A 256,184-nucleotide genomic window follows, 5' to 3' on the forward strand; every position below is an offset into this window, starting at 1 on the left:
GAGAAATGCTGTATAAATACTATGAGCAAATCCCATTGTGATTATGGTTGGCTGTCTTTCTTATAGCTAGCAAATATAAAGACATTGGGAACATGGTAGGACTTTTTTCTCTGTAGGGACAGGAAAGGGAGCCGGAACTGGTCCACTTGGGCACAGTATCTTAGAGGCTCATTTTTGTAAGGCTGCTGATGTCTTGTCCTCTTGTTTTCCCCAAATATGTTCCTCTAGATGCTACGTAATGGCTTGGGAAGAGCCTCATAGAGACAACCTTGTCCTTTCTGAATTAGTGGGCAGAAGATCACAGCATCTGTGACGAGGTGGGCATGAGTTTGGAGCCCAGAGGGGGGTGAGCCACTGTAATGAAAGTGGTCTCTGTAGGAGCCGAACTTTGGTGACTCCTCTCAGAAATCTATAGCTGAAAGAAATCTATAGCTAAAAGAAGAGTCTGTGCAAGTTTTGAGAAGCATTTTTACCTTGTAATTTCTTGTTTCATACAGCCGCACAGGAGATACAGCCAACGGATTGCAGAAACCTCGGCAATAACAGACTGCAGACAGAACTGGCAGGATTTGGCTTCATCTGAGAGAAGATCTGATCTCCTGCCAGTGGGCCTGATACACAGGCTCACTCAAAGGAGTTGACTGTGATTGTTACTGAGGAGGTCACAACAAGTTTAACCTTCAGCAGACAGAGCAGGATGTTAAAAGTCCTTAGTCCTTTTATGGCCTCAGCTAAATAAAGGACGGGAGAATTACACCACTCTTTCTCAGTTTCACAGGGTTTGTTTGTTTTGGGTTGTTTCACTTTCAAGGACATAAATGCTGGACAAATTGTACTTAATTCTACATAATCTGGGGGTGGCTGATCACTAGATGTATCACGCTGAAAATCTCAGCCTCCGGAGTACCTTTTTCTCTTCTCCTGCAGAGAGGGGAAACATTCTGTTGTGAGACTTTAGGACTGCGCTGCATCTGTGATGAACTGATTGCAAGTCCAGTGATCCTCATTCCCAGCACCTGGGAGAGCAGGGTTGGGCCCTGTATAAGGGATAGCATGGCTGCAGGTTGGGCAGGACAGGCTGCAGGCCTCCACTCCTTCCTGGGGAAAACAAGCAGTCACAGTCTCTGGTGGGACTCACAGCGAGTGGAAGGAAAAGGTGGCAGGTTTATCTCAAAGGGCAGGGGTCATGGACCACTCAGTTGGACCATGATTGTTTGCTGTATCAAAAATGTGCCACCGAAGAGCTATGACCACTGGACTTGCTCTATATTGTGTTAGTAATTCACGTGGATTTAGCAGCACATATAAGTTTATCAGGCATGCAATTTATTTGCATTTATTGAGCCTTATCTTGCCTCCAATTGAATATTTGCAATACCAACGTGCATATTTCTGTTCAGACATACTGTGTTTCTGCGTTACTGAACAATTCTCATCAACTAACCGAGACAAAAAAATGGCCTCTTATTGTTGGCACTTTCTATGGAGAAGTTGGTGAGAGAGGTCTGGCATAAACAACACAGCATCTCTGCCCCAGCTACATTTTAAGATTTCCATGCAAATGAAATCGTAAGCTGAACGCACATTTTGCCTTGAAGGAATAAATGCTCCCCAAATTCCACCTGCCACCACAGCAAGAGGGTTTTAAGCTCCTGTTTTTCAACAACAGCAAGAGCAAAACCTGTAAAAGAGATGAAAAATCAGAGCACAAGCCTCCCACAGGTGCATGTGCTGAAGGACAGGCTCTTTTACAGAGCAGAGAGCAATTTCAGGAGAGGGGTTTTTTGTGGCTGCGTCAAAGGGCATCTCTCCCATTCCTCTCCCATGGGGAGTAAAGCACCCTCCCAGATGACCCCCTGCCACGGGTGTGCCCACCAGAGCACCCTGCCAGCCCTTGGTGCACACACAGCCGCCTTGCTCACATTGCTGTCATACACACACACTGAGCCCATGGCGGATGAAACTTAGGCTCAGAAGATACATGAAATCTGTTATTGCCACAGTTTGATTTATTTTAAAGTAAATTACATTTAATGAAAATACCTGAGACATAAAGTACCTTGTTTTCATTTTAATTAGCAATTATGGTTGCTAATTAAAGCAATACCAAAACAATTGTGTCATAGTTCAAAAGTGTCTGTGCCAGAAAAACATGATTATTATCTCCAGTCATAGTTCCAGAAGAGATTATACTTTACTAATAATTTTTGCACAGCTTAATTCAACGAGAGAGAGAAGAACTATGTAATTTTTGATATATGGGCAGGACACTATGTCACATAAAGATGGAGGGAGAGATCACAATTATCCCTTGTCTTAGAGTTGAAACACAATTAGCCAAACAATCAGCTTCAAGTGATCTCACGTTCCTCACTTTCTTTTGTGTTTCAAATCTTCTCTGTATGTTAAAATATATACACTATCTAATATTTCTATTATATATACTATATATAAAGTATAAAATGTAATTTTGTTGGTATAGATTTTCTTTACTTAGTGCCTTCATATAGACACCTTTGACCATTTATCCAGGGAAGCAGTCATTGGACAAGACTGACTTCCTGCAACCAACTAAACAGTCCTTTTTTTAAGAAAGGCATGTCCTCCACAAAAGCTAATTAATGCAGCATGACTCTTTGAATATACAGTCTAGCAATACGCAAGAGTTGGAAGTGGCACGAAAGATCCTTGAAAACACTTATAATTGATTAATTCAGCAGGGTAGCACCATGGAAATGATTGATTTTAGTCTACCAGACCTCCCTCTGACCTTTTCGGAGCCTCTGTTGATGAATAGTAGAATTGAAAAAATTCAAATACAAATTGCAATATTACAATAGCACCCAAATTCACATAATTTTAATGTATCAAATTGACTGCAACGGGTTAAAGATGCCACAAAGACCAAAGCATTTTTAAACAAATGTACCTTTAAAATAGTGGCAACTTTAGTGTCAGTAGTAATGACTGATCTCAAATGACTGATCTGACTCACAAATAATATAAGACTGTGTTCTTCTTAGATAATGATGAGGTGTAACAAACATGGTGATAAGGACTATTAGAAAGGGTGGAAAAAAACACAATAGGACTTTATTTAGGTCATCAGGTTAGCTTCCTGTTTTACCTGGATTTGATGCAGGGTTTGCAAAACAAACCAAGGGCACCTATATTATCAATGCTTACATAAACTTAAGCTGCCCTTACTTTGCCAATCAACGTAAAAAATGTAAGGAGCATGGGCTGATATTTCTGCCACTCAAATGGAGTTTGGGGGCAGGAGATAGCTGCGCTAAAGACGTATAGTTATGAAATACCCAAATGAGAAACAAGGAGGACGATTTGTAGGTGCTTGATCCTTCAGACTTGATTCAGGCAGGCTCTTGATGCAGCTCTGGCCCACCTTCAGAAGCCATGCAGACTTGCTGCAAAGGGAGGTGTTTTTACTGCCCTTCCTTTGGCTGGATAATGCCTGAACATGGCTCGTAGTCTTAGAAATAACCATTTCATTGCGCTTCCAGAGTATTCATATATACTGTTGATGTGCTGATAACAGAGGAGGAAGGCAGTGGCTGCGAAGGAGCCCCTCGGTCCCATGGCAAGTGAGTCACCACAGTCTTCTGTCCTGAAGGAAAACTCTTCCTGATGAACTTACGGCTTTTTGGAAGCTCCTTAGCTTCCCTGGGCTCCTGTCCAGAGCCAGGGCTGGGAGGATGACATGTATATCATGCATGGACATCTGCAGGGGCAGTTGAGCTGTTGAGGACGCAGCACGATAAGAAGGACACAAGCTAGTCCCCAGTTTGAGAGGGAAGGAAACCCCTGTCCTTCCTGACACCCATAATATGAGGTTAAATACACATAATATGCTTAGTGGGACCTGCCTAGACTAGCGACTCAAAGGTATCTAAGTACCTTCTGGTATTTGCAAAGGGATTTTGTTACTTTGACATCTTTTGAGGGTCTAAACCTGCTAATGTGATTTCTCTTCACAGCTTCCAGGGGTGGTTGGCTTTGATCAGCTCAGCTATATTGTCAGGCCCAACCTGTACCATCAGGACCTGGAACTGTAGAAAATTTCACTAAAGATGTTACAAGTATTTTTTTCATGTCTGGAGCTTAGTCAGGCCAGCTAGGACTCATATTTGTATGCATTTGTATGCATTTGTTTGCTCATTCCCTGCAATCTCAGCTCTAATTTATATATGTATTTAAAATCTCTTACCCTTGTGACTTTAACACAAATTTTGAAAATTATTCAGAGTGTAACCAAGCAACATCTGCCCAAGCTAAGAGCTGCTTGAGGAAGTTCCCAGTCCTCTCTCTCCTGCCCCACAGAAATCCATAAAGAAGACAGAGAGAGTATCACCTCATATACACCTAAAAACGTTTCCAAGCAAATGACCAGAGCAGATAACACTTCAGTTTGGAGTGAGGAGTGGTACCTCCTAGTAAAGTCCATCCTTCCCTTCCACTGGCTGGTCTATCAGCTTGGAGGGAACGACAGCATGGCAGGCTCACATAGGATTGCTTTGGACTGTGAACCAAGCATCTCCTGTGGAAACTTCTCCCTGCATACCTGCTGCCTTTCCCTGTGGCTGTTGGTCACTGTGCAGGGGAGGGGGTCCATGTGGCTGGCAAAACGTCGTGATGCTTTTCTCCTTATCCTCCTTGACAGCTTACAGTTTTTCAGCTGTGTGTCAAAAGAAGCTCAGGTTGGCTGGGCTGGACAGATTAGTTCTGCATTTCACCTACATGTTGCACAGAAATGGCATTTTTCTGCAATCCTCCTCTAGGTTCCTTCTGCTAGGGCCATGGCAGCACACCTCTCAGTATTAAGCAGCTCTGTCTTCTTGAGGCTGCAATGATTTAATTTTTTTTCCTAGTACAGGTGCATAAGGAAGCACCATGAAAGTACACATCTGAGTCAAGATCCCAAGTTAGTCCCTGTTAGCAGTCAGACCAGTTCATGAGTTGTATAAAGGGCAAACGGAAATGGCTTAATGAAGCTTACTACCACAGGAACAGTGTTAATGAGCAATAAATAGTTCACTCAAGAACTTATGTATGTAAAAAGGACTAATACACTGCCAATTTTCATTACAGAGATTTCACCAGCTGGCACTCATCTCAGCATCAAGAAGATGTCAGAGGGGTTGTAACTAGGTCCCTTCCAACACAAACCATTCAGTGATTGAACCAGAGAGTGGCTGGGCACTGGAACAGGCTCTTCAGGGAAGTGGTTACATCACCCAGCCTGACAGAGTTCAAGAAGTGTTTGGACAACACTCTCAGGCACATAATGTGATTCTTGGGGCTGTTCTGTCAGGACCAGGAGTTGGACTTGGTGATCCTTGTGGTTCCCTTCCAACTCAGAATATTGTAAGACTGTCCCTTGTCTATGACAAGATTTGGCAGTTTCTCCATTCCTGCTGAAAAACTTGGTGCAATGCTTCAGTGTTTCTGAAGAGCATGGGTATATTAAAAAGCCCCCATATGCATGTGCAGGTAAAATATTAATTAGTTCTGTTTTAAATTATACTGGATTTATCCAGCAGTCTTGCACTAGAAAAGCAAAGGAAATACAAGCAATTACAGGCAAACTGAATTGCTCTGTCTACCTTCTTCTTAGAAGTTTATTTTTTCTGCTTCAAGATGATTTGACATTTTTGGGTTAGACTTTAGGAACCCAGTGCAGGAGCCTGGCTTTGTACTGCCGCTCCAAACTAGAAATAATTTAATTATGCATCAGCCCATCCCTTCTCCAAAACTAAACCCTCTCAGATACTGAACTCCCTTCAGTACAGGTTTTAAATAGAAAGGGTAAGTAGGGTAAAGCTGGTTGTGGGAGTTAGTTTATCTTCCATATTTTCCATAAGATGAATCCTCTGACCTGGCCAGACTCTCAGGTCCCTGTCTGTGCTTTCTCCTGCTGGGACATGCCAACCTTCTTGTGCTCTGTGGATGATCAGGAGCGGGAAACAGAGACACTTCTGCACTGCAGAGCTCTCCTCTATAACTGTGGGTCTATCTGCTGTTCTGTTGAGATTTGGTGAATGCAACAGATGTTGTTTTAATATAAGGGTTCAAGATTTATCTCAGATTTTATATTAAATTAAAAGGCCTAGCTTCACTGAAGCATGGTTGTGTGAAAACATTACAAGACTGTTCATCTTATGCAAAAGCATATAACAGATATCTCTACTAAGCGTTTTTACAAACTTGGTGACAAGATTATTGCTGTTATTTTACTGCACTGGTTCCTTGATACTTGGAATATGTTAATCTTGTTTCAGTTTTGTCTTGGTGTTCTAAAATCTGTATGTTGAAAGCAAAACTGGAAATTTGAGCTTCATTTCTGTGTTGTTTTCAAACAGTTTGCATCCAGAGAATTTACCCCAGCAATTTGACTTCTGCATCAGAGCAAGCAGTGTAACATTTTTGAAAGTGGAGAGCTTTACTTGTCACAAACATGAGAGCACCTTTTGATTGAGTATGTTGAAGAACAACTGATATGAAAACTAGAAGTGAAGAGTTCATTTCAAAAAATTTGGCAACTCTAAGTAAAATGAAAAGTATTTTTCAACTTTAATAGTGTGATGGTAATATTCCACAGGAGGCCTGTATTCCTCCCAGAATTTGTGTGACATATACTGATATTCCATAAAGCTGTCCATCACTTAGAAATTAGCTGCTTTCCATTATTTAATACATATGTTCTTCTGTAATTTGCATTCTCCTCAAGAGAAACACCCAGTTCTTGCAGAGGCACTAGAGCTCAGCCATGGGTGACTACAGCCCATGCTGGCTTTTGAGGATGACTGGCAAAGAGGACTTCAGGATCAAGTGGCTTTGTTGGAAAGCTGCCACCAGCACTCAGACTTTGAAAAATGCAACTGCTGCCTATGGCACTGGATCATAACCCGCAAGGTATTAAAAACCATTTCATCATAAACACCATGCCACGGCGTCTAACTCAATGGTTAATTTATGCTGCTTGGGTTTAAGTCTTCATGTGACAAGCGCTAATAATACTTATTTCTTATATTTTAAAATATAAACTACATGCTTTTATCTGGACTTCTCAAACTAGATGCTCAGTATAGTGACTACTCCATACCTGGTGATGCTACTAATGCTTTTAATGGCTCTTAGGTGTCTTTTGCATTTCTTTTGCCCTGACGTCCTCCACTCTGTGCAGGAATAATCTGTTGTTCCTTTTCATAATTTCTGTTTGCTTTCCAGCTTAGTTTTCCAATATGCCACTCCTTACTCAGATGGAAAGGATTAACAGAGCTAAAAGGCTTAACTAAAGTAGTCATTATATTTGGCACAGGGTTGCAAGTGCCTGTGCAGTGGACACTGTAACCACTCTGTTTAAATGACCAGCTTTGGAACAGCTCAGTATTATTTTCAGGTGACTACTAAATCCCTACCTATTTTGTAAAAAAGTTAGGGTTGAAACCCTCTTTAGAAGATCACTGCAAGAGGGATATATCTCGACTAAAAAATTTTAGTCATCTGAAAGTTTTGGGACTAGATTAAGCCAATACAGTTCTCAGGAAGGAGAGGGGAGGAACTAGGGCTTGTCAGTGGGGTAATTCAGCAGGCAGTACAAAATGTCCAGATTGCTGCATTCCCTTTGTCTTCAGAGAAGGAGTTAAGGGTCATACTCAGAACTGGAGGTCATGCTGTGCCCTCTGCTTGGGAAAAGATGCTGTGGGGCAGTTCCTATCTCCCCCACGTAGCACAAGGCTCACACACCACCTCTAAGTACAGTCTAAGTGGGATTTAAGTGACATTGGCCCTAGGCCCACTGAGGGATTTAATTCCTTTGGATTTATGTATGGATTTTATTTTACAAAAGCTATCTGGCACAAAGCATCAGGCAATGCAGCCTGCTCTGCAAATGTAGGGCTTGTGGGTTTTAAAAATGTTCAGCAGAACAGTGAAGTTCTCACTTTATGAATATAACAGTCTTAGTGCAAAGAAAAAGGGAAATATTTGGTTGTTGGGCAGTTATTTCCTTGCACTGCCCCTAGTGTTTGGCAAGTGTGGTTTTATACCCAGACAAAACTCATCCTAAGTCCCATGAATACTGGGAGAAGTTTAGTGACTGAACACCTTCCTTTCATTCAGCAGTTGTCTCCTAAGGTCAAGGCATCCCTGACAAGGCTTCACAGGACATCTGTAAGCTCAGGTCGTATGAGAGTGAGGAGCAGTAGTATTGTCCCAATAAGAGCTATTGCATCAGCACAATACTTCTTAACTGATGCTGAGCATGAGACCTCTATTACTCCGCATGAGGGTTACCAGATTTGCTGATAATTCAGCTGAGAAGCACTAAAGTTTTGTTGTATCCAGAAGGATGAAATGGAGGATGGTTTATATAATAAGCATATAATAATAAGACAGAGTATAGCCCTTCAAAGAAAGGGGTAAGACATGACAAACAAAATAACTATTGCTACTGGTTTAAGTTACAAAAGTTTCCGTCTGTCTTCCTCAGGCAACTGCAATTATCACCCTTTTCCTTGGATATTCTTAATATTGGTACCTGTGAATTATTGCATGTTATACAAACTTATCTACTACATTTTTATCACCAACTGCCCTCACCATTAAGCTGTCAGGTTCCCTGGTTGTAATGAATAATGACAAAGCAGTTCCAGCTTTTCTGAAATACATCAAAAAATGAATGGTTGAGGGGTGATATTAAGAAAAACAAACCAAACCACGCAAATGTTCTTGAGGTTGTTTTGAAAGACTTATTGATGTGAAATTCTCAGTACTTTAATTATTATTCAAAGTGTACCTAGAAACCCATTAAGATTTTCCAGTCACTGAAGGATTGAGTCTAAGCATCGCACGGGTACAGAGCTAACAAAAGCTCTGTGGGAAGAGTTTTTGCACAGCAATGGGTGAATATTAGTCATACTTGCATATTCTTCTTTCCACACGTCAAAGGTCTGAGAAGACAAAGAGCTGTGCCTTGGATGGTTTTGAAATCCATCAATCTCCACTAGTCTTGAATGGATCCCTGTGAGTGGGAAGGTTTTTTGCCCACACAAGTATCACAGCACTGCACGGGGCACATGCCTTCAGGTACGTTAGCATATGTTTTCCAAAGAACATTTCCCTGAGGTAAGAAGAAAAGTATGGATCTTGTATCCAGTATTACATAAAGTCTACTTATCTGCAGGAAAACAATTCTCCTCCTCTCTTTCCAAAACAAAAACATAATTTAAAACTACATTATTTCCAAGAATGAGTAGGACAAACAGCATACACTTTTTTTATTGCCACTTAAGTATAGTCTAAATCCAGACTCACCTATGAGCTTATAGATTATTTCCATTTATGAATATCAACAATATTTCTGGACTGCTTTCCGTAACCCCAGTGACTTGTATGGGGTTTTTTTCCTATGAACCAATTGCATGTACCACAAAATAAAGTAGGCTTTCATATTGTGAGGCTATGAAGTTCATGTACAAGTTATGCTTTTGCCATTTTTTTTTCCAGATTATATTTTTTCTCCTGGTTTCTTGCTTTTCTCTGATTTTTTGTGGCAACTGATTTTTTTTTTTCACTTGGAAACAAATTGAAGTACACAGCAGACCTTTTCCTGTCTAAATTGCACAGCCAGTTTGGATCAGAAATAATAAGGGGCTGTTCACAACATTACTCTAGTAGGTCTTTCTGGTGAGGAGAAAATGTGCCTAACGATGAATACTTAATGAGATTTGATTGAAGCTTGCCATCGATTCCTTGCCCTAAATGTTGCAGGTTGTGAAAGCTACATTAGCACCAGGGGATACAGCTTTTTAGGCCCACCCTTGCAGGGTAGATGCTCTGGCTGGATCCCTGATACCTGGCAGTGCTTCAGGATGAGTTTGTGGGGCTGACAGTCAGTGCTGGCGAGGGCTAGACCCAGACATAGACTTGGACCTGGACTGGACCCAGACTCAGACCCAGCACAGTGCCGTGGCTGGCCAGTGTTCATGGGATGAGCATATGGATAGACACCCTGTGTCTTGCCCCCCCAGTCCCAGCTGGGATTATGGTTCTAAACAAGTCACTAAATATTTCTGCTGCAGCTTCCCCAGCTGTTTCCTTTTACCAAATGCTTTCAGGGGTATTTGAAATGGTATGGTTGGGTCCAACCCAGCAGAGTTGCAGAGACCACTCAAGACCAGGGACCTTGCAAACTCTGAGCATTGGGCTGGCACAGCCAGCCAGCAAAAGCCATCCAAAACACCCCTTAGCACACAGCCAGCTGAATTTCCCTATTTGCTGTCCTGCATTAGGAACATACAATCCTTTTTCTCTGTGTGAAGTCTTAGAGTTTTCTGTGCAAACCCCATCTGTTAGGTTTCAGGAAAACCCAGAGAAACATCCTCCCCACAGATCCCCAGGGTTTTAACATGCATTGGTGGCCAGAAGCCAAGTACATTTTGGGGAGTAGCAGCAAACAGCTGCTTTTCAGACTCTTCCCAATACAGTTTTAAGACTTGCTTCATGCAGTTATTACTAGCATGATCCAAATTCAGCTTCCAACCTTGGCGTGAGAAGGCCGTTTTAGCCTGTTTTCCTAAAGAAACATTGTACATGTGATGACACTGTGATCATTAACATTTTTTAACCCACTGGCCAGCTTCAATCAAGCCTAGCAGCCAGGCAGCAGTCTTGGAGACCCCAAGTTCATGAACCATATGTGCAGCTGGGCCAAGGGAAATAAAAGTAAAAGCAGGTCACCCTGAGAGGGCCCAGGGAGACTAGATGCCCTGCTCCAGGAAAGCTTTACAACATTTTCCATCTGCATGGACACAGGAGCGTCCAGCAGTAAAGCAGATTTTGGTAGATCTAGAATCGGTTTTTTTACAGCATTATCATGAACTTACAATCTCTGTCCAATGTCTCACACAGTATTGGAACCAGCCCTTGCTGAGAGGTGAAAACAGAGAATCAATTTTGTGAATGTCAGAAGCCTCTCAGAGGGCTTCTCTGGCACCAGCTGCAGTTGCTTCCCCTTGGTTGGAGGGACAGCCACATTCAGCCAGGCAGTGAGGAAAATAAGGAAAGTATTGCTCCCCATTTGAAAAAGTGCCTTTGTTCAAAGCAGTGTTTTTGCCATGAGCACACGTGCCTGCAGGGAGCTTTCTTCAGGGACTCGGCTGTAAAATGAGGCCACAAGGGCAGGCACAGAAGGACTGCAAAGTCCACCGGCTGTTTCTTTGAATGACTGTACAGTGACAGCCTGTGCTCATAGGGACTTTGGAAACCAGCCAGCAGTAGTTTCCTTACTAGAATTCTTTTTTAAAATTTTAAACTGCACATTTTAAAACAGAAGAGTAGCATGTCTCCTGTAATTGCAGCAGTTTTGCTTGCAGTCCCTCAGCAGAAGGCAGCTAAGAAGGGTAAGCTGAGTCCAGAGATAAGGAACTTGCAAGGAGCAGGCCATTGCAACTGGCCTCAGCACAGACCACAGAAAGCTGTACTTCTTCACTGAGGTAGGCTAAAGCAATCCAATTAAAGATGACAGAAGTTATTTCTAGTTACAAAGCCAACAAACACTCTTCTGAGCAATTAGCATTTTTCAGACTCATTAAGAAATAAAAATAAAAATTTTTTATCCCTCTCTTTTTCAGTGCTGCAATATTTCCCTAAGGCAGAGAACAGCTAAAAAGAGAGGCTTTGAGAGATGTGCAAAGATAGCACCATTGTCAACTAAAGAAACCTCCTTCAATTATTCAGAGCATCTGCCTTTCTCAAATTTCCCATTCTTAGAGCTCCAGCTAAGTGGTGCCGCATACATTTGGCAGTAGTTCTTACTAACTCAGAGGACAGCACAAGTAAGGAACATATGTACTCACAAGATAATTAATTATCTATCCACTTTATTTAAAGTGGATGTTGTGGTAAGAAGTTTCCATATATACGCACAAACTATCAGCCAAATACATATTTTTGAAGAGTAGGGTACTTCATATGGAAAAGGTGAACATAATTCTAAGTAGAGAGGAAACAAAAGTGCTTCTATATTTCTACTTCATCAGCAACCAGAAAATTGACCATAAAGCTGTGGCACACCAAAATACTAACAAAGATAAAAGCATTTAAAACCAGTGAACTCTGAGTACAGTCAACCGACAACGAGGAAAATCAGTCTTTCTGACATCTCTCAGTAATATTTTGCATCTGAAACTGGAGTTGAACTCATGACAAAACAATATTTAAGAAGGTAGCTGTGAGAGTTGCATGTCTACGCTGCAATGCTATGAGGCAGAAAAATTCAAGCAGACCTTGTTATCTCCATAGCTAAACTAGGATAGTAAAATGACATGAATTCAAGGCAGAGATGTTGACAGACAGTATGCTCATTTTATCATATTCATCCTCTTGCATTGTGTTCTGAATGGCATTCTCATTCCAAGATCCCTTTCACAATATGTCACATGCTTGATGGGAGAGAGGATGCTTCATTTGGCCAGCCAACCCAGCCTATCTTCCCAAGCCATTGCATTGCATCTTCTCAGGGGTGATTAGACACCGCAGTTGACCAAACCAAAGAAATCCCCTCTGTTTCCCCAGTTCATCACAGATGCATTACCCTTCCAGAGTCTCTGCAGAACCACTGGCAGCATTTCTCTCCAAGGTGCCAGCTGAAAGGGATCCTGAATAAATCAGCCAGAAGTGTCTGGATCTCTGTATATGTAGTCTGTCAAGGAAGTCAAGCAAACCACCTCCAGTAAAACCATGGTGGAATGGTGGATAATGTACCCCAGCAACTTGCAGTAAGGATATCTATATATCTATATCTATATATAGATACATATGTGTGTGCCTACATTTTTATCAGTTATGTGCATGGCTTCTACCAGCCAAAGAAGTGGGAAGGTTCAGGACATCTTCTCCACTGTGGTATTTCACAAGTCACTGATCCACTTTTGTTCCTTTCAATCACACCTTTGTGATTCCTGCAGCTGGTCAAAAAAAGAGGGCTGGGTATTATTCTGCATTTTTCCACATTCCCCTTCCAACGCACAAACCATCCCTTCTTAAAACTCTTTTACCAATGTGAAAAAGTTCTTAGCCGTGTTAGGAAGGGACCCTTTCAAACCAAGTCCCCCAGCCGTAGGGTTTTCCTAAGCAGAGGCTCCTCCGACTCAGGGCTGATGGGGACAGATGGCTGTTCCCCCACCCTCCCGTCGCGCCAAGCCCAGGGCCGTGGATCTCGGCCTAGCCGCAGGGTCTCCCTCCATGCTGGCCCATCTGCGTGGTGGGATGGGTGCAAGGCAGTGAGGGAAAGGGCGCGGGGGTGGAAAAGGAGGAAGGTGCGCGGGGCCATGAGGCGCGACACTTACTGCAGAATCGCCGCCGCCTGACCCTGCATCGCCAGAGCCGTTTCCGCATCCAGTGCAGGCACGGGGACAGGTCCATGGCTGGAGGGGCCGCCCGTCCCCGGGGCCACCTGGCACGGCCCGCTCCCCGCTGGGCAAGCCTGCGGCAGCCCCGGGCCAAGCCCCGGGCCGCCGGGAGGATGCGGCGGGCGGCCACCGAGGCCCTGCCGTCCCTCTGTCGCCATGCCATGTTTTATGCATGAAGGTGATGGCACGTAATTTCATCCTGATTCTCCGCGCCTGGTGTGTACGTGAGCACCTGCGACGTGGAGGAGCCACGGCATCAGTCCCTGGGGAGAGCGAGCTCAAGGGGGAGGCAAGGAGCGTGCAGCCCTCCTGGGATGAGAGAAGGTGCCCGTCGGAAGAACGGGGCCTTTTCCAGCCTCTGCAGAATGGGCTGAAGTTCACCCATCTGTAAGTCGATGTTGCGCTGTGTGGATCCCTGAACGAGGAGGGATCCAAGGGTGTTAGAAAGCCCTGCATAAACCCATGTGCACTCTGGCCTGTGTTTGAAACCTCAACCTTGCTGCTGCCTTCTGAGGAAACAGTGGAGCCAAGAGTGTTTGAGGGCAATACAGCTTTAGTACGTCCATGTCAGTGCTGCGCTGGTAGGGGTGGTCAGCATTTCTCAATTACATTCTAATTTCAGTTTTGCTATTACAGTAATCCCTGGAGTGCCATTCGCAATCTTATCACTGGCCTCTTCTCCAATGAGTTGACAATTTGGGCCCCTGCTTTCACACCTATAAGCTTTGCCTCAGCAAACACATTTGTAGGTTTTACCTCAAATGTTTCCTATATCACAAGAAAGAGGTCACAACACACACCCCCTGCACACCCTTTACCAGCGAAGAGCGAAGCTAATAGGTCTGGAGCATGTGATCTGTGTTGCAAATCCATGAGCCATGCTGCAAATAAGCTGTGTCTTCCCCAGCAGGACTCCTGAAGCTTTTCCTATGGCAGGTCTTGCCACATGCAGCTGAGACCACTGAAGGCTAGACTCAGGACATCAAGCCCTGCCACATGCGCCAGTGTAACTGGAGAGCAGTGGACGGCAGGGTTTCAGGTTTCCTTGCCATTTGAATCTCATAATAGGGTCATCCAAAGGGCCATCATTGATTTTTTTGCTTCTGATGTAGGCAGGTAAATCTTGTGCTGTCATTGTAATGATAGATAAAACCCAACAGATGTATTTGAGCTTCATTTTAAAGCTCTTTGATTCATCCTGATCTGGACTAAAGGTAGGATTTTGAATCCCTACGGGGAATATGAAAAACTCACTGTTATTTGTACCCGATAGCTGTGTTAATGTCCATGCATAGCTCATCCACACTGGGAATTCACACTAGATTCTGTATGACAACCCCAAACAGTCTAGAGATTTAAAACCAAAACGACAAATCACTGTCAAGTCAAGATAAGAAATTCCACAGACATCCATTACATTTTGCCAGGCAACAGTCAGGTCAGATTATTCGTTTGGAGCTCATCAGAAATGAAAGTAAAGGGTGGTGCAGAAATACTTTGAAAAATATGAAGAATTCTCTTTGAGTCTTGTATTGCTGGATGCTTGGAGAGTGGTCAGACTGAATTGACCATATACTGTGGTGGACAACACTGCTGGCGTAACAGGGAGCAGCTGACCCAGGTTATTTTCTCCACCAACATGCTTCCAGTATTTCAATGGGCACCATCACCTATTTCTGTTCCTGTCAAGAAGGACTCATATGATGCTTCAGGTCTGCTGAAATCATTGCAGTACCAGGCTGAAAGGGATTCCTGGGTCACTGTGTCCAGTCTCACCTGCTTTGGCAATCCCAGCATGTTTCCAGTCTTTAATAAATTATATCTCAGAATTAGGCTTCCTGTCCTCTTTTACTTGAGGAAGAAGGAAATAGGAATTAAGAGAGTTTTAACTGGTGAAAAATCACTTTTTGATTAGAATTCAGTACGGTTGTCATCAGTTACTTACACTGATGCTGATGCACATAATTTACAGCAATAAATGAGATATAACAGCAGGTATGTGTGGGCTGGAAAGAGAAATTAGACTTGAAGTGAGAAAGGTATGATGGGTTTGGTGTATTTTATGCTTAAATAGTGCTTATAATTGTCTTTTAGAATTGTACAGACAAATAGAATAATACAAGATTTGGGCTATGTAGCATTCAATTTTGCTTGTTTAAGGAAAATACATTACAATGACAAGTATATTTGTGCTGATGATAGCTTGTTTTCTTCAGTGTTTGATGTTTGCCTTCCTCCTTTTTTTTCTTTTTTAAACACAAACACACCTAAGATGAGAATAAGCTGTTTGTAGATGTATTTTTACTTTAGTAAAAGAGTAGGCAGAAGTCATAATTTTTACATTTGATTGGTTCTAATTAAATATTATTTTCTTCATAACATTCTGGGTGATTTGTGTGCAGTCCTCTGGCACCAAAGTGCAAAGGAGACATTCAGAAAAGCTTAATTATACACACCATTTTCAACACCACTACCCGTTCAATTTTCCTCCAACTCATTTTCTGTAAATGAATGATGATATGTCAGAGTGACAAGGCAGGACACCAAGTACATATGTCTTTCTGCATTTTAATTTAAAGTCTTGGTGGAGAGGAAGACACATGCAGTTGCACAGAAGAAAGAGGAACTGCTGAGCCAGTTTACACCCAGTCACGCTGCTCCTGTAACTCCAAACAGCAAGAAAAACCTTGGCAACAGTCAATGAAGGCAGCAGCCGACAAAGGCAGCATCCTTCAGTCATCACAGCGTTTCTAAGGTTAAATATAATTGCTCAATCCGATGCTCACCATTGACCTCCCAGTGCAATGTGGTTTTCTAGCAGCTGCTGCTATTTCTCTGGCAAGACAGAGACCTTCTGCAGATCATGATGGCCTCCAGTTGGTGCTTCAAGCCCTGACTTGTGGGTCTACTAATTGCTTCCTTAACATGCTGCTGATAAACAAACCAGATAACGAACCTTCTTCTTCAACAGAAGGGATCTGTTGTGGGACTGTGTTCCCCCATCACTCTAAAAGACTATGAGATGCTTTGATTGCGATATAAGGAAAAATTTTTCAAGCTAGCAAACCCCAAACTTGCTAAATGTCAGAGCATTGATTGTACTTTGGCTTGTCAGGTGTCTATTTTGATGTACACTGGCGTTCAATCTTAGTTAATGCTTGAAAGCAGTCAATGTAGTGGTGGTAGTGGATGTCAAAAGCACACAGTGCGCTCAGGGATGGACTAAGTAGCATTTCAGGGAGAGCTTCCACTTAAGCCCTTCACTCAGTGTACTTCAGGGAGCAGGGGAAAGGCCACATTGCTGGCTCAGGATGCAACCCCGGCTGCTCAGCTCACATACTGCAGCGCGGTCCTGTGCTCTTCTTGTGCCACCTACTGACCAGTTCCCTCTGGTTTTCAATTCAGAAAAGGAATTCTTTTTCCAGTTTATTTTTAAATGCAACTCTTTGATGTTGAATTTTGCCCAAGAAATTATTAGCTAATGAATGCAATCAGTTTTCAGGCTTTGATAACAAGCTCTTATTTAGAGCTGAACCAACCTATTCTGCACTAGTTGGCTTGGTACAAGGAGAAGGGATGGGACGGGACAGGATGGGACAGGACGGGACGGGACGGGATGGGACGGGATGGGATGGGATGGGATGGTCTGTGTTATCCAGCATGTCAAGTCCAACAATGCTTTCTCTCCTTAAATACTTAATTCCTTGCTGAAATCACTGAGATTGCACAGATGTTCAAAATCAGAATTTACCTGGAGAGTTCGCTCTCTGTCCAGAGGTGCTTTCTACAACATAGCTGAGCTATGACAAGGAATGACTTCTCATTCCAACATCAGGGGGAAGTGTTGAAGTGCAGGCTTCAGGTCCTTACCTACCGTGTGTGTTAATAGAGAAGTGCTTTTCTTTTGGCTTTCCATCTCTCTGAAATTAGGAATTGTTCTGCAAAATTAAGAAAATACTTTCAACTTTTTTATCAAAAGTCAAGGCAATGGCTAAATGGATGTGTGTCCCCCACCTGGGACATTTCTGGAGTGCTTTAAAGTGCAAAACACATACCCCATGTATGTTTAGCCTAAAGCTACCTGTTTGCATCTATCTTGGGTAGATAAACCCCATATTGACCTAACACTGTGAGATGCTCTGCCAGTGGCGCAACAGTGGCTTCAACAATTGTAGTAGGCTCAGTATTAGTATTGCTCTGCAAATGTTTGTGATAGTCATTGTCTTCCTCACTCTGACTGTGGTAGTTAACCCTCTGAAGGGTTCAGGGAGTTACTCCATCCCTCATGAAGAACTGACTGAAACCTGTGAAGAGTAACACATGGATAGGACAAGGCTGGGAATTGTATGACTGTGGCATCAATAAATAATTTCTCCAGAATAATATCATCAGTGGACCGTGCAGGCTGTAGTGGGTTGTGAGTGGTTCTAATTCTAGAGCTTCTCACGAGGAAAGGGGTGGTCCAAGCGGCACCCTTTTCTACCTATGATTTTAAATGACTATTTTTCTTCAGGGCCAAAGCAGCCTTGGCCAGGCCAGGGTGTGACACTGGAGAAATTGCTTCCAGCTGCAGTTTCTACCTCCCACTCGTGCTCTCCTCCAGCTGCACATTTCAGTGGGGCCATGACCTCAATGTGTATTTTTAAAAATATGTGGAAAATAAGCTTTCAGTTTTCATCATTGCTAAATGGACTGCCTCTTGCAACTCTTTATTCAGTGGAAAGGTAAAAATGGGAAGATGAGATGGCAGGCTTATTCACACTAACTTAAAGCATGATGGAAATTTCATATACTCTTTAAAAGGGATGACAAAGAGACCATGGATAAATTTTGTATTTGGGGACACAACATTTTCTTTTTAATTATTTAAAGTTCACTATGTGATCTTAATTAATATTTTTTCCTTGCATTTTACTTGTAGGCCTGTGGGCAATTTCTTTTAAAATTAATTAGATTAATCATTCCAGAAATCTCAACTGGATGATTACGTATATACAAAATATTTTTAGAAACTATGTCAGAGATTGGCAAGCATTTCGATTTTGCTGCCAAATTGGCACACCATTGTACAGAAAGAAGGTTTTTTAGGTAGCTATGAGAGATTTCTTGTTCTGTGCTCGGCTGTCCTATGAGACACAAAGCATCGAGCATTTAGGATTTAGAAATAACCTGATGCTTCCCACTTGCGTACAAAGATTTGAGTCAGAAACACTGTAGGAAGCTCACCTCTGACAAAAAAAAAGCTTTCAAAATAGGTTGCTGGCCCAGAATAACAGCAGGAGACAGTCATAACTCTTGAAATATTTATCTTAGCATTTTCTCATCAATCATTGAAAATACAGCTGCACCACTTATGGGTCAATAAATAAATATTCTACTCAAGGCAAAAATCTGTTGTTTTCTTAATCTTTTCCTAAACTTCCCTTTTTTCCACTTGCAGACAGCTACCCAGTGCAGTGAAGCCAGTTCATTAAGCTGGGCTTTCAGGCTATCCAGACTTTCACAGGTGTGAGAACTAAACCAGCTGCTAAACCCTTTCAGACGGATAAACTCAGGATGGACAGAATTGCATTTCTGCAAAAGAGAATGCCTAAAAATAAAAGTAGAGCTCATATGGAAGCTCCCAATATGACTGTACTGTAGTCTTCCTCCTTGAAAAGTTGCACTTAAGCAGAACACCAAAAAGTATACAGCAAATTTCTGCCTGTTAAGAACCTTTAGAACACTTTACTACAATGATATTGTAACTATGCTTTTATTAGATAAGTAGGTTTCACTCTAAAAGCCTCTTAATCAAGAATAAGTATGCTTTTTAACTGATATCCATTCCCAAATTTACTGAGCTGCTTTCTGTCTTTTCCTTTGAAGCCTGCTCCTTTACTTACTTTTTAAAGTATAATTTCTGATAGTTTTCTTAATCGTCTCTTCTATTAATTTCATCTCAAATTTCCTGGTTGTAGCTGTACCCTGTATTCTCCTATTTTTTTCTCTTCTTATTCTTTTAAAATATGTGCTGATTGTTAACACATCACTGCTTTCTCCAGCCCTGACTATATTTTTATTATTCTATATTTTTCTCTTTAAAGTTACATTTTGGCAGTTGTGACTCCAATACCAAACACAGCACTCCAGGAACTTCGCAGGCCAGAAATTTATGTCTTTCTATTGTACAATTATGCTTTTTAAGCACACTGGTATATAATCCCATATCACAAAGAAAGCTCACACTATTCCTATGCTTTAAGAATTTTTAATAATATCCCATAGAATAAGGAATGGTTAATTATCTCCTATAATCATAACATATCTGGTTACCTTAAAGCAGAGAAAGAGGGAGCACATAGACAAATAATAGGATTTTTAAGGATGAGTTGTTATTTACCTTCCACTACCTCTTAAGATAAATTATCTGTATTAATAATCTGCCAGAAGGCGCAGCTAACCTCTTGGAATGGACATAAACAAAGGGTCCACACCTATTGCAGCTAATATCATATGGAGCCTCAGTGCAGTCATTTGCCTTCATGATTTCTGACTTTATACATCTAATGGAGATTCTAATGTCATGACTCAAAGCCAAAGAACTCCAAACCTGTATTCTAACCTGTCGTGTTCCCAAACTGAGGTTGCACAAGAGACCTGGCAGGAGACAAATGGATTCAAACTACTCTACAGTTTGACAGAAAGTTTTCTGTACGCTGTCTCATGACTCAAATGCTTTTACTGACTGACTGCCTTTGAAAACTATGTCTGATGAAGAATTTCTGGGCATTGTTTCTCCCCCACCTTTACCCCCTTCGAGAACAAGTGACTGTATAAAAATAACCTTTTAGGCTTATTGCAGGGAATCAAAGACGTCAACTCAGCACGCTGCTGTGAAGGCACATCAGTGGTCATCCAGAAAATACAAACAAATCATTAAGTCTGCAAAGTCAAGTTTCAAAAATAGTTTGCCTCAACCCCATAGGCACATTCATTTCCTCCTGAAATTCTGACATTTACAGGCTTCAAAAGGTGAAACTTGAAAATTACATTTCAAATATTTGTAATAAAACTGCCAGAAGAGGCATCCCATGTCTCCAGCAGAGCGATAGCATTTACAATATGATGTAAATAAACTGTGAGTCAGGCCTGAGCTTCTCCTCAAAGTGAAGACCCTGATCACAGCTTTATTGAAAGCTTTCTGTTCTGAGGCTTGTTTTGACATGTCACACAGCTTGCTCAGAGAATGATAGAAAAATCAAGGTTGGAAGGGTCTTCTGCAAGTCACCTGCTCTAACTCCATGTTCAAATCAGGGTCAAATGATGTTCCTCAGGGCCCTCTCCAGCTGTGCTTTCAAAGGTTTCCAAGGATTAAGCTAAGAAAGCCATGCCATGTACCTAAGGCCCTTTCAGTCCTGAAAATTAACAACTCCTGGTTCTTGTCCTAGACCCATTTTCTGAAATGCTAAGGCTCCTCTCCCTTCAGGTTTGGCCATAACCAAAATTGTACACAAACCCCACACCAGTACATTTCGCCTGAGCTGGTCATCAAGAGGTGTTTCACCCTTTGTCCTCCTTTAGGAGCATCACCACGTGTGCGCAGTGGAATAGCCTCGAGTGCCACCTGCTGCTGCCAGCTAGTTTGGCAGAGAATCAATCCATCTGACACCCTCTGGACAGACTGACAGACACATAGCTGTGCATGCAAGCCCCACAGCTTTGCACTGACATGGGATTCAGCGTATGTGAAAGCATACGCACAGTGTTGGAAATATCCAGTTCATTGCAGTTGAATAGACTAGTGCTGGGATCAGCCTTTTTCAGGGGCTCCAAAATGTTGAATGGATCCTGAGCACAGCTGGCTCCAGTCAGGAGAACAGACTTGGTTGATGTGATATGTGAGTGGAGAAGGAGCTATCATCACCTAACAGAGAGAAAATAAAGAGAGTAGTGTACTAGGTAATGCACATAAGACCTACAAACAGAGATATTACTGCTACTGACCTGAAATGTGGTTGGTGTATCTTGGAACAATGTGTAATGTCCAGAAGGGCTCCTGCACAAGCTAAATGTTTGTGCAAAGCAAATACTTCCAAAGTGGGAAGCTGAGAACATGCATTGCTCTTCTCTTAGAAAGGAGGTTTGGATGAGTCTTTCAGCCCTTAAGTTCATAAAGGTTCACTCAAAAGTGATCTTAAACCCAAAAAGCAACACAGCTGAGAAATCTGTGTCACTCTGGCATCTATTGCACGGGTTAAAGTGGCTGACGTTGTCACTGTGGTCAAATGGTCATTTGCATCATTATAATGGTCACCTGTGAAAAAGTCAGTTATTTTTTTCTTGGGCATCTTCAAGAGATGGCAGTTGTACTTTGGGAGAAGTTGTGCACTCTGCACAGGCAAAACACACTGACCTTGAGTCAGGTAACACTTTCATTGCCAGCCTGTGGACTAGCCCACTGAACTTCTCAAGATCGGGAAGATGCTTTTTGCATTGTCTTCTTCACTATCCTTTTTTCCTGGGAAAAGCTTTCAGCCAATATCTGAAGAAGTTAGACATACCCTCTCTAGCATCTCTGCTCGAAATTCACCTTTCCCATGCTGATGTATAAATCATTCTCATCTGACATCACCTAAACACGATGAATGAGCAGGAATGTCTGGTTTTTCCCCTTTCCAGTCTTATTGTCTTGTCTTCCCAGCTCACATCAGTGGCTTTAACCTGCTTTGCCTAGCTGACACTTCTTATCCACCACGTAGACACAGAGGACATGAGGTGATGTCTAATTACCTTTGAATACTTTGTTAGTACAAAGACGAGAACACTGAGTTCCTGGCAGTTACAGCAATTTAAACCACAACAATAAATCACCACATAGGAGGAAATGCTGGGTCGGAGTGAGGTGTGTTTCAAGCTCATTAGACTTCCACTTTGTTGAGCTAAAAAGACTTTGACTCCTGTTTTTTGCTAACACAACAACTAAGAAACCAGAGATTTAAAGAGAATCTCAAAGTTTATAGGTAACTTTTATGGCAGAAGTGAAAACAACATCCCGAAGAAGCCAGAACTCATCCTGTTCCCAGATAATGATGGCTCTCTCACACATTTCTTCTGCTCCTTTGGTCGAGATCTGTCCTGGAAGAGTCTGATGAGGGGTTGGGGACCCAGGGCTAATAGTCTCAGCAAAGTCCACTGTGAGATCATACTACTACTACTCACCCAGCTCTTGCAAATGCTTTCATGGGGAAAACATCTTCCTCAAACTCTGGCAAAAGACTGGGAGTTAAGTCTCCCAGTGAGATGATCCTTGAGCTATCTGCTCCCTGAAGGATAGTCTGGCTGGAGTAGAAAACCCCTATCTGGCCTAGACTCCTAGAGGAGTAAAGCCGCCAAAGGTGTTTTCTCTCTCTTAGAGACCGGAAGTTTAATCATTCTTAACCATATAAAAACATAAGCAAAAGAGCACAAGCCCATATTGATACTGATATTTCTTAGGCTCCTTAAAGAACTAAATAAATAATGCTTAAAGAAAACTTTGCCTAATAGGGAACAGCTAGATGATTCAAAATGTAATAGGATTATTTTTTTGTTTTGCTCTTTCTGGCCACAAGGTGTCAATCCTTACTCATGAGAAGAACTAGTGGCTGGTATATTGTTCTCAGGCAGAGCTGAAGCAAAGTTTACAGCTCCTCCAGGGGCAATCGTAGTTAGGAAAAAAGAGAATGAAAAGACAGTAATGCAAAGGACAAGCATAAAGCTCAACTGCAAAGTCTTCTCCTTTCATCTTGTAAGGAGATCACGTACATGCTTTGTAGTATTAGATACACAGCTCTAGCTCTGCATAGCTAATGGATTAAATCAAAACTCAATTCCATTATTGTTTTTCTGCAATATTTCAGTTTTAATATGTTAAAAAGTGGCACTGTCCTCAACGTGTCTATTTCATGAAGATGTGAAAAAGATCAGCAAAAAACAAGAAAGCTCTAGAGACACATCCAGAAACACTTAACACTTTGGAATAACAAGTGATGGAAGAAAAAAAAAGTGACAAAAGAGAAAAGGAAAAGCCAGGCTTTCAAAAAACTCGGCACCATTTACACATCTGATAAATAGCCAGATTTTTCAACAGGGCTTTAGTAATGAAGCACCTTCTTGCCAACTGATGCTGTATAAACAGCATTTTCGTCCTCAGAAATCCTAACAGGGCACTAATAGTCCAGCTGAAATATGATAAAAAACATTTTTCCCTTTTACCATAGCTACTGGACATTGAATTCTTGCTGGGTTTCCTTGGTAAACTTTATTTGCTCCAAGTGGCAGTTCTGCATTCAAGTACTGACACTGAGTACTAGCAGGAGAGAATAGCGCTGATTTGCTGAAGAGGAAAAATATGAATTACATGGCACATGGAATTTAGTGGTATTCTGAACTGTCTCTTTCAGTGCTGCTGTTTTTTTTCCCCTGTGAGTAAAATCTTGTGTGAATATGCATGAATTTATGCTCCATGGTGTCACATTAGAAGGGAGGCATTTTGGTCTTTCTTTAGGGATTTCTTCCACAATTAGAAAAAGCTGTAAAGGGGAAAAAACTTCTTTCTGTCCAATCCACAGCAAAATAATCTCTAAGTGCATCCACGCTCTGAATATTGACTAAAGATGCTGTATTTCTACCTGGGTAGGTATCTCCTGATCTGTTAGTCCTTAGTGATTTTTATGCCTTTTAGCACCATTCTGAACACACACAATCCCCAGCTCTGCTGCTTTCCTTGCAGTAGGTTCCCCCATGTGACTGTAGCAGAGCCACCAGATCCAGCAAGCTGTCACTGATAGCGTCAGCTGATGGCCACATGGTCACACAGGCACAGCTAGAGTCTGGAGCTTGTCAGCATGACCCTCGATTAGTAGCGATGATGCTTAAGATGGAAGAAAGCCAGCTCAGCTGCTGGAGACTTGACTGAGTTGGCAGCTCAAGGAAACACTTTCCCTTTCAAATCAAGCCTATTTCATGGGGAAATCATTGTTGGACAGAAAACATTGCAAGCTCTGTGAAGGGTCTCTAGGGAGAAGCTGCACTTCACAAAGGAATTGCAAAAACTACGTGTATCTTCCAAGGGAATGAGAAGCAAATGATAATTTAATGCCCTTGGAAAAAAAGAAAGGAGGATCCTAAGTTGGATGAAGCAGGGGGTTGTTTCAGGAGATATTACTTTGTGTAAATGCTATAGGGAACTGAAAAGACTTCACTGAGCAGCTTCCATCCCCTGCCATATTCTTCTACCCCTATCTGGCCAGAGCATCCATGCTTGGAGGGGTGTGCATCTCCTGCTCCCTCACAGCTCAGCAGCTTTGGCACATACTGCACTCCGTGTGCAGGCATGTGTTGCACTAAGTACAGTGGCAGGTATTGCACCTCCCCATACTAACTGCTGTTCATTGTGTGCTAGTGTCCAGGCTAGTCCCTCTCTCAGTGCAGCAAGGACTTCTGGCATATTTTCCCTGACACAGAGGCAAGAGTTTTATGGCTGAACATCCTTGTTTTGGAAATACAGCATCACAGGGGCCTAATTCCTTTGCTGAGAAAGGAAATGAGTCGATCGGGTGTGTGCAGCTGGGAAGAGTGCGGAGGAGTGAAATCTTTGTGTTTGTGGCAGTTTTTTCCCTCTTTTTGTTGAATCATGGCTAAAACAATAAATCAAACAATACAGGACAGCCATGGGACAAAATCTGAAGATCACTTTTAGGTGCAAAATGTAAATAAGGTCTGCCAAAAGTCTAATTGTATGTGTTCACCCTGAGATACTGACAACACACATTTTGCTGTTTATTAAAGAACATTAATTTTGGATGCTGTCTGATGTAAAACTGGAAATAGACACAGCTATTCCCAGGGTAGCAGCAATAAAATAAAGGAGCTCCTAGTTTCCTGGGAAATGTGCCTACAACACTGCCCTTGGAAAGGAGCAGTTAGCCTGGTTTGTGTCAGACTGTTCCTGCTCAGCAGGGGGAAGAAGTGCCCATACCCCTCCCCAGGAACCCCCCAACACTCCCTGAAGAGGCATGAAGCGATGATGACAATGATGGCTGTTCTGTTTATAGCTGGAGTAGAAGAAAGCTGAATCTCCTCAACATTTTCAAGATATTGGTGGGTTTTTTTACTGTCATTCACCTCTCCCCCAAAATACAGGCTTCTCTTTTCCAAACCCTGTCCTTCAGGAGCTATCACTGCTGCAGACTTCAAGGAGTCCTGCTGGTTTCTCTATCAGGGCTCTGACAGTGCTGAGGTGAATGCTGAATTAGTTCTTCAACTTTTCACCCAAACCCACAGTTTTCCACCTCTACTTCCTCCCAGCCCTATCTGCAAATATTGCAGTATGTCTATTGTACCGCACTTTGTACTCACACTTTGGGATATTTTTAACCAGGTTGCTTCTCTCTCTCATTCTCCTTATTTTGGTTTTGAGTTATTCCAGGTTTTACCCTTCATATTTAAATGTGCTTCAATTAAAAGAGAGGTAAGAAAACCCAGGACCATATGTCTGCTTGCAGCATGAGGAATGGCACTGGCAGCTTCATGCGTCCTTGAACTAAACTGGTCAGCTGGGCTTGCTCCAGTGCCTGGGGACCTTGGCAGGGTCCCCTGCACAGCCTCTCACTCTCTACCGACTCTTCTATCTGCTGCCAGGCTTACTTAAGGTCCTATTTGTAATCTGCCTGTACACCCATCAGAAACACAACTGTGTTCACTGAACAATTTAATGCCAGTTGTCTGACATAGATTTTCAGCTTCTCTTACACTGAATGTAAATGAGTGTGTGTGTAACACTGACCGAGGTTTCCTATTACAAAGCTACCTGGGGATAAGGGAACTCACTTGTCTATCCAGATAAGTTCATCTGTACAGAAAACTGAATAAAGTCATGCCACGTATACAGAAATAGTGCAGGTACATACCTTTTCCTATTGAGGCACACAATTATGTTGTAAGTTTTTACTGGTCACATGATGCTGTATCAAGTCAGTGTGAACACCTTGTGGAAGACAGAGAGGTGACCTTCAATATTTGCATAAAGTTAGCTAGGTCTTGTCTCTGATAGGATTTTGTGTCGATTTGTCTGGTAATGTATAAAACCAGATCCTTTTTTCTTTCAAAAAGCCTACAGCAATATTTAGCTAAAGAACTATTTTAAAGCTAGTAAAACAATGCCAGGAGCTTCTGTGTGCATACTGAAACAAAGAGACTTTCTTAAGAGTATGTAAAAAAAAAAGAAAGAAAGAAAGTAATCAACCAAGCAAGGCTGATGGTAGATCACGATCCTCTCTAGGCTGCCTGTGTCACTTCATATCTCACAGCAAACCCCCTCTTCCCTCTCTGCCACCTGAGACAGCGGCCTAAGTATTTGACATCAGAGAGCAATGGAATTTTCCAAAGCACAAAATCTAATGGGTTGTTACAAAACAAAAATCGTTTTTGACCTCTTGCTGAAGAATGGGGAGCTGATGCTTTCTATCAGCAGAGAGCTGTTAATGTGTTGAAAAGATGACACTGATTCCTTGATGGCAGCGCAAATGAATTAGAATGAGGGAAGGAAAATTGTCATCTTGTAGTGAGCACCTCATAATTTTGCTGTCAGTTGAAGAGCTAAGATTACTGCCAGCAGCAGATAATACACAGTGAAAGGAACCAAAAGCATCAAGTTGCAAGGAAAATAAAAGATGAGCATGTGTGTAGTGAGGCAGTGAAGGAAGAAAGGGTAATAAAAACCTGTTCTGAACACTAAATTAACCACTTAGGTGCAGACTGAAGACTGCGAAATGGATCCTTTCTGTTGAAATGAAGATTCAAAAAATTAAAGATTAACTCATCCTTGGCACTGTTTTGTTTTACTGCACATAATCATAATAATATGATATATCTGTGCTTTGAGAAAGATGTTACAGAAAATGATAGTCAAGGTTTGTTGACTGGGGAAAATGCTTCCAAAAATCTGTAATGAAATTCATGAGTAGATTTTGATTCCACTTGGGAAGTAACCATTTCATAATTGTTTTCAGAGATCATTTGAGCACTTGAACTTGATGAGAACTGTGTGCTCCTATGCTAAAAGCAAACTTCAGTCTGATTGTGAAATAAACTGTTCTTGTCGTGCTAGTTTGTTATGTAAATTATCCAGAGGGGCAACAAAAATAATACCATTTGACCCATATCACTGACTGAATAGCACAGTTTGCAAATCATGAATGTTACAGCCAGCCATAGAGTTCCCAATTTGCAATCTTTATGTCCTGTCTTAAATCATGCAGTCTTGTTTCTGCTCCCCTAGCTGGGAGACATCTGTAATTGAGATCAAAATACTAGCTGGAGATTAGAAACTGCTAATAGTTATTCATAAACTTGTGCTTTGCAGATTGCTGATTATATTCTGAAGAAGTATGTGGGCAGTTCTTTCCTAATAATAGATACATTCAGTTAGTGTATGGTCTTTCCAATGGTGATTTGAAATTAGAGAAATGGCAGAGCGGTCTAAAGCATTCACAGCAAGTTAAAAGATCAGCTGTGATTTTTCTGGAGCAGCTGCTTTTTATGAGTGTGATCTCAATATCATGATATACTGACTTGTTTTTCATGTAGACCTTGTCCCTGGATTACAGAACAAGCCTGCAAAGAGTTGGAGCAAGCTGGTGTTGTGGCTTAACCCTGGTGGTCAGCTCAGCCCCACACAGCTGTTTACTCCCTCTCCCAGTGGGATGGGGGAGAGAATAGGAGGGGCAAAATGAGAAAACATCGGGGTTGAGATAAACACAGTTTAATAAGTAAAAAAAAAAGGAAACAAACAAACGAACCCCACCAAAAAAAAAAAAAATTCCCTGAAAAAACATCCAAGAAAAACAACCAATGCAGAAAACAGCAATTGCTCTCCATGAGCCAACTAATGCCTGGCCAGTCCCCAAGCAATAGCAGCCCTAGCAAACTCCTACCCAGCTTTTATTGCTGATCATGACATTGTACTGTATGGGATGTCCCTTTCTTCATAGGGTTCAGATCTGCCCCATCTCTGTCCCCTCCAAACCTTCTGCCCACTCCCAGCCCACTCGCTGGTGCGTCAATGCGAGAAATGAAAGCAGCTGTGACGCTATGTAAGCACTGCTCAGCAACAGTTAACACATATCCATGTTATTATCAACACAATTTTCTTCAAAACCCCAAAACATAGCACTGTACGGGCTGCTACAAAGAAAGTTAATTCTGTCTCAGCCAAAACCAGTACACCCAGACAAGTTACTATGAAAAGTGGTAATAGGGTTAGCAAAAATGTCTTAGGTTGTTTTTGCTGATGGCGTGCCGTAGAACTTCAAGGCAGGCTTTCCTTCTGCAACCTCCTCATATTTGTGGCTTATCTCAGGAATTTTACAAGTGTTTTTCCTTCTACTGTTCTCAAACTGTTCCTTTGGTGCTGCTGTCTTGAGGTCATCGCCTCTTCAGCAAAATGTCCACTGATTTCATTGCATTAGAGAAGTTCTCTGAGCCCCCTTCACCATGTAGGGGGAGAGAGACAGAGAATGTTTAGGCTTAGTGTACATTCCAGAAATAAACTGTGCCAGGAACACTATTCAGCCCCTGGAAAACAAGCATTGCATTAAAAAGCTGTCCCTGGGTTTGAGCTTTCCAAATGCCAGCTAGCAACTTCCCATTACTGCATAGTGACTAAGATGATCCATGTACCCTTTTGAAGGCTAAGGGAGCTCATTAGCACAGATACAACATGCTCATCATTCTTATCATCCAGCAATACAGAATCAGAATGATTTGGGTTGGCAGGCACCCTAAAGATCATCTAGTTCAACCCCTCTGCAATGTACAGGGATGCCAACCAGTAGACCAGGTTGCTCAAAGCCCCATCCACCTAGCCTTGAACAATTTCAGGGATGAGGAATCCATAACTTCTTTGGCCAACCTGTTCCAGTACCTCACTACCTCATCATAAAGAATTTCTTCCAAATATCTAATCTAAACCTACCCTCTGTCAGTTTAAAGCCACCCCTCTTGTCCTACTACCTGCCCACTACATGCCCTTATAAAAGGTCCCTTTCTGACCTTCCTGCAAGCCCGTTTTAGGTACTGGCATGCTGCTATAAGGTCTCCCTGGAGCCTTCTCTTCTTCAGGCTGAACAGCCCCAAATCTCTCAGCCTGTCTTCGTAGGAGAGGTGCTCCAGCCCTCTGATCATCTTCATGGTCCTCCTCTGGACCATGTGGACTCCAGCAGGTCCCCATGCTTTCTATGCTGGGGGACACAGAGCTGGTCTCAGTACTCATCACTGGGCCATTCAATTTACTAATAGAAATACAGCCTTTCTCTTCTCACATGTGGTGTAGCCGCGTTCCTCCTGCTTTTTTAAAGCTACTGATGTGAAATTTACCTCTTTTTTGCTCATGAACAGAACAGCTAACTGGGATGTGAAATGAGGCCCCTCAGTTGATGCTGGGCTTCCCTGTGGTACCCCGAGGGCCACAGTGAATGGCAAGAACTGTTGCTTGCCCCTTTAGCAAACCAAAACCTCTCACCACATTTGGTTCAGTGGTGGCATTTGTCCTTAGATAAAGCCCTTTCAGGAATAAGAAATAGGGCTTGGAATTAATAGTCTAAAGACACTATTTTTCAGTAAGACTGAAATGGCTGTATGTGGAAGCAAAATTACTCAGAGGAACATATGCACGTACACATGCATGTACACTGATGAAAGGAGGTTGTGTGTGTTGGTAATAATCCTATTGCACAGGATTTTCTTTCTGATCTGAAGAGTGATGATTTGAACATGAAAAGTAGCACTTTTTAGATCATTTACTCGAAATAATTGGTGACATATATCCATCCAGAAAACCTGATGTGACCCCAGCTTTACTGTGTTAGTCAACCCTTATATTAATATCCTGTTATGGTGAAACCCGGAAATAGCAATCTCATTTTGCCAGTAAATTCCTATTACATTGTAATACCACATCTGATGCTGTTTTATATTATGAACATGCAGCTAGGACATTCATGCTGTTTGCTCACAATACATTCCCTGCTTACAAAATCTTCTATATTTTATTTGTAAAACTTTCATATGTTATCCAGGGATGACAGATGTTCCTTACTTTATTTCACAAAACATCTAGGACAATTCTGTACACTATGGAAATGGCAAGGAGATCCTATAGAAAGACCTCATCCTCGCATGGAGTTCTCCTGAAGCTAGAGATAACTGTGGATTTTGCAAGGTGAGTGCAAGCCTGAGTGCAAAAAAAAGTTAGTCCCCCAGAAGAGCACTGTACAAAGCCTAGCAATACTCCTCTCTGTGAAAAAGACCAATACATTTTTAGTTTTGAACACCATCCTTCTAGAGTTCTGTAAATGGTTTACCAACAGAAGTGTGCACAGGTTCTCAGACTATTCTGTGCAAGCTCCTCCATGGGAAAAATCTTGCGCAGAGGGAGCAGAAGTACCATACAAAATATTCCTGCCACAGCCCACATCAGAGTTCAGGTCTTGTCTGTGAAAGAGGAGAATCTTGAATGTTCTAGCCATATCCCAGACTTTTCCTAAAGGTGGCTGACATTCAAAAGGTTCATAGCTCAATGTAGCTAGAAAGCTTTTTTTGCATTTAAAATGCACATGTATTTGCTGCCATTCTTCTCTTTAGTCACTTATATCTTCAACTTTGTCTGGTCCCAAAGCAGTATAGTCCAAGAAGACTTGTCCAAGAAGTCTTGTCCTCCACACTTCTCATCCTCTATTCCCTTTCTCTCTGGCTATCACAGTGTGAGCCAAAGAGTTATGTGTCTCACCATTTAGGCTTAGCATGCTCTCTTAAAGGTTCTTGTTGACTTACCATGTGGTCAATGACCTCTCCAGAATGTTCTGATTCCGAGAAAGCTTTTTGAGATTTAAAGAACATATTTTTTGCAGCAGAGGTTGCTAGGTTGAATGAAAGGTATTGTTATTGATGGAAAGGCTGTTAGGAGTTTCTGCGGGGAAAGAAGTAAGAATAATTAGAATAGTAAAGGCTGAGGGAGAAGCTCAAACTTCTAAAAAGGAGAGAGAATCATGCTCAGTTTGAAATTTAGGTCAGAACTACTTCAGATTTATTTTTATACAGGTTCATTTCATCTGGCTCACTGGTAAAAAGATTTGTGTTCTCCTTCAGTTATCTCAGCCAGTACAAATAATGTCTGTGGAGCATGTTTCACCACCTCGATTATGGGGACTATTTAATCTCACGGGGCTGACGGAAACCCAATTAAGGAATGTTGATAGGTTAAATTGGAGTCAATGGCAAGAAAAAGAGGCTTGCTGAGGCACCTGACACGATGAAAGTCTCCAGTAGAGGAGAGATGAAATTTCACTTACCGGGAAAATGGTGTAGCTTGACTTAGTGACAGGTGTCCCAAGGAGCTGCAACACTCACATACCTATTTTAAATGTTTTACAATGTTACATTTCCATTCTGTATATTGGTAAGTGGCTTCCATGTGTTGCTATTTGCTTGTAATGAACAGAAAAAAAAAGGACACTAGTACAGATTGTATATTTAGGAATCATGTGCTTTTGCCCCTAGTTCAACATCTGAAGTTTTAAAAATTGGGTCTAACTAAATGTGTTGGGATATGCAGAGGATTATGCTTTCATGTGAGAGCTAAGCAGCAGAAGCAGATGAGCTTTTAAGCAACAATGACCCTGGTTTTATACAAACATGCCTGCTAAAAATGAATGAGGGAAGAGGAATAAAGAAATAGATGATAAACTAATCAGAGAATCTGAGATTCATTTAGGTTGAAAAAGACCTCCAAAATCATCAAGGGCAACTGTTAACCCCGCATTGCCAAGTCCACCAGTAAATCAATCCCCTAAGTGACATAATAACACATCTTTTAAATAACTCCAGGTATGGTGACTCCACCACTTCTCTGAGCAGTCTGTTTCAATGCTTGACAACCCTTTTGGTGAAGAAATTTTTCCTGATATTCAGTCTAAACCTCACCTGGCACAACTTGAGGCTATTGCCCTTCATCCTGTTGCTTGCTACTTGGGAGAAGAGACTCACCCCTATTTTACCACAGCTTCCTTTCACATAGTTCTAGAGAGCAATAACATTCCCCCTGAACCTCCGTTTCTCTGGCCTAAACAACTCTAATTCCTATCTGACCGTTCTCAGCCACTTCCAGAGTTTCTAACACATCAATGACCCTTGCAGGGATCTCCATCCTCTACCTCCACTGAGACAGGAGATAAGGACCTCGCTACTGCACTGTCCCTCAAACACTGGTGTGCTGCCCCCAGGCTTATCTCCAGTGAACCTGGTTTTATCCCTTTCCCCCTTCAAATAAAGCAGAGTAACCAGAATTATTCTGAATAGATTTTTTCTTATTAAGATTTTCATGAGGCATCAACTGCTTTTTGTAATTCTCTTAACACTACCATCAAAGTACGCCTTATCAAAACATGTATCTTTGCTGTTGTATTTATATTCACCCTATTTAAAATGAAGACAAAATAAATTTTTGAGTGCAGGGTACTGAAATAATTATAAGAGCATACAGAGTAAAGGGTTTGAAAATACTCAGTCACAGATAACAACAGGAGACTACTTATAAGTGTGTCATTTCCTTTGCCAAAATAGCAACTGATTTAGGACGCACATTTCTCCCTATCAATTTTGTCTCAACTGGTGAAATCCAAAGAAGGCATCCAATCATTCAGCAATATAAGGCATATTTATCACCATGCAATTAGCTAGCTGCTTGTTTTCTGCTCTTTTCCTAGCTAGTGTTTTGCGTCAAAAGATCCCTAAGTCTTGGAACACCTACAGGTTTCCAAACATATGTGATCAATGTGAGGGGCCTAAATAATATTTAATTTTATCACCACATATAGACAATGAACATAAAGATATGTATTGGGTAAAAATTGTAACAAACAAACAAAAACTGGAGAGAGCCCAAAGTTGGAAGTGCTATAAATTATTTTTAGGCTAAGTGGAAATAAAGCTGGCATGGATGGGTAGATTTCATGAACTTCTAAGTTCAGACATAATTGGAAGTAAGTGTCTTAATTGTACTTCATATACTTCCATAGAGTGGCAGATTAGCTCTTGGTCTTTCAAATGCCCATAATAATTGAAGTGATTGAAAAGAAACATTTCCTTAAATGACAGCGCTCTTGGAAACACCTGACTGGCTCATTCTGTGATACATGAGACAGTGTGGCCCTGCTCTGTCTGTCTTCGACCAGGACAGTAAACAGTATCTATGGGGTTGCACAGGCAGAGCTGGAAAAGCGTTCACTCTGTTGAATTTGCTCTTAGAAATGCAGCTGGTAAGGCTGGGTCATTTACAACTAGAGCTGTCTTTTATGAGGCGTTCTGTCTATTATGAGTTGTCCCAAGCTTTTGCTCCAGGCTTCAAGGCAGCTTTGCAAATCAGATTGGATCACCTGGTTCCTCCCACCACGATGCTGCTCTGCAGCAGGACAACTCCAAAGTGTGACTTGAATGTTAGTCTGACACCTGCTGTTGGCACCTGAAATCTTTCCACCATAATGTTAATGACATCATACTGCTGCTTCTTAGGAAAAAAGATTGAGGTTCTTCAATGCTAAAGCCATAATCCAAGGTCCAGAGAAATTGGCAGGGAGGACATGCAGCAGCTGAGACTATAAATACCCTACCTTATGATAGTGTATGTGGCTTGGCAATGACTCATATTGACACCTGTCTTATCTGCAGGAGAAGATGGGATTTAGGCTGAGAAGAAGGACAAGGGCAGCAGACAGGCTGGGAAATAGGAATATGTTTGGGTATGACTGTATGTCAATACAGGGTGTGAGGTGCCATGATAATATAGACCTGCAAGAGGTGGAGTCAGAAAACCCCCAAAAGCTTTTTATGCAATTAATGGCTAATCTGATGCATAAAGGCTGCAGTTTTGAAGACATTGTCCCTCCACATTCCTTTTTGTGTCAAATGTATCACTGATCAATGTCTTCTGAAGCTCCTAGTTCCTCCCTGCTCTGTTACTGTAGGTTAAATATAAGCTGTGGGTGTTGCAACATTCCCTGCAGCCATCTAACTTATACATGATCCAGCCCACTACTCTCATCAGCATTTCTATCATGCCAGAAACTACAACAACTTGAGCAGCCTTTAGAGAAAAAGTATTTCCAATAAAACCACACAGATCCTATTCCTTTGGCAGGGAAATCAGTTACGCTTTCAATACTTTTAAAATGACTTCATAGATTTCTGCTCTGTCAGAAGACAATGTAGCCTCTTTCCATTCTCCATGTGCCTGATGCATGTGTGATACACGATTTTGAACTGCTACTGCACTACTACAACTCCTAACAGAAGATTGTAGTGAGGTGAGAGCTGGTCTCTTCTGCCATGCCTACAGTGAGAGGACTAGAGGAAATAGTCTTAAGCTGAGACAGGGGAGATTCAGATTAGATATTAAAAAAAGTTTCACTGTTAGGGTGGTTAGGCACTGAAATAGGTTTCCCAGGGATGTGGTAGAGTCACCATTCCTGAAGGTGTTTAAGTGGCATCTAGATCTGGCACTGAGTGATATGGTTTAGTGGTTCAGGGGTTTCAGTGGTAGTACTGGGTTGCCAGTTGGACTTGGTGATCTTAAAGGTCTCTTCCAAGCTTGATGATTCTGTGATCCTACTGAAGCCCATTCCTAGCTAAGGCACCTAAGTTGTGATCATGTACACCAGTGCCAGTAATGGGAGTTTAGGAGGTCCTGCAAACATAGCCAGGACTGCTTAGGAGCAGCTCAGGGTATGAACTGCACCTGAGCGTTAGGGGAATGCCACTGGGATCAGGCAGGAAACCATGCTGCATCTGCTCCTGTTGTCACAGTTCAAATCGGGCACCCCTGTTCTCTTCAGCTGCGCCAATGTGCCTCTTGGTGGCAGAGGGTGAGGAGGGGTAAGAAACAATTAAAATTCAGTTACTGAAATTACAAAAATCCCCTTTCTGCCCCCCTTCACTCATTCAGGTTACAAGACAGTAAAACCATTTCTCAAACTGGTGCAACACGGAAAGTGGTAAACAACTGCAAGCAGGTATGGATGACTTGCAGTAGGGGACTGAACTTCTTCAAGCATCCTTGCCACTGGGGAAGATGTCTCTGACAACTGCATTTCTGCTGAACTAACTAGTGGAGAGTAAGGGTCAACAGGAAAGGATGAAAATTACACCTCCTTACAAAGGCAGCAAACTGTCCAGGGCGCGGCTTTGCCTGTAAATTGCGGAGAAGAGTCTCTGCTTGGAGGCTCCAGGAATTGACTGTCTGGGATCTCTGGGATGGTGGTCCAGTTCTCTATGTGCTGGGAGGTGGACCCTTGGGATTGGAAACATCCTTCTTTTCACAGACCAGACTGATATTGTGATAGTGTCACAATATCAGATAGACAGATACCTAGCCATCAGTGTAGCTGGAGGAGCAGGAAGCAGCAGCCTGCCTGGGCAATTGTGTTCTATCTTCTGTCTAGGGAACAAGGAATGTGAAACAATGTGTTTTTCTGATTGAACCTGGCCTTGGAAGCACTAATTCACCTGAGTTTAGTTTGCACCTCCCCTTATCTCAAACCCTGTCCAGTCTCCTAAGTGCCAAAGCAGGAATTATACAGTAGCCTTGGCAGTCCTACTTTATTAGCCTGTAGTGCTGGTAATTAAAAAACACAAACAAAAACAAAAAGGCCCTGCCTGTTGCTATCATTCACTCTTTTTTTTTTTTTAACACAACCTGACCTTACCATGCTGGTCAGCTCATGGTAGGAAGCCGGGATGGAGGAAGTGCTAGCAGTATTCCAGCAGAGTGCTACAGGCAGGAAGGAGCTCATCATTTTTGCAGCTGATGCCTGCTGAGAGGCCTGCAGTTGTCTGGCAGCAGCCAAGAATGCAAGGTCCATGCTTCAAATATTGTGTCAGACAGAAACAAGGCAGGGGTGTAGTGCAGCACCACTGTCATGCTTCATGTATAAGAGGTCATAGAACCAAAAATATACATTTTTTTTTCAGAGCAGGTGAATAGTGATGTAAGAGAAGTTATCTTTCTGGAAGTTTTAGCTGAAGACAGGGCATTAGACTCAGTATGGAAGTAACTACATGAAATTACATGGCCTTTCTTACACAAACTTTGTGATCTGACTTTTCTCTCCTGGGTATGAGAAAAGATGTGAACTTCTCAACTTTGTTACTCTTTTTTTTCCCCCTTACTAAAGATGCCCATGTTCCTTACTTATGGCATAAGTAAGCTTGTGTGTATCCAGTGAGGAAGAAACACAGTTTTCTGCTGAGGTGAGAGGAAAGTTTGACAGAAAGGAAAGGAAGAGGTCGGCAGCTATTCCATGTCCATCAGAAAAGGGTGCAGATAGAGTAAGGAAAAGAGCAGTGGATCATCAGTGGAAAAGGAATACAGTGCCTTTCATTTATATATATGCATTCATATCCAGGCAAGTTTTGATTGACATCGCTATATATTAAAAGTGCATAGCTTACTAGATTCTTTTACTAATATATTCACTCTTTGTTTATTTTCTTTAAAGAATGTCCTTATTTGGTACACGTAAACAGCAAACTTACAGAAAGGAAATTGTAGCCATCTCGGTAGTAATTGTATCTGTGTTGATAAAATCATCTCTGATATTATTTAGGGATCTGGTTGGTGCCATGAGGAAACATAATACATTTATTTGACATGTGACACCAGTTTCTAAGTAGTCATGTTTCTTCTGAAGACCATAATATGTCCGTGAGACACAGAATGCAGCAGTATGGTACTGTACCAGCAAAATCACTCTTATTGGATTCACACTGTTGCTCTCACTGAATGCATTTCAGAGTTCTTAATTAGACGTAAATGACTCTGATCTGCCAGATCCGTCACTCACTTGTAGAGTGCTTGAAATACGAGGTTTATGCAGTAATCCCCGCCTTTAGGATGGAGGGCGACCAATCACAGTCCTGCTGCAGTGAAAATGATCCTTTCACTGAAACCAGGCATCGCTACCAGAAGCAAGCCGAAGGATTTCCAGGGCTGCCGAGCCTCCTCCTTCGCTCTCATCCAATAAGCATCTTTCTGTGCTGATATTTATGGGCGCAATTAGGCAGCTCGCGTGCTGTGTTTCTAAAATGTGGCTGTTAATGCGTGACAAAAATTCTCAATGGCAAAGTGCAACAAGCAAAATGCTGCAATTCGTGGATTTTAATTTGGTCCTGAGAAAGAGGCATGTTCAGTTCCCTTCACACCTTAGCACAGGCTCAGAGACACTGAGGCTCCCTGCACAAGGAGTTTGCTAAGCTGTATCTAGCCATGGCGTTATCTCACAACAGGTGCCGAGGCAGCCGCCGTCCCTATGGAGATAAGGTGGGGGAGCGAGGGAGAGACAAACGAGTTCTGGACCAAAGGTTACCCTCTTCCAGGGCTCGAAGTGATTCAACCTTTCCGGAAAGAAATTGGGTAACCTCTTTCCCAGGAGGCGAGGACTGACCTTGCGACGACAACCGCCCCCTTGACACCATACACGTGCTTTAATGAACCCAGAGGAGAATTCCCGCGGGGCAAAGCCTGAAAGTGCAGCTGCGGGAAGCAGACAGAGTCTGTTTGGGGAGGGCCGGTGGAGCTGCTGCCTCAGGTGGTACCTCGGTGGCGGCAGCGGGGGGCCGGGCCGGTGTACCGGCGGCGCCCACGGTCGCCGGCAGATGGCCCCCGCCGCAGCGCCGAGTGGGGGAATCGGGCGAAGGAGGGGCTGGCGTCGCCGCGCTGAATCTCCCAGCCCGCTGCCCTCCTCCTCCTCCACCTCCTCCTCCTCCCTCGCCGCGATGGCTTCCTAAGGGCGATGCTCCGGGCCGCCACCGCCTCCCGCTCTGTCGCCGGGTGCTCGGTGGGCGCGGGCGGCTCCCGGCGGCTCCCGCGCGGTTCGGGGGCCGGGCCGGGGCGAGGGCGCCAGCCCTCCCGGGGCGGGGGCAGCCGCCACCGCCTCCCGTCGGTGCCGGGCGGGGGGAGCCGGGTGGCGCGCGGGAGAGAAGGAGGGAGCCGGCGCGGGGGCCGCCGTGAGCTTGGAGCGCCGCGCTTGACCGGCCGCCTGTGGGCGATCCATCCCTCCCTGGGAATGCCCCTCCTGGCCGCGCTGGTAGCCAGGGGCGGCATGTAGCGCGGGGGGAACGGGCTCCGCGGGGGGCGGGAGAAGCCCCTTCCCTCCGCCCGCGCTCGCACGCCGCACATACACACACACACACACCGCAGCGAGGCGCACGGCCGGCCCTCCTTCCTCCCCCGCCCGCTGAGTGCATGCCCGCCGCGCCCGGCGCAGGGACGGCGCGCCGCTGAAGCAGCCCCGCCACCGGGCACCCCCGGGCAGCGCCGCCGCCATGGCCGAGGAGAGCTCCGACGTCCCCAAAGAGTTGATCGGTAAGGGACAGGGCATGGCGGCGGGAATGGGGGCTGGGGGGTCCCGGGGGAAGGTGCTGCGGGGGCAAGTTTGGAGGCCGCCGTGCGCGACCGCGGGATGCAGCGCTGCCGGAGAGGGGTTGGGGGAACCCGGGGGTGGGTCTGTGGAGCCGCGGGGAGCGCCGCGGGTGCTGGCCGGGGGAGCCGAGGGAGGGCTGGAGGGACTCCGAGGAGCCGGGGGGGGCAGCGAGGCCGAGCTGTTGCGTGCGGGGAATGGGCGGGCGGGGGCTGCGGGGCTGCAGCGGGAAGCGAGGAGTCGGCCGCGGGCAGGGGCTGCGCCCGTCGAACCGCGTCCGGACACAGCGTGTACCCCCACTCCGGAGGGGTCTGTCGCGGCGGTGCCGGCAGGATGCGGGCGAAGCTGCCCCGTCTCCCCGCGCCTTCTGCACCGCCGCCCGGCCGGGGCACGTCCTCGGAGCGCCTCAGCCTGGCGGCACGGTCTGCGGCTCCGCTCATTATTTTTTATTTATCCCCCGGGATTTGGCGTAGCTTAAGACTCGTTTTCCTGTGTACGTACGAGGGAATGAGGGTATTTGTAATTAAAGTTTTATGGCCACATGCACACGAGCCCCCCGTGTGCTGCATGGTACAAGCTTAGGAAATCACAGGTAATGCCGAGGACCCTGAAAATGCAGTCATCGCTTTTGGGGAGCTTCTGATAAACGGGGTTAATTGATCGTTATCGCAGTACGCGTGTAATCAGTGTCATTTGGGGGTAACAGGTCTGATGCTCAGGTTCCTCAGCCACCTCGCTCTGGCCAAACTTCTTCTGTTTGTAGTTGCGGTTTTGCCTGTTGAAGACCTATCTAAGGATCTTGCCAACAGTAGAATAATTTAAACTGTTGCCTTAATGATAGATGGAAACAGAAATTTGTCAGGCAACAAGGTACATATTGAGTTGAATACAGTCCTTCAGACCTTACCTAGTTAATTTATAGTGTTGCATTTCCTTCACTTTTATCAGTCAGCAGATGGTTTTAGCATTTATAAAATATTGGTGGAAATCTGGATGGACAGTTGCAGCTGCTACAGATTTTTTTTTATGTAGCGTCAAAATAGCTCTATTTTGCTGTCCTTTTAGTCTGCAAACCTTGTGGTTTACTTTAGTCTATAGCTTCTTACTAAGAAGTAATGAGGTGGGAAGTGTTCTAGGAGTAGCTATGGTCAAAACCATGGACTTACTGTATTTTACAATGGGCAGTCAAGTTTGAGGTGCTAATACATGGTATTTCTTACTGTGGGTCTGCACTGTAGTGCTGTGGGTGAGATGTGGTGCATACTACAGGGAAGAGTAAAGTGGGCATCTTCACGCATTCCCTCCTGGTGGCTTTGGACAATATTAAGAATTACCCCCAAGCTCCAATACCCTGCACCTATCCAGCCTTCTTTGTCAAGGGCTCTTCTGGGGTGTGTGGATCTGCTTATGTAGATTGGTTTAATTTCTAGCAGTATTTTGGTGTCTGCATGTTAAAATTTAACCTTTAAACAGACTTCTTTGTAGTAACCATATTTTGAGAACAGGATGAAAGGATGTGCTTTAATGCTAAGTCACTAGAGTGTGGAGATTAAACTGGGGGTAAGTGTGTTTGAGCTGCAGTTTTTGTTCTGTTACTTCCCATTTGACCTTTGTCAGGTCTCATAGGTCACAGTCTTCAAAAAAACCCTCTCTTATTGTTGCTCACCTGGATCTGCTCCTTCGAGGTGTGGTTGTCTGAAGGCTCCAGCATTAGAAATGGATGAACACTTTAAAATATGAACCTTAATGTTATGTTTCCATCTCTGAGTCTGAAAATGTACTTTGTGAGTCTACTTGCCACCCAGTGTGGAGGGAAGTGTCCTCAGTCACATGGAGGATATCTTAACTTTTTGAAGAAGCATTTCCAGCCCTTTCAGGCAGATAGAGCCTTGGAAGGAGCTGACATCTTGATTCTTTGTGGAGTCTGGTGTCCCAGGCCCTTTCTCTTCCCATGGTTTATTGGAGTAAGAACACAAGCTGAGGTCTTGCAGTCCCTCCCACTTCTTCTGTGGGGGACAGCAAAGGGAAGCAAGTGGGTCTCTCCACATTGGTGCCTCAGGAGGAAGTCCCTTACTAGATGCAGGCACTTGGAGTTGTTTGTGGGAGAGGAGAAACTGAAAGGCAGAGGCTGCAGGTTGAGGCAAAGTAGCAGAGACAGCAGCAATACTTTTCCTTCTGCAAGGAGATAATATTTTAAGAGGAAGACTGTGGCCAGCTTGCTTCTGGGTTCCCAAGCAGGGACAGAAAGACTAGAATTAGGCATTACCCATGGGAGAGGAAGCCTTGGGAGAACAGTTCACATTGGGCTGGACTTTTCCCCCGGGCTTCTCTTACCTGGCTGCTCCGGGAGCATGCAGCCTGGCTCCTGACCAAGCGGTTGCTCGGGGAGCCGGCCGCGCTGGCTGGCTGCCATGGGGCTGCCGCGGCTTGGGACAGGCTTCTCACTGGGCAAGCCGCTGCTACCGAGGAGCTTTTGTTTCCTGATAGGAAAATTAAAATTCCTGGGGGAAAACATGCCGATTCTACAGAAAGAGCTCTTTCTGGTGAAAAGTCTCTCCAACCAGCCACGTTTCTGACTTGCACACCCTTCTGCCCTGAGGCAGAATGCTGTGGCCTGGGCTAAACACCCATGCTTAATAAATGGTGTGTTGTTTGCACTAACGTCTTCTGACTACCAGATGAAAATTGTGCAGAAAAGCCCTATACAGAGCACTATAATTAAAAGCCTTAGAAGTAGCACATTATCTTCAATTTTAGCCTTTACACTTAAGCATGCATGAGGGCAAAGTGTATATGTCTGGAGAAGGTGGAGACTTGCTTTTTACAGATGCCAATTGTAGGGCTGGAAATAGGTTAATGTGTTTAAAAGATTTCTTTCTCATTCCGTTTCATTGGGGGCTGGGGAGTGAAACTTACTGAAGATGCCAAATTGGCTCTTCTAGATGAACTCCTCTGTTTATCTCTCAATTACATCAGTGTCAGTAGTTGTACATTCACTTCTGACCAGGGTGAAATTGTTCAAGGGAAAAGCTGATTTGTTTCATACTTGGCAGAGACTGTATACATGTGTATGCATGTGCCTACTAAAACATTAGGGCAACTCATGTAACTTTGGTGTTGGCACCATGAAGTGACTACATTGTCACTGGGACTTGGACCGAGACCAATGTTGCTTTCCATAGCATCCGCTGCAGAGCTGTCAGGTGTTACTATCTGGAAGTCTGCTTGGCTTGCTCTGCAGCTTAAATGCGCAGAGTGCAGAATGTGCGAACACTTTGCTCTTCCCTTACCTGACCCATTTAGCCTCCCTGACATTAACAACAGGCCAAAATTTGTGCAATGCAAGGAGCCAATTTGCTTTAGCAAGCTTTTCAGGTACAAATAATAGCAAGTGAGGAATCTGTTGTATTTCCCCAGAGTAGAGCTAAGCAGTGCTGGGGCTTGTCTCGGGAATGCCTTTGATATGTAAGTAGTCCTGGAAAGAAATATCAAATTTTGTTTAGAATCCTGGTATATAGAATCGATAATTCTGTCACAGTAGACATAAATTAGTGCGTGGATGGCATACTTAGAAAAGTTGTACATGTATTAGGTTGCGTTTAGTACTGGTGTGTGTGCCTGAGACTCCCGTGAGTGCAAGCAGTTGAACAACACAGCTCTGAGTCCTTCTGAAAAACAGAAGGAATCTGTTTCCTTCTTGCGTTGACACTGAAAGTACTTAATTAAAGTGTTTTGTTTTGTTTCAGAAAGTGTCAGGGATGTTATTGGGAGGAAAATCAAAATTTCTGTCAAGAAGAAAGTAAAACTGGAAACCAAGGGAGATAAAGTGGATAACAAAATATTGGTAAGTACAGTAGAATGACTGATTATGTGTGTGAAGGAAAAGTCACTACCTTTTCAGCAGGCATGAATTCTCCTCTGGAAGGATTCTTTGAAGTTTGTGTGTGCCGTAAGATACCCATATAATTTATTTTCTTATTTGCTTGATAGCCTGCATAGCAAGTTGATGTGCAGTTGTGCATGTGTACACACACGTTTATCACCGAGTTGTTTTTCAGAGTTTAGGGTATTGTGTTGTGGACTGATGATCAAGCAAGCTATTATCGGAACGTGTTCTAAAATAATTTGCTGCCTTTGCTGGTTAGGTTTCCTGTTTATATCCATAAGAGTTTTAAGTGGACAAGAAATGCAAAATTATCTTTTGAGAATCTTCTGAAACTGTTACGCAGTGAAGAATAACAGTATAACTGTTGGGCTTTTTGAACTCAAATGACTGTTCGTACTTTTTAATATTCTCTGTTAAGAATCTGCATTTTAAAATAAATGCATAATGTGTAGGATTCTAAATTCTGTTTCTTAAAACTGTAGTGGAGGAAAGTGTCAAATTAATCTCATTTAAGTATGCTTTCCTGTTTTCTCAAGAATAGTTTTGCTGGCCTCTCTTGATAGGAAAAAAGCTGTGGTAATAAGCCACTGCGTTGGCATACTATCTTGAATATGCAAAAAGACATGGAACTGTATTTCTTCAGTCTTTTGATACCTCTCTATTAGGAAAACTCTTAGGGTAACAAACACAAATAAGTACAGTGCTGCTATAATATTTCGCAAGGAATTTGAGACTTGGTGCCTTGCGTCGGTGCTGTTGCATATTTGAAAGCTTAATTGCCAAAGCTGTTGTTACTGATATTAGGTACATTCCCCATGCAGATATTCTATTTTGTCTTTCAAAACCGCATCTTCTTAATCAGTCCTGAATTATCTTCTTAAAGTACATGTTGCTTATCCCTGGGCAGTAACACTGTAGATAATGGCTCACTTTTCAGTGAGAGCTGCTACTTAAGGAATTTGAAATATTTTCTGCATAATATCTATGCATGTTATATGTAGCTCCTAGGTTTACAGTTTCTGTACTGGAAATAAATTGAATATGTGAATGTCGATTGATTGTCTCTATTTGAAAGCCATGTTTATAGAGAAGGCTGAGAGAGGTTTCACTGAAGTGGTTACGCTTGATTGACTTTTTGACTTACAAAGAATCATTACTATTATCAATAGTGAAATATATTGTGGAAATACTGAAATACTGTTCTGAACCATCAAGCTTTGAATTATCAGTGAAGTTTCTGAGGGATGTACTACTCAGCGTAAAATTCCTAAATGCAATGGCTCAGGAGTTTTGTCTGTCTTTAATCTCCTAAGATCTCTGGTGGGGGACTTTTACCTTTTATGACTGAAGAGGTGCTGAAAGGGAGCGAACCTGTTTAAGGAGTTGATGAGTTAGTGAGCACTCCTTGTGTGCGTGCACCTTGTCTTCAGTGTATGGGATAAGTCTTTCAAGGGGATGATTGCTGGGTGTTATCTGATAGAACCATTTGTTCTTCAATGCAGAAATGCAGGGGATTTTTACTGGTGGAAAAAAGAAAAAAGGATTCTTTTTATTGTTTGAGAAATTGATTATTGACTGCTGGGATTGGATTTTGTTTTCTTTTGCCATAGAAGAAAACTACCCTGTGTGAAGTGGTACAAATCACTAATGGCACTTTTTTTTTTTTTACAATGTTTCTCTGATTGCATATGTGTATCTTTATATGGGATTGTTTTTGTTTTTTTCCCCAAAAGTGCTGAATGTTATCTGCTGTGGCAGAGGCCAGTAGAGATTTTGGTTCACTTTGAGGATGCAAAGTTCTCTGAAATGCAGAATGCTCTGAAAAAAATGACACCAGTGACACCTTAAGTTTGGTACCTCAAATTAGTGGAGACTTTTTGGCTTTCATGTGTCTACACAGTCTCACTTCTTACTGTGAAGTAGAGGACACACACCCTCCTCTCCTCACAAGAGTTATGATGAAGATAAATAACCCTGCTTCAGAAGTATGTGAATGTTTAATGCTAAATGCCACAGGAAATCTGCCAACAAAATTAGGAATTTTTGTACTTCAAGCTGGGACTTAACAGTATTCAGTAAATAATGCATATGGCCATGTTATGACCAGAGTGGGTAAAACTGAATATTGAATTGTTGTGCCTTGGGTGAACCTGTCAAATGGAATGCTGAATGAAGTGTTGGCAGCAAAAGCAATTCAGTAATTAAAGACTATATCCTTAAGTGAAAGCACCAGAGGGCTTAAATGTGATTGCATGGGCAGCCTTCATGCCAGAGCTCCTCGACTCCTGAGAGCTTAGTTTTGAAATGTTAATCTTCTGAGCGCTGTCTCTTGAGTGCACATGTGGCAATGAATTGTTTTGAGATTTTGGGTTGAATTTTATTAGTAGTTGAGTGTTTACAAGCAAATTAGGTGGCATGCCTTGGGTCCATCGCTTAATAAGGAGGAAATACCAGTTGCTCTCATCTAGCTAACCCCAGAGCCGTTGTGAAATGTGCTCATGGTTTTAGAGGAGGTTGATCACAGAGGTTGGCACTGAGCCCTGACACCCAAATCTGTGCCTTAATTAAATGATCTCTCCTCCTTCCTTCCTAGGGAAATCCAGCAAAATCAGTACCACTTTGAGAAAGGGAGATTATTTAAAATTGACTGCACTTGGCAGGTAACTATAAAACCACTTGATCTCTGGCCCTGTTGTTCACAGTGTATGCAAGATACAGAGTACTAAAATATGGACATAACCCTCTACTATTTAACTCATTCTGCTATAGGAAATTCCTCTGATAATTAAGATGGAAATTAGAATCTGAGACTAAAGAAAAAACAGTGCAAAACCCCTGGTGTTGCTTGGAATAGGGTCCTAATATTAAACTGGTGAAGTTGGTGGATAAAATCTGTGCTTGCCTTAAGATACTCTAGAATCTCAGCTTTGGGTGTCAGAGTTTGGAACTTATGTCTAAGAATTTTATTCTAAAACAGATTTTTTCAGTCTGCACAATGAGTTTGCTGCCTCAGTAATCTCAATCTGCAGTCATTTAGTTTTTCAATTAGTCATAATGATGCAAACCAGTAAACATCATGAGCTGCTCAACTGCCTCTGGTCTGCTGGCACCAAATCTCAGGTGTTCAGGCAGCAGAGTGGTATCCAACCCTGAAAAGGCAATAACCAGTTGAATGGGCAGAAAATCAGTCCTCAAGTGATTAGGGCCAAACCCTAGTCCCATTCAGGTCATCTGTGTACTCTGGCAGAGCAAAGCTGCCATTAGGGAGGGTGATGAAACACCCAGGCATAGAGGAGACCTTCAAAGGTGATGAACTGTCCCACAGGGCGAGAGGAACAGACATTGTGGGGCTCCCCAGTAGGTTGCAGTACCACTGTGGGCGAGGGAGACACACAGCAGGACTAGGGATGGTAGCTGGGGCAGCTGAGCTCCACTGGTCACCAGCAGCGCTGCAGTGCCGAGGCAGACCTGAGGTCAAGCCAGGCAGTTGGGTTGGTGGGGCAGGCTCGACTGGGAAAACGACCGAGTGCAGGCGTAGCTGTAGTTGAGTAGCTGTGGTTGCTCAGGCTGGAGTTGAGTGCCAGATTTCCAAAGCAATGTGGGGAGTCCTGGTCAAGACTTCTTCCTACTTTTGTGGTCACATGCATGCACCGTGTTCTGGCAGAGCTGTTGAGCTGACTGCCGTAGCTGGCTCCATGCGGCCTTGAGCCGGAGGCAGGGTACTGCCACAGGAGAGGACCCAACTGTGTTTGGCTCCAGTCATCCTTGGCTTCAATGATTCTTGCAACAGTAGTCTTATTGGGTTAAAATAGATAAAGACATCACTATTTTCTAATCAGTGGAGGATTGCTTTGGTTTTCTGTGATTGTTTTGTTTAAACCTGGTTTCTTATGAGGACAAGGTTAAGGCATCATGCTGAGTGCCTGCGGTGTTCCTCCTCACACTGACAAAGTCTGACCTTCTCTCCAGTTTCAGCTCAAGCTGATGGGTATATAGAGATCTCAGTGGTGATGATAATAGAGTCGGTTGGGGTGTGGGGGAAGGCAGTCAGGAAAAGAATTTGATAAGCTTTACACACCTTCTCTCTCCTCTGAGGCCTCCACTTTTTACCACCCTAAGGGATCAGGCAGAATGCCCTGTGTGCATCTCGGAGATATTTCAGTGGTTGTTTTTTTGTTCGGTTGGGTTTTTTTAGTTTTTTGTGGGTTCTTTTTTTGTTTGTTTTTTTTTTTTAAATCCAGAGGCCTCAGTGATTATCAGAAGATTATCACCTACAGACAAACGCTGATAGGGAACTGGGCTTCTTAGTTTTATGTTTGTGACTCTGCTTTTCTCTCCTCAAAATAGCCAAGATATATAATTTGCTGATTATTTCCCATTGCCATTTCTTTCTCTCAGATTTGTGGTAATTAATAGCAACTATTGAGAAGTTGAAATGTGAGATATAGGCAGTATGTTAAATAAATCTGACTAACTCCTTATGAAATACTGGTGTTTTCAGGAGTAGTTCATGACAGACCAGAATTCAGGATTCATCTTACTTTTAGGTTTTTTACTATTAAGAAAAGAGAAAGCTCCTTGTCTAGTTGCCTTTGAGATTAGTTTTCCTTTCCAAAATAATGTTAATTTTGACATAAAAGATAAAGAAATATTGCTCTCTCTATGTCTCTCTATGCTCTGGGTTTTTTGCTTTGTTGTTTAGTTTATTTTGGTGGTTGGTGTTGTGGTTTTTGTTTTGTTTTTTTCCTAACCTAAGGCTATAGAATAGTGTGATGTGATGCAGTGACCAAAAGCACATTATTAGGAAGTCCCATTGAGTAGTCTCTGTTACGCTTCTGCCCTCAGTCCTTTACATTCTCTTTGTTAAAATATCACAGTGCTACTGCTGAAATCAGAACAGTTGCTTTGGCAGGTGGTTCTCCTTAAAATGTACTGTATGCCCAACATAAATTCACTGGGAGCAATTCATATGTCCTTGTCGCTTTCTCTGGGACATATGCTTTCATTGGCTTTTAAAACAAAAAAATTGAATTGACTCCTGTCAAATAAGTTTATATTTGTTCTGTGCACATGGTCTGAGACTTCATGTTCTGCTTTTAAAGACCCCTTAAAAAGACTGAAATTTTATTTTAAAAAATCTGTGTTTACTTTTAAAAGGAGCAAATATGGCCATTTTGTGTGCTGTCCATGTGTCTTCTGAATATTGCTCAAACAACCTGGTTGACTCTACTGAAGCAACTGAGAAAAGCTTTTATGAGCTCCTGTGCCTCTTCAGCTGTAAAGGTGGCACTCTCCAGGTGGAGGCAGTAATATTTTGCACTGCCATAACTATTTTGGGATTGAAAGCTTTGGTGCTTGTTTTTCCTTGCTCATCTTTTGTCTTGATCGATCTACGATATTCTGTTCAAATAGAGATGAATTTCACATCCTGCCTTAAAAAATGTGCACTTCTATTAAACAGCTAAGAGCATGAAGCTCCCAGGGTTGTCCAAGGTTAGTTTTACATAAATATGTGCAATCTCACACATTATATCATGACAGCTGGTGTGTGATAATGATGTTAAATATGGACGTTCTTTTAAAATAATGGTGTTTCCTCTTCCCTGCCCAGAACATCGACTGTTATGACATATATCTTAAGTGTGTCTTTATGAAGATGAAAGGAGGTAGGTGTTGGTACATCCCTCATATCAGGAAATATAAATGAGGTGAGGTAGAGTAATCAGAAAATACTTACATGTGAAAACGTATTTTAATACATTTATGAGGTGTCTCTTAGAAAACAATTGAACTCTGGCCAATAAGATTGCTACAGAGAACTGGAAAAAAAAAAGAGTATTGCTGGAAATAGAATTTATTAATTCAGTCATGCAGTTGTATATATTTCCAAAATAGGAAGTGTTTAAAAAAATACTTATGTGCAAGTTTCACTGAAATTTACATTTCTGTTATACATTGATCCATTAGGTTACTTTTAAATAGTGGGAAGACTTACAAACCTAGCATTCTGGAGTACTGTGTCTGTCTCTGGGGCCCCCAATATAAGAAGGACATGGACTTGTTGGATTGAGTGCAGAGGAGGGTCACGAAGATGATCAGAGGGCTGGAGCACCTCTCCTGTGAAGATGGGCTGAGAGGGTTGGGGTTATTAAGCCTGGAGAAGGGAAGGCTCCAGGGAGAGCTCATTGCAAACTTCCAGTACTTCAAGAGTATAAGAAAAAATGGGGTCAAATTTTTTAGCAGGTCCTATTGTGGTAGGACAAGGGAGAATGGTTTTAAACTAAAAGAGAGTTGATTTAGGCTAGATGCAAGGAAGACATTTTTTACGATGAGCGTGGTGAGACACTGGAACAAGTTGCCCAGGGAGACTGTGAATGCCCCATCCCTGGAAGTGTTCAAGGGGAGGTTGGAGGGGGCTTTGAGCAACCTCGTCTGGTGGAAGGTGTCCCTGCCCATGGCAGGGTGTTGGAACTTGATGGTCTTTAAGGTCCCCTCCAACCCAAACCATTCTGTGGTTTAATGATTTTGATACTGTGATAGTGCATGCAAGTGTTGAAAACCAAGATGATTTCTTGCACACTGAAAGTGTAGTGTATTTTTTGCGTGCTTGGTTGCTTTCCCTTTCTTTAGTTTTGGGCAACTGGTACAGGCAGGGAAAGGTAAGAAAAGGGAACTCCTCTTCCAGTGCCCTGAAAGTAGCTGCTGTTGTCCTGGCTCATGTACTTTCCATTTGCACACCCACCTGCAGGCGTGTATATTCTTATCTGTGTTCTGGAAGGAGGAGATGTAAACATTATCTCACTCTTAACTGGTTCTGATTTTCTGTTCACAGTTAGCAGGGTAAAAAAAAGTGGTGGGAGGTAGGAATCCACTATGGCTCTGAATTGATCATGTAATCTTTCCTTCTGTCAATTTTTCATAACCTAATTAAAAAACATTTCCTTTTTAAACTGCCTCACTCTTTCCACTTCTTTTGCTGAATATATAATATATCGAAGGGGTTTGCTAATATACTTTTGCTTTGAGAAGGCCTGACTCCCCACCACCATTATTTGTGAAATGGAGCCTTCCTAAGCAAGGATTTGCATTGAAGTCTGTGCATAAAAGAGGCAGAAGACTGATTATTACATGTAATTTCCCTAAAGCTGGAAATAAAAAATAGAAAATGAGCATTAGGGTCAACCTCTTGTCTCAGTCGCTTTTCGCAGCTGATGGCTTTTTCCCCCCAACAATGAGAAGACACGGAAGGGAACAGAACATGTGTCGTTTGGTAGACCAATATAAATGCAAAAACCTGTGCCATATTTGTGTGGGGTTTCTTTTCCTTTTTTTTTTTTTTTCTTAGAGATTGTTTTATCTGCCTGACTCTAGGAAAAGAATTCTCATGCAGGGAATGTACTTTACTTCAGTGTAAGTAGTGTGGAGGAGGACATAGTAAGCTTGAAAAAGGCTGCAAGGGCTGCTAATTGAAAAGTTAGTGCAGTGTACTGTGAAAAATGCTTCTTGTTGCTCAGAGCCCCTCTCTTCAACCACTGTTGTAGTGGAAAATTGGTGAATGTCACTGACTTGTCTGATTATTAAAATATTTACTTTAGCTCACCTATAACTCTGCTTCATTTTTTTTCTCATGATGGTGGTAATTTAATTCTGTGTAAAGTAATTACGGGCCCAGGATGTAAAATTATTCTTTAAATATAGCTGCTGCTAACTCTGATCTGTACTGCTACCTGAGTCCCCAGGCGGATTTCTGCCCTTGTTCCCGTCTCATCTCTCCCTGTTTCTGAAAACACCCACTCTGTGTCAACTCATGAATGATATATTTTTCTTAGTGATAGCTTCCCTAATTGGATTATTTAAGATGACAAACTGTTAGGATGCAAAATGTAATTATAAGACCCAGAGTCTGAAAACCCAAAACTCCTGAAACAAACCTAACCTAATTAATTGGCCTGCTGGGTGAGGAAGAGATACTCTACTCTTATTCAACTCCCTGAGCCAGGGTAAGATGCAAATAGCTGTGGGATGGGATTTTTAATGTTAGCAAAACAAAATAAGTTTCAGCTCGTTACTACAAAGTTTAGAGAAGGAGTCACATTGCTGGTGTTGAGAGTGGAAGAGGTGGTTTCCTGCCCCATAGGGACCAGGGCAGTGGCTTCAAGGAGGGAGAGGTGGATAGGTGGGGTTTGAGCAAAGGGGAAGGCTTTCTCCCTCAACCAAACAGTATTTGCTCATTGCTGTATTATTGTCACTCTTTGGGAGCTTTTCAAATGAATCCTGACAGCACTCACTCCTCTGAGCAGATAAAAGTTAAAAGGGTTTGTGTGTCCTGTGAGGCTATTTCAAAGGTGCTCGCAGGATAGAAACTGTGAGCACGTGAGGAGCAGCTCTTTTTTTTGGACAGGTTATCTTTCTGGATCTTCTATGCAAAGTGACCTTTATAAATAAAAATACAAGAATTGTGGTCTGGGCTCATGGGTGCAGATGTTGTGCAGCTTACTCTCCTGGCTGACAAGCAGCGTTTGTATCCCTGCATACAGTAGAAGGCCTGCATGACAGCAGGGTGGGCTCAGAAAATGTGTATGTGGAGTTGGAAAACAGAAGAGGAGATGCCGAGTCTATTTTCCTCTTAGGATTTTTGTCCCGCATTGCGTTTTCAAGTGGTGCTTGTTTCTGTGCTTTTCAGATGATAAAACTAGATTTTAATTTTTCCCCCCTTCCACAGTTGAAGCAGCAGTTAGCAGCCTATTGCCTGTGAGGTGGACAGTGGTGTGTTTGGGATGTCTGGAAGCACTCTTAATAGCCAGGGCTTAGGAGGCTGAGGTCATTTGGAGCAAGCCAGTTCCATTTTGTGCTTCAAAGAAGCTTGCCAGAAGCTTATGGAGTAGGCACTTCAGGTACACATCTGTTTATCTGAACATGTCCTCAGTTCTCTGATTGAACAACAATTCTCCCCTTGTACCTCAGACTTTGTCAAACCATTGCTTTTGTGAAGCTCCGTGAACTTTTTGAGGATTTGAGCCAGGCTATAGACACCTACTTATTCTTAGAGCTCGGGAGCAAAACAAGAGGATGAGATAGCTGCTGCAGAGCAGTTTCTACTCAGATTTGATTAGAGGAAGTGAATGGCCTGATCTGAATTTGGAGAAAGGCCACTGCTGTGTTTGTTCAGGGTCAACCTTTGAATGAAAAGGCTTCTCCCTCTCTGCCTTCAAGGCCATTAGCAAGACCGAAACTATTCACACAGAACTATTGATAAAGGGAAATCCTTTCAGAGGCTCATCTCTTAATAAACACTAGAGCCTCATGCTTAAGAATGATCCCTTTTATAGCCATGCACTTGAGCTTCTACTCCAATGTGGAGCTCAAGGAACCTTAGGTGGGGAGCAGTGAAGGTAGGTATTTTGATTTTTAGTGGGTCTGCCTTTCACTGTCAGTCTTCTTTTTGGTTTCTACAGTGTTGCTAGTAAATATTTGAAGATGTATTAGCTTTGTTAGGTACTGATGCTTTGGTGAGTAGTTATTTCTGCCAACTTGGTAAGTTTACTCATATCCCAAATCTAAAATATGCATTTTTTATTATTATTATTATTTTTAAAAGTGTAACATGAAAAATTAATTTTAAATACAAGTGATTTTCTTGACTGTGTCACTCCTCACATCTGCACTTTGCAAGTGTCAGAAGAGCACAGGCTTTCGCTTTTCTGTTCTCTCATCCAAAGAAGGTGCTGAAATCCGTGCATATTTTGTGAAGCATATTGGTGTATTCTGTGTACAATTGTTGCATGCACTATGGGTATCTTTATGTTCCCTTTCTTAACGTTGCTATTTTCCTTTTTACTACCCTCCCATATTCTCTGCCTCAGAAAGTGCCTGGAATCTTTCCTGTGTGGAGATTGCTGTCAGGACTGGGGTTTGCTTTTTAGTCTATCTCGCTTTACACTAGTGTCCTCATTTTTCCAAAAGCATATTCCTCCACTTTTGTTTCCTTTCCTTACAGAGATAATACGAATATCTCAAAATTTCAGTGTCCCAGCAAATATGGGATGATGGACAGAACATAATGCTGCTATGCTGGAAAACATTGAATGCTGCCATAGACTTATTCTGTATACAGTTTTATCTGATCCTGCTAGCCAAGTTCTTTTCTTCCTTGTACTCTAATTTTATCAAAATCTATGCTAGATTGTGTTATTTGTGTCATGGAGGCAGTTTGGTTCATGCTGGACATTATGGTGCTGTTACTGTAATCTGGCTTAAAGTTCTTTCCACCTTTCCCAAAGCAGCTTTCTTTGGTTAAAAAACAAGAAAACCAAGAAAACCAAAAAAAGAAAACACCCCATCCGCTAACAAAACCCAAAGCAACAGTTAGCATCTCAACAAAGTGCTGTGCAAATTATACTTGTCCTGAGTGGAAGCAAGACAGTATGGTGGACACAACTCACTTGCATTGCTCTCTCCACCTCTGTAAGGACATGAGCAGCTGGGCTGAGAAAAGGGAGGAGGTGAAAAGAAAACAAGTAAAGAACTATAGTTTAACATGGCAATTTAAATGCAGTTAGCTGATGTGGATAGTGACAGAGCAGTCTAAAAGATTGTAAAATAGCTTTCAGAGGGTTTCATCTGTGAATACAATGCTGTGTTACCCAAGTTTTGTAGTCTTATCTGTGCTTTGGGAAGACATCTTCTATGAGATTTGACTCTGCTGATGGAATTTAACTGTATTTTATGTAATTGGTACTGTTTCCTTCACACATGATTTCAAAGCCATTTTTTTACCATGTACTGGCTTAGCTACACCATATAGGCAAACTGCAGGATAAGCTGAAAACTGACTCTCTTGGGATTCTACGTAGGCATGTCAACTAAAGTTTGGAAAAGCTGCTTATCTGGAGAAGAGTGTGTGTTCAGCCTTAGCCAAATGCCAAGAAAAGCCTTCAGGAGTGACCTCATACAGAAGGGGTGTAAGCTTTTTTTCAATTTTAAACTGTTGCTTGTTTTTTTGCCTACACTAAATGCTACTAAAAATGGTAATACGTGCAGGTCCCGACTCTAACAAGTGGCATATTCAAATTAGAAAAATTTTAGGTGGTTGCAGGTTTAATGGTGACACTGAAAACACGTTTCCTTTCTGTCCTCACATTGTTAAACTGTGATCCTTTTCAGCTGACAAGGATTTCTGAAACTGAGTAAATGGTTATTGTAAGCCCTAGAAATACATTTCCCTGTGTTAAATATTTTGAAAACATTTAGCAAAATATGCAAAACCTGAAGATGTTATTTTGATGTGATATTTCCACTGTAATTTTATCCTTTAAAAGTATTTCTTATAACACTATTAGATGGATCTGCTATTGTTTGTATGTGCATGAAATTGTGTGAAATTAAATTTTGCAGGTTTTTATATAGTATTAATTTATCTCAATGTAGCCTTGATGCAGTCTTAGTAGGTCTTTGTTCAGCCTGAGTGGTTAAGTCCGCCCCAAATACGTTATTCTTCTATATTTTCCATCTTTTTCTGTTTTATTTCTCTATTTTTATCTTCCATTGTTTATTTTAGAATATTTCTTATGTTGTTTTTCTTTTTGGAGTGTCTGTTTACTGTCACTATAAAGAAAATATTGCAGACAATTGTTTGATATCAAGACTGGCCTTAAGGACTTATGCGTAATTGAAGGAAACATTGGCAAGTCAGCTTCTTGGCCTCCCCTTTCACCTCTTAAACTGCTCCTGTCTCCCACTGCTCTCTGGGATGTGGTCCGTATGATGATGATGATGGTACCTCTCTCTTCAGCATGGAGCAGCATTAACCTTGTGTGGAAGGGGTCAGTGAATTGTGCTTGACACAGAGCGCTAGGAACCTCCTTTCCTCTGCCTTCCCAGGTGCTGCTTGCTCAGGAGCCACATGTGCCTGGTGCTTGTGCTCTCTGCTTCAGGGTAAAGGCACTGTAGTTCCTGGGAGGAGGAATGCTGTCATGCTTGTACTTTGAGATGTGCTGCAAAGAAAGCTTTTCTGTGAAGTAGCCTGTATGTTGCAGGTCCACAACGTGGCCATTCCTTGTTTAACTGCATTCATGCAGGGAAGCTGGAAGAGGCTGAAAGGGAGCAGGAAGAGGCTGGACTGCACTGCAGGAGGAGGTGTCTCTACTTGCACAATTCCTTCTGTAATGCTGGACCTCTCTCTTCCCAAATGTAGGAATCTGCATGGCACTGCTCGGCTTCAGAACATGGTGGGAGGAAGGGATTCACTGGTTGTACTGCTTTCAGAGCACTGAAGAGTGAGAATAAGGGAGTCGAATTGCGAGAGTGCTTGCTCTCACCAACTCTTTCACCGTACGTGTTCTGTGAGAGGCCATCCTCAGAAATGTTTTCCCAAGTCATCTTCACCTGTTAATTTTTTAGCTGTATTGATAGTACTTCTGACAAACCTCAGCTTGTGTAAAAGGAGATATATAGTGTGACAGATCTGGCAAAAAGAAGAGGAATAACTTCCTCCACCTCTCTGTGTCACTGTTTTTGAAGTGGTAATAGCAGCTTTTTCATGAAACATAAAGAGGAAGTGCTGGCAGAGACATGAGATTCTCAGTCAGAAGCCTGGCAGAAATTAAGCAAGCTGCCTTAGTTGTTCTTGTATTTTTGTGTTGTCTTCAAGTGTATTTTCCATGGACCACACAAAGGAACAGATTATAAATACTACACCAATCTCACTGGGCATTAGTTATTGGTAATGTAGTTTGAGAACCTTTGGTAAAAGGTGTTATTTTAATATATTTATTATGCCATTGTAGTTGCCTTTGAAAGAAAAGTTGCTGTGGTATCACACTGCATAGGTTTTATTTCTATAGGAATAACCTTGTGGTGAATGTAGCAAATGGACAGTGGATTACAGAAGTGTTTTAAAGCTACAGTTCACGGACATTGCTCCCCTCTCCCCCAAAGCTGTTTCAAGCTGTATATTATCCTTGAGGTTCAATTTTGAATTAATATTTGATATAATAAAGTAGGCTGAAAAAATCCTTAAGCATGTTGGATCCAAATGCATGTTTGTGAAGCTGAGTTGTCTGTTACATAGTGGTTTTTGGAACTTAGTATCTTGAAGGACACTGAGTAAGTCCTGTAATCGACTTTACATTCATGGATTTCTCATGACCCTCCCTTGGGGAGCAGAGAAGTTTTTATAATTGACCTTTGTATGATCTGATGGCCTTGTCTAAGAGAACAAACAAAAATACGTGATTAAGTGGAATTTGTCTTGCCACATCATTTAAACTTTGGTAGTGAAAATCCATTAGACACCAATCTGTTACATTTTTAGGCTTTCTGAATAACCCATCTGTTCAGTTATGTTAAGCTGTATCTACTTAAGATGTGACCAAAACATGATTTTGTTTTGTTTTTGCTGTAATCTCTTTGGTGTAAGTATAGAGCACTTCCAGGTGACTTTTGGACCCCACACTTGCAGGGTGAAGAGTTTGGATTGGATTGCCCTGTTCAGCGTTTCTTGCACAGCCTGAGGATTAGTGGATTTGTTGGTGCGTGATGGAGCCAGGCCAGTTGGACTAGGCATTAGGTTAATGCTTAGGGCATTGTGAATGCACTGACATGAGGAAATTTAGTAACTGGGTTACGGTAGCCTCTGGCAGTAATGTTTAGCTGCTACTGTAAGAAAAATACTCCTTTTCTAATTTTGTTTTAATTCCCCTGTAATGGAAAATCTGTCCTGAGCTGATTTTAGCATTAAATGGAGGTAAAAATTCATAGTGGTTTGCAGTTATCACTATACCACTGAGTGGTATGGTTGCTTTCAAGCATCTGTAATGGAGTTATTGATGTTTTTCCGTTCCTGTAGGTAGAGTTCATGCGTAAAATGAATGTTGAGCTTTTATGTGTATTTAATAATCACCCCTCCCAGGAATGTATACCAATGCATATACTGTTGCACAAACGGATGCTTTAGATAGGCCTGTGACTTAAAGAGCGACTTTGTTATATATTGCCTAATATATTACACACAGATTCTATAAATTTCAAAGATTGTTATGTTATGCTCTTTTTTTAAGGTTAGTAGAGTAACTGAAACAAGAGGCAATAAAATCAAATCTTTTGAGCCCAGCATGCTGCCTCTTGCATCAAGATGGTGTTTGGTTGCTAAATGTGTTTCTCCCCAGACAGTGAGTGCATCTGCAGATTCTGCAATGCCCATTTGTTTCAGCCTGAGCATAGTCCTCTGTTGACACTCGCTGTGAAATACCATAGCCTGGTTCACCTTCTGTGCTGCTGAGTTCCTGTAGCTTTATCTGCTTCATTTATTCATTATTAAATGCATGCTTTCTGCTTGACAAGTGCTATAAAATCCCTTTCACTGTGGCTGAACCCAAGAACCTCCAGTGAGAGTCTAGAAGTTTGGGGGTTTTTTGATGTAAATACGATGCATTTTTACTTTTTGCTGAAGTGCTTTTCAGACCAGACTGCTTAACAGGTTAGTAGATATTCCCTGTCCTGTTCTTAAAGCCATGTAATCAGGTAAAAATAAATGCTAGATTTTTTTTTTGCTACTGAAAACAGAAACAAAAGATCTCATGTATTTGAAAATGTTTCTAGAGATCTACTAACATATATCTACATTAAAATCAAAGTTCATTCTATCTAGTTTGTGTGTTATTATATGTATTTCTGTATTAATGTAGCAGGTATGCAGTCCCCATTAAGAACCCACAGAGAGCATAAAACTGAAAGGTATGCGTTTCTAATGTGAGCCACAGGATTACTAGGTTTCTGAAATTTTTAAATTAACTCAATGTAGACATGCAGTGTCGAAAACTTTTGGTTTATTTTATGATTCTTTGAGAACAAAAATCAAATCAGAGCTTTGGGTTTCATTCCTAAGATCTACCTTGTGTAAGCACTGGCTTGTCTTTCAATTCTTATTAAGCATGTTCCAACCAGTTTTTATTACATTAGATTTTATTTATCCTTTCTTAGATGAGCATTCCGGTATTTGGGAGCTATAAACATACTAATCCAGGATACCAGGTTTTCTTCCAAAGGGAGAACAATGGAATTAACCACTAGATCCTAGTTTGTTAAGAAAGTATCTTTCCAAATACAGGCCTTTTGCTTCTAATTCTTCTTAGAAAATATAGCTGTGGTAGATTTTTTAGCTCAGTCATCACTTGGGTTTATTTATTTCTTTGCTTTGACAATAACCAATTTGGGACTGTAAGATTCTTTTTCTGTATGATTCATCTCTTAGGTCAAGAGAGGTAGCCTCAGGATTTCTCATGCAGTTGGATGTAACACCACCAGTGATATGGGACAGCAGTTTTGCTGTCCAAGATAGCTAGCAGTGGAAGAGCTGACTCTTCCCCTAGAAAAGAATAAAGAAGCAAATGAGGGACTGTCTGAAGAATATTTCAAAGAAAGGCCAGGGAGAGTGAGATCAAGGCCAGAGGAATTACTCAGACTGTTGGGTGAGCCTTTCTGTACTTGACAGTCTGCAGCTGTGAACCTTGTCCTCCTCCACACAGCAGAAGGCCTGTAAGGAAAGGCATAATTTTTTTTCTCAGTACAGGTCAACTACTGTTTCTCTAGTTGGGTGAACAGAAACTGAGAAGAAAGTGATGGAGCTCAAGTGGCTTTGGAGAACTCAATCAATCGACATGCAGAATGCTTTTTAGGGGCATTACTAGTAAAGATGTCCAAGGAATTGAACCTTCCCATGCCTCAGACTCAAGGGTTTTGTCTGCTCTCAGCTGCTGTCATCTTAGCTTTTCTGTAGCTTCACTCTTACCTGGCCAAGGGGCAGTTGTACATCTGTCCCAAACCCTACAGCTGGTGAAATAGCTGTTGGGTAGGCTATGAACACAACAGGTGCTGTGGAAGCCTCCTCAAAATGCTGTACACCAAGCTGGACACCAGAAACCAGTTTCTCCTGACTGGAAGGCTCATGGTCCTCCATTCAGTGATGAAATGGCAGGACAATTCCTTCTGGGTCGTAGCATCTCCTCAGAGGCGAGATACTGGACTCCAGGATAAGTATGCCACTGATGACCCTGACCTGTAGTCAGTGCTGCTTTGGTTTAGCACCAGATGTATCGCTATCTCTTTCTACTAAGGTGTGCTGCTTAGTGCGGTAGATGTGATTATCAGGGGAAAGCTTTTCAGTAACACTGGATCTGCTGAAATGCTTAGTTTCCAAGGCACAGGATCAAACTTTCCTTTTTGTTTTAGAGCCACAAAATGCATGGAAGTTATGCACTAATTGGAACCAAGTGTGTCATCTGTAATGAATAAATAATTGGATAAATTTGTATCCTTACCTCCTCCATCTGGTCATGTGTTTACAAAAATGCCATGGTGTTTCTAGGTGGATTTAACAGCATTCCTTGGAAATCTCAGACAGAGCTCATTCAGAGGCTTGAGTCTGGCTTATTTGGTATTTGTTTGAATGTTTTTTTTTTCTACACCCAAACTTGCAGATGCTGGAAACATTTCTAGTGTGAATATTATGTTTGTCTCCTTTGGAGGCTTATAGGGGCAAAGCCGCACTATCATTTCATGAGTGGTTTTTCAGTAAACTTTGTTTCTCAAACATTTGTGGAAGGAGCAAGTGCTTGTGTGAGAACACTAGCCTACAGCTGCTGGTGCTTGCTCAGAACAGTGTGTGGTTGCTGGCTTAGCCTTGCTCTCTAAAAACAGTGCTTTACTGAGGTTTCCACTGCTTTTCTTCGTTCTACCTTTTGTCATTTTTTTAGAATAATTGTGAAAAAATCTAAACTTGAAAATAAAAACTTTATTTTGCCCTACTTTTGATATCTGCAAGATAACATGGTATCAGCGTACACAAGGATGGCATTAACTCTGAAAGACACTACATTTCAGCTGTTGTGTTTGTTGGTGGAGAGTTAGAAAGCTGGGACCTGGCAGCTTTTAATGGCAGAAAGCCAGAAAGAAAATCTTTTGCCTCAGGTCATATTGACAGCCATGTCTGCTGTCACGCTCAGTTCTTTAGATTTACCGGTAATAAAAATCTGAACATAAGTTTGAAGCAGTATATTGATAACTGAGTGAATGTTAAGTATGATTATTTAATAGCATTAAATACTGAGGTGCAGATGTATAAAAACCTCTAGGCAGCGGCATCCAGTAATCAAGTGGGGCTGTCAACTTATTGTAGCCATCACATTAATCATCTTCCACCCATTCATGCTGAATGTGTAGTGTAGGTCTTCCCCCACCTCCTCAAACCAAGACAAATCAAATCAATGTTGTTTATTTTTCCCCACCAGATTCAAAAGGTGATTATTTGCATGGAGTGAGGAGGATGATTTAATGACAGGAGGATAAGATCTTGAATCCTGGAGTCGTAAATGATATTGGCAGCTTTTAGCAGCTGTCTGTTTTCATAAAAAGGCAGACCCTTTTGGAAAGGCTCCACTTCACAGCTGGGAAAACATGTATCATGCAAAAATGCGATTTGAGTTAGGCTTGATAACCAAGTCTTTTTTAAAAATAGTTCTCTTCCAGTACCTTCTCTGTCCTCTGATTGTCTAAATGATTGTGGTGTAGTTTTGGTGCTTTCCAGTTTGTGCTTTCACGGTGAATTCCATGTGATAAGCTCTCCTGGACAAGTGTTTTCTTTGCAGAGCAATTTAGTGTCCTTGAACTGCATCATAGGCTGTGATATCCTGGGAACTCTGGGGCGTGCATAGCCACTGACTTGGACAAATAAAAACCTACAGTTAAAAATTTCTCTCTTAGACTAATGTAGGCTATTCTTTTGTTTTCAAAATGCTGATATTTTTAAGACATATGTATAATTTGCTTGAACATTATAGCAAACTAAGTATATTCCAATGTATTATCAAAGGGAAAACAAACTAGAAGGTAATTGTCTCAGAGTCTATGACTCTAGAAAATATCACCTGTAACTGAGGTGTAAAACTCTTCTCTGAAGTGAAACTCCATGCAGGCAGACTTATTGTAAGTAGAGAAAAAAACATTGTAAAGCAAAACAAGTATTTTAACAGATTGTAATAAATACATGAGAAAATATTTACAGTATTGCAGGTCCGCTAATTTTTCAAATGACCTTGAAAATATGCAAGTGCAGCTGTTCTTGTTAATGTGAAATGGTGCTGCTTAGGAAAAATGTGAGTTTGGTGGTGGCTGGGTCAGATCCTTACTACTAAAAATCTTGAAGATATTGACTGGTGACGCTAGCATCTGGTTTGACAGAGTTGTGTATAGATTTGAAGATATTAGGAAGGTGTGTTAGGATTTGTGAACCATCCCCAAGATATTTATCTAGTTTTGACTGATCAGACTAGAAAAGGGATATCTTTGCTAAGAAACTAGCTTGAAAACAGTGCTGCAGCTTTTAAATATGAGCTATTGCTCTTTGATAGTTAAATAGTGGATATGAGCTACTTAAATTGCTGGAGAAACTGTAGGTTTTCAAAATTTTAGGCCCAGTTGGATTTTGGGATTGATTCCTGGAACACAAGAGGTCTAGGATAGAGTCTACCAACTTTATCTGTGTTTCAGCAGAAAGAAAAGACGATATTTACATGGCCAGGATGGCCTTTGCTGTGGAGTGAGAATGTTGAATGACCATGTGTAATGACAACCATGAAAGACCATGATGAATGGTCTTCAGATGTTTAATTTCTTTGTACTTCTCAATTGTCTGTATGTGTAATGAATAAACTGACTGACCTTGATTTTTCATGATCTTGTAAGAAAAGACTTTCTGGTTAGGAGTCATCAAATGCAAGACAGGATTAAATTCTGACTCAGTCTGGAAACTCTTCCCTTATACAGAGAGTTATGTAGTATAGTATTTTCTCTAGAAGTTAATTAGTTTCCATTTAGAAAGTCATTTGTGTCTTAAATGTATTTAGAAAGTTGTTTGCTACTAACTTTGAGAAGTCATATACTGTCAGAGTTTTTTTGCTAAGCTATGTGAGTGATTAAACTAAATTCCCTGGGCTCTGTGTCAGTTTTATCTTTTCAGTGAAGGAGACGTTTCACTTGATTTGTCTTCCTCTGTAGAGAAGTCCACTGATCCCTTGAAAACTTGATAAAACAGTTGTTATGTTTCTTTCTCTGAAGAACTATTCCCTTTCTGCTTTTAATTTTCTGAGTGCTCTGTTGCTTCAAGCAAGGTATTGCACTCAGGTTTATCTTTCCTTTGATAAAGCATTCTATGGAAATGTGGATGGTTGTATGATTGAAAAGGAGCGACCTAATGTCTTTGACAAGCTTGGCTTTTGCGGCTTTTTTGTTACCTCTATTTAAAAAAATCTCCACCATGGTTATTTCTTTGTGATGTCCCTGCCCTTAACAGAGGAAGCAGCAACAACCTATGGATGTTTTGAGCGAATAAACCCATAGCAATAACTTTGAACCCTCTCTCTACCCTGGAATTTCCTTTCTTATTTATTATGCTAGCCATGGGTGAGACACCAAGCTCTTTGTGGTGGGTTTTCATGTTTCACTGGAGAAGAGGAGGGGAAAAGGCTTTCCAGCTAGAGAGCAACTGCCCGGTCTGTGGTCTGCTATGTTTTCCTGAGTGAGCTGCTGTGATGAGCAGAGTGACAGCCAGTGAGTAAGCTGAGCAGAGTCGGGCTGCTGCAGGGCAGTTATACCTGTTAGTGTAAACAGAAGCCAGGTATCAAATCAAAGCGTGGCGGAATAGCTTGTGAGCTGTAGCTAGCGGGCTTCACGGTGCCGAGAAGGAAAAAGCAGATGGAAACGCTCAAATGCATTTCCTTCCTCCCCTTCCCTGTCTCTTGGATCTTTTATTTCAGTCAGTAATGGAAATCTGTGCTCTGAGTTTTGAATGAATGGCTTACACTGCGCTAGTGTTAAGTACTTAATGAGCCTCATTTCTCAAAGATCTCGCAGTCTGCCTCAGTTAACCCAGCTGCTTTTTTTAGGAGTACTTGTTTTGGCAGAGGCTTTTCTACGTATGTGAAGAATGCACAAATAAACCGTTGTGCAATTTGCAATTAAAAATGAGGTTGTAGGGAATGGAAGGATTTTAAAGTAGGAGATCAGAGGGTGCAGAGCCAAGGAAAACAATTGCTCAGCATCACTTCATAGCCCTCTGTCTCAACAAGATCTGTTTGTCTGCCTTGCCTGCTGAAGAGAATAGAAATGCAAGCCTATGCTGGGGGAGTCCTGCGGTGCTTGTGAGGGTCAGGCTCGGCAAAGGGATGTGGAAGTAATCTGAAAGGGCCAGGAACTGATTTGCGGTTGTTGTTGTTTTCTTTTTTTCTTTTACCTCCTCAAGGAATAATTGCAGCGTGGCAAAATTCTGCAGAACGTGTGCAGTAATAGTGGTTAGGATTACTGTGGTTAAAATGAGTGACACTAACAACTCCAGAAGTGTGTACTTTCAAGCAGTGTTTGAAAGGAAGCAAATACATAAATCTAGAGCTCATCCACAGCTGTGGAGTTGTTTCAATTCATAGACATGAGTGGTTAGCCATAAGAGTAGCTGTGCTGAGGTTTATCTTTATGCTAAACTCAGATTTCTGCATTGATTAGGTTAGATTTAAGCAGGAGTAGTTTAGTCTGATGTAAATTTTATTTGGGATGGAAAGGAAGGAGGAATGTTGCCTGGGTAATTGCATCACATTAGCAGTTTCAGTGACAGCTTGGTATTGGCTAAAATTCCAATTAAAAATGTTGTTTTAAAGATGGACCTGTGTTTTTCTTCTTCCTTCTGCATAAGGGTCTTGAACAGCTGTCTCCTGGGTGTGATGCTTTAAAAAAATCCTTTACCTTCTAGAAGCATCTGGTATATTGAAGGAGGCATAGCTACGACATTGTTAACCCTCCTTAACAATGTCAGCTGAGGGTTACACAAACAATTGCCTGAATTGCTGGAGTTCAGATATCTGAAATATTTGTTACAGGTGGTGTTTGCATGCCTGCTCTCACTTTGTGACAAATCCTGGGTAACCTGCCTGCTCTTGTATGGCGGTCAGTTTTGCCACATGTGCTGTCATGCTGCTGAGATGCAGTGCTGAAAAAGGAGCAAGCTCTATATTCAGGTTCTTGTGACAGTGTTTTAACCTTACATCTCCGTCTTAATTAAGAGACCACTGCTCAGTTCTTTACTAGTCATCTGGGCAAGACAGAACCTGCTGCACATTAACCTGGCTAAAAGCAGAGGGTTTGTTATTTAAGCTAGTTAAGTCATTAGAGAACAACTCTGGAACAGGTAGGGTGAATCCCCATCTGTGGCTAGAGAGGGACCAAAGGGGGCACCTAAACCTCAGCTTAGGCGAAATGCCTGTCTTTTAGACGGCTCATGTTAAACAAAGTGATTTTTTCACCTTGCTTCTTTGCGCTTTGCTTTCATGTTTGTGAAATGGGAGAGTGGCTTGGTGCTGCCTCGCATAATAACCATCCTTTTGCCTGCAACTGTGTATCCCACTGGCATATTCTTACTGTGATGGTTTTCCACAAGTGTGTGGTACTTGCTCATGTTGTTGATCTTTCCATCTGTCCTGCTGTGGCATGCTGTAATTGTGGCTTCTGGTCATTTTCTGAAACCTAGAATAGTTTATGGGGATGACTGCTGTGGGCTGTGGCAATGCATTTAGCAGATGTTTTGTGGCATCTACTAGATACCTTTTCTACCTGCTTGTGATCTTTGAAGTGTCCAGTGCTGCTTTTCCACTCTCAGGAAAAGAACCTGTTGGGAACTATGTTCAGAGATGTTGTAGAGCAACCCTGAACAACCGTGGATTTGATCAAGAGCAGTTTACTTGAGTTGCAGATCTCGAGTTGCAAGGCTCTCCTTGACTGTCTTGATGGAGACCTTGGATATCCTGCCCCAGTATATATGGGAAATGGAATGAGTGCTTTGGGAGTCCCCTTCCTATGGCCAGGCTGAGTGCCTCTTCTGTGGTCCAGGCATGGCTAAAGTCCCATCATGTGCTGGAGAAGGGAGGTGTACCTTTCTGTTTGAGACAAATGCCTCCCATCAGGTATCTCCCAATGCCTTTGCTCTAACAATGACATCAGAAGTTTTCCCTGTGTTTCTGAGAACAATTCTTCCAAAGAGCCACTGATCAGAATTACTTTAAATTAAACCAAATCATTTAGAAGAGCTGAGGCAAATGTTCTTAAATCAAAGATGAACAGAATAAAGTATTGTCTAATCCATCACCAAAGTCCAGCTGAACTAGATAGTAACAGTCTTCAAGGGAAGGTCTCATAGGAGCCATGAGTTCAGCTCAGGGAATAACATAAGCTTGTCTTCCTCTCCTCACGCAGGAATTTCTTGTTACAGTGCTGGTAACAGGCGTCTCAAAATGCAACCTCTGAACTGGTGGCATGCACTGCTCTGATTTAATATTATCTTGGCAGTTTTTGATAGTCTAGCTGTGAACCTACTTTATTATATTAGCCATGGGATCCTATTTCGTATTCACAGAATGTTTGCTTAAACACAATATCCTGGGAAGGGTAATAATCCATGGTAAATGTATGATATAGCCACTGAGTGCCTTATTGCACAGAGCTCCTAGCCTGTGTCCCTTCCCCCAAGAACTGTTAATTATTTTTCTAGTCTCTTCATGCGATTACTCTCTGTAAACATGTGGATTTATTTCTATCTTCCCTCTCTCCTTTCTTGCTGTTGTTTGTTGCACTGTGATATCTGGTCTTACATGTTGAAAGCCTTTTTTTTTGGGGGGGGGCAATGTCTGTATTCAGATAGGACAGTGGATTTTTTTTTGGGGGGGGGCAATGTCTGTATTCAGATAGGACAGTGGACTCTTACTTCTAAAAGGGTTAGCAGGTGCTCCTTGAGTGGAGGTAACAACAAAATGTGAACTGTTTGTAGTGATGTATTTAGCTTGGGATATAAAAAAAGAGACAAATTTAATGGCTAGCTATTAAAAAAGCCAAATCTACTCATGAAAAAACTCAAAATGTCTGGAATCCAGAGCATTTTTTCTTATATGAAAATTTCTGGGTTATGTTTCATCAACACCAAAAAATGGGCCTTGAGCTTTGCTGTTGTCCAAGGTGGTCGGTCCATGTGGCTGTAACAACCACAGTGTCAGAGTCTTCGAGTGGACAGGGCAACTGTGGTTGTTTGTCAGATGATCGGTGTATCCGGATGACTTGGGTGACTGGTTGCCTCTGCTAAGCCAAGGGAGCCAGGCTGTTACGAATGCGGATATTGCCAGGATGTTTAGGGTGATCAGAGTGTTGGGAAAGAAGTGGAGAGAATGTGTTGTCTGGGATTTTGCATACAGGGTGTGAGAGGCACCTGAACAAATACACTTCTTTCTGTGGTTGAACATGATGTGCAAGGATGCCACATACTTGGGCCATTTATGTAGCTATTCATTGTCTCGAGTGCTTCAAATAGGTGTCTGTTTCTGTAGAAGAACTAATAAGTGGCTTTGCAAAAGATTTCTTGTATATATGCCCTGGTCACAGAAAAAAAATAACATCGTACTAATAGGCTGCTAAGTTTTTTTGTCTTTTCCTTTACACCTAAGAGGCAGATGTTGTTTTCTTTCTCTGCAATTTTACTTATACCTCAAATGCAACATCTCAGCAAACCATGTTCCAGTACTTCATCACACTTTCCAGAGGATTTGGGCTAGAATCAGCAGGTATTGAAAAACTCCAGAATCTTCCAAAACCCCTTGAGCCTTCTAAACCCTTGCAGAAAAAAGAGCATGCAGCAGTTTGCATGAAGGATTCTTGACTGCTTTTGCCTGGCCTCTGCCCTATCAGGACTGCTGTCCAATGGAGAAGCTGCTGCTTGTTTACCTTCCTTTCTTTTGGAGAATGACTTTCCAAGAATAGGTTTGTAATGGCCTGTATACTCCTTCTCTTGAAGCTTCCTAGGGTGATTTGGTCTTTAGATGCCATTCTAACTCTCAGAAAAAAGCATTTGTTGTCTCTCAGTATTTCTTATGTCTTGCATTGTTTTGAACAGGTGCAAGCTGCAAGTTGTGCTTGATGCAGTTTAGTAGAAATGGTATAAGTTTCAAATTGAAATAGTGGCAAGCTTTTTTTATCCTCCAAGTGTAAACACACCTGAGATAATTAACTCCGTAGGAATGAGCCCTGAGGTATGTCCCTTCAATGTGACTTCAAGCATACCTGCCTCTTTGTGGTTGTGTCAGCTGTGATGGCTTCTAAACCCAGTGTTTGAGGTCCTGTTACACGGTAACATAGTCCTAACAGGAAGGTGTCGAATAAGTGTCCCGGCACAGCAGGGCAAGAGACAGTGGCTTTTATTTTAACCGCTTTGGTTCTGTGGATGATGTGGAAGGTAAAAATGAAACCAGGAACCTTGCTCCTTCTGTCCTTGAGTCCTCCTGTGTGGCTCCTATCTTCTGCCCCTGCTCTGCAGTGACACTCTCCAAAGAGGATGCACTGGAGCTGCAGAGCGCTGCTGCAGTCCAGGGCAGAGTCCCTGGGGAAAGAGCTACCATCTGAGTTACAGCATTTAAGCAGAAGTGGGGGGGAGCTTGACTAACCCTACCTTGTGCTGTCGCACACCAGGACTGCAGGTTAATATGGGGCCAACCTGGCAGGCGTGTGGGAAACAGAAGTATTGCCCACCACAACACTGGGATGACAACAGGGGGTCTGCTAAAAATCCATCAGAGACATCAAGTGTCCAGAAGCTCTGTTACAGCTAGGCCTAACACGGCCTGAGCAAGTTGGGATTTATTGGCACAGCAGTGGAATTAAGAACAAGGATTGAGGCTATTACGCAATACTAAGTTAAAAAAACCACAAACAAATAAGAGAGCATGTATGCTGTTAGTAGGCCTCATGTCTGCTCTAGTGTCTGGCACTGTGTAGTCCCACTAAAATTACTGCCACCTCCTGTTGTTTTCTCTGATGAAAATTTCATCTTTCAAAGTTTTGTACAAAGCTGCTGTTTTTAAACCTGACTTAAAAACATAGTCAATGTCTCCCATCTTGTTTTAACTCTGTAATATCTCAAGGAAGAAAATTGTTGGGAAGAGAGTGCTTCTGTGTTCTCAAAAAGACATAGTTAAGGATGAATAATAAACAAATACTTTAATGTCCCATATTACATTAATTTGTCAATATTCACTCCATGGGAAGACTCTAAAGTGTTTCTTGTTTGTCACTTTACCTCTCTGAGTGCTGGTTAAATCCCGATTTTTCTAATTTATTGATGTATTATTTTCAAAAGATAGACATATTAAATGTACTGTATACCCTAGTGGAACAAACAGAGAGGATCACTTCTTCTGTTAAGTGTTTCCTGTAGAAAACAAAGAGCTACTAACTAAGCAGTGATATTAACTAGGTGTGGCAATATGTGTGGATAGGACTTTGATAACAATTCCATGTGTTTCTTGCTGCTTTAATTTTTTTAAAATGCAAATGTAGGATTTTCAGACTGTTAAAATAAAGGTCATTTTGGAACTAACTTGTCTAGACCTCTTGAAAATCCAGCTTATTTCATGGCTGCATTCATAGACTGCGTTTGAAAACCTGCTTGATAACTGGTATCTGCTGGAAAATTAGAGAAGAAATTCTATTTATTTTTATTCTCTGTGAAGATTAACAAAGTGAAAGATTCTAGGGGGAATCAACATTTTCTGAATTATTTTTACTATGGAGTCTTGTATGGAAGTGGCATGAAAGGTTATTTGTAATGATGAATATGTAGCCAACACAGTGGAATCAAATCTTGCAAACCAGCACTTTTTATTACCAGTTATTTGTTTATTGTTTCTTTGATTCTGAGATATTTTAGAGAGTTCGTACATATTTCTGACTGTGATAATTAAAATCCGGGTAAGAAAACGAAAGTGTTTGTGATAGAAGGCTAGAGCAGGAGGGGTAAATGAAGCCACTCAACTTTGTTTTGGTGAGGCTCCCTCTGGTACCAGTGTATAGATACAAGGGATTCTTCAGACAGTGATTGAGAGAATCCAGGTTAAACTCTTCTGAATCTCTTTGTGGAGATTGCTATATCTCTCTGTTGATTATGATTTACCTCTGAATTCAGTTACTTAGTTACCTGTCTGCACCTAAGCAATATGAGTATACTCTTCTGCCGTGATCCTGAGGAACATTATTTGGAAGGGAGGGAGTTGTGAGGGAGTAAAAAAAGGGAGCACTACAAAAGTTCAGAATTGCAGTATACAGGAAGTGAGAGGAATAGGTATGTAAAAAAAATAATCATATAGTGTCAAGTGCAGGGACTTTAAACTTTCCTTGGAATGTGTTGCCTTGACAGTTCATTAGTTTTATTGCTCCAGTTTTGGCAGGAACCCAGACATGGCAGTATTATGTCTGCATGGATAATGAAGATTCCATTTATAATGGTTAGAATAAAAATCTATCAGTGTGATTTAAATGGGCTGTATTGGTAAGTGTGGTTCTCCATCTCTGAAATTGTTCTGTGGATCTATGTTAACCTGCCTGTCAATTCCTTCTAGAAATTTTCTTTCGCATATCACTTCATGTTGCTTCCAGAAGGTATCCTTCTAAACTTGTGCTATGGTAGAGGTCCTCTGTAGAAAATGATGCGAGGAGCCATATATGTTTGGTTTTGGCACTTGTTGCATTGTCAGTTGATGAAATGGTCACTTGTGAGTATATTGCTGGATGACCACATCAGGCACAAATGCCACTGTGGGGGTGGGGGAAGGATATTCACTAACCAGCAGTGGCAGAAGTGTGGGGATTGTGGAATTGAAGAGAACTGGACTAGTCCAATGACCCCTTTTCATGTTTATCATATCAAGAATTGAAGTAGTAGCTCCCAAAGATTGTAGAGTATATGACATTAATATTGTTTATTCCCTCTCCTCCTTTCTTTTTGTTTGTTTGGGTTTTTTTAATTATTATTTTTTAATGAGTAAAAAAAAGTAAACTGCATGGACTGGATCACTGAACATATAATGAAAAAAAAATAGGTCCTTGTTTAGTAGCCATATGTTTTCTAGGTAATAAGATGAAGCTGTTAAAGCATCCAAAGAGGCGCTTTTTTTTTTCCCCCTTGGAACTTTTGCTTGCATTTAATTATGTATTTTTGTCCTTACAGCTAAGCATGTCTTACATCTTTGGCCACAAACTGTATTACATGAAAGATTAGTTATTATTTCATGGCTGATGAAATCAGCAGAGGCAGATTCTCTCTGGCTGTAGAAAACTGGTGATACTCCCTGCCCTGTGTAGGCAAGGAGGCTGACCTAATGATGACCCATCAAGCAGTATCATGATAAGGTGTTGTGTATCTGAAAATCTGAAGTTTGCAGCTGGACGGTGTGACTCATGGAATGTGCTGCAGGGTTTCTCTCCTTTCCCAGGCTTTGCCCAGGAAAGAATCACACTGACTTGCCACAGTGGATGTAGTGGAGAAACATGTGGCTGGGATGCTTGTTTTTCTTCAGATGTGGTAGCTGTTGTATACATCTGATAAAGGCTCTCTGGAACTGAAGGGTTTGCAGCTTCTTGAGGGTGGTGCTTTTAGGTACTTTCCTTCCCACATTTAATTTGTAATAGGTAGATCTTGAAAGAGTGCATGCTTCTAGAGTATAAAACTTGATAAAGATGGGGAAAACAAAATAAAAGGGAACAACAACTACAAAAAGTGCTTTTAGAAGATGGAACAGGTTCTCTGTAATGTTTGGGAAATAGCGGTGGGTAACTGTCTTGTAGGCATGGTTGAAAATACAAAGGATGATTGCAGTTATCCAAAAGGACTGTGTGTTGGCACACACTCAGGAATCCTCTCATTGGGCTCCAGGGAGGGTCATCAGGGTAATAGGAAGGGAACGAGGTGTGTCATATATAGGAACAGGTAAAACAGTGTTTTACAGGAGAGCACATTCTGTGATCTATGCCCACAGCTGTTTTATCTGCACAGGGAGAAGCAGCACTGTGTTTGTTTAAATATTTTTTTTTTTACTGTTGAGATATACATTTATCATTCTTGGAGAAAGGTTGGATGACACTGAAAGGAATGTGATGCATCTGCCTCTGTTACCTAAGGCTTTGTCTTTTCTAATTCATATGAATATCTGTTTAACCGACCAGCTTCCTGGTAGACCTTAAGTTCTGTATCTCTTGCTTTTAATAGCATGCTTCTCAGTTTACAGCAGTAAAATAAAAAAGATTTTAAGGCTTCGTTTACCACAGATTTGTGAAAATTGTTATACTGCAGAGGCAATTTTGTATCCTCATGATTATAAGACTAAGCTATACTATTCAGGAATTGTATGAGTTTCACATTATTTGAAGGCCAACACCGATGCTGAATATCGGAGGCTTTCATGTGACAGCCATCCCACAAAATGGGAGTGTTTCATGTGACATTTCTCTTACATTTTGTAGAGTTACTGCCTTGTATTTGGGATGTGTTTGTGGTGTTTTTGCACTATATTGGTTCTACTGGATAAAAGTGTTTGTTCAAAAGTTTGTGTGGGCATCAGATACTCTATGGTTATATGCAAACACATAACAGTAAGATTAAATAATCCCCCAAGTCATATCTGCTCCTATTTTGTCCCACCTCTCCTGGCAGCAGGGTGCAGAAACAGTGCCCATGTTGTGGCAGTGGGTGTACGACAAGGAAGTGACGTGTGCCGGTGATTAACACCAGGCGCCAAGAACAGGACGTTCAGATCACGAAGGAACATGAACTTTTCTATTTTTTTTTTTAATCTGCTATTGTTTAAAACTGACCTATTGCTTTCTTAGCTGGTGTCATTTTTCTAGAGGAATGTGAATTCTGTGATTATAACTTCAAAGCAAAGAAACAAGCGATAATTTCATAATGATGAGGAATCAAAATGTATTTGTTAAGATGAGAAATTTTGCCTCAACCAGGGAGCAAAAGGTGGTGTCAGTAAGGTGGACAGTGATAATGTATTCACTGTCAGGTAACTGAACTGAAAGCAAGCCTCTGTTTATGCTTTGTTTTCATATTGCTGGCTTGGCTCCTGATTTTTCTACCTTTCACTTGCTAGCATGTTAAACCAAGTGAATATACTCTTTGTTTGGCAGTTAACTCTCTCTTTTCCATCACTTTGGAATATAGATGTTTGTAGTGCTCTTAGGAAAAGCCTGTTTCGAGGAAGGCTTTCTTCATTCTTAATTAGCTTTGCAGTGAAAATCACTAACTACTTATTTGCAACTCCTGTTCATCAGTAGATACTATTTTTCTGTTAGAAAAAAAATGCATATTTGTACAGCTTCTCACTTTGTATCTTTGCAGATGTTTCACTGTTAAATGTTTCTGTTGAAATGCGTGTAAAACTCAGCTAATGAAAAGAAAGTTGCACTAGTTTTATAGTGATCTCTGGCTTCACATTTAAAATGGCACTCACTTAGCAGTTCATTTTTACTTCATTTTGTCAGTAATAGGACAATTTTTATGTAACATTAATACAGCAGGACTAAAAGTGAATACCATTGCTCTAGTTCTGAGATGCTTTAGTCACTGGACAATAAATTTGTAAAGTGAAAGTCATGTCTTTATGAATTTTACAGTTTCAGCTCTAAGTTGTGATTTAATGGCATTATCTAAGGCAGTGTGACCTACTCCTTCTTAGCTTTGCATGATAGGTGATTTCCCTGCCCGGTTTTGCAGAGGAACCTCTCCCATGCAGTGAGCGAGGTGGCTGCTGCTACTTCGTTATCAAATCAGTCACAGTATTGTTGGCAGGTAAACAAAGACACAAAGGTTGAATGACTTGCTCAGGAACGTGCTGGCAGGGCAGAATTCAGGCATCAGGGCCTGGTCAATAGTAGAAGATGGTACTGGAAAACATCAGTTGTACCTTGGGACTGCATAAACCATTGTGAGATGAGGAAGTGTGAGAGTCTGTGCCAGAGGTGGGACTTGTGGCACAGACCTAAGTGACTTGTCTGCAGTTACAAAAGAGGACATCTGAGGCAGTTCCATATTTTGAACTGACATCTTAATCCCTGGTATCTGGAATTCTTTATCTGGTTCCATAAAACAGTCAGTATTTTACCTGATTTTTTTTTTTTTTTCCCTCTGTTTTCTGCTGGCAGAATATTATTTTCTGGCAAGTATTGCAGGCATACAAACCAGTATCATAACTGCTTGATAGCGCTGGCTGTTGTTGAAGGAAGAGAGGAGTCCTGGTAGCTAATGGAGGAAAAAAAATGTATGTAATAGCAACCAGGGTCTGACGTGGGCTGACTGAGGGCTCTCTTGGTTCCTTGGATCTGAGGAGTGGCAAGCCATTCTCAGGTGTTGACAGCCAGCATTACTGCTTTCACTTTGCAAGCTGGGTGTTAATGAAGAGAGTCCCCCCTTCTACACTGCTGTGCCCATGCTGAGAAAGGCAGCTCAGCCAGCCTCTCCTGCTGGGGTTTGGGTTGCTGCTCCCCAACTGCCCCAAGTGACCACACCAGTTATTCCATGCCTGGGCTGGGCTGGGCTGCAGCCACCTTCCTGTGGGCCTCCTGCCTCCTCCTGGCCATGTGTTCTCCAGCACTCTGGGCTCAGCCAAAACTCACCTTGTAACCTTGCATGAACTCTTTAGAGAAAGGCTTCCCAAGGAGGACAGCACTTTCTCATTATTAACATAATCAACTCGTATTTATTCGGCTAAGAGGCTGGATTGTAATAAATGCTTAGAATACTCCAGTAGAAATGCCGTCGACTCGCAATAGGAAGAGCTGATTGCTTATGGGCAATAACGATCTGTGCATAAATTATTTACAATGTGCTTAAATTGTCAGAGCTCTTGAGAGAATGAGAGATTAGTTCTTGGGAGATTAGCCTTGCAGGGAGACAGGTAAAAGATGAATGCAGCAAACATGATTTGTTTGAACAAAATGAGTGTGGGTGCCCACTCCTAATACACATGGAGCTTCTGCTGTCCCATTCTGGCTGTTCATGGCCATCCTGACTTCACAGGTTGCTTGGTAGTTTTTGCTGGAGCAACAGTGCTCATCATCCTTGGTTGTGAGGTGCTGTGAAAAGTGCTGTGTTTTCAGAGGAGACTGCATGTCCATGAAAAAGCTCAGTTTTATATATTCAGGTCCCCAAATGTGTGCACACATGATAGCCTGGACTAATAATAAATTGAGTTTAGTGGAATTATGTGTGCATGTGGTGTTAATGTGTATGTGCTATATGTAAAATAGAGCCTGCAATTAAATGTTTCCTAGGATTTGGTCTGTAAGTGGTTAACCAGTTTGTAAAACACTCAGTAAATGTACAAAGCATTGTGGTTTTGCAGAACACAGATGTGTCTATACTGTGCCGCAGAGTCATGATGAGGTCACTCTTTGAAAATCAAGGTGTTTAGCATCCTGCCTGTGTGCTTTTTAACTAATTGGGACAGAGAGCTTAGAAAACTGTTCATAGGTCTATGAGATGGTTTGAGAAGCTGCAGCACTGGAGAGTTTTAAATCAGCACAGAACAGAAATGACCCTTGTAAACGTGCTTTAAAAGGTTGCAAGATATTTGGGGAAAGTACAGTGACTTCCTTCCCCTCTCCCTCCCCACCCCTTCTCCCCCATTCAGCAAGGTATAGGTATACAGCAATGCTGTACAGTAATGTTTTCAAGTTGGTTTTTAGATGCTGGTATACTGTACTTAAGTGTCTGGAAGGCATAACTAAACAGTTACATCATATTTTCTGAAATGACTAGTACTGTACTGGTAACCACAACATCCTATTAACTGTTTATCTAACCTAGAGTTATTTCTTCCAGATGAAAGCATTACATGCATAAATATTTTCCTTAATTGTGCAAGCCATAGAGGCATCTATAAAGAAAACAAATGCTATGAATGCATAGCCAAAAGTTGAAAGTGTATGCAAGTTACTTTAAGGTTAAGGCTGTCCAGGAATAAGGCTTATGTGAGAATTCTGCAAAGCACCTCCTTCTTGAAGTGCTTCAGCTTTCATAGCGTGCTGCTGCTTCTCTCTCGAGGGTCTAGAAGTCTGTCACCTTTCCCCTCCTTCTTGAGAACATAACACCTTCTGGATTAGACAGAAACACTGTTTGGATGCCTGTCTGAAGGTCTGAAGGTTTGATCCAGAGCACAGAAGACTCAGTAGGAGTAGGAGCACAGAAGACTCAGTAGGAGCAGTGTCAAGGGATCCAGGGCTTTGGTGGATTATGTGACTGGTAGTATTGCTCACTGAAACTTTAATCTCCTGTTTTGAAGCTGGAATAAAGCAATGGAACAAAACACTTACACTAATGACATACTTATAATTCTCTTTTTTTTTTTTTTGGCATTGACAGGGTGTTGTGAAAAATTAGATGCAGCACTACAGTTTGGGTGTTTTTGAGCAAAAGAAAACATACACCAAGGTTAAACAGAGCTTGCTATTGAAATGAAGCAGTAGTAATATTACAGCTTCGTGGAAGAATTGGTGCTGTGATGAGTTACAGCACAAATGTTTTTTATTCCTTAGATTAATCTTTACTCTGTGTGACAAAACAGAACATGCTTCTTAAAATAATGGAGCTGCTTTTGCAGCAGTGGTGCCTCAGACAAGGCAAAAGGAGGTGAAGTATTGCTGCAGAAGACGAGGATGTGAGAGGGAGCAATTCAAAAGTCAGGGAGAGTGATTATAGGACATAATAGCAGCGCATACTTAAAACAAGCTAAAACATAGGTTGGGAAAGTCTTCCCAGTTCCATTCATGCAGTAACAGTCCAATGCCTCAATCTTGCTTCCTCTCTGTTCACTGAGAGTCTGAAGATTGACTGGAAGAAATGAGCACAACCTACGAGTCTAGCTCCAGAAGCCTAGGCTAAGAAGGGCAAAAGAGAGAAAAATTGAGTCCCATGCTCCAGCTAACATGGAAAAATTGGCCCAGGAGTTTCTGCCAAGCTTACTGTTTGTGCTTCAGTCTTGTGTATATGGTGGCACTGATTTGTCAGGCTCAGGTGAAAGCTGCTCAGCTGCAGAAGTGTGTTGGGACTGACTGAGGAGCAGCGGCAGGCACTTGTTATCCCTCTGGATCAGAGAAGACTGGGCAGCAAGGACTGCCTCACAGGCAGCACGCGCAGGCCTGCTGGACTCGCTGCTGCTTTGTCCTTTGCCCCTTCCATGCTGCCTGGGAGTTGGAGATTTCCTTTGAGCTGGTTTAAATGCATTCTCCTTTCTGTTTAGCTGAGCTCTCATGCCTCATCCGAACAAACACCCTTATGCAACTCACTGGGGAAAGTCTGGGCTCTGAGGTGGCCATCAAGCATTTTACTGGCTTCAGCAAAGTCTTTGAATCCCTCTCTGAACAAGCCTAGGATAAGCATTCGTATAAGAAAGTGAGCTGAAGTTCACTTGAGTAACTCCTCCACTCGTGTTGTCTGAAAGTGTAAAATAAACCTTGTAAAGATGCGTAGTGTAATAAACCCCAAACCCTTCCTGCCTGTTCCTGTAATATTCACTGGTACAAGCTGAAGGCCATGAATAGCAGATAAATGAACTTTGGGTTGTTTGCTGTGAATGTTCCTCATGATGAGGTTTACTACTTACAGTACTGCCATTCATCATCTACTTTTCTTTAACAGTTCATTCACAAATCTGGCATCACAAAGTTGTTAATTTTGAGAACCAGCCTCTTCCAGTTTGTACATAATGAATCCAGTGACACTCAGCATTCCTTAAAAAAACGAACTTAAATTCTGTAAAGTATTTCTGAATTATATGGGAAAAACAGCTACGTAACTCATAATTTTAAAAATATTTTAAATAATCTGCTTGGAGTTATGTGCTCTACTGTCTTTTCATAGTTATTGTTACATTATTAGCCATTATGATACGTTAAATATCACATGAATATTTTTTCATAATAGAAACCCTTTTTCAAAGTTTCAGTGAACTGATGCCTTACAGAGGACACAGTGAGGTTAGCAAACATTGGAGTGTTAGTGCAGCATAAAAAATTTAAAGTTTTAATTGCAGTAAAGAGTTAGTTTCTATAAACTACAGTTAAAGCATTTCTTGGAATTCAAATTGGGATTCACATTAATTTGACAAAATTCAAATAAAATAGTAATAAAAAAAAAGGATGTGATCAAATGCTTTGTCAGACAAAAAAAGGAGCATATTCTAAATTCATCAACTACTTGGTGACTTGAAACATTGTTTTATAAAACGTTGATTAGGGGGTCAACAAGTAATGCTTTGCTAAATATTGGTGCTGTTTTGTTTCTAGGTTCCTGGTTGGGGAGGTTGTTTGTTTTGGGTTTGGTTTTCTTTTTCTTTCTGCAAATACATGCCATTTGCTAAGAAAACAAAGTGATTTTGTTGCTTAAGTTTTCAGAGTCTATCCAAGGCTTTTCTTGACAGAGAATTCTTCTTGGAAGCGTCAGGCTTGTGCAGTGGTTGAAGTCCATCTGTGTTAGATAATTCCTATTCCTTGGCTCTGAAAGAGCATTCATGCCGAATCTGTAGTTACTCTGGAGTACTTTCTTCATTTTGTGGTTAATTATGCTGATATTTCTTTCTTCTGCCCTTTGGGATAAAAGTATAAACCTTTCTATTAATTTCTAATCTGAGGGAAGTTCCTCATAAACGTAATTTGATCACTTTGACTTCACTGTGAGGAAAGAATATTTTGCAAATAGACAAGTTACTTTCCTAGTACAGCAAAGAACAAGGCTCCTCTCTCCTCTTAAACCTGGTGAGTCGATTACATTATCATCCAGCCTTCCTTGTCAAACAGTCTCGATCATGATTGGCAGGACCAGGGCAGTGATCATCCTCCTGTACTCCACACTGGTGAAGCCGCTCTATGAATACTCTAGTGAGGGGCCCAAAACTGAACACAAGAAGGACATTGAGGTGCTTGGAGTGTGCCCAGAGAAGAGCAGCAAAGCTGGTGTAGGGTCTGGAGCACAAGTCTGATGAGGACCAGCTGAAGGAGCTGGGGTTGTTTAGTCTGGAGAAGATGAGGGTTAGGGGGACCTTATCCCTCTCTACAACTACCTGAAAGGAGGTTGTGGCAAGATGGAGGTCAGTCTCTTCTCCCAGGAAACAAGCATTAGGACAAGAGGAAATGGCCCCAAGTTGTGCCAGGGAAGGTTTGGATTGGATATTAGGAAAAAATTCTTCACTGAAAATGTGGTCAGGAATTGGAACAGGCTGCCCAGGGAAGTGGTGGAATCACTATCCCTGGAGGTATTTAAGAGAGCTGTAGATATGACACTTCAGGACATGGTTTAGCGGTGGACTTGGCAGTGCTGGTTTAATGGTTGAACTCGATGATCTTAAAGGTCTTTTCCAATATAAATGATTCCCTGACTATAATGCTTAGTGATTAACATATATTAATTTTAATTAAATTAATTACCATCCATAATTAAAAAAAAACCATAAAGAATTCACAATGATTCTGGATGTTCCCTCTTATTCTCTCTTCCTTTAAAATGTAGCTTTTATAGTGTAGCTATGCTGAACATGTTTATTCTGCAATAGAAGTTTCCATGCGAAGTTCTTAGAGCCACAAAGCTCATAGTTGCCAATCCACAGCAGATCCCAGGCTTGTGCTGCCCTCCAGCATCCTTGCCTTCTGCCTAAAGCTGATGTGTCAGCAGGGGAATGCCTGATTTTTAAATTAATTGGTGTTCTGCTACTGGGCTTGTGGACTTAGTTGAATTCATGAATTAATAATTTTGTGATTTCTGTGGAGGAAGGAAGGTTATATGCTGGCTGTCCAAAAGGTTTTTTTTTAGTTTTTATTTCGTGCAAGTTTAAGTTACTGAATGGATGCCAATAAAAGCACTGTTGTTGGTAAGTATTGTATAATTGTGATTATTTTCTGAATTAATTTGTTCCTTACAGCTCTTTTCCTTTTCTATAGGAGTATTTGTTTTAGATAGAGAGGTTTTTGGTGGCTATTTTAGTGGAGATCTGATTTACATGTTTTAATTCAGTTGGAAAAACTTAAATATCAAAAAAAAGTAAATTTTTCTTTCTTTTTTTTTTTCTTTCTATCCTGCTTCCTGTTATTGTTTTTTATACTCTTCACAGTAGCACCCAGTGTCTGCTATTTGAAAGCTTCAAGCACAGAGTGAAACCAGTAGGGCTTAGGACATTTTCAGCCTGGCAGGCTTTGAGGTGTCAGAGAGAGATGGAGGGATGGCAGAGGAAGGCCTGGCTGTTGGGACAGCAGACTTTTAGTTGCTGTGGCTCCTGGGTGTTGCACTGGGAAGGTTGGACACGGGCATTCTTCTACTACAGGACCCCATTATCATGTTGTTTTCAGAAGGGAAAAATGGGTGCAGATGTAGAATAACAAATACTAAAATCCTAATCCTACTGCACATGCCTATACAGAATACATAGTACAGAGCTAAGGAAAATAGGGAGCTGCTGTGAAGAGCTCTGATGTACCGTTGTTGCAGTTTATTTTGGAAAGTGTATTTTTCTTGTATTTTCCTGTACAGCCATCTGAGACTCTTAAGGTAAGTTTTTCTTAACTGTTACATGTGCCATATTGTTTAAATCATTAATTTGCACAACCAAGTAGCAAGAATGCTGCAAGATACACAACAAACAGAATTTCAGTAGAGTCGATCTCGTTGTAAATTTCTTCCGTACTTCCAGTTCCTAGCAAATTGCCCACTGTAGTTATAAGAGCAAATAACTTGCCTTTGAACCCCTCAGAGTCAAATCAGCTGTTCTAAGTGCATCTAGATGACAGCTGCTTTTGCTGAGGATGGTCAAACCTCCAGAAAGGCTTCATGTAAGATCCCAGAGAATAAATTTGATTGTCCTTTATTTTTTCAAGTTTGGGTAGTGTATCTTATTTCCTGCCACTCATCTGACCTGGAGTAAACTGCCTGACTTCATATGGACATATTTTGTGGAGAGACTATAGTCTTCTAGATTGGACCTTGATTACAGAGGTCTTACAGCAAGGAGTTAAACCAGGAGGAAGCCCTTGGGGATGCAGTAGAAGAGCAGATAATCAAGAAGGATGCTTCTTCTAAAAGCAGGTGGTGAATAGCAAGAAGTGCATAATAATCTCGCTGGCTGGACAGGACTGGGGTGGAAATCACCTTGCTTGTCTACCCGTATTAGTTTTTTACACAGAGTGGCAAGCTGTTAGAGCTCATGAAGTAACCATGCTGGTAGGTTAAAAATAATCAGGAAATATGTTACTAAATGCATTGGGAGTTTATTGAAATGGGAGTTTATTTAAATAGAAATAATTGGCAATTCTTAAACTTGTTTTGCTGCTCTTCAAGTGCCTTTTTGAGTCAGGAACGGGCTTTTTCAGGCTCAGCATTGAAAATATACATCTGAAGCATTGTTCTTCTGCCAACGGTTGTGGCCTTTTCTTGAGAATGGTGACATTGGATCAAAGTACTTTTTTTCACTGTCTGATGGTATGTTTTCCCACATGACTTAGGTTAACTTTTATTTGCTGGGGTTTTTAAAGCAAGTGGTGGTGTTGAGGAAGCTTGAAAACCAGGTGAACTGGCTGAATAGAAAATTGAACTGGACCTTTAAGGTATTTCTTTGGTTTTCATGCCTGGTGTCTGTTATTGCCACCAATGGTTAAATGGCCTTTAGTTGGCCTCTTCCATTTCTTTGAAGGTTGTTTTTGTCTGTTTTCTATAGAGGAAGTTCCTGAACAAGTTTACATGATTTACACTGTGCTACATATCCCTTCTAGTTTCTTTTCCTTAAATCTCTGACTAAAACTATGTCACCACATGGAGTGCAAAAAACTTGCAGACTTTGTAAAGCAGTGGCAAGTTAAATGTATGCTAATATTTCTTAAATAGATGCAGGTATCTCTTTTAGGTCTACACATGGGAAGCCTGGGTATCTAGTGAAGTACATAACTTATGTTAGTTGTTTATATAATACAGTATAAAAATTTTATAAGTTGCTTGAGCACTATTTCAGCAAAATAGGTTAGCACATGCTGAAATTCAGCTATACTTCAGCATAGAGTTATGTGTTCAAGGGATTTCTCAGTCAAGAGCTAAAGACTTTGGGGGCGCTTGTTTTTTGTTAGTTTTTTGTTTGTTGGTTGGTTGATTGGTTTGGTTTTGTTTTTTTTTTTTCTTTAATTGAAAAGAATCTGTTTGAACAAAGACTTAGTTGTGCCGTATGAATTGTTTCAGGTTTATTCCTGATGTCTATGTAAGTTTGTATGCGGTAATTTTTTTTTACTATGACGTTATTACTGGAACATTATCAGTCTTAAATCTTAGTTAATAATTGATATTGTCATTGAACAAACTTTTTCCAGGGTAAGAAAGAAGGTTGGAAAGAAAGGTTGTTCTCTGAAGTGATAGAAATGTTTGGACTTGTCTATTTAGTTACTTCTGCATGCACAGTAAAAATATGTTGGGTAATCCTCCAGTGTGGTTCCTCCGTGGATTGCTTGACACTAGGAAACATCAAATATTGTCTAAATTCTGCTTAAGTGTATCCCTCTATTCTGGGTTATTGATGGTGATAAAGCACAGTATATAATAAGAGGTTTCCTTTTTGACTGTATTTCAGGGGATTTTGATGGTTTGCAGAGCTGTGAATTTGCACAAAGCTGCTTTGTCTCAGCAAAACTGTTTCTGAGGCACAACATAAACCCAGAGAAAAGTGGGTATCATGGGGTTTCCTCAGGTAACTTCTAAAGAAACAAACTCCGGAGGACTTCGCTTTATACTTTGGCAGGGGTCACACAGCTCAGTGTGACTTTTGACATGCGTGGAAAATAAACTCTCAGGAAAGAAAGAACCATCCCAGCCTGGGCTATACTGATGAATATTTTCCAGTCAAATGGTTTCTTTTGAACATTTGTCAGGAGTGGTTTCCCAGAGCTACTGAAGCTGTTGACGAACTTAGAGCATCTGTGGTGTTTGTCCTTATACTGTTTGCTGGATGGATGCAACAATAGGTCTGATGGATCTGTGTTGCAGCCTAAATGCCTGTGTGTCATGTAGCTGCTTCAATAGCATGAAGTTTTTGTTTGTTGCATGTGTGTAGCCATTGGCTTTGCACTATTTTTTTCAGACTTGTTAGTATGTCATTGTGTAAACAAGCTGTATGAAGAAGGAAAGTTGTGCTCTGCTGTCAGAAACCTTGGTGGAAGCTACTGTCCTATGGAAATGTGTGCAGCAGGAATGACAGCCTTCCAGGGAAGTGCTGCAGGGCAGGAAAGGTAACACTGGATCCTAATGGCTTTATCCTAGTGGCTCCTAATGGCTTTATCCTGGCCTTAACTTGTGCTGTGGGGCACTTGATCTTGCATCTTTTAGTAAAGCAACTGTTCATGACGTACACACCCATATTCACCCATTTTTTAGTTGGCCAAGGATGAAGGCTGTTAACAGCTGTTTTATTAACCTCTTCACTTTCAAAACCAGTTTACTTAAACTCTCAGTGACTTGGCGAGGATCTCTTGCACAGATGTGTCTCCTGCATTTGTCTTTTCCAGTGGCCAAGCCTTCAGAAGTGTTAAGTGAATCTTAACAAGAAGAGTCATAGGCCTTTCTCTTTACAAGTATGTAAGGTTCCGGCTATGATTTCAGTACCATCCTGTTTCTTAACTGGGGAATTCTTTTCTGTACTGCTGGCTTTTCGGCAAATGGTAGACCTGCAGGATCTATGAAATAATTCTCAACAAAGATTAATGTGTGTAATGCATTTTGAGTATTTCATATTGAATTATCATGAAAGCACTCTTTCAGCACAATATGAGAGAATCTGGTCTTACAAACCATTTGCTTGAAATTTCTCATTGAAACAATTAGAGTAATAAAATATGAAGTAAATGACCGTTAGAATAAGAACAAAAAACAGTATCTGAATGAAGATCTGTATCAAGAACTTCTTGAGATAAAATTTTGGCTTTGGGAAAAATTCTTTTAAAGACCTCAGGAAAAAAACACCTTTTTTTGTAAGAAATTTAAATGGTAAATCCTTGCAGGAAGCAGCACTGTCACACCCCAAACATATCTGAGAGTGTTCTAATAACAAGTAAAGAGCTTTTATGTTTTATTTCTGTCTTACCAATGCTGAAGTTTATAGGAGTATGGAGAAAAGTCATCAGAGGGTAAAATGAGTAATACCTATCATGAGTAATAATTTTCATTTTGCTTCATCAAATAAGACACTAATTACATTTTAAAAGCATTGTAATTCTCTTATTCTCATGGTAGGTTTTGTTTCTTGTAACACTAATTACGTACTTGAGTTGATTACAGTAGAGCAAGAACTACTACACTAATGCTAATCATATCTTATTCTTTTTAGACCTGGTAGTACTTGTGTGACAGAATCCCTGCATTTTTTCAGTCTGCTTCCTGAAGATTTAATTCATATAACAGTTTATACTGTGTTTACCCAGTGAAGTATGACAATGTGGAATATAGAGTTCCAAAATAAAATTATATCCCCCCAATCAATTTCTAGTTATTCTGTGCCTGTTTACTGATTCACTATTACAGAATTCAGTAGGAAATAAATGGTTTCAAACAGCCATCTTGCAAAATTTCAGTGAATGGAGAAGGGGTTCACTAAAGGTTGTGTAAAATTAATCACAACCGGAGCCTGTGGATTAAAAAAGTTTTAGGTTCAAGACATTCTGATAATGTGAGATGGAAAAAAATAAGGTACAAAATGGAAAAGTGAAAAAGGAATTTTTTTTGTATTAAAAAACATGAGTAGAGAATACTCTTAACTTTATTTCTAGTTCTCACTGCAGGAAAACTTGGCTGACATATCCAGAGAAAATTAGTTACTGAATCTTCCTAAACAGAAGAAATTTTTGTCTACTATCTTGTCTTTCCAGAAAGTAAGCAATATTCTTAAAAGTCATTGCTTCAGTGGGGAAAAGGGAAGATTCAGAAAGACATACAGTTTGAAAATACAATAAAAGATGGAAATTTTGAAAATGGGAGAAGGGTGGATTGGCAGTTTTGAGTTTTATTGAATCCTTTGATTGGGAGTTACTTCAATGTTTGAAGTTAGCAATACTGTCTACAGGACAAGCAGGCTGGTTTTAAAGGGATTATCTTATGTGACAAGTACCAATATTGAAGACTGATTCTGTGCTGGATTTATCCATTTCTTGACCTATTAATTCTGAAAACTCTTAAAACAAAAACACTAATGAACTAATAGGGTTTTCATTCTTATTTAAACTGACAAAGACTTTGTGAAGTGGCTTTCTCAATGAGTAGCTGCACATGTGTTTAAAAGAGACCAGCACCAACAATGGTCTAAGAAATTAGGTACTTATAATGCTAACAATTTAAAAAAACCCAAAGCCTAAATTGCATAACACCATTAAATTGTTTAAATGTAGGCCTGGCCACCCACAAATTTTAAATTCCTCAAGTTAAAAAATTGTTTATGACAATAGTGTTAATGTACAACAAACTCAACAGCTCTTCCCAAGTGAGTGATAGATGGTAAAGTCAATGCTATAGGGTTTTCTTTGAGAAAGAGCTGAATTAGCCAAAAAATACTTCCTCTCTCTTCCGCAAGATGGGACTGCACAGATTCTGCCCTCTTAGTTCTTCAGACTGGGCTATTTTAATTTCAGCATGCATGCTGATGTTCAGCTGGTTACAAGTGTCTAATTATTGTGATTATATGCATGCAGACTTCATCACTTTTTTTTTTTTTCAAATGGGAGCTGGCAGTGCGAGAGAAGCTTGGCATTTTATCTACTGTATAATTTGCTTGTTTTTATGCTTAGTGTAACAGCTTGCTGAATGAGTGCCGGAGTGAGACATAGATAAACAACAAGGGGAGGGTGGGTGCCCAGGCTGGCGGGTTCGAAGTGGTCATTGCACGTATCTGAAAAGACCTATCAAACAGGCAAGGGAAGGCCAAAATAGTGAGGGCAAATTCGGAAGTAACTTCTGCTGCTTGCTCATGTACACCTGTTGACACCTGTGTCTTTGGTTTTTCCCTCATGGAGGTAATTTCTCTGCGGGTGAATGACATCTGTTGATGAAGATGGCCCTGCAGTGGCCGGATGTATGTTCAGTTGGTGTTTTCTTGTGGGTAGTGGCCCCTCACCTGGCAGTGGCTCCTTGGGATGCACAGGGGTGTGTGGGGAGGACATCCATTACCTGAGCTCATGTGCACCATCATTTTTGGGATGGAAGCAGCCAGGGATGGTGGCATTACTCTAAGAGCAGTCCTGGCTGCTACCCTGCCACCCAGGCCACTGCTGAGATGTGATTATCAACATCTGTCTGAAAATCTAAGATGGCTTCGGTCAAAAGGAGGTATATAAACAAAGTCATGTCTATCCCACTGGGACAGAGTGGGATGCAGAAGGAACCCTAGGGTCATCTGCTGTCAGGACATGGTGGTGTCTCCTTACTCATCCTGTGGTTGCACTGGAGGAGGGTGCTCCCCGGGTGCCTGGCTTGGCCCAGCCGAGTGAAGAGCAGAGCCTCAGCAGCCCTTGCTGCTGTTCTTCTTCCACACCCTGCAGGTGCACATCAGCCCCCACACCTCTACAGCCTTGAATGCCTGTCACAGAGCATATGCTTGGCTTGAGTTTTGTGTTCACTTCCTTGGGTAGCTGCATGTGGTTTACAGTTCACATGGAGAAATTTATAGGAGGCCACTGCCATATCCATTTTAACAGCTTCCTTCTGTCACAGATACCAGATGACAGGTAATCACTAGATGCTAAAGTCTCATGGTTTTAGTTTCTAGCCTCCTAGAGAGCTTGTGACCAGTCCACATTCATAGATGGGGCTGTGCAATTCTAATCAGACCAGGTGTTATTCCTAGCCAGTGCTTCAAATAGGGGTGAAGGCTCTCCATGACCATACTTGCTGCTGCTGCGCTTGCTCCACGTAGGAGAACCTCTCTGCTGCTTGAATTCCTCATCCACCTTCCCTCTGCTTTGCATACACCAAATCTGTGGGGTGATGCAGTGAAATCTGGGTTATCTCAAGACTCAGCCAAGTTGTTTCTAGCCTGAATCATGGCAGGTAAGTATTCTGTGTGGATCACCTTATTCCTTGAGAAGCTGACTTAGCTGGCATGGGGTCTGTGGCAGGCCAGGAGGCAACTTGCATGACCTGTTCTAAAGTGCTTTTATACCCTGCTTGGGTGGCTGAGCATTGCTTGAGTGATTTTTTACATTCTGAAGACCATGCTCTAAAACAGCCTGCCAAGGGCTGTTACAATGAAGTGACAGTACAGCACGTTACAAAACCAGCACATTTCACCTGCTTTTTGGGCATGTCTCAAAATTGACCAAGTAGAGGGAGCTGTGCTAGAAACCTTCTTTCTCTCACCAAAGAAAATCTGTACACCAAGATCTCTTGAATTCTCTTTTTCCTCTTAACCTTTTTCTGGGTTTTGAGTTGAAAAGTTTGTGGTTGTTCTTGAAGCTGTGGCTTGGTTTTATTTGTGTTCTTTGTAACTTTTAGAGTGAACTTTGGTGATGTTATCCTAAGTTTTTCTTTCCAAGACTGAAGTCTGTGCTCAGGTGGTTTTGGAGAATAAAATGGGCTCTGATATTGGTACCAGGGTTTTATGAAAGCACTAGATATTGTGAGACTTGGCAGTAAAAGGGTGAAAGGTAGGTTGATTTCACAATTCTGCCTGAAGTGAGGTCATGGAAATTCTGAGTTAGCTCTAAAAGGTCACCAGGTTGCAGTAAGAATCATTGGCTTGTGATGATAATGCAGATTATTCATTTTGGTTTTGAAATTTCTAACATTGCAACAGGAAACTAATGTTTTCTTATCTGAAATTAAAAAAAAACACCAATTGAACCCAAACAGTATTTTGGGAAGAATTCCCAAACAACTCTGAAATACTACTCTGTGTGTGGGTGTGAGTAGGTGAGTGGGTGTGGGTACGTTGAAATGTTGAATTTCAATAATGATGTTAAATTTTTAAAAGTAATTAATAGTTCAGCTTATGAAATAGAACTAAGGCAGGTGTCTACTCTTATGAATAAAGGGATAGAGAGCAAAGCAATTGACATGGAAATGTCAATGTCATTTTAGTTTAAAATACCTACATGTCTCTACATGTTTCCATGAAATGGTGAGGTCATGACAAAATATTTTGGTGGTGTGTGTTTGTGATTTTTTTTCTGATTTGTGCAATTTTTTTTCTTTTTTTTTTTTTCCCAGTAAAGTATTAATTTGAAGTATTTTTAACAATCATTCTCTTTCTCTCTTCTGCCCCCTCTCCCTTTTCGTATGTTTTTTTTTTTTTTCATCTGCCATATGGTACATGTCTTCTTGCAAGATCACCGGGGATAGATGATATCTAAATATATTTTTTCTCAGTTTTAGCACAATGTGGCTCTGATCCTAATTGGGATTTGAATGCTCTTCAGGATAAACATCTTAAGGAATATGATGCCATTTGTGAAATGGCCCCTTTATGAATATGGGAGGTACTTTAAGCCTTCAGCAGAATCAGCATTTCTCCAAAATGTCCCAGTATTTCAACTGAATAATATATCAGCCAAAACCACGGGATATTAAGTAATATGGTTATAAAGCAAGTGTTTCTGCTTTTTAATCAGATTCCAGATACGTAGTATATTCTCATGTTCTGTTATGAGTTGGGTATCCCCTGAATAAGGATTTCAAGGCAGATATGTTTGGACTGCATTTAAAAATCTGAAGTAGAATTAAGGGAAAGAAATTTCAAAGAAATACAATAAGCACATCCAAATTGCCTTTTAAACCTTCTCCTACACCAATGAAAGCAGTTCCTCCCATTGTCTGTGATTTCTCACTTATGTTAATGCTGGGACGTTGAAGTAGCCTGGTCTGTGGGAAGTGACTGGCTTAATGGAGACTGCCCTTGCGGGTTTGCGCTATGTTGTCTTTTGATCCTGAGTAGGACCTGTGTTTGCAACTCGTCCCTGAAAGCAGGTGAGCAAGAGCCATAAACTGAGGCGGCTGTTGGAATTGCTGGGTGGAATCAGAAGAGCACATGTACGCTGCCCAAGTATTTCCTGGGTAGATGAGATTAAGCAGGATGTTTGACTGAGCTGTGTTTTGTCCTGGACTGAAAAGCTCGAGAGTTTTCAATGCAATCTGTTCTTTTGTTATTTTTAATTACAATGGGGTCCTAGAAATCCAAAAGCATTTATCCACAGTATTCAATGTGTTGGCTATGGATTCTTAGGCAAGCCTAAACCACACTACCTTGGATACTAAAAGCTGTATAGTACAGAAAGGAGAGGGGGTAATTGTGAGTAGTGGCTTCATAGTACTGTAGCTGGGCTGCTTCCTCAGCTAGTTCATGTTTTTCTATGTGCTGCACTTCATGCCATCTAGGCATAACTGTGTATTGCTTACAGCACTGTCCTGTTCAAAACCTGTAAAATAGACAAAGTAAGGAAAGATTACGAGATACTCTGAAGTATGAGGACTTGCTTGGATATACTGGCAAGGTTCTAACCAAACTGAGGTTTCGTACGTCTCCATCAAGCTCTGATCTGTTGGACAATACAGCCCTTTTGTAGCTTGTTCCCTAATCATTCAGTAGATGAAGGACATGGGAGTAAATAAAGTAATGCCAAAAACTGTAAGCCTCTAGACAGAGTGGTCTGTATAGTAGTTCAGGGAACGGTAAGCAAGTATTCTTTGTCCTCTTGGTTTTTAGGGTATGCTGCAAATCACAGACTATGGAAAGGACAGCTTTCTCTGTAAGATTCCAAATGCAGCCAAAAATGGTTTAAACTCTCGATTACAGTTATTGCAGCCGGCTGGAGGGAAGCGCAGTATGTACCTAGCCTTATGGCTAAATTTATAGAATTTCCATGTGTGCAGAAGCATTTATATCTGGCTATTGTGTGCTGTTTCAGACTGCATGGTAATCTTTCTTTAACAGAACTAATAAGAGATGGACTGATAAGAAATAGAAATCTGCTTGCACTTACTAGATGAACATGCTTTTCCGCTTCTTTACCATCTTGTGTTTTTACTTCCTCTGTTAGTGAATGTGAACTATTGTTAGTGAATGTGAACTAGTTTGGATTTGTAGGTATTAATTTCATTATATTACACTTTCCAGGCAGCAGTTTTTTCTGCAGCAGGGAAATCTAGAAGTGTAGTGGGGTTTTGTTTTAAATATTAGTAATTAATAAAAGAATTAAAAATTATTAATTTTAAAGTGCACATTATTTCAGTGTAGGGTTCTAGGCGTAGTGTTTATATAAAGTAAACAATAACTTCCAGTTCGGGAATGTTATTGTTCCTGTTACTGCAATTTACTGGAATAAATAAGATCAGATTTACTGACTCATTTTAAGGATATTGACTTTTTTTTTCTAAGTTGAGCAACTGTTGTGGGGTTTTTTTTGTTGTTGTTGATTATATTCTATTACTGCTCACATCATACTTGGCAGCTAATTCTGTCCTCCTTATATATCATGCTGTTCTGGATCCGTGCTTGTGGGTGGGTATTTTTTGCTATCCATTTTTTCAAGACTCATATTAAATCTTTTTCCCATTGTTACATCTACCTTTCTCCATCTTCACAATGAAATGTGTTAGTGGGAAGGCTCTTGTGTAACTGCATTGGGATATAGCATTTTGCTTTTTATATGTATCTGACATAAATTCTGTAGATTCAGTCTATGAGAGCTGAACACTGCTGGACCTACCTGTATAGAGCTGGAACTAGGTTACACCTACAAACCTTCAGAGTCCCAAGTGTCTAGTAGGACTGCACAAGAATTTGATAACCTCAATTCCATTGGACTTCCACCAAAGACAACCAGATAGTAATAGGATAGGCCAGTCTGTGGGGAGCAAGAAATCTGGGCATGTAAGTAGAATTTAGATGTCTAGGGGTTTATCTAACAGGAAAATCCAGACCTTATAGTGGTATTATTAAAATTTCACTTTCACTAATTCTTATTAGAACTCCCTTTTCCTCAGCGAGACCTGTGATTGTTGCATTTCCACTGTGTAATGTATTAACTAGACTAGTGCTACATGCTCTGTATTCAGCCACTTTTGAGGAGAAGGTGTGCTGGATGTTGCTGTCCTGAACCTGGACCCAGAATTTGTTCCTGCAGTTTTTCTCAGTGCCTTCGAGACTTGCTCAGAGCAAGGAGGCATAATATACTTTAAACCAAACAAAGCAACTCTCCTTTCCCTTTTCTTGTATTGTCACATTGTAGGTGTATTTAACTGAAAACTTAGTGCAGCTGCAGTATTAAAGGCTTCTGACATGTTTTACTATATGACTACCTATTTGAATAAGCTCTTGTGGAAGAGGTAAGAGGCACCTGTATCAAAATCTCTTAAAATATTGATCAACTCTTGCAAGGAAGGACTGGTTCATTGAGTCCAGTTCCTGCTGTTACAGACATACCACATTATAATATAGTGCTCATATCTTAAGCAACCTCTGTCTTTGAGGTTCTTGCCTCTACCACACCCATCTGATGTGTTCCTTTCCTGGTGGTGAGGAATGTTCAAATTTCTGACAGATGTTGTCACAAGTTGAACCATACATGGTTCTAGTACCAGCTAAAATAATTGCGAATTTAAGTATTCTTGTCTTTTTCAAGATTTACTAAATCAGTAAGAGGGACACTTAGAGTCCTCTCAGAATGCAAATACACTGAGCTCTTTCTGGCACCCTGTCACACAAATAGTTGCCTCTCCCATCGACCATTTAGGTGAGGCCTTTATGCTGAGGATTTTTGTCTTGGTGTCCTAGGTGAAATGTGGACTTGTGTAGCAGTCTTTGTATAACCTGCATTTTGTCTCTCATAACAAGTTTCCTACCTTGAAGTTCTTCACTACCACCTCCAGTGTCCTCAGCAACACTTCATCTAAAGCTAATATGTGCTTCATCTAGAAAATGAGCTACTACATTGATAAATAATGTCATGTTGGTCTGATATAATTTTTTTCTTTGGTGCTGGCAAACTGATGTTGTGTTTTATTCTGTTTTCCTTTAGCCTCTTTCTTTAATTATGCCTCCCATTGCAATATGTTCCAACACCGTATGTTTCTGCTGAGGTGATTTTTATGATTTTTACGAAGCCTGGATGACTTTGTTTGTTTCTCCCTTTCTCTGCCTTGTTATTTTTTAAAATCTAGTTACTGTGGTTATTGAATATTTTCAGATCATATACTACCCTATACTTAATAATTTTATTAAAACCCTTGCACCTAGCACTGCAATTTCATTTGTCAGAACACACAGATGACGATTACTGAGGTTTTTCTAGTTTTGAGTGGATTAAGCTCTTTGAGTTTTGCTGCTGTTTTCATGCTCTTTGCCTTGCAGGCAGCTTGAATTTCCCAGGCTGGAAAATAAGAAAGTTAATTCCATTTCAAGACTATTGAAAGTCAGCTGTAGGGCACGTTGATGTTGGATGCTCTGCACAAGTGTTGTGGGATGACTAAGTGAAATTTTCATTTCATTGTTTAAAAGTAAGCATAGCAATGCCATGGAAAAGATAAAACTGTGTCTTCATTTCTTTTTTCACCCTAATGGAGTATTTCTCCTGCTCTTCCTCTATCTAACTCTGTGTGCTCCTTCATGCCAAGTAGGAGTGGCAATAATTCCTCTTTGCGTTGCTTAACCCGTCATTCAGTGATGTAGCATCTGACAGGCAACCCTGCCCAGGAGGTGGGTTGTGCTTGTGCTGCTGCTGTGCTGAACCCTGTCAATTAAAGAAAAAAAAAGAAACAAAACAATTTTTCCACTATCTCTCAGGATTTTGCAAGGAAAAAAAAAAGCAAAACCACACATCTGGGTAATGAAGTATGATAAACCCTAAAAGATGCTCTCTGAATGTGTGTAGTAAGGCTAGGAATAGGTTAGAGGTGAATGATGGAGAGAGCTGGACTGACTCACTTTGATACATTTAAGTGGTTTGTGCAGTTTCCACTCATGGCATGTTAAAGTCCATTCAGATGCATAAACAGCATTTCCCCAGCTAGTGAGGTGAGTGAAACCATCTCGTCTCTGGTATTCCCAGGGAACTACATAGTGGGTAAGGACAGATAAGATAAGAAGAATAAGCCACCACAGAAGAAAGTGCTTTTGAGGAAGAGTTGTGACTTTGTGTGGTGACAAGTTCTCTTAAAATAAAAACATCAGCAGATGGCCACATAATCTGTTGTTGAGACGGTAAAGATGGAGGCTGAGGGGAGTTCTGGAAGAACTTGACACATCCTGACAGAGGAGCAGTACAGCATTTCTCATTTTCTCAGGTCCTTCCTTGCCTTCCATCTGCCCTCCCCAAACCTTAGAGAGAAAATACAAACCCCATTAAATTCAGGCTGCTGTTAACAGAGGGAGGCTGGAGGGATTTGAGCAAGTACCAATTTTTGAAGTTCCAGATGCATCAACTCCATAGCAATGGTGTTTTCCTATGCCTTTTTCCTCCTGAGTTTTTCTGGGTGTTAGGACTGAATCTTAAAAACTTGAAAATCTAAAAAAAATTTTAAAATCTTAAACTTTTTAAAATCTAAAATTATTTTGAAATTTTAAAACAGATTTTTAGAATCAGCAGAAGTGAGGAGGCGAGGGCTGTCCTTCTGAACAGGAGAATTTATGAAGTGGGGATGATGCTATTGCTTAAACAATTGCCTTGCACCTAGACGCTTCTGTTCGAATTGCTGTTGGAGAGGCTTATGTGACTCTAATGTTTTTTGTCGTTGCCAAGCCAACTTCTTTTAGCCTTTCAGAGAGCAGAAAAGGAAAGCCTCGCTCACATTTTGAGAAGTATTTGAAACCTACTGTTGCCTCAAGCTTTAGCTTCCTGTGCTGTGTGGTAGAGTGTCTGATAATGAAAGATGAAAGCTTTCTATTTTTGTCTTGTGAATGTAGCTCATGTTTCATGGGCCAGATTGGTTGATTTTTTCGTGTTCCTTTTCAGTGCTGCCTTTATCGTGGGGAAGGAGGGAATAGCAACTTCACTGAGATGCTAAATTTAGAGTAGTTAGAAAAAGTGAAGATGTGTATCTGGAGTCTTTCCAGCTTTTCAAACTCAAGGCACCTAAAGAGTCTGATTTCTGACCAAGCATGTCAAGTTGAAAAGACAATGCCTGGGCACCAGAAACCCTTTTGTTCTTCACCCCAGTGAATATCATGTGGCAAATCTGTGCACCTTGTGACACACAAAGATAATTTTTCTCTTTGTTGTTTGAAGTATATACTGCAGAGAGAGCTGTCGGTAGTGTGTTCTGATCTAGACAAGCTTAAAAAAAGCATTTAAAAACTTATTATTGATTCTGGGTGTTTTACATGCTAAAGAACTTGATGTAATAATTTTTGTTTACATAAAAGTATTCTCAAAGATGAGGGACAGTGGATTTGTGTGGTTTTTTTCTAGCTACACATAGTACAGAGATGATGTTAAATAGAAGGGGGAAGTGCAAGAGGACATGGAGAAGAAGCCATGATGTTCTGTGCCTTGTATATCACATATTTTATGCCTTAGATTTATTGGGGAAACTTGATTATCTGAACTGAAATTATCCAGGTGTTTTTACTGTAGAAAAGCAAAATATGATCTGTATTTTCTTTCTCTAAGACCTATAGCCTATATGTAGAATTAATATTTTTTCCTCACAGTTATGTGTATTGTTCTCTCAACTCACTTTGCTCTCAGATGTTGATATTTCCACTTTCAGTTTTAGGATTATGGATACCTTCATTAAAAACATGTCTGCACACATATTACAGCATGAAATACCATGTCTGTTCACAGGATGTTCGCTCTGTAGGAATTTTTCTGTGGAGACAGAAGCCTGCATACTTGTGTGTGTGGTGTGAAGTCCTTCAGAGCAGATACTACCCGTGCTCTGGAGGAGGCTGTAGTTCAGCTTGCAGTTCTGTCTACAAACCCCAACCAACAAGTTCTATGGCTCTGCCTTCCGTCTCTTTCTCCCTCAACTGTTCATTTTCCGACCTGCTAGTGTAACTCCTCTGCAAGTGTGATCTGTGGAAGAGAATAACTGCAAAGCAGTTTTGGCAGAATGCATGTTAAGTGAATGCTACTGGATCGCACCTCCTGAGCACACCTTGACAGCATTCCATGCTGAGGATGGCTAAGATTCCCTGCAAAGCAGTGCTGTTTTCATTACAAAATAATGAGTGGTTAACATTTTATAGTAGGTGCTGCTTTTTGTGATGGTACACCCAAACTACAGCTTCAAAGTGGATAAGGTGTTCAGTACGATGCTAACCTGTTCATTATGAACTGGCTAGCACCATTAGCATATTTACAGTAGGTCCTACTTTTTCTGACCTCATTATCTGAACTACCGTCTTGTGGAGTGTCAGGTGTCAAGTTTTCTTTTTTTTTTTTTTTTTTAAAAAACCCATGTTGGCAGCACCTTCCAGGTAGATCTGCTGCGTTGCAGATGAGTGTAAGAAGAGTTCAGCCTCTGTATGCTTTCACAGAGCATCATCAGCTCCTTGTCAGGCTCTATGGGCATAGTACAGAAAGAAGTGCTCAGCTGCTTGGGCAGCCTTTCCTGCTGAGCGGGGTGGTGCTCTGTGGAAAAAGACGTGTCTCACATGAAAGCCTCTTTTTTTGGCTTCTTAAATGTACGTTGTTTTCTAGAAAGCAAGAGCTGTTCTAGGGCATGCGCAGCTGTCAGAGGTTTCATTGCTTTGAGTAAGTGAGAAGATCCATTTTTTTTTGTTTTGGTTTGGGGTTTTTGGTTTGATTTTTGTTTGTTTTGGTTTTGGTGGATTTTTGTTTGTTTTTTACTTTTCTATGACAAACTCTCAGGCTAGGAAGATGAGAATAGAGTACAAATGACGAACAGGGAGGCTTTGTACGGGAGCTAACTTCATGTTTGTTCTGCAAAATCAGCTCAGTGCTTGTTTTTACCTGCTTATAAAAATACGAAGCATCTTACATTTTGCCATTTCACACTTACAAAACAGCATAAAGGGCATCTTACAGTGCATCTTTTTGATTCGCCATACTTCAAAGCACTATTTTTATATTTATATGTCCAGAAGACCTAAAAGTACATTTTAATCCCAATTAAAATGACAGAAAGGAGTGTATTTTGGATACCTGCATTTGGAGTATACTTGAAGTGAGTTGCTGCTTTGTTCTCCATGTTCTCTGAGACAGAACAGGCTGTTATGTGGGACCTTTGTACACTGACTCCCTGCCTCTCCCCTGCAGTTTAGGAAGCTCACTTACTGTGGTCTGATACATGCTTGAACTTGCATCTTGGTAAACAAGACTGGTTATGTTTAAGTCATTGATGGAAGTCAGAGAGGAAGTATCAAGTGTGTGGCTTGTGTGGAGGATACAAATAAGGAGGCCTTGTGCCCTGCTATGGAGGGACAGCATTTGCAAGTAACTGTGTGCACAAACATGCATGCATGTGTGCGTGTTCCCAAGTAATTGTCCCCATGAAAGGAATTGCAGAAAGCTGACTAGGTGTCTGGCTAAACAGTTACTGAATCTGGTTAAGCTACTGCAGGTGGATCATTCACAAAAATAATCAGTTGTTTTTACGGAGTCAGTTTCTGCCCTGTTTATTTAGTGTGAGATAGGGAGTTGTTTTGCAGTACCTTGCAGGCTGGTTTTATTCAGTTTCGTACCTGCAGCTGTTGTTTTTCCACATGTGCAGATTTTTTCAACATTGATGGAAGTAAATATTTTTCCTCTTAAATATGTCCACCATTAAAAAAAAAATAGTTCCTCAATGAACCAGGTTCCTGGTGGCTACAGGATTGCTGGATGATGACCAGTGGAGCTCGCTGACTGAAGAACTGGAAAGCATGAGCACCTAAGTCTAGAAATGGGAAATGGTGCTACTTGGCTACACGCAGGTAGAACTGCTTTGTGAGCAAAGTCTGAGCACCATAAAACAGCTGGTGACAAGACTCTGAAAGGTGGTTTTGGCTTATAAGCCACAGCCACTTTCCATGAGTTACAGAGCAAACTTCAATTTGTGTTTGCATTGGCGGCTCTTTTTTAATGTTGCTCGATATGATTTGTGCTCTTCCCTTTTCCTGTCTTCCTTCCCTGCTACAGTATGTGGTGCAGTTATTTCCCTGCAGCCCTACTGTTTCCTGTCAGTTTTCTTCTTGTCCTGCTTGCTGCTTAGCCCCATAGGGAAGGGGCTCAGGTGTTCCACCTGTACCCTGTATTGGTAACTGAAGCTGCCTCTTCAGAGCAGAGCAAGGAAGGGAAATGCTGGTATCAGTAATGGTATCTGTAAACTCAGAAGCCAACAAGGTCTCGTGCTGCATCAGTGTGATGTTTCCACTGTTAAAAGGGGCTTCCTAGAGTGGACAAGAGCCCTTTTGGACTTCTCCCTTAGAAGGGAGACAGGCTGTGTAAAATCGCAGGCTAGTTCTTATCAATCGATACCTGTTTGTTCGTGGTTCCACCTTTATGACAAGTTAGATTTGTGGAGAGAGAAATGACTGTAGGAATCAATGCGGAATTACTTTTAAGTGGAAACACCCACAATCATTAATGAGTTTTCAGTGTGACGTGTTTTTTGAAGAAAGTATACCCCTTTTTGTTTATTTTTTTCCTAAGAGGCAATAATAATGAACAAGCGGTACCTCTAATGTTGGATAAAAAGCCTAATCAAAGGCAAAACCCATGCCCAGCAGTAAATGACTGCTTTGTTATTTTATTTTTGAGTTTTGTTTGTTTGGGATTTTTTAGTGACACCCCTGATCCTGTTTGGCATTGCAAATCTCAATTGCTGTTTAAAAGTTTTCCCACAGAACTGAGAGAGAAATCATGACAGTTCAGCAAAAATTAATGCATGAAAAGCTTGAAATGTGTATTTAATGTAAGAACATCGGAAGCACATCCAGATGGAGAGATGGTGCTGCCTGGAATGCTAGTCTTTGTAGGAAGGAAGTTTTATTGCTGCCCTGTTGAGAAGCGAGTTTCCTGAATGTTCTCAAGGTTTTGAAATAAGTTTTGCATTCTGTAATGTACAGTGGCAGAAAGCAAAGAGATGAAACACTCTGAAGAAAACATTTTATAATTCATAGAGGCACATTATTTCTTTGCCTTGCAAATTTAATTGTTTCTGATGAAAATTGGGAAGTTAATACTTACATGACCCAAGGCAAACAACTTTGAAACAAGCCCATTCCTGAAGTTTTCAGTTTTAGCAGATGCCTCAAATCAGACAAAACTTCAAATACCCATGACTCATGGCCACCAGCTAGAAGTGTTTTGTTGTTCCTAAGGGTACAAAGCAATTTCTTTTATGTTTTGGGCAGTGAGTCATGGCTGAGTAGCAGTAGTGCTTCTAAGCAGTAAGCAGTTAGTGCTTCTAAAGGTAAATTGGATAGAGTGATTTGGTGGACAGCAAATGGAGTTCATGCACCCTTAGTTATCTTTGAGGATGGGCTCTGGTTTGATATGGATTTACCCATGAAAGATGACCAAATGGTTCATTAGGTTTATTCTGCTGGTGTGTTTCACCTCCTCTGGAGTCACTGGTGACAAAGAACTGTGAGTTTCCACGGTTTGATATACTGGTTGCAGACAGATAAGACTGTTGATGTTATGATCCCATTAAAGATAAGCCATGGGATTGTGCAATGAGCTGATAAGGCCTGGCCTGATTCAGCATGCTCTTCTATTCTGCACACACCTATCAGGATTTGCAAAATGCACAGACCACTGTTGCTTCCCCCTGACTCCTCAGCCAGGTCGACAGTGCACTGTTGGATGGTTGTGTGGGCTGTCCAGCCTCTCCATTAGCCTAGTTCAGTATCTCTGCCATTGAGTTGTGTCCGTGTGGTTTCTGACTTTTCTTTGCATTTAAGATAAAATGAAAGTGCGTTGCCATCACTGCAAGCTCACCTGATAACAGCTCAGTCTCGTGAAATTACAGAAGTTTTGCAAAACCCCTGACGGTTAAGAAGGGGGTGTCAGCACTTACTCTAGCACAGTAGCTGTGGACTTGGAAGAGAAGTCCAGTTCTCACCTGCTCCTCCAGGTGAAACACCTCTGCCTGTGTGTAATTGGCAGTGGCAGCCATTGATTCAGGCTGCCCGCCTGCAGATCTGAAGTTGTTTCTTCCTGTCTTGGAGGGAATTTTATGCTCTGGGATAAGTATTCTGGCTGCATAGGTGTGACTGCCTCTCTGTGCCACCCTCAAGATCAGAGGTGAGTAAGGCATTTCAGCTCTACACAACCCAATGCCACACATTGGGTTTCTCTGGTTGTGGTAACATCTAGATGCAAGGGTGTGGGGATTCACACAACTGATTTCAAGTCAGGGGTGGAAGAGCATAGCTGATAGCTGGTATGTCTTTGTAACTACTCTTTTGGGCACTTCTTTGCTCAGGCAGCAGGCATCAGACAAAGCCAAAGCATGGAAGTTACCTGGCCTCTGGAGTGCAAGTATTTCACGGTTAGTGGGGCAGCTGGGCGAATGACTTAAGTTGCCTGGTGTCTCCTTCCTCAGAGGCATGGACTTGATACTGTGAAGGGTGTGGACTGCAGCTGACTTCCCCAGTGACTCTGCTTGTCTGCTGACACTGTTGTAGATGGAAGATAAATTGCTCATCATTGCAGTCTGACAGCTGCCTAGAGAGAAGAGTAGAATTAATTCCTGAAATTCTTTCTTAACCATTTCATTTACCTGGGTGGATTCAGTTCGTTACTGAATTTCTATCTCCTTTACAGGAATTAATAGTAATATAATTATCTCCCTTGTTTGTTTCATGTACTCTCAGCATCCTAGATAACACAGCAATTATGTTGTTGTTTATGTCTCTCAGGAAAAAAAATCTAGATTGTTAAAATAAACTGGAAATGCAGTCTTACTCTGTTTGGTAGATGCTGTTGCCTTGGGCTATGGCTTATCATTAACCAACCATGAAAACTGTGCAGTTTTCCATCTTTGCTTTTCATCAGGTATATTACCCTTCATATTATGTATCTACAGTTTTTCAGGGCAGTAGTGAGTCGGGTATTTGTGTTTGCGTATTTCTGGTGTATTTACAAGAACAGGGCTGTTCTCTGATGGTTGCAGACTCTGCAGTTGGGTCTTTTAATGTATGTGTGGACAGCTGCACTGTAAGTAAGAAAATGCCCTATTAATTCGCAGGGAGATTTGCTTACCTTGTATTGTGCCATTCAGTTACCTATTGAGGTGTTGCCCTGTGAATGTGCTGTAGTAACAACAGGCTGTTGGGAAAGCAGGTAGCAAAACAATAGCCTGAAATAAAATACTTTCTGGAGGCCTCTCAAGGGTGGTTAATAGACAATTCCTGAGCTTTTAGCTGTTAAAAGTCTTCTTGAAGCTCCAGCCAAGTTACAAAACATGTTTTGTCTGGCAGTAGTATGGATCAGTGAGCCAAAGGGTTATGAACAGTTAAAAAAACCCTTTCTGACGGAGTTTGGGCCCTTATTTTGGAAAGCTGTTGAGAAAGTATGAAGGAGGAAGGGCTTCTCGCAGGTCTCCATCATAGGAGTTATATAGTTAGGTAAGTGGGGTTTGCGGTATGTATTTGTTGTTTCAAACCTGTATTTCGCTGTTTTGTTTTTCTTCTGATAAGATTCATTATTGGTTGGAGAAGGCTGCTTAGCTATTTTATTTAGGATGGCCACAGCCTTTCAGGAGAGAGAGTATGGAGTCCTGGGAGAGGGGCCAGGGAACTGCGGGCACCACAGGCTGCAACCAGGTCTGAGCAGGAGCAGGCAAGGACCCACCGCTAAGCTTGGGAGCTCAGAAGGGTGCACCAACAAGGGCTGGAGTGCAATCCAAATGTGCAGACTCCAAACAATGACACTGTGGCCACCTTTGCTATTTTTATTGAAATTGCATGTGGTGCTCTGTGAATGTATAAAAAAGAGACCCTGGAGAACATTGTGCATTAAAATGTCTAGTTTTAGGTTGTCATTTGTTAGAGTATTTTTCTGAAGATAAGACAGTTGTTTTTTTAGGATGTTTTTTGTTTATTTGGTACCCTGAATGGAAAAATTCTTTTATAAAATGAAACTTCATTACTGTGTACAGTTCTGGGACAGATACTGTATGTTGTCATGTTGCTCTCATTGGAAAGCAAACGTAAATATAGTTACACCACTGTTAAATGCTGTGACTAACCTAGTATTACATACTGTTTAAGATTTTGTGCAGCCAAGCATGTTATCTTTCACTGAAAGAAAATTTGTTACAATTTTATTTTAGTAATCAGAAACGGTTTGCTAAGTGTACATGACAAATGGATTGCTTCTTGCAGTATTGTGAAGAATATTGTAAGAAATTCTTGACAATGCTTTCTGCTCCTTTAGTGCCAAAGAAGTCCTGTGGAAAAAAAACTGTGTATCCTTTTTGTGTATTTTCTCCCTCCATTGTATACCTGTATATGTGTGTATGGGGAGGGAGATGGATGGAGACAACACCCAATCTGAAAAACATGCTTGTTTTGTTTTCCTCTGTTTTGTTGCCAATGACTTCAGAAGTAAGAGGACTGCTTTCATGTTTTTATCTTTTTATTTCACCAGCTGAATAGCTATCTCTACTTCTGATTGTATTAGATAGGGGCCTTTTCCTCTCTTACTCCAAGTAGACACAATGTCTTCTTCCATGGTGCTGTGAAGTTTATCATGTAGGTGACCTCTGATTTTTAACTTGCAAGTAAACAAACTTTGTGTGAACATATTCAAGCAACATGAACCTTTTAGAAAACTGTCTTAAGTACAAATATACTTATTTTGGCTGATGCAATAGCTAGATGGAAGCAGAAAGAAACCACTTGTTTGGAAACCACTTGTGTATTTGTGGATAACAGGAATGCCAGAATTACAGCCAACTTGACCAAAATGACATACTTTATATATGTTAAGGCATATGAATGAAGCATGCTACCAAGTTAATATGCCCAAAATGGGAGCTGACTTTACAGTGAACTCATTTCTTTGCTTCAGCCTTGTTGAGTTTGCTTTTTAATTCTGTGAATTAGCATTAATACACGTGGGAGGACGTTTTCTTTGGATCCTGCATTACATTATTCTGAATTGTGTAGAAGCCCTGTGAGAGGAGTTGAATGTCTGTCTCCTCATCTACCCTGTTAATGGGCTTTGCACTATGTATTTTTGCACCTATTTGAAGCAGTGATACTAGTTTTCCAATTACTGTTCGAGCTCTTTGACTGTGCCGACAGGTAGTTATGCAACATGTCTGAGTTGCTTCCCTTTTCCCAAGAGTAAGCAAGGACTAACAGGACAGGTATTGGCTTCTTTGTGCAACTCTTAAACTGAAATTTGGAGCCGTGGATACTTTGAACAGGTCCTTGACTAATGAAGATGAGAGGCTACTCTCTCTTAAAGAGTGGATGGGTACTAGCAGTGTCAAGAGAACTGGATTTTGTTCTGATCCTTTTGAAAAGTTGAGTACAAATTCGTATGGCATTTTTGGTTTTCATCCATTGTAGGAAGAGGTGACTTTTATTTATTTAAGGTTAATCAGCTGAAATGGCACTGATTGTTCTGGTGTAGGGGTTAAAGAAATACGTAAACCCTCATGTGTGTGTTTGTTATGGTGCTACTTGGGTGCCCCAGTGATCTGCCCTACCAACCTCTAGTGTCTCTCCTTTAGGCACCTCCACCATGCCTGTGCTGCTGCACTTAGAACAGGGAGCATCTTTGCCAGATTTATCAGCAGAGGCACCTCCAAATGAGGCATCTGGGTCTGGTAGAATGCTTTAGTGTGAACTGCCAGGTGGTAATTACCTGAGGGAAGGGCTTCCAGGGCAGGGTCTATGTATCTAGATCACAGGATGACTCAAAGTCATAAAGCTGTGGTGCATCACTGGCTTGTTTAGATACTTAATTACATTGCTCTAGCTCTCTGCTCTTTCCTACAATAATAATACCCATCTTATGTCTGGTCTTTTCTAAAGAAAAGTTAGGATAGGCTTCTCTTCTGTCTTTGGGGTTTGTCCTGTTGACAAAAAGCAAAAGGGGTGGTAGTTAAAATCATGGAACTTGCCCACCTCTGAGGGAAGGCCCTCCTTCCAGTACAAAATGGCTAGCAAACTCTGGCTGAGCCAGCTGTGCCAGTTTTAGGAAGTTTCCATCCCTGTTTGCCACCTGCCCCTTTGGCAGAAATTCTGGCTCCCCCAGCCGGGTTGGTGATGTAGACAAAGCAATACGTCTACATGGGGTGCTGGAGGACTGACTCGGTGTGCGTGCATGTGGTAGCCCCCAGCCTGGCTGAGCAACCTGAGCATCTGTGTGGCATTGCAAGTGCCCTGCAGTGTGATGGAACTGGGGAGAGAACTGGAGATGGAGCTGGCTCAGCCTCTCGGGGTTAGCTCCGTGGTTATGCTGGATTAGGTGTAGTACGCGGCTGCATCCTAAGACTGCGTTTTGGCACGTGCATGGAGGCTTTTCACCTCTAATTGATTTCCCTCATTTTCTTGCCTGCTTTGTGTAAGTGTGACCTAGAACATGAAGTGCCAAGGCTGATGTAGTGCTCTTTGCTCTGCAAGCAGTCTTATGTATTATTCCAGGGTATTAATTTAGTTCCCTTTTTTTAATTAGGAGATTTTTCCCTCTTGGGTTGAGTGATTTAGATTACTTGCTGCTTATCAGTGGTTTAGTGGATGTAGTTGGATTTTGGAAGAGAGCAGTTTATATGCATAAAAGATGAAGAAAGAGATCCTGCTTCTAGTGCTGGTGGATCATCTTCAAATATTTGTGTGACTTTAGTTAGAAAAAAAAGGCACCGTGTATTTGTGTTACTGTTGTAAAGCTCGATGTCTTTTTCTTTAGTGTCCCAAACCATGTATAGCTCTTGTCTTCCTGCCCTTCTCCCCCTAATTTATCCTTTAATTAATACTTAGAGTGAGACAGAAATAACTGTTCAACTCTAGACTTCTTTTGGGGTGTGTGTTATATAGATTTGTTGATTGTATTTTGATAACAAAATTGACTTCTGCAACTATACCAGAAATGTACCAGTTCTATGGACTGGGGAGATAGCTTTAGCTGTAATTTTTGGTTAGTCGATTTGGTTTTTTTAAGGGATATTAGCTTTTAAGTCTTATCCTTTCCTTCATAGTTTTCAGAGAGCCTCATTTGTTTTTAGTGCCAAAAAGTTTCTCCCTTCTCTAGTATTAGCAAATTAAACACAAATCAGTATGGTTTTGTCGCTTCTTTAAAATTTTTGGTTAACTTACATTGTAGACTCTCTGCATTAATTTATTTATTAGAATGAACCAGAAAAATACTTGAATTACTGCTCCATTAGAAAAGCACTGTTAATTTAGGCGTATAAATCACAGGAGTATATGCACTGCAGGGGATGTTATTTCAAACTAATAATCTGGAATAGAACAGCACCACCTTGTTTAAAGGAAGTATGATTCTGCAGCCGTCTATGCATTTGCTACTGAAAAGGGATATGTTTATAATATCAACAGAGTGAATTTAGAGAATCAAGTCACGTGCCATGGTAAAAGTGACCTGGAAAGAAATATTTTCACAGTTTTATGTTGTCACTGTTTTTCATTCATTACACATACGCACATCCCTGACTGAGATGGTTTTTGTTTTGTTGGTTGGTTTCAGAAGCCTCCTGGCTTTTCCTAAGAATTATTTAGTGTCCCAGATCTGCCAATTATGAGCTTCTCAAGCTATGGGCACAGAAGCAGAGGGACAAACCTTCAGGCAGAAACATGGTGCAAATAGCACTGAAGCAGCTGTAGACAAAAGGGCAGGCTGTGCATTTTCTAACATAAGAATTGAGTGCACTGGAGTTGCAACAAAGGCATATGAAAGGTGACAAATTTAGCCCATGGTAAACTTGCCTATGGGAGAGAGCTCAGTCCCTGGTAAGTGTCAGGTGTTCACTGTTTTTTTAATTCAGGACCGCTCCACTTGGCACAGATTAACCCTTTTGTGAACCTCTTTCCTCGATCTCTGTAACCCACATGCATTTGAGTTTCTCTGGTCATGTTGTCTGATTACACTTGAGGGACAAAGAAGCAAAACTTGGTAAAATATTAAAGGTACTTAAGGGGCCTCTGGTGGTCTAGTGGTTAGGGTGCAGGACTCTCACCGCTGCGACCCGGGTTCGATTCCCGGCCCCCGGGCAGATGGAGCTCATTAGCCTTGTAAGGCAATCCATCTAAGAGAAGGTCACTCTAAACAAACCTACGTCCTGAGACCTCACTGCCACTGTCCAAGCTTGCTCGGCCCCGGCAGATGAACCTCAGGATTAAAGGGTGGGCTCAGTTCAGCGCAAGCTGTGTCTCACCTAAAAAAAAAAAAAAAATCCACTGCGCAGGCTCGAAGGGTTAATGACCTTTCCCAAATCTTCGCTCGCGAAGTCTGGCCATTATTATTATTATTATTAAGGTGCATTTCTCCTGTATTTCCAGGCCTGTGCTGATCCAGGTGAAACCATGGGTGCTGGACATCTGGATATCATGGCACTCTAGGTTTACATGAACTCAGTACCCAGAATCCAATATGGCTTGCATGAGTTGCATGTCAGAATGCACAGCGTGTCTCAAGCATGTTGACTTACTGAGCACGAGCAGAACAGCTATCAGTAGAGCAGGCAGTAGAGCAGCCCACGCTTTCCAGATGCATTCAGTGTGCTATGTATGAGTGTAATCTTTCTTGTTTCTACGTGGAACAAATCTTCCAGAACCACAGTTGAAGAAGATGGTCAGCCTCAGCCTAATTTTTCTTCTTACAAGTTCTTCTTCAGTATCTGCAAGTTGCCAATAAGTAGCAACTTCAGACAGTATACATAAAAATCACTGTCCTTCCCAATGAAGACTTGTGTGGGATATTGAAGTCTTTGGACTGGTTACACAGCCTTCTGGAAGCAGAAACATGGTAAACACTAGGAACTGAGAGAAGAGGAAGAAAATCCCATGTGTTAGTCCTCAAAATTGGATTACCTTGGCATTTGTCACGTTCTGTAGTGTTTTTACTTTGGGTTAAAGCCTCTTTCTGGTTTGATTGCTGGGAAGTATCCATTTCATATTCCCCTCCCCAGGAAGGACACCTGATTATGAAAGCTGAGGCTTGGCCCTCTCTGGTTGTGTATTACATCACATCTCTATTCAGTGACCTCACTTTTACAATGCTTGTTTACGTATTGCAGCTGTTGCTGCACTGGCTCTGTGGAGGGCTCCTTGAAGCCTGTGATCTATAGGCTTTGACCCCTTTGGAGGGAGCATTATTGAGTACCAGTGTTTCAGAAAGCTGTGTTTCATTCATCATGTGTTTACAGTGACATGATCATTACAACCAGGGTCAGATCACATACTGTGAACCTTGAGGAGCAGAAGGTGGTTATGTTTTTCTAACTAATTTACTAGGCTTCAGAAACTTCATAGAATTAATTGCTTTGTACCACGAGTGGGTCAGTGATATACTTTGAATGCTGTTATGTATTTTCATGTGGCTGCAGGAAAAGTGAAACTGCCCCCTCACCCTTATCCACTTTTGCAAAATTATTATTTTAAAGCAAAATTCTTCTGACTTTTTATTAGCAACCACCACAGATGCTTAGCTTCTGAAACTGCTCTGAGGCATTAGACTGAGGAGCTGAGGTTACAGGCCCCATGCTGATGTTGTTGGATGAAGCACTGTGGTCTTTGTCATGCAAAGAGTGGGCATAAAGATATATGAAGTTAAAAGCCCGGTGTTTGGCATCTGTACTCGAAAGGGTTATATATACTTGCTTCCAGCACCTGCATTTTTAAATTAGGGCCTTAATTACATGTCTGTGTATGATAACAATTTCTGGGAGTGGCCTCATTAAAAATGTACTTTATTATCATGATGATGTGATCATTTGAGGCAAAAAGCCAGGTTTTGTTTTTTCTTTTAAATGGATTGGGCAGTGAGCACTGTTGCTTTTTTAGCTTAGAAAAAGTAGTATCTCCTGGAGCTTCTTTATTCACCCTGGAGTAGATGTCAATAGAGTGTCCCATTGTTTCCATCTCTCTTGACCACTACTTAAAGAGAAATCTATACCTGAAGATAGAAGATCTCTTAATTTCTCATCTAATTTATGACCAAGGGGGAAGTAGGGCCCTTTCAGAATTGGTGGGAGCTCTGCAATACAACTGAATTTGAAAAGTCATTCTATCACAGACACATTGACATGGATGTTTTCTTCTCCTTGTCTTAATTTCTTGCTGCACTTGTGTGAGAAATACTAGGATTTAAGAAAGGGAAAGAGAAGATATCTATACTCAGTCTGCAAGAAAATAAAACATGATAATGTAGACAAATTGAGTGATCAGAAGACTCTGACACAGAAGAAACGGAATATAAGACTGGGGGTTTGTTTCGGTGTTGCAGTTGCGGAAGGAGGTTTTGAGGTTTGATTGCTGTGTTTTGCTGACATCATTAATGTTCTCATCTGAATAATGAAGTTAATTGTCTAATAATACAAGTGTTTGTGTGTGGGCAGAACTCAAATCTTCAGTGATGTTCTGATGTCTTCTGATGCTCTGTTGGGTAAAATTTTGTGCAAACCTGCTAACAAGAAAGCGATCATTTATTTATGGTGTGTTTGGGAACTTAGCCATGTAATTTAAAAACTTTACAGTGATTTCTTTAAAACTTCTAATTTTACTTGTACAAAACTTTGTGTTGATATGAGCATCAAAGCTCAACAAAAGGAAAAGAAAACATATTTAGAACTTTAAGCAATGCAAGATCTTGAGAAGAGATGATAAACAAGAAGTGGGTAGAAAAGTCGTGATTATACACAGGAATCAGCCATTTAGGCAGCAGAATTGAATGACGTTTTCCTTTCTGACTTCTGTGAGAAGGCCAGAAAAATTGACTGAATCCAGGTGAATTTATTGAAGTGGTTGATGGATGATGTATAAAACAGCAAATCAATGTTACTGTGAACTTAGGCTAAGGATGATAGTCACACTAGAAGCAAATTTAGCTAAACTGGGTGTATACATTAATGTCATACTTAATAACTGGGTAAGCTTAAAGTTACACTTGCAAGCCTTGTTCTTACAAACTAAACTGAGATGGACTGTCCTTTAACGGACTAATACTTCACTTTCACTCTGTAAACTAAGTAATAAAGTCTTCTCTGAAGTGAATAGATGGCAAGAAAAGGCAACAGTAGCAACTGCATGGAGCTCGCCCAGGAAACTGAACATTGGTAGTAGTTTTTTCTAAGGAAAAACACTTGCACATTGTTGTGGAATACGATTACCAACGTTTGGTTTTGTTTTTGCAGTTCAAAAAAATCAACCAACCAATCAAAAAAAGAACCCTTCACCGGCATAAAGAATCAAAGAAACCACAACTTCTTACAAAAAGAGGAAATAACAACAATACTTCTTTGAGATGGTTGACAGTGGTTCAACATGATTATAGCATGGGTTTTGTCTCACTTATGTTTGCTTTAAAGCCGTGATGATATCATGTTGGGATTAAAGTCTGTCTGTAGTAGAATAAAGACCTTTAAGGCCATTTTTTTATTTAGGTACTGCCTAGCTTAAGAACATAATAAAGACACAAATTGTATGCATAAACACCCTGTGTCAGAGTCGAAAAGGTAGAGCATGGGAAAGATATAGCTTGAAAAAATTTTGTCTGTGATATGTTGAATTTCAGCTGAAGGCTTCCCAATACATCTCAAATGGTAGGTGAGCAAGTTGTTTTTCAGCCATGTGATTGAATGGGTAGAGATAATAGGCCAGGAGATCCCATGCTTGAAAGGCATTCTGTCTTCTTAAAGTTGTGTCTGTTTTAATTTTTCTCTCTGTTTTGATCACCAGCTGAGCAGTTTTGATGGCAAGAGTGTAGTGGTGCTTGGAAAGAGCCTAGAAAAATGCTTAGAAAGGGCATGCTTATAAACTGCATCTGTGCTGCAGTCAGGATACCCACTGACTTATCTTATTCAAGGAAGCTTTAAAGTCCCTTAAAACCAGGGTGTGACTGACAATCGTGTGGAGTTGGGTCTAGCCTGAAAGGCCTGCCTATGGAATGGGGAAGCTGTTAGGCAGTTAGCTCTTCTAGAGCAATATGTTGCTGTGCCTCTGATGGTGTTGGTAGCTGGGCCATATTGCTGCTAAGCTGACCTTGGTTTGCAGTCATGTATTTGCCTGCAGAAGAGGCTGCCTTTGGTTGTGCTGGTGGTTCAGTGCTGGTGGCACATGGGTCTTAGGCTGTGGGGGAGTGGTCTCACCACAGTAAAAACTGCTGCTGAGCCGGGTGAGTGCCCACCTTTCCTTCTTATTTGTAGACCTATAGCAGCTTTTTCTCTGTCAGAAATTCCTTTAAAAACAAAATGTTAATGTTTCAATTACAGTTTTTGAAGCTGTGTTCTGTCCTCTACCAGGATGATTTTTAGAGTGTGTACAAGAGTGATCACTTGAGATTGAAGCCTGGCTTGCAGGAATTGGGTCTTTAAGCTCCTGAGGTTGGGGATTTTGCCACCAGCTCCCAGGGGGCTGCTCAGCCCAGCCAACACTGCTGCTCCTCATGGTGCTCCATGAGCTCCTCATGCCTTGTGTAACCCAGCAAAGAGCTCTGGAGAGCGGATTGACTTGGTCATCAGAAGAGTTTAAGTAGTCCCAGAACAGGCCAGGGAAAGGGTTGTCTGAGAGGAACCAAAGGCTTGGCTGCCTGGAGAATGGGGGCAAAGAGCAAAGGCTGCTCTCAGGTTTACTTTCCTTTTTGGCAGACTGTACTATACCTCCATAGTGAAAATTAAGATAGTCCACAAATTGAAGAGCTCGCAAATCATTATTCTGGATAAAATCATAAAGCCCAGAAGGATCTAGTTCACTTGACACTTCTGTAGCTTGCTCTGACAAGCTGACTCAGTTGTGAATTCACAGTAGTGAAGTAACCTTTTAAAAGCTCTATTCCTCTCTGTAAGATTCTTGTGTTCTGAAATGAGCAATGGTTAAGCAGCATTAAGTGTATGGATCAGTGCTTACAAATCCAAAATTCACAAACAAATTGTTCTGAGAAACAGTTTGATTTAGAAGACCTTTGCATCAGAATCTTGTGAAGGCTTTTTGGGGAAGCAAGCTGATTTTTTTGCAGATTTTCAGAGACATAGGTGGCTTACAAACCACTGAAATTTTCTGTATATCTAAAGCTATCTACTGAGTGTTGAGTACAAGTGTAACAGTTATACTTAACTCCTAAGTTTGAAGAGCAGAATTATTTGTTGGGTTTGCATTCAGTGGCTTGTAATTTCCTTTTTTTTTGAGCCTGGTTTCTGACATTTGTTTTTGGAAGTTTGTTTTCCATTTGGCTGTTCAAAATTGGTGTTCTCAGATAAATGGGGATATTTTGTCAAGTTAATATACTGTATAAGAAGCTGTACAAGTAACACATAGGCAGTATTAGCGTGATACATTTAAGAATCCTCACAAACCCAGAAATTATAAAAATGGCTTTTATATTGGATAGGAGCATATTCATTTTTAATAATGAACAACATTAGATAATTGACATCATATGACTTAAAAATCAGCACAAAGAATAATAGCCCTCCATCAATGGTTATGTAGTGAGTTTTGCCCTGCATATGCAGCTTGCATTTCTTAGGCAGACAAGACAGTGTGCATTTTAGGAGTAGGCTGAAACTGCCAAGTATTTTTTTTGCGGCATGTTGGAGGCAAAATTGCTTGTCTGGAATGTGGCAATTCTTGAATTTCTGTCTAGGGGAAAGCCAGATTCAATCAGCTGTGTCACTGCCCAAAGCTGGCCTGGGCTCTGGGTTTCCTGCCTGCTAGATATGGAGTGGGAGCAGGGGGCAGGGGTTGGGGGTGGGAATTCCAGTTGGGATTTGTTGTCTAGTACAGAATTTTGTAAGAAGGAATCTATCCAGCTTCATGCACCTGCATGACAAGGGAGTAGGGACATTGTTCACACCTCAGTTGTTTAATTGCCCTGACTGTAAGAGTTAAGTGTGTGACAGAGAAGCTTTCATGTGTTTTCCCCAGGAGATGATAGTTACTCATCAGCTAAACTGTTGGATGGATGGTCGGCACTCGGTAAGCCAGCCATTTTCAGCTCCCACCACATGAATAATAAAGTATGGATGCTGTGGGAAAGCTCCATACTGCAAGGGACCTCTCTTTCACTTCCCATTGCATGTGAGGATAGCAGTGGGCATTCCAGCCCACTTGGGGCATTCTGCTTTCTTGTGCAGAGACAGGAGAGTTACTTGCTCTCTTCTTGCCATTTCTGAAAGATGTTTTAAACTCTGAAAGAAAAGATTTCTTTAGCAGAGGAGAAATGTGAAACACTAGAAATAAAGTAGCTGTAAAAGAGATCGTCTTATAAAATGTAGAACAGTATAACAAAATATCTGAGTTTGGGGACTGGGAATATAGTGGTGACTTTTAAGGATTTTAAATGGCCAAGTAGCTGGTTCCAGCACTCAAGCACCATTCCTCTCTTGAAAGACTGATGGTCTTAAGATATCAAAATATATGAAGACTTACAGTGTAGCTCAAGTAATTAGGGACGGAGAGGTTGTCACAGTTGTGTTAGATACAGCGGGTACTTTGTGTTTTACAGATGATAGAGATGGAAAAAAGGTTCTGTGGGGAAACAAGAGGAAGAAAAGGAAATCAGAGTGCACCTGAGGACAGCAATGAGGCTCCTACAGTAGTGTAGAGGAGCAGAGCTTGAGTGAACCCCTCTGGACCTAATGAGGAAGAGCGTTTTGTCTTGCACCTGTTTCTTTGGGAAAGAACTGCCTAGGCTTAAAGGTTTTTATAACTCTCCAGCCATTGGTTTGGGTTTGGGTTTCAACTTGTATGTACCATGGAGAGTACACAAAAGACTTAATTCTAGAGATTTATTAAGCTGAAATCTTACTCTGGCCCTTAGCGCTTGGGATGGTCCAAGGTCAATGTTTTTGAAACAGTGGTTTATGGCAGTGGCTATTGAGGAAAATTTCTTAATGTGTTATTTATTTCTTTTTAATATTAAGTGGAAGTAAGTGCATTGCGCTTTGCTAATTAAATGTTTAATCTTTAATCATTTAATTGTTGGTAGCTAAAAGCAAATACAATAGTTATGAGTTTCTTATAAAGTGCTTGCATTGTGGATCAAATTGCATTTCCTCTGTACCTGAAGCTTTTGTTTTGCTTCCTGGTTTTTAAAGTTCTTCATTGTGGTTGCTGTGACACACTTAGAGAGCAATCCCGTCAACAAGGATCACTGCAAAATGTTTAATCTGGCATTTCTAAGTGATAAAATTAAAGAAGATAAGAATAAAAGCACTGCAATAGCAAAATCTATTTCCAGTTACTTTGCATAGAAACAGCATCATATGCAGCAGACCAAAATGCTTCCAGTTGTAACTGCTGTCCATAAACACAGAAGGAAGCTCTGTGTAGGAAGAGGGAAGGTGTATGGATGTTCCTTATTATTAACACCATGGATAGGTAATGGGAGGGCTTTTTTAAATGATGCCTCTATGCTCTTTTTTCTGATGGAGGGAAGAAGCACAAGAGCGTAAAAAAATTTTCTCGGAAAATGCTGGAGCCCAGGGCCTTTTGAAGTTGACGGAATGTTCTCAACCGGTAATTTAGCCAAGTATGGGGGGGCTAGAACATTGTAAAAGCCTGGTACGTGGGGAAGGTATCCTGCTGAGACACTTTGTAACCTGAATTGTGACAGTGAATCTGTGTAATGGCTGTATACAGATGAGAATGAAAGTGGAGAAAAAAATTTGAAATAAAGGTGTATTCACACTAATGTGCTAGTGACCTATTTATGTGTAATGTAGGTACAGAGCAGGAAAACCGCCTGTGGGGTGATACGCCTCATTGATGAGTTACAAGTGAAGGTATGTGGTTGAACGTGCACCCCTCCCGCTCCCGTCCTCTACCCTGACTGGGGTCAGCCCAGGCTGGGTCCAGTGCTGTGGAGAGGACTTTGTATTGTTGAAGTGCTGCTGCTTTCTGTTTCCTATTTTCATGACTGAGAGCAGGCTTAAGTATTGTGGTAGGTAGGTCTTCTGGTATTTAGTGCTTTACTTTTAGGTTTTTTTGTTGTTGGGAAGTGCGTGGTTGTGAGCAGAATGACGAGGAAGTTTTGCGGTCCACAGGGGATTGCGATGGCTTTAGTGCACTGTATTGGATGTCTCTCACAATGTCATGAAACTGTTCTGTGACTGACTGTTTGGAAGTACAAGGGAGCCTTGTGCACATACGCAATAGATGTCTGCCTTTCTGCAAGCAGCTCTGGTTAATGGAAATGATAAGATACAAAACTTTTGAGCGTAAAGTCTCTAAAGCAAGGGAGTCCCAGTCTGCACCACCGGTGATCAGGTCGCAATCTACTTCAAGTGACAGGGGTTGGCAGTTGGGGTGTCCACGGCTCCTGTTGCTGTCATTGGTAATATCTGACCAAAGGTGAAGTTCTGTCTCAGTTTCTTCCGAAATCCCACCTCTACTGGAGTACCTGGGTTGTTTGCTCGTTGCAGACAGGGTTAGTGCAAGTGTACATGTTTCTTTGTGCTTCAGGTGTTAAAGAAGCACAATTTGATTCATGTGTCTTTTGTAAACAGTTTGCAGGGCTAGAACACTGCTTGTAGGTGATAGTGGAAATGTTGTGAGTGCTGTCAGAGGAGCTAATGAACAAATTTGGTTTAGTCTGGAAATTCCGTCTTAATTTGCTGATAAACCTCCAAGCTATGTTGTTTCTTCTCATACTCCAGAATTAGGGCCCTTTTACTCAAAGCTTCTCTTTCAAGCTTTGTCACGTCATTTTGCCTTTTTGTTTTAGGCAAATCTCTGCGTGTCTGTGACTTGATTTTCATCAATTCTAAAATGAGGATAGTTTTCTCTTAACTGTCTTCTAGGCCGGGCTCGTTCATTGTTGCCTGTGAAGTAGAAGCTGCTCTGCAGATTTGAACCGCTCTCCAATGCTAAATAAGCATTTCTGCTAAAAGGGTCCTGTAACTTAGACTGGAAGGGAAATTTGTGTGAAGCACTCCGTTGTGCCATCTTGTGGTGTCCCATGTCTTGTTTGGTACATTAATATAAAGGTGCTTCTCTTCTCTTTAAACACAGCAGATTGATTTATTGCCAGCTGTTTTGATATCTGAGCACACATTTTTTGTAAAAAAAACTCAACATTTCAACTAAAACCTATTCCCTATACCATCCTTTGCTATCCAGAAAATATGGAAATTGGTGACCCATAACAGATCAGGCTTGAGTTTTTAATGCAGTGTGATGGAAAGAAGGACCAGGGAAAAGCTGTGCTCTGCACAGCATGCCAGTGGCAGGCAGGCTTGTTCTCTGTCCATGGCTCCACTAAGGGGACCTTGCTGGGGCACCAGGAAGCATTGGTTGACTTCAGGAATGATAATAGAGAAACATGCAACAGAGCAGACCTTCATGGGGATGGCTGATGTAGTTACTTGAGCTGTAGAGCTTGTGCAGGAGAGAACTGTACTGATGCAAATAACAGCTCCCCTTACTGCTGCTGCTGGTCTGCTCTGGGATGTGTTTTGGTCTTTGGCTGGCCACACAGGCACCAGCCACTTAGGCAAGCCTGGGAATGTGTTCAACTTGGCTCAGGGAGGGAGAATTTTTTTTTAATGTGTGAATTGAAATACACTAACCCTTTCAAAAGGGATCTTCTCCAGCTCCAGAGACTGTTTAAGTATTTGTGGATAAATAAGTAGACATTTGGAACAGGAGTGAATAAGGTTTGTCAATGGGTTTATCATAGATTACACTTTAAAAGTAACTGAAACCAAATGGTTAGAGACAAATTCAACCTCAGACAACTGAGAGGGCTGTGTGGGTAAAGGTGGTGATACTGCGAGCCCTCAGATTGGGGTTGAATTGGGCTGCTTTGCTGGTGTCAGCACTCTGCAGAGAAACCCACCATATGCCAAGCGATGCCACCGTTTCAAATGATGCAGCATACGTGTTTTCATTGTGCCTGAGCTAATCAGCCCTCCAAAAAGCCCTTCAGGATGTCAGCTAGCCTCTTTGTGTAGGGAGGCTCAGTGCTTTTAGCAGGAACTGCCTTGCTCAAAACCAGCTGTAATATCTCTAACATGTTGCTGAAAGGGGCCTTTTATCTAATCGAACTCCAGTTGCTTCAGGATGAAGCATTTACAACATCAGGAATGCAACCTGGGAAATGAATGGTCGATCCTATAGGGACTGAGACTGGATGCTCTAACATGTATTGATTCATCCGTATTTGAACAAAACAAAAACTGTATTAGTGCTGCTGCTTTACCTCGCATTATTGTGTGTACATTAGATATTGAATCAGCAGTAGCAATGGAAAGCTTATGATAGAAATCATAAAGCAACTAATAAGGGTGGAAACTTAAAAATTATGATGTTTTGGATAATAATGGTAATGAGTAATGATAAAAATAGGGGCGGTATAACTAAAAGGTATATACAGAAAAGCAACTGTCTTCTGGTTTCAAGGCATTCTCAAAATGATGGCTATCTAAATCAGAAAATTTGTTCCAAATGTCTCCTTCCTCAAGTAAATTATAATGGAAGAGACTGAATCAATTTTTAGGCTGACAAAGTGGCAAATGCTGGGGGCAAAATAAACTACAGTGGAAGGAAAGGTACAGAGAGTATATTTTAAGAAGTAAAATTGAAGCAGTTGATGAAAAAAAGGACAGAGTTGGTTGTTGGGGGGGAAGGTTTTAAAGTGTCAATCAGTTTTCAGCAAGAGGAAAACATTTGTTTAATCCACAATTTTTTTTGAGATTTTAGGAGAGGGGAGTTTCAAAACATCTGTGGTAGTGAGTGGAGTGAGCGTGGTGCAACTTCCCACGGCCCATGGAGTGCTGAAGTGGTTCCATTTTGTTTCATGTTTAGTCACGAAGCCGTGTATGCTCACTGTGTTTTCCAGAGCTCTTTATTCCTGGGCATTTTAAGAAGGGTAGTAGTGTTTTTTAAAAGATTTTAATTTGCTTATGAATTTGAAACTGCTTTGAATATAGATAAGGTGGCTTGAGTTGCTGTGGTCTGTCTGGCAAAATAGATGCAATTAGCACAGAGCTGTGTTACTCTAATGATCTTCCCAAGAGTGACTGCCAGGTAGGGTGGCTGGATTAACCCAGTGGAGCCCTGTTAATTTAACTTACAGTGCTAAAATGGATAGTAAGGCTAGGATTTGACAATAAATCACAAATGCTTCTGTATGTTTATGTTTTAGTGATATACTCACTGACGATCTGTGTTCAAATTAGTTTTATTTACTGAAACAGATTATTTATTCTGGTAAATCGAAGATGACCTTGTAGGTCGTGAGTCTCTGGAGAAATAATTTGCAGGGTAGGTTTTTGGTAAATGTTTCAAAATTTTGACTGGTTTCATGTACACTCTGAGCAGTGTAGGGAGCGTTACGGAATTTGGAATGATAAAAACATTAAGAAATCATCAACTCGGGTGTATGTATGTGAGTTGGAGTCATTTAAAATTCAAATCATAATCCTATTTTATGCTTTAAAAAGACTGAGTAGGAAGACAGACAGAAGCTGCTGTTAACTAAATATAATTCTCTTTTATCATCCCTTCCATGGAACAACAGCCAGGTTGTGTACCCTGTATAAAATTTGCCTGGATGTGCTTGCTGCCGTCATACCAGTACTTGCAAACCTTTTGGCTTACGTGTGTGTTAAAGCGTGAATCAACTCCTAAGTGTCTTTCTTTACCGTGCATGTGTTTATCTTTTGATGGCATCTTTTAACATTATTAATGATTGAATACTACTTGTGACCAAACAAAATGGTTATGGAGGAGCGGGGCTGTGACGCATTATGTGGAACAAGTCAGATCATTTTCTTATCAGATGATAAAGTGAATTATACACTGTGCCCAGCTGACCTTCGTGATAGGTTGTGAGCCAAGGGAATGCTTTGTTCAGAGTTGTCCCCAGAATTAAAGGGTCTGCTCCTCTGAGTCTCTGGTTTTCAAAGTGCCTTGGATCATGAAGCTTTGCCTGTACTCAAGGTTCTCCCGGTGCAAAAAGAATGTAACAGTGGCAGAACCTTCTCAGTAGAGATGCTTGAGGATTGCTAGAGAGTAATAGTGCCTGCTTCTGCTTTTAGTTTCTTTGTATGAAGAAGTTAAAAACTGCAAGAAATCTAGATGCTTCTGAAAGCCTTAGATAATTGTGCGATTGAGCACACACTTGTTATTCATGTCAGATGAATGCAACTCGCTTCTTAAAAGGGGACTTGAGCTGACAAGTATGAAAACACCTCTGGTGCCTCTGCCTTTGGTGACAGCATGGCATGTCATAAGCAAAAGCATAGAGTGATACATTGTCTTAGGTAGTCTGTAATACGTGTTCTGTTGCCCTTGCAAGTACTAACAACCATGCAGAATCCTATTGACAAAGACATGGGTGAACCGATATCTTAATGGCCATTATTTGTTTATGCACTGCAGCCTTATTGAGGAGAAGGAGGTCACTGAAAACCATTCATATTTCACAGCTTATTCAGCAAGTCTCAAGTTGAATCAGGGTACAGGCTACTTTCTTTCTAAACGTGAACAAAAATGGTGATGTTAAAATGCAGATGTTGCATAATATTTTGAAAAATAGAAAAAAAATCAGAAAGCAGTAAACTAAAGCTGATCCTCTCAAGGATCATGGTGCATATTCATGGATTTTAGGAGCTAAAATTATGAAAAAAAGCAAAACCTCCTCTTAGCCAATTCTGCTATTGTAAAAAAACCCATAATTAATAAATAAATAATAATTAAAAAATCTAGGCCTGCTGTTTTCAAGTGGGGTATTAACTTTGCAGTAATAATTGATCTTGTCTTCAATTGCTTTTATGTGAAAATCAAACTCTTACTTGTTTGTGACAGTCTCAACTGTGAAAACTGTAGAAACCTTGGTGTTATGGGATTAGAGGGCTCAGGCTTTTTTTTGTACCATTTTATTGCTCAAGGTTAGCTCTTTACCTGCTGAGTGGGGAGTATCATCTTACAGCAGTCCTCTCCTTTGTATATAAATGCATCTTAAGGTAAGTGGGTATTTCAGCTTTGTTGGTTTTAGAAAGATCACTTTGGGATCACTAATACATCTACCATAAGAATATATACTGACATGTGCTCTGTTGGAAATGCTTTTCCAACATAATTCTGTTAGAGCCTTCTGGTTACCTGTTTGCATTTAACTTCGTTATCTGGACTGCTCATGTGTACTGTAATCATGTTAAATCGACCCTGTCAATGCTTGTAAAGTAGCTTGAACCCATAAATGCAAGCAAATGTTTTATAACAAGACTGTGTCATGGCTTTCCTGCAGCCAGCTGTCCCACTGTGGTGGCATACACATGAGCACTGATCTCTCTAATGTTGTAGACCACTACCTAGAAGGTAAATATGGAAAGCAGTTCATCAAAAGGTGTCCTTTTCCCTGACTGTCTCACTTGTGCACCTGAGATGTGGTGACCAGAAGCAGGAGAAGCTGTTTGCAACTGCTCTGCCGGCTGCCCTGGAGCGATGTTTTTGGTGATACCAGTGCAGGGAGGGTACCTGATCACCTACCCCTCTTCAGAGCTGAGCAGCTTGTTTGTGGGTGGGTTTGTGAGTGAGTTTGTGAACAAGAGGGGCACTCTTACTGATAGTGAAGCTATTTTGTGAGCACATAGGGGTGTGATCTTCCCCAGAGGGTCCCAGGAGAGTGGTGTGCACCAGCTGTGAGTGGCTATCCTGAGGAGGTGGGTGAGGGAGGGGAAAGATAAGATTTTATTAGTGTGAGAGAGAGCCACTGTCAGGCTCAACTGTGGTTGTGCAGTGAAAAAAACCCTCAGGTAGGCCCTTCCCCTTTCTTCTCTTTGTGCAGGATTGTAGAAGACATACTTGGGATAGGTGCAGCTAGGAGGAAAGCAGAAGAGATTCTTTCTCCCCCACATGTGAGCAAGATGAGGCAGGTCTGTCTGACAGGGCCTGGACGTGCCTGGCAGCATAAAGGGGCTTCAGTGTAGGGCTTAGCCTTACAGTAGGCATTGGTTGTTTTAAAGTGGTTTGGCTCTACATCAGTGGTAACCAGAGCACCAGGTCTAATCACATCAACCCTGAAACAATCTGCTAATATCCGACACTGGTACAGAACTTGTGCTTTTAAGTTTTACCAAGGTGTGATTCAGCTGAGATACTAAAGCTGAAATCCAACCTTTGAAGTGTTTGAAGTGTTCAGAGCTAGCTGCTGGCTTGCCCTCTCAAGCTAGTTCTCCCTCTCTGAGCGAGGAACACGTTTTTTTGTCAACTTGATCACCTGATGTTGGATACTTACTGAGCAGAGCTGAGTTCAGGAGGTCCTAGCTGTGTAAAAAGCTCTGCACATGCTGTGGGATTTTGATGCAGCATTCAAATTGAGTTTCTTTTTTTCTTTTTTTTTTCTTTTTTTTTTCTGGAAAAAGATGTAGCCAATAGTACATAATTCTGTAGGCAGGTGAATCAACAAAGAGTACTGTAGTTTTGCCATATGAGTCATCCCTTTTGCAAAGTGTAAAATCTGTGAGTGGGATGTGCTCCTGGAGATTGGAGGGATATCATATAGAATTGTTATATTTTGATTGGCAGTAGCTTCCAAAATACAAGTTTTGCTGTGTTTTCTTACCAGAGTTACTGGTCTCACTAGTCTAACTGCGTTTTTGCTGGATAAAAAATGAGGGTGGTGTCAGTAAGAAATCTTTGTATTCTTGCTCTAGAAATGTACCAAATGTGTCCAAAAGAAAATGTTTGCTTACGGTTTCTTACATCACCAATAACATCATGTTGTGTAACTTTTTACATTTAAAGACGTCCTGTGTTCCTGGTAGGACTTCTTATCCTTGCTTCTTTTTAAAATATCACTAAGATTGCTATTACAGGTTCTTGAGAGATTGATTAAACAAATTTCTTCAGTTCAATGGTGTGCTAACTAGCTTGTAGCTGATCAGATTGCTGAAGTCTCTTCATTGTCTACTGGATCTGATTGCAGTTTTGCTTCCTTCAGTGTATGACAGCAAAGGGAGTCTATACTCAGTCTGCTAGAGGCTTTTTGCCTCTGGTTTCAGGATTTTCCTGGAAAAGAATGTTTAATAATATTAAGTATTTCTTACAAATTCTGTTCTTTTTGTTTTTTGTTTTTTTTTTTTCAATAGGTGTTGGCATCATGTCGGGCATTTCTTTTAACATCTCGGATTCCCACCAAGGTAAAATCACTGTGCTTCTGTAACTGTTCTGAGATTTTAGATACAAATGTAAGCTACATAAACTATGTAGCAAAAATTTAGCATATTTTAGTTATACCGGTACATCTGTTTAAAAAAACCCCATAATTGAGGGATGATAAATTGCATGGTCTTGAGTTAGAGTGATGCTTCCATTAGTGTATGCCTTAAATGAATTTGTCAATACATACATATATATATGTATATATATATATATATATATATATATATATATACACCATTTCAGAGGATTTTTAACTTCTAGAAATGCAGGTGGCTGAAGAGTTATGTTGTAAACTCCAGCTTGAAGAACTGTGAAATGAGCCTGATTATCTTTATAGAGGGACAGTTTATGTGCAAACAAGCTGATGGCATTCCCTCTAGTGTTTGTAGTGTAAAATAGGATTATATTTGATTTGGAGGTAGAAACTGTGTTGAGTTTTATTAAATTCTGTTGTTTTCTAATGATTTCCGTTCATTTTGAAAAGCGTCTTGGCAACCTGCTTTGCCAATGCTGGTGAATTATTTTTGCTATGCCTGTGACAATTTGTAGTGATTGTTGTAGCAGAGAAAGATAATTTCCATATAAATAAAAGTGACTGATGTGGAAGAACATCTCTTGTCCAGCTTGGAATCAGTGAATGAGGACTTGGCACATGTCCTATTTTGTTGTATTTTACACATAAGTGTGTGAGTATATATATACTTTATAGAAAAAACAGAATCAATAAATTGAATGATTGATACCAGATTTTCAGTTATGGCCACTGGTAAATGTGACCATCCCTACCTGGAATTTGAAGATGCTGACTGACAGGTAGGATGACTGTAGCTTGAATTTCTGCTGAAACTTATTTTCTTCAGTTGATCACTCTGTCCCTGCAGCACAGATGTCTCTGGTTGGTTGTCTGTTGGCTTTTGGATCACTGCAGTTTTCAGCCAGGGCTTTTTAAGGCAAGGTTTGGTGACTGCTTGCATGGAAACATAGATGCAGTTAATGAACAGCTCAGACATCAGTGCAGTGGCATCATGATAGACAAGTGGTGATCATGATCTTGTTAAACGATAGCAAAGCTGTTGTAATTCATCAAAAAGCTCTGGAAGGCTGGGACTTGGAATACTGAGTGATAACTCTAGGTCTGGTTTAGCGTTTCAGACAACTCTGAGAACTCCTTTTATTAAATAGATTTACATCGTTGAAAAACTTTAGTTTTCATGAAAATCTAGAATATGTATTCTGTGCTAATAGAAATGTGACTCTAGGGATAGAAGGAAGATGATGAGAAACTGTGCTTATGATTTATATTTCATTAAACTTTGTACATCTGAACAGCTGTTAGGATGGTCGAAAATGCATTTCTACCAGGGTTAGTGAAACTTATTGAATTTACTAATGTCTGTAGTATTTTCAAAAGCTGCTCAGAAGCTTTCTGAGCCCGATAGCTTCCATGTAACTGTCAGGCAGTAACTCCTAGAAAGACAGCTGAGAACATTGAGCAAAGACACATTATTTCTTTCACAAAGTTGAGGGGGGAACTTCTCACAAAATTACGCACACCAAGTGATGACCAGTTCTGACTGACTGTTATTGCTACATTCAATTCCAAACTTCACTTTTCCTTAAACAATGATGTTGAGATGTATCTACTAAACAAGGATCAAGATTAAAAGTTGATTAACTACAATATCAACTAACATCATTACCCTTAGAACAAAGATATTACAATAACTGCTTCTTAACTTCACGCTCGGGCCCAGTCAGTTCATTCCCACTAATGTAGATGGACTGATAGGGAAGGAAGGGCAGTATTCTTGCTAGAGTCCATATAAAAGATAATTGCAACATTAGTAAATGTTGGGTGTGTTATCAAGCACACAAATAAGTGTATGAAATATTTGTGGGAGTATAATTCAGATTTGTGAATGTATTCCTAGAGCAACTTTCATTAAGTTTTGGCTGAAAAAATTGAACACTGTGAAATTAGCTGTGTAGGTAACTGAAGGGTTCCTAAAGGAGAGGCACGCATAACCTTTTAAGGGGATTTTTATACCATATAATTTTCAGTAATAAATGAGATTATGCTTTTGAAAACCTTGTAAAAATTATTTCTTAGTTTGAGGTAGAAGATGCTTAGAATGTGTTCTACATTTTGCTGCAAAGCAAAGACTGTAAAATCATATTTTTGAGTTAGAAAAATGAACCAAAGATGAACTGTAGAGATATTGCCATGTTTCCCGGTATTTGTTAATTCTAGTCAAGAGGATTTTTGCAAACTGAATTTTTGAGTCTGGGTCTGTGTAAACTTTTCTCAGGAATAGAAATGTATTTTTGATTGTGTGTACATATGTATATGTTTGCACATACAAAATACATTATCAAAAGAAGAAATTTCAATCTGATAGGTAAATAATTTTCAAAATATGAAGGATTTCAATCACGGAATCTTTCCCCTTAAAATTTCATTGTGATTTAGGTAAACAAATGTTGGATAATCTCATGTTTGATTAATTTGACTAGCACTGGAGAAAAAAAGCTTTTCACTTCTCTGTGTGTAGTCTAGCTTACTCCAATAGCCAACAAGAGCTGCTACGGATTTTTTTGTGGTGTTTTGTTTGGTTGGGTTTTTTTTGGTTTTGTTTGTGTGGTTTTTTGGATTTTTTTTTCATGTGGGGGGAGTTTGCTTTTGTTTTGTTTTTGTTTTGTTCTTGTTTGGTTTTCTTTTTCTTTCTGGCCTGAGCAAACTGCACAGGGCCATGTCATCACAAAAGATTGCCAGTCTTAGCTTAGAAATAAAGCACTGAACAGAAGTGAATGCCTTTACCCTTGGGAAAATGCAAGGTGTTGGTATGGGCTCTGGGAAGATGCTTGTGCTGGTTCTTCCTCTCCTGCCTCAGTTCCCTGTGCTTGCCTGCATTGTAACCAGATGCAGTGACACCCCTGAAACTGCCTGTGTGCTGTGGATGCTGCCCCTGCAGCAGAATGTGTGAAATGAAGCACACGAAGTCTCAAAAACTTCAGAGTAAGGTTCGGTCACTGAACTAGGTTTTTGGTAGAAGGTGAACTTTGCACAGAAACGGGAGGGGTGCTTATATCTTCTGATGGTGACAAAATCATGAAGGTGACTGTAGGGATCAGAAAATAGACAACAAACAGCAAAGAGACAGTAGTAACAAAAGTTTTCTGGAAAGCTTTTTGCTGGTTGTTGTGGTTGGAAACTATATCCTCTGTTCCTGACTTTCTGATGTGCTGTTGCAGCCTTTACAGGGAGGGAGTCTTGAGAGCTGCATCTGGGTTCTGAGCACCTCAGTAGTCATTCAGGGTTGACTTTTTAAAAGATTGTCACAAATACAGAAAAAGAATAATATGGTGTTTGCCAGTTACCCAAGGAGCACCCTGACTGTGAACCTAGGATAAGACAAAGTACAGGAAACTGTGCAATTTAGACAGACTGCTCAGTTACAATGAATGACTGCTTAGTTACAATGGTTTTAATGATAACTAAAAGGAAATGACCAGGCTAATGTCTTGCCCTGTAGTTATGACTCAGTCCAAGAGGTTTGTTTCTTTCTGTATATCTCAGCTATCAAGTTGTTTGTCTACACAGTTGTGAATTCAGATCTTAGCACTCTCCCTGTAGCCCTAGTGTTGTCCTTGGAAAAGAATTCCCCATCTTCTTTTAAGCTTCCGTTTGGATTCAGTATGTTCTTCCCTGGCTGTTCTGACTGTTGTCCAAATACCCCACTCAGACAAAGCTAATGCATTGCTTCCTCTCATACTTAAGATACTCTAAAGCAGTCTCAAGCATTTATGTGTTTATATCTGTATCAATCTATTTATATACAGTATTTTTATTCTCATATATATATGTATAATTGTGTGTGTCCCTTCAGCTTCTGTGCAGTAAAATTTTTCACATCTATGATCAGTGTAACTAATGAAAGAATAATTGTGAAGCTGTAAGGATTGTAATTAATGATTATTCAGTCACAGGAGTACACATCAGTAGGGTATTGTATTAATGATGCTTTTTATAGTAACATTTTGCCATAAAATTTATGATATGCTTACGTGCTTATAGCTTGCAATAAAATGCCCAGTATGGTATTCCTATAACCTCTAATAATGATTTGAACCTGTAACAAGCAAATCTAAGTATTCTTTTAGTGAAAAATGTGATCAGATAAGATATTAAAAAATATTTAGTGTCAATTACAGAAACTGATGTCAAATATCAGTAGCCTTGCTCAAGGTTTTCTTAACCTCATTGAGAAACGTAAGTGCTCTTTAAAATAAGATGATGTTTGCACTAATGTGGTGTTTTCTTTTTTAACTACAGTTAGAACTAACTTTCAGCTACTTGGAAATCCAGGGAGTAACTTCCAGTAAACCAGGTCAGGTGAGTGTATTCTAGATAAAAGATACTTGTTTACTCATTGCCAAATATGTTCCAATCAAGGAGGTAATACTCTAACATGCAGGTGTCCCCATCCACTGAGCGCACTGTGCATTTGCATTCTTGTATTCATGCTGCTCTAAAGTCTTAACAATAATGATAAGAATTTAAAGAGTCAATTTTAGGAATGTGTTGTGCAGGTGGGATGGTGATAAGAAATTGGTTTTTTCCTAATTCAGTATGGTACAAGTTTTCATTTGTATTACAACTGGATATTTTTCTCAGAAGTGATAAAGCAATGGTGGCTGGTATGCAGTAATCACCACACAAACTGCAATGGCTTCTCTGGTGTATACCTTTATGGGCAAGCCAAAAGCTACTGCTTACATTGCAGGCAGAAATGCTTTTCTTTCAACTATTCTTGGTGCCGTTACTCTATACAACACAAAATATATTTGACAGCAAGTTATGTGCCTAAAAAAGTGAATGTCAAAAAGAAGATGCTAAAAAGAAGAATGCCTTTAAAGTAGTTTTAATTCATAATATGAACATATTGTCAAGATTTGACAGTTCTATTGTATCAAAGTCTTCATGTGTTTCATGTGTGTTTGGCTTTTAAAGGGCTTTTTAAGAATAGGAGCGCCTGAGACACTATTTGAACTCTGAAAAGCTCTCATTGTATTAATATGTCATCTGTTTAACCTGACTTTTGAAACTGTCCTTAAAGGAGGGGAAAAAAAAGGTCCAGGTGTTTTAATAGGGAGACATTTACTAAATTCTATGGTTTTGTGGCTTTTTTTATTCAAGGTACTAAAATGTCAGGGTTGCTATTGCTAATTGTTCTTGGAGGCATAGACAGTCACTGTTGTAGCAGAATTTCTAAGAGATTATCAGCAATCTCACTGAGCATACATATTTTCTTAAAATATTTTTAAAGATATTTCATATTTACATTCATTTGTGTTTTAAATGAGTAAGGTTTATAGCTGAAGGCAGGTGGAGTCCTAGATTATTGTTTGCAGGGCAAACGCTATTGTTGCAGTTTTCCTGCAAACAGCATGTTACAGCCATGATGCCAGAAGGATGTAGTTTTGTTCTAGGCGTCTTGCAGAAAGCCATGATAAGATAAGTGAACAAATGGACAGAGTAATATAAGAAAATGTTATGTTAATATTGATGAATAACAGTAGTAAGTTGCCCACTCATTCATCATCAGGGAGCGATGGCAACAAGTTCAGAAAGGAGTTGAATTGGTTGTAAAAGGTGTGAAGATTCTCAGTGTGCTTTGGGGAAATGCAGCCTCTTCTAGGATTATCCTGGTGGTGACCCTAGACATGAACTGGGAACAAAAAGAGCCCTGGGAACCGGTTTCAATAAAAACCAGTTCTCTGTAGCACACTACACAGTGTCTCCTCTCCTACTGTCCGTCTGTACTTATTTATTCCTAATGTTACTTTCTTACTGTGCGTGCATAGCTCCTCATCTAAAAGAGCTTATGACTTGGGCTGTGTTAACTATTCACATTGGAGAAAACAGAAACATTACATTGCTTCCTGCGATGCAGCCAAAAGCAGCAGCCGACCTGATGTGTCAGTCATACCGTAATCTGATTTGATTCTGAACAGTCAATATCTAACAGAGACAGGTTGCAAACGGCTTTATTTCCCCCCCTTGCTGAAGCACTTGTCCCCCAGACATGCTGTGACCGTTGTCTGAGTTACTGCTTCATCTGAACTGAAACAATGCATGCATCAACACAGCATTTTCTTGGAGGGCATACAACAAAGCATTAGAGCTTTTCCAGAGGATCACAGCCATTAAAGACTTTTACTTTTTGCTAGAGGAAACAGGCACCCTGCTCATTCAATAGTTTCCTGTCAGGCTGTGCTTGCTTCTCCTGGTGTTCTGGGACGTGTTTCAAATGAGGACAATGCTGTGAAAAGTTCTTGGTTTTCGAAGTGTCAGCTGAGGTCAAGATCCTTTGAAAATTGTATTCCCGTGGGAAGCAGGGCACTCTTAGAAAAAGCAAAATTTGAGTACGGGGGTCTTGTACACTCAAGAACAACTTTTAGAAACTTTACCTGAAGCATTGCTGTGTCATGTCTTAAAGATTAACAGATTCCTACCAGCAGGCAAAGCATTCAGCTGGCATTCAAAATGCTCCCCTTTTTAAATGAATGTGAATTATACGGCACCCAGTTCTTGCCCTCTTGCACTCCTGTTTATAGTTGATTATGGAAACTGAGAAATGCAGCATCTCCATGAAGATGGCGTCTTCAGAGGATGTGAATGAGGTGCTGGCACACATTGGGACCTGCCTCAGGAAGATATTCCCTGGACTTTCACCAGTGTAAGTATTTTTTAGGGCACCTCTACTGGGAACAGATTGTGCGGAAACGGTGACAAGCCACCTCTTCTTATCCACTGGTCTCTCCACCCTGACCTCAGAAATGCACTGAGGATAGGAGAAACAGCTTGAGGCAAGCAGTAAGCTTTTGTCCAGGTATATGGCAGAACCAGCAGACAGTGCAGAGCACAAATAGACCATGTGTGGTCTTCTAGAGTCATAAGTGCCTTTGGTTTGAAGGGGGCTGCAAGCATTTGAAGTCTTCCGTTTTCATTTTACCTTGTTGCCTCTCTAGCCTCAGGTTCTGTCTTTTTGTTGTAACTTGCTCCCTTTTGGTTCATTTTATCCCCCCTCCCCCCCCGAAGTAAAATCAGAGTTGGGAGAAGAGTAAATTCCATTTACTTTCAGTGTTTGTGAAACAACACACATGATTGTGAACCCAGTTAGCCTAGTTCTTCAAAACAGAGCCCTGGGCAGTCTTGCTCATGCCTTTTGTTTTCTCTCTTACCTGTGCCTGGATTTTATTGCCTTGCAGCAATTCTCAGTACTTTTTCTTTATTTTTTTTTCTTTCTTCTCTGTGTTATTGCCTCATCTTCTTCACTCTCAGCAGATCATGCAGCTCTGCTTTATTCTCTTCAGCTCCTGGTTTTCAGCATTAGTAGAGAAAATGGGCTGTGGAAAAGACTTCTTCCAGAAATGTTGATTTTTATAAGTGAACTTTAGTAACAGACTTTAGATGTGAATGGTCAGGCTAAACTGACATGTTTTATTCTGGGTGCATGTCTTTATTATTCACCTTTCCTGTAGGTGGTGTAGGAAATCAAGTTCATAGATTCTGGATGGCAGGTGGTTTTTTGTTTTGTTTTGGGGATTTTGTTTGGTTTGGGTTTTGTGGTTTTGTTGGGGGGTTTGTTTGTTGTTTTTTGTTGTATTTGTTTTTGTTCATTTTTGGGTTTTGCCAGTTTTCCTCTCTGGCAGTGTTATTAACTGCCTTAGTAGAGATTGAGCTCTTCCTTCAAAGAGCGTGCGTGCAACTGATCAGGTTTGCTATAAAACCTCAGCAATGCTGTGAGACACGCAGACAGAAAGAGGGAAGAGGGCTGGGAGGTTACATGTGTTTGTCAGAGTGTTTATGAAGGCCTTGAGCTTTATGTGTGCTTTTCTGTGTGCTTTCTTGAGAACTTTGCTGAAGCATTTGGGGGAAAGTGGTTTCTCCTGTTAATATCACTTATTAATTCTCTTCTGCTCCACCCCCACTCCCTCAGACCCTGTCCTCCTTTATGGAATTTTGCAGTTTATGAGGCAGTTTTGTCATTCAGAAGAACAGATAATTTTATTTCTTGAAAGGCAGGAAGGGATTGTGTTTCTTTTTTGTCTAGGCAGGAAGAATACTACCAAATTACGAAGATTGGAGCTGGTTATCAATAGTGTAGCCTAGAGGCCAGATGTAGTGGCTCAGCTGTTTGCATCATGGTGCTTTTTCTGCATCAAAGCAGTGTATATGCAGCAGTGGTTTCTTCATCTTCATGGCTAGGCTTCGCAAACGAAGATTTGGGAAAGGCTCTACCCACGTTTGTTGCAAGCGCTTTGGTGGCTAAAAAGGCCAATACGAGATAGGCACATCCAATTGGAAAAGGCACAGCAGAAAGACTCCTTAGGTGGTATATTCTGCAAGACATGATTCTTTCTGCGTTGTCTTTTCTCCTCAGGAGTGATCCTGCGTGCTTTCTCTAAAGCATCAGCAGCGTTATAGATGGTGTGTCTCCAGGCCTCCCGATTGGAGGCCAGAGTAGACCAGTTATGTTGATCAATATGGCCAAGGCTGAGATGTTGTTTCAGAGAGTCCTGGTATCTTCTCTTTGGGGCTCCTCTCTTGCGGCAGCCGATGGCAAGTTCACCATAAAGCAAGATCTTAGGGAGGCGGTGGGGTAATGATTAATACCATGTCTCTCCCCTGTTTTGGCCATCCTGGAGTTAGATGAGGGCTACAGGTCTCCTTAGTGTGAGTGATCCTGTCGTACAAAAGGGCTTAGTTGCTCCAGTAGTCACTGGGTTAATCAAAAGAGAGAGAGAGAGAAAGAAAGAGAGAAGAGACAAATAAATGTCAGTCCTGCTGGGCTGCATAATGGTGTGTGTGACTTTTAGGTAGGAAAGTGAGTTGTATTAAAAATGGTAATTCTTCCTGTACACTCATTTAAAAATATCCTTAAAATAAAAAAATTTATGTGCTTGAAAAAACTTTCAAAGCCACGAATGATGTTTTTCCCCCTCTTCTGCATCTAGGAGGATTATGAAAAAAGTAACTCTGGAGCCTTCAGAAAGACTGGCTAATCTCCAGGCCCTGTGGGACAGTCAGACAGTGACAGAACTCGGACCTTGTGGTGAGAATGAATTTAAATGCTCAAATATAAAAAGGCTGGAATTGCAGTGTCAGGAAGTTTAATTCTATTTCTGGCAGAAGCTTGTAAAGGTGTAATTAGTTTTAAGGTGTAATTAGTATGAAGCAGACTTCTGATTGGTGGGTGAAGGCACTATATTAAGCTTTCTTGCAACTTACCAGGCAAAGATAGGGTAGTCTCAGTTTCTTTCATAAGCACAATGGACACTCTTCTGAGAAAAAAAGAGAGTGAGTTTTGAAAAATTGGATCTTTAAGTATTAAAGTATCCTTTTTGGTGTATGCTTGTTTGCTTGTTTTACTATTATGTTAAATACTCTCTTGGGTTGTTGTAGGAGGCTTTTCGCAGATGTATGCTTGTGTTTGTGATTGGCTTGGATTTCCTTACAGAGAAGAAGTACAGTGGGTAAGTACATGTCTTGTTCTGAAGCCCTTTTCAGCTAACTGTACAAATGATGAAAGAACAGGTAAATTATAGTGCTTGAAAAAAACCCACTTCCATAAAGACGTATTTGATGATGTATTTTTAACAGGATGTTGATACAATTTACCTGACACAAGATACCAGAGAGTTGAATTTGCAAGACTTCAGCCACCTTGACCACAGGTAAACCACATACAGTAATCGTGAGAATATTGATAAAGTGGGATGGTCCCATAGCTGTTACTGGGATGTGTAGACCTGTGAAATGACCATTAGCATTTTTAATTTTTGAAACAAAGCTGCTGTTTTTTGCATAAGAACCCCATGGAAACCACATCTCATTCAGGTGGCTGAGAAGATAAATATATTTTCTTATTGGAAGCACTCCAAAAAGTTAGCAGATAGATACTTTTCCTGTGATGGCGGATGTAAGATCTCAAATTCAGCAGATAAAACATGCAGCTACATCTGGTGGGCAAAGCAAAAAAGGAAATTATACAGTCCTTACTTATGCAGAATCTTTTTCTCATGATGTACACAGTAAAGGAAATTAGTTTTTGTCAGCAAGTCAGTAGAGGGTTTAAGTCATTCAACTGAATTCCAGCCAGTAGTCTCTTCACTTATAATAGATTGTATCAAAAATGTGTACTTCCAGAAAGAAACTAATTGAGGGTAATTTTACGAGGAGATGCTGAAACTAGCTAAGTGTTGTATTTAGTTTACTGAATTTAGCTGGCTGAAAAAATTGGATTCGAAGAAAATTGAATCTGAAGATATTACAAGTAGGAGAAAACGGGAGGGATTCTTAACTAAAATCCATCATTATTCCAGGAAAATGACAAATTTAAGAAACTGTAAATAAGATAAAGCATTTGTTTCTTTGAGAAAGACCCATGAAAGAATTAAGAAGCTGTCAGAGGTACGATGTTAGAATATGATAACATGCAGGCTGAACTTGTTGGTAGGTAAGTAAGAGTATTTTGCGACAGATTCTTTGCAGCTTTAAGCTATCTAGTATGTAAATTTGCAAAATATCCCATTCAAATACTTAGCTTCTGTGATGGGTTTTCATAGTCTGCACTGCATCCCATGGCAAAGTTACTGAGCAGTACCTGGTTTGACTAACAGCAGTAACTCGAACAAGGCTACAAGGCTGCAACTAGTGCATGATGGATGTAGCCAAAGACTCTTTCTTTGGTTAAGCCTTGCTGAGATAAGGGGAGGAATACTATTCAGCAGAAGGAAATGTGGGACAAGAATTTAAGAATGCTTTAAACATAATTATTGCAAGTTGGAAGTGCTGAGGAGACTGTGGGCATTCTCGAGAAAGGGACTTACAGATACTGAGCTTCAATCGAAATTAAATATTTTAACAATTTATGTGGAGTGAAAAGTATTACTTGCTAGGAGAAGTAGATTGAAGTGTTGAATATTTAAAGTATCTCAACTGGTTCAAATGAGTTTGGCTTTTGGAAAGCGAAATAATGGGTTTGTTGCTTTACAAAAGCTTTTCATTGAAGTATACCTTACTAAATTGATGTCACTGAAGAAATATATTTGTGTTGTTAAGAAATGTCTTTATTAAATATCTCATGATTGTCTGTGTCCAAAGATTCAAAACTATTCTCAAACGATTTACATACTGTGGAATCCATCTTGTGATGAGAATTTCTACATGTTGTGGACTAAACTGAGGAATGTTTTGAGTTGAAATTTCAAGAAAACTTACATTTTTAGAAAGCCAAAACCTTATGTTATTCACTAAGAATACAAATTAGGAATTGAAATCCCAGTCAAATCAAGAATGTGTGTAAGCATTTTACAATATATTTAGGACAGTGAGAATGCTACAGATTTACACTATGCTATTATGCTTTGGATTTTGAGAGACTGTTGTATGTCTTGTTCATCTAATTTTTGGGATTGCCAAACCCATATACTTTATGCTGTGGAGTAGATGTGAGCTAAGTTAGGGAAGGGTACATCAGTTCTCTAAATACAGGAGCTATGCATTGCAAAAATAAACATTTTGTGTTTTTCCAAGTAAAACATTTCTGTTAAAGGTCAGCATAAAGTGGCATGAATTATAGATGAATTGAAGTTCCCAGAGCATCATAACATGGCTTGCTGCATGGGAACATGACTTCCGAGGTTTTATCTGAAGTTATGTTATGCTGTGAACCATATAATTGTTTAACAACAAAAAAAGACTCCAAGTGAAAAGGGCATGTTTAATTCTGTTGCATGATTTTCGTCCATGTAGGATATATTTTAGCTTATTTTGGATATTCAAAAAATTATGAGAAAAATGTGATTGTTTAGATTCTTTTTTGTTTTGTGCTGTTTCAATTTCTTGCCATCTTAAATACACTGGGCTCCTGAGGTGTTGAAAAAATGTGAAGGCATTAGATAGGATTGAATGTCGTTGAAGCTTGGGGAGATTTTCTGCATACCAGAAGAACAGAATCTGTTTTCATTTTAAGATGGCACAGATTTATCATTTATAAATATTACATTATTCTGGATGGTAATTTAATAAACTAATGAATATAAGCAACTCAATGTAACTCAATGAGGGAAAGTTAGGAGAAGGTCCTGCTTTTGGAACTGGTCGTTAGCATTCTTTCATACCATATTGCAGAAGAATTCAGGTCATTGTTAATACCACATCTAGAGTTTAATAGAATAAAGTGAATAAAGCAGTATATAGTTTGGAAGAGAACAACTTCAATATTTCTTGAAAATGTCATAACTTTCCCACTGACTCTAAGCACCTGTTGTCCTTCACCCATTTCCCTCCCAAGTCAGAGGAGCAAAAGGGAGAAAGGTACAGCCTCAGGCAAGTTCTGTCTGCAGGCACTCTCCTGCCCAGAAGTTACTGAGCTCTTGACAGCCCTCCAGGGGGGCTTAGCAGCTCCATGGTAGTGTAAACACTTGCAGACAGTGATCCCCGATCATCATTCCTCTGTTCTTTTGAAGGAACTGGGCTACTGCTGACAGCTGAAGTACAACTGCTGGTGGTGCCTTCTGCCTCTTTTATGGGTGATGGTGCACAGCACAAAGAATTCTACTCCTCTAGTGTGATGGTAGTACCATCAGCCTGTCCAATCTTTGCCCTGTAGCATTCACCACCAGCTGTGGCTTGCTGGTTACCGCTGGGTGAATAAGCCACAATTTCACCTGAAATGTTACTCTTACATTCACTCCACTTCAAAGGCAAAGGCACTGGCAAGAGGGACATCAAAGCTGCTAATTCATTACCACCTTACTGATCTCACCAGGGGCCCACAGAGGAGGAGCAAACCTCTGTGTGTGGATATTCCATACTCCCATAGCAAAGTTCCTCCCTGCCCAGCCCAAGGGGGAAATACCTCTGGGTTGTGATTTTTTCTCGCCTTACATTTCACTAGTTAGTGAAACTCACATTGCTTTACATGGAGATCAAGTGTGTATGTGTGTAGGAGCAAAACCAACATGGTGGATAGAAATAAACCTATACACTTCACGAAGCTGCCAAGTCTCTCCTGTGCCAGTGCAAACAAATTCACCACAAGACCTGATGTGTGCTGTAAACAAGATGGAAAGATGGCATAGTCCTTGAAGGGCACCACACGCTATTTCCTCTGCAGGAGTGTGAAAACAGTCTATTTGCATGAGCTTCTCGGCTGGTGGGCTACAGACTTTTGCTACAAAGTGTTGCACCTTCGCACTGTTACCTTAGTGATGGGCTTGTGCTTCCAAATCTAGCAACTGCAGTTCCCAATATAGCCTACTGGATGCTGCTTGTCCATGTGATGTTGCCTTGTCTCTTGGCTTTCCTATGTGTTTAACAACCACCCTGAACGTGTCTGAATGTTTGTAGAGGAAAACTGAAAAGGAGGAAGAATAAAAAGAAGCTGGGAGAAGGGGTCTGTGTGATTAGGCCTGTGCCTACCTGCTTATGTCCTGAATGAAGAGCCGAGGAGGAGTTGGGCTTGCTTTTAAAAACCAGTACTTTTAAACTTTTCCCTGCGAAGACTGAGGCTTGGATGGCACTGTTTGGCTGGTTCGATAAGTTTATGTATATTACAGCTCCTTATTTAATTACATAAACAAGGGCTTTCTAAGTAGCTGTTAAGCTTCTGTGTAGGTGTATATACGTATTTAATATGTTGCATCAAAATGATTGACGTGCTGCACTGCTAGATGGTGTGTAGTGCTTGATGAATGACTCTGCTGGGGGGTGGTATATGGACATCATATTTGTCAACATCTGTTATTGGAGAAACTGAACAGAGGGAGAGCAGATCACATTAACAGGCTTGGAATGAAGAAAATGGGAATAATTTAGAATTTCATTTGTGAAATCCCTCTTACAATTAAGGAGGGTTTGTGCTCAATGTCACATTATCCTTTTGCAGTTCTCCTGCTTCCTGGGGGAATTTAACTATAAGAGATAAGACAAGGAGGTGTTCTCTAGAAACATTCAGTCATGGAATTATAATAAATCATCAGACTGCCAAAAAGCTTTTTAGTGTCATGCTAAATTGTAATTAGAGGTGATTAAGAAGCTTAAACACGTCACAGGCTGAAGAAAAAGTTATGTTAAAAGTAGGAATGGCAGTGCAGACAAATTCCTGATTTTAAAATCCGTGATAGAATGGATGTCAGTTGGCCAGTCAAAAATGTCTATTAAAATGAGAGGAAGACACACTGCTGCTTTTTCAGAATGCAGAGCTTTCTACAATGGGGATGGTAGGCAATTAGCATTGCAAAAGTGTGGGCAACGAGATGTGGAAGAACTCTTAAGAGATTGTTTCAAATGACAGTCATATGAAAGGTGTGTAAAAGTGTTTTTCTTTTTCTAGAGACTTAATACCTATAGTTGCTGCTCTGGAGTATAATCAGTGGTTTACAAAGCTGTCCTCCAAGGATCTGAAATTAGTAAGTAATAAATTTAAACAATATACCTGCTCCTATCAGGTTATGCTGTGTTTTAAAGGATACTTTTACATTTTTTAAGGTGAAATTTTTTAGGTGAGTACAACTGGGCAGTCTTTTGACAATTTTTTCCCCTTAATCATATCAGGAAAATAGCAACTGTTGGATAGTCAATTCGTGCCATAGAAACACTGCTGAGAGTCAGATCTTGTCAAAATTTCAACTAATAAAGTCTGAAAACTTCGTTGCGTGATAACAGTAGCCCATAAAACTATTTCATTGGGTGTTACTGACTCCCACAAACAATATTAGATGATCAAATAGGAAATTTTAAAGCAGTCAGAAGTTTTAGTTGCTTTTTGGAGGTGAAAAGAAAATGCCAGGATTTTGTTTTTTTTCTTGCATATAAAGCAGGTGTTTTCATTGCAACTTGATGATTTTCTCTCCCAGTTGTCTAAGCTAAGTCTGTGTAGTAATAAGTATGTAGTGATGTGTTGCACCGATATTTTTCCATATCAGTTTTCTTTCTTAAAGGCAAAAGGGGGGCTAATCTAAACAAGTTGGACTACTGAAGAAAGGGCCAAGAAAATCAGTAATTAGGTGACATTTTAAATATATCTAAATACCCTATTTCTTCTGAACTTGAAAGTTTATAGTCACAGGTGGAGTTAGTGGTTTGCTTGAGAAATTGCCTTCATTGCTTGCATCCAGAACCTTTTCTCTAAAAATGGAGGTCAAGCCTTGTCTTGTTTAAATTAATACAATTTTATTGCTCTGAAAAGCTCTCATTACATTCCTACGCTATCATTTTCCATGAAAATTCAATAGAAAGTTGCTTATGTGATTCTCGGCAGAACAGTAAGCAAAAAACTTTTCTTTCTTGCTGGGACACTTTACCCAAAGTTATGCACAGAATGAAACTGGTAGTATTTTTAGTACTGTTGCAGTTTGCTGTTAAAATCAGTGTTGTTAAAAAATACAATGCAATTAATCAGTTTCTGCTTCAATGAAATGAGATAGTTTGTTTAGTTAGAAGACTGGGTGGAGTAGTTTGCTTAGAACAAAAACTGGCCCTATACCGGCCTATTATCTATCTCAGATATACCTATGTGAATGTTTGTTGGTTGTTTGCTTTTTTTCCCCAGCAACTCTTCTGTGGAAAACAAGTAAACTTTATCAATCTTGAAAATGCATCAGTTAGTTAAAAAAAAATCAAAATCTTTTATCTTCCACACATTCAGTTTTCAGCCAAAAATGAGGAAAGTGTAAATTGTTGGACAATGTAAATTGTTGGACTGTAAATCCGTGCCATAAGAACACTGCCGAGGGTCAGTATGAGGTCAGACATATCCGGAGGCCACTGAATGCATTGTGCTTCATGAGTCCCACTCTGACATTGTGTTTGATAGACAGTATCCATAGTGTTTTTATAGTACGTGCATGAAACTTTCCACTTGCAGTCACACTGTTGTAGAAACACTGTGATAATATTCTGAATTAGTAAAATATGGAAGGTAAAGATAGACTTAGGAAGATGGCTGAGCTGACAGTGTTCATAAAAAATTGTCCCCTTTACTGTGTAAAGGATTCATAAGATTTTATGTGTGTGGTAGAGTAAGTTTGTTTTGTTTAGGGTTTTTTTGGGGAGATTCAATTAGTTTAAAAGTAAAAATAAAAAAAACCCAAAGAAGAATACACAACTAGAAAATGTGAGACTGTCATTAGAAACAAAGATGTCCCAGGTATGAATGTCACATTGTTGTTTTTAAAGGCAGATAACAGAATAGTTTCAGAACTTCATGACCATGACTGAAATTCAGCTTTGAATATCACATGAACACTTGTTAGTGTGTGCTGAGGGGGAAGTCAAATCCAGAAGCAAAATAAAAGTTTATAATTAAAGGTGATGAGGTGCAGAGCTCAGTGCATGGCTTTTGAATCATTAAGGTTTCATCTCTCTATTTGAAAGGGCAGAGCAAACAAACTCTTTTGTTGTCATTTTTCGTTCATGGTACTTGCAAATATCCATGCACATTCTAGAATCCAACAACAGTAAGATCATGAGATGAGATTTGCTTCTGCAAAGGTTGGAATAATTAATGCTGAAATATACTGGCCCTTAAACACTAGTCCCTGGCAGCCTTTGGAGGATCTGTAGCTGGGGTACCTTTGCTCCTGAGGTTTTTGTTTTGCCTTTTTTTTTTTTTTTTATCTGCCTTATATAATCTTTCTTTGTGTTTAGTTGTCATTCCTGGTCAGGCTTTATTCTCCTTTGCACTGGTTGCCACTTTCTTCCGAAGGATTAACATGCCTATGAACACGATTTCTTTAAAAATTAAATCAGCGTTTCTTCTGAATCACAGGATTTAAGTTTTTTTACTGTCATCATAAAAATTCTGCCCCTTATGGTTAGGTGGCCTGATTCATTAATTACTTGCTTTTAGTCTGCTTCTTGCTTCTCTGAGTCTTTTCCAGAAGTCCTCTGTTGCCACCTGACTCTCTTGGTTGTTTCTGATATTTTTACTTACTATTTATGTATGACAAGAAGATGGTTGTGGCCTGGATCCTGTAATGATGTACACCTTAACTCAATAACTGTCTGTTCCGTGTTTGTGTTCTTTAACACTGTTCTGTCTTTTCTGTGGCAGTCCACTGATGTCTGTGAGCAGATACTGCGAGTGGTGAGTAGGTCCAATCGATTGGAAGAACTGGTATTAGAGAATGCCGGGCTTAGAACGTAAGTAATTCCTTTGAAATGTTGCTTTAGTTACTGCTTACTCCCAGTAAAAGGGATGTGTGATGTGTGTTAGCCAGAATAAGCATTAAAAAAGCTTGTGCTCAGTGTCTGTCTTGTTCTGAGGAGCCTGTAGTCACAAGCTTTTTATCAGGTTTTCCAGAGGTTTCTCATGTCCAAGAAATCCCTTTAAAGTGATGTTTTTTAGGATTCTGGCTGGTGAGTTGGGTTAAGTAGAGAAAAATGATTGAATGAGAGCATAAACCCTAAAACAGTTTGCACTATTCCTCTCCAAATATGGCTGCTGATAGAAGTATGAACACCTTTTTGTCATTTAAAAAACAATGGTTTAAGTTTTGTTAAAAAAATGCATTGTTCCATCCTGCATAACACATTATTGTTGCATTCTCAAATGAGCTGGTGTTATCTTAGTGTGGATTGTGGTCTGCTCAAATATAACAGGACTTCTGCATTAGCAACCTTTTCCAAAAAAGTAGATAATTAAGTTTAATGGCCTGCCATAGCCTTAAAAGAAGATACATAGAAGTAAGCCATACATAAATTGCATATGTTTTAAATACAGTAAGTTGTAGTTACTAGGTATTTGCTTCTTTCTCCTTCACAGGAAATAGAAGCAAAGTTGAAGTTACAAACTAGCACAGTTGGAAGTATTTGTAGCTTGTCTTAGTGTTAGGGTAGTGTCCAAGAAAATGTAGACAAGATTAAGTCTAGAACTAATGAATCTTTATGTTAATAAAAAAAATGGAAAGATGGGAGAAGCAGAACACTGTATTGACTTACAAATAGAGGGAAACAAGCACAGGAAAAATATTCGGTGTGCCTTACACTGTCTCCTCTTCCATTGTTTGGGTCTTTTTCTCCTTTCTAAAATGGACTTTGCACTGAAATACCTTTACAAGAAAATTGTCTACTTGACATGGAAATTTGAGGTCGAGTTTGGAATTGCACCCAAACTTTCTGATCACTAGTGCGCTGCCTTTAATAGCTGTAATTCAAACATAAGCCCGTGATTTTAATCTTGTTTTTCTTTCAATATGTGCCACAAAATCCGGTGATAATCATTAATGTTAAAGGATACATTGAATGGCTTTGCATGTTGCCTACCAGAACTTATCGCTCTTGGATTAACTGATTTCAGTTTTAACAGGACTTGACAGATAATAAATGTGTGACTTTGGTTTTCATGTCTCCATCTACATGCAGAGTGTTTGGCATTGTGCCTTGGTGTGTTTCTGTTCTGATCAACATTGTCTGTGTTTGTCAAGGATGCATTTGTCGGTTTTACCATTTGTCATATCTGCTTGCTGGAAGGAGATCCTGTTGTTACTGGGCATCTTCCTTCACATAGCTTACAGACCAATCATTTTTAATGAGCTGTGACAGAATGCCAAACCAGGGTTAAGAAAGAGCTACCAAGAATAATGCTGTAAGAAATAACCCGAGCAGCTGCAAGAGCATATTTCTTCCTGCAGCAGAGTCAGTTTAAGATGATTCCATTCTTTTCTACCTCCAACCACTCATTTCTGTGATTTGGTTTGGGCCACAGCCTCATAAACACTTGTCATCCTCTCAAGTGATGAGACAGCAAACTATTGTGCAGTAGCAGTAATAAGGACTCGGGACTAGGGAAGTGTGAACTTCCTGTTGGGGAAAACAGGATGTCAAGTGAAAGCCCCTGTTTGATAAGATTTGTGCCAGTTAAGATGCTGTCGGAAATTTTATCCCCATTGCTATTTCTTTAACCAGATATAGAGGGTGCAGTTTAGATTACATTGGAAGGTTTCAATGAATATAGCAAACACTAATGTTTTGGTAAGTGTTTTAACTGAGATAAGTGATGTCCAGATTTCAGGGAGAGGAGAATCATTCAGGATGACCCAAACAAATGAGCTTAAAAAGAGAGTTATATCTGTGAGGTATTTTAGAGAAATGGAACAATATGTGATAACCATAATCCCCTGTATTCAGCACTAGTGAGACCACACCTTGAGTACTGTGTCCAGTTCTGGGCCCCTCAGTTCAGGAAGGATATTGAGGTGCTGGAGCAGGTCCAGAGAAGAGCAACAAGGCTGGTGAAGGGACTCGAACACAAGTCCTATGAGGAGAGGCTGAGGGAGCTGGGGTTGTTCAACCTGGAGAAGAGGAGGCTCAGGGGAGACCTCATCACCCTCTACAACTCCCTGAAAGGAGGTTGTAGCCAGGTGAGGGTCGATCTCTACTCCCAGACAACTATCAGTAAGACAAGAGGACATGGTCTTAAGCTCTGCCCAGGGAGGTTTAGATTGGATATTAGGAAGAAATTCTTTACAGAAAGGGTAATCAGGCATTGGAATGGGCTGCCCAGGGAAGTGGTGGATTCTCCGTCCCTGGAGGTTTTTAAGATAAGACTGGATGTGGCACTTAGTGCCATGGTCTAGTAACAATAGTGGTAGTGGATCTAGGGTTGGACTTGATGATCTCAGAGGTCCTTTCCAGCCCATCTGATTCTATGATTCTATGAACCAGAATATTCATTTCCATGAAACTGCAAGACAGACTTTTCAGTCTGCAAAGGCCTGTTTGCAGGAGCTGGCGTAAGCAATCTATTCCTTGCATTTACATACTCTCTGAAAGCTGGCAGGCAGAATGTTCCTACTTCCTTTCACACTGTCCTCTGCAGCCCTGTTCCAAAACGGGTGGCCAGCTATGACATGGGTAACAACAGAGATACCTGTTGCTGGTACCCAAAGGGCCTTTGACAGTGATGTTGAGTCTTATCTTCCCCTTCTTGATAGACCCTGAATGTCCTTAGACCTAACAGTGTTATTTCTTCCCACACATGTCCTCTTTTTTCTGTTGCAGGGACGTTGTCTAGACAGATCTCAAGGAATTGTTTTATTTGTCTGAGATTTCCAGATTGGTGGTGTCCTTACCCTTGATGAAATATCCTTCCTCTGCCATATGTATAGTTAAATTGAATCTTTTTAGGGCTTTACCTTCAAGCCTGAATGTGCTCGTTTCAAGCAAGCATGGCTGTGCAATGCGTACAAAGCAAGTTTGATGCTTTATAGAAAGTTTCAGAGTTACATTGCATGCTCTGTTCATGAAGTGTGCAGCCAAAAGAAATAATAAATTTTATGACTTGAAATGAGGAGTGGACAAAGGAGGGGAAGGGATGTTCCCCAGTAAGCAGAGCCCCAGTGCCTCCATTTATGGTAGAGGTTGCAACAGGGAGTGGGGAAGTTGTATTAGTTTTTTCCAGAATGAACCTTGGAGCCCTATTAGCCCAACGGTGATAAACCAGTGCTTTCTGGTGGCAGTTGGTTTACTGAACCTTTCCTAAGTAGTTCACACACACTCCAGTTGTCCAAAAAGTTCTGATAATCCTGTTTGTATTGGTGGCAAAAGCTGGAGCCGAGTTTGTAAACAAGACTGAAGGTAGGGACAGAGTTCTGTAATGACAAGAATCTGTTAGGGATAAAGGAAGAGGAGAAAACTCCTCAAGAAGAAAGGAGCATTTGTTGTTTTTTTTAACTCAAAATCTCATTTTTCTTGGCTGAACATAAGGAGTTTGATTCAGTTGCCTAAGCACAGGCATCTATAGCGCCATTCGAAATGCTGGAGGATTTCCACAGAGTGTTGGCAAGTGTAGCTGAGGACCTACAGGAGACATGTAGTTTTCTGCAGCAGCAGGTGATAGTAAAGCAGGAGACCCTGAAGCCTGTCAGGTGGCAGAGTTTCAAGCCCAGAATGTCTTTTTGTATTCACATGCTCCTTGCATTTTAGGAAAAGAATATGCTTTTCCCAAAGGCAGCCCATCATTATGCATCTGCAGCGCTGGAGCAGTTCTAGCTCCAGATGTCTTGTTTAAGGACCTGGTGTTTCAAAGGGAAACTAAACTTGCCTGGAACATTTCTGTACTCCAGTACACTTGGCAACCACAGATAACTAAAAGCTGTTGAGGCTATTCCTGTTCAGTGTCCACTGTTTTCCAGATACCAGAAGAGGATGCTACCTCCACTGTGGTTCTCAGCACAGAGATTCATCTACTAGTCTGATGGTAGGCAGGATCTACCCTGAGGAAAGAAGGCAGTGTTATTTAGCACTCTGGTAGCTCTCCACTACTGGGCTACAGAAAGGAAGATGATGTACTTCAAGGCAGAGAGAGAGAGGGAAGCTCAAGGCATATTTTTGATTTCTACTTTGGTGTCTAACTTAGGTGAAGTAAAAATACTGAAATCACACTCTCAGTTTGTCACAAGCACACAATAGGTCTAGTCCCTTATTACATGATAGCTTCCCAGTAGGTATGAGAACAGGTTTGAGGACTTGTCTTAGAGCTGATAAGACAACACCCTTCTGATTTAATGCAAGGAATGTGTCTCCACCAGAGTCTGAGAGTGCGGTCGTGCAGGAAAACCCAAACTAGCTTTGAAGTTACTGCTGTGGGTGGTGGTAGTCCAGCTGCAGCAAAATGCTTTCAAACAGGGCAGTGTTCCCTTGCCTCTCAAGTGAATTTGGAATAGAGGTCACGCTGCTACAGCTACCTACCATGGTCGGTTAAGATTACTTTAAAGCTGTCTATGCTACCAGGCCTGTCTGTTGTGGACACTATAGAACTGATATACTGTCATCTCTCTCAGGATCCGTTCCTGGGGCTGTGGTCAGCCAGTTATGTACTTTGATGCTTCTCACTGTAAAAAGAAGTAAGCGAAGACCAGTTCATCAGTGTGCTGGTGTTCTTTTGTTCTTTGAGAGAGCTATTCCTGCTGTTTTATAAGGCTAGAAATACTCCTGGTTTTTTGACCCTCTGGATATGCTGCAAAGCCCATCAGTTTGAGTGCCTCTACACTGTTGGTAGAGAGCTGCTTCAAGTGAGGGGGTTGGCTTGTGAGTGAAGGAGGTAGCGGTATGCAAGTTAGTGTATACGTGCCACTCGTGTGGCATGGAGGAGATGGAAGATATGCTCAAGTTATTCTGTGTAACTCCTATTTTTATACCTTCAGATCTCTGTCAAAAACATTTTGGGCTTTGCTTGAGTGCTCTTCTGTCTCTTAGGTCACAGAATAAATAATGAAGTAACCTTCTGTGAAAGATAGCAAATTAGCCAAATAAGCATTGTTTAAAACTGTGAGGAATCAGTTAGTGCTCTGTGGTAGCATAGGCCACTTGTGGCTAGTAATCCCTTGAAACTTTTAAACCTTTGAATGTGCTGTTGATAGAGGAGATAACAGGATTCCTTCTCCCTCTCTTTTCTTTTCTTGCAGAGATTTTGCACAGAAACTAGCCAGTGCCCTAGCCCATAATCCCAACTCAGGACTCCACACGATCAACCTTGCTAGCAATCCACTTGAAGATAGAGGTACTGTAACATTATGTTTTTCTCTTTCTACAAATGTAATAGGAGGATTATTGCTGCTCTATTCAGCTTTGCCTGAATAATGGGGTATTGTTCTGTGCGTAATGCTACTGTAAATATCTGTTTTTCACAAATGACTGGGAATCACTATTGTTTTTGATTTATACATATCCATTAGCATGTTGATAAATATTTAAATGTCTTAAACCAACTCTGGATTTCATTAGATTTCATTACATTTTCGTATAGGTTTCTTTTAAAGGAAGGCAGAACGCAATGATTGTTTAGGAATAGAGAGTGAAAAAAGAAAAGTGGTGTGCATTTTTAAAGGCAGTGTAATCAGTTGAAAGATGAAGCACAAGGCAACTTCGTTGCTTGGATTATATTTTCCTGATGGTTTTGTGTTTTTATTTCAGCCATAATTTCGTGTTTATTTTCAATATGGAAACTATTCCTTTTCTTCATCTGGGTGCTAACCTGTCCTGTTGCAAGCTTTTGGTGATGTTCAATAATACTGGCATAACTGGCATTCTTATGTAGCAAAGTGCTGTTAACTCCACAAGATGGAAAATCAAGCTTAACAGCTCAACTTTTCTCAGACCAGGCACCGCTAGGCATGATTTCAGTACATATCAAGTCATTCCCCTCCTTTGTCTGTTCTCTTTTCACCCAAGAGGCATTTATTTTTAAAATAAGGTTACATTCTTTCAGTCTGGAGCTGACCCTTCAGCACTGCCCATGTGAGATTTCCATTTGCTTCACTTGATGCATTCCAAGCACACAGTGTTCTGGGATCAGACTATCTTGTGCTCCTGTAAGGCTAGAAGAAAAATATGAATTCTGCACAGTGAACCTTTTCTTGTTTTATTTGTTTTGTTTTGGGGAAGTTTTCCATTCTCTTTGCTTTCATGATTCAAAATGGAAAAGCAGTTCATTTTGAGTACAACCCGATGGACTTGGAATGTTGTTAACACAGAATTTTGAAGATGTCTCTCCTTTCTTGCTGGTTCAGTGAGGAAAAAAATAGATTTTTTTTCCCTTTCCTCTTTTGTATCTCTTTTCTTTCTGACATCTTGTAAGACAACAAGTATGACAATAGCTTTGTTTTTAACCTATTCTGAGTAGTTTTTTTATTTAAAGTTATTCACATGAATTACTTTAACTCTTCTGATTACCTCTTGCCTGCTGATTACTGCTTGTCCTCGTTAAGAATCCATATCACATGAAAACCAGTGCTTTGCTGAAGAATGTTATTATTACAATGTGTCGTAGGCCTTACTGCATTCTACAAAAATTTCTGTAGTAAGCTGAAAAAAAGACTGATACATTGTTGATTCTGCTTCTGAAGAAGTGTATCTAGATTGTATTGTTTGAAAGGTTTTTTTCGAAGGAACTCATTTTTATCTTGAAAGCAAAACAATTGACCGAACACTGAGTAGATACTCTACAATGCAGGTGATTTTTTTCTTTTTTAAACATATCTACGGGTGTGCTTTCTTTGCAACAAACCTGTAGATTCAAACCATTCAGTATCCACATAGAAGATACAAATGAAATGCAGAAGCTCTAACTTGGAGAAATTAGCAGGGTCCTTTCATTATCTCAGCATCTCCTATCAAATATACAATTAAGATTTGACCTTTTTCTTAGAGAATTAAAGCACTTAAAGAGGAGTTAATGATAATTGCAATGTGCAAATATTGCAACTTTTCAATTTATAAAAAAATGTAAATGTGCTGTGATCTGATATTCACTGAATATAAGGTAGATTTGACTTTTATTAAACTAGAGTAGCAGCAAGGCTTTCACAAATAAAAGCTGGCATAGTGGAGATTCATATAAACGTACGAATTTCGGAAAATACCTCTTGAAAAATCACCTGCAGGAACTGCAAGTTCAACCAGATTATTTTCCTATTACAAGGGAAATAACACAAAGTTGTATGTTTTCTGGAGAAGAACATATTGTACCTTCTTTGAACAAAAACATACCCTAAGCTATTACTTATTGTTGAGTACCAATAAGTAAAGGCATTCCATTATATTAATGCAACTGTCTGTATTCCAGTACCATGGGAAGTGTGTTTATTTTAACTAAGGCATAGGATCTGGCTTCAATTCAAATCCAAAGCAGTGTTTGTATGCAGTGATTTTTACTGAAACCAGTCTCTTAATTTGTGCTTGGCTTTCCTCTGTGGTACTGTCAATATTTTTGAGAGTAATACCAGTAAAGTTTATTATCAATCTTGTCTTTAAAAGTCTAGCCATGCTAAAGTGAAGGGAGTTTTACTTTTGGCTCTACTATAATCTGCATTTAATCTCATATTTTGTTAAAAATAATGCGAAACAAACATTCTCAAGCCTAGAAGTACTCAAATTTGAAACTGTGTGCCTGGATGCAGTTAACTGTACTTCTACTGTTAGAACTCTCATCTCTATTACAAAATTAGCATAAATGGGTGGCTAAAGTCCATTCAAGGGCCTGAGTGACCAGAAGCACTTTTTCTTTTCTGCACCGGATTCCTGTATCTTGTCACTGGGCAGATCCTTAACTCCCAGTGCTAGTAAGATTTTAAAATTGTTCAGATTGGTTAGAACGATAACTGATCTGCAGATCGTTAGCTAAATACGAAGATGGAGAGGTAAAATCATTTACTGCATGTCTTACTCAAAATGCCAAACAGCAAAAATTAGATTTGCGATATCCTTGTACTTATTTTTTTCTTCTTTTGCCAGCGTAACTCTAACCTGATTTTGAAAGTATATATTGTGACTAAACCAGCCTAACAAATGTGGACAGTCAGCTACAGAATATAAATTCTGTAATATATAAATTGAGCCTCCTGCTTGAGTAGATAAAAACTTTTTTTTTTTTATAAGAGAGCTATGAAAGAAAATCCTATTGATATGATTTGATTCATTCCTGCTGAAAGCTGAAGACATTTGGTTACCATTGTGCTTTACAACAAATGATGCCAAGGTATCATGGGTCTAATATTTTGGCAATATAAATGAAAAACTGTATGTTTTCTTGAGCTACATGGGTGTTGTGCCTACCATCAGCGTACAGAACACGCTTTTACAGAAATTATTTAAAAAAACCCAACAGACCTACTGCAGTATCTGCAGGATATCTGTATCTTTCATTCTGAATGGTAAGTAAAACATAATAAAAACAGAGTAAACATATATATATACATATATATATATGTGACCTGCTAGCAGACTGTTTCATGACTGGGTACGTAGAGAAGGGTATCAGCTTTTTAATTTACTGTGTTTTGAATCAAGTAAAAGGCTTTACCCCCTTTCTTGTTGTCCTTTTCTCAAGTGAGTTGCTGTAGAGGACTGTATTTCACACCTCAGGTTAAGCCTTGAGTTTCTGTGTTAATGTTTTCTTCTAATAAATATTGCATAGATTCGTTAAACTATTATTTAGAATGTACCCTCTGAATCAAATTTCAATCCTTTGCTTAAATGGGGGATTAAATTTATGGAGTGGGGAACTTGGATACACTGCGTAAAGACTTTAATGAAAAGTACTTTTGTTTTAGGTTTTTCTTTTGTTGGATTAGTGCTGAGGTAGTCCAGTCTAAGTCAGCATCTTAATAGGTTTTTACTGTTTAGGATTGCAAGCAGTTGTAGCATTACCAGCCAGGATACAGGCTTGGAAACCTGTAGGCTACTGTAAGGGAGATAAGTCGCCATTACAACTTGGTGGAAGTTTCAGGCTTCTAGAGTTTACCTCAGAAAAAGAGAGCAGTGTTAGCTTATGTGTGTGTCTTTCTTGCCTTGGTAGCCCCTCCTTTTAAAAGAAAATAAAAATAATTTGAAGTTTCATGTGAAGTACCACTATTGGGTTTTATTTTGTGGTTGAATTTTTAGATTTATGTGGTTTTTTCTGAACCATAAAGCTTCCAGGTTTTCCAAGTGCTCACTATTTGATGTGTGTAAAGCTTCCCTTTGACTCCTTCTCAAAAGCATGTGTGTATTATATAGTTTCTAAACTAACTAAGGAGGTTTACTGATCATTAACAGCAAAATTCTCCATGTGTTCAGTGGTTAGCAAAGAAGGGATCTTGATTACATCAGTCATTTCAAAGGTTTATGGTCATAAAAACACAGGGTCCTCCTGCACAGTAAGTGCAGTTCCTTGCTGTTGTTTTCACCAGTGCAGTTTGCCCCTGCCATGATTTGCTTGGAAAACATGAGATCACACAGCTAACCTGAAAATATCCCTTTTGTCTTTGCTCCCCCAACAGGTGTGTCATCTTTGAGCATCCAGTTCGCCAAACTTCCAAAGGGACTGAAGCATTTAAATTTATCTAAAACCTCCTTGTCACCTAAAGGTATGTTTTATAAGTATGCCTCTTTTTCTGTTCTAAAACTTGCAGACTTACATACTTTTTCCTACCAGATTATAAATTAATTAATTCTGTAAATTATTTACATGTATTTTCTCAACAGCACAGCTGCTTTTTTGCAGTCTGGGGTTGCTGAACTGTGGGCTGGGTTCCATATCCCTTTCAGCACTTTGATAAACTCTTAGTGACTTCTTGTAAGTGTTGGGCTTGAACCTGTATTGTAAAGGAAGACTGAAATTAGAATTGGCATAAACTACGTTTCATACCTGCTTCAAAAAAATGGCTGAAACAAAAATGCGTAGGGAAATTTCCAAATGTTTTGCACACAATAATTTTATGAAACTAAGCATTGTGACAGTAGCTGTTAAGTGGCTTTCTCTGACTAAAGACTTACTTGTTTTATATTTTACAAATTTCTGATTTGATGTTGCAATTGAAATATATGTATATTTTAAAAGAAATAACAGTACTAGAACACAAGTCAGAAGTTTTCAGGATTTTCTGCATTTCTGTTTTACAAGTAGTAGAAGCAGTGACCTCTCAAACAGACTTTACAAACTCAGGGTCTCCTATATAGACAATGAATGTTAAAAATAGAAAAAACCTACTGACATAATTGTTGCTTTTTTGTAGATGTTGATGACCTGGAAAAGATGAGTGAGTTACGGTCTCTAATTAATGAAGAACATTAGTTGATAGCAGATAAAAAACATGCCCTTTTATCCTCTTAATTATTGCTCTGTGAAGTGCAGATTCTGTGTTCTCAGCTTCAAGGATTGACCTGGAGAAATATGGGTGGGGTAAAGGACTTTTGTTGTTTTAATATGAGTGCCTATAGCTCTTGTTATGCTTAGGTAAATAGTAAACCCTAAGCTGAATTTAGTCAATCATGATTTTCACTAAAAAGACTTCATTAAACTCTGGGGTTGTTGTTTTCCACTGTTAACTCAATTTTTGGTGACAAGCAGTTGATTAAGAATCTTGACTAACCATATACTATATACTAACCATCCATATACTCTTGAAATGAGATATTTGTGAATTTGACAGAAATTCATGCAGTTCAATATGTTTCTTCATCCTGTGCTTTTCTTGACGTGATCCGATGTCTTGTGATGATTGAGTCAAGGGAGCACTCTAGCTATACTTCTGTCTTTGTAAAGAATAAATGCCAGCTTGATGAAGTTTATCCACACATCCCTGTCAGTGAAGGTGAATTCTGAGGTTATGGAAAGAACTCGGAAGATTTTTAACAGGCTTTTTAAAGATGATCTTTAAGCAAAAGCTGAAAATATTTTCCAGTATAATACTGATGTCACATGAATGACCTCCAGAGAGTAACATCTCACCATGAATGTTGTCCTATGGCAGCTCCTCAGTATTCCTCAAAAAAGTCTATGTGATATCTTGAAATGGGGGTTCTTACAACCCTTGGGACCTGAAGCAACTCAGGTTGTCTACAAAGCTGTCTTAGTCAGATTTTCTTTAATTTAGAAAGACAGTACTGATTTTGTTTTAACTTGTGAGGCTATTTTTGAACTTGTAATACTTTCGGTCGGGAAAGTCTAACAGAAACCTTGGATTCAATAGACTTCAAAGTGCATGGATTTTTTTTCCCTCCTAGCCTTTCTTTTTGTTTTCATTTTTTTTTTTATTTTGAGCTTTTCAGAAATTCTGTACAATCCCTCGCTGGTTTTGACCTTATTTTAAAAGTGCTTTCTATTTGAGATAAGTTTCTAAGATTGACAAGTGAAGTTCAGGTGGTAGCTTCCCAGCTGATCTTTCTTCAAATATTGTATCTCAGAGTTCCTGAGAGCTATTAACACTCTGAGCCTCCTGAGAGTGGTAAAAGAGCATAAAAGATTGTCTGCAAATGAAAGTGAGATTACTGTTAGAGTATAGCATGAGGTAGGGTGAAGTTCAAACATAAATTTATTGATTTGAAGATTCTAGTTAAATGGAAAATTCTAGTATACTCATTCAAAAATAGGGCTTACTTTTCTGAGCCCGAGCCTGGGGCTAATTAAAAAATCCCTCATTCTCACTGTTTGCCTTCACTGATGTGGCTGATTTTGAGCAGTTGGTCTTTTTTAAGCACGAAACAAACAGCAACATTAAGAATTTTTTGATAGCTCTTCTTCTCCAAACTCAGACACTGCTGCTGAATTCCCATGTTCTTGATAGTATGTGCTGAATTGCTGATAGCTTAACCCTGGCTGTAACCTCAGCTGACAGCTAAGTACTGTCCCGCAAACAGGACAAAATTGCATTTGCTTATAAATGTTGATGAGAAAACTCACTAAAGTGAATCCAGAGCTCTAAGCTCTAGTGGTTAAAGAGAGCTTTTAGTTCTTTTGAAGTTTCAAAAAGTATCAGTTTGCAATTTACCTTTAGCAATAGGGTGTAGATTCAACAACACAATGTGAACATAAAAGAAAAATGACATTGAGCAGAAAAGATTTAAGATTTGACAAAGGTGTTCCTGTGCTTTGATTCCTTTCAGTATCAAAAGCCTCCTGAAACCAGGAGCCATACTACTAACATGGGAGACTTTCTTAATATTTGAAAGCTTGGAAAAACTAAGGCACTGACAGAGGTATTTTGGTCTCTAGTAGCTTCCTAGCTGCTTCCTCCACATCCTCACTGATAATCATGTTTCATAATAGTTTTTAATTGAAGACTGGAAATGTTCCATCCATTGAATGCCAGTCCACTTTCACTGACCAGTAGCTTTGAGAAATGGCTGAACAATGTGTAGTAGATCACCTGCCTGCTTTATAGCTTTGGCTGGGCACTTGCAAAAAAACTACTGCATCAACTAAAGGGCACAGTGATGCTTAGCATGTAAGAAACACATGCATGTAATGCTTGAAAGGCAGCAATAGCTATCTAAATAAACTGAGAACTTGATAAGCTGCAGAGCCCTCGGATGAATGTTAGGTGAAAGTTAGATTTGAAGAAGTCAGAAATAGCCATGTCCTAATTTGTATTTGGAAAAGCTGAAAAATTTCCGTGGAAGGAAGCTCTGACTGGTTTATTCCCAAAGTCAGCTTTTTAATTTTAATGTGAAAAATGTGTCTGTCTGATCAGGAACTGAGAGTCTTTATGTATCTCTTGATATTTTAATTAACTATTTTTATGAAATTGCAGGCAAATACATGAATTGAAATATTTTTCATTTCTAGGTCTCATCAGTTGCTTTTGAAGTTCTGGCAATTATAATTGTTAATGTACTTGGTCTTCCACAGATACTTTAATCTACTTCCACAGATACTTTTATCTAAATATTATTGTTTTCAGGAAGACACTGGCTCAACATTATGGAGTAAACTGTGTTTTTAAATTCTGTTTCAAGATGAGATTGCATCTTTCCTGGATCTGGGACATAAAATACACTGTGGTTCCATCAGGGCAGCTGGGAGAGTGTGGTCCAGTCGTAACTGGGTATGCTGTGGCAGGGAAGAGTCTCCTATCTGCCTGATGATCTGTGTTCCTCTGTTGTAGTACAGTGATGATAATAGGAAGTCATTAAACATTTGTGTATGTCTGTGTTCACTGAAATTGTGCACTTGCAGGGGCTGGGCCAGTTTTGTGTAGAGTTGACTAAGTTGAATACTGACCTTTTTTTTGTCAGGGGTGAATAGCCTTTCCCAGTCACTGAGTGCCAACTCGCTGATCGCGAACACACTCGTCTATCTCGACCTCTCAGGGAACGTGCTCCGCGGTGACGATCTCTCAGTAAGCACTTTCTTCTCATTTGGGAGCTAATGAATGGATGTTTCAATTAATTGTTAAGAGAAAGGCAAATGCTTTTTGTTTAGATCCTTTTTTTGCCTTTATTTCTGTACAGTTTTAGTAGAAAGAGAAAAATAACATTTTTATCTCTACTCTTCAGTACATAGTCGAAGAATTGCCCCCCACAACTAAAAAAATCCACATAAATTTAGTTTACGCTTTTAGTCTTTAGTTTCTACTGATAAATGTGAAAACTGCAAAGGTACCACTTGTTTCAGTGGACTTATCATGCTCTCTGAGTTCTGTTTGAAAGTGACCAAAACACAATTAACACCCCCTTATTTTTAGTGATAAATGCACTACAAATTTTTCGTTGAAAGATAAGAAACAAATTATTTCTTTTGACTTGGAAATACTTAATTTCTGGTTTTCTGTATTCTTGTTTGTATAAATAAATCTGTGCACCTGCTTGACGCATGCTGTTGAAGCTCATGATTCTTTAAAGAATGTAATTATTTTTAGAATTCTTTGTTAATTTTATCAATTGCCACAGAGGTGCAGCTCTATTTTCTCTGTAACAAAATCCACTTACTTCCCAGTTTATATGTATTCACATTTTGACTGCTACATCTGTATTTCTGTCTCACATCAAAAGTTGTGTGCATGTAACTGTCAGGCTTTGAATTCTAAGTATTGAACATCTAGAAGATGCAAAACTACAGTCACCCAATCTCATAATTTATAGTGCAATCAGACATGACTTTGTGACTTTTTCACGTCTTACTTGTTTCAGATTCATCAGCATATTCAAAGAACTAGTCTTTTCAGACATGAGGTGAAAGTTTCAGTGGGACAACAGGGTTTTAAAGGTAGCAAACAAATAGTTAAATGTAAGTAAAGACACAGTGAATTACTCTTTGAGAGAATAACGTAGCAAATAATGTAAAAACAAAAAGTAAAATAAAATGTACAACTTCAGTAGCTAGTGCTTCAAGAAATCTTACCTACAATATTGTAAGAGACATAAATGCAAAAAGTGGGGCTTTTCTTAGCCTGTCAGAGAGATAGAGAGGTGGTTCAAAGCTCAAGATTGTTAATGCTGAGGTCTCTTTATCTGTGGAACAGTTTTCCAACAGGAGTAAGGAATTTCTGTTATTTAGCAATTAAAATAAACCCTAACAAAGCACAGAAATTTTTGAAGTGGGGACCTTTCTTACATTGTAGATATAGGGGCTCAATGACCTAATTTTTAGAAAGATGGATCTATTTTAGAAATGGTAAGCGTGCGCTGTTTGGCTGGATTTCATGTGGAGTTGAGCTTTCCACATTTCTGTGAATTAGGTCATACTTTTATCTTTCTCTGAGACTAAAAAGAGCCCAAAATGAAACAGTGCGTAGTAAGAAGTGCTAACATTTACATGACATATCCTATACAGTACTAAGCCATCAATGTAAAAAATCTTGTTACCTGTTCTGTATTCTCCCTTAAACATATAGTGCACAGCTGATATTAAGAAATAACCATGGATTTCAGGTGCAAATTAGTTGCTTCCCTAATGCTTAAAGGGTCTGGCTTTAACTTACAAACCAATTAGCCTTTCTGAAATGTAACAGCCAATCTGAGTGCCATTGCAAGGTATTTCTAACTAAATTAATTATCATTTGCTGTGAAAGTTAATTGCAATAACTCAAGACTTATGCATTAAGAGAAATCTTGGGCAAATGTAGTCTGAGCACCATTTTCCCCGGTTTAGTGCCACACCCTATTATTTTTAAAAATCATAGCCTTCAAAAATAAAACATTGATTAGGTGAAAAGAAGTTTCAGACACAACTCTTGTAGTGCAATTTTATAGTAAAAGGCTAAAATGTAATGAGGGGTAGTGATCCAGTAATTGTTGTCATAATATAAAAATTAACATGGGTAATTTTTTTTCTCCATTAATTATAGAGCCTGTACAATTTTTTGGCCCAGCCAAATGCCCTTGTTCACCTGGATTTATCCAACACGGAGTGCGCGCTAGATATGGTAAAGACTTTTTTAGTGGAGTGTCAAATACCAAGGAAACATTCCCCAGCTTCTATCCCTAGGTACTTTTCTGGGTTAATATAAAGTTAAATCAATCTTACTTATTTTGAACCAGGTGTGTGGAGCCCTTCTTCGTGGATGTCTTCAGCATCTCGCTGTCCTTAGCCTCTCTAGGACTCTGTTTTCTCACAGGTACAATTTAAATGTCATTACTCTCAACTCCTGCAATATTTTGTTCTATAATTCCTTCCTCTCATGTAGCAGCTTTCTTTTTAAGAAGAAGTCTAAGATTTTTTTATAAAGTCGTAGAAGTCTTAGTGCTCTATGAATAGGTATTGATTATTCTAAACAAAATATATTCCTTCCCTTTCTGTTTTTCGCTAAAGATCTATAAAATAAGCTACCTTGTCTAATATGTGTTTTTGTGATTCTGATGCAGCAGAAACTCTATATATATCTTGTCTCTAAGAGGCACAGCATCAGACTTTGAAGTCTCACTAACTTGCCTGCTCTTTAAATATGATTTTGAAGTTTGTATTTTTTCAGATTTAATGATGGCTACAAATGCCTTTTTTCCTTTTTTGTCCTCTACTGCGAGGAAGTCCCTTTGAAAGCCTGAGACTGAACGTTTACTTTTTAGAATATATGCATTGTAGGAAATATTAGCTTCCATTTTCTTCAAATTGGTGGTGCCTTGAGTCCATATCAGAGATGATACTTCATTGATGCTAAGGTACTCGAACATTATTTCTAGTGGTGAAAAAGCAATTTCAGGGTTTTTGTCATGTCACGTTGGATCTTCTGCTTGTGAGATATAAGAATGTTCACTATTAACCAGACCTAAATGATCATTCTTTGTAGTTCACCAAACAGAATTAGATAGTAATGTCTTCTGTGCAGCAGCGCAGTGCTGAGGAATGTTTGTTGAATCAACATTTTGATGACATTATAATTCTAAGCTAATTGAGAGCCACTGATTACAGAACTGCTGAAGGTAGAGCAAATTAAACATGTAAAAGATCATTACATTTCTGTTGGCTTTCATTCACTCTATTTGAATGAGGAGTGTCTGGATGCTACTTCTTAATGAATTTGTTTACTTACAGAAAAGGAAAAGAAGTCCCTCCTTCCTTCAAACAGTTTTTCAGCAGCTCACTTGCTTTGATGCAGATTAATCTTTCAGGAACTAAACTCCCTCCTGAGCCTCTAAAGTAAGAATTTAATTTTATCCTATGCCTAAAACCTAGTTTGCATTGTTGTTATGTGAATGCTTCATGAAAAATGAAGGGGAAAGAATTCTGCTTTCTTTTTTTTCCCCATTGTACTTTATTGATATTAAAAGACTGAGTTTTGTAATGGTCACACATTCAAAAAATGTTTCCATCTCACAGTTGAGACTATTAATCATATTTTGTTCTGTGGGAATGTCACAGTTGTTTAACTTCTGTCAGCGTTTTTTTGTGATATATTTCTTGCTTTGTGGCTTGCGAACAAAACTGCTTCACAGTGAAGTACTTGTGTGAGTGCCATTCCTTTGAGACTGCATTATGGCAATGGCCATTATGAAACTGAACCTGTTGCAATATTTGGAAGGAGAAACCCATTACATGGAGCTATGCTCTCTGTTAGGGGGAAGAGACAATGGCAGCAATTTTTAGGAAAGCTAAGTAGAATACATATCTTTGTTCTATGTCACCCATCCTGTGGATAACACACTCTGCAAGCTGAGGGAAATAGTGAAGCACTGCGTCACCCTTCCTGTGACTTGTGTGGTTTTGAACTGTGTTGAAGTTTTCAGACATAAAATTTAAAAGTGTGTTTTAAAGTGGAGATAGATGTAAATAGATAGGTCTAATCTAGATAGGGCATTCTGTGATTCTGGCAGAATCATTGTGTTTATTGGGCTAAATTAAAGAAAGGACTCTTTCCAGAGTGTCATCTTCCTAGCTAATATTAAAACATACATAACCTTTTCCATACATTGTTTTTTAGTATTTTTTCGTAATGCAATTCAGTATTGAAGAGGTCAGTACAATATCACAGAATCACAAAATGAGTAAGGTTGGGAGGGACCACAGTTGGTCAGTTGGTCCAACCTCCCTGCTCAAGCAAGGTCCCCTAAAGCACATGGCGCAGGATTGAGTCAAGGTGGTCCTTGAATATCTCCAGTGAGGGAGACTCGACACCTCTCTGGGCAATCTGTTCCAGTGTGTGGTCACCCACACAGTGAGGAAGTTCTTCTTCATATTCATGTGGAACTTCCTCTGCAACAGTTTTTGCCCATTGCCTCTTCTCCCATTGTTTGACACCACTGAGAAGAGCCTGATGCTTAAGTCAGATGCACTTGATTGAAATCCACATTCAACTGCAGGAGCCATTTTAGCTTTGTTCTATGTGATGCTCTTAGTTGCTGTCTTGCTTGCTCAGACTTTGCTAGGATTAGCAAGGTGTGGTACAGATGTGGTTTAAAACAGAAGGTGATTTCTGAGAAACACGTTGGTTGATTCTGATTAATTTAGAGCTATTGATTCTGTGGTGGAGGGCAGCAGGGAACTATGTTTTCTGAAGCAAGAAAAACAGAGGATGTATGTGACTACTACAGAAGACAGTATTGGTGCCACAGGAAAAAGAGAATACTGTGAGATATTGAATATATCCACAGAAATTAGGAAAGGTGAGAAGCACATAAAATTAAGGTTCATATTTAGCTCTTCTCCTTGGCATGCTGAGTATCTCCTGAGGTATGAGGAGTTTTGGCTGGTGAGTGCTCGACAATTGTCTGTGCTCATGGAAGATATTATTGTGTTAATTTATCCCAAAAACTTGGGACCCCTTGATCTGCCAGCTGTTCAGCAAACTACATAGTTAGTATAGTTAATGTTCCATTGCAGCTCATTCTTTTTTCACCATTTTTAACAGAGTGAGGCAGTTTGTACTCTTTTCCTTGTTGAAGTGTATGTTGGCATTTTTGTTCATTTACAGACATTGCCAAAAATTGTATTTTGATCTGTCAGTGCTATAACAGGACAAGTTTCTGATATGCTTCTCATGCAAATGCTAATTACAAGGCCAATTTTTGTGTTCTACATCTAACACAGTTGACAAGACTTCTCCATGTATTGCCACGTGTGTGATTTAAACAGAGTAGCCAAGTATATGATATGTCTGGCTTTGGTCCCTTTGAGTGCTGGTGATTTTTCATGACAAAGAATTAAGAAATCATGGGATTTTCTTAGTATGAGTTTATAGGAAAGAAGTTAGGAAAAAAGTAACTTTTTTTCTTCTTTCTGTGAAGAGAGTACACTTGAAGCAGCACTATGTCTCTTTTTTTTAATGTTTTTTCATTTCCTCAAAATGTTTGGGAAGCTCTTTACAAAGTTATCATTGAGACTGAGTTTGAATGAAAAAACACGTTTGTTTATGAAAGATAGACAAGATAATCTAAAAATTTGTAAGAACTATTGCAGAACTTTCACATTTTTTTCAAAGTCTCTATATTAGTAGCTTAAGAAGTAAATAAGCACAAGATATTTGCCTTTGTTAGTAACAAAGGTCTGATTATACCTGCAGGGCAGATATAAATAGGTTTAAATGAAAAACCTGCTCAAGACACACACATTTTAAATACATCTTTGACATACTACTTGCATAGCAAATGTGTAGGCACGTGGTTCAGCAGAACGGATTGTTTTTTATCTCCATGCATCAGTCACTTGGATTCTGTTGGCTTGCTTTTGGCTGAAATGAAGTTTGGGAAGGAAGTCCTTCTGTTTCTCTGTTGAATTATTAATTCAAAGCCACATCTATTCTAAAGATACTAGAAGGTATACACAGATTTTGTTTGCTGTTTCTCTATGACACATACAGTTGTGCTTTCTGATTTGACAGTATTAATACAAATATGAGATTAACACTAACTTTTATAAGCGGAAACAAACTTGTGAAAGACTTTAAAGGTGGATTTATGATAATCATAATCAGTCATTGCTACACATGTCTGTCATCCTGCCTAAAGACAAAGGATACCATTGTCTAGGAATATAATTTTGGAATCTGTAAATACTTTTTGGGTTGCAGAAGTGGAGAACTGTGATACTTGAACGTGATCCAGCCTTTGAGTGTTACAGGCACTGTGCCTGGCCGAAAAAATGGCTGGCTGCATGGCATCTTGCATATATTAAAACCCCCATTTTTTCCTGAATTTTTATTAAAATCAGAGAGGTAGTGTGGTTGTACAACAGAACACTCCTTTTGTAATCATTTGATGCTCTTTGAAAGCAAATGTTGAGGAAAATTAATCTCTGATTAATGTTATTAAATTATGATGGTGCATTAGCTTTATAGTTTATTAGCCTTTCATCCCTGCAGTTTTCGAAGCTGCTGGAGTATTCTAAAGTGTGGCAGGTTTGAGCTGCCATTGTCATTTAAAAAATAACTGCTCAGCTGGCATTCTTTTGTTTTGAAATGGTTCTTTGCATTATAGGCGTCTTAACCTGTGATCATTTAGATGATGATGATGTAAAGCTGCCTTTTTTTTTTTTTAAGTTTCTAAAATTGATCTTTTTCAGAGCACTTTTATTAGGCCTGGCTTGCAATCACAATCTGAAGGAGGTGTCTTTAGACCTCAGTAGCTGTGAGGTAAGAAATATTTATCAGGATATGTTCAAAATATGTGATGACATGGTATCAGAGTTCCTGTGCAATCCACTGGGTGAGATGTTCTTCCTCTGTAGTCAAAAGTTGTAGGAAAGGTGGAACTCAGAGAAGCAGTTATGGTAAAAGTCAGCTGCTGTGTGTTACAGCATCCTAAATAATAAGCACAGAGGTTCAAAGCACCTGCAGCACCTGATTGGCAAAATCCTCCTTGCAGTGCAGCTGTTCTACATACTGAGCCAGTGTGTTTGCTGCTTGGCATCCTCTGCTCTCTGGTGCTGTGATTAGCAGCAGGATTTTCGAAGGTGCCTAGACTTGAATGGGTTGAAGGAAGATGCATGCCTTGAAGGCAGGTCTGCAGTTTGATTGTCTTCCTTTAAAACTGAAAACATGCTCCCTCTTGGGCAGGTTTGCTTTTTAGCCTTGGGAGAAATTCCACTTTCCTAATTGATTAATCAATTCAGGCCAATAAGGAACTTCGGTAAAAGTTATTAACATAAGAGGCACTATAAAAATGATTTTAAATACCTCAAGAATAAATAAAAATTATTGTGACAACTTAATTTGCCTTAGCTTGTTTCCTCTTGCTTCTCTGTGCTTTGCTGTGCACTTAGTTTGTCAAGATTGTCCATACTCTTGCAGGGTGATACCTGAGTGGTCACAGCTTATGACAAAAGATCTGACATGGCCCTGGGGAGCTAGTTGAGGCAAAGTCACATAAAGAACTATGTGGTGGACTCTTGCCAAAACTGACATGAAACAGTTTAGGCTCAGGCCTTCTCCAACTTTTCCCTTTTTAAGCTGCAAAGAAAGCCTCTCACTTTTTAGAGACATCTTTCCAAGTCCACTTGAGTATTAACTGCTCTGAAAGTGCCTTAAAAATGCAATGGTTTCCCTTTAAGTAGAAAACATGCAATTTGATGAACATTTTGAGATCCAGTAATCCTTGCCTTAGGTTCATGGTCAATTGCTTTTGAAATGTGTACAGATTTCCTTATGAAGAAGAAAACCCAAATTGTAAATGCATTTCATACTTTGTTTTGGTATTTTCTACTTTCTGAAAAATGTTATTACTTCGAAGAGCACTACATGTAAATTCCAAATAGAAAAGCTTTCAAGTCAGGTAAATATGCTTCTGACTTCTGAGTAGAGAGATCAGATGGATGATAATCTATCTTTCAGAGGAAGGAAGGAAAAGGGAGGAGTAATTAAAGTAACAAAAATGAAGTCCTGTGATCATAACCTTAAATGAATAAATCAATAAAACACAAATATAAGTAATGAGAGTATAAATTAACATGTAAATCAAAAAGGGTTGACAGGAGAGAAAACCTTATCCTTTCATGAAGTAACACCCAGGATGGGATATGGAGGAGTCCTTCGAGGGATGATTAGCTTTATTGGACACCAAAGCACATGTGGTCATGGCTGCCTCTCATGACAGAAAGGAAGGAATCCTGCCCAACTCAATGTTGCATTCCTGTAGCTGGTCCCTCTAAACTGACAGCACTTCCTTGGATTCTTCCCTTAACATTTTTTTTTGACATCGCTGAGCTTTATCCATTCTCATGTGCTTTGGAAAGAAGTTATGCTTCCACCAGCAGGGAAGTTGATGTACCAGCAGCTGGGAGTGCTCTCAGTGGGCCCAGCACCTCAGGGTCCTGCTCCACCTCTCCCTGACCCTCTGGGATCTGGGCAGGGTAATCTGCACCCAAGAAACAGAACTGTGGGAATCTTGGAGCCAGTGACCGCTACTCCCAGTTCCTGCAAGCACACACTGTTAGGGATCTAGAAAGCTGATGCTTCAGCTTTGCCCTCTTCTTTCCTATGTCAGGCAAGCTGTACTTAACTATGGAAGGATAAATCTACGTTCCTTCCCTTTCTCACCATTTTTCATTTGCTCCCATAATAATTTTCTGGTATATTAACTCCAAGCTTAATCATTTTATATTGCTTGTTTGTTTGTTTTTTATTATTTTTACTATGAAAATTACATTTTTATTTCTACCTGCTCAGCACTGATGTATTTCACTCTTTTCCTTTCTGCTTCCCTTAGCTTGGTCACTGTGTAAGTACCCTCCATGCTTTACCTTAATTGTTAAATCAGTAAGCAGCTTTGTTTGCCCTCCCATATTGGTACCTCATAGCTTTGAACACACTTGGCATTTTTAATTGTAGGAGGGTTATTCTTCGTTTTCTGAATAAGAGCTTCTATTTGTAGTCTCAGAAGTCTATCGTATAGGAGATGTTGCAGAGGGGTTTTTTTGTCAGTATCACAGTCCACATTGCTGAACAGCACTTTGATTATCTGCTTTTACATATATATATGCATCATATTTTAACACAGTTGCAATAAATTATGATCCTAAAAGTCAAGTTGTTGTCGTCACTCTCAGATTAAATAGATATCATCATTTGTGCTCATGAAAAGTTTATATATTTAAAACTTTGAATATAGAGTTATCTGGTGCAAGACTGAAAGCTGCTCCTGAAAAATTGTCCATGTCAGCCCTCAAAGTATATATAGCATAAGCATATGGATTCTATTGTGAGTATAATTTTAGTGTATAGAACTTTACCCTGCCAAGAACCAATCCAGTTCTGTATATGATCTGCCACTTCCATAGATTCTGCAATGATATATGTGACACTCTGTGTAAAATGGTTGCCTTGTGGTGGCCCACACTGAGAGAGCAGCATAAAACAAAACTGAATGATTTTGGCTTTCGTGCAGCAAATGCTACAAATGCTCTTACAAAAATAAAGTTGAGTTATAATTTGCACCGCTTCTGGCCCAAATAGAGCTTGTAATATGACTACTTATTGAGAGGATAGGGTGAGGGGTAGGTAGGCTTTGATTTACGGAGAGGAGGAAAAGTGCCTTATGTTCTGTACCTCTTACACTCCAGGTGGGACTTATGATTTAAATGTTATCTCTGACCACCGTTCTTCAGTTGCTGAGGTCAAGTTATTGAGCTGCTTGTTAACCAGTCATATATCTCAAACTTCCTAAAAAGTGCCAAATCAAGTCTTTATTGAAAAATACTTCTAGAAGGCATTTGTGGTTCTTTGATTAATTATAGCATGGATAAAAGTTGACTGTCCACAGAAATATCAGCAGGTTGATTCAGGATATTTACCCAAGTAAGTCATCAAGTTAAATATTACACATTTTTTATGCACATGTTTGAAAAAGCTTTCCATTTTTTCGAAGCAAAGAAAGTAAAAGTGGAAAATGGAAAAATAGAATTTTTGTAGATATTTTTCCCTCTTTACCTTAAGTCTTTTTTGGGGGGATATTTATGGAGTGAAATGCACTTTATATAGTGTGCATAGCTGCAAGAAATAAGAAAATGCTTTTTCTTCTTTGGAAAAAAAGTTTTGTTAATTCAATAGCATTAGTAAATAAAAACTTTGATTCTTAATGTTGATGTTTTCCCCTAGACCATTTCATTGTTTTTTCATTAAATCCTGACATTTCTTTTAAATTCGTGTAATATTTCAGAGTAATATTATCATGATTGATACTTTGCAGCCAAGCATTTTTGTTATTGGTGCCATTTTTTTCTTTTATGACTATTTTTAAATTAAGAATAACTAAATTACTGTTTTCTCTTGTTTATGGTCTTTTTTTGGCCATTTTACAATTGGAGAACCTGAATTTTCAGTGACAGGGAAACATAATTTCGTTGGTTTTTTGGTTTTGGTGTTGGTTTGTTGTTTTTTTTTTTTCCCCACTCTACTTATCTTTGATCTGGACACCCTTTCTTTGTGCTAAGGGCTGAAAGAAGATGCTCGCTATAAACCTTCACTGTAGTGAAATTCAAGGGTGACAGTGTTGCATGCTTATGGGCTGTTTATTTTTTTTTTTAATTTAATTGCTGGACATTGGAAATGTCCTGGCCCTTTCATGTAGAGAATGCACAATAAAATCCCGCAGTCACTGCCTAGCACAAGTGCTAAAGGATTTGCTATGTTTAACCATTTAAATATTTTCCCTATTAAAACTGCTGAGTAGTAGTTTTAAGAGAAAGGAAAGGGAAACCCTTTTCTCGTTTGTGTGCAGATACTGAGAGTAGGGATGAGAACAGTAGGAATGTGTGCATAGGCTGTCATTTTGATGTCTATAACTTCTTCTGTTGCTGTTGTTTTTGCCGCTGCTAGTGCCTTCTGTATTCACAAAGCTCCTACCACTGTCTTCTGTGTGATCTTAAACCATAAATAGTTTGCAAAAATGGATGATGTTTTGTCTCTAGTTAAGATCTGGAGGTGCACAAGTCTTGGAAGGATGCATAGCAGAAATACACAATATCACCAGCCTAGATATTTCAGACAATGGTAAGTACACAGAACAGGAGTGGAGGCTCATGCAAGCTGAAAAATGCTTTTTATTTCAGCTCACAGTGTAATCAAGGATGCTTGCTTTTGCTTTATGATTATTGACCATATTAGTTATGGAAATGTCTCAGACCAAGAACTCTTATTGCTAAAAAATGTGTAAGAAATATTAATTTATTAACTCAAAAGTTTATGTTGTTTGAGATTAATGTAACACAGCAGAGTAAACTAATGGCACCAAGCTCATATTAGATCCAGAGGAAATTGGGCTTAAATACAAGAGAATGAGAAGCGAAATGAGAAATGGAAATGTAGTGAAAGAACAAAGGAAAACATCAGGTACAGAATGAGGCTGTGGTTGTAACACAAGAAGTTAGAGGGGGAAATTTGAAGCAAACAGTCAACCAGCTTCAGGTTAGAGAAGGCCTGTTTGAATATTTCTGCTTTGGAGTCTCTGTGCTTCCTAGCACAGATATTCCTGGGAATATCAGCTGGCTTCTCATCTTGCAGATTCAAAGTGTAGGTGTATGAACTGGAAGAATTCACTTGTTGTGTTTGCCCCTCTAACAACCAAATACGGAAGTATTTCAGAAGCAGTCTTCCAATACAATTGAATGATGAAGAAAGGTGAGATGGATTGACCAGTGGAAAGCTTTGAGAGCTACTGACTCAGCCCAGATATGCAAACAGATTTATTATTATACATAAGGATAGATATTTGAAATCTAAATTGCCCTATGAATCTGAATCCTAGGTCATTGTAATCTAGCTAGTGGACTCTTCAAATACATCACTTGTTTGGTGATAATAAAGCAAGTTTCTTTTTTTCACTCAGGAGTAGAATAAAATTTGGCTTATTTTTCAGGTCATTTTATTGATAGCATATTATGTTAGCCTTTTTGCAGGCTTTCAGACCTTGTTGGTACACAGCTCTACTAAGATTAAACAGTGGTTAGCAGAGTTTCAAAATTCTCAAAGGAACTTCAAACTCTACCTGACAGTGCGAGGAACTATTCTTGGGTGGTTGGACAATGGATAAGGAACTGATTTCTCTTCTGTATTTCTGAGAGATGCCTTCAATAGCTGATTAGGATGGAGATTTAAAGGTCTCCTTTTAGAGAAAGTATTTATTCTCATAGAAAGCAGAGGCAGTAATGAGAAAAAGATTTAAAAAGAGAAGAACGGAAATTTTTCTAGACCTTTTGGAAATTAGTACACTGATACAGTTACTTGAATGAATATAGCATTAATAACTGGACCTTGTTTGAGTCTTTTCTGAAAATGTGTTTTAATTCTTAATCTAATCTGATTCTTTACAGGCCTAGAATCTGACCTCTCAACCCTTGTAGTCTGGCTTAGTAAAAACCGATCGATAAGACACTTGGCATTAGGCAAAAACTTTAACAACATGAAATCCAAGTAAGGATTTTCTTTCTTTTAAATAATAAGAGAATGGATGAGGAGAAGCTGCTGATTTCATCACCTTCCTAACTTTTCTTCCCTCAGAAATCTCACTCCAGTACTTGATAATTTAGTTCAGATGATTCAAGACGAGGATTCAGTGAGTATCTTTCTGCCTACTATCATCATGTGTATTTGTACCCTCACAGCCTATTTCTGATAATTGTCTTATCCTTGTTAATTTGCTGCATAAGGTTTGATCACAATCCTGCACAAACATATCCGACATTTTGGGTTTGGGTTTTTTCAAATAGTAATTTAAATTACATGTAGCATGTAGGTGAGCATTTCTGAAGATAGTCTTAGAATCTGTGCTTGATGAAAAGTACTCATTCTAAATAGTTGGATGTATATAACCTAGTTGCTTTAGGTCTAAATTATACAGTCCTGCTGGTACGAATTTTCAAAACTTTTGAGTCCTGAGAAGAGATTACAATGGTAGTTTTCGCTGACTGGTGATACTCCTTCACTAACAAAAATTTTTTTTTTTTTTTTTAATTAGTAGAATGGACTGTTTCCTGATAGCTGTTCTTGGGTATTAACTTCTTTTCTTTCCTTACAAAATGCAGGATCACTTCAGTGGAACTCCTTTCTCCTTCAAAAGATGCAAATAAACTGTTCAGTGTGCTGTTCTTTACTTCTTTTAGTACATTAATCATGGGAGCAATTTCATAAAACACTTTCAGAATGCCTTGCTGGGATGATTACCCACTTTTGTAATTTCTATACTCTTTCCTGATCCTGAAAGACTTTTGTTGTTGGATTTGTATTCTTGCTGTTCCTGGCATCCTCGTTTTGGTTAGAAGGGAATCTTAAGATGCTCTGTTACTCTCATGCTTGTCAATCTTTATTCATCTATTCTTAGTCCTTTCATACTCCTTAATTTCCTGTGCAAGTAACAAGCAAAGTCTGCTTTCCTCATTCTCCAGAGACAGCCGACTTTTCTGAACACCTGCTATTCCTGTTGTCTTTATTGTCTCATGGTCTCCACATTAACTGCATTCTTATTTTCTCCTCCCCTCTGTGTCTATACCCTGGCAATTTTCACCAGGGTTTCTGATGTCTCTCTCCATGCAAGGTCATTAGACCCATATTCTGTGTTCCCCTTTACTTAGTGCTTAGTTGTGTTTGAAGTGGTTTATTCAACTGGTCCTCTATATTCTCTGAATCCTCTTAACTGGGATTAGTGGTACTGGTTCTTCTTGATTCTTTGCCTTTCTCCACATTTTATTATTTAAAATGTGGGATGTCAGTGTGATATGGAGAAGTGCTGCATACAGATACCAGAGCTGATTCTAACTGAGTTAACACCTGTAATGAAAGCACCTTAATGAAAGTCCTTGTTTCCACAAGTTAGTTGTAGGATTGTGCTAAGTAATGTATTGGTAGAACTCTGTATTACTTCTTGTACCTTTTCATTTTGTGCTGTGTAACTACCTCCTTCTACTCTTATTTCTAAAGGGAATGCTACAGGACTGTCTTTCCCTTCTTTCCTTTTGATACTGTACTGAGGAGTATAATTTGATCAGATAGCACCTGCTTCTCTTTGGACATTCATCTCTGTCCTAACCCGTTTCTCATGCTTATCCTTTCACAGCTGTCCTGAAGACTAAATCACAAGCAAATGTAATGTAGTATGATTTTTCTCTATTTCCTTCATCCCTTTGCTCTATTGCAGATGAACATTTCTTCCTACTCAGACCATATCCTAAAATACCTCTTCAACATAATCTGTGTCCTTTTACTATCCAAATCTTCTTCTTAAATATGCTGTTGTTTTGGTTTTTTTCCACCTATTTTATGACTGTCCTTTTCATACTACCTGGTCTCAAGAATAAAAATTTGCACCTTTCACCTTATTGTCCTCTGTTAAGTGTTACAACCTTCTGTTTATCTTTCTTGGATTCTGTTTCTGAAGCTTCCAGGTCATAGAAAAAGTAGCTGCTAACTTTTGCATGTATCATTCTTGCAGCTCTCCCTCCTTTGCGCCATTAGCTTCCACTTTTTGCATTTCTTTTCTTTTCAGCCCATGGGTGATGTCAGTTGTTGTTCCACTTTCTGCCTTTTCCACTGTTCAGTGGTCAGATGTGCTCCTGTAATTCTTATCTGCTGTGTTTTTCATGACGCAACCTACACAACGTGTTCTGTAGTCTCATCCTGTTTTCAAACAGTGTTACAATGAAATAATCTGCCAAAAAGTTATTTTATTTAGGTACTTCAACCATCTCCCTTTCATGTCATGCAGTAACATTTGGGATATAGCATATGATCCTGTTGGGGTTACCATGTCTCTTCTTTCCTCACGTTTTTTTTCTCTTGTTAATCCTCTTCAATGAAGGAATCTTGTTTCTTTTTGTCTCATCAAATGCTAAAATCAGTCTGAAGCATCTCCTAGCAGCTAAAGAATTCAGGACAGATGCTATAGCACTTTGGGGTAAAGGTGTTGCAGAAAGCTGCCTGGAATTGTCCTTGCTGTACCCTGATGGTCCTCATTCTACCATTACTATGAGTTTACTGCCACGGGACATTAAAAGGTTAAGATGAAACTGGGGAGACCGGGATGTGATGTTGCCCAGAGCACACTGCTTGATCAGTGTTGCCTGCAGGCTGGCACAGTTTAGGGACTGCACATTATCTGCATGGAAAGCTGAAGTAAGAGGCTTTAATCTGAAATAGTCATCTGCCAAATGTATCTTCATGTGTTTATACACACTTTAAATAGCTCTGTTGCTGTGTTAATGTGAGTCATGAGTAAAATCATTTGAACAATCAGTAGCTTGGTTCTACGACTAAAACTAGAGCGATGCGCAAATACACAATTCAAAAGCAGTAGTAGTAACCTACAGAGCAAAATTTCTCAGGTGTTTTATATAAACAAGAATGTAATATTTAGATTAATTTTTGGGGTTCTTTTCATGTCTTCTTTCCTTAGGTAGATGCTGTACTGTGCAGACTATAATATTGTATTCTTACTGTGCTATTTCTTTTCTTGTTGCAAAATCTGATGTTACACTGCAAGTATGTGGTATCATTACTCAAAGTGATAATCACTCCTGCATAGGTGCAGTGAATTACTAGAGTCCTGAATATCTTGTTAGCTCAATGTTTTTTGCAGAATTGGCTTTTTGAGGGTTTTTACAGTATTTTTGTACTTTAGAAAAACAAACTAAGTTTGATTTAATTCTTAAATGTGTTCCAGCAGGAGTATGGCAGAATCAATGAATAAAATCATAGAATTTCTAATTCTGTTTTCTTTACTTTGAGAATTCCTCTTCCTTAAAAAGATTGTGTTAAGGGACTTCTCTGTATTGGCAAAGTATTTCTTTTCTGCAGCAGAGACACTGAAGTGCTCCTCAGACTTCTGTTTTCTCAATACCTAGCTAAACTATTAAGTTGTTACAAGAAATGTGTTTGTAGGCTATCTAGAGTATTGCCCATATTTGTGGGGAATTTTGTTTTGTTATTTGTTTATTTCATTTGTTGTTGTTTGATTGGTTTTTTTACTGTAATGGTCAGATAATTTAATGAATATTTAGGTGGTGTGAAGGTGTCAATCCTTGCAGAACACAGTACAGAAGCATTTTCAGTTATATACTGTTTTGTCAGTGTTGAATGTGAGAGGTGAGAAATCCTTTCCTGGGAGGATATTTGAGGTTTAGAAAAATTGGTATGCAGGAGGGATCACCTGCAGCTAACTTACTTGAATGCCCATTTTTAAAGTGACACATGAGAAACAGAAGAAACTTCACATTCACAAGCTTATTGCTGATTTCTGTCAGTGCTGCGTCGTGCTGCTTTTTTGTGAATCTGTTGCAAAAGGTCTTCTCAAACTTGTGCCAAGAGCTCTTAAATGCCATTCTAAATGTGGTATTAATATTCTTTAGGGTACATATTGTAATAAAATTAGAAAACATAGATTAAGGGCATTAGCATAGTAATTTAATAACTCCCATTTAAAATAAAGCCAGCATGTGGCTTGTGTTATTGTTAGACTTTTTAATTATAAACCTGCTGTGCCTCCAAATTTTTATGCTTTTCCTCATTTATAAGTGCATTTCTTATTGTTGCAAGCTTTTTAGTTATCACTGTAATCCAGTGGTGTCTGGAGGCTAGAATCCCATTGTATAGCAGGTACCATGCAAGCACCATGGACCCTGGAAGGTGTGCACAATTTGATTGGTTTATATTCATTAATCTAAGCTTAAGCATCTAATGTAGGTGCCATGGTTCATTGTTACGAGATGTCAATTTTCCTGTGCTGGCAATTTGGAGATTTTAGGCTCCTAAAGTTCATCCTCCAGTACATGCTTAAGTGGGTGTATAATGACAATACGCTCCTCTGCATAGACTCACACTTGAGCAAGGGAAATATTTTGTGGAGTTCTCATACGTCACCAAAGACAAATTACAATTTTGGGAGCTGTAATATCTCTGCAAGACATGGGAATAGACAGACTGTAGTTCTTGAGCTCCTGCTGTTGAGTGTTGAGATACTGAGAATGGAGGGAATACGGGCATTTTTAGAAGAGGTTTTCTTAATGCTTAGAGTGTGACTTGCTGGAGCCAAATAAAGTAGTTTGAGCTTAATATGCTACATAAAAAAAAATAAACTTACTGAAAGATATTGCAGTTGCAGATGTCAGAATACTACTGTGAATAATATCTATTGACTTATTCATTTTAATAAATACTCATTACTGTTTTGGATTTCAGACCTGCTACAATTTTCTGTCTCTTTCCTCCAAAAGTCCATGCCCTTTGTTAAAGGAACAGAATCACTCCTAAAATTGAAGTAACAATAATAAAACCCTTTAAAGAAAATGTTAGTTTTAACAATGCCTCAGACAGTAATTTTCCTTTGGGTAAATCTCAGCCTGAGGGAGAAGAGGGGAGTTGTAGAAATTTTTATTTCTCACTGAAAATTCTAATGCTGATTAAGCAAAACCTGCTGGAGACTAGAAGTTGTCTTGTGAAGCTGGTGGTTGTTGTCTTGCCTCTTTTGAGGGTACCACTGTATTCTGTACTTAATAAGACTTGGGAAGTTGGAGGTGCTGCCACTTAAAAATACTTTTTTCACAGGGTGTTGCAGTTTAATCTGTGAGTGTGTATGTGTTTGACACCTGTGCTGTAAGTTGTTGACTCCCAGTTTATCATGTGTTGCAGGGTCTGCAGCAAACACAGAAATAACTTTGATGCTTGCTGCTGTCTCCAAAAGTTTGGGGAACTTGTAACTTCTTTTGGTTGATGTTTGAGGAATGAGTGCATTATCAGCTCTTGTTATCAGTGCCTTTTCTATGCTCCACAGCCTCTACAGTCATTGTCCCTCGCAGATTCCAAGCTGAAGACTGAGGTCACCATCATTATTAATGCCTTGGGCAGCAATACTTCTCTTACAAAAGTGGATATTAGTGGAAATGCCATGGGAGATATGGGAGCAAAGATGCTGGCAAAAGCCCTACAGATAAACACCAAGCTCAGGTAAGGAAAGCGTATTTGCAGTAAACAGTAGAACGTCTTAATAATACTGAGGTTGTTGGCTTATTCTCAAGCTGTTTCTCTTCAGAACCCTTCTAGATACAGCTACTTTATAGTGTCTGGAAGGATTCTCATCCTTTTTTTCTTAAAAAAAACCAACCCAACCCAGCAACAAAAAAAACAAGAGAAACAAATTGTCCCTACAGAAAAATTTCCATAACTGAAACTGGAGAAAATAGCATTTTCTAAATTTAAACAGAAAAACCTCTTGTTGGAACCAAAAGGGTTCTAAATTTCCTAGAATCACAGAAAAAAAACCACAAACAACTACATTGTTATAGAGCTCTGGATGTCATTTAATCCAATGTTCTTCTCAAAGCCAGGCCAACTTTAAAGCTATATGAGATTGCTCAGGGCCTTGTCCAGGCAGGTTTTGAAGATCTGCAAGTACAGAGATTCCACGGTGTCTCTGGGAACCCTGATCCAGTGTTTAGCCACTCTTCTCTTCTTCTTCTCTCTCTTTTTTACTGGAAACCTTTCCAGCAGAGAAAATTCTGATACTTGGGTAGGAAACTGAAGTAAGTTATTCTTTGTCTTCTGGAGTATGAGTTTTAGAACTGAGAGCATGTGGAATTCAGAATGGGTAGCAGTATGGACCATCCATCCTTCTTCTCTCCCCTGCCTACCATGTTGATGGACCTTGGCATCTCTTCTCTGCAGCTCCATCCGCCCGACAACTTCACTGCTTTTTAGCACGTCTGGCACTGATGGCTTGAGAGTTTCACTTTTTTTTCTATCCAGTATGTGATTTGCAAACAGTAAAACCCTTAATCAGCATGAATCTGGATGAGGACCTCTAAATATGTCACCCTCATCAGGAAACTAATCCTCACTCCTCTTGTCAGACTGTACAGATGAACTGTCCTCAGTGTACTGTCTGTGTAAAGAGACCACTCTGTGCTTGGTCTCTGAGTATTTGATCCCTGGAGGGTAAGAAATTCCCCAAAACAGTCTTGGCTATTTGTTCAGAGGCAGAGATCCTGGTCTTTGTGCCACTATGCCCAAACTGAATATTAAAAATGTCAAGAAAACACTGGAGGGATGGCTTAGCTTTATTGAATGTATTAACCTGAAATGACCACAGTATCTGAAGAAATAAAGCTTTGATGGATTTCAGGATGGCAGACTGAAATGTTTCACAGTACACTGAATGTCACAGTTGACATAATGTCACTACAGTCTGTGGTGTGATTACAAACTGAATAATGCAATGGTAACTTTTTGGCTCTGCCAAAAATGATATAAAATGACATCCAGGTAGAAAAATAAACACATTTTTCAATAGTAGAAATATCCAAGATTTGACCCTAAGCATATGGCCTTTGTAGGGTGAGTGTAAAATCTATCTTCCTCTCTTCCTTACCTCCATCATTCCATCTAAAAAACAGAGGGATTACTATGCAACAACAGAAGGATGTCAATACTTGTGAAACCCTGCCATCTCTCTTTTTTTTCTCTTTTAAGCACCACAAGTCTTTGTTCGTTTTTATGACTTTTTTTTTTCAAAACAGCTACAACTGATACTCTTGCAGAAGCAAGATTTATCCGCTTGTCTGTCTCTTCTGACTACTAATGAGATCTTTGAACATGTGTTTGCAAGTTGGCAGGCAGTCTGCTTGAGTGGTCTGAACTGGGGGAGGAGGGGCAAGGTTTGATCACTCATATCATTATTGTGTATTCAAAAGAGCTACAATTTATGCACCTAACCTAATGGTTTATATTGACAGCTACTTATGTTGCATGTGGAATCACAGGAACTGTATGATGAGCCTAGTGCAGGGTTGAATATGTAATAGCCTGCAAATTTTGACAACCAATCAACATGATTTTTTTAAATACATATAGCCTGTGTAGAGATTGTTCACTTACTGCAGTTGTCTTGGTTTTTGGTGGCAGCTTGCAAAGCAGACATTTGAACTTTGTTTTTGATGCTGTTACTTGAAAAAGCTGGAATTCATCTCCAAATCTTTCTATTAGCTGTATTTTAGAAAAGTTAGGCTTTTATGTTAATGATGGAAAATATAGTAAAGTCCCTTTTAAAGTAAGAGAAAGTGAATTTTGTAGTATGTTTGTCCATAACTTATGTCATTTCAAGGTTTATAACTAGAATATAACTAAAAACAGGTTTTTAAAGCGTTGCCCTCTGCTATACAATTTTGAACATTCAGCACTGTATTATTTCAATATGCAAAGTTTCAATATAGATTTATTTTCGTTTAACTTTTATTTTTCTTTCCTTTCCCCACCACTTCTCAGAACTGTAATATGGGACAAGAATAACATCACTGCGCAGGGCTTCCAGGACATAGCTGTGGCACTGGAAAAGTAAGTTCTCAGGCAGTTGAATGACTCGGGAAGAGGCCAAAGACTTACATCCTGAATGATCTGAGCAGCTGCAGTTCTCACCACAGCCAATACCATCTTGAAGATGCTGAGTGCTCTTAATTTAAAGTATCAGGGTGTTTAATCTAAAGGAAAATTCATGATTTCACATCCTTCAAAAGGATGGGAAAAGGCTCTGTGGCTCTTTCATCCATACTTTGCTATCAGCATAAAGGCCCTCGAGTTCTGCTGTTAGCGTTAGAATTCTGAATTTGGTAATATTTTCCCTTTTCTTCATTCTCTTGTGTTGGTAGCATGCAGAAGTTCTGTTCTAGTCAGTGAATGAAGCAGTATATAATAATAGAAAATTACTGAAGTGTGCCTTTGTGGTCTGACTTTTTTTTCTTCCCCCTAGGAAGTTTAAACTAATAGTGATGATCTCAGGAATGCATTGGTCTTGCTCTGGTCTGGGTCATTTTGCTTCCATGAGTTTACTCACAGATGCAGCCATTACCAGTGATGGATGCTAAATTGCTTTCATCTCTCTCCATCTCATTTCTTTATATGTTATTACTTTTCTTAAGAGAGAAAAAATATGGATTTAAATTAAACAGCAGTTAAAGTTGTTTCACGTCATTAAATCCGTCAGATAGGAACAAAGGCTCTCTTTAGAAGGTGAAGGTAACCTACAATTACTACTTTTTAGACAAGATATTTTGTAAAACTGTATAAATACTTAAGGGACCATCTTAAGCCTTGGAGGGGTCATGAGGCTAGAGCTTATGAAGTTACTAGTTTTATGAAACTCTTGTAGTTTATATCCTTGGTTTCAAAATTAATTCAGTTGCACTGATATGGGAAATTAGATAAGTGATGTATAATTAAGCAAATCATCTTGCAGTGATTCCATTGATAGTAGTGAATGATAATTTGCAAAGGTTATTTGTCAACTTGCAGGCATTTCTCTTTTAGAGAGCAATAACATGGGGAAGTCTGGTAGAAAAGGGAATACACTTATTTTCTGCTTAACATCAACTTTTCTGTTCTGAAATGTTTGGATGAGTAACTAGCAAAGAGGAGGAAATACTAAGGCAAAAGCAAATGATCTTAAAAAAAAAATGCTGTAGATAATTGTGTTACAGTGAACTCTGTTGAGGTGGCATCTCATTTACTTAACTTCGAAGCTGGGGTTATTTTATGTTGCCTTAAACATTTTTTAATTGTCAGAAGCATTGATAACATCACAAACTAAGCCACAGGCAACAAAGGTTTAAACTTGAGAGAGGGACTGTCAGTACTGGCTGAAAACAATTAGGCTGTAAACAATCCATCTTGAAGATATTTTGAAAACATCCTTCACCCTGTGTTTCCTAAAAATACCTGAAACCATCAATATTCTGTAGGAAAGAATCGTTGCTTAAACTGGAATGAAATACACTGAAGTTGCTTTGGGCATATGTGTTGTACGTGTTATTTTGAACTTAAGAAAAGTAGTCATATACTAAACCAGAAAAAAAAAAAAAGAAGAAAGCTAGACTTCAGTAGTATGGGAAGAAGGCTTAGGAGAATTGAGAGGGATTGTAACAGACTTCAAAACAGGCCAGAGTAATCAGAATATTGTTTCTGTCCCCTTCTCCCAAATTTTCTTTGTCTGTTTATAATTGTGTGAAAATGTTATTCCTGCAAGGGAATTCTGGAAGCATGGCTGTTGGCAGAGTTTGCCCCAGGGGGTCCCAGACAGCTGATGGGAGATGCTGAGAGGTTCTTCTGCAGAGTCCAGTACAGGTTTCAGTTCAGGGGAGCATTTGAGAACAATGCATCCTCTTCAGCCTGGCCATTAAAATCAGAGACTTGTGTTTCTGTAATTTTAATGTACAGATAAGCATGTGCTTTGCAGCCTAGAGCCTGCTTTGTCGTAGGACTGTATAGTATTGTCCCATGTTCATTCCTAAAAGATTTTTTTTTTCTGTATGGACTGACTGAAGAAATAGCTTAAATTTCAATAACTGATGAAAAATGCTGGGGTTTATTAGAGGCCTACAAATTCTTCCCATAGCAGTGACATGAAAATCACACACTCTGACCTGCAAATCAGATTATCTTATTCCCGTTTTTGTTTTTTTTTAATAGGCAGTAAAATCACCACCACAGCAGGAAGTATATGTCATGAATAGAGCAGAAGTTACTACAAGGGAAATAAAATATGATGAAATGTAGGACCATTGTCACACATGTTGTACGTAGAGGGAGAGGTTTTTAGGACATCCTTTCCAGTCTTTTCAGCACCTCTCTAAAATTTATTATCCTTTAAATATAGGTATTTTACTGAGTGTATTGGTGTGTTATGAAATTACAGGATTATTGAATTAGAAGCAAAATGTACTCTATTACAAGAGACAAGTGGAGTGTTAATATAAAGAAGAATGGAGGAATATTTTAGACTTCAAAGGAAACAGAGAAAAATGAAGTGTGAAGATAAATACTTCTCTGATGATCAAAGTTGAAAAGCGAGCTTTAAATTCCTGATTTTTTTTTTCCCCTAAGAGCTGGTTAATTCTTAGATGAAAATCAAATAGCATTTTGAAAAATTACTGTCTGTTTGAAAGGAAGCCGAGTACAGAGGATTTCCTTTCTTCCTTAGTTTTGCCTCTGTGATTGTGTCTCCATGACATCTCCTTACCTTTCAGTTTCCCCTCTTCTCCCCTTCTGCTATGTGTGTCCATGTGTGTGAGGGAGGGTGCACTAAGCCTTTGACTAAATTGAATTTAGCATATAATTACTAGCATGAGAGCTGGCAATTATAGATTTCAATGAATGAGATGCTTTAAATGTCAAACAGCTGTAGAGATCTTTAGAAATCTACCTTTTTTTTCCTTTTTAACTAAATAAATACCCCACCTGCCAGGTAGTACTCAGGCAATCAGTGAGTTATGTAATTATTATCTGTCTTGGAGCTCGGTGTCTTTGACATTTAAAAGTTTTCCACATGGTGATGGACAGCCAGTTATTCACTGGTTAGTATTACATGAGGGCACATAACAGAGTCTGTATAGTTTGCAATGTTCTTTTGAAGGGCAAGACAACTCAAGAGATGAATTAATTTTCTGACTGTGATGCAGTGGAAAGTTGGACACTGAAATCACAGGGCCCTTGCTGAGTCATTATGAGTAACTCTCTGCCACTGACAGCTGTACACGTTTGCATTGGGGAAGAAACATAGAAGTCTTCCAGTATCACTTAAGATAAAATGTTGGGTAGTATCGACAAGGAATCAGCAAGTTTGGCAGTTAAGAAGAACACTGTCCTTCAGAAAGTAGTGTTCCATGTGGCCAAGCAACTGGTGGGAGAGGAAGTGAAAGAAGCTTGGAGTGTCATAGTATTTAAGGTGTCTGCTGGTGGAGTTACTGCATTTAGTGAGGAATGGTGGTGACTCAGTTGAAATTACCAGCTCTAAAATGCTCAAAAATAGAGGGTTCCAAACATATTTATGTAGCTCTGATGGAATAGGAACAGACAATTATGGGGACATTTGCAGACAGCTGAAGGAGGAGAAAGATATTTGCAGGAAATTAAGGATTTATGGAAAATAGAAGGAATAATTTCTTTTCCAGGTTTTACGAACTTCCTGCTTTTTTTTTTTATCTTCATTTGTTCAAATCTGAAGGTGTATGGACATACCACTGCATGTAGCATCTTAGGTGTAACTGCTACAATAAATGCAAGGCAACTTATGTTCTCAGAGTTTAAATGCAGTTTTGACTCAAGACCCCTTATTTTTATTCTCATATTGCAGCAGATGGCCAAACCTGCAGAAATATTTTGCAAACAAAAAAGTCAAATGCAGAGAGCAATTGTCTGCATAAAACAATGTGGAGATGCTATGCTTATTTTGTCAGCTTTTATTAAAAATTCAGCAAGTGTCTTCAAATTGTTGTAAACACAAGAAGTTATTAAATAGTAAATTTTCAAAGCTCAGTCTCTTAGTTCCTATCTGTCTGTTACTGAATATTTCCATTTAGTCTTAGATCTGATAAAGTTGCCAGCAGGCACTGATGCTCTCTGTTCTGTTTAGATATAGGAGAAAAATAATCTAACCTTGTGTACAGAGGTACAGAAGGCAGCTAGGCCTTTATTCAGCAGCCACTGGGCATTGACCACATAACTGCATTTTTTGCTTTTCAAAATCTGCCCCTCTCTCTAGTAGCAAGGAAGAATTAACAGCAAAAAGGAGCATGCTTGCCTCCAGTTTGTCCACTTACGGATGTGAAAAATACATTCTTAGTACCTTCCACAAGCAAGCTAGATGCACCTTATTTCTCCCTTCTAAGTTATTCTTCATAATGAGGTACAGTAATTAGATTAACTTTCACTATTAAATTTTATTTTCTTTAGGAATTATACATTGAGATTCATGCCTATACCGATGAACGATGCCTCCCAAGCACTCAAAACAAACCCTGAGAAAACAGAAGAGGCGCTGCAAAAGGTATTGCATATACCACCAATGCACAGACATAAAATCACCAAAAATAAAGTAGTAATTTTAAGTGACTGAGCCTTCATGCTTGGCTGAGTAAGAATTCTAGGCTAGATTCATGGATTGTTTGATTTGCATAGACATATATGTGGTAATCAAGTGCTGCAAGAGCTTTTTGTTCCGCAGAATGGTTGGAGTGAAGACTGATTTAATGCAAGGGTGTAGTGTCAAAAAGTCCTAACTAAAAGAGTGCAAGCTACCTCTCGTAGTGCTGTGTGCCTAACTACAAAAGGGAGAGTTAGAAACTGCATGTTTGCTACATATGTACTTGTGCGTGTTTAGAATTATTGGTACACATTTTTTATATTGGCATAAAAAGTGCAGTCAGTTCTGTACAAGACAAAGAATGCTCTTTAATTTGAGGGAGAATGAAAACATTTACTGCCTGTGTTAATTTATATTCTACGTATAAAACTCACACACTGTTGCCCTAAATAAGCAACTGCACCAGCATGTTCTTTAGGATGAAAAGGTGTTGACAGTATCTGTAGCTGTTCCACTTGCATGAGTTATAAAGCTCCCAGCTGACTTTTAATACAGTAAATCTAGCAAGCTCCAAATGAGCCTCCTGCTCAATCAGAAAGCATACAATTTACATCTCTTTAATGAGTAGTTTACCTTCAGCCAGGGTAAGGTCATAAAAACCTTATAAATAGTTCTTACAGATAACTGTGATTTAAAAAGCAAATGATCCTTATTTTCAGTAAAGGGATTCTCACAGGGAGAGGGACTGATAGTTAGCGCCTTTTTCTTTGATGCATGAAAATGATCTAAATTCTGCTTTTAAAAATCTGAATCGTAGGGGATGGACTTACTTCTTACATCTCATTTAATAAAATTGTCTAGGTTCATATCTAGGGCGATAGGTGCATTTCTGAAAAAAATATTGTGAAGCTTCTGGCCATGGGGATTTAAATTCTCTGTGTTAATTAGGTGTTACGTACAAAGAGCATTTTCTTTTATTCATATTAAAGTTGCTAAAGCTGTTAGGCCCTGAGTTTGTTTTAACATGTGTGGTTCAGGCTTTCTTTACACAACACAAGGACGTTCTCTCCCAAAAAAAGTAACAGTCTCAGGAGTGGTGCTGTGAACACAGCTAATTCCATGTGTATAGGAACGAAAGCCTGTCTGCATGGACTGAGCTGCCATGCCTGGTGTGGGGACAACTGAACCAACTGACTGACATCTCAGTGAGCTTCAGCACTCCACGGCTTCAGTACAATGAGAGTGCTCCTGGCATTGGTCCAACACCAGATGGACATAGCAGCTAACCTCCCAAGCTCCAGTATCTCTGCAGCACACTTTACCCACCTAGTGTGGGCAAACTGGATAAACCCTGTGTTACTGTGGGGCTTTGGTCAGAATGTTCCAGTTCTTGCTGCTGCTGCTGGTTCAGAGATGACCATCATATTAATGTCTGCATCACAATCTGCTGGCCACTCTACCCATACTTTTCTCTTCTCTTCCTTTCAGACCTTTGATGAACCCTAAACAGTTTACTAATAGGTTTTTTTGACTTGACTAAGTTTGATAGAGTCAGCTTAGTGGGTTACTCTATGTGCCATTAAGCTGGTGATGGTAGGTGTTTACCTTTGAAGAGCACTTCTGTACTGCTTAGCCTTAAGCAACTTTTGAACTGAGGCACTTTTAAACAGTTTATTTTCTCTCCAGACATACTGATGTTTAAATGTATCTTTTCAGTGGGCTGAGTGCATCTAAAAGAAATGAATTGACTATCTTGAGTCATCATGGTCTCTACAACATCTAATAGATAAGAGACCCTTCAAATACTTGTCAAACCAGAATCTAATCCTTTGTCAGAGTAATTTACTAAATTGTTCAAAATAGTTGACTCTTTCAGAAAACAGTGGCAAAAGCACAGTATTTAACCATATTTAACTTGTCTGTAAGTGAACGAATATTTGCCAATGTGATTATTAAGCACTGAGACACACAGAATAAGGTTTGCAGATGATAAATAATTAAGCAGTTTTTCTTGTCAGTACCCAATTCTGATACAGCAGCAAAACTGAAAGCAAATTGCAATGTGAAGAATCACATCAGTTTCCTAATCTGGCTTTTTTTTCTGTTTTTTTTTTTAGATAGAAAACTACTTGCTTCGTAATCATGAGACCAGGAAGTACCTACAGGAGCAAGCATATCGGCTGCAGCAAGGCATTGTCACCAGTACCACTCAGCAGGTGAGAACTTGTTCCTTACTGGACTTCTCAGTACCTAAAATCTGCCTGGGGAGAGAGTTCTCCTTCATTCTGTCCAAGTACCTTAATTAGCACCCATGAGGCACATCTTACTTTATTGGTGATAGTCTATTTGGAAGGAAAGAAAGCATTTGTGAGAGGGAGGTCTTATGTACAGTAGTACTGTGTAGGGAAAGACCTGAGCTGTTATTAAATGAACTACTGTTGAGACTAGGAATAGTTTGGTTCACTGGTGCTCAGGAGTCTGACTTTTCAACAGGCTCTCATCAGTGTGAAAAGCATGATTTGACTTTGCCAGTTCTGGTGTCTGAACCAGTTGCAGTCTCTCTGCTTAGCACTGAGCAACCATGTAAACATGCCCTTAGCTACCCCCAGAGCAAACAGCCTTAGAGAGTAAGTCATCATCTGCCTTATTCCTTCAAAACTGTGGGTGCCAACTGGAAGCTCTACTTAGGGGGAGGGAGCAAAGGAAAGTAAAAGTCTTCTGTGCTCTTTACAGTCTGGGCAGCTGGAAAGTCTTCCTGCCTAACAGAGCCCAAAGTATTGCTCAAAGCTGGGAAGCTTTTGTGTTTTGTCAGCCACTACTAGGTTTCCTAGATGTCATGTGTCCTGTTTTTTTGTCCTTGAGAGGTCTACGAGAGTTTTCTGTGGTAGCCTATCATTCTCTCTGTACTAGTGTGTGTCTTGCCAGAACTCCTCAGGGCTGTTTTCACCTCTACTACACCAGTAAAGAAGCAAGGTGATGTAAGAAGAATAAAACTTGTCACAGCCTTTGTTTTAAATTTCCTTATCTGTTTGTTTGCACCAGTTGTGTTCCCATGCAAATAGCAGACTCTAGCAAATGGGAGAGGAATATCTGTTTTGCTCTTCAGCTGAGTTGATGGAATTTCTCTCTGTTTTCTGCATTTTTTGTGGTGAATCCTAATTTCAAGTGGCCTTTTTATACCTGTGTTACTAAAATTTAATGGGACAGAGTTTTATTACTGGAACCTAAAATTGTACTCTAACCTCTAAACAGAGAAGACAGTACATGGAGATGTACAGGCACTGAAAACTGCAAGAGAGCAGTACCACTTTGTTTTCTTCTAGTAATTTATCTGTTGCAATGCCACTTTTCCCCCCCAAGTTAATAATCTCCATATGAATTAAATTTAGATCTTTTTATAGCTTGTTGGTTTTAATTGTGCTTTCCTCCAACACCACACACACATCAGTTTTCATGAAATATAATTTATTGCTATTTTGAAAGTAAAGTTACAGATTTCTACATTAAATTGTGTACAGTAAGGATGGATTTTAAAAACAGTTTTAAAAGAGAGCTGGAAAAGACCATCTAGGATTGTAGAATTGCATTATTATTCCTAGAGTGTATTTTTTTTTCAGTCCAGATGTCCCAGTGAGACTTTTCACTGTCTAATAATTAATTAGCTTTTTGTACTTGTACAAAAAAGGCCCACCCAAAACCCTTTGAAGAGAAGGAGTCATGTGGAGCAGAAAAGGAGCATGCTGTGAAATTATTTCAGTTCTTGTTGCTAATGATATAAGATGCTAGAACTGTAGACTTTATATGATGATGACACATGCACTCAGATGTTACTTCAAATGTCAAATAGCCAGTTCTAATGAATGCTGTGTGGGCTGATAAAGACTTTTAACTATTATATCTCCCTGCCTCATATATCTTAATCAAAGCTGACTATATGTCAGACATTCTTATTGGTTTGTCTTGTAAGGATACAGATATACTGCCTGCCCTGTGTTTTCAGCATGTTGAATGAATTGTGTTGCAGATACAGATTAAGTTCAATTTATCAATTTATGATGGAAACTTCTGCTTTGGTAGTTTTAATTCCCTTGCAACTAGGAATATTTCTGTTTTGAAAGAATACTCCAGAAGCTTGTGCGATTGCATTTTGCTTAGATGGGAAAAATCTCTGACAGTGTTTGTTGAATGGCAGAACTTTCTTTTACTGTCTGAATTTCTTAACAGTTCAGTGATTTCTGGACCTAAGTATTAAATATATCAACAACATTTTCAGCATTTAAGTTGCTCAAAAAAAACAGAGCAACTTGAACTGGATAACTTGATTATTTGCAGTTATCCTGGAGGTAACTGTTGAGGAAATATTCCAAATTGTTTAATTTTTTCAAATGGTAAAGTTTTATTTATTTTTGCAGTATTTAGATGTGTCTTTATGAGATGTAGTGCTTTTCTGCACTAGTATTGTACTATGTCCAAGCTCTGATCTTGCATTTCCAGATTGTCACTACAAATCTCATCATGCTACTGTTGATTTTCTACATGGACTAGATTAGGTTTGTGTTTGACCAACATTCCGATGTTTTATCTTACGTATGTCTTTTGTTCAAATAGATGATTGACAGGATATGTGTAAAAGTGCAAGATCATCTCAACTCTTTAAGAAACTGTGGCGTGGACGCTGTACAGGAAGATGTCAAATCTGCAGAACGGCTTATGCGGGATGCTAAGAACTCCAAAACAGTAAGCCTTTCCCAGCATACTGGTAATGCTGAGAGCAGTTCTGTGTATGTTTGCAACTCTTCTCTTTTTGGGGAGGTGAAATAACAATGTCTCACAAAAGGGTATTTTTTTTCAGATGATCAGCTATAGATAGTATTTAATGTGATAATTCTAATTTATAAAGACTTTGATTTAACCAAAGAGGTTTTCTCCTATTTGTCCTGATTTGAAAGCAGGTAGTGATGAGCCTGCTTTCTGAAGATACTCTTCCTGTCTTACAGCTCTTACCAAATCTGTATCACCTTGGTGGAGCTTCTTGGGCAGGAGCAAATGGTTCACTCTCCAATCCAATCCAAGAGACACTTGAATCCATGGCTGGAGAAGTCACAAGGGTAGTGGATGAGCAACTTAAGGTCTGTGGATAAATGTATTACCATCTGTTACATTCAGTAATAACTAAATCTGAGGTTTTCTGTTGCTAAATGCAAATGTACCACAATTTTTCTTTTTTTAACTTCTCAGTAGATTTGTGTGTAAGCTATTTTTTCATTATTAGTTTCTTATAACTTTGGGCTGCATTATCTGGATTTTTGCTCAGTTGGAATTAAAAGAAAAGTTGCATTAGTGTTTTCAGTGGGCAGAAGGAGCATGTACTGTTTATTATCATCTTATTTCATCTTCTAGAAGGCGAAGACTACTCAATTGCTCCTTCAACCCTTTATAATGGCATCTCTCAAGCACCCCAAGAAGCCTCATGCCCTGGAGAAAAGTGCTCAGTAGTTAAAGTGTCCCACTGGAGTGAAAACTGCTTTTCTGTAGGCTCCATTGCAGAATTTTTTCCCCAGTGACCACTTGAACCTGATGCAGATTTTCCACTTTACTGTTTGATTTGGGTAACTTGTATGTATTGAGAGTGCCCAAAGAATTAGTACAGGCAGCTTTGCAGGAAGTCTTTTCACAAGTTGCTTGTCAAACCTCAGTTCTTGAAATAGATGTCATTGATCTGTAATTGTTCTCACCTGTGTTCAGCCAGCTCCTGCTCAGAAACTTGAACCTTCAGTTATGTTAGCTTTTACTGTATAACAAGCAAAGAAGAATCATCCATACAGCATGTGCAAAGCTGTCAGTCCAGAAAGAAGACAGAATGGGGAGATTTTAACAACAGTTGGGATCTGTATGGAAGCTGGTGAATTTAAGAATATGACTCTGGGGCAGTTCAAATCAACCTGAGTTTATGACTAAGCTGCCTTGTCTGTGTTCTGTTGTATTTAAACTTTTCAACCTTCATTTTCAGATTCTTTGATCTTTCAGTTGAACATGGAAATGCTTTAGTCAGTGGGAATATAATGAAGAACAATAATAATACCATATTACTAATTACTTTTTTGAAATTAAAAAGTTAATGAGGAGGAAAATGGTGCTTGATTTTTAGTATGTGTCTCCCTTTCCCCATTATATGAAATAAGTGAAGATTTCTGCAGCCATGAAAGTGATTTATCCATAAGATTCTTCCCAGTGGAACTCCTGGACTATTATTGGAATGGGAATAGTTAGGTCAGCCCTTCATGCTGGGCTCATGCACTTTAATAAGTTCATCTTGGATACACTTATAGAAACGTAGAAAAATAAGCCTCGTCAGCATTTGGAACGTTATTTATAGTTCCTGGCGTAAGATTGAGTTCATGGGTCTTCCATTTATGCTTTTACACATTTACAATGAAAGGCACTTCAGCTCACTCATTCTAACATCTATGTTTACTTTTAATTTGTGTTGGCATTCAAGTTTAAGTGGCTTACAAGAAACTATAAGGCTGTATTGCTCCTTCTATATTCTAACTCTCATTTTTAATAATTTTACGCTTCAGGCTGAAAGGTTTCCCTTTAATTTCTGTAGTGGTGTACTTTGTATGCAGGAGAAAATATTGAACATGGATTAGGATTTTTTTTTCCCAATTGTTTACATCAATTCAAAACATAATCAGCAGTTTATTTTTTGTAAAGATAGACAAGGGAGGTCATATAAGGACAGGTTTTTTTGTAATTGTTGGCAGAAAAACATCCTGTGTAATGTGAATTGAGTTTTTGATTTTTAGCTTCCATAGCAACCACAGCCTGATTCTAAAAAAAGTTTGGAAGTTGTGTAAAGCCGATGAACATTCTTCAGGCAAATATGAGATTTTTTATTTTTGTTTTTAACTGAAAGAAGGGAAGAGGCGGAAGTAAGAAGTTAGAGTAAGGAAAAGCAGTATCTTGGAATGAGTTGAGTTGACCAAAGGAGAAATTATAGCATTGTATGCATTTTTCATCTCCTGCTGGTGTCACTGTGGACACATAGAACCCAGAGATGCTTTATTCAGTCAACAAAGGCCCAAGGAAAAATAAGCAAGAGAAGTGGAGCCTAGGCAAAAGATGCTTGTTTTGTAAGGTCAAGAGTGCTTGAAATATTCTCCCTAAATTCTGTTCTAGTGCAAAGTGTTTTTTAGCTTCATCACCTGTTTAATTTTTGTTTTGATATCATCATGCTCCAGTCCTTTTGTTCTCACCGTATCTTTCTCCCGAATACTAAGATTCTTTAGCTGTGCGCGGTACTTTTTTCTTTTCTTTCTGCACGCCTGGTGACTGGCACGTGTAGTCTTGTGACTGAAATGTGTGCCCCTTCACAGTCAATATTGATCAATGTGTTTCCATCAGTGAAAGGTTTTGGGATAGAATTAGAAGAGGAGGAAAGGTTTCTGTAGGTACAGTAACAGCCATGTGAAATTAACTGCTGAAATCCACCACTGAAGAAATTATGTTCAGTTGTGCAATTAAAATGGGATCCAAACTCTATTTGACTTAAATTGCACATTCTCTGAGGTTTTTTGATTAAAAATTAATTCTGAGATTTTCAGGAAAAGTCTTCAGTTTTTCCTTCTATTTCCCACTGACACCTTCACGCAGCATTTCTTCACGTGATCCATTTTGAAAGACTGCAGCTGTAATTCAACATAAGTCTGTCACTTTTATGATTGGGATACATTGGTAACTCTTGAGGGGCTGTGAAATTTTTTCAAGATAGAATACACATTTGCACCCAGAGAATAAATGCCATGATAAAAAATGGATGTATCAGAAACTCTCGTTAGTAGTGTACCTGGCTCAGTTGTCTCTACCATTTAAGTTCTTTATCCTCCCTGTGAATATGTCTGCAGGGGCTTGAAAGGCTCTTCCTTAGTCATGCTGTCCCAGAATCTCTGGGGAATTGAAGGAGGGGAGTACGGGAGGGTTAAAGTGCAGTGAGCTTGGGAACCCAGAAACAAACTCCATAGTGACAGTTGTCCCTTATAACTGTAAATCAAATGCTGCAAAGATCAGACTTCCCTGTGCACTGTGGCTGCTTCATGTTGCTTTGTTCTCCTCATGAATCTAGGCTTAAAGAGCAGTCTATTTTTTTCAGTCTGTAAGAGTTATAGACTGAAAGATGCTGCTTCGAATAATTGAAATTATTATGCAGTAATGGTGTTTTTGTTTCTTGCTCAATATCTATATGTGAAAATTGCCAATTCTGTAGGGCATAATTATGTAGTAGGGCTATGGAAAGAGAAGAAAGCTCTGCTACAATGGAGTTGAACCTGAGGTCACTCACCTCTGTGTGACATTGAGAAGAAAAAGGAAGCCTGGTAGAGTTTTCAAGGGGTGCAATTCATTATTTTTGTACAATATTTACAAGTGCCTGGGTTAAACCTAGGCTTACCTAGTATACCATTCCAATGAAACTGCTATTGTCTTTCCTGTTTTTTTTGGTAAGTACCTTTTTCTGTTTGGTTATCAACTTCCAGTCTTACTGGAGACATGTTGGCCCATATCGAGAAACTGCCCCCTGTCCTGTTCCTTTTGTCTTTCCACCTTCCTTTGGATTTTAAAAAACTACTTGAAAGCTTCATGTGGTATGGCATATGGTGAAAAATCTGATGTCTGCTAATAGTTGCTGCTTGTCCCACTTGTTTGGAGGATTCAAAATTGGGATAAAATGAGTCTTGCACTTACACTGAAGCATGAACCAAGGACAATGCATTTGTATATGCCACTGTGGAAGCACTGTAGGCTGAGAAGACCTCACAGTCAGTGGAGTGCAGCAGCATGACAGCTGCTTCACTGGGCAACAGGACCAGCTGCTGGAGAAAAACACCTCCTTACTGGTCTTTCTAAGTAGTGCTTCGTACTGGGAATGGACGTAGAGAGTTTGTTTTCGAATCTTGTGCTGATGAGCTTGGGCCTTTTGCAATCTCTGAAACAAGTTATTTGGTGGGAAATTAATTGGTGGTTGAACAGCCTTCTGAAGATACCTAAAATAGATTTCCTGCATTGCTGGGACTGGAGATGAAGTAAGGTGGATATAGGAGAGAATTTGAACAAACAACAGTTTCCAGTCTTATCAGAAAATACTGCTTTGTGTTTATAAATGAATGTGTTTTACTGTACACAGGGTACATATCATCATGTAGTAAAACCATATGAATTTCAAATTGTTTTTCTAGATGACCAGCTTATTATTTTATACCTTCTGTGTAGGACCACAGGTATCCTAACCTTTTTGGATATGAAAATGGAAAACTATTAGAGGAAAAATATTTCAGTGACAAAGGACACTAGTACTGGTTCTATGACTCATCCTGATCCCTGCATCTGTGCATTAGAGCTTTCCTGCACTTTTCATGTCACAAGTTTATAGATGGATGATTATGTGAGGCACTGTGAGCCCTCACTCATGCCTGTAGTGAGGGCTCTTGAGCCTTCTAGTCATAGCTGGGGTTTCAAAAAGAAACCAGCAGGTGATAAAAGAGGATTTAAACCAGAATTACTTCTCTCATAGGCACAGGTAGGAGGTAAATCTCATGCGACTAAAAGGGGCTTCCTAATGTAACTTCGTAGCGTTGAGGATTTCTGTGAAACATTTTTCTAAGAGAAAGTTTAAGAGGGAGGATACTGTCAGTACAGGAGACCTTATGCTAAGAAAAATAAAGTTGAGGGAGTTGGGGGGTTTGTAACATGGTCTTATTTCTGGAGTGTGTATGGTTTTCTTCTGGTTTGGGGTTTTGATCAGTCATTTAAAAAGAAAGAGACATAGAACTCCAGGAGCGACTCCAGCAGAGGGCTACAAAGATGGTTAGAGGACTGGAGCACCTCACTTATGAGGAAAGGTTGAGGGAGCTGGGCCAAAGAGAAGACTGAGAGGGGATCTTATAAATGTATAGAACTGTTGGAAGGGAGGGTGTCAAGAGGATGGAGACAGACTCTTCTCAGTGGTGCCGAGCAATAGGGCAAAAGGCAATGGGCAGAAACTGATGCACAGAAAGTTCCACCTGAACGTGAGGAAGAATTTCTTTACTATGTGGATGACCATGCACTGGAACAGATTGCCCAAGGAAGTTGTGGACTCTCCCTCACTGGAGATGTTCAGAAGCTGCCTGGACACAACCTTGAGTAATGTGCTCTAGGGAAATCTGCTGGAGCAGGGAGGTTGGGCTAGATGACCTCCAACCTTTCACCCATTCTGTGATTCTGTGCGAATAAAAATTGTTGCCTGCACCTAAAGTTCCCTGTGGATTTACGTGTATGTAAATGAGATACATATATTAAAGGTTTTCATGCCCACTGCAAATCACACTTGTAGCTACTTCTTAATATTTGGCTAGTATATTCCAGCCATGTACAGCATACTGAGTTGTCGATAGTCTCCTTTTTTTCATATGCTGGTGCTTCTTACAAATTGGCAGGTCTGGAGTATTGATGGAAATTGGTTATTCAGGACACAGTTTAGAGGGAAGGCAGCTGCAGCAGAGCATCCACTGCAGTGGTGGGTACACAAGAGAAGCTAATTTATTGTTCTGACAGTTAAACATAGAGAAGTTTCATATTTGAAAAGGCAAGCAAGTATAGTTGTGGGATGTTTTCTAAGTACGTATGTTAATTTTAAAAGCTGTATTTTGTAAAATATCTTTTACTGCAGCTGAGTTGCAATGGATTGGAAAGTAGGAAGGAGAATTGTCAAAACTACAAGTCTCAAAGTGTTGTAGTGCTATTCACCAGAATAATGCTGTCATCTTCCAGCTAAAGTAAATCCCAATATGTAATGCTATTTTTTTGCTTACTGTGCTGCAGACGCTCCTTGAGTCTATGGTGGATGCAGCGGAAAACCTTTGCCCAAATGTAATGAAGAAAGCTCACATCCGTGAAGACCTGATTGAGGCTAGCACTGAGAAGATTTCCATTCCACGCACTTTTGTGAAAAATGTCCTCTTAGAGCAATCTGGAATTGATATCCTCAATAAAATTAGGTATTTTAAAAGACTAATCTGACAAAATTAGTCATAGAATTTGGATTTGGGGTGTATGTGTGTTTGTGTAATAGAAGAATTTTGGAATGCTTTTGTGGCTCACAAGAAACTCTATTATGCCGTTCAAAGAGCAGGAAATCGCCCTACAGGTCTGGTGAACTTAATTCAGGAGATTCATATATTTGGAATCTCTAGGGATGTGAGATTATTGATGCATGTGCTCTGTTTTATTTAGTAAAAGATTTGGTTTCTGGTGCACAAATAATGTTTTCATGACTGATACATTCTTTAAAATCTTTTTATGTTTTTGGGTAATACTGAATTAATGTAATAGAAGGAAATTGCACTTTTTGCTTTGACTGGTAGCGGTGCTTTGTCTGTTGCTGCATTTGGTCTTGTCCTGTAGCCATAGCAATCACTTTAAAACTTTATATGGGAGTTTTGCACAGCAGACAGATGTACTTAAGAAATGGAAACTTGAATATTCAAACCACAAACCTGGAGCAGAAACTGTTACCCTAAATAACTCTTAGTTTGTCCTTTAAAAAAGAGGCTTTTACCTGACCTTTCACTGCTTTTTTTTCATATCAAATGTATACCAGAGAATATATTTATGCAGTATAATGTGGTTGACCTGTACTTAAACTTTCTCAGTTCCTTTCTGCTTGATGGAAGAGCATGTCATTTTGTATTGCGATGCTAATATCTTTGCAGAAGAAGAAAACACTAAGACTTGGAAATTATTTTTGCAGAGTACAGCAAAATAGGCAGGAAAAGGTGCTAAAACCTTTAGCTATGCCTTCAGAGTGTTTAAATTGGTTCAGGGAGTCAGTTTTCTTCACTTTAGTCCTATCAAACAAATCTTGACCCCAAGACAATAATACTGGCTTTTCCACTTGTAGGAGCTGGAACTGTCAGTGGGGTGAGGGGGCCACACTGTCACCCTTCCTGCCTTATATTATTTTAAATTAATATCAGTAGCTTAGAGAGATCCCTTCACTCTCATTCTCTTCCCACTGTGGCTTGGCCACCATTCTACCTCCCTATTGCCTTTCCAAGGAGTTCCTTACATTTTTGTCCAGGCTTTCTGCGGCAGTAGTGAAAGACCCACACAGAAATAGCTTTGTTAATCCAAAGCAGCTCAGTCCACACATAAAAAAATAAAATCATGTCACTTGCTGGAAAGCGTGAGGTGAAACATTTGGCCTTGAAAGCAGAGGCAGGAGAGATGGAGCTTCTGGCTGCAGCTCAGGCATATGTACTTGTGAGCTCCAAATCAGCTGCCCTTCACAGCCTGAGTCTTTGGTACTGTCGCCAAAGATGGGACCCCAAGGGAGCAATTCAGGGTACACATTTCCTTGACAGGGAGTTACCAGTGAAACTTAAGTTCAGTGTGCAGGGTGTGTTGGTGTTCTTCGTATATGTGTGTAGGTGGAATGGCTGACATGAAGTTCTTGGGACAGAAAGTGGTTACCTAGAGCAAAAGAAGAAGCAAAGTTGTGATGGATAACCAGCATTGTACACTTGTCCTTCAACTGTCAGGCAAACACAAAAAAGGAATTAAGGAAATGAATGGATTGTAGTTGTTCAGTGTAGTAGTGTTAAACAGGCGGTACTGTCCTATCCCATTTGTCTGAGATTCATGTTTCTCTGACTTCAGTGGCAGAGCGTTCCTTACTGAGTTTCACTTCTGATTTTTATTCAGCTCTTTTACCCAGATGTTTTCATTTCATCTCATGGAAAACTGTTAGAAGCAGGTTAAATATGGTACAGAGGCTCCTGTGTTTACTGTGTGATTCATGAGTTTATTTCTGAAACCTGCAGTCATGTATCCTGACACCCTCTAATGTTTTACTTCAAATAAAGTGACAGCACTATGGATAATCGTCATACTGTTGAACGTGTAATAAAGACAAAATTCTCCTGCGTGAATTAAAACGTTCTCTCATTTTTAATCCTGACACAGTGAAGTAAAGCTGACGGTGGCTTCTTTCCTGTCTGACCGAGTTGTAGATGAAATTCTGGATGCACTTTCCCATTGCCATCACAAACTGGTGAGTATTTCCCTGGTTGATATCTAATATGCCAGACCTTAACAATGCCATTTACATTCATAACTTGTTCAGTTTCTCCTTTCACAGCTCTATTTTGAAATTGGTCTTATTTTCGTTGACATCCTGACATCACTTGAAATATGATGTTGGGATTCTTGCCTCTTTGCTTTAAGAAAGATGCAACCTTGGAAGAGACTGTATTGTATATTTGTCCTATCATCTTTTGAGCTGTTGTCAGACCTAGAAGTAAAAACACCATCAGGATGCAGCATTGAGTCCTTACTTAAGAACAATGACTGTATTTGCCGTGGTGAGATGATAAGGGTTGGTTGCTCATGAAATGAGAGGTAAGATTTCATTCTTTAGAATTCCTTAGAGACTGCTGAGACCTTGTTCCCTGAACATATATCTTGAGGCTATCTCAGAAATTTAGGTATCCAGTTTGAAGGGAAAGGAATAGGAGCATAGGGAAGGAAACAAAATTTGCTACTTGAAGGTGCTGAGCTGTCAGGAGGCACAGATACTTATTATTATAAAGGTACTTGTTTCATCAAGAGTAGAAGAAATAAACAACCCTGTATCTACAGAAAAACATTTTTACTTCTAATGCAATGGGGGTCTGTAAGGACAATCCAGTACTGTTTGTCATTCTCCTGATTAAAGTTTCTCTTCATTTCTAATTGAAATTTCTCTGGCTTCAACTTGCAGTCATGAATTTTTTCAGATGCTTTTCTCCACAAGATAAGGGAACCATTATATATGTCTCTTTATTTCCTCTTTATGAAAGTCCTCACACACAGAAAACAAATAATTCTTTCTGCTCCCCCTCCTTTCTGTTTTTTTAAATAAAAGACTGTGTTATTTGAGCATGCATCTTTGTAATACAGAGCAGCATTGTGTAAAGGTACAACCTCTGGTCTCGGGAGCTATGCAGCAGCAGCAGCCTGCTGTGGGAGTGACCACATTAATGAGCTCCAGTTTGTCCTGGAGGAGGCTCAGCTGGCATGAGCAGTGGGCTGTCTCTGTCCAGTGGTATTGCACAACTTGGACATACCCTGATTCTTGCAGAGTATGTCATTTTCTCCAGCCTCCAGTGACAATCCTCTGCACTTTCTCCAGCTGTTTTAAAAGCCTCTTTTAAAATTACGGTCTCCAGAACCAGACTGACTATTCCAATGTTTTAACCAACACTGTACACAGGAGCGAAATGTTTTTTTCTCCTGATATTCCTCACTCCTTGTATTTACATAGCCAAGAAGATAAGAATTCCATCCTTTCATCAGAGTTTCAGTGGCAACTCATTTTCAGGGCAGGGTTTGCTAGACTCCTTCTCACTAATGGCTTCTGGATGCTTGGCACTTGTGTTTCAGGATTGCGTCCATAGATAGTTGCTAGTTGCTCTTGGTTACTAAGGAATGATTGTCTGTACATTTGATTTGAATTGATTTACTTTATTATCCATTTTGGCCTGCATTAGTAACATGTCTCTTTCTCCTATGTTTCTATTAGCTGCAGGTTCCTTCAGGTAGCATAACACTGGTGAAAACATTGAAGAGTACAGATCTCAAAAATGCTGGTAGAGGAACTCCTATCTAATTTAACACTTAATCTTCAATTGACAGCTGCAACCTGAGAGCTGGCAGCTAGTTCTTAAAACAGAAAAGATTAAATGCACTGAAACAGTTCTGAGCCAGCTCCTTAAATTGGAGTGTCACCTACTACTAATTCAGCCCCCTACAAATGTCTGTGTGTGTTGCACTGACATAGTCGTGTTTGAAGCAACTTTGAAAAATAAACCTTGTTTGAGAAGACCTCAGTTTGCCTAATGTGATGATGATTAGCATTAATTATTATTGTAGCTATTTTAGTGTGCTTGAAGATAAATCCATAGGAGCTCTCCAGTTGTTTTTCCTAAGTAGACACTAGTCTCAATGAGCTGTAATTAACTCAGGTCATCTGTTTTTGATGGTTTACAAAACCGCAATCCGATGTTAAACAGTGGACTACAGCTCTCCGTAGCTGCCTTTTTGAAGGCTTCTGCTGATTTGGGCTAGCTGGTCTTGAAATACTTGCTTTTGACAGGTGTTATTTAATGTTCTCTTTAGTTATCAAAAGAACTAGAAAATATTTCATCATCTTCATGACAGCATGAACCCGCTTGCTTCCAAGTACAATCCAGGGTGGTTCACATAACATTCTCTGTGGTCTTAGTAACAGTTTTTGCTATGCAGCTCTAAAAATGGATTCTATTGTTGTTAGACCTTTTCCCTATCTATTTCTTCAGTGATACAGAACTGAGGTATTGAACAAAGCTGTCCTTCTTTTCCTATAGCAGGTGATAACATTTGGCCATTGAATAATTAGAAAAATTATATTAACTGAAATTGTACATGCCTTTGTGTTTGTTAATTAAAAAAAAATGGTTTAGGAGAAAGCTTCCCTTCCACACTTTTATTTTCTTTATAAAACAAACCCAGTGTGAAGATTAGCACACGCAACAGAGCTTGGCTGTTGTACTTGGTCTTCTAGGTTCCTGTGATCACTGAAGTTCTGTAAACCTTCTGGTTGGGTTCTGTTTGTCTTTTTAAAGTTTGACTGGTGTGTTCTTGTCTCTGATCTTTGTCTCCAGGCTGACCATTTGACCAGACGTGGCAAACCACTTCCACAGCAAGAGTCACTGGAGATTGAGTTAGCTGAAGAAAAACCAACTAAACGCTCTATCATCACAGTTGAGGAGTTGACAGAGATAGAACGTTTGGAGGATCTGGACACTTGTATGGTAAGACACATTCCTCAGCCCGTTTGGTTAAGTATGCAAGTAACTGGAGAAAAAATTCTTTTCAAAATATCATTTAGCAAATTCATGGTATCAGAAAACTGAAGTGAGGAATTGGCTTCTAGAAGAAATAAATGTTTGCTTGGAATATTTTGTGTCAATTGCAGATCGCTGTTCAGCAAAGGAAAAGCTTTTCCCATTTCTTCACTTCTCCTTTCCTTGTACCTTTTCAAGGGCCTTTCCCTTGCATACACTGCTACAGTCACACTAATACAGTAAACATCTCTTCCACTGGCCACAGTTTCACAGAGATTCAGTTGCAGTAATAAAATGGACCATGCTATCCTTTGACAAAATGCTACTTTCTGCCTTTGTCTTCCTTCTTCTTGACATGGATTCCTCTCACCTGTGACAAAAAATGTTTCTGCCTGGAAGTTATGTTATTGACATTGAACAGAAGTTGATTTTTTTTTTTAATTAGCTTTTGAATGTATGGAAGGAGTCTTAAAACTTAGAGCTTGGGCTGCAAGTGATCCTAGAGGGCAAGCTTTTCAAAAGTAATTGAGTTAGGAGCGTGAGATCCAGTAAAAATGCTGAACATAAATTGCCTTATAAAGTCCCATGTGTGGGACTATAATAAAAATGGCTCCATGCCATAGCACGATCCTTTAAAAGATGTGAATCCACAGGATTGCAAATAAATGAGTTGCTGATTGCTTTCAGTCTCAAATCCTCCTCTTCCCAGCTCAGTCTACTGAGGAACTCTACTATGGAAAGGAACTTCAGGGAGCGCTTCTCTATTACAAATTAGTCAGTCTAATAGGTGGTCGTGTCTGCAAGGGATGAGCTTTCTTCTCTACCCCCCCTACCTGGCTCCTTGGCCATGTGCTTTCAGAAGAAGTTAAAATGGCAGAAAAACTGATTGCATTGTTTTGTAGAAGGTTTGTTGATTCAGCTCCCTGAACAGACGTACTGCAGAGTCAAACAAGTACAGCACACAAGAAGGAGCTGCAGAGTTGCTTCTTTCTGCAGCAACTATCTGTTGGTCTCACTTAGCTATAAAACAAAAGCACACCTTCCTTGGAAATATCAGCTTAAAATAGATTCTCTCTCTTCCAATCTCCTTTTTCACCAAGAGTTGATTTGATACAATATTTGTCTGAGCATCACAAATCCCTGTCAGACTTGTGGTGTTGATTGCATCATCTGGCTCATCACTGCTACTATCAAGTTCCAGAAGCTTTCTGTGGCCAACATTCAGTAATCATTTTGAGCCTTAACTCCTACGGGAGAGAGTCATCCCAGTAACATATGTGGCATCTGAGTCCTGTACCTGTAAATTAGTTTTTGCATGCTGGCTTCGTATATAGAAAAATAAGGTAAGGACTCATTTTGACACTCCACTCTCTACCTTTAAATTTATTCTTACAGCCTGTTAAGGATAATAATACTGGAAATCTAAAAAAATATCTCCTGTCTTTATCTCGTATCACCATGGTTATACGAAAGCATCATATCAACTCTGCTGTTATCTTTCATTTTGGTCATATTAAAATAATGGAAATGTGATGATGCTTATGCTCTTTAGAAGATGCATTAGATGCTAACTGTACTTATATTCAGAAGTGTTTGTATCTGTCTTCATTGTCTTCATACACTCTCCTCTTGCATAGAGATTCAAATACTTTTGTGACACAGATTCTCATCAATATCTAATTTCTGAAGAGAATGAAGCATCAAATAAACATGAGACAGTAATCTCAGTCAGTGCTAAAAAATCCATTTATTAAAAACTGTAATCCATCTTTGAGAGCTGCTTTTTGGATCTTGGCTGCAAATTATGTTGGTTGCTGTTGTAAAAATATATAGATAAATAGATGGAATCATGAAATAGTTTGGGCTGGAAGGGACACTAAAGATCATCTGGTTCTGTGAGCAGGAACACCTTCTACTAGGTTGCTCACAGCTGCATATAACCTGGCCTTGGATAGGGGCCAGGGATGGGGCATCCACAGCATTTCTGGGCAACCTGTTCCAATGCCTCACCACCCTCACAATAAAGAATTTCTTTCTAATATCTGATCAAACCCCACCCTCTTTCAGTTGAAGCCATTTCCCCTTGTCCTATTACTACATGCCATTGTAAAATGTCTCTCGATGGCTTTCCTGTAGGCCACCTTTAGGTACTGGAAGGCTGCTGTAGGGTCTCCCAGGAGCCTTCTCTTCTCCAATCTGAACAACTCCAACTCTCTCAACCTGTCTTCATAGGAGTAGTGCTCCAGCCATGTGATTATCTTTGTAGTCCTCTTTTGGACGCGCTCCAGCAGGTCCGTTTCCTTCTTGTGTTGGGGATTCTACTGCTGAACACAGCTCTCTCCAGGTGGGGCCTCACCAGAGCAGAGCAGAGGGGGAGAATCAACTCCTTCAACCTGCTGGCCACGTTTCTTTTGATGCAGCCCAGGACATGGTTGACCTTCTGGGCTGTGAGTGCACATTGTCACATCATGTTGAGCTCCTCATCCACCAGCACCCTGAAGTCCTTCTTCTCAGGATTGTTCTTAATCCATTCTCTGCCCAGCCTGTGTTTGCCCTTGGGATTGCCCCGACCCACGTGCAGGGCCTTGCACTTGGCCTTGTCAAAGTTCACACAATGAGATAGCCCCAAAATGCTGAGCAATACAGGGATTTTTACTGAGCTGGTGCTCTCACTGAGTTTTTTGCAACCTAAAGCATGTTAAGAATGTATCTTCTGTGCGGAGTTAGTACCTTCAAAGACAGCACTTTCCAAATGATATATTTTGGCTGTGGAAAAATCCTATGGATTTCAGCTATTCTCTTGATAAAAATAATGTGATTTGTGGCAGCATTTAAGTGTTGCACAGGTATTTGCGTGGAAATGAGGAACCTTCTGAAAGGAGCATCAGTGAATGCTTTGTGAGCTGGTCAGTGCAAGAAACAGATATGTTGCTGAGAAATTCTGCTAGAAAAAGAAGCATATGGTTTTAGGAACTATAATTATGGACCTAACTCTCTTAGATTAATTTTAAACAAGAAATAGCTATTTAGATCTTACTTCCAAAATGACATTAGTCCAGAATGCTGCCTTGTTTGATCGTTGGAAATTCCTAACCCTTACGAAGTATGATGATAAAGCAGATCTTGGCCTTTTGAGTAGATGGTGCACCTGGCTGTGTGTTCTGCAAACCTCAAACCTGAAACCTTGAATTGCAGCTCAGTATTATGCTTGTTTGGGAGTTTAATCTCCTATTGCCGAAAAAATTTGGAACATGGGATGAGTCTAATCGTGTTGCTGGGATTCCAGGAAAAACTTGCCTAATCTAAACCCTGTCTAGCAGCTTGCTCCAGCTAACTGTCAAGATGTCTTGGGTAGAAGGAATTTTGGTTGTATAGGAGAGATACTGAGCTTGGACCACCCTTTGAGGGGAGCTGGGTTTTGTTCTGTTTGCAAAATGGCATTCATTTTGCAAACCCCGTTATCTTCAGCAAGGCTGGTCACTTTGTTCTTGTTTTCTTCAGCAAGCCTATTTAGCATCAGTATTCTGGCTGAGGTAATGTATACAGCATTATGTTGTTATTCACCAGCTCCCCTTGAAAAAAAAAAAAAAACAAAACTGGATCTGGCTTCGGTTTTGACTCTATGATTACAGGTAGATTATATAGCACTGAAGCTAGGTGAATGACTGAGTGAGGTAGATATATAGGTAATAAAATACTTATGAGCAATTTGCTTTTATATGGGGTTTGAAAGTGGAACAGAGAAAAGTTTGGAACACTTGGGCTGGCAGCATAAAGATCTGAAACCTCCAGTTCTGGTGACAGAGTGAACAAACAGGCACTGATGTGTTTCAGAGCCTGCCCACATACTCGCAAGCAGGGTACAGAGTGGCTGTGGCTGGGAGGATTTCCCTGACATAGTAGAAAGTTGCTATCCATCTGCTTCAAAGTTAGGTGTAAACAGCACAGACAAGACAGAATGAAATATCACAAATGGGCCCATGAAATCCACCACCGAAAAATAGACTTTTAAATGTTATTACTAGTATTTTCTGTTGCGGGAATCAGGACTTTCTGAATACCAAACTGTGCAGTTAACATTTATTAGCTTCAGCTTAGGGTTTGTTTCTCATCCAGCCTTTAACAGCGGCCTGAGAGCCCATAATATGAAAGACTTGTCAGTCATACCAGAATTTGCTAGTCTGTTAAATGAGTTGTGAAGAACGCTGGGAGCGATTGAGTTGGTCCAGCGTAGGATGTGACTGCCGGAACATTATGCATCTGAGAGTTTCTGATCTCTCTGAGCTGCAGTACAGTCAATTGATGCTTCCCTAATCTACAGCTGTCTTGGTTGTCTATATTTAATTAGAGCTGCACTGATGGTAATAAGTCTTTAGATAGAAGTTGTGTGTAAGTAAGATGGAAAGAAAAATCTTCATGCAGAAAATTACTTACTGTTCTCAGGTTAAAGGAAAAACCATGGCCTGCTTTTCAGAGCTTAGACTCAATCATGAATTAGCTTCGTAAAACACTATGGTTTGTCTAAATTTTTCTGTGTGTATATAACAAGTATGACACATTTTAAACTCATACATGCATTGTAAAACTTACTTTAATAAAGTACCCTTTTTTACTGAGATTGATCATCATGTGTCTCGTTATGTGTTACTGTGTTGGTAGATACTAACTGATTTTTATTTGCATAATGCTTCAAGCTGTACTTTATTCTTTTATAGCCATTAGTTCTTTGCAGAAGTAAGAGATATTATATAATGTTGAATTCCCCATCAAAAGGTAATGGAGCATCTTTGTTAGATTGTGTTTAACAGTTATGTTGTCAACCTTTTTGGTTTTTTTAGCTGTTTCAATATTGGTTTTGCTTCCAGAATACTAAAGGGAGATCACTAGAGTTGAACCACTATTTAAAGACATTTTGAGAGAAATAGCTTTTTTTTTGCTAAAAATCCATATACCCATCTTCTAAATATCCGTTTCAGCAATATAATTTTATTACTGTGGGTAGTAACAAGCATACAGACAGGATGAGTATTGGATTTAGGGCAAAGAAGAGGTTATTTTCATTATGAAGAGGTATGGTAGGAAATTGTTTGAAACATGTAAAAAAATTGTAGCTTGTAATACAGAAGTTTGCTTATAACTCTTCTTTAAAGCATTTCAGTGTAAGATTGAAATGCTTGGATAGTAAACTGTGCTTGAAAAAAAGCTTGTGGCTTATAGAAAGGACTGCCTGCAATGAATAGTGAATCTTAGCCGTTATTCATCTATTTCTAATTTCAACCACAGAAATTGTTCTGTGACTTTACTGGAGAAAAGTTTTTAAAAAAATAATTAACATATTAAAGTTTTAGTCTTTATTGATCAATAGATTTCATCTGTACAGTAGAGAAGAAAATTTGCAGAAGTAACAGAACACTGGATGGGTTGGTGATGTATGTTTTTTCCTGGGAGTGTACTAGCTAGCCATTGTCAAAGATATAGTAGATGAGTCCAGTATCCAGGTGAAGACTTAGCACCCTGTGTGTTCTGAAGGATAGTTAGTGCATGGACCTCAGTGTTTTCAGAGAAAAGGGAGAAATGGCACTCACCACACCAGAATTAAATTTATTTTTTAAAAAAAGGAAAAAGAAAACTCCTAAAGCACCACCTGAAGGCTTTTCTCTCCCCTGCCCCCATAGCAAATTAGAATTAAAATAACAGAAACCTATTCTGTTGCTTTCACTGGCAGAAGGAGATGATCATGGCACAGACTCAGGCACAGGTGCAGTGATACTGTAGGAAGAAAAATTAGAGGTTCTCTGGTGTGCCCTGACATACTACCACATCTGATTCTTGTTGCTCATTTTTTACCTGCAGCAGAATTGTCTCAGGCACGGAGAGTCAGCTTTTTGGATGAAAGACTGAACACCTACTGCAATAAAACCCTGTTTCCTGTTGGACTCCATATGTTCTCCTACGCTATAAATAAAGCTCTAGCTCTGTGACTGACTTAATCCAGCAAAAATCATTATTTTTGCTGAAAAGAGCATTTCCACTTTCCCCTGCACACAGCTAGCACTTTTCTGCCCACACCCTCATGCTTGTACTGGTGTTCACACAGCCTCACTACAAACTGGCTGTGGGAATTGATTCAGCTGACAATTAAGCTTTTTACAGAGGATTTCTTTCCCAGGTTAGTTTACAGACTGACTAGTCCTCTGGCTGAGTCCACAAAACAGATCCTGAGCGGCAGGAACAAGCAGACAGGGATGAGGGCAAAGGCAGCAGCCTGGATGAATGCTGGATTAAATTGATTGTGACACTTGAGTTTCTCTCTTGTATGCATTAGCAGAAATGGGCCTTTGATGTGTAGTAAATACAGCACTCTGTGGGAAGCTAGAAATTGGCATTATGGTATGTGAGAGCATTCTTGGCTTCTGAAAAGGCTCCATCACGGGCATGCAAGCAAATCTACTGCAGTGGGAGTCCAGTAATATTTGACTCACTCCAAACTAGGACAGTTTATAAAAATATCACCCAGAAGGAGCACAGCACAGTGCCAGTGTCCTCCCTAAGCCTTTTCCTACACGTGGAGAAAATAAAATTTTCTCCCTAGTTGAGAAAATAAAATAAAAAGGGAGCCAGTGTGGTCCTTTTACAGAACCTGCGAATGTCTTGTTTATTTGCAAACTGGGTGTTAGCCTCACCATTAGTATTATGAATACATTAACTTCAATTGTGAATATTTGTTATCTGTCTTTTCCTGGGTTCCTTTATATATAGTTTTGCAGCTTCCTCACTGCCTGTTGAGGTCTTTATCCATGTTTATTCAATGTCTGTTACATGTATAGACTACATAATACAGGCTTATGAGGGGTTACATGTTCACAGCTTAAATGCTCTAAAAGAAACCTTGCTTTCAATGTCTCTTCTTGATCTCTGAGTGAAAGGAGATGGTGGATAATTGATATATATTTGGTTTTTCTTAAACCAACTGAGATTTCTTAGTCAGAATTCAAAGCTGTTTTTCATAGTTTTGGGTACATTATTGGCACAATCTGAAGTAAATGAAGAACATCATAAACTGTCTCTAATAACAGTACTCCATGCTTGTTTAAGAAAAAAAAGTAGTGTAAAATTAGAGGCTGTTTTCTGCTTGGGTTAAAACGAGAATTGTGGAATGCAGCTGCTGGGTACTCTGTTTGTGTGGTGACACTTCTGTATCAAACGCTTGTCTTCCCATAATACTGATGCTTTGTTTTGCTCTAGTGGACACAGATTTATGTTGAGGATGGAGGGGAGGGTATGTAGTTGTTGCTATTTAAGCCTGGCAGGCAGCTAAACACAAAGCTCGCTCCCCCTCAGTGGGATGCATGAGAGAATCAGAAAAAAGATAAAACTCATCATTTTATATAAAGACAGTTTAATAGAACAAAAAAGGAAAGAAAAATAGTAGTAATGTTAAAAGAATATACTAAACAAGTGATGCACGATGCAGTTGTTCACCACCTCCTGGCTGATGCCCAGCCAGTCCCCAAGCAGCAGGCCACCACCCCGTGGCCAACTTCCCCTGGCTTTATAAGCTGAGCATGATACCATATGGTATGGATTGTCCCTTTGGTCAGTTGGGGTTAGCTGTCCTGGCTGTGGCCCTTCACAACTTCTTGTGCACCCCCAGTTTCCTTGCTGGCGGGGCCATATAAGAAGCTGAAAAGTCCTTGACGTAGTGTAAGCACTGCTCAGCAACAATTAAAAACATCAGCATGTTATCGACATGGTTTTAGTGCTAAATCCAAAGTACTAGGAGCCAGTCGATGTTCAGCACAAACAGATACAGAATAATTTTCCCACAGCCTCTGCTTGTAAGAACCTTCTTGTTATTTCCTGTGGCAGATTAGCAAGAGCTCCTTTGGAGTAGTTCTTGCCAAAGTCTGTGCTCTGGGATCTTTTGCAGTGGCACAACAGCAAACAGCGTGAGAATAACCTCTGATAATGCTGTTACTGTAGCACACACCTGTCTGCAGCCTTGATGTGTCTCAATTCAATTAGTATCTGGCAACTGTTGTCTCAAATGATTGAGATGTTTTCTGTATAGGTTGCATGATCCTTTCTACTGCTTTTTGATTCTTCCAGCAACTCAAATGAATAACTTGGCATGAGATACTTATATGTGTTGTATGGGAGAGTCTTGTTTACTCGGAAATCTGGAGAACCTACTGAAAATAGCACATGCATGAGTCTGTCTCACTAAGACTGCTTCATGGTTTCCACTTCATGCAGAAGAACATAAGGCTTGCAAATTTTTGCTCTGCGAAATTGATACCTCATATTGCAGGGATAAAGACTAGTTGCTCACAGGAAGAGGTGAAAGAAAGTCTTTGTTAGGGCAGGAAGTTATAGAGTACTGTTAGATCTTGCTATATTTTGTCAAGGAAAAGGAGGTTAGGATGAGATGGGTTACCAGAATGGGAACTTCAAAATAGATAAATAAATAAAATCAAATATACATAGTGCCAAAAGACTAGAAGACGGCTTCCAAGTTATCAAATCTCATCCCTCCTATCATTGACAACTGCATCACACAGCCCTATTCATGAATCTGTCAGGCTTACTCTCAAAACATCTTTCTGTTAGACTAGAGGAGAATTTAGAGGTAAACAGATACTTTCTTCTGGTGTTCTTTAGGTCAATTAAAGCCAAAGTGGTGGATGTATCTCTGCAGTGAGATCTTATCTCATGTTAGTAAAGATTGAATTACTGTGAATTTTTGAGGTCAGTAGTGACAGGATTAGAATACTGATCTGAAAGCAAAAGCACTTAAACTGGTGAAAAAATGTTCAAGTAAACAGATATTAAAGAAAACTAAAAGAAAAGAGCAAGAGAAAAAGACAAACTGATTGAAAACTCAGGTTAATTTCATTCAAAGTTGATCAGAACCTCTTTTTATTTTGTACAGTTTAGTGGTGCGTCATTTCCAATGCCATACTTATTGGTATTTAGATATACTGTATTTAGATACTCCTGGGGTAGCTCGTGTCTGCTACTCTCTGAGAAACTGCAGAATCCAGTGCCTTGTTGCCAGGCAGCACATAATTCTATGCTTGTGGGTGAGCAGTCCTGCTTTGCAGGGTAGGCTTCTTCCTCCTTTTTCGTGGTGTTTCTGTCATTCCCAGGCTCATGTGCTGTCTCATGACTGTCTGACCAAGCAACATTATTTGAATCATGTGTTACATTTAGGTACTGTCACTCCATAGATCAGCTTTTGAGTTTTGCCATCCTCTCTTGGGTAAATATGATTGACCTGCTCTATCAGTTTGTTTCAGAAAAGAAACTCAAATACTCTACTCAAGTATTTCTGTTTCTCAGACAGGGTCTTAGAATATTTGCTAATTTCCTGTCAAGATATTTCCTGTTTTCAATAGGGAAATATCTTGACATAGTAATTCCTGACTGGACTTAAAGTTCAGAAAGTTGAGGGGGTTTTTTTTTAGTATATCTCAAAGTGTCTGTGGAGTATAAAGATTTACTGTGCATGCTGGAAAGATGTCTGAAGCAAATTTCAGTGAGAAAAGAACAACAGCTCAAGTATGCCTGGGTTTTCAGGAGTAAAGCTTCCCATCATAATTCTGAGCACAGCCTACTAGTCCACTTCTCTATCCAGGGTGAACTGTATCTGATTCACTGTGATAAGTCTCCTTGTAACATTTCTCCTATCAAATGTCAGTGCAAGCAATACATCATCTGCCCCCAAAGGGTCTAACAGTGGGGGCAAAATGACTGGTGTTTTCTGCCTGGATGACTACTTTTCCTTTTGGTAGCTGTTTACTTCAGGCTGTTGGAAGGAAGGAGAGATGTAGAAGCTGTGTTGGTTCTCAGTCCCGGGAAACTGAAAGGCAGACAGGTACAGCAGTTCTTGTTCCCAAAATCATAGAATGGTTTGGATTGGAAGAGACCTTTAAAAATCATCTAGTTCCAAGTTCCCCTGCCATGAGCAGGGACATCCTTCACTAGATCAGGTTGCTCTGAGCCCTGTTCCACCTGACTTGAACTTCCATTCAGGAGTATGTTGCCTCAGAGTTGCTTTTATGATATGCTTGCCCAGGGCACCTGATACATGTGATAGCTGTTTTTAAAGAATTGCCTAAGGATATCATAAACAGTTGTCCACCCCCTCCATATTTGCAGAGTTTAAGAGCTTTTTATTTGTACTGTATGGAAGATTAGATCACGAACAGAGTAATTTTTTGCATCATTGTTTGCCAGCTAAAGGTAATGAACAATGACAAGCAAGCAGGTTGTGGTGACTTGAGGTAGTTTGTGCCATCAGACCTGCTGCAACTCTCTGTTCTACACTCAGTTTTTAACTAAAAGAACTATAAAAATTAAAGTGGTTGGAACTATCCTTTTTGATTATCTTGAAGCCCAGCTGATGTAGAAGATGCTAGTATTTTCATGAGCAAGTAGAAAAGAGAACTGATGATATGGAGAATTGCTTTTTCTCTTGCAGGTGGTAGTTTCAGGCAGAATTCCTTGCAGGGTACTAATTCAGAACATGAAATTAAACATTCAGCTTAATAGTTTTAGGAACCACTCAGTTTAGTTTATGCATCTGATTTTTTACTTTTCATAATAAAAGCTTTGACTGTTTGTATGCAGTTATGTTTATTAGCGGGAATTTTACATGACTTGAAAGATGCAAGCGCAGAATTATTAATTAAAAGAATATATTAAAATGCTTGATGAAATATCACAGAGTACATGAGCCATATCTCAGCAAGTAGAAAAGCAAAAGTTTCTTGGCTAGTAAAATAAAACAAGCTCACGGGCAAATCTATTGAGCTTATCTTACTGCAGTGCTACTCCTTTTCTTTCAGAAAATGTTTCTGTACAAAATAATTCTAAAGGTCAGGCTGATTTAGATTAGATGAATTGAATTAATTCAGAACTATAGCACTGAATTAATTCAAAACCATTTCTCTTAAAATTCAACTCCTGGAGAAGTAAATAAACAAACATTTCCTGAAATTCATATGTGGATTATTTGTATATCATATTTATTTACACTATATATATTTATAGATAGTATTTCCATATAGAGGACAGAACTCTGAAAGATAAAGTTAAGGACTAGATCCTCTGTTGATGTAAAAATGCAAAGCTGCTACATTCAGGACAGTTGTATCAAAAAACAGCAGCCTATTGCAGCTTGGCTTTTGTGTCAAAAAAACATGTTAGGGTCTTTGCTCTCCTGTCTACTGTAAAATACTCCATTAGCTGTCACGCATTTAACTTTCCAAGGACAATGGCACTCGAGGGGGAGATTCTGAGGACACTAATTCAGGTTACCATCACTGCTAGTGGGAAGTATGTAGCTGAATTTCTGAAGCCATGCTTCAGGGTTTTACCCTGGAAATCATGTCATAAAATCTTCTGTAATTGAAGTAAGCAATACCAACTTTCTAGTTTCCAGGGTTTTCTATACAGATGGTGAGGCACCTGCATGTGCAAAGATTCATATGCAAAAAACAGAGTTGGTCAGTTTACTGCTCTGCTTTGTAAAGTATACCTGAAGATTTTTATTTTTTTCAATGAGACAACAGATGTGTGACAGCTGTGTCAAAAGGAGTTAGGAGACTAGAAGCAGCATGGGAAATGTTGATTGACTGAAGGAGTGTCATGGCAGCTTTGCAGGTCATTCCTTACAGCAAAAGAAAACAGCAGGATTTGCGATAAAATTCCCTGTTTTCTTATACCTCTTTCTTAAAAAGGCATACCCCACAAAATACATGTAGCTGAAATGGTATAGCACTGATTAAAAGTGTTCTGTAAGAATCCTTTAAAGTATTTTTTCTGACATCTCAATTCCCAACGGCACATTGTCGTGATTCCCCAATGCAACTTCTGCTTTTGTTTGGGTTTAATTTTCTTGGGATTTTTGGTTGTGGATTGGTGTTTCATTTCAGCAATGGCCCATGTACACTTGGAGGCAGACCACCTTATTTTCAATTATGCTGAGAGCAAACATAATCGTTGAGTGACCTCATGGTCTGTAGCACTTCAGGGGTCCAAAGGCTGGCATTAGCTTCCCTGCAGAGCAGCCAGATTCCTTGGTGACTTCAGGCAAGTCCCTTAGTCTTAGCTTTGCTTAATGATGCTTCCTTGTCTAAAGTGTTGCCTGCTGTGTGCCTCCTTCTCCTTCCTTACTCCCCACCCACAAGCTCTTTAGCACCTTTTAAGTGACTCAGTAGTGGCACTAACTTTGGTGAGATCACTGAAGTCTGGAAGGTAGGAGTTTCCATAAGCCCTTGTTGAATCAGGACCATAGACTGTAAACTCCCTCAAAACCTGAGATTGTTTCCATTTATATGTGTGATACTTTGCACTTTAGCCCTAATCACATTTCCAGCTGCTTGTAGAATATAAATAACTTTCCCGCTTATGCATTAAATACACAGAAACCAGTGGAGTATTGCCATGAATGCTATCTTAAAGAGAAACCATGTTGCAGATTTATTTTTTAAGTGGGCTGGAGAATTTTTTTAAGATTGTTTCAGTTTTCAGATATTTGTCAATTGGATTCTACAGTCTCCCCAGCAATCTCTGAGCAGCCATAATGAACGGTAGTATAGAAGATGGGCAAGAGAAAAGAGAACATAGATTCTGACAGAGAAATTGAGTAAGAGTGTATGTGTATGTGGGTAGCATACAAAAATGAGAGTAATGAGGAGGTTTGCCTGAATCGCTGTTAGCTGAGAGCTCTTGTATAAAGCCAAAGTTTCTGAAAGTAAAAGAAAATAATGACAAAAAACCTCAACCAAACAAAAAAACCCCAACAGAACAAAACCTCAACAAACAAACAACTAACATTGGGGACAGCAGGAAAGTAAAGGAGAGGAGCTGTGTGCAAGAACATGCAGAACTTTCTTGTCCAGAAGTTTAATACAGACTGCGACTATTGACTTCTGCCACAAACACTCTGCACTGTTGTTATAGCAGCAGTTCCCATTCGACCTGGAGACAAACCCACACATCTAATAATTGTTTTTCTTAGTCTAAATCAAAGAGGACCATGACTGGTCATGAACCATAAAAGAGGTGGGACATGGCATTGCATCATTTCATATGATGGCTGTGCTGCTTTCTTATCATTTCTGAAGGGAAGAGCAAAAGTTGTGCATTAGTAATGGAACAGCATTCCTCTAATATGCCAAAAGTGCTCGAAAGTCTGTGCCTCTAAACCTCCTTATGGGAAAGAGAAATGCTGTTGCTTTGGAATAGATTTATTTAACCCTCGGGAGAACAAACTTGCATCCTTTTTCATTCCTTCAAGAGAAGCTTTATTTTATTTTCCTTGCTTGCCTGCTTTCACAAAAAACTGCCAATTTTTAATTCAGAATCTTCCTTCAGACTGGGAAATAACAGAATTACATTTTTTTTTATCTCGCTACTGGTGCCAGCAAAATGAAAAAAACTCAGCACATTGGGACAGCAGGTGTCAGGTTGGCACCATTGGTGAGTGCCATATATTGGAAACAAATGTCAGAAAACCTGAATTTGTCCCAATATAGATCAAACAAGAGAGATCGCATCCTTCTCTGGTTGTCCTCTGGAAATACAAAATGTGTAGCACCTCCAAATAAAAGGGATTTTTACCTCATTCCTGCATGTCACCTTTCCTGCTAAGATTTCCGAGTGTTTTGGCTTTAGTTTTCTTTATTTTGGTGGTTTCTGGTTTTGCCTCCTTTCCTGAGAACTGCTATTGCTTTGTCTTCCCCATTCATATTCTTTTTTCTTTCTTTTTTGCTGCATGGAGACTCTCTGCTGTACAAGTGTAAGTATTTTTTTAGCTCTGCTGTTTCTGGCCTACTTGTTTATGTTTTTGTGCTCCATTTGCCTCTGTACTGCCTTGTGAATCTCCTGGGAGACTGTAGTGCCATCCATCTGCACCTACAAATGAAATAGGCAGTGGTTCAGGGATGAGGCTGGATTTACAGAAAGGTTCAGCTAACATAGCATTTGAATTTAAAGGATCCCTTGGCTTTAATACCAAACCAAAGCAGAGTACTGATGTTGGAGGTGTAAGCATAAATATTACTGCCCAGAAGGAAAATCTATTGATTTGGTTTTATATTCAAGCATCATCCAGTTTAATGAAAGAATAGTCCTTAACACATTCTTGAAGCTGGAAAACCGTGCACTGTTTTGCAGGAAGGAGGGTTGAAGGGAGACTGGTTGGGGAGCTCAATTTGAAGAGGGAGCAGCAAGTTGCTCATTAGTTTGTTTGAAATCTTTTGAAAGGGAAGTGACAGCAGGGTCACAGAGCTTCCCTGTATCTAATAGGATTGAATTTAAATTACTTTGGAGTAGGAGGAGAAAAAAGTGGAAATAAGCATGTCCCTCAGCACTGAGAATAATTCCAATTATCTGTATAAACAAGGAAAACAGAGTATCTGAGACCCTGTTGCTAAAAGTACATTGCTTTCTAGCATTCAAAACAGAGTGATTTTAGTTGATCTTTTTAATTCCCAAGGTACTAGTGTTCCTCCACAGTTGGTAATATAATTTCAGAAAACTCCAGAGAGCTCAGATAGTTTTGAGGGGAAGGCAATCAGAAGGTAGGAATCTGGGAAAGTGATCATGGGAAGAGATCTTGGGAGTTTAAAGTTAGCATGGATACCGACAGTGTCTAAGCAAGCCCTTATTTGGGAGCGTAGTAGAAATTTTGCTGGCTCCCATCTACTGTAGAGGGGTACATTCATGAAGCCATCTCCAGAGACCTCTGTGGCATAGGTGCACCCAAACTTCCAAGAGGTCCTCTCAAAATCCAGAGATGCAGCTAATGTTTTCATTTGTTCTGCCAAGCAGCCTACAGTGTGCTCATGGAAAAGTAGTCAAAACAAGGAAGTGGTTCAGGAGGTGGTCTGCTAGAATGGCAAGTTTCTGGGAGTTGTGGAAGAAGTGAAGGAGGGGAGGTTGATACTAATAGTTATTCCTCTGTAAAAGCCATGAGTGAAACATAAGGCAGGAGAGCCATGTTATGCTTGTGGGGCCAGAGGTGGTGGGAAGGCAGAAGGTCTGACAAAGCTGAACTGCTTCCATGAGCTATGGAAATCGGGGCTGGGGGGGTTCAGATATCTCCTCTAGGAATGACATGTGCACTGCTGCTGTAGCATACTGTGTGGTGGCTGAGATGTTAAGCAGAGATTAATCCTAATATTTTGTAAAAAGAGCGCACTGGCCTATTTAAATTAATACTTTGACCCATTTCACTCTGTGTGTGATCTAGAAGTTCACTTGGCAAGAAGCCTTTCATCTGTGCATTTCCTAAACAGGCTAGAAAACAGAAGGGTTTCAAATAAAATTGTATGTAGAGCTGTTATTCATGCTGTTAAAGCAAATGGGAAGCATCTCTATCCCTCTGCCTTTATCCCCAGCAACCAAGCTGCTGTTGGATGATGCCAAGCTGACAGTAAGTTATAGCAGTGATCCAGAGACTGGCTTATGGTCATCAGCACGAGCTCTTCAGGGTCATCTGGGGGCATTTTCTTGTCTGGGAAGGAAGATGAAGTCACTGTTCCTGGCTGTTGGAGATGTATTGAGAGCATTTCAGTCTTTGCACACAAACCTCAAAACTTGCCGTGTGCTGTTTTGCATCGGTGCCCTGGGCTGATGCAGCTCTCAGGTTGTCTGTGTTCATCCAGGAGGCACTCTGAACACTGGCCATGGCTGTGCAGTTACTGAGTGATGAGAGGTCTCTCATCATCTTCGTTTTCTGTCCTGCTTTCTGATCTTCTTTAGCACAAGTTGCTGTATTATTCTACTAGATGTAACTTCCAGTCACATCAGCAAAAAAAAATGGGAAACAGACCAAAATGCATGCAAATATACCTTAACAAGGGAAATGGGCTATGTCTGGAAATAAAACCAGGACTACTGATAGTGACTCCTAATTGCTGTCCCCCAAATGCTGAGCTGTTTCAACTCTTCCTTACAAGAGGCGTGGATGCCTTTGGTTGTTTCAGGTTTCATGATGGATCAGCAGCTGTTGAGATGTGCAGTTCAGAGGCTGCCCAGCTGCCTACCTGTAGCACAGTCCACTGCAGTTTTGGCTGAAAAAGTTCAGTACCTCTCCAGCCACTTGCTGGTTGAACACATTGCATTTAATTTATTGGTAACTCTGAAAGTAGTGTCTGAACTTTCAGCAACATTTCACCTGCTCGTTAATGTGAGAGTAAGTCCACTAAGGTGGCCAGCTACTTCCTGGCTGATCTTGAAACTATTGTGTCATTTATGGATGGTTGTCAAATGTGGAAGTAGAAACCTGCAACAGCTGAAGGTATCTTTTTTTCCCCAATGACGTGCATGGCAATAAAACCAGAGCTCTGTTGCCCAGGTAGTGCTATCACTGCTTGCTCTGTAGTCTTCAAGTCCTTTTCTCATCTTGAGAAGATGGGTAATAGCTGTTCTGTCACAAAATCTGCCATAACCCTGAGCATGTGAGTAGTGGCATAATAATCCTCGTAGCTACGTAGGAAGTATGAATTCAGTACATGCAAGTCTATGCACTGAACTTTCCATACATAAAAACTAATGAGTGTTTACCTTAAATAGTTCTTGATTTGTCTGAAATGTCAATGCCAACTCTGGTTTTTCCAGCTTATATAAAATTGATGCTGCTAAATTTTATTAACGATTTTGTTAATGAGTTGCAAGCTATAACAGCTTCCTCACTGATAGTCCAGAATTTGAAGCCACTAAGCTTCAAAACTAGCAAGTAAATGGAAGTATATGGATATCACTAAAGCCAGCATGTACGACTCTACCACAAAAGGGGACCATCTTTGCAGAAGCCGAGTCATTTTAAATTCACTCTTAAGAAAATCTGCAGATCAACCTTTAAACAAAAAGTCTTACAGTGCTGAGCTATTTTAAGAGGTTCAGAATTGGTGATACATGCATTTCCTGTAGCAAAACTACCTCTCTTGCCATTCCAACTTTCAGAAGAGTTCAATCAAGGAAAGAAGGGCAACTTTCTTAATAAACTTGGCTCCTAAGTCTGGGTATTTGTGCTCTTAAGGCAACATACTCTTCTTTTCTGCGAACGTGATGATGAGAAGTGTAGTAGCACGTAATTCAGTAACTGTGTTGAGTGTATGCTGAAGTAACTTTCCACCTATTCCCAACATATCTAAAATCCAGGGAAGTCGTGCGTCTGCTGCAGATAACTGCTCACACTGACATGGTATTTTTGTTTTTTGAAGAAGGGCCGTGTACTCCAAAGCTCATTTTCCTAGGAAAGTTTGGTGAGCTCTCTGGTGGTGTCCAGAGGCATAGTTTCGGAGTAGCATGTCACTAACAAATGAACTGAGGATGTGTATCTTGTGTCAGAAATAAAAGCTAGTACAAGGGGGAGGCTATTCCTGGTATTGTCATTAACAGTGCAGTACTGGACAAAGTAATTAAATATTTTGTCCCTTGTGATCTCAAATATAGAGGTGAGGTTTTAATAGTTCCATTGTTGGGGTCAAAGACTTAATGCTTGGACAGTTTCCATAATCATCCTGTGTACAGCCTACAGTTTTAATGAGAACACTAAACTACCTCTCTGATTCTGTTCAACATAAGTTGAACAAAACATCAGTTTAGAAAAAGTTCTGAGGAAAAAAACCTATTCCCTTCTGATGTTAAACACAATCAGATCTTGAAATGACTCATAGCCTTGAAGAACTGATTTGTTGTCATTTCTTCTGTCCCCTAAAGTAATTTTTGTTTTGTTTTATGTTGATAGATGACTCCTAAATCAAAAAGAAAAAGCATCCACAGTAGAATGCTTCGGCCGGTGTCCAGAGCTTTTGGTAAGTGAGAATTTCATAAAACTATTTTACTTCTGTACTTGCCTGAGGAAGTTCTAGGTAGTTCTTGATTGAAAAGTACAGCTAATTCTCCTTCCATCTGGACTGCATTTGAGGCCCACACTGGCTGCTTTGTTTTGTGACTCTGCTAGTGTGTTTGATAGTAAATAGTTGCTCACAGTGCTCTATCTGCTCACAGACATGTTGTGGCTGAGTTCTCTAAATGTGCTTACAATTGTTTGCCACAAAAGAGAGAAATGGCATTGTCTTTTGTTTTAAATATCATGTTAAATCTAATGAGAAAGTTTTGATTTCTCTTAGAAATGGAATTTGATCTAGATAAAGCACTGGAAGAAGTACCTATCCATATAGAAGACCCACCATTTCCTTCCAGCAGGCCAGACAAACGAACTTCTGGATTCATTTCAGAGCTGCCATCTGAAGAAGGGAGGAAACTGGAACACTTCACAAAATTAAGGCCCAAAAGGAATAAAAAGCAGCAGCCCAGCCAAGCAGCAGTGAGTCTACGTTAAAATATTCCTGGCAATGTCATGTGTTGATTGCTTTTTGCCATGAGTCAGGTCTTGCAATGTAACAAGGAAAACTGTTAAAGTTTTAAAAGCCATAAGCAACTACTTAATTTTTCTTCTGGTATTCATGTCTTTCAGTGTGCTATCCCTATTACAAGCTTTTTGTCTTGTTTGACATGGCCTAAATCCACGATAAGTTTTATCCTTTTTTATTTTGCTTCTGTTTTTTTCATGGAAGCGGTTTCTGGAGGTACTTGGAGCTTTCACAGGAAATGCACAAAATATCATGAGACTTTTCAATTATATTGCAAGGGTTTGTTAAGTCTTAATCCTTTTTTCTGCCTGCATTAAGAGGTGGTAACTTGGCATGAATTCTTATTTCTGTCAGCTCTCGGAGGAGCTATTCTGTGACACCCAGCTTCCCACAGCTCCTTAACTGCAGATGGTGTTTGGGCCAGCAAATCTGCATAGTCACAGATCTGCTTTTCATGCTGAAACCTGCCTTAGAAAAACAAAACAGAAGAGCACTATTTACGAAAGGCGTTGGTGTGAACTCCATATATGCGCGTGGAGTTCCCGCAGTTCCATTTCCTTGGCGTACCACATCAGTAAAGATTTATTTCTGTGATGGTGTGTCCTCGGGGTATGTAAAGAGAGATCTGGAGGAGCTACAGAGTTATCTCACAGCAACAGAGCACAGCTGATATGATAAGTAGCCCTTATTGAGGGGCAGCCATTGCTTCTCTGAGTTAGGCTGCCTAGTAATGAATGCCTGTGGCCTCTTCTGCTTCTTCTTGAGGATTGTCAACAGAGAGTATTCTTAAAAATTTCCCTTATACTGGGAAAGATCATATCGGGCAGTAGAGTGCTTTTTTGCATCACTTGGAAATGGAGAAACCTTCAAGCAAAGGGGATATTCAAGCCAGCTTTCCATTCCCCTTGTGCTTTGCAGGGAAGGTTAGAGGTAGCAGGAGGATGAATTTGTCTCCACATAATGAAAACACATCTGTGTTTGTGTCTTCCAATTCCAGTGCTGCAGAATGCACATGTTTTCCCAGTTGCTTCTAAAGTTACTCAGCTCATCCTGTGCCATCAGCACTGGGATGTGGAATGAGTGGGGACATGGGAATGAGTGGGGACATGGGAGGCGGAAGTGCTTTGCTACAAGGCATGGAACTAGGACATACAATACCTTGTTCAGTAGAAACAAAAAGGTTACTCCTTGTAGAGAAGAAGTGTTACTTCCCATGATAGTGGGATGTTGTGGGAATGCTCATCTGTATTGAATTAATTAGGAAATTGGGAGTTTATTTAGTTGCAGAAATTGAAAGGAGCTTTTTTTTTACTTAAACTTATTTGTCCCTGCCTTGTTTTTATGAACCGTTTAGTTCCTTACTAGTTGTGACCTTGTAACAAGTTCAAACAAATTTTTAAAGGCTTAAGATGTTTGTTTTGATGATTCTGAAGGTGAAAGCATTTGAAATGTGAGAGGCAAAATCTTGACCTTTTCTGCCACTTAAAGCAGACCTGTTGGGTTGATTGCAGTTCCCATTATTTGTATTTAGTAATTTAAGAGATCTCAGATGATCATACTTACACTTCTCCGGTTTTGCTAGAAAACAGATTTGTTCTTTGTAAGCTGAAAATTGTAAGAAAAGAAAGAAGACAATGGGGAAAAAAGGAAGAAATGCAAACTTTTAACTTGGGTTGGGTGGGCAGGCAGAAGAAAGATTTATAGTTTTGTCAAAGTTTTTACTGAAATGAGTGTTCAGAGGGGGGGAAAAAAGAGAGGCAAAAAACCCCCTCAGCACTACCCACTCCAAAGTAGCTTTAACTTTGAAGCAAAATGACAAAACAGTTGTTTATAATTTAGATTTTTTTGAGATCTTAACCTCAGGAGTTCTTCCCACATGTGTGAGGATTTAATACAGCAAAAGAGATGAATCTGTAATTTATGGAAGAGATTGTGATTCAACTTTTTTATTTCTGCTTCAAAGCCCTGGAAGGCTTGCTTTTAAACTTAAGTTAAAAAAGATTAAAAAATGAAAAATTAAAACTTAACACTTTTTTTTTTACATTAGGACAGTAAAACACAAGATAAACCAGAGTTCAGTCTTACAGTTAACGCTGATCACTAAAAAGCATTACAATAAACAGCTGTAAGAAAATCCTGTGCCTTGAGGACCTTATTTGGCCCTCAACATCTTTAGTTAATTTGTAGGAACTTGCTGCTGTTTCAGATGCAAACTGTTTTCTTTTTTTGAGGTAGATCTCATTTGCTGTAGATCATTGGATTATGGAATTACTTCTTCTTCAGGAGATGCTCTTGCTTTTGATACTTCATTGTTTGTTCCTACTATCTGGAGGACTCCAGTATCAATATCAAGTGGTTTCTCATTTCTGTTAAAATGCGTCAGCCACTTTTAGTTTGCGTGTTTTGTTTGAGATGCCAATGATATCACCAGTGATAACAGGCTTTTGACTGAGGTGGTCACTGGTGTGACCAACCCAGATGTTAGTATGTGCAGTGCTGCCTAGTCTCAGATGCTCCAGCTAAACAAGTTCTCTACAGAAAATACCAAAGGTAGCCGAGCTGGAAATCTGATAAATCACTGTGCTTCTTAGAATAGAATAGATTTTATAGAAAATCTGTTGCCAGTTTGACTGTCAACAAAACAGTTGTTACCAGGTGGACTCTTTTCACCTGCTACAGCAGGTATCAATAAAATATTAACTAATATCTTTGGTAACAAATAATAAATACTAGACTTCTAACGAGGTTCAGCCATGGAAAGTATAAAGTTTCATGGTTTTGTCAAAGCATTAGTTCATATAAAGTCTGTTGTCCTGACTTAATGAGACTGTGTTTGATGTTAAAAGCCACTTTTAAGAGTATTTATTTTTCTTTTTAGAGGCATGGAAAAGAGCATATACTACATTAAAAGGGAAGCCAGGGTCACTCTAAGTTATGGTGGCAACTAGGAGATTTGTTAACTTGAATTGTTTCAAATTACAAACTCTGCTATTTGTGGCGAACTGATTCCTGGTCCTTAGTACTACCAAGAATACAACTGGGTTGGGTCTTGTGGAGTCCTCTGTAGTCACCTAAAAGGTTTCTGTATGGCATTTAAATTTGAAGGAAGTCTCTTTACTGATAATAGAGCTTTTCCACATCAAAGCCACATACAGGAGCTAGACCTCATGAGAAATCCTTGCAGGAGACAACTTGTTTCATCTTCAGGAGGCTGCAGAGTCACTAGCTAATCTTCGCAGGGCCTTTGTGGCTGGCAGATGTTTCTAAGCCAGCCCAGTTTATATGCCTCAGGTCACCCATATTCAAAATGTGGGCATCGAAGCCAAAAACAGGGAGCCGGTTTGCCATTTTCAGACATGGAGAAAAAATCTGTGCTTGGTTCCTAAAGTGATACACCTGATTCTGTGTTTAGAGTCTCTGCTTTTGGAGATGCTAGATTGAAAAAATTATAAAAGACTCTGTTCCTAAATCTCTGAATCCAAAATCCAGAACATATGTTTTTCTCCAGAGAAACAACTGGTTGTTGAAAATACTTTCACTTCACGTCACCACTTGATCAGGATTTATTTTTTCTTGTCTAACTGAACTAGTGCTCTATTCTCACAAGCCCAAGGCATTTGATTCCTGGCCTCATGCCTTGCAGAATCCAGGTTGTCAGTGGTGGTTTGGGTTACTTTGCATTTGATGTAATGCATCAACTGGCCTGATTAATGGAGGAATTCCGGTGGTGATTCTGTTGTCTGCACTGAGGTTTGGTTGGCACACACAATTTTTTTAATGTCTTAACTCTTAATTATTATCACTGGAACAAAGATGCTTAGATTATTATATACCTGAAAGAGTTTTTTTTCTTCTGTCAGGTGCCTGCTGGAGTACCTCCAGAAGGGGATCAGAATGGCCTCATGGGGAGAGTGGATGAAGGCGTGGATGAATTTTTCACTAAGAAAGTGACAAAAATGGATTCAAAGTAAGTTCAAAAAAATTTTCTAGAATGTTTTTGTTTTGTTTTTTTTAAAAAGTCCATCTTAATGCTGAGCAAGTAACCCTTTTAAGCTGTGCTTGACTTCTGTTCCCAATATCCAGGGTTGGTGGTGTCAGAGTCAGAAAATACTTTAGTAGCCAAGACATTGTGAATTCAGTTATTCCCCCTTAAAAATGGCTACTTTGAAATAAATTGCTTTATTATACCATGTGGGGCGATTAAAGACTAATGTGTATTTTTATAATTCAGCTGACTTCATTTTACCCTTCAGCAAAGCTCATTAAAGCTGAAGCAGAGCTTTGTATTGGTTGAGGATCTGTTCAGTGCTAGTTGTACACACGAGTGTCTCTGTCTAGTAAGGACTGCTGTTGGATACAGTGTTGTAATCTACTGAAGACAGTAGATTTATGCTGGTTTAGAAAAATGTTAAAGATGTATTTGGCCAATTAGCAGTATTCCAGGTTTAGGCAAAACATTAATCTGAAAGATATGTCTCTTTCAGCTTTTCATAAGGGTTATGCAGCTTATACAGTTGCTTTTTATCTAGTTGTATATTTGCAGAACCATGCATTTAGGTGTTCTTGAATTCATGCGTGTTCGTACACATGCACACACATACAAAAATACTTACATAACTAAATGAGAATGCAAGGGTGACTTCCAGGCAACTTGGAATGACCCTTTCTGTGCTGTATGTGACATACATTGAGGAAAATAGTAGGTGTTAACTGGTAGATAGCTGTGTCAGGAAAAGCAAATGTTTTAAAGTCACTATGAATTATAAGTATCTATAGTGACACATGAAGCCATGTGTGGTATACTATGTGTAGGGGTGAAACTATGGTAGCTTTGAAAAATGGACTAGCCAAGTTAAGTTCAGGGTGCTTACACACTACTACATTCTTCTGTGCTTCCCTTGGGTGCCTGCCAGCAGCTCATTTAAGATGTCTCTTGCACCATCCCTGTTTGCCTGTCCCTGGCCATGGCCTTTGCTGAGGATCTTTGCTCTATTTGTGACACCAGTGGCTCTCTCTCCAGCTTGGGTGCTCTTATGCGGACGTGTTATGCACCCAGCTTACCCCTCAGGTGTGAATACTCTGCTTAGAAAATACCTGTAGAAAATCCCAGTGGCAGGTAGATTGATTTGTTGTTTTTTTTTGTGAGGGTGGTTTTTTGTGGGTTTTTTTTTGTTTTTTTTATTTTGGTTTGGTGGGTTTTTTTAGAATGAGCATCTGCACTATAAAAGTGGCTTCTCAGTTCCTAATTGAGAGAAGGCAGCTCTATACCAAGTAGTTCCTATTTCAAGTAGGACCCTTAAGGAACAAGATCCCCCAAAAGCTGTGTTAACCATGTGCCTAGATCAGTTGTTCTTTCACTTATAGGCAGACACAAACTAGAGATAGTGTACTGTAGAAATGGAGGAGAGTGAAATTGTATGTTGTGGTGGGTTGCCCACCAAAGCTGCCTTATCACTCCCCTCCTCAGCTGGACAGAGAAGAGGAAATTATAAGAAAAGGCTCATGGGTTGAAATCAGGGCAGGGAGAGATGTCTCGCCAGTTACCATCATGGGCAAAAGAGACTTGTCTTGGGGAAAAATAATTAAATCAGAGTATGATAATTAGAAATAAACTAAATCTTAAAAATACCTTCCCTCACCCACCCCTTCCTTCTTCCCAGGCTTGACTTCACTCCTGATTTTCTCTTCTTTCTCCCTCCAAGTGGCACGGGGAATGAGGGCTGCAATCGGTTCAATCACACTGTCTCTGCTGCTCCTTCCTCCTCAGCGGGAGGACTCCTCACACTCTTCCCCTTCTTCAGCATGGGGTCTTCTCTCTGTGAGTTCACAGGTCCTGCTATGAGCCTTCTCCAGTGTGGCCTTCCCCTGAGGTCACTTCCTCCTTTGGGCATCCACTTGCTCCAACATGGGGTCCTCCCTGGGCTGCAAGTGGATCTCTGCTCCACTGTGATCTTCCATGAGCTGCAGAGGCACAGCTGTCTCACCATGGTCTGCACCACAGGCTGCAGAGGAATCTCTGCTCCAGTGCCTGGAGCACCTCATCCCTCTCCTTCTTCACTGACCATGGTGTCTGCAGGGCTGTTTCCCTCACGTGTTTTCACTCCTGTCTCCAGCTGTAGTTGCACAGGGGTTTTTTCCCCCCTTCTTAACTATGTTGTCCCAAAGGCATTGCCACCATCACTGATGGGCTCAGTTTGGCCAGCAGCAGGTCAGTCATGGCGATGGTTGGCATTGCCTCTGTCAGGCATAGGGGAAGTTTCTGACAGTTTCTCACAGAAGCCACTCCTGTAGCCCCCCTGCTACTAAAACCTGGCCATGCAAACCAAATACATACGTGCATAGACAGCTTTGCTAGAGCTGTCTGGTGTTGGAAATAGCTGGATGCCCAGTGCAGATGAAACAGTTGCCTGTCTCCATTACACCGTGCACAAGGCCAGCACAGGAATCCTCAAGATGGTATGATCAGTGCTAATTGTCCAGTTTTTAATTTAGATATATCAGATGATTGGGCATAGGGCTACATATGGATCATACAAAAGATTGGCTTTGCCTGGAAGAAGTCATTTGGTACTATTTAAAAGAGAGGGAGGAGGGGAGAGGAGAAAAATTTAAAATGTCTGTCTTTTTTTAGGAGACCGTCAACTAAAACTTCAGACAGCAGTGAGCCCAGTGAAGCAGGTGATGAGAAGAAGAAAAGGGACTCGAGAAAGAGTGGCTTCCTTAACTTAATCAAATCAAGAGGCTCCAAATCTGAACGTCCCCCGACTGTGACAGTGGCAGAGGAGCCCTCCTCGCCCAAGGTTGCTACAAGAAGTCCAGCTTTAGACACAAGCAAGAAGGAGGTAAAGCCTGCAGAGCAGAACGGTGGTACAGAGCGATCTGAGGAATTAAAGACACCAGACTCACTGGAGGAGGTGCAGCCAGATGATGTGGCAAAAGCTGAGAGGGGTGACAGCAAAGGAAGCCCCCAGGGCGGCCGGAGGTATGGTGTGCAAGTGATGGGCAGTGGACTTCTCGCAGAAATGAAAGCCAAGCAGGAGAAGAGAGCAGCCTCTGCTCAGAAGGTGAAGGCAATTTGATTTCTCTTGAGTTGTTAAAAAAATGAGGAAAAGCTAGGTGTCTTCAGGAGAGGTGGGTTGGGTCTCTAAGGTTTGGTGGCTGGGGCTTGACACATCAGTCCTGCTTTCCAGCAGAGATTAGGGTGTTCCTGCAAGAGGATTGCTCTCTGCTGTGGTGGTTGAACACAAATACCCTGGACAAGGAGTAGGCTGCACATGTGGAGCAGGAGTTGCACCCTTAAGCCTACTCTTTCTCTCCTCTTGTGGAGGAGGTGACACTAGCCCTTACACTTGATATCATCACAAACACAGAAGAGGACATGTAATTGTTTGCATGTATTACAGGGTAATTTTGGGATGACTAGTAAGCACAACTCAGATATCTCTACTCTATATCATGTTTGTTCACAGTGCATACTGAAACTGTGCTTTAGAAAAGGTAAAGCTAGGACAGAGTTCTTGCTGTGCCCCTGGCACATCAGTACCTCAGGTATTTGGCAGTTAAGTACAGCTATCTACTCTTTCAGAAGGTGATGTAGACAGGAGACATCTGTTTTATTTTATACTATACATTCCATGCAGAGAAGTAAATCTGACTTCCAGTCACTCTTTACAACTATTCAGCATATACTTTTCTTGTTGCATTTTTTAATTTTTATGTCCTTTTGTACCACACCTAATTACTTTTGTGGCTTTGATTTCTGTATTTCAAATACTAAGATTGAAAGAAAAAAAACATACATGAAAAAACATCCAGATTGCCTTTGCTCTCTGTAATTTTCTCTTCTGTGAAGTGCTGATGCTGGGCAAGAGCTCTGCTTCACTTTGCAGATGTGTAGAGTGGAATATCCTTGTGTTCCTCCAAAGCTTTTTGTACCAGCCTATTTTGCCTGATGCCTATTTCCCTTTGGTCTTCTCCATTATTATCCTCTGCTTCCTGCCAGCTGCAGTTGGCATGTTTCACAGTTACCAAAGAATCAGCCTTTTTTCACTTTTCTCTTCCTCTTCTATGTTCAGGGCACTCAGATGTTCTCCATTGCCCACCATTGTCCCCTGTAATTTGGAAGGTGTTGTCTTACAACAAAGCTCATCTGCAAGCTTTGTTGGGTTTTCCTTCCTTTAATATGTGCAGAATTGTCTTGCTGTGACCAAGCAAGGCACCCAAAGTCCATTTTTACCTTTCTTCATAGTCTTATATTGCTTTCCATGATGTGTGAGCCATTCCTGCAGACACCAGAGCCTTGTCATAAGCAGATTCAAATTAATGCAGTAGTCTATGGATCATTAAAGGGATCCTCAGCATGAAAATGATTTTTCTAAAGAAATTACCAATTCCCACCTTTCTCATTGGTTTTGAGTAATGCCCGTGAATAGTCTCATTGATTTCTAAGGCACCAAGTTTTCAAGTAGAATGCCATATGATTTTAAATACGAGTATTATGCCCTGCCTGTAACTTATAAAATACCAAGCTCTCCAGCCTATATGAATTTTTACAACTGCATAATTGTGTATGCTTCATGCTCTTTGGGTTCTTAGCACTTGTTATCTACAGTGAGTCAAATCTGGAGGGTCATGACTGAGGTAGAATATTAGCATGTATATTTTTTTTAAGTGGGGAGAGTAAAAGTCCTCTTTGACTGATGAGCTTTTGTAGCATTAATTGAAAATTTTAATTTCATCCATCAAAATGAAACGTTGTTGCCTTTTCCCAGTTTGGTTTTTTTACCCCCTTTCACTTTTTTACTGGCTAGAGAGGTTACTCCTCTTATTTCAGGTTTAATTTTCAAGAAAATAATATTATTGATTTCATTTTTTTGTAAAAATTTGTATTTATAGAAAGCAAAAATATGGGGGTTTTATATTTTTTTTAATTTTATTTAAAGAGGGACAAGAAAACTGCATTGAAATAGAAATCTTTACACAGCAGAGCACTAAATTATCTATTCTTAATGTTGCTCGGAGGACACAAAATTGAACTGATGTTCTGAAGAATTTTTCACATACTTCATCCTAGGTCACAATATCAAATACTTTAGGTTTGCACTTTTATTCATGATATTCATGAAGGTGAAAATCATACAGTAATGGCACGCTTGAGCTGTGGAAGACATCATCCCACTGGTGTTACATTGTTAGGGATGGGTATGATATCAAGTTACATCTTCAAATTTATCAGAATTCCAGTATGCTAGAAAATTGTATTTTCCTTTAAGGTACAGATGGCTACTTATATTCTGAGCTATTTTACATGAAAACAAAGCCAGAAGGAATTTACTATTTCATTCATACTGTACCGCAGTCTTGTTGCAGATACCAAGTGATGAGCAGGTGCACAGTAGATGGAAAGATGGTAAATGAGTTTTTGTTTTCTTTTGCTTAGAATACAACATGCAAGTTGGCACTAATGGTAGAGTCAAGTGTTTGCAGATTAGTGTTGCCTCTAGGAGCGCATAAAAAGATCTTTTAGCTCCATCTAGTGTTACAAACTGGATTCTTAAGTACCTGGAGCAAGGCCTGTGAGCAAAGCATCATCCGTAACCTGTTTATTCACTCTCAGTGGCACCCAGCTCTGTGGTGTTGCCCAACCTTGCATGAATTCCTATTAAAAGTAGAGTCTGCTCATTATTTATCTACATGATAAATTCACCTGCGTTGATTTGACTTCTAAGAGTAAATTTTTGCAGGAAGTGTTTAGTGTTGTCCCATACTGACCATACGCAGTTTGTAATGTGTGTACAGTAGGTAGCCAAACATGCTCACATCCTAATTGCATTTTTGAGTACTACGCTAATAGATGCCAGCACTGGCTTTTGTACTTGTCCCTGTGCATGGTCATATTTCCTCAGTAGTCCCATAACTAGGGAGGAAGGAAGGAGTTACAGTGAAATTAGTTTCATACTGTCACACAACTCCCCTAAGTCATTTACTGTAGATAAGTGTTATGAATGTGTCTTCAGTATTTTCATAAGAAAACTACTTTTTCAGTGAAAGGTCATGAGGATTTGCATTCCATGAAGAGACTGTTGTAAAAAAAGGGGGTTTTCCAAGGTACAGAAGAAAAATCCAGTAAGTGGAGAGTGGTATTCCCTTTAAAAATAAATAGCCAAGACAGTCCTACAAAGAAACATGTAACTTTGTTTCCACCCAGTGGTACAAAGCTTTAATGGTTCTGTTAGCTTTAGAGGTGATTTTGTTTTGTCCATACGGGCACCACAGCTTAATATTCTGCCCCTACAAGTCACAGCATTTCTTGAGTGCATCTGTCCAGAACACTTTGTTTGGCTTACATGTGGTTTTTAACATACAGATGATTTTATACTTAAAACCTGTAGAAATGTAATCCCTTAGAGTGGATAGTTACATCTGTATCAGGGTAGTTTTATAGTACGGGAAGTTTAATGATGATTCTAACAGCATCCCCCTTATGCAGTGTGCCATTTTAAGTGCTCACCTGTACTTAGAGAAGAGCTTGGGAGATAGCATCGCCCTGCCAGGTCTTATGTAGGAATGGCAGACACTCAGCATCTCCATCCTCTTCTTTGTTGTATCGAAGAGAGGCTTTGTTTAAGGAGCTGTGAGATTACATGAGCAAAATGAAGGTGTCAGTAAATCTTTAAGGCCAACTACACTGTTTTCTGCATCACTCCCCAAAATCTTCTTCACTTGAAATGGCTGTATTGTATTACCACTACAGGGGAAAGATATATGGCCAGGATGGATATTTAGGGATCATTTCTTTATGCTTGTATTTAAAATACTATTTTCACTCTAAATCCATCATTTTTTCTGTAATAAATATGTATTCCTGCTACTTGTAACTATTCTCTTCCTTCCTACATTTCCTGTTGTCCCATTTTTACCCATGTGCTATACCTAGCAATCTTTAGGATCATAACCTCCAAAGGGCATTGGTCATGGTTGATGTGCACTGTGTGGCACATGGTGGAGATTTCTGAATGCCATGGTATAGTCAAATCCCAGTACAAGTCATGCAGAGTTGGTGTTGGAGTAGCAGTAGCAGTTACCTGAACATGTTAACATGACTTATGTATGGGTATATAACCAAATGCAATGGTCATCAGAACAAATCATTTGCCACACCAACTGTCTTGCCACACTAACTGTCTTGAAATACAAATCAAGATCAATATTGAAGCTGCCTGCAGAAGTCTATCCATACTTTTTTAGTTTCAGAATAATCTCACTTTTATCCCTAGTCTTATCTTGCTAAGTTTTTCTGTCTTAGTATATCCTGCACTTACTTCTATGCACTTTTTGTATCCTCCCATTTATTCTTCTGCCTAAGGTTTGGTAGCGGGTAAGCCAGTAAAAGGAGGCTGATTCTTTTGAAAGCACTGCATATGTAAGCTTCTCCTGGTGAATACACAGGTTTCAAGCTCACTTAGGCTAGAGCTATGATATGGCAAAAGTTTTTGCGCCTTTTTTTTTGAGGCCAAGATGTTAGGAAACCTAACCAAGAGAATGGAAGACTTAGGCAAAATATCGGCACATAAACGAGAAGTCCTCTTCCTTTAGAGGTGCTGAGCACCCAGCAGTGCTTGGGATGGCTAGCTTTAAACACTTTTCAGTAAGTAAGGTCTGTTTGGTTTTAGAGGTATCCTGTAAACACATCAGTACTGGTATTTCTGTAGCTGCAGTTTTATCTAAAATGAGAAGCTATTCTTCTGTGTAGAACGGCATAAGATCCATTCAGCAGTCATATTCAAAATCTAGATCTTTAGAAAAAGACATTTTATTTCAAACCTAATCAAGAAGGTTTTAGGTACAGAGCTATCTTTGGAGGAAAGGCTGCTTCCATCTAGCACCTTCAGTTTCAATTCCTATACATTAGGAGATCTGTCTCATAGGAGGCAGGGTGTCATTGCAGCTTTGATAGGCATGTGGCAGTGTTAGTTGCAAATCAGCATGGTTTTCTTCCCACTTAGCTCTCCAAGACTTGAAACAGAAACAAAGGGAGAGAATCCACCATTTCTTACTATAACTGTTTTCTCTGCCTCATGACTTCCAAATTAGAGGGTTTTTTTACCTAGCAGAACGACTGAGTTGTATTAATTGCAGATATATTACTAATATGAGAGCTTTTCTCACTCTTTCAGAAACTTGGGAATGACACGACTCCCAGAGAGTCTTTTGACACAACAGTGAGCTCAGAACGACTGGATGGAAGTGGTGCAGGTACAGTATAGGTTCCTTGGTATAAACTCTTTCTAGAAATTGCAAAATGCATAACTTCAAAAATCTCAATTCCCTCTTCAGATTGTATGTCTGTAATTGCTAAGCAAAATAGGAGTTTTTAATAGTGAAAATTATTAGAAACAAACTTGCTTTTTGTGCTATGTTGGACAGCACTTCTCATGAAGTCAGCTTTAGGGCTGAATTTATGGCTCACTTTTTACTCTTGTTGCACAGGAGAGGGACTACGTGGTGCAGGTACCTGAGGCACCTTCAAAGGGATGCTGACTTTTAATGGGATCAGCAAAGCTGAAGCTCAACTCAAGAGTCAGCAGGAATGTCTATGCACGAAGAAGTGCAAGTGATGAATATATCTGAGGACCTAAATATGACCAATTTGCAAGGTTTATAGTAGTCTGCACATGCCAACTTGAGTAGTCTTGACTTTCAGCTGTTTCAGCTGGCTGATAGTCAACAGCAGCTGACTCTTCCCAGGATTTACCCGGTTTGATTGAAGCCAGTCTGCAAAGCTGTGGAGCCCCCTGGACGCTGCTCGCATGCACAAAATTATGTGTACAAAGTGGTGGCCAGCCTTGTAGTGCTTGCAGCACCAAGTCTCTCTGTACCTGGTCTTTCTGTGCCATTGTCAAGCTGTAGTCCTGGTCCCTGACACGGCAGTCAGTGCCTGTATTGCAGCCATCTCAGGACAAGATGACATTCCAGTCTCCATATATACTTTTGAGACTGGCTAGTGAAGTATTCAAAGGGGATTCAGCTCTGCTGGTTTGTGGGTACCACATGAAAGGAGTGGGCTGAACTAGGAAATCCAGGTCTAATTTCTCAGTAGCGGTAGTAGGTACCCTGCAAGCATGGCAGAGAAGATTGCTAAAACATACAGAAGCAAGGCTGGAAAAACAGGCTGAAATCAAAATCTAGTGTGGCCATCTTGCTTGAGTACTTCAGATATCAATTATGAAGTTTTATACCTTTCTAAAGCAGTTTTTAAAGCATAGTCAGAGCATGCCAAAATCTGGAAATCAATGCTTTTAAAGCCTGCTTATCTTTTGAGGAGGACCTCGTGGACTGTATGTGTCTCTGGATATCAGTAAACTGAAATCAGAGGAGCAAGAATAGTCTGCACTTGGGGCATTAGAGTAGCTGAGGGTGTCCAACCCCAACTTTTCTCAGGTCTTTGTATATGACGCGTTTCACCCCCACCTCAGTGCACTATGCTTGCCCTTCCTTTTAGCCTCCAACTGTCAGTTGTTTCTTTACCACTCTTGCTTGAGAGCTCCCCAAGGCTCCTTTTCATTGTTGCAACTACAGTTTATTTTCATTTTGGGCTAATTTATTTTAGATTACTGTGTTCTAATAATGTTAGGAGGCCTGAGGTCAGGAAGACAAGAAAGAGGGTTAATGGAAAATTGCTGGATGTTGTTACAGGGAAACTAAAGATAGTGATGCAGAAGAAGAATAAGTTTTGGTGGTTTTATTCCTTGCTTTGTGTCTGGATGTTGCCTGATTTTTTTTTTTTGTATGCACATGCACAGGTGGAGAAGGTGTCCTGCTGTTTCGCTTGCAGCAAGAAAGTACTGAAAGCGTGCAGACACAAACTCTCCCTGTCACCCACTCACACAAATATATATGCACCACACAACTGTCTGCTTTGCCAGAGTTTAACTCCAGCTGGGCTGAAAAACAGCTACATAAGCTGGAAAAACACATTGGAGATTGGCTTGCAACAAACTGTATCAACACTCCCCTCCCTCCCACTGTCATTAAAATGTCTGTGCTCAGCACTTTTGTATTCAGTAGGATTTCTGAATGGGAATAGCAGGTAGGTCAAGTCAGCATCTGTGAGCACATACTGGGTTTTACAAATAGGGCTACCAGTCTGCATTTCAGTTAGTTTGTAATTTTCTTCTGAGAATAAAGACATGACAATTGTTGCAAGTCCCAAGGTAAGATATGAGTTCCAAGATTATCATTGAAACTGATAGATATAAACCTTCAACCTTCTGAAAGCTGCTGAGTAGGAAAGTAGGGCAGGCTTTTTGCTTGTTAGCAACCTGGAATCCAGCAGGCTTTCTACCAACTGATTTATTGCTTGGAAGTCACTGTAACTTTATCTGTAAATACCGTGGTCTTTGTTTGGGATAAATAATACGTTCGTAAACTTACTAATGTGTGGAAACTGTAATCCATGTGCAGTGTTATTAGTTAAATCAAAATATCATATAAAGAATACTTTGATCTGGGCTAAGTTTCAAAATCTCCTCTAGAGCCTGCTAAAAGCAACAAGTCAAAATATGTAACCTGCTGGTCACACGCTTGGGATTTATTTTCTGGGACAGGATTTCTCTGTTGATCTTGGAAACCCAACCTTTTGTCTGTAGAGGCACAAAACAGTCAAGAACTGCCTTTTCCACTGATCCATCACTGTTTTCTCAGCAGGTAGGCTGTGCCATCTGCTTCAAGAAATATGAAAGAGGAATAAGGTCCAGCTAGCCATTGTGTCAAATATATTAAAAAGGGGGACATGCAATTGCCCCCTTGGGCAATTGAGTTATGAAGCTTAACATGTGTAAGAATTAGCAGGTTTGGATGCTTTTATTGCAGTGATTTTTAATACAACATTGAGGTCTTCTTACACATTCACATAGCTGTGCAGCAGTGATATGTGAGCTAATGGTGGTGTTTTCCACAAAAGCATATCTGTGCATCTAGCCCTCTGTGTTGCAGCAGACTTCATTTTATGTGTCTATTTATTTCAGTGCCAAAACAGCAGCAGACCCTTCCAGAGAGTCGGTTTGCATCGAATAAAGGTGACTCCCTTTCAACATCGTCAGAAAAAAATTCAAAAGCTGAACCAAAGGCAGAAGCTGGTGCAAAGGCAAGAAGTTCTTCCAACACACCTACCAGCCCAAAACCCCCACTGCAGTCAACAAAGCCCAACCTGGCAGGACGACCCACAGTGCCACAGAAACCGCGCTCTGCCTCTCGTACTGGTGAGGAGCTCTTCTGAGCAGTCCTTGTCCCCAGCTCTGGGTACTTCTGAGTCGTGTTTGTGTGGCCTATGGAGGAGACAGCTATCGTCACATGCTGAACAGAAGTTAAATTAGAGGGACAGGTTCTTCAGTGCCTTGCTCTTGACTTGCATCCTTCTTTTCCATCTCCTTTTGTCCTAATTTGAATAAAGTTATTAAAATTATTTAACCTATGATCCTCAGCAGTAAAGTGTGAGAAGTAGTAGTAGTGGCAGTGGCAGAGCTGTTTTGAGTTAGCCTGCTTTCACAGAAGAGGTGAGCATAGAAAGCTACTTCAGCATCAAAGTCCTGTTGTGGTAGCACTGACAGTAGCACTGTATTTTCTCTAAACACCTGGCTATAAATACCTTGAGGCTTTGTGACAGGCTTCAAGCTTTTAGCCTTCAAGCAAATCTCATTATTCTTAATAACCTCCACAAACCAAATGTCTCTTACTGTCTTTTTCCTTCTTTAGCCTTTGTTTCTTTCCTTATTGCTTTTGACTGGAAAGAACTGTCACTGTGCTTTTATAACCCTGCAAGACTGCCGACTGAATAACTACTAACTTCTGTTCTATCTTAACCTCCTGCCCAGGTATTATCTTAAGGTTTCCAGTAGTGGGAAATACTTCAGCAGATCTCCCACACATTTGTGTGTCTACTGTCTAATTGGCCAATGTCACAACCCCCTCTTCCCAAAGTAGAGCCACTGCAGGTGAGGGAAATTAAAAGCCAGTTAGTGACTTCCCCAGTAGCCATGGCAAATACAGCTTATTAATTGCTGTTGAGTGAAAAATGTGAGCGTGGCCATCTGTAAGAGCTTGCAGCCCTCTTGGCTTTTCCCATACTCACTGTTGACCTAAGAATGATGTAATTTCTGGTAAAGATGAGGGGACAAAGGGATGTTACAGCCTCCTCCCTGCCCTTGATGTGTAACCTGAGCATTACTTAGTCTTTATACTCCAGTGGGCAGTATGTTGTTCAAATACAAATTCACCATCAGGTTTTAGATTACTTTATTTTTATTTTATTGACCATTTTAAAAATGGTCATTAAAGTGAGAGATATTGGGTAAGATACAAAGATGAATACAACAGGAAATCACGTCTTATTTGGTGGTGCCTAATCTGTAAAATAGGCAGTGTTCTATCAAAGTTTTAGGTATCAGAAAGACCTGAGCTATGTTTCTGCAAGCTCCTATTTCCTGCAGAGAGAGCATACTGTGGGTTTAACACAAGGGAGTAATTAGTACTTACTCATAATAGGCCAGCTCTTTGAGAAGAGTAAAAGTAATGTCTCTGTTACAGTCCAACTTCTATTCTAGTACTTATACTATAGTAAACCACTGCCTAAGCTTGCCCAGGCAACATGATGAAAAAACCAAGCATCATTCATTCCGTACTCTTGCTCTTGCTGTTGTTTCCAGCAGTGTGGACAAACAAATGGCAGCAAATTTTTGCTAAGTAATCTGGGAGCAAAGGAACACAGCTTGGATGTCCACAAATTGTCAAAAACTGGAAGTGGTTCCTCAGTAAAGTGCATAACTACTTTAGTTCAGAAATACATAGCTGTGTTTGGCAATCACTGTGTTCATCTGTATGTTGGTACTGAGCTTCCCAAAGCAAGTGGCCTCATAGGCATATCAAAATGATTGGAGAAAGGTCCAAGAATTGGTGTATCTGTTCACATCAAGTTGCATTTGGAAGGTCATCACTTTCCTGTGCTGAAAGTGAAAAGATTGACTCCTTTGTGGTGGATTCTCAAAAACAAGATAAATTCCTATTAATTTCTAGTATACAACTGAATTAACTCTTCATACAAATATGCAATATAGGTGATATTCTGAGTTCCTTTTTTCCTTTTATCAATGCTAATGTATCTTCCTAGTTCCTCTGTTGAGTATATATGCCACTGTTTACTTCTTGGGAAGCAAACATACAAGCAGGTTAAATAATCCACTGTAGCTGTACTTCCCTTCTGTCCAAGCGAAGGCTGTCTAGTGGAAAACTGAAAAGGTCTTCTTGTAAGGACTGTAAAGAGGGTAGTCAACTTGCCATACATAATGCATATGCAGTCTTTTAGAGAAACAAGAGATCCAGATGGTTTAAACTATGGATTTGAATTTAAGTTTTAGATTTCCCCACAGTCCAGAAGATGAAGTACTTTTTCTATTTAGCACATCTTTACAGATTCCCTTGTGTTATGTATTGGGAAGTTATTCCTGGAAGTATAGAGCTCTGTAGGCTATTTTTGTAATTTGTTTCCCTGATTCACTTTTATACCTTGTAACTGTGAAACAGGACATCTAAGTTGATCGGTTCATTCTGCTTCTGAACAATGAAAATATAAGTAGAACAAATATTTCCAAAAATCCATGCAATTTTTTTTTCAGCTCTTCTTTACAAATTGCGTACTTATGTCTTGCAGGAAATTCAGTTGGTCCCATCAAATTTCTATTTATGCTACAATAGCTGTACACCTAAAAATGCTGAAATTGAGATCTTGCTTTGACTACTAAAGTCCTTTCACTTGGACTGAGGGCCATTGTGCATTCTCTTGACATAATGTAAATTCCTGAATCCTTCATTTTCTGGCACAGATCTTGTCTGTGTATTGTGTTGAGGTTTGGCCCATCATAAACAGCCCCATTTCTGTGAGTTTCAGTGCAATTGTAACTTCTCACCCTTTTGTTTGTGTTACTCCACAGAGGAAGCTCCAGAGTCTCCCTCCGGCCCCAGTTCCCCAAAAGTTGCCCTGCTTCCACCTGTGCTGAAGAAAGTTCCTTCTGATAAAGAAAAGGATGGTCAGAGCACCCCTTCAGTCAGATCATTTTCTCAAGAAGGTAGGAGTGTTGGTATAACTTGTCCAAGTGTGCCTATCTTTGAGTGAAATTTGATGTGTCATTGTTCCCTGATTTGTTTTCATTTGAAAGGGAAGAGGGTTATTCATCTGAAGGTAAAAAGAGCAAGGAAAGTGTATCTGGTCACCTATTCTGCATCTCTTCACCCATCTTCCTTTGATCAAATCAAATGAAAGATTAATCCCTTGGTATTAATAATGTAACTGAACAATTAAGGGACTCTTGTGTATATTTTGGTTAGTTTGGTCTGAACTAAGATGCACACAATAATGTGAAATGTAGCTCTGTGGTCCAGCACATTTCCAGGGGAGCAGCCATGACTTTGGTCCTTGCAGCCAGCCTGTTGCTCTGTTTGTATTCCTCCTTTCTGTGGGGTCACTGCATGTGACTGAGTTCACCTTCTTCTCAGGCAGTGAGTCTCTGTGTGCCAGGGCAAGGCTTGGTACCTTTTATGCACAACAGTAGGCTGCTGCCTTCTCTATGCTGTTTTTCATGCGTGCACTGGATTTCTACTTCTGCTGATGCATTTTCTTGCCCACAGTTGGCTCTTAGAAGAACTAAGTCTTCCTCTGATAGCATAGCATAACATCGGCTATGTGGAGAAGTAGTCACAGAAATGTTGCTCAGCATGGTGTTAGCTGATGTTTAAAATCTGGGGATGAGACCTCTTTCCTTCCTGGGTCTCTCCTCAAAGAAGACATCCGAGGTGATTCCCATCACTTAAACTGTGAAACAAAGGGGTGCTCTTTCACAGTCTGACAACAGATTTTCATAGTGTAGGATGGGGACAACTGAGTCGAGGCAGCTACATAATGCTCAGTTGTAAAGACTGAGAAGTTGTGCTGCCCACAGAGCCCACCGCTACCTTCTAGATGAGGGCAAAGTCATCCCCAAAGCAGCACGGTCCATAGATAAGTTTTGAGAATCTTCTCCCTAAGGCTACCATTTTCTTTATGAAACAACTTCTCTCACAGTCTGGGTGTTGTGCTGCTTGGAAAATTGTTGCAGTGGTGGCTAACATTTGGTGACTGCATGTCAGCACATGTGGAGTATTTGTTTTGATTCTCACTTCAGCCACTTGTATGATGCCATTGGGCTGCTCTTGTGCCATAAAGGTACAGCAGAACTACCACAATCTCACTGAATTGTGTACAGCTAGCAGGACACAACACACCCAAGGACCTCTCCTGTCCCTGGAGAGGGCTGAGTATTCAGATGATCTATGCTGCCAAAAGCAACAGGAGTCAGACACTGCTTTCTTACTCCTTGCTCCCTTAGACATCTCCAGACAGTTTGGTCTAACACAGGGTTTTCTAGTTGGCTCTACATCGCACTGTACACGTTTTATCAATCATAGTTTAGACTGGCTAAAGTTGGGTTTCCAGGTCCTTAAGGAGCTGCTATGCTTTGCATAAAGTTGTTTGGGAAAGAGTAAATTCCATTTCTTTTATTTTTTATTCCTTTTCATGTTTTCTTTTTTCTTCATTACTGTTCTACTTCCTCACTCAGTTGTTCCTCTGTCCTTACTTTCTGCCGCTCTTCAGGCTAGCATGTTCTATTTATTTCTGCAACTGGTAAATCACTGCAAATCTGTCTAAGTTAGTAAACAAAATTATATTTCCTGTGAAACAAAGCTAAAAATTAGATTATACTTGATTATAAAATTGCTTTATGTTAATAAGTTTAACTGTACTTTGTGGGACAATCTCCAAATACACCTCTTTGCAGCTGTAAGATCGGGCTCCAGTTACTAACATACCCAAATATCTAGACTACATTTAATCAATCACCTGGCATACTGATTACTACTCTTTGAACAATTGATTAAATGGGTTGGATAAGTGAAATTATTTGTATTACCTTCTATACTTGGGCCTACAGAGCAGCTTAGGAGTATAAATGAATCATTTTCCTTGCTAGAACAAACAGGAGATTGTCAAAAAAGAGATGCAGCTCTTGACTGTGCCAAGCCATCTGGCAGCGTGAAAACCACTCCGGGGCAGTATTCTACCAGTGCAGAAGAGGAAGCTAATGTGCTTGGGCAGAGGAAGGCGCAGCCAACTTCTGGTTAGAAGTTTTCATTTTTCATCAAGATGATGCTTGAAAACTGGTACTAACAATTAAGAAACGGCAATAGCAAAGAAGCAACAAAAGAGTGTGGGTTTGTCATTGGGTTATGAGAAAGGTAAAAATCTCGTGGGATGCTAATCGTCTTTTTATCCCCATGGGAATTGCATGGCGTGAAAAAATTCCCAGATAAGAAATGCGTGTGCGTTTTTCCTTCGCGGCGACACCAGTGACCAGTACCATCTAGCGCCCGCAGCCCCCTGCAGGAGAGCACTCGTTACAGTCTGTGGTTGCTCAGTGCAGCAGCACTGGCACGCTGCCGTGTACGCACGCTGCAGGTGGGCTGTCTGCTGCTTTGTGTGCTTGCACACCTTTCCTTTCTAAAATGCATGCACTTTAGTGTTTCAAAATACATTTCAGCTTGAGTATTGTTAGTGCCAGTTTCAGTGCATCACTCACTAAACCACTTGAGAACTGGGTAAATTCAGATTGTTTATCATCACTTTGATTTTTCAGTTACATAAGCAAACAGAAAAAAAAACACCAAAAGAGCCCAAGCCCACCACTGTGGTGCACTGAGGAGCAACTTTGACTTAGTGAGCTCATTCAGGAAGCTATAAAAATGTTTGATTGCTCTATATGTTTTCAACATATAAAAACTCCTGTTCTCAAATGGTACATGTTTACATGTTTGCATTTACATCTTCACTGGTTTGTTTAAACAATTATTGACACTTTTTTTCTGAAATATTTTAATTGGGTATTTGAATATCTTATGCAACTCCATTTACCCACAGTTTTTCTACTTATAACACGTCGTGTATCCCTTTTGTAACATCCTCACCCCAAAATTTATGAACTGATTTCCTTATCATATTGTAGAATCGAACTTAGTCCATCCAAACTTAGAATCTCCCTTCCCTATCATAATCAAGTTATTATATTTTAGTTCATTCTAAGATATCTCTCTGATAAAATAAATTTTGAAAGCTGAGATGCTGATACAGACCAATGGAGGTCACCTGTGTATGGTTTCATCGGGGCAAGGGTAAGCTCTTGTGGCAGAAGCCTGCTTACACTACATGGACTTTAATGTCTGGGTTTTTTTCAGTTATTTTGGGGGCAAACTACCTGCCTAGATTTATCAAGCCATAAACAGAAATGGCTGCTGCACGATGTGTTTTGAGTTTTGTTTGAAGAGTCCATGGGGGCCAAACAAAGGCTGGGTAATTAGTAGGAGGTACAGGTGTCAAGAATCACTCAAAAATTTTCCAGGTATCTATTTCTTTGAAAAGCAGTGGTGTTTTGGAAAGTGGAAATGCCTGAATATTTTTTTACTGGATTTAAGTGTATCTTAATCCTCTCCAGTTCTATGAAATAGTTTTAAAATCCTTTCTCAAAATCCTTTCCTGTTTCCCAACTTGCAAAGCCAGGATAAGAATGCGGTGAGTGTGTAGCTGCTGGCTCTCATTTCCTCACATATTTTGTTTTGGCTCGCGCAAATGAGGAGACAGGTATTTTGGACTCTGGAGAACTATTTGACTGCCTCAGCAGCTCAGCAACGTCTCCCCTGGGATCCCTCTCTGCATTTCCTACATTCCTGCCAGTCCCTAACACATCCTGGCACAATTTTGACACAGCCACGGAGAGGCATCTGTGACAGCCTGCTGCTTGCCTGCCTCTGCTGTGGCTGGAGCTGTGTGCCGGTGGCAGGGCAGGCTGTCCCTTCCAGTGGTGAGCGCTACATGGGGAAGGAGAGATGATGCTTCATGCCCACCATGGCTGCTGGTGCCTTGTCAAGAGAGGGGTTCGCAAGCGTGGTCAGGCACAAGGATCAGTGTGAATCAAAGCCAGACATCCTTACCTGAAATGGTGGAGCAAAGAAGGTCTCGTAATCGTAACATTTAATTTTGTGGGGCTAAAGTGAGGTGGCTTGCAACAAAGTCACATATAGGTGTGTTTAAAATGTCATTTTAAGTGGAAGTGTGAGATTTCTAAAGCTATCAATCCTTGGGTAATGTCGCCCTGGTTAATGTGTATAACCTGCTTGTTACCATAGCAGTTGTGGACCACTGATTAGATGAGGAATCTTAACAAGGTTTTACAACCTTCTTTCCAATTTATTTCAGAATAGCTTTGGAGAAAACCCTGGCTTTACGGAGATTTTTAGAACGCTGAGCGAACGAAATCAAAGCTGTTTGCATTTAGATTGTGAGAAAGAGGGTATGCCCTCCTGCTTTCCCCGTTACAGGGCACAGAAAGGCACAGAGCCCATGATCTCATCTGGAAGAGATGATGGTTGGGCTTAGAGCCATGGGTGTCCCCCATATCAGGGAATAAGGGGGACATCAGGACGTGGCAGTGAAGTGGGGCAGGGAGAAGCAGTTTGGATAACTTGGATGCCACAGTGAATGTCTGTCCTGATCAAAGCTTCTGAGTGAAAAGGGAGAATATAGTTGTGTCCTGCTAGGGAGACAGGGCTGCCTGGGATGTGTGCTGCTGGTCTGAGGGGTGTTCAGCAGGGATATCCATATGAGCAGTCAGGAGTGTACTATCTCAGATCCATCCCAGCTGGAAAAAAAGAATCCTGTTCTGTTTTGGAAGTGGTGTGAAGAGAAAAAAATCTCCAGGTCATTTCTGACTGTAGTGTTTACCGATGTCAGAGTGAAGTACTACGTGTCATATTTCAAGTTTGCCTGCTTGCCAACCAACAGCAGAATAGAGCTTGCTCAAACCCTCTCTCTTCTCTCTCACCTTTTCTGGTTTGAAGAATGAACGGACCTATGCTACTGCCACTAGTGCGAGTTAAATGAGTAGGATCAGGAGCAGGTCTTGTGTGCACGAGCGACTTTTTTTTCCTTTCTCTCTCCTCTACAATGATGTAAGACCTGTTTCTGTTTTATACAGCTGCGAAAAGAAGCCCCGGGCAGCAGTCTCATGAGTTCCAGGAACTGAAGCAGAGGTCCTTAAGTAAAGATGGTCATCAGGGAAGCAAGTCCAGTGACTCCGGCGAAGAAGCAGATAAAGATTTTATTTTCGTTTAGCAATCAGTACCAGTGCTTCGTAGCGCAAGAGCTTTTTATAACAATCGGGGTTCAGCAATCAACAGCCCCTCTAGCCAGCTGCTCTTTCACCACAGGTACATTTCCATGCAGAAAACCTGATCTTCCAATCATTATTTACAGTACACTTGGCATTGATTCGGTCCTTAATTTCTGTTCTGTACAATGCAGACATTCCTTTCCATGCCTTTGCCTAAAGCCAGCCATTCTTTCATGTGTTCTACTTGAATTTCTCTGAAGCAGCTACAAAGAGTGCCCTGCATTAGGGCATTTAGAAAGCAAAGCAAATTAACTGGAGACTATCTTACACTAAAACACTGTACAGCAGGTAATGTGTTGTACTGCTGAATGTAAATGTGTCAGATCTGCACGTGACTTACCTATAAATATATTCTTGCGGTATGCAATTGCACATTGTAATTATATTAAAAGAGCACACTAATAAAATAATTTGTATAGATTATATATATTAAATGCTTGGGTATGGTTTTTACATTCTCCCATAGGGAGCTTCTTTCTTCCTGTTCTCCTACTGTACATAAAGCTCCAACACTTACATTTGTGTACCGTCAGAAAGCACAACAGAGAAGGATTTGGATGACGTATAATCATGGTATGCTTCCACATTCGTATATTAATGTATATATTGATTGGAATGAGGGCAATTGAAATTTTATTAATATTGGTGTTTTCTAGAGGCCTTCCTCGGTTTTGTCTGCATATTAGCTTCCTTTCAATGTGTAATTCTATGAGAAACATAGCTCGACACCTGTAAAAACATTTCAGCTTTTGAGGGAGGGGATGCAAATTTCACAGCTACCCACTTACATTACAAGTTGAAGGGATTTTATTCATATGTATATTTGTAACAATAAAAAAATGATTTTACAACTGAAATACTAGTCTTTGTTTTTACAACAGTGTTTGTGGTCTGATGGTCTCTGCTCTTTGAATCTGGCATTGAGTCAGGTAGACAAAGTGTGCGGTTAAGACAAAACCCATGTCATTTTTCTGCCTCTAGTAAAGCCTCTAGTTCCAGCTGAAAGGGACACATACACATCATCTTCATAAAACTGCTGAAGGAAGATCTCTTTGTGACTCTCCTCCCTTGGGATCTTCAGCAAAGTAGCCTTCACATGAGCCAGAAACACATGCTATCTGAATTCCCAATTTTAATCCCGTAGGACAAAATAAAATTGATTTGGTAGCTCTCTCCCAAGAGCAATTTCCCTTGCCCTTCTGTGGCTTCTTGACTGGATGGAAATGCTCAGATACTTGCTTGTTAGGTGACCTTCTGTCTGATCCCTGTGTACATGCCTGCTATTGCCACTTCTCCTATTGCAGTATGAAGGGCTGCTAAGTCAAAACAGAACATCTTAGAAGCTTGGTAGAGGTTTACATCTCAAAAGTAGGCTACAAGGCTGTGGGAAAGAGGTTCTGAGGGCTGGGGGTTCATACCTGGGGTTTGCACTCTCTTGAAATTCTGCATTTGTCTAAAATCATTGAGAGAGTTCTTCACATTCACATATATATTTGTGATTTATTTGGCATCAGTAAGAACAAAAGACAAATTGCAAACTAAAAATAGAAATACTTGTAATGAAAATTAATCCAGTCATAAATAAAATGCAATATTTATTCCCACAGGACCTGGAAAAGAAAACTGCCTGAGAAGTGTAAGTATGCAAGAAGGGTTGCCCTATTTATTGGTTTTGTGGATTTAAGACAATTAACAGCAAGGGTTGTGGTGTAAATTAAGACAAAAATTTAAAATAGTCTCTAACTTCCAGAGAAGTCAGTTGCTGAGAGTTTCTTCTTTGTCCTTTATGTCCTTCTTATCAGTCATCTGCGATACTGAGGTACTGATCCTGCTGTGAGAAATCAGGGCAATAGTGTGTGCCCATCACCCTGGTATCAGTAAGCCAAAGACAGGGATGTCTCAAAGGCTGTAAGCATGTGTTTGTATTGTTAAGAAGAAAAGCTCTAGTGCTGTAACATTTTTTGGCTGGAGTGTAGTGATTTCATTAGACAGCAGTATATTTCCATTAGTTATGAAAAGCCATTCCAGTCTGTATTCCAACCCATCAGTCTGTTGTGGGCAGGCTGAGTGGTGGAGGAAGAACTTTATGGGAGTGCAAGTGAGAGCTCTTGAAGACCTGGGATTTGGTTTTTTGTGTGTGTGGCTTTGGGTGTGGGGAGGAATGATGGTTTTCATTTCTTTACTATCTTTCTGACTGACACACCCAGCACTATCAGCCTGACTGCAAAGAATTCACATTGCAGAACACCCCCTTTCTTGTACCTCTTCTGCATTTAGGAAATAGTGAGTTTTATTTTCACTATCTTGAGCTCATAGAGGCCATGGATAAGTGCCAGTGTGTTTCAGGGAAAGAACAATCACTGTGCCCTGGTGCCAAGCCAAGCTGGCTGGGAGGTCTGGGGGGATCACAGCTCTATGGGGCAGGAGCCTTTCCATGAGCTGCAGGCCCTCCAGCAGGTTTGCAGCTGAGGGAATCCTCGTTTCTCTTTTTGCCTCCCCAGTGCCTGAGCTGCATTGTGGTCAGTCCCCTGTGCTCCCTGCCTGTCCTGACCCGTGTACTGCCCTGAGGGTATAAGGGGCAGAGCCTGGAAGCCACATTCAGCTGCTTTGGTGGGATACCAATGGCAGAGACCCCTGGAGCTCCTGGGAGACTGAACAGAGATCAGCTATGGTACCACTGAAGGAGAGGGCTAGTACTTGTTCTCCCAGGGCATCCATAGCATCTTTGAATACCACCGATGCCCTGCGTTCCTCCCCATGACACACTGGGTGCTGCCTGAGCACCTCCAGCTGTGCCAGCAGTGGTGGGAGCAGAGTTTGGCATGGGAGGAGAGGTGACTTGCACCCAGGCGTGCTGCTGGCCTTCCTTTTGCAGCTGAGGGCTTCTCCACAGTGCTGTGCTGTGCGGTCTGGTTGCACAGAAAGGGCTCACAGCGTCCAGCTAGGGTTATGTCTCACATGATGGCTTGGTCTCTGGGCTGGTGTCAGGCAAGACAGCAGCTCCTTGGTGCATTCACCATGTTTAGGTGTGACAGCAAAGGGGTGGCAATGTCTGAGGTGACAGCAAGGTCCTCTGCTTCCTCCTGTGCACATAAGCACTCATACTGTATGACCAAATGAGAGGGAAGGACCAGCAGCCCTAGTCACCCAGTTAGAAATGCTGCCCTGGAAGAGTTGCTAGCACCAGCATTTCCATTCAAAGCTTCACCTACCTGATCCACCCTTGGGAAAAAGGGGCAAGAAGCTCTCTTGGAGGGAGCTGCCCTGCTCTTTTCTGCTCATAAATCTGGTTTTCAGGCTTTTCCATTAAGGAATTTCACCTGTGATGTAGGTAGCAGGAGCACCTTCCCCTCTGAGATACACTGGAGAAGGGCTGTGGCTTCCTGCCAGACTCCAGCATGAACTCAAATAGCTCTGTACCACATCTGCAGGACCTACTTCCCACTCCCTGCCAAAGGAGGTTAAAATCTGACTGATAGATTCTAAGCTTTTTAAAGTATTCCCTGATGTGCAGTTACAAGAGCAAATAGCTGCTTCCTGAGATGGGAACTGCAATTATCTTAAATCTTCGCCCTCTGCCAGGCCCAGCCAGCCAGGCTGAGATGACATGGGAATTAATGTGGCCCATTAGTCACAAATCTGCACGACCCACCACACTTAACTGAGAGCTACCATCAGCACGAGCTCTCACTGCCACTGCTTATTAATCAGTTAATGTGGAGATGATTTCTTTCTCCTGTTGCACAAAAAAAAAGCTACTGAGAATAATTTCTAGGAAAGTGCCAGAAAGTTCTGTTCCTGTTTGAGATGCATGAGAGAGTCATGCTGATTTGCCCACACCCACGGATGCTAATGCTGGTTGGGCTGTGCCTCAATCCCACCTCTAGAGATTATCCTCCGGTTGTGCTGAAGCTTGGAGGAGATTTCAGTTAGTGACACTGTCTTTTGCTTCTCCTGAAGCCGTGGCCCAGAGGATTTCGTAACACAGTGCAGGTCAGTAACAGATTTTCATTTAATACTAGACTCCTGCTGATCAGACCTGGAAAGCAGAGTGGTCTTTCCCCATCCCAAGAAATAGTTTGTAACGGGGAGGATGAACATTCCTACACAATCACATGGTGATGACCTTCACGTTCTTTCTAATGTAGGAGCTGACAAAACCCAGCTGTCTGAATCATTCCCTCACAGTGCCATCAGCCCTCACCTCCTCCCTGTGAGACCTTCCCAGAGCTCCAGGGAGGCGGCCAGTGAGGTGGTGACGAGGGTCTTGCTGCCCAGCCAAAACCCTTTTAACTCCTTGGAATGCCTCAATGGCATTGCCAGAGGGTCTCTCAGAGGTTACAAACTGCCCACTGGATAATTAAAATGCCTTCACTTTGTCACATAAACATTAACTTGTGTCCTGACTAAGAGAGAAAAGTGCTGCCTAGGGCTGACTTCCACCTCCCCATCCTGGATATAAGAGATCATAAGAAGATCTGCCAGGCACCATTACAGCTTTACTACTCATCTCTGGGCCCATCCTCTTGCAGTCCCTCAAGCCTCTTCCCAACACAAGCGTTGTGCCAGCACCACAGCAAGTGCCTCTAGGGCAACCTGAGCCTCCTTCCACTAGTGTCCAACATTTCCAATGCCTTCATGATCACAGGCAGGGCAGGACCTCATAGTAGCTGGGGTGTCTTCCCCAGGGCCGGAGAGGTGTACATTCATTTTTGGTTAAGACTAACCAGCTTTATCAAATACACAGGACTCCCTGGCCCTCAGGCCATGATGGCACCTTGTTTCAGCAGGCACTGCTGGTGACTGGCAACTTAAAATGCTGCTCTGATCATTTCACTTGGAAATCATCTTTTCCCTTTCTGACACAGAGGTTTCTCAAACTCTGAAGGGCAGTTTTCGAGACTTGAGGATTTGCTGGCAGCATCAAGGCTTCAGTGGATTTGGCCATGGAACTCCCACCATCTCACGTGCCCCATTCTGATCCCTTGAGACAAAAATGTGTGGAAAACTGTCTGGAACACCTTGGCTGAAGGCATTGGTGCTACAAGCTTGTCCTCATGGGGCTACCCCTTGTTCTGGCATGTGGCCATTCTGGAACAAGGGCAGAAAGGCTGTGGGTTGACAGAAGCTTTACTTCATTATAGAGACAGTGGTTTAGTTTAGTATTTATTTATTTCTTTATTTGGCGTTAGAGAATTGCTGAAAGGCTAAATGCTGCTGAGAGGGGGAGCTGAGTGATGTCAGCTTCAGCAGGGGCACCTGCACTGAAATCCAGTGGTAGCTGGCAAAGGACATGAAGCTATGTGTTATGTGCCATTGGGAGCTGTACAGTTGTGTGTTCAGAGACCTGGGAACAGGCATCTGAACAGGTTGAAGAAATGTGAAAGTGAGGCCTCAGGGTGATCTATAGGGCAGGGAAACAAATCAAATAGAGTAAGAGCTGATGTCAAGTCCCTAGAAAACGGGGCGGGGGGGCTGCATCCAAGTGCCCATTGGGGATGGGGGACACCCCAAAATTTCCGGGGTCACATGTGGTGAGGAGAAATCCCAGCTGGTGAAAAACGACTGATAAAGAGCAATGGCAGAGCTCCTGAAAAAAACTTTTCCTCTGAGTTCAGGACAGAGCTGTCAGTTCTCCATCAGCACACAGCCAGGGACAAGTTGGTCATTGGGATGAGGCACTTGTCCGGGCAAGAACCAGGACCAGGCTGCCAGCTCACCCCCTCCCTGGGCCATCCAGGAGACCCCGCAGGGGCTGGGGCTGCCACTGTCCTGGGGTTGCACATTCCCTCTATACCAAGTACTGAAGAGAAATCGCTGTAAGAGCAACGATGCTCCTCAGCACCAAGAAGCTGAACACTGAGACCCTGTACTTTCAAACAGAGAGAAAACAAACTGTGAATCTCTGCACATCAGATGAAGGAGAAAATGCTTTTTTTTTTTTTTTGAGGTGTCATTGCAGGGACTGTGTTATTGAAGGACTTAATTTCTTGTGCTATATCCCGTAGCAAACTGAAGAGACTCCTGCAGATTTGAGAAGAGTCTTTTCCCAATTAGAAAGCCACTTTGCCTTTGACACCCCTATATCAGCTTATCTAGGGATTTATTAGATGTAGGTTCCAAGTATTTGGAAAGCTTGCACGGAAAAGCAGATATGCTGCCATGGTCCCTCCCAGCTCTGTGTTGAGGTCCTTGCTCCTATGCCACTGTGCTGATGCTGCTTCGGCAATTCGTGATAAGTTCTGCCAGCTGACCCCAGCCCAAGTCTTTCAGAGCCTGTTTTATCTGCTTTTCCAGTAAGCTGAATTGAGGAGGAAAAAAAGCTGCGTGGGAGAAGGAGTATTTAATTAGATTGATACCAGACAAGGGTAGGCAGAAGAGGGGCTGCTAGCTTGGGAAATCCAATTTGGTTTCACTGAATGGAGGAGTAAAGTTAACTCTGTAATCTCTATTTAGCATCATTCCAGGAATGCCTCCTTCCCTTCCCATTTGCTTAGGTGGGTAAGACCCAGCAGAGGGTTAGAGGAGAGTGCTGTGGAGGTTGTTTGTTCGGACAACATTAAATTCTAGCTGAAGACTGGAATAATGGAAGTCATTTACTGTAACTGAGACTGCAGTCCCTGTCTGGATAGCAAAGAGCAGCATGTGGCTGGTGGAAATGTCAGCTTTCCTTTGGGAAATCTCTTCTTACATCCCTTCTGATGGCCTGAGTCCTGACTCCTCCTTTTCAGCAGCACCTTGGTGGGAAGGAGTTGGCTGCTCCCCTGTAGCACTCAAGGAATCCCATTGCTGGTCCAAAATGGAGAAGAGAACAGAGAACTGAAGCCGCACAGTTTGGGGGGCTGCATATGGGAAGGCTGGAAAAACCTGGCCTTGGTAGGAATCTGTGAATGGGAACATCTCTGGGATGGTAGTCTGTGTCACACCACATCCATCAGTACCTGACACAAACTGTTGTTGCACCTCTTTGCACCCTGCACCCACACACTCTGCACCAGCTAAGCCAGAAATAATGGAGCCAGCATCTAACCCAGCACAGGCATGCTGGATTTGCTGGGCAGAAGAAGGGAGTGGAGGGAAGGATGGGGCAAGATGGGGCATCCATGTTGGAAGGTAGGAGTTGAAATCTGCTGCTAATAAGCAGCTTGTACCCATGTGAGGGGGGTTTGGAGAGATGAGTCTGTTTCTTTTCTGCAGCAGACAGCTTTGTCTCTGACTTGGTTTCCAAGCAGTAGTAGGGAGCTTCACTGACTATTATCTCCGCTTTGATTCCCTTTCAGTTTGCCTTTCCTCTGCTTCTCCAGCATTTTTCTTTGCTGGGATGCTCACAGACCCCTTGCCAGGCAGCAGCCCATCATCCGCACCTTCGGCAGCCCCAGCTGCACACAGCTGCTAAGCTGGCACACTCGCCTCCCAGTTGCCCTGATGCAAAGCAGGCTCTGGGTAAAACGGGACACACTGAGGATCCAGTCTGGAGTTTTCTGCAGAATCTATGCAGGACCCAAACTACCTGTGAAACACTTTCTCAATGCGGGACAAAATGCTGGTGGTGCCAGCGGTGGCTTCCTCAGTGTCTCTGGTCAGTGCAAAGCTGAGGGAAGTGGAAGCCATTTGCTGAGGAAAATTATTTCCATTTATAAAATCCATATCTCTATGTATTTGGAATTTTCTTCTGAAAAGGGGAGAAACAAAGTTGTGCCACAAATCCAGATACTGGATTTGGTTTTTTTGTTCCTATTCTGTTCATGGAAACCCAAATGTTTCATTTCACATCAATGCTTTGAGTCTGGCCCAAAGAACAAGGCATTTGTCAGCTGCCCTTTTTTCTGTTTCCAAATCAGCGATCTGCACTTTTATCAATGTCTTCCCATTTACAGTTGCTTAATTAAACCTTTCTACAAAGCTAGCCCAGCCTGGGGTTTGGCCACATGCTCCTTATTTTGCTCTTTACTTTGGGAAAAATTGCTATTTGTTAATTTATTATCAGTATCAACTAAATAATACATCATTGCTGGTGTCCTTCAACTGGACTGCTCCCCGACCCACCGCAGGGCCAGGAAGTGCTTCCAGCCTCAAGGCACCTACTGAAGCACATTCATTTAAGAGCCAAATGCATCTGCAGTAAGGGTGAAATCACAGAATCTGCTGAGTTGGAAGGGACCCACGGGGATCAACAAGTCCTCCACAGGACCTTCCCCAAGAGTCCCACCATGTGCCTGAGAGTATTTTCCACTTGCCTTTTTTTTTTTCATCTTCAGCTTTTTAAAACATGGATTTGAGGTCTTCGACCTTGAGTGTTACTGCACAGCGCAAAGCTGAAGACAAAGTCCTTAATCAAAAGTGTTTGTTACTTTTTAAAAATGCTGCCTACTTTTAATTCTTATTTATTCCTTTAAGGAAACAAGCCAAGGCAGAGTGGTTGCTGAGTTTGGTATATGAGCTGCACACACAGCAGCTGCCTTCAGTTTGTTGCTTTAGTGCTAATGCCAATGAAGCCACAGTTCAACATGCTCCTCAAATTTGCAATTTGTCCGCAGAAAGTCCTGCTGGACAAGTAAGAGTTACTCTGAGCTGTTTTTTGTTTACTTTGGTGGTTTTTTTTCATTCATACCTTACTGAGTCACCTAAAGCAATTGGAGAAGCTGAACCCCATTTTAGCCATGAATCAAGATGGCCACATCCTCACTGCAGGCTGGAATTTCTCTCAGCTCCCCTGGTTCCAGTTACTTTGAGCTAAATTTCTGCAATTCCACCCCTAAGAACCTTAAATCCATCTTGCAGGGCAGAGCAGCTAAGCTGTGTGTCTGTCGGGTGGCCCCTATATTTATAGGGTATTTCAGTAGAGGGTTTTATGGGGGGAGCAAACGCATAGCTGGTGCAAACAGAAGAGGAGGCCATCATCTCTGATAATTTTTCCCTCTTTGCAGGCGTGTTCTGTTGCAGTGTGAAATCAAAACCACTCTCTGCCAGCACTGAGTGTGCAGAGGAGAACAAGGATGTTCAGATGGATGGATACGTATCATCCACATCCTCATGCACAGGTAACAATCAGTTCTTGTGAGATCCCATTAAGCTTTAAGGTTCTTTTTTATCTCCAACTTGGACCTGCTTTCACTGAAGTTGTGTGAGATGTTGAATAAACACTAGCAGTTTAAATAAGGTGTCACTTCTTCCCTGCTCTTCCTCCTGTGAGGGCATAGGGGAGAACCAGCTCACACAAGTGCTTCTCTATGCCCTGAGTTTGCATCTGTTCCCATAAAACCTCACTGTCTCCATCCCTGTCAAGTGGCTGCTTTCCCTTGCAAAATATTTCAAAACATGCTTAATATTTCCTCTTTAGTTTTGTTAAAAATATTTTTTTTTTTAATAAGAAACTAGTAGTTGTGATCATACTACTGAGGACCCTTCCTGGTACCAGCCATGGCAATGCTTTCCAAAACCAGGTTACAAATCTTCCTAGAAACTGATGCACAGTCCTTTCCTTAAAACCTGGATCAGGATGCTCCCTGTCTGGGGCAGATGAGTTCTGGGTCCTGGGAAGAGAAACAGGACCAAAACATGACCTTCATGTCATGGAACAGTACCACGTACACTCCTCTCACATAGGAGCTCAGGCAGCTCCCATGGGGCACGTGAGGAAGCCATGGTGGGAAGCACTGGGGAGAAGAGGCTGCAGGAGAGGTTCCATGGGTGAGCCCTAATGCTGGGGCCAGGAATGCCTTTTGACATTGAGGCAAGGATATGTCTCAGAGAAATGTGGAGTGTCTCTGGTCATGCCAGCAAGGGACCTGAGCAGGTGTCCCCTAAACTTAGGCTTCCCTGTGTGTCCATACCTAACAAGCACTTGTTTCTCTTCTGTGTCAGGGTCCCCTGTTTGACCACGCTCAGGGAATGCTTTTGGCCTTGCCGTTGTATTAACTATCCTGACGATAGTTTTTCTGAGGTCCAAAGGTGATGCCAGGTTGCTGTTCAGGGAATCCCCCTACTGAGCTGCTCCTATGCTGCTGTTTAAACACATCAGCTTCACACTGTCTCCTTTTCCTTCATACACTGAAAAAGCTGGACATGGCTATGTGACCTCTGTTGTGATCTCTCAGAAAGAATGTGATTTGCAGACCTGATATTTCCTGAGTACAACACAACTTTTAGTTCTTCAGGAGGGGTTTTTTATTCCCTCAGAACAAATAGGAGCCTGCTCAGGGCAAACATTAAATATGTTTTAAAAGCCTTTTCTGCTCTACTACTGAGAGCCTCTCTAAAGCAATCAGCATGTGCATGAAGTTGAAATATGTATATATTGAATCAAGAGCAACCTGGAAAAACTGTAAGGGCTCTCAAAAAATAATAATGGTACTAGGAGCACACACAAAGACACACAGTCCAACCCCAGGTACCTGAAATCAATGCAGGTGACTACGCAGGTGACTACACAGGTGACATTCAAATCACATCTAACTCCAAGCAGGGCCATCATAAATATGATGCTCTATCATCACTGACACCTTGAACCCCACAGTTTCTTCTTTTGATTAGTATTATAGGAGGAAGAGAGCGTAGATTTCTGTCCATCTTCACTCTGTGGCTCCCCAGTCCTCCGAGAGAAACCCTTCTGATGGCTGGGAGGGATGAGAAGGCAAGAGATCTCTGCCCGCTGCTGCTCTGCTTTCATAAGCAGAGGAGGAGAGTTTCCGTTTTAGAAAACTTCCTTTTTCCCCCTCTAAACTCCACTTCTTCTCCGAAGTCGCACTCTTCCCTCAAGCACTTCTGACTTCCTTCGGGGAGGCTTGAAATTTTAAAGGTCGTCTGCGAGCGGCACACCCCTGCGGGGTCGGGTGTCTCCAGCCCACCTGGAAGGCTTGAGGTCCGTCCTGTCAGCACCTGTGCCCGACCACACCCTGGGCGTGCCGGCGGGATCCGGGCAGCGGGGTCGGTGTGACGAGCCCCGCGGGGCCGTGCCGGACGCGTGGGGAGGGGAGACTTTCCCCCCGCGACCCCCGCCCGCGGGGCCGCCTCCGGGGCGGGGCCGCCGCCCTCAAAGCCGGGGCGGCCGGCGGGGAGCGGGCAGAGCCGGCGGTGCGGGGCGCGGAGGGTGCGCGGGGCGGGCAGCACCATGGAGAGCGGCGCCGAGGGGCGCCTGGACGCCGCCGCCTTCCTCGGGGCCTGGCGGCGCTTCGACGCCGACGGCAAGTGGGGACGGCGGGGAGCGGGACACGCGTGGCTGGAGCCCCAGACGGGGTGTCTGGTGGGCGGGCGGGTGCCTGTCCGGGTGGGTGCCCGTGCGGGTGGGAGCGGGGGCCGCGTGGGTGGGTGCCCGTCCGGGTGCGTGTGGGTGCAGTGTGGGGTGCCCGGGCTGTTGCACGCGTGACTGGGAGCCTGCACCAGTGGCTTTCTGACAGCGTGCCCAAGCCTCACCCCCACGAGGTCCCGCGGGTGTTTCTGAGCCCACCTGTTCCTCCTTACCGTGGCCAAATATCACATCTGTATATATAATATAAATATATATAATATATAAAACCAGCCTTTTCACCCCAAAGTTTTTGCCTTTTCATCACCTTCCCATTCCATCTGCTGTTCCCTGTTCTGGGGCCAGTTTGTGGAATTTTTTTTTCCAGAATGTTTTCTGTGAGGAAAACTCCTGGGGTGCCCAGCAGTACTGTGCCCAGTCCCCACATAGATGTGACCAGATCAAATCGAATAGGACCCTCCTGAGTGGGCAGGCAGGGCCCCCAGCTGAGATCCTGACCGTGCAGCCTGGAGCTCCCCGCATGCAGCGCATGACACAGTTCCTGGAACGTGTCATGGGCAGTACCGCCTGACCATTAATATATTTTACTTTTATTTAGACAATGGTTACATAGAAGGGAAGGAACTTGACAGTTTTTTTCATCACCTCCTGGAGAAACTGGGACCAGAAGTAAGTACCGTGCTGTGTTAGTTGTGCATCAAGTCCAAGCGAAAAGGTTGTGCTGAGAGATGGTTTGTGTTTGTTGTTCCCTGATAGCTAACTTCCTTAGCAATCCAAAGGTAAAGAGCTTTTCTCTTGGCAACAAGGTGGCATTTAAGCAGGTACAATAAGTGCAGTCACCTGAGAAGTTTGATCCGTTGTTTTCAGCCCATCAGCTGCTGTCAGGGTGAGATCGCAGCTGGCACCAGCTGAAGGTGCTGGTTGGAGAGAAAGTCATTTACTGCTTCTGAATAGAAACAAACAAAAAAGTACCAGCACACAGTCTGGAAGGGTGAGTGGGAGGGCAATGGTGATGATTTATTTATTCAAGCCTGTGCTGATTAGTTTTGTTAATGTTTCTTTCCCAGGTCAATTTTTAACAAATATACTGTCATTAATTTTAAATAGTGTTTAGGAACAAGGCTGTATTGCTACAAATGGCTAGAAGCCAAACAAGAGTCAATTCAGTTGCTCTGAAGATCCAGACTTGGCTCTCAAGTGTTTCTGAGTTTCTGCCCTGGTTTCCTTTCCTATTTTTGACAGCATTTCCCCTCTCTCACTCTCTGCACCTCAGTACTAACAGAAGTTGCATGACAATTTAGAGGGGCTGGTTTCCTTAGCTCCAGGTCATACATTGCCTATGAGTGTCACCATCAGTGAAGGAGAAATCCTTCCACTCAGGCCAGCACTCAGAAGCATGTGAAGAATATATACATATTTTTGCTACACAACATGTGCCCAGATAGGAAGAGAAAAGGAGGAAACATCTTCCAAATGGAAGGAGAGGACGTGCCAAAAATGAGATGAAACAGAGATTAAACAATTCCTTTAAGCAAAAAGTAATTAACAAAAGGGAAAAGGTAGCTGATAAAAGGCATAAATTCATGAATATCAAGTGTAAAATCAGAATTGCACTTACAAGCCAATTAGTACTCTTGGATCTTTAGGGCTACAGTAAAAAAACAGAAGTTGTGAATAATTTTTTCAAGCATGGTTTTGTTTAATTTGCAAGTAAATTTGAATTGAAATATTGGCAGTTTCTGCAGAAACGTCTTTCAGAGAGTGGATGGTTAGATGAATAGATAGGCACCTAAAAAGACTTCAAAGCAAATCAAAAAAGCTTCAACATTAAGCGCAAAGAAACATTAGGGACACAGAAAAACTGATTGAAGAGAAATTGAAAAGCTCATGATTGTTTACCCAGGAACAAAAGAAGAAATTGGGAGCTGCTAGTCTCGTGGCATTGAAACACCAACGCAAAGCATTCTCAAACAAAACCCAGTGACAGCAAACGTGAGATGTTGAAGGAGAGGCTTAAAATGAGGCTGCAGAGCTCAATGCTGGAGTGTGTTGCTGAAGCAAGGGACCTCCAAGTGGGGCTCTCTGGAGTGATCTGTAGATGGTGATAAAACTGAGGTTTAGCTGGGAATCTCATGCTGCAGGCAGCTTCCTAATGATGAGAGGTCAAGAAGAAACTCCAAGCCCCACTCTAGCCCATAGCATCCCTTGCGCATCCCTTACATGAGATTTTGGGACAGCGTCGCACAACACCAGCTGGGTTGCAAACCTGGTGTATTACAACAGTTTTTGTGGGCTTGCTGATATCAGTGTGAACTCTATCACATTGTGTTAGGTTGCACACAGAACTTGCAAAATGAGGGTGTTCTAGACATGAACTTTCTGCTTCAAGAAATCAATAATAGTTTTATTCGTTGTTAAAAGTCCCTGCTCAGATGACTCCAGCCTAACTCACCATCCTCATCCAGCTTACATCTCCTTTGTTTCTGCTAAGTTTTGCCATTAAAAGAAATAGCTTAACACAAATTGAATGGAGAAAGCACCAACTCCCTCTCCTCCTATTAAACAGAAGAAACAGGCTAATTCTAGAAGATGGTGCTCACTAACTTTCAGGGTGCTCAAACAGGCTCTCAAGTGCTTTTGGTTTTCTTCCCTAGTTTTCCTGCTTATTTTTGGCAACATTTCTACTCTGGTAGTATTAGGGACAAAACTACCCAGCAGGCAGTTGCCAGTGCAGCCTGCCTTGGTGGCAGAAAACCTAAGGGGAGCTTCGTTCTGGGAGGCTGAGAACAGTCCTCTGCCCTCTCCCCTTGGTATGAGGATCACCTGTTGCACCAGATTAAACAAAGGTCTCTACTACCTTTGTACAATGAGTTTGTCTAACAACACTGAGGCATTTTTTGTCTTGTTCATGTGATTTATGTTGTACAGGCTTGTGGTTATAGCAGCAGGAGTAAAGGGTCCCCTCTGCACTGTTTTTGCCACCCTACAGAAAGAAAGTGTCCTTTGTGATAGAAGCAGTGAGCTGGGACTGAGCATCTCTCTGCTGTAGTGTTTGTTTTGACCTTTACTCATCTGGGCTTTAAATGCCTCTGTTTCCTTGCACAGTAAAAGGGGGAGACAGCAATACGCTGACATAACTTACAGATGTGTCACAAGGATTAATTAGTGACTGTGTCTAAAGTGCCACACAAGTGATAAATAATGTTATCAGCACTGGAAGTTGTCTCTGCTTGAATAGCAAGTGGCTTCATAATTATATTTTTTCAGCCTGCACTCTCTAAGCTGTTATTTTTCTTAATGACCACTGTAGTCTTTCAGTTCTGTTTTTCTTCACAACTGCTCTGCAGCATCCCCAGCTGACACTAAATGCCAGGGAATGGGAGCAGCTGGGAAAACAATGCAAAAAGGAGCCTGTTGGGAAGCTGAGAGGCACAGTTCTTTTTGACAACTCCGAGTGAGGAAAGAAATTTGAAATAGCCTCCAGTGAGAGAACCTAATTCATTGCCTTTTCTTGAACCATCAGGAGTTATGAGGGCAGAAGAGAAAACTTTGCAACAAAGGTAGACCTGTAGTACACCAATCCAAATCCCAGATGCTGCTTTCTGTCTCTTCTCCTCCAGCAATGGGTGATTGCTGGAGGCTTTTGGATAATGCACTTAACAACCTGATCTAACTTTTGGTCAGCCCTGAAATGGTCAGACAGTTGGAATAGATGGTCATTGTAGATACCTTCCAACCCAGATATTCCAACCCATCCATTCCCAAGAAAATACCTTCAATTTCCAGGTGTGTGTTACATATCCATAAGTCTTCTGTGATTTATGACACTGAAGTTTATATAAATTCTTCACCAGCTGGAAGGGCTTCTGTGATTTGGTTTGTTTGGGGAATACAAAGCAGAATCAAGGATAGTTCAGCCCCACCCCAGCATGTTTGCGAACTGCTGACATTTTCCATCTGCTGCTGTTATTACTCCTACATCTTCTCTCTAACCATTTGAGCCTCCAGCTTCCAACCTGTTGCTGCATGGCTTCTGTGAGCTGCCTGTGTTCTCTTCTGCTCATTCATAAACCTCTTTCTTCTACATTATGGCCACCTCTTTCCATGCATCTTCTAAAAGTTTTTATACTGATGTGAAAGCTCAGTGGAAAGGACAGTTTCTTTCAGCATCGAAGAAGTGATTTTATTGGAACAGAGCCTTGGTATTTCTGTCTTGTATTAGTTTACATCTTTCTTTCCATATCAAGATCACTTAGTATCTTCCTTGCTTGCTCTTTTGTATATTTTTAATGAATCTCTGTGTATATTCTCATAATAATTAGATAAGAAGAGTTTTGTAGATGAATGGTTATAAATTTTGGGGTTGGATTACTGAAAGTTTCCATAAAAACAATGATGTCTGGGCAGATATGAAGGGGAATGCACATTGCTATTGGGTTTTCTCAGAAAGGTATTTCACTTTGCTCAAATTATACTCGGATTAGACAGAAGATTTTCAGATGAAAGACAGTTGCCCTTGACTAACTGTAGATGCGTAAGAGACCATATGTAAAAATTTTTGAAGAAAAAATTTGATCAGACAAGACAGGTATTAGCCTGGTTATAATTCCTCTGCCCCAAACCCACATAGATAGTTATGACTGGAAGCGACTGAAGTTAAGCTTTAGGACCTCACCCTGAACAGCCATGAAGGATTTGTCTTCGCATTTTACTTCCAAAGAAGAGGAGCAACCTCCAGGTACTCTTGCACATCATCCTTGCCTGCACACTGCATTGCCTATCTAAATAATGTGTTTAATTTAGTATGGTCAGGAATGCAGCAGCTATTCGAACAAAGTTTAAAGGCCAAAATATCAGCCAGCCTCAAAGCCATCCAAAGCAGACTTCTTCTGTGTTTTACCATCCCAAGAGACCTAAAGTCTTTGATGACCAGCAAGTCAACAGCAAGAAGACCCCTAGCAGAAAGCATTCAGCTTTCATCCACATCTGGAATACTTCAGAGTTCTAACCTCTAGGCAATACTCTGGGCAATTTAGATACTTGGAAGGAGTGCTTTACTGTGAGGGTGGAGAGGCACTGAAACAGGTTGCCCAGGGAAGCTGTGGGTGTGCCGTCCCTGAAAGTGTTCAGGGCCTGGTCAGATGGGGCTTTGAGAAACCTAGACAAGTGGAAGGTGTCCCTGCCCATGGCAGGGGGGTTGGAACTAAATGATCTTTGTGGTCCCTTTCAACTCATACCATTCTATCATTCTAAATAATGCCAAATGCAGTTGTTTCTTTAAGTTGTGGGTTCTGTCAGCCCTAATTAGCCTCAACAATTCCTATTCCTGTTCCTTCACATTAAGGCAGGGAAGTGCCTTGAAGTATCTCTAAATGCAAACTAAACATGCCTATGGTGAAAAAGAGACATGATGTGTTTTCATTGGCCAAATGCATGTCAGAAAACTTTCAGCCTAGTGGAAAAGACAGAACAAAGAACCTGTTCAAAGCCTAACCACAAAATTGTGATGGCACAAGGAAGGCTGTTGTTGCCTTTGTTAGATGCTGGTGTCTCCTATGTGAAAAATTCTTTCCCACATTTGTGCTGATGAGAGCTAAAAAAGGAACCAAAACACAGTGCAGGATAACAGGATAAGTGCTTATCTACTGTAGTGTGCAGGATTACAGTAAATCCTAACCAAAATAGAGGGCCCAATTCTAAGGTGATAGCACTGCAGTTAAATAAGCGTGATTGACCCAAACGAGAAGTTAGCTCGGGAGCTGCAGGGTGATATCCCACACTCGTGCAGTCTGTGCCAAGTACAGCTGCATGGGTGAAATGAAGTAATTCTTGTGGTTGTTTTTTTTTTTCAATGCTATGGGATTTAAAGAAGAAATGTTTGGTTAAAAAAAAAAAAAAAAAAAAAAAGAAATTTTTTTATTTTTTTTTTTTAATTGTTTTGGATTTAAAGAAGAAATGTTTGGTTAAAAAAAAAAAAAAAAGAAAGAAAGAAATTTTCTCCTAGGGTCAAAGTTTATGTTACTGATGTTTCATCTGGTCTTTGCTGGCCTCCTGTCTGTACTGTGTGGCTTTTGGCATGGTAATAGTTGTTGAGGTTTTTTTTCCAACTATCTTTCTTGGCAGACACAATTTATTTTCATAGATCTTGTAGCAACTTGATATCGCTGGGACCATTGGTTTCTATCAAATTTGGCTGAAACATTAGAAACGTGCTCAAGCCAGCATTTTCAGATTATTCCTTTTTTTTCCCAAGAAACAGGCTATAATAGTCACTTAAATATAGTTTCTTCTTGTTTTTCAATATAGTGGCTTGCTTCAAAAAATCACATCAAGAAGGAAAAATAAATTTATTTATGACCAGACTATCGTGATCAGAAGGAGTTAAATTTCATCAAATAGAAAAGACTCCACAGTGCTCCATACATTCACTTTTTACCCCCCTCTTAAGAAATGACTCATAGCTGTGTTTTCATCAAGGCAAGTTTTCATCAAGACAATGAATTTCTTAAGGATCAAAACTTTAATTAGACAGCATGAGGCAGAGGCAACAATATTAGAGGAATGGGTTAACAAAGAAGACAGATTACAGCCATGTTTCCAAGCAATCATAACCAGCCATGACAAAGAAATTAAATGCTGTGGAAATTAAAAAAAATATGTGATCATGCCCTTTCCATGATTACAAACACTATTAAAAATCAGATTACTTTTGTGATGCTAATTACTTCTAAAGGGTTTTTGCAAAAGGGAAGACAAATACTGAACAAGGAAAGGAAGGAGAAGAAAATTAATTTGATATGGCAACTTGAAACACAGAAGCTGTTCTCTGTAAAACTCTGTGGAACAGCATCCATAGTAAGAAATTTACTCCTTAACCCTGAGAAGTGTGTAAACAAAGTCACAGCAATATTTTAAAATGTGTGCTTTTGCGAGGATAAAAATGGCATGGCCTTCTCCTCATTGTAAGAAGTAAGGATTTCTTTCCTGACTGGACATTGAGAACATGTACCAGCCCTTGGAAACCACACAGCATCCAGAAGCTCAGGGAGGTGCATGCACCAGGAAAAACAAGGATTTACAAGAAAGGCTTCCCAGTACAGACAGTGACTGGAAAGGATGCAACAGCATTCACTTAAACCCCCACAAAATAGGAAAGCTTTGCAAACATTTCAAACTGGGTGAGGATCTGCTGCTTGAGACTGGCAACATAACCAAGACAGCACTACCTCTGATGAAGAAAGCTGTGCTCAGCTATGGACATTTGCTTGCTGCAAAGCCATTTCCCTCTGTCCCAGCTCACAGGAGGCACGAATTTGTATCCTGCTATTTGCTATGTCATAGTTTTAACCTCATTTGGCAGCTCAGCACTACACAGCCACTCATTTCCTGATGGAATGGGAGAGAGAATCAGAAAAGTGAGAAAACTTGTGAGTAAAGACATTTTAATAGGTAAAGCAAAACCCACAGTCACAAGCAAAGCATAACAAGGAATTCATTCACCACTTTCCGTGGGCAGGCATATGTTCAGCCAGCTCCAGTAAAGCAAGATTCCATCAGGCATTATGGTGACTTGGGAAGGCAAACACCATCACTCCAAATTCCTCCTTCCCCCAGATCTATATGCTGAACACAATGCCATATGGCATGGTATATCTCTTGGGTCAGTTGGGGTCAGGTGTCCCAGCCTTGTCTCCTCCCAATTCCTTGTGCATCCCCAGCCTCCTCACCAGTATGGTGGGGTGTGGAGCAGAAAAGGCCTTAGCCCCGTAAACACTGCTCAGCAATAACTATCTGGTACTTAAAATAAAATAATATATAATAATATAGTATATGCTATAAGTAAAATATAGAATAAATATAATTTAATTATAAAATAATAAATATAAATACTATGTAGTAAAATGGAATATATATTTTAATACAGGCTGAAATATAATATATAGCAAAGTAACATCCCTATGTTATCGAGACTATTTCCAGCACACATCCAAAACATACTAGCTACTATGAAGAAAATTAACTATATAACTAATTAAAAAAGAGTAAAAAGGTGGTATATTTGTTTTTTTTAATTACCATAATTCACAGCACTTGAATAAATGGAGAATGAGCCTGAGGCATTAGTGTGTTTGGTTTCTAAACTTTCCTGCTTGTTGCAGTCTGTAGTTGAACACTGAGATAATAATTAAAGGGAAGGAAGGTAGGACAAACCTCCCAGGGAGGGTGGTGGCCATAGCACCCAGTGCAGTGGAATCACCCCTGCAAGTGCCTGCCTGGAGGTCTCCCCATCTTGCTCTCCTGCTCCTGATTTTTCTTCCTCTGTCAAAGGACTTGCCCTGATAGGGGAGGCAGGGAAATGTTTGTAGGACCCCAAAGGCAGAGAATAAGAAATCGAGCCTCCTGACCAGTGGCCTCCTTTTACATTTGGCCTCCCCTCAGCAACCTCATTACAGGGTGGCTGAGGCAGTGAAGGGGCCCCTGTACCCCAAGTCTGGCTGGTGTCCCTGTGCAGCCCCTCACTGCCCTGCCATCCCAGCTCAGCCTCGGCCTCCATTCAGGATGAGAGGTGCCCACTCCCACAGACAGCTATTTGCTGCATCCTTGCTCAGGGATTTGCCCTGCAGCAGCTGCATCAACTGTAATCTCTTATCTGTGAATAGTTATCTTGTCCCTATCAGGGACACCTGACTGTTGTCTGTACAAACTACCACTACTATTGAAAAAAATCTGTTTAATGCATTTATGAGTGTAGTCAGTTGCTATATCTACAATGCTTTAAAAAAATTTAATATTCCCCATAACATCTCTACTTTTCCACCGGCTTTACTTGCTATTTGTCTCTGTCCATATCCTTTCTTCTGAGCAGAGCTTGAAGACGCAGCTGGGGAGCTTACTCCTGAAGCCTTCTTAGGGCTCACGGAACATTGCACCTGTAAAAATAATATCAGGGACAACATGTTTGGCTAGTAGAATTCTGCCTTGGCTTTATAAATCCTGAAATATTGAATAGACAGTGCCTTGGCCCAAAAACTTTTCTCTTGTTTCTGGAGCACACTCTTGTCTAAGCATGAAGATCCTGCTGAACCACTCACAAGTTTCTCAAATGTCTCCTCCTTGCTGTAGCAATGCCTCAGCACTGATTTGAAGCCAAAACAATACCTGAAGAAAATCTGAACGAGCCAGAGAATTCAACTTACTCCCTAAGACTTCAGGGAGGGACCGGCAACTCCAGCCATCTGCCCCACTGTCCCAGCTCTGCCCAGCAGCATGCCCAGGCTGTTCCTCTACAGGCTGCAGACATCCAAAATCAGATTACAGAGTCAGCAAGTAGAGCAGAAGTCTGCAATTCATGTCCTTGGTTGGGCAAGGGGAACAAATCACGTAGACTGGGGTTTTTTTCCAGCCTTTTAAATGTTTTTGGAATAGAAAAGCAACCAGAACAAGCTACAGGTCTGCACCACCAGTAGGTCAGCCTTGGAGACCAGGTCTCCCAGTCTTAGTTTCTGTAAGTGCTATGTCTTGATCTATTTTTTTTATTATTATTTATTTTTAATCTTCTGAGGTTGGGATTTTTGGTCACCATAAAGGTCACCTTTGAAACCCAATTGTCATAACCCAAGATGTATCATTCTTGGTGTAAAACTTTGTGATATACAAATAATTTTGCCTTGAGCATGTATCTTGGGAAAGCCAGATTGTGCGGTATCTTTTATTCTTTGTGAGTAAAGGCTGGGGTTTGGTAGATCTATTACCACTTCTGTTCCATGAGTAGAATATTTATGAACAGAGAGTGATTGTCCAAATTGAAAAATCTACTGTAGTGTAACCCCATGGACTAAAAGCTCACAGACCTGTGTAAATATTGTAAGTATTCTAGGCATTTACTTGATATATCACATAGTTTAAATCAGTTTATAAAAAAAAAAAGCGGCTATCCTATTTTTACACAGAAAGCAGTGTTCCTGCCACAGAAAGCTCAATGAGGTGGTGGTGAAGAGCTGACACGAAGTTGAGCAATAAGCTTTCTTAACAAATGACTAATCTGAACCCCACAGCACACTTTTCAAGTATCAGCTATGATTATTGTTTCAGAAATAAGTTATCCTACTGGGCACAGAGGAGGATAATTTCAGAGTACTTTGCAAGCCTATTGAAGTTGGCAACTGATAGGCTTGCCTAACTCCTGGGAGGTGTCTCAAAGAGTGCAGGTGCTGTCAGAAGGCAATTTAAATAGCACGACGGCAAGTTATAATGCCAAGGAGAAAGAATACCACGTGTGTGTGTGTTCAGTAATTTGCTGTGCCCACCATACCTGAGCTGGGGGGCCAGCAGTGAGCACAACCTGGGCTTTATAACCACCACCACGGGAAAGGAGGAACCTGCAGCCATGCCCTAGGACATACTCAAGGGCAACAGCAGGCCCCAGGAGTGGGACTCTCACCTTGGGTACATCCCTGTGGGATCACTCCTGGGTGTTTCGTCCCCAAACTAGGAGATGCCAGCCCTTGGTGTTGTACCCCAAGGATGTGACCAAGGGCTGCACTGCATGGAGCTATGCACAGAGTAAATTTGAAAAAGTGACTCATGGTCTTGTGTCACAGCAATAAGAAAGGGAGTGTACAACCTGATGGAGCTTCAATAGCAGCTGGAAAGGATGAGAAACTGGGTTAGAAGACCCAGGAAGGCACAGCTGTAGTCCTAAATCCAGCTGGATGCAGAGATGATAAAATCTTTGAGGGACTTTTTTCAGGGGTTGGGAAGAAGTTAATTTATTGTCTTGTAAAAGTTGCTACAAAAGTATGCTAAGAGCCAGTCTGGATTATCCTCCTCACTTCTTTCCCTCCCCTCCCAGTCAGGGCTACCTCCCACAGGATGGGAGAGAAGCCAGGACCCACTCAGTGTGGGTGCAGAGGTAAACATAGGACTTTATTAATTGCTTGGGTGAGATTAATTAGGAGAGCTTCCCAACCCAGTCACAAAGCTCGTATGGCCAGAAGCTTTTTTTATAGTGGGGAAATTGTACTTTGTGTAGTCCAGTCAGACAGGGGATCCTCATTGCTGCTGCTAAAGAAACCGTGCCTGATGAACCTAAGCATTGTATTTCACCTGTCACAGTGATGTCTGTCAAAACCTGACAAGTCCTGAAAACTCCCCACTATGTATAAATCGATTATGGGGTTGAGCTGATGCAAAGGGAATGTCAATTACTTGAAATTCTATGCTACTAACCCAGGAACACTGACAGAGATGATGTCAGGTCTTAAACCATTTGACAGGTAATAATAAGCAACAATCTAGCTCCACTGACACCTTTCAAGGCTGGTGATCTAATGAACTAAAGAGATGTCATTCAAAGATAAGGATATCTTCCTGAAAAGCACGAGTTGAAAACAAGCAGGATGAAAACTGCTGTAAAACACGCTTGAGCAAAACCAAACCTCAGTATTATAATGGGAACAGTTGGCTAAAGAAGCAGGTGTCACTGAAATATTTTGGGGTCTCCAAACACTGATCTTCCAGCTGAATGCTTAGTTGCTACAAAGCTATGCATAGGACTTATTTCCAAAAAGCCATCCACAATGGTGTGTTTGTGGGCATTTAAAAGCATTACCCCCCAACTGTAAGGATAAAATGATCCTGGAGGCTATCTGTGAGTGGGGAGAGATTTCCTCCAGGAGACTCTTCTAGTGCCCTCAGCAATTTTCATGTGCGTGTTGTTTTCTCTGTGGCAGAACACCATCACAGAAGAAAAAGTTCAAAGGATGAAGGAGCAATTCATGTCTGTCTACAATGTCACCACAGATGGACGCTTGAAAATCCAGGAGGTATCTCTGCCCAACCCCAGCTCAGGATTTCTTTTATAGAAGGATGGAGAATTAGAACAGACATTTTATAGGGTCTGTAGCAATAGGACGAGAGGTAACGGTTTTAAATTGAAAGAGGGTAGATTAAGACTAGATATAAGGAAAACTTTTTTTTTTATGAGGGTGATGAAACAACTGCAACAGGTTGACCAGAAATGTGTGGATGCCCCATCCCTGGAAACATCAAAGGTCAGGTTGGACAGGTCTCTGAGCAACCTGATCTGGTTGAAGATGTCCCTGCCCACAGAGAGGGAATTGGATTAGATGACCTCTAAAAGTCCATTCCAACCCATACCATTCTACGATTAGGACCTATAGCAGACTTGGGAGATTGGGAAGATAGAGCCTGTGTGGGGAGGAGGTGAGTCATGGAGTACTATATTAGCCAGACGTCTTGGTCTGGAGTTTATTTCCAAGGGAGAAACATGTCCAACTTACATTTCCCATACTAAGTCAGCAGCCACCTCAGTTTTTTCTTTTCATTACTTTCTTGATGTGGGTTTGTTTTGTTGTGGGGTTTTTTTTAATGCTTTTTTTCCAGCTTGCCAATATGATCTTGCCGGATGATGAGAACTTTCTACTGCTTTTCCGACGGGAAACTCCCTTGGACAACAGTGTGGAATTCATGCGGGTCTGTATCTCCACATTGCCTCTTCCCTTGCACACTAACAGCTTCTTCAATACCAACCCTTCTGCCCACTGCGGAACACAGTATGGGAAATAGATGGATATTTTGGAAGCAAAATACATTCTGATCTGTTCAGGTAGAGAAGACTGTACATTATTTATACCAGCAAAACAGAGATGTCGTAGCTAGGTGTGATGGTTTCACTCTAGGCCTTCCTGGAGACCAGCTTGTAACCAGGAAGGAACTAGGAAAGTGATCACGGAAGTATTCCATGCTATTCCTTTACGTAACTTGAGGTATAAATAAAGCCAGCAGGAGGGACCTCGCTCTCTTCCTTTCCGGCGAGGTTCGAGAACGGT

At 40.5% G+C, this 256,184-nt stretch overlaps 2 protein-coding genes across 8 annotated transcripts in view; both read left to right on the top strand.

Moving 5' to 3' along the window:
• Positions 1–38,787: 38,787 nt before the first annotated feature.
• Positions 38,788–232,945, top strand: CARMIL1 (capping protein regulator and myosin 1 linker 1). 7 transcript variants are annotated; one of them, XM_017813289.1, is made up of 40 exons: positions 38,788–38,865; positions 42,667–42,764; positions 118,891–118,941; positions 123,297–123,356; positions 125,582–125,703; positions 127,985–128,082; positions 128,433–128,503; positions 128,631–128,704; positions 133,369–133,444; positions 136,090–136,178; positions 141,443–141,537; positions 145,796–145,882; positions 149,532–149,635; positions 151,583–151,660; positions 151,776–151,852; positions 152,767–152,871; positions 156,229–156,298; positions 158,370–158,381; positions 160,570–160,651; positions 161,971–162,070; positions 162,158–162,212; positions 167,418–167,590; positions 169,904–169,972; positions 174,362–174,455; positions 176,609–176,707; positions 179,100–179,228; positions 179,489–179,620; positions 185,349–185,524; positions 187,491–187,578; positions 190,208–190,357; positions 204,180–204,197; positions 208,155–208,221; positions 208,540–208,736; positions 212,643–212,749; positions 215,414–215,846; positions 220,959–221,037; positions 223,809–224,042; positions 226,767–226,901; positions 228,840–228,986; positions 231,894–232,945. In XM_017813289.1, the coding sequence occupies exons 1-40, from the start codon at positions 38,826–38,828 to the stop codon at positions 232,028–232,030; spliced, it is 4,308 nt and encodes a 1,435-aa protein (XP_017668778.1). In that variant the 5' UTR covers positions 38,788–38,825; the 3' UTR covers positions 232,031–232,945. The 7 variants fall into 7 exon arrangements, with proteins under 7 accessions (XP_017668778.1, XP_017668782.1, XP_017668780.1 ...); XM_017813294.1 differs by lacking the exon at positions 38,788–38,865 and adding an exon at positions 42,371–42,385; XM_017813293.1 differs by lacking the exon at positions 228,840–228,986.
• Positions 232,946–243,188: 10,243 nt separating this feature from the next.
• SCGN (secretagogin, EF-hand calcium binding protein) overlaps positions 243,189–256,184 on the top strand; it is a 30,340-nt gene continuing 17,344 nt past the window's right edge. Inside the window, exons 1-4 of the mRNA XM_017813160.1 lie at positions 243,189–243,271; positions 243,932–244,002; positions 255,066–255,158; positions 255,739–255,916. Of these exons, the coding sequence (XP_017668649.1) occupies positions 243,199–243,271; positions 243,932–244,002; positions 255,066–255,158; positions 255,739–255,916 (415 nt within the window). The 5' untranslated portion in view covers positions 243,189–243,198. The remainder of the gene's footprint in view (positions 243,272–243,931; positions 244,003–255,065; positions 255,159–255,738; positions 255,917–256,184) is intronic.

Source organism: Lepidothrix coronata, unplaced genomic scaffold (assembly GCF_001604755.1).
Source record: "Lepidothrix coronata isolate B3197 unplaced genomic scaffold, Lepidothrix_coronata-1.0 Scaffold40, whole genome shotgun sequence".
Taxonomy (NCBI): domain Eukaryota; kingdom Metazoa; phylum Chordata; class Aves; order Passeriformes; family Pipridae; genus Lepidothrix; species Lepidothrix coronata.

Excerpts from the sequence above, each read along its gene's own strand:
- CARMIL1 (XM_017813289.1), top strand. The coding sequence starts at position 38,826 with ATGGCCGAGGAGAGCTCCGACGTCCCCAAAGAGTTGATCG. Across the intron at positions 151,853-152,766 it reads AGGACTCTGTTTTCTCACAG|AAAAGGAAAAGAAGTCCCTC; the intron begins GTACAATTTAAA and ends GTTTACTTACAG. Across the intron at positions 176,708-179,099 it reads TCACCAGTACCACTCAGCAG|ATGATTGACAGGATATGTGT; the intron begins GTGAGAACTTGT and ends TTGTTCAAATAG.